The following is a 288358-nucleotide window of genomic DNA, read 5'->3' as shown; positions in this document are numbered from 1 at the left end:
ATGCCACTGGCTGTGGTATCATCATCCTGTGGAGATGGCTTTCACAAGAATGCTCAGCGAAACTGGTGAGAGTAGGAAGTAAGAAGAATGGAAATTCTTGGCAATTCTTTATAAAAACCTGTTAGAGAATGCAAAAGATTAAAGTATGGTATTGCATCTCTACCACCCTCCTGAATAGCTTATTAAGCAGTCATCAGAGCACATTTATTAATTGAGAGAGCTCATAGCTCTGATTGCAGCCATTTCCATTTATCTTCGGTCCCACGAACACAGCATGACCAGCATAAAACATGCCCCTCCCTACCCATTTTCATACTCTCACCAGAAAATTGCACTCACTCGCTACGCTTAATGGGCGTGTTTGTCAGTTGGGGGAGGTAACTTTTCTGATTGATCCGATTGGTTGGATTTTCAGCTCAAATTCAGTGGTAGCCAGCTCAGGATTTGGCCTTATAGGAGAAAAAAAATGGGAGACCTGACTTGAATTCAAAGTGTGGAAGAAGAAGAGAAGAAAGGACGAAGAAATACAAGAAGGAAACAGTTTTTGTGCCCATGTCAGAAAATGACGCTATGAACTTTCGTTTAAATAAAGAAAAAAAAAATAGTTTTTTGACTGAATACGATCAGCTTGCATCTTTCTTTAAGATGTAGAAATGTAGTATGCTGTAAAAAAAGTATCACATTTTCATAATTCTTAATTTGAAAATTAAGAATTAGGTGTGTTAATTTAGTGTGTTTGAATGTGTGACAAACACACAGTCCACATTCACATAAAGAGTATAGCTAATTCAGTTTAATTATTTCACAGATACTTATGTCGTATTAAATTGGCAGGGGAACACAAAAGTGAAAGAAGCAGCTCCCTGATTCTCCTCACTATTAGCCAGTTTTTACATGAGGGTGATTTTACTGTCTGGCTGAGAAATCCAGAAAGTTGGATAAATGTTCAGACTCCTGGGGAAGCCCCAGATCAGTTCTTTGGCCGTTAACTTCTTCTTTCAGATACAGCCTGTTTATAATACACTGCAGCTGCCTCACACTATCATTAACTCCAAGAGTTTCTGTTATTCATTGATTTTACTGCATGGTTGCCATCAGAGCGGACATGAAATCAATCTTTATTGTTTTGTACAATAATGAATCTTTGAACAAAATACCCCATCAAACTTAACACAGCTTTAGAGACAGTAATTTCAGCCTCATGGTCCCTTTTGAATAGAGTTTGTCTTCTCATTCACCCACCTTATTCAGAGACCAAAATCACAGGATGACTGCCAACTCCTCTTCCTGCCAGCCCTCTCCTGGAGGCAGTTAGTGGGCTGGCAGATAACATCCTTTGAGGATCACAGCATCTTCCTCACAATTTCTCCAAGATGCTTCCCCTCTGGCCAAAAAAAAAATCTAAGACTGCAGCAACTGAAAATACTTTCCTCCGATCTCCCTTATCCTCTGAATTTAAACATCACAGTCATACCTTCAAGTGGAAAATAGTGTAGGTCACAGCAGGAAACTTGGCTTGTTATCTTTTCAGAATGCTTGTTGTAGACTTTTTCACAACATCTGCATGCTGAAACGTTTTAGTAAAACAAAGTGTTTGGTCGACAAGACATGGTGCCCTTTGAATAACAAACACATGTTTGTGATGTATACGTACTGCCGTTTCAAACTAATTCCTAAAAGGGTTGACATAAAAAGTGAATTTGTGCAGAAAATCAAAAATATTCAGAGTCCTTGGTTGTGTAATAATAATAATAATTTGCACTTCTAGTCTGCAAGCCAAGGCATAGAATATACATGAGAGCAATCAGTTTCCAAGCCAATGTGCAATTTCATTTCTCCTCACAACCACCTGGTGTGTTAGGAAGAAATTCGTAAAGAAAAGAAAGATTTTTGTTGCCATTACTGTACTACCTGCATCTTCATGCTGCCACTCATAAAAGCTTATATTTAGCTTTGAAAAGCCTAGAGGAATATTTTGGTTCAATAACATATTAAAGGAAAGAAATATAGCAAAAAAAAGTGTTGTAGGCAAGGTCTGCTGCTCCCTTTCTTCTCTGAGGGCAATTTGGACAGAACACCTCTTTCCTCTCAGCCATTTTTATGTTTTCCAAAACTGTTTTGAGGCCAACCACAAGACCGCTTCTTATGTTTCCTCCCACACCAGAGCTTTGATTTCTAGACCATAGGAGCTGTGGTTCAATAAACTATATGAAACTCATCCCATTTCTACACCTATGACAGATATCTTTATTAGATGTGTAAAGAAAAGCATGCTCTACAAATAAACTGCAGTTATCAAATCCTGAAAACACATTTGACCATTCAGTTTTGTTTTTTTGTGTGTTTGTTTTTGTTTTCTTAAAAATCTTCCAGGAATGATTATTTAAAAACAGCCACAAGCCAGTCAGTGATCATAAGATAAAACTGAAATGTATCTTTTTGAAGTTCTGCAGCCAACGCTGTAAGATTATCAGAAGTCTTGTTCTAGAGAGAAAAGGTTCTATTTGTGCAAATGAGTAAAGATAACACTAAATACAGGCATTTATGTGTGGATGTTTTATTGAAGAAGTTTTCCAATTGAACTGCAATATGACACTGTATGCCAAAAATATACATTTTGAAGAAGTGACAGCTAAACAGAACACATGTTAGTCAGCGGTGAATAGTTATTTACATGCAGGTTGAGTGAATTTTTGGGAAACTCAAATTCCTCCTGGCAAAGACTCAGAGCAATTTAACTTAATCTTATGGAAAACAATTGAGCGTGACTCTCTAAGGGGCAGCAAAAAGGGCAGTTTCTTCTTTGGGGCTGAGGTTTATGTCTCCTTTTTGCCCCAAGTTCACATAATTGCAGAAATAGAACTCAGCAGATACATCTATAGGGCACATAGAAAAAAGTAAAGGAGCATTTAGGGTGCATTTAGTGAGGAACATACACTGCAGGGAAGGGAACTATAGGAACTGACCAAGGGTGGAAATAAAGCTTAGGGGTGTCCCTTAATCCCTTGTTTCATTAAACAAGGGCTCATTAAAGAAGGGCCGTGGTGCTACCCACCATCCTAGCCCCTGTGCAAATAATAATAAAAAGTTATGTTAAATAGAACACCACCTCCAGCTGCTTCAGTCAGGGCTATGGATGTTCTTAGTGCAATGTGTTCCATGAGTGTCTACTTTTCTTACATTATTATCATAAAATCTGGGTCACTGTCACAAATATGGGGCAGTTAACTAACTAGTTTGATTATAGGGCTAAAAAAAGAATGAAGACATCGAGGTAAAGAAATCTGTTCCCTTAATATAGAAAAATCTCTTAATTTTGCTGACCTTGACATAAATTCTTTCCGATTTAATAATCCCTTTTAACATAAAGGCCATTCATCTAACAATTTATATATATGATTCTTGAGAAGAGAGACAAAATAGGTCCTATGGATAAAGCACAAAATTTTAATAAAATATACATAAAATATAATTTTTTCAAATATGAACTGACTAAACTAACCTGGGTCATGTGAGCACAACAATGTATGTTTTCCTGCTGAATATTTTTTATTTTAAACGTTGTAGTGGGAGGATGGCGTCTTTAAAATCTCTTGTCCTGCAGTAGAACTCAATACATTAAAATAGTTTAAAACAATTAAAGAAATACTAAGATAATATATTATGACAATTAAGCATAAATATCCAAATAAATAATTCTAAAAGTATCAATAAATTGAATCAAAAATCATTTTATATATTTTCCAACTCACTTGAAATTTGTTCCAAGTTTTCGTCAACTCCAGTCTGACTCTTTCAGTGATAGTGTTGACAAAACTCACTTAAATGTGCATTTAATTCTTCTTAATGTATTTTACATAAATGGCATTACTTCACATGTATCAAATATTTCTTTTTACTCACTAGTTTGTCACCACCTTCAATTCTGCAACAACTTTGTCAGAAGGACTTTATGTTGGTTTTTGTTTTAAATAATATTTATTTTGTTTCTTGAAAAGCATTTGTCAAACTGAGTAAAATATCACTAAACACATTAAACACACATTAAAAAATAAATCTATATTTATTTTTGTCAGATGGTGAAGACAAAGTTCTGGGTCATGTCCATTAAAAATGTAATTTTAAAAATAAATGTTGCGACTGGGGGCCTGCACCTTATCATCTTTACATTTCCAGAACATTATTTGTCATGTTTGTATACATAAGCTTGAAGAATAATAAAAAATTTTGGGGGAAAATTTAAACCCATTTTGTCCCACTTCTCAAGCTGTGTTATGGTACTCATATCTTTGCTGTTTCATTATTTCACAATTCTGAAGGTTTAGATGAATCGGTAGATGTTTTCAGAGCCATCTAATTACAAGGCAGTGCTGCTAAGTTGCTCTATCTATAGCACACAATTTAAAGCTTGTAATGAGCACTAAAGCTTGTGATTAGATTATTGAGTGGCTACCGGTGTGTAGCATGTCAGTAATTCTGCCGGTGATTAGAAATAGTGTGCTATTACTGGAATACAAGACATGCTGATGTATGAATTGTAGCTTGCTGTACACTAACTCTATTTTCTTAAATCATATTGTTGGCTCAGATTCATTTCATGTTTTTCAAACTATAGTATCCTCCAACAAACACACATCAATAGTTTACTCTCAGGCAAACACATACTCACACTGCACAAATCGTGATGTCATCAGAACAACACACACTCTTCAAAGACTTGACAAGAGTACATCTTTCAGAAAATGCACTTAATCTTCCCTCATTTAAACCCATATACTACATTTTTCAATATGCATGGCAAGATAGAACTTGTGAGACAGCAGCTTAAATATGATAAAGCTTAGCTAAAATGAAATGTTATATATGTGTAAACATATTTGGCGCAACACAAAATGTGACACTCTGGGTAACCTGGTTGTGATACGGCTGTGTAATAAGTGGGACACAGCAATGACGAGCCCAGCTGCCGCAGAATCAAGAGAGGTGATGAGGCTGTTTATAATCTTGTGTCTAAGCCAGGCTCAGGTTCAGGAACAGATTGCATCATAACACACTGTATATCATGTTCAGAGTCTCACAGGAAGAAATGGGTCAATATAATGACTGTAAAAGCAGGTTATCAGCAATATGGGCCAGAGATTCTATGACTAGGAGCCAAAGTTTATGGAGATGTCATAAAATTTAATACTGTCAGGTAACTGAAACAACCGAAATGCTGACATTAATTTCCCAAAGGCTGTGTTTCTTCCCTTAATTATAAAAGATTGAATGGGGAAATTTTAGATTTCAAGTTTTATTATATCATTAAGTAATGATTACTACCATGCCCTAGAAACAAGAAAGTTTTCATCATTGTTTCTCATGGGCTTTGGTTAAATAGAAAATGGTAAGTTCACAGACACCAAAAAAGGTCAGTTGTGTAAGTATAAAACTTTTCCAAAATGAAGAGGCAAATGTCCTTGTGTGAGAAACCTTTACATTCACACAGACCTCTACTTCTTACACGAGCAAACAATGCCAGCAATAGCTTCACTCATAACTCATGCAACTAGCGGCTCATAAATTTCAACCACCAAAATCTATAATTGATGGTGGTAAAGAACAAAAGCTTTGATTTTAACTTATCATCTCAAGAACTGTGAATAAATCAGCTTTAAATTAACTAGATGCAGCAAACAGAAACCATGGTTCTACAAGAGTTATTATTTTTTTTTAAAAGATGACTTTATTAGGACTGCAGTGACATGTTTAACTTTTTAAATATTTATCCTTGCAGAAGAGACAAACAGAGCACACAGTCACTGGATGTCTTACTTTTACAGTCATATATTGTGTGACAAAAACATAAGGGCCATTGACTTTAAATGTGTCCAGTGTCTACATACAACCTTTTCAATTCATTAATGAAGATATAAATAATGCACAGTTTGCCTCCAAGTCAATACTTTATGGAATCACACTTCACTGGATTTACAGTTTTCAGTCTCTTGAGCTTCCAGCTCTCTTCCAGCTTTGCACATTTAGATACTGATGTTCAATTCTGGACAAACATGTTTCAAGTTCAAACAGATTAATTAGAGAACGTTTCTAAACACCAACAATTGAGGGTAGTGCAGAGTTAGTTTTGGGCCACATATGTTGTTTTACATACAGACAAAAAAGTTCAGTTTTGGTCTCAGCTGACCAGACCACATCCTTGGACATGTTTGCTATGTCTCCTATATTACTTTCTCTCTCAGTGCAAAATTAGGCTTTTTATGTATTTTTATAGCAAAGTCGTTCTGGTGAGACTTCTCCACCTTAGTTTTGGATCCCTACTATTCCTCCAGACTTTTTGAAATTTTTGATGATAAGTCATGATGTTTTTTGTTTTTTTTCACAAATGTTCTCTAACGTCTGAGTTTACACTGAGATTAAATTGCACACATAAGGACTACATTTACCAGTTAAATGACTTCTGAAGAAACTTAGTTTTAATTTAGCAGTACCAGAGTAAAAGGACCTGAATATGTATGCATGCAACACTCAATAAATATCTGTTTTAGGAAAAATAAATAAAATCTAGATCATGTTTGTGTCATAATAGTGTACCATATCTCACTCACCCTATATCAGATATAGACCCCGTTACCTATGTGTCCCAAAATCCCATATGAAATCTGTCGCCATGGTGGTTAATCCAAGGAAAATAAAAACATTTTCACCTCATTGCAGGTGTTAGCTGTAGACTGTTCAGACCTGCAGCCAATCTGCAGCCTGCCGGTTGTGTGTCAGTCATGGAAACAGCAACCCAAGGATTGTTTTCAGTAAAGTCTTTACAAAGGCTTATGACTGAGCTGTCATTTTAACTCAGGATTTCTATTATAATAGGGAAGTGAGCCAGACTTCTACACTACTAGTTCTATGCTTCCTGCCTAATTCCAGGTCTGTTTTGTGATGGCGGTTTGTATTTTCAAGATTCACTTCCCTGTTACTTAAAATATAATGTTTGTTTCTGGTTTCTCAATTGGTGACTGTATGATGTTTTTATATATTTTTTTATTTTTCAGCTTTTACGATGCAAAGCACTTTGAACTGTCCTATTGCTGAAATGTGCAATACAAATAAACCTGACTTTACTGATGGATATTTTACAACATGATCAGTGAATAGAATAGAAATATCTTTTATTGTCCCACAATAGGACAACTTCTGTGCAACAGCATCAATCAAAGGAAGTACACTCACAAAGATAGATAATAAAATACATAGACATTAGAAGAAAGAATAAAATACTGGACAGTGTGGGCAGAATGTCAACATAAATACAGTATAGATATAGTTATTAAAAAATAGTGTTCTCCAGTCCAAAGGAATGTGCAACTGAGTTGTACACAATGTATGCGTCTATTTGAGCATTAAAAAGATAGACCAATTACAATTAGTGACAATAAAAATTGTGCAACAGCAGATATAGGCAGATAACAGCAGAAATGCTATTCAGAATGAGTAAAGTTGTACAGCTGGATGCAAACAGTTATAACAGCCCATAACCAGTCAATGTCACTGGTAAATATTCAAACACATCTTGTCACAGCAAAAATATGCACAGCAGCTACAGTCTAGTGCTCAGATTCTTCTTTTTAGTGTTCATTACACAACATGAAAACTGCTCCTGAGACTCAAGTCTCAGACCAGGAGGCCAAGTCAAGTCTGTAGGGTGCAGTGTGAAGTCAGAGATCTTTTGTTTTTAATAGCTTAAGAGTATGAACTTAATTCCAACTGGAGTTGGAATCCCAAACTTGAGTCCTTCATGTCTTCAGTGTAGTTTTACATTTTTACAAAAGAAGGATTGGATGTAGAGTCACAAGTTTTCTGTTGTGACAGGGTTAGTTTCAAGGCTCACTGCCTCCTCCCTGGCATCTGACCTGAAGAAGGAGAGAGAGATCAAAAATCTGTTTCTGTTCTGGCACAGGAAGCACAATTGCCATGAGCCGTGTCATTCTTTTATAGCCTGCACTGGCGAGGCGCTACACTTGCCTTCTCACAGTTTTCTGCAGCCTGGTCACTGCATGCCTAGTGTGGAAAAGTCAGGAAACCACAGGCAAATCAGCCCCTTAGCTGATGACTCTCACCAGGTGGGGACATCATAGCCCGATGAAACCTATTTCCTGGAAGAAGTTTTCATTTACCAGACCATCACAGAAACCTTGTAGATTCAAATGCCGCTTTGAAATCATAAAAAGCTGGAGGAAAAACATTCTGAACCTTTCAATTTTTTTGTTGTTGTGCTGTTTTGTCGTTCCTACAACGAATTCAACAATTTACAAATTGCAATTTTAAAAGGTATAAGCAGAGCTTTGAGACCCCGGTGTTTTAAAATTGAGAGTGTCCCCGCAGTGCTTTGTGATTCTTCCCAGGAAATCACTCTGGCCTTGTGGTGCAGCTCGGCAGATTGGAGTCCCACTGCTCTTTTTTATCTGATAACATGCAGAGGGCATTGGGACGAGAGGTGGAGCGTACGAAAGAACTGATCAGAGGACTTACCTCATATGTGCAAAGGCTATTAGAAACAGTAAGGAGTCAAACTCTGGGTTTTTATTCAGTTAGTAAGCATTTAATTTTTTTTTTCAGTTTTATCATAGACTTGTGAAAAAAAATGCTGTAGGCTTAATATGATAATTTCAATAATAAATAATTTTTCATATGCCTCTACATGTTCTAACTTTAACGTATGAGCTTGGTTTATCTCTGTCCTTTGAAAGCTCATTGACTGAAAGAAAAGATGGAAAGTAAAATCCCTTCTTTTTCCCTGATAGAACCAGCAGCACGTTGCACACACCCCTGCTATTCTGAACGTCACATTTTGAACTTCAATCTCATATTTTTAACCTCTCACTTTCCTGGTTCTTTTGTTATTTTAGATCATAAAACACAAAATTGGTGCAGAGCAAGGAAAAACAAAAAACAAAAAGAGCTTACATGAAGTTTACGCAAAGCCTCAGAATAATTCCAGAAGTGCAAACAAGAAAGTAACAATAAAGTTATCAAAAAGCGTGAAATAAAAGTCTAGCCAATATTGTAGAAGGTAGTAATACCACAAAATAAACCTGTGACCATGCAAACACATATCATATCTAAGTAAAGTATGTAATAACACTAATGTCAGTGTTAAATATCACGCAGGCGTTCTTTTTTTGTTTGTCACTAAGGAAAATCAATACAATGCAAATCAATAAAGAGACACACTGTAATACCTGCTTCAAATTAAGTTTTGAGAATTCAACTTTGATGCAGATAATGGAAAGTATGAATTAAATCGAAACACAAAAGTGTGATGCTGATTTAGAAAGAAATGAAAACAAAAATAAATACCTGAAAACAACTGTTTGTGTCTGACGTTTATTGTCATATAGCAGTTAAGTAACTTACACAAAACATTATAGTCATACATTTATAATAAATACAATTACTTGTAAACAAGCAAGAAATAAAGGCTAATAGTAGGCAGGTTACCTACTTTTACATGCTGCTTGTGTCAAATTGAAACAATTTATATGATTTCCAAAGAACAGTGTTATATTGCAAATAAACTTTAACTTCTGTATATCTTGGTTAAAGATTAGGGAAACTTATTTTTTCCTTTAAAGGGACATAGATTTAAATAAAGTGCTAGACTAGATTGATGAACATGCATGAATAAAATAATGCTGTTTTGAAGGTAATGTATTCAGTTAGGAGAGCAGGATTCCTGTGTAATGCCCTTGGTATTACATGAAGTTGTCTAGTAGCTGAATCTGACCACTATGTGTTGACAGCTACAGGAGTCGGTGGGGACTCGGCGCCCGTGCCCTTTTTCTATGCAAGTGACTCTACAGATAGATGGGGGCGAGTGAGTCCTGTTGCTAGGATACACATCATGGCTCTTAAAAGGAGCTTGAAGGAGAAAAAGAGAGAAGAGGATGATTTTCCTCACAAACAAACTTGGCTTTTCAGGCATTGCAAATATGTACCTGCCCAATACTATTCAGTCTGAAATATTTTCTTTTTAATCTGTACTACTGGTGGCATTGACTTTCCCAAATTATCAGACAAAATAATAAACGGAAGAAGAGAAATTAAGCAATTAAGGTGGAAATTTAACAGCCATTGGTATTACTGGCAAATAAGAGCTATCAGAGGAACAGTCATTAAAGATTCATTCTGTGTTCGTGAACAAAGCATCAAACCCTTGTCTTGGTGCATGCAGGTGGTTGAAGTTCACATCACTTTGTTAAAGTGAGTTTTTCTTGCCATCAATCAACAGCGGTACTGACCCTAGAACCCCACACTATAATTGCCTTCAGGATTAAAATGGATTGGAGGCTCTGCATGCATTTTCCATTAGTTTTCACAAGACGGAAGTTTGGAGATGCAGCCTGAAAGTAAGGGATGTAGTAAAATTGTGCATTAGCTTTTTTCCCCTTTCTTTTTTAAAAAAAGAAAGGAACATGGATATTCCAGTAAACCAGCCCAATGCTCATGTTAGCTCTTTAAGTGTCAGCATAACTATTTTGCTTTGCAAAAAAATTGCAAGGTCTCAATTAGAAGACATGAGCTTTTTAGGCTTTGTGTTGTTTAAACTGAGCAATAGATGTAATTATGTCAGACATTAGATTACACACCATTAGATTACAGCTTGGTGCCTGTCGTGGGTAGAGAGAAGGTCAAATGACTCACCAAATTGCTTTTAATATGATTACAGTTGAGTCAATGAAGGATAAACTTTCATGAAACAGAAAATATTGTTATCAAACACATGTGGTGGAAGCTGAAAGTTGTCGTCTTCTAACTGTGCCGTGAAAGCCAATTTGGGTCAATTGAGTAGAAAAACGGGCTGCATCAAAACACGGCCCTCGTTTGCATATTTAAGATACAGAAAACTGTATGGATACTGTTCATACACTGGGTGGGGCTGGTCTTACTAGACCACAAATAGAAACAGCAAATTATATGCAACTTAACTTCTTCAACCTTTACATTAATGAATGTTGACTCCCTTCCAGAAACTAAAAGCCTTGTTTGTTTCTCTTCTTTCTCTAGCAGCAGAAGAGCTCATGGAGCTCAGGGGAGGAAAAGCAACCTGCTCCTATTAAGAGACAATTATGAGCTGGGCTGTGTTCTCCTTCAATGGATGCTGCCGTTAACCTTGTGTTTGTGCTCATTACAGTCAGGCATTGGCATTAGCATGTTAGTTTTGATGTCCCTTAAACAATTTCGCTTTCTTTCCCAGTACAACCACAAGCCTAAAAGCATTTTGTATTTTGGAGTGCTGTCAGGGGTCGGAGTTGTTTGATAAAATAGCACAATATAGTGCATTATTGTAAGAGAATTAATTCCAAAGATAATTTAAGGAAAATGCTTTTTTTTTTCTCCGAAGACTATTTGCGGCGCTAGTGGCTTGTATTTTTCCGACAGTAGGCAGACAGGAAGGAGGGAAGAGAGGACATGCGGCAAGGGTCGTTGGGATCGGGAGTTGAACCAGCAACTTCCGCGTTGAGGACTAAGGCCTCCAAGCATGGGGTGTGCTAACCCCCTGCACCACCACAGCACGCCTTAGGAAAATGCTTTTAAAAAAATATGAAAAGTAGGATATGTATTTCTATTCAGTCTATTTTACTGTGATGTCCAATAAAATTGGATGAAACCAATTACCTTCACAATTTTGCTCACCAAATTATTAACAGGAGTTCACCTGTGTTTGATTTCATTGTTGCAAAAAACCTAAATAGTACATATTTAATCTACTCAGACTGTCCACAAAGTAACTTTGTGTTTGTGTCATTATGGTGTGTGGAAGCTAATCTTTGCGTCTCTTGAGCTAAATGTTGCAAACTGAGGGCCGGTCATTCTCCTTCAGTATTTTTACTTGAGATCAGGACTCAGGAATGTGTCCATGTCTAAAGTAACAAAGCAGCCCCAAACGGTGACCACTAGGGCTATTTGTCATGTTTATTTCATTTTTTTGAGATCCAGCATGTTACGTTATGTTGACATCTGGGTTTTACTTTATGGGAAGGTATTATGCAAACTGATTTTTTTGAGCTTTATATCATGTTATTTCCCTAAAACAAAAAAGCAAACATACCTGGGGTGTTGCTTTGTATTCTTTCATGTGTGTTTGAGGAATCCTTGACTCTCTCATGGCAATCATTCAGGGGTGCCTAAACGCTTGCTCACATAAAATGTTGCCTATTTACGTGCAGCCCCTCCTTGGAGCTGCAGTACGGAGCCGAACTTCTGCCTCAAAGAAAAATCTCATTGTTGACCTGAGGCATTTAACAAAAGACAAAATAAGACAAAGCAAAATAAGTTTGCAGGGGGCTCTTATTTACAGCACTGTGACATGTCTTTTCTGTCTGTTTCGCCTTTCTGTCCTCTCATTCTAATGTATGAGTTGTTCATCAGCCGAAGACGATCAATAAGTAAACAGAAGGTTCTGCGTTTCTGTGAAGACAACAGAAAAGTGCATTCAAAGTCTGCTTGTTAGTCAAATGATCCATTCTGCTGCTCCTTCCAGATGATTCAGGGTTGTTTGTGTACCTGTCTTTCTTGCTCTCTTCTGTCTTGCAATAATTTCAAACCCCCAGATCAATGCCTCTTTTTCAGGGATAGAGAAAGAAAGAAAAATGAGATAATATATCAGACAACCGTGAGGCGGCTCCACAAAAAGATGTCTTGATTTCATTTCCCCTTACTCGAGTTTGAATGATATTCTTGATGGCAAGGCGCTTTAAAACATACCGCCTCTCACAGGAAAATGTTTCGACTAAACCCCTTTCACCAAGACGAACGGCAGTTTGATGTGTGTTGTCCAGCCACTCGTCATCGTCTTGCTGAAGTCATATCAATAAAAGCTGTTTGATAAATAACATTTGCGCAGAGTGCATCTGCCAGAGTCGAGATGATCTGGTCTACTAACCTGAGCTTGCACCCGAGCCTCAGCATATACGCAGCTTCTCATATCATCCCCACAGTCTGACAGTGTACATGAAAATATATTTTCTGCCTGCAATCGCAAAGCTTGATCTGATTACTACGTGTCGCTGTGGCATATGCGTTCAGTTGGTGTGTTTTCGTTGTTGCTTGCACAAAGTGGAGGGGTGTGGTAAGGTGAGAGAAACAAGCTGGAAAAAGCAATTTAATCCCTCTGTCAGTTAGCTGCATATTGCTCCTGTGGGGGAAAAAAAAAACCCTGAAACAATTTGTTTTTTTTTGTGTGTGTGTGTGTGTGTGTAATATTGAGCAGCAGCGCTAATGCTCCCATTTTTCTGCCAGTTTGACAATGAAATTTACGTGCTACGACAAAACTGAAGACTGCAGATACAAGCTTTTTTTTTGTTGTCGTTGTTTATTATTTTTATTTATAGACAGCATTCTTTATATTCTGAATGTAAAATGATTTATGACTCGGGTGATTTTCTACCAATGGTAAATTCTGTCTTTCAGACTTGTATTTACTATCTGCAAAGACTACTCCTTAGAGATTAGCAGCTCCATCACTGTTACAAAGTGAAATACCCCAACTACCCAATGGATTTATGGGGACATTTTTGAAAACCTTCACTGCACCCTCTGGACAAATTCTAATCAGTTCTATGACTAAATACTACTGAGCACAAGCACTTATTGAGTCTTTTCTTGTGCTAATTTTTATGTGAGTATTTTGGCTTTTTGAGCATTTATTTAGTTTTGAATCCTCTGCCTTAAGGGCATTTATTTTGGTAATTCAGGCCCGTTTTAACATTTGTTTGTACTGATGACCCTGTCAGCAGCACAGTTGTTTAAACGTGGGAGTAGCTGATGTTTCTAAAGACCCGCTAATGTCTGAGACCGACCCTGCATACAGTGCAGGGTAAATACTGAGGATATAGGGCAGCAGCAAAGTGGAGAGGATGTGCATGCCAATTCTTTGGAAAAATAAAACCACAAAATTGAAAGGTTGACGAGAAGTGTTTAATTTTTTCAAACCTAGAAATGGCTGAAAAAATATATTTTATTCTCAACTGCAACTCTGCAGAGTGACTGTGGAGTTTAAAGAAAGCAAAATTGCTGTGCTTGTTATCCTACACAAGCTAGAGAGGCAGGATCTGAACATTCTGGATATTATACTGCTAGTTGGAAGTTTCTGCTTGTTGTTAAAGCAACATAGTTTTTCTGTCTTATATTGACGTCAGTGACTGAAATAAAACATGCCAGTCAAATAGTAGTAGCATCTAGTGTCATTTTTAAGATTTAGTTTGATCCAAAATCACAGATGCACTAATAAAGGACTGGTAAGAAGTTTGTTCATAATAATTGTGAAACTTAATCTTGGCGGATCACAGCTTCTGAACAGAGGAAGAGGAGATTGGTAAGGATGGGTCAGCTGAGAATCCAGCGATTTATGTGGCAAAGCATGATGGCTTACTTAGTTTTTGAGAGGGTTTGGGGAGGATTTGGGCGAAGAGTGTGATGCAGTCACAGGACTAAATGTTGTCATGTTGTCTTTGCTCTCGTATTGGCTGCAGGAAAGGTTAGACAGGCAGTTGAGCAAATGCATGTAGATATGTTCAGAGGACCAGATTCAAGATTCTGTGGATAACTATAAGTCCTACACGTATGTTTTCCATAGCATTTGTAATCAAGAAGTGGTCTGAAAATTGCAGATTGCTCTACTGGTGCCTTGGACAGTTTCCAGGCTTGTTGTCAAAAGAAAACAGATAAAAAGCTGGTCCTCTTACAGAGCCTGATTAGCTGCAGATTAGCACACAGCGCTTTGGACACAGGGCAGACAGCAGGATGGTGAGATAGATGGAGACCAATAGAAGTAACATAGTATGACGCAAAGCTGAAGTGCAACATTGTTTGACCTCTTCTGCATAATTTTTCAACTTTATGTTCCAAAAAAGACAAAGTCTTTAAAGTTGAGAAATTAAAATGCCCTATTATGATTAAAATATTTTTTCAGTTTCTTTTTTTTCTATTCTTTTTCTTTTACCATAACTGTGTAGAAACAGCTACTCTATACATGTAGCATCATTTTATACTCTTTGTCCTCCCTCCCCCATCGTATCATATAGCCATATAACAATTGATTGGACATACGTCCAGGCCTCTGGGCCACAGAGAAACAGATTGGTTTTGCAAGCTGCAAGCAAGGGACAGTAACTACAACAGTCTGGGCTGTCAGTATTTCCATCAAAGTGCCGTAAACTTCCTTTATGGTGTATATGAACATGACACCACCTCTAACAGAGGCAGAAAGGAGCCAAACCATTATTTGCTTACCAGCCTACTGAGGTCTAATATCGGTTTTTATGGATGGTATAAAATCTCAGAAAAGATAAAAAAAGAAAGTATATCAGCTTCTCTTGTGCAACAACTCCCTTGTCCTTGGGGGCTCTTTATGACTCTTAGCAGCTCAGTTTGTTTAGGTTTCAAGAAAGCTTAAATAGAGGGGGAAATCATTCTAAAGTCAGAAAAAAAAAAAAAAAAACAGAAGTCAATGTTGTTTTTAACCCTAACCCTAACCTACTGCTGGGATGAACTAATGTTTAACTCTTGAAGAATAGAATAGAATAGAATAGAATAGAAATAAAGAAATTTCCATCAATCTACAGTGTTTAACAAAAGTATTAATACTGGACTCATACTTCACATGTTCATAGACCCACATTTTTACACATTTTTTCTTCTCAAAAAAGCTTTTTAGTGCAGGCGGATTAAATGTCAGCATTTGTAAATGTCGATTTTCAAATCCCACCACAGATTACCGATTCCTGCAGTTTTGGATTATTATTTGGGACAGGAAAAGAGCCATTCCTCGAGATCTACCGTCTTACGCCTGCACCTTATGGATTTCTTTTAGATGCATAGAGGTGCATATTTTCAGCTCATCCAGGATTATCATGGGCTTCTTGGCTGCTTCTGTGATTGTTGCTCACTTTGATTGAACTATAAATTTTGGGGTTTGTCTTTGTGGTTTTGCAGTTGAGGCACATATTTGCAATTTTCAGATTACTGATTGAAAAATGTTCTGTGAAATGTTCAAAGCATGAAATCTTACTTTAAAGCGTAACTCTGCCTTATTCTTAGGCTGCTTCTTGGACTTCGCGGCGCTGTTCTCCAACATTTTTCATAAACCTCTTTGATTCTTATAGAACAGCTGGATTTCTGAATTAAACAGAGGTGGGCTAAGAATCTGATCACATCTGAAGGCAGTTTGTTGCACTGGATGTGCTGTTGGAGAATCAGAGTAAGGATGAAGAATACATTTCTCCAACATTTTAATTTGTAAAAAAGAAATAAGGAATGGGGGGGTATGGTGGGGAGAACATCTCCACTATCCATTCTCAACTATTTTTTATTCCTCTCTCACATAAAATCCCAATAAAATAAATTGAAGTTTTGAGTATATGATGTGATAAAATGTGAAAAAGCTTCCATGGGTACCATGTTAAGCTAACTAGTGTGTCCCTAATGTGGATAAAATATCAGATTAGAGTTTAAATCATTACCATACTTTCCACAGACAGATTACCATCTTTATCATGCCGTTTTCTCCCTCTTCGTTGGCCTCTCTTTAAGTCATATTGCATGACACTGGATTTAGTATGCCAGGTGCCAATTCATTCGCTCCTAGAAAATAGAAAGGCAGGCAGCCAATGAGGCTGCAGTGATTTAATTGGAATAATGTATGAAATGAGTCAGCGTCGCAGGCAGGGAGTGTTAACTCTCAGCGGTGCCAGCTTCGACAGAGATCAATGCACCTAACCTCAATTCAAGAAAACATTCTTTAATGGATCCCCCCGGGATGTGCGCCGAGCCTCTTTCCTTCTCCCCTACTTATTTATTTATTTTAATCTTTCTTTTTCCCTTTTCCGACAGTGGCACACACTTTTTAATTATCCGCCTGAGGATTACCAGGCCGGTGAGAGAAGATGATTTTTTATCCTGTCACAGCAGACAATACTGCTTTTTCCTTTCATCCGGGATGCATTTTTGTTGTTGTTGTTTTTTTTTTTACTTTCTTTTTGTCTAAATTAAAGGTTTATATATGCAACAATGTTTTCATCTGACAAAATGTGAAGGTTGCAGTTTGATCCTTTTCTTCCTTTATCTTGACATTATGTTTTGGCCTACAAGCAGCTGAAACATAACAATAATTTGGAGACAAATTTAGTGCGGAATATTTCTCTTTGTGTACATGGGCTTCTGTAGCTTCTAATTAAAATGTTGATTGGATGTCTTTTGCTGTCATTTGCCTTTCTAACAATCATACACTTGAGACACTGAAAAATAAATCTGTCGCATAAAAAGCCTTTCTGCTGCATTCACATTCCTGTGATGCTAAATATACAACATTTCACACCTGACATTTACCTCGTGGAACTGCAACGGCTCTATTTGGTGGAAGTGAATGATTCTATTATAACTGAAAGTTTTCACACTCTAGAACTGCAGGAGCTCTTTGTCTCCTTTTGGCATAGCCTTGTTGTGGGAGGCATAAAGTTAAAGAGGCATCTGAACAATGCAATAGATGAGTGAACTGTGCGAAACAGAAATGACACCAGCTGATGTGCCGCTGTCTCAAAGAGAAATAAATAACAAAAAGAATAGTTTATATTTGAACTTTTTTATCCCAGTGGGATTCAGTAATTATTTATACATGCGATACAGGTCCCAGCCAGGATATGGATCCCAAATTATGCCAGGACAAAGTTTAGTACATTTTTTCTTTTCTATTTATTATGACCTTTAAGTCCTTTTAAAAGATATGCCACAGGTAATAATCCATTCGGATGTAACCATTTCTTTTTGTCATTCTTTCATCTATTCATACAAACATCACAAGGCTTTTAGGAAGAGAAGGAAGAAACTAAGTACTTCTGACATTTACAACAATTAGATGCCTCTGGCTCTCAGGAGACTGAATTATGCTGTTTGATACATTTGTCAGTTTCTTCATAAATGAACACAACATCACTTTTCTTTGTTTAGCAGCATTTAATCAAACAAAAGTTTCTCACTATTTATTGTAACCTATCCTAATGAATACTTAAAAGTGTTCCACTTTTGTAATGCAATTTTAAAAAAACTGTGATTAATTACACAGTAGTATATTGGTATTGTTTACTTATAATAAGTTCAATGATTTTGGCTCATAGCAAATAAAACATAAAATGTAGTATCTCAGAACCTTAAATCATCCCATAGGACCAAAAGGAAAGGTTCTTTAAAACCCAATACTCATGGGGAAGCCTGGCAGCTAGACAGCAGATAGTCACCTGACCCTCAATGAGGAGACTTAGCTGCAAAAGGTTAATGCTAAAGAAGCTAGCTATCCACACAGCACATGGGTAGAAACTTAGTGGAAGGAAAAGGTGTGGTGGAAATATTTGTACAAATAAAGGAAAATTTGGAGTCCCTAAGAAGGTTGTCATGCAAAGCCAACTTAAGTGTTTGAAGAAGATTTACAAGCATCTGCTATAAGTGCTTCAGCAGGTAGGCTGCCATAATCAGACACTTTCAGGGCATTGGATAAGTGTTGCTATCCTTGTGTTCAACCATTTCTGTACCAGTGAAAACATCAGAATCATCATGACTATCTGGCAAGAAAAAGGACTGTACTGTTGCCCAGAGGACAATAGTACAGGTGGAAGTATATTCAGAAATGTATTGGGAAACTAAACTCTGAAGGAAGAGGTGAGTCACTGAATCCAAACTGCTTAAAGTCCAGAATTAAGCTTTGATGAACCATGTGCTGGTGTTAGTCCAGTGTTTAGCTAAGCCATCTCCCATTAAATTTTAGGGGACTTCATGCTGCCTTCTGCTGACAAGCATTTTGGCGGTGCTGATTTCATTGTCAGCTTGACTTCGCACATCCCCATATTGCCAAAAACACAGTACCTGGTTTAATGATTATGGTATCACTGTGCTTTACTGGACACCAAAGCGGAAGTGGCTGAAGACAACAGTGTTAATGATTCAAAACATTTGGCTAAATGAGAAACTAAAACCTTTCTTTTGAAAAAGCAGCATGTTAAATAAGGAGCCATCTGCTTTTGAACCATTTACATTTGATCATAGTAATATGTAAGGAGCAGTGCGATGTACTTATTAAGACGAGTAAAACAAAAACAAAGCACACAAGAAAAGGTTAGCAAGGTCATAAATTACATTTCTTTGGATGTTTTTATGTTTAAATATGAAAAGCTAAACATTTTTATGTCTACTCGTTGAGTCACTTTATATAAGAAAAATCTCAAATGTGAAAATCTTAGTTGAAAACTTCAACAGAGTTACCGAAGTGGCAATCTGACTGGTGGCACTTTCTTTCATTTTATTTTAAAGTGGAGGTCAAAGTCAATATCTTCAAAAAAGTGTAAAGTGCTCTTGAAATACATTTGATTTGCACCGCAGTGTTGAGAGACTGATGAAAAACGTCTTGTATATGAAATGAACTGAGAAAGTGTTTTTACTACTGTGCAATAACAGGAGATGATGTTAGAATCAAGGAGAAACTGGAAAGTTGAAATGTTGGTTTTGAAACAAAAATCAAAGAAAAATTGTGTGTTATTAGTCGTCATTTCATGCTACCCTGTTTTAATTGACCTTATGTAAAATTAAAGTTTTCTGAAACACCAAAATTTGGGTTTTCATTATCTGCAAGCTGTAATCATCAAAATTCCAAAATTAAAGGTTATTAGAATTGAAGGTTGTTAGAATATGTATGTGTATGAAACTTACACATACATAAGTTTGTATGTGTAATATTTATATGTCAATATTCTTTGACATATAAAAAGGCAATAGCAAGTAGATTTGCGGGTGATATTAAACTTTTAACACTTTCCAACACTGAGCAAATCAATTAAAAACAAGTAATGTTGTGAGTACAACCTATTTTGTCGTCCAGTGACTTATTTTGATGATAGTGTTCTAGTAAAATGATGGGATTTGTGCTTAATAAAAGCAGATCACTGCACAGATGCCTTCTTGGTGATCATTTCATACCTAATCAGTGTATTTTTATTACTGTCTCAGTCTCTCCTGTCCAGAAGGCAAAAAGCACTGAATAACCTCCTGTGTATTTTCACATAATGGTTTCATAAATCTCAAATTAATCTACAGAATATTTGTTTTGGTTTGAGCTGTGTAATTATTTTGGTTTATGAATTTTGTCAAATACCGTCTTGAAAAAACTCTGCAGTAGCCTTTTTCTGTTACACATATGGGAATCTACAAATTAGAACAACTTACTTCTCTTTTCTATGCAGTAACAAAAACTCTCCAACACAACAAATGTAAACATCTTGAAGGTTCCTTCATGGCTTCTGTAACAGAGTCATCCTGACTGAACTTTATCAACTCAGCAGAGCAATCCAAAAATGTATTATTTTCAATTCTAAATATATATGAACACGTTGTATCAAGCTGAAAACACTCACCTACATATCTGAATGTCATGATTGTAGCTCAGACATGTTCCACCAAATGAGATCTACTGACTGGATTGGACAAATAGATAGAGTTTAACAAGAAATATTTATGAATTGTGATATCAAGAGAGGGCTGCACAGTGGTGCAGTTGGTAGAGCTGTTGCTCTGGGGTTCGATTCCTGGCCTGGGGTCTTTCTGCGTGGAGTTTGCATGTTCTCCCTGTGCATGCGTGGGTTCTCTCCGGGTTCTCCGACTTCCTCCCACTGTCCAAAAACATGACTGTTAGGTTAATTGGTCTCTCTAAATTCTCCCTAGGTGTGAGTGTGTGTGTGCATGATTGTTTGTCCTGTCTGTCTCTGTGTTGCCCTGCAACACACTGGCGACCTGTCCAGGGTGAACCCTGCCTGTCGCCTGGAACGTTAGCTGGAGATAGACACCAGCAACCCTCCAGACCCCATTAGGGACAAGGATGTAAGAAAATAGATGGATGGATGGATGGATATCACGAGATCTCGAGCAAGAATATGTTGCTATACCCTTTGAAGCTGCCTCAGCAGAGATGCAGCTCCTGTCTTTTACTTTAAATTATCCCGTCTGTTGTGAATATTGAGGAGTGATATACCACTGTTTGGGAGATCACATAATATATTTTGTTTAAGGAAACTGTAAGATGTTATTTATTGTCTTTTGTGTTTTTCCTTATCTGAAGCAGAGCAAATCAGAAACTCCTCAAAGAATCAGCCAATTTGTTCCTATTGTCTAGGTTTTCCTCCAATAGCGGTTGTTAAAAAAACAGTGATGTGCTGGTTGACCTTCAACCCTATGGCCCGGCATTTTGATTCATGGATCAGGTTTGTGTCAGCTCACTGGACATTATGCTAGATACTGGGAAAGTCAGGTCAAAAAGTGAAAGGGAAGGAAGACTAATAGCTCAGTTTATAGAAAAACCAAGGACATAACATTCAACCTTTATTTTAACACTTTCTGTTGCTTGTTTATTTAGAAATATATATACAAATAGACAGACATACAGCAGTCAGGCTACAAGTTATGTTTCTGTTCATTTCAGAAGTAAAAGAAAGTCTTTCATTGATTGATGCCATGGTTTACAAAGCTACACCGCTTGTTAATATGTACTTAGGTTGTTTGTTGAAATTGGAGTGCAGAGGCCTGTTTCCGTCCATGCTGATTAATAAAGCAGAACTTACTTTTATTTTGAGTAGTTATTAAATTAAGTGGCCATTTGCATCTGTCGTGGGGTATAGGAAATAAACAGGAAAAGGTTATGCAAGTATTAGTTCTGTCATTTCTTCCCCCAAAAAAGGAACCTTTCAAACCAGAGCTATCTGCTACAGGACACACTCATGATCTGCTTATGACTCTAAGGTAGAATATCTCCCATCAGACATGAGACCTGCTTAGAGTTATTTTAGTTTGATTGAGGGTCAGTCTGTCATGTTTTATATCACTCATTTGTCCCAAATGGTGATCAGAACCAAAATGAATGTAAGGATGAAAAACAGGTTGTTATACCTCATTCAGTTATGGGATGGAAGTATTTTATAGCACTTTTTTTACCTAGTTGACTGAAATACAGAGAAAAATACACCAATATGCTATATTTTAAGTGTCTGAGTGGATAATGCTTTCTACGGCTATGAGATGTAAATAGGACGTAACAGAGTAGCTGCTCAAATTGGCATATGGGAGAATTGTTTATCTCAGCTGGCTCTCAGGTTAGATTCTGAGGGCTTGTTTTGTCAGTCAACTCACCGCTTGCTGGTTGTAGAGGCCATGCTTGTGGATTTTATGAAGCGTGAGAGTGATTGTGTTTGACCAAAATTTGTTTTTGGGTTGTTATTTGAACATGAGGCAGTGCAGACGCAGACACAACAGAAACTGGCAGTGACACTACTGCATATCCAAACAATCCAAATCTGTGAATCTAATTTTAAAACAAGCAGCAGCTGTGAGCCATTAAATAAAACAAGTGAACTCATGTTTCCTGAATTCCTGTGTTAAGCTTTGGTATTTCTTCTTCATTAAACATCTTTATAGAATATTTATATATGAAATCTCTCACATTACTCCAGATAATAAGTCATGCTTATGGCTGCAACATGGTTTATAAATAAATGTCTTATAGGAAGTGATTTTGAAAATATATGCATGCACCAGAGTACAGCTGGTAAATGTCCCGATGTGAGGGCTGTGAGTAACAGATGTGACAATGCTTCTCCCTGCTGTTTCTGTATGCATGAATCCCTTCCTGTCACTCCACTCACACGTCATCAGCTGGCCACGAAGTGCCACTCTGAGATCCTCTGATCAAAAGCCAAAGCTGTCACCATCTCCTGACATTCTCATTCCTGTTTCCTCCACTCACAGCGCCTTGTCAGAAGGAAACCAACCCTGTAATCACTCCTTCCTACTGCCTGCACAAAACAAATAATTAAAACACAGATTGGAAAAATATTCTGCTTTGTATGTTAATATATTTACAGTTTTGTCACACAGTTTATGCCCTGTAAAAGAATGGTCAGAAAAAAAACAACAAAAACAAAAACAAAACACAGCTAAGGTTTTACAGTAGTTCAGCTCAGAGTAACTTCATTTGAGCTACAATATCCAAAATTGAATTCAGATAGTGTCTCATTGCTTAAGTCAGATTCACCCTCCGTGGAACAAGGCATAAATGGCTGCTTTGTCCTAGAAAATTAAGGAGCTGAACTTCTTCCACTTCTAGCGCTTCAGGTGGCTGCTTCTATTGTTGCTCTATTGTCAGTTTATGAATACGCTGATTACACCAATCTTGACAGCAGAGGTATCTGCTCTCCGCATATCCATATGGGACTTTTATTATAGTGTGTATGCTCTATTCCACTTTCCTCTCCCACTCCTCCTTTTTACATTGTAAAAATCACACAGTGGGGACGGTTAGGGAATCACAATGACATCACATTGTGCAGGTCGGTAGAATAATTTTTACATTGTGGAAGAAAAGACATTAAAAAAATAATCAATTAGAAAAAGTCCAAGGTTATAGGTTGAAAATTTATTTCTTTTACAAAATAACTCTTTTTAAAACATCCTGTGCTTTTCTCTACTAAGTCATGTTCATACAATCTTATTCTCCCTCCCCAGTTCTAAATGCAGTTCACACAGATTGAAATTGAATATTTCATTTTCAGTGTTTGTCACTTATAAATTCATACCCACATTTGCATATCAGACATGAATTCATTCTGTTTTTTTTTTTATATATTTTATTATATAAAATCCTCTAACTTGTACAGTGTAGCAAAAAAAGCTTACGTTCCAGTTAGCATACTAACTGCATCTTCATGTCACATTTGTAATCTGATCTTTGTGAGATTATTTACATTCGTTGCATTCACTACTGTTTTCTGCTTTCATGTTTCCACTAATGAATAAAACGTAATTTTGCACACAACAAATCTCAGTTTTCATCTATTTCTCTTACTATTGGCCGTGTAACCAGTGTTGTAAGCTAGAATTTATCACTATAACCTCTTCGAAAGCCATATTAGCTGGATATGATACTCTCAACAACATTCTGTGTACACACACCTTTACATGAAATTTAGATTTTGCTGGTAAAGCATAGGCCTATTGATTCTTTGGTAAAATCTGTTTGAGAAAAGTGTAGACCAGAACATGCAACACCCCAAGGAGGTCACATGCATAACTGACAACTAGATTTTTCCTAAAAGATTGGAATTTTGCGTCTCTTTTCTGCAAGGAATAGTTTGGTTTTTGAATTTTATCAAATACCGTCTTGATAAAACTCAGCAATAGCCTTTTTCTGTTACACATACTGGAATCTGCAAATTAGATGCTCCCAAATTGGAAGCAGAACAACTTACCAGCATTTTTCTAGGCTTACTGCACCAACTTACTCCTAAATACAATGTTTCTCAGTTCAAAGTCTTCTACTATATGCAAACGTTTTAAGGTTAAAGTTCACGCAAAGTTTTGACACTACTAGTTGATTAGAAATAACATTATGACAAGAACGTATAGAAATACATTATCAGCTTGCACTGCTAGCACAAAAACAAGTGGCAAGTCTCTCTATTTTCTGATTTGCAAGCATAAACAAGCTCAACTCGTCCGTGACGTAACACTCAGCTCTGAGCGCCGTCATCCAAGACTAATTGAATGCAGAATAAGCTGCAGCTGCTGCTATCAGGCAGCACACACAATACAAATATGCAACCACTACTGAAAAACTATGATCGTGTCATAAACATTTTGCAAGAACTTAAAATAGTCGAGGAATTTTTGTACTTTATCACATTAAATGTTATACAAATTTTTATATGAAATATAGATTTTCTATATTGGTGTTTTTACTTTACAGTTAATTGTATGACCTGTATTAGCTTTTTTCCTTTGGCTTTTAATGCACAGAACATTGATCATCCTTCCTTCTGTTTACACACTTCTTAAAAAATTAAGTGGTATGGTTAATGTGCAATGCACTCGATTCTTTACACATACCGCCAAAGAATCTGCAGAAACTATCTAGATTTTGATTGATTTTTAATGTTGTGGTGCCATCTCATCTCCATCCATCCATCCACTTTCTATACACCCTTCGTCCCTAATGGGGTCAGGAGGGTTGCTGGTGCCTATCTCCAGCTAACGTTCCGGGCGAGAGGCGGGGTTCACCCTGAACAGGTCGCCAGTCTGTCGCAGCCATCTCATCTCAATATATGAAATAGTGTATACCAAAAAAGAAAAAAAAAAAAATAGGTGTAACGCATGTAATTTAATACTTGTAATACAATGTAAGTCAATTCTCTAGAAAGAAAACTCCAAATTATTCAAGACAATTTGCTTTCATTTTTTTGGTATAATTCATAAAGTTAGCCACAAGGTTTCCAAAAATATTTGCAGTGATATATTTTATGCAGCGATTTTGGCAAGAGTTAATCTTTTAACTGCTCTTCTGGTGATCAGCTGTTGTATCCTTGAGCAAGACACCAGTGTATGTCAGACTGCCCCGGGGCAGCTGTGGCTACAGTGTAATAGCTCACCACATTTACACACTACCAGTGTGTGAATGTGTGCATGAATAGGTCAGTGACTGAATGTAGTGTGGAGCGCCTTGGCCTTTCGCCATATGTGTCCTTGCAGTCAGTTTTGCTTTGTAATCAGAAGGACTGTGGGCTTTGTTAGTACTCATTATCACTGTGTTTAAATTATGCTTTCTTTACATCATTGCACATCTCATTCATCAAAGATATATTTATACATTCCAGCATTGAATAAGAAAATTAATAACATTTGGTGGGTTCGATAAACATTTCCATTTCTGTCACACTGCTAAGGCAGCATATGCTTCATTAATTATGCCGCATTGTTTTGGATTTCCACTCGTATCAGCATCCAACACAGCAACTGATTATGTACATCTCATTCTGATTATTTACCATCTGAAACACCACAACAAAGAGGATCACTACAGGGCAGTATGGCATCCATGGCTTCTCTACAGCTTATTAAAAAGCAATGAGAAGGATCTGTATCCTCCTGGACACCACGCACCTCCAGAAATAAAACATTTAAAATGAAAAGGGCTTCATATAAACAGGTGTAAATTCTGTAATTATTATTATCTTTTGGGATGCGCAGATAAATTTGTGGACTGAGTTCCTCTAGGTTTAAATTATATCTAAGCTTCCTCTGTGGTGTTTCTGCTATATTTATGCGTGATGGTTCAGTTAGTGATGTTGCAAACAAACGTCTAAGCATAAAGTCTTTAAACAAACAAATAAATAAATATAATAATCCGTGTGACTGTAGGGTTCATTTTTGAAGTGCTGTCAGTGTGACGCATCTTGCTTGCAGCAGTGTTTCTTGATGCATCTCATAAAAACATCTGGGAAATATGTCTAGACGGCTGTGCAGGATGATAGGGCAGAGTGCCACATCATCTCCTCCATTTATGTGTGAATGTGCATTATATAAATCACTGCTACAAACATTATCCCTTGTCCCTTGGGTATCACACTGGCCAGAGCTAAACTAATTATTATGGACAACAATGAATCATGCTGTCAGTCAGCAGCTTTCCGCCAGGTGCCACAGGCCAGACCATCCAGAGGTCAAAATACAGTAGGGGAGAGTGAATGAAAGAGGGCACCGAGGTGTGACTAACTGCTTATTATGTCAAGCTACTGTGCGGTAGCTAAGGCGAGGCCAACAGGTCACCATTCATTTTACGCATTCACTCAAACCATTAACAGGCCCCTCACTGCGGGGAGAAAAACAGCATATAAGAAATAAACACAGCTCATTTTAAGAGGAAGCGACAACAAGCTCAGAGTTAATTGTGCAGTTATCACAGGGTTCATTATAGCTCAATAAAAGTGAAATGTTGTTTCTCTGGTGGTTCTTGTCCTATTTGTGATTTTCTCTTTTTTATAGCAAGCTTATTATTCTCTAAGAGGTTTCTTGTAAAAGTTGCTATCAGCGCAAAATGACCTGTAAACATCCTCGGTTAATGTCATGTCACATACCAGCCCTGCAGCCCAGCAAGCAGAAAATGTTAGAAATCAGTTTTTTTGTTGTTGTTTTTTTTCCATCAGCCCAGCACTTCCCTGGGTAATGAAAGGAAACAAGGCACAACTTTCTCTTCACCACAGTTTCAATGTGCCTAGAAACTTTAACTTTTCATAACATTAGCATTTATGCGTCTGTATACAAGCAAATTAAATTATCAATCATGTTTAGCTTATAGGTAAGGAAACATTTGTTTTGAAGTGCATATCCTTTGAGGTTTGATAAAACTTTGGGGAAGAAAACAATAAAAAACAAGACAAGACTGAATAAATTCCAGAAAGGAGCTAGGTAAGTTTCAGAAAAGTTTTCAAAAGTAAACATTAACTTCTGATATGTAAACACCAACAAAACATCTGAAAAGTAACATGGAAATCCCGAAAAGTATTTGGTAAATGCTGAGAAACATCTGGGATGTAAAAACAGAAGCAGTGGAAAATGCAATGCCAGAAAGTTTCAGGCGGTTACTCAAAGTTTTGAGTAAGTACGGTAATCTCAATCTCACAGAAAAAAAAGAAATCTGTTGATTTATTAACTACTAGTTTGTCACAGTCTGTCTAATGATAATTTTTACTACCTAGTAACATTAATGTGAGTGCTGTGTAGGAAATGAACACAGCAATAGCAAAGATTATATCAATATGACAAAAAGTTTCCTATCTATGGGAGGAAATGTCAAAGCACTGCTTCTATAGAAAACTTGAGTACAAAGTAATGAGCTTAAACTTAGAAGTGAAAAAAATAAAGTAAGCTCAAGCGTTTTACCATTTCATTAGATGCTGCCAAGATCACAATACCTAACTTAATTTGTTGTTATTACTTCCCCTAACAAGATACACAAAAGCGCATCACTTTAGCATCCCATAAAAGACTGTCTGCCAACTCACTAAAGTTTTTACATTTAATTTCATTACGTCCTTACTCTTGTATAGGCTTAATTGGAAAGAAGTTTTAATTTATCCATTCTAGCAGAACCAGGACTTTTTAATTTTCCACATGTATATCCTCAGGGAGCATTTGTCAAGACAGCCAATTCATCAGATAATAAAATAATGATAACGGTAATTAGATTAATCTCCTGATCATGACCCGTGCACTTTGAATGCCGATTGCCTTGTAAACATGATCTCTGTGTGATTTTCCAGGCCAATACCTACGCACCTCGATTGGAGTCACATGTGTGTCCCAATGTCTAATGAAATAATAACTTTAGCTGCTCAGCCATCGTCAGGTTCTACCTCCTCTGCTCGTATTGCTGCACCACTAAAAACAGGTCTTCTGTCTGCTACGAAACATTAGCCATCAATTATGTTGTAATTAAGAAATATCTAAGCCTTGGCACCCATGACTACATTACAAATTCTCCACAGCTGACTGGTTTCCTGGTATTGAAAAGCAAACGCAAATAGATTTTCAATTTGGGGAAGGGATGTAGGCTAATTGAGTTGACCTTAAAGTGCTGTGTTATTTAAAAATATCAGCAGAGTATGTAAACAGCAGCTTAATTTTGTGGTTTATGTTGCTATATGCTGCTGAAACATTTATTCTGTATAAAAATATAAATAATACTTGTTTCCTTCACTTACATTCAGTCAGACTAAAGTTTTCTTATAGAATTTCAGCTAAGATTAGCAAAATTATTTCTGTTTGTTGAGTGGCAAAATAAGGAGCAATAGAACTATTTAAAGGTGGGATTTATGAAAAATACATTTTTTCTTTTACCTTCATGTCATGTTGTAATGTTATCCTTCCACAAAAACATGATACTTAAGTGTGCTATAAAATGTGCTTTTTGATTATTTAAAGGCAGAGTAATTTTAGTGTATGTACACTTCTGAAATTATGGAAAATGAAATATCTATTTTATTTTGTAACTGAGCAAATTAAAACTATTTCTCTGAGTCCTAACTGACCTAAAACGTCACGTTTAGTCTGATTCTGTCTAAGGGTTCGAGACAAAAAAGTTTTATATTTATGGCCAACGTAAATGTCTGGTTTCAACAATGCATATCTTTCAGTTCCATTCCTTTTAAGAATTTCTCGTAAACAGCCACTTTTAATAATTTCACAGCAAATAAAAACATTGAATAGACCAAAACTGACATAATATTTGTAGCTCTGTCAGTTTCTGTTTTTCTCTTACACTGCTGTCCCTAATGACTGGAAAATATCAACCTGAACAATTTCTGTATGCAAATACTCATTTGTAGCAACACAGATTTCAAGTAGTGTGTGAGTTATAAAAGTTGACAGCAGGCTCACAAATGCATAGCCGACTTGAGGAGCTATTAGCGGCAACGGTAGCAGTGGCTGAAGCATTGCACCCATTATGCTGGAGGAAGAGCTCATCCGCACAACAAGCAGGTGTGTGCACGGATGATTTCACACTTAGCTGTACCGCATTAGCCCAGCTATTTATGCATTTAATACCGGTCATGGCTATATATAGCAGCAGGGCATGAATCACTCCCTAGGATGGGGGCTTTGGATTTATATTGTTAAGGTTTTAAAGAAGGGTAGTTATTTATCACCTGTTCAAGGGAACATGAGCATCTTAACACACTGACATGTTTGAAGGGAATTCATAACACAGTGACAAGCAGGGATGAAATGTACACCACGCGCCAAGACGGCACTAAAGACGGTATCTTCAGTGCCATAAAGGGATGCGCTGGCATGCAGATGTAATGGATTGAGATTGTGCTAACACTTGTCCCCTGCTCTAAAGCTGACATTGAAAATTATCACCTGTCAGATCCGTGAGGCTTTAGAAAAGACAGTCAATGCTGGATATGATCTTTGGAGGAGGAGTTGAGAAGTTCCAGCCCCACTGTGGCAGCATGTTGTATTTCTCACCGTTATCTTTCTGTCTTAGTAAGACAGATCAAAGTAAAAAAAAAACTGTGGTTGTGTTTTGCCTGAACAGAGATTGGAGTCCGGATAGGTTGATCTGAAATTCTGCCTTCCTAATCAGCACTATCCATGCCGAGAGCTGCACTGCTTCTATCCAAAGGTTAAGATTAATATCAATGCAGGCTTTGTGTGAAAGTCGCCACTTCAGAGATTTTTTTTTTATCTTTACTGGCAGTGCCATGATTGCATTGCTTCAATTTTGTTACCCAATTACAAGAACCCACCTGTACTTCCTTGGAAATGTCAAGTTATGTGACAAATTAAACAAATTTAGCTACGTGTTGCAGACAGCAGAGAGTAGCAGCTGTTTGAAAAGCTTGTGTCTGTGTTGAAACCACATGGTGAGTCATTTTCTGTTGCAGTTTGCTTTACTAATCGCCTTGTTTTTCTGTAGGAAGTTTCTCCTTGGGGACAGTTCTGTGATGGAGACGACAGAGGCGGAGGACATGGTTTTCCCACGCGAGACTGTTTGTCTGTGTGCAAAGATAGCAGAGAACCTTTTGGCTCCGAATGTTTCTGAAACACACCTCGAGAAAATGACATTTACTATTTGAGGAAAGCATTCTGCTCTACCAAAGGGGTGCAATGGTTCAAAACTGAAAAGCTGACACTTGCAGGAACCTTTGGCAAACGGCTGAATTTTTTCATATCACTGCAAGACTTTAGGTTGGGCAACCATCAATGCCCTCCAACCGGGATGAATAAGATCATATGTTTGTGTCACTAACGTCCCTCCAGACATGTCTCACCAGGCTAATGACATCTTGGAAACGCCTTTGGGTTGTCATTTAAGGTTAACAAGAGCAGGTCAAAAACTGCATGTCGAGAGAAGCATGCTTTCTATTTTAATGGTCACCCAGCCCTTTAAACCTGCATACATAACATTTGCAGTCAAAACAAAAGTTTGAACAATATCTTTGGTCACTTTGCCCTAAAATAGAGTATAAAACAGCTGTTTTTCTCCACAGTTATGCTTTGTTCAAAATGTGTAAGCTATTAAGAACCGCTTCATTTACAGCTCAGCATGTAATCAGCATTACAAAGTGATAATTACTAAATGCTCACCTTGCTTTATTCATGGGATTCACCCGATCCATTTATACTGGGAATGAAGACTTAGAGGTTTGTCTTCTTGCTGCCACCCCATCGTTTAGTTAAGCTTTATTATTGATTTTTCTTTGATTTTCTACTTAAATGATTAAAATCTAGATGTAGGAGTTGTTAATTTGAGTTAGACTGAGATGGGTGGAGCAATCAGTACAACATCACTCTCACATGTCTGGTAAATTTATTGTTACTTCAACCCAACTAATTGTAAATCACAAAGTATAGGTCTGTCAGCAAACTATGTCAGCAACTAAAAGGCTCAGACCTAACTTTTAGTTTAACTAAAAGGCTGCTTTATGCTTTATCATTTGATTAATTGTGTTGTAATCTCATCCAATAAAGCACAACATGTTGGAATGATGGCTTCTAAACACACTGGTTTATGAACTACTAGAGAGCATTATTTATGTTTGAAGACTTTATTTTAATTTTCAGTTCTGTTAAACATACATATTTTAGTTAAGACACTGTGTAATTTTTTTCCACTACCAGTCATTCCAATGTCTCTCTAAGTGAATCTGAGGGTTGAATACTTCTGTCCCTGGGAGCCATTTCTATTAAACTCTAAAAGAAGATTAGGAAATGTCCATGTGGTCTCATAGCTTATTTAAAATTGAAGCAATGATTAACACTATAATTGAAAATGGAGAAATTGATGTGTGCTGCAACTAACTAAAATAAATTCTGTATATATATATATATATATATATATATATATATATATATATATATATATATATATATATCAGTAAATCAACTCATGGTTGTCTCAACATAAAAAGCTGACTGATTAGCATGTGCTTATTCCTGTCTGGCACAGAAAGTTCATGGATTCATCACTGTAATGTAAATTTAGCCTAAAATCAGGGTTGGATCAAGATGACAGAGGGCCCTGGGGACAATGTGCTGAGTGCCATATCTGAAACTTAAATTCGAAGTTTCTTTCGTAAGCCGCTCGACCAACTGGTCCCAATTGGGCCCATTTTCCCCACTTTCTTACAATAGAATTTTAACTATGAAAAGCAAAACTCCATGATTAAAATAGCTTGATAAAGACATTATTCTTCTTATTTTGTGTAGAATGTGAAATCTAAAACAAACAGTTCACACAGTTTTACATAAATACTGTGGGCAAAACATGCAGTCCTCACAATTGGAACATTTAACAGAATTAATCTTTGCAAGATTTCAGGTCCTCTCCTTTCCAGTCTACATAAGCAATATTATACTTGGGCCAACACCAGAGTGAATAAGACTTTGCCAGGATTAAACTAATCATTTTTAGAATGACGCTGTAGAAACAGAGGCTAAAGGGGATTAAACTTTTCATCAAATGATTTTCATAGAGACAGCAAGCTGTGTCCCAAAGAGATTTGTAATCATCATTGGCAATATCATACTGATCAAAATCTATATCAACTTTCAGCAAGTTTTTGTAGTTGTGCTTTCTTAAAACTACAAACATGGCCTGCATTGCCAGTTTGGAAATGCAGACATTTTAAGCAACTAACCATTGGACCTCAGTGTTACCTCACTTCAGATAATAAGGCAGTCAGTAAGAATTTGGAAAGATTTGGACACTGATGCCATGGAAATGATTTGGGAGGAGGATCATTTTATCTTGCAACTAATCACACCAGTCCCTCTTAAAATTTGTGAAAACCATTTACTGTGCGCTTCATCACAAAGGTCTCTATGCCATAGTACAATTTGGAAAAGTGAGTTAAATAGTTGGAAAATGCAATCTTGATGGATGTCATTTCACACACCTTTTTAAGAGGAAGTATATTTCTGAATATCATCCCTCCAAAACAAAATGCCAGTAGTGAAGCTTGCAGGTGGAAACATGGCAGTCTGGCATGTCTTACAGCATCTGGTACTGGCAGATTCCATACAATTAAAGGAGCGATTAATGGAGAAGTGTACGGGGACATTCTTGAAGAATGTGAAGATGAAACATGTTTGCATTTCTTGATAATACCAAACAAGCAAATGTGTTTTCCTTAATTGGCTTCATAGATAGAAAGTGTTTATGCAGCAAAACTTTCACACATAAAAACAACAAAATTTTGATTACATGTGTCATTACTACTATCTGAACAACAAAAAGTTTCAATGTACTGCTATTGCCTTGTAGATCATAATCATAATTATGAAGCTTTATTTTATCTCACATCTCTGCTGCACTATTTCAAGACAGTTTCTGCTTTTCCAGCTTATAACTAATGCAGCAACTCTTTAGAATAATAAGCCATTATGGTAAGCTTTTTTATACAGTTATGCTCCTAGAGGTTGAAGAAAATGAGTTTTTCATCCATAGTGATATAAAATACTTATTCCCAATTATCACAAACATTTGGTTACTTTTTCACATACATCAAAGTTGGTTTGGGTAGATGGGTAAAGGTTATATTTGTCTGATATTATAATAAACACTATCTAGGACTGAGATAATTGATTTCAGACAGTGTTTGACAACAGTGATTTTATAACCCAGCACACACAGCCTGTTGCATTACAAAAGTATTATAGTTCTCAACAAATTAACCAGTTTATAATCTATAATACTATTTTTTAAAAAAATATCCTTTCTGTGAGCAGTGGAGAAGTGCCACACTTCTTATCTCAGACATCCCCTCCCCCTGTTTTTGCCTTACCACTTTCAGCTATTGCTTCCACTGTAACAACACGTCATTCATTTGGGATCCATTCTCTCGCACAAAAAGGTGCACATTTAACAGCAAAAGGGAAAGGAAAAGTTGATAAAATGGGCAGCCTTCTAATCTGTGGGAAACCACCAAAACACATGAGTAAGTGCTGCCTTATGAAAACTTCTAAATCATGTAACAAAAGAGAATTAAATCCATGTGAGCCTGTGTTAATTCGTGTTATATGACATGACCAGTCACAGCTTTTTCCCTTTAATTTGAAGCAGGACACAGAACAATGAATCCAAACAAAGAACTCCCCAGAATGTGGCACAGCTCAGTTTGATCGGTGTAAGAGTTTATGTCATGTGATTTCTTGCCCATGTAAAAAACAGCTCTATTGTTTTGTTTTTGTCACACTGCTGTTATGAAAAGGGGGAAAAAAAACAACATATCAAGGAAACGAGTTATCTCAGCAGGATGTCGCACAGCAACCCTTCTCCGTGTTTTTTTTTTTTTTTAGACCAATATACTAGCTACATTTCACTTATTTCATCTTCATTTAGAAATTCTGGATTCTTGCTGAAGATGTACAATGTCTTTGCTAAAGCGAGGGTGGCATTTTATTATTCTTTAATCTGTGGTGTTTATGAGAGATTATACATCACTGTCAAAGGACTCTGCAGCAGCATGTACAGAAAATGGAAGCTCTTGGTCTTTACATAACCCCGCTGGTTACACTTTGAAGATACAATACTGATTTAAGAACACTATACTCTGAACGTTATAGACATTGTTCAGGATCAAGCGGTTTCTCTTCAGTACATGGTGGCGTTAAATAAAGCGTAGAAGCTGTATATGTCCACAGCCAGGGTTCGTCTAATGAATTCCTCTCAGGAACTGCCAGTTCAGGGAGAAGTGTGACGGCATTGACAGTTTTGAAGCTATTCAGTGATGTCCAACCAGCAGCTGGTGAAAACCAAAATGAAACTTGATTAGTGACAGCGCTGCAGGGATGCTGTTGTCTCCTGCGGTATGGTTGCACTGACAACAGGGCTTTACCCATATTCATGTTGTTTTGTCAAGATTATCTCGGAGTGTAGGTGTTCTCCTTGGTAACTGGATTTTTTAAATTTTATTTTGAAAACATATAGATGAAATTATTTTTGTCTGTCACCAAAAACCTAAAATAACCAGAAAAAGCAAGGAAGTAAAATTATATGCACATCTGTATCTCTGAAAAAAAAAAATAAATAAATAATAAAAAATCTAAATCCTTTTAGTTGAACAAGACAAAGGCAGAGGATAAATCCCTACTACATTTTATTGATAAATAAAAAGTTTGGATCTCTAGCTCTGAAAGAAATACACAAGGTGGACTAAATTTATTTTAGTTATCTACCATTCCTCTACAACATTGTTTTATCTCATTTCTGCTTGAACTCATGCAAATCTCACTCACAGCTCTCATTTGAACCCCAGGATGAGATGCCCAGGGCGGCATCTCATCAGGGGATGACATGAGAACCACCACTAAACCCCTGCTGCAGAACCCTGGCCACTATTTTTAAATCAATATTTTTTTCCCTCAAGTTTAAAAGAAAATCAATGTCTCTAGAGTCCTTTCAGAAAAGCCTGTAATGCAAACTTTCCACTAGCAGCTGCCAATAAAATCAACATAAATGATATCAGCATTTATGGTAATAGAAGACCCTGAGCATGGCTAACATACTATTGTGCTCAAAATTAGCCCTGTAAGATTTTAGTTTCTGTTTTTGACACAGTGTAAACCTCTCCCCTCAGTCATTAATATTTTCAGCTCATATTTGAAGTATTACAAAAACAGAGTCAGACGTAAATGAGGCAGATTTGGAAAAGCCCATAAAACGAGTTTATTTTTGTTTTATCTAGCACTTGAAGCCAGTGTACGTGTAAATAGTTGGCTTCTTTGTCTTTTTTATTAGTCTCACAACATTTACTTCACGTGCATGACAAACTATTAAATTTCAATTGAAGAAAATGTTAAAATCTCTGGTCTTAAACCTTATTTTAAGTGCAGATGGGAGATGCAAACACAAAAAATGAAATGTAAAACATGATAAAGAAGAAAGAAGTATGTGCTTGAAAGGTGATGGTGAATATCTACTTACCTAAAACAACATCTCTCCATAAACCACTGAGACACAAACCACATGTGCTAAATCCTAAAAATCCGGTTTTGTACATTAAACTTAAAGACATTTCTGTTTCAATTTTAACTTCATGTGTTCATGTTTTTTTAAAGAAGCCCTGTTTAATATTTCTCTGGAGGAAAATATGACCGTGTGTGGAAAAGCAGCTGATCAGAAGCTCATCCAAATCAGCAGTACTGCAGCTCTGCTGACAACTATAATAGAGCTAATGACAGGCTATGTTAGTCATAGAAACACCTTGGCTGGAGGACTGGATAACTACTGTTCAAGTATAGCAGTTTACAGGTTAAGGGGAGAGCAATGACATCCTTTCATACGTAATTGTGCTGTGAAGATTCACGCAGCTAAGAATAATGCTCACTTCTTCTAATTGGGTAACTTCCTGTTTGAATAATTCTTGAGCCCAGTTTTCACCGTGGCTATTGTCCTGAATATGTTAAAAAGGATAAGATAACACACTGCTTACACTACATAATTGCAGTTTCTTCACTTTGTTTATCTGAATAAATAAAAATGTGTTCATTGCTTTCTTTTTGTTTCGAAGAATCTCTTCTTCAAGGGCCACTCTGAAGCTTATTGAGTGAACACTTGAAGAGAAGCTTAAGGCAGTTTTTCTCTAAATTGGGCAGAAATGAATGACTGGTTTAAAAATGAAACTTTCAGTTCCCCATGTAAGTCTAAAGTTAAACAGTTTGCAGAACGACAAGAGAATTATCCTGGAGAATAAGTACCTCTCAAACAACGGCGTTCGACCTCTCTGAGCTGGCCAGGCCAGATAAAACACGGCTCCAGTTCTGTTGCTGGTAAAAGAAGAGAGGGGATGTTCTGCTTTCAGAGCTGCCAGGACTATGCTAATCATCAACCTGCGTGTGCATGCAATAGCAACACAGATCTTCTTAGTGAGCAATCTTTGATGTCATTTACCAGCATCACACAGACATACTGCTACATATTTATGAAGTTACGCATGAGACCTAAAAAACTGTAAAAGCAGCTTTATATAAACCAAGTATTTACAAACCAATGAAGTCAGACTTGGGAGTAATGTCTTCATAACAGCTAAATCTTGCCATGCAATAAATACCTATAAATAAATGTTATCATCTTTCTAACATGCTTGGCAGCTTATTGCCTCTAAATAAATGTTATCATTCTCTCTGTTTAAATAAATGTATGTAAATATCTTTACCTACTTCAATGGGAGACAATGAGCTAAATTTTATGCTTACGTTATTAAATTACTGTTTGATCATTTATTGCCTGATTACTTATTTGCAGCGTTCAAAAATATCTTTTTAATATGCAAATTATTCTAAGAATGGGATCTCAGTCTCACTTTGAAAGTCTGATTTCACACCAAGACACATGACCTTTAAATCTACATGGATATTTATTTAAAAATACAACTGAAAAGGTTTTTTTTTTTTTATCAGATTATGATAAAAAAAAAAAAAGGATGTTTATGAAATGGGCAATAAAGATTGAAATCAGCACAGAGAACGTAATGGAAACTGGGAGCTTTTATGAATTAAACCATCTAATTCATCAAAGTATATGTGATGATCTAATGAGTATAAAACTATTGGAGATTTAGATCAAATCTTCATAAAGGAAGGAGAGATACAGCCACTACCAGTATCTTAATAGCCTGCACCTTCTTGCATTACATACTAGTCTTCTGAATGAAACAAGTAGATAAGCTCAGAATTAAAAGTCAGAACCAAACACTCCAAAGTAGGAAAGCGTGAAAATGTTTCTAAAAGTACAGGATGACTGATCAGCTGCTGGTCACATGGCTGGAAATTTTACAGAGGATAAATGTGACAAAAGGGGAAAGTGACAAAAGATTGAGAAAGTTTCTACTTTCTAATTCTGCCTTTTAAACTGGCAAGATTTGCTCATGCAATGCTTTCTCCTCATTGTACTTTCAGTCTGTTCTTTGCTGACTGTTTCTTTGTGTTCTCCCTCTGCTTCTCTGAGATTCATATTCTGACATGTTTTCTCTTCTCTTCTTTTCTCTTCTGAGCTGAATTATTCTGCAACACATTCTAGCTCACTTTCCCTTCAAAACTACCCAACAACAGCTGCAAAACCTTTTTTGCAGCTGTTATTCTGCAACAAACTCTTTAGCATGGAGTTTGTTGAAGAAGTACACGACAATCAAATGTTTACTGCTCTTGATGTTACACAGCTTGGTTACCAGTATTGAGTTTAAAATCCTTAAAGCATTAAGATCCTCCATTTCTCTTACATTTATGTAAAAGAAGATTTAAAGGAAAACATTCATCCACAATTTTTCAACATTAAAAGAAATACATGAAACAATTCTTTGAGATAATATACTGAATGAAATAAAGATTAAGTTCTTATACAAAGTCAGAAACACAAAATAAACTTTAGGATTAATGAAATATAAAACAGAGCGTTGTAATGTTTCTTTAAACCACCTTCACAATATATTTCTGCTAGAGAGTAATTTTACAAGATTCAAGCGTGTAAAAAAACTAAGTTCAAAAACCGCATGTTCAAATGAAGAAAGTCTCCAATAATATCAGTTAAGACATTATTAAGAACAAGAAGGATTTCATTAACTGTTTTAATGTTGGTGGATTATGTTCTTTAGTGAAACACATCTGTTGGAAGGAGATGAGACAGGGTTAAGGTACACAAGTAGCGTCTCTGCTGCCAAGATATCTGTATGGCCGATTTCCAAGTTTCTTTAGCTTGGGCTCTGATTGAAACAAAAAAAAAAGTATTATTCTTGCATAAAGTCTTGTAGGAGTTTGTAGATCATTCCTGGTCTCACTGCTACAAGCATTCTAATAAAAGTTTGTAATTGACAAACAAATAGAAAACAGGAAACAGGAAAAAAAATAAGATGACCTTTAAAGAATAAGCATATAGCCACTTTTTTAACGGGGTACAGATATCAAATGACATTTCATAAAGTAAACTCAATTTCAAAAGGTTCATTTACACAGACTGACATTTACACTTTAAAGTTGAAGTACAGCAATGAGGCTCTTGAAGTCATTCAGCGTACTCTGGTTTGGAAGTCTTTGTATTTCATCATGATTAAGTCTTAGGGACATCTAAAGTTTTAGTTGATCATGTAAGATATCAGTAATGTTTCCTTGCTCTGATTAGTAATTAAAAATGAATCAATAACAATTGATTAATTAAAAGTAATTTTTTTTACCACCACAGAGCTGTTAATCTTCTGGATTTTTTTTTTCTGGATACAAATCTATTAATATCTTAATTTTATAAAGGGTTATTTGTATATACACAACACCATGTCATCAGTTCTCTATACACAACATCCGTGTCATCAACCAGATTATAAATTAAATGATGTGCCAGGTATTTAGCAGCATTCCACACTGTAAGAACAGTAGTAGATAAAGATAAGTCAGAAAGCATCAGTTTGTGATCCTACCACATTCCACTGCAGCGTCTTCCTGTTGGACAGGATTTAACTGGTTGGTTCTGGTACGTTTCCAAGCTGCTTCCCCTTCTTTAACGTACCATAGTAACATTTGCATCAAGCTGGATTATCTTAATGTGACACCCAAGACTTTGTTGTTTGACAAAGAAATCTGTCAAACATAAACCATGTTTATGTCGAATTAAATTTCAACACAAAAACAACAACACTGCCTTTAACAGGTTGTGAAAATCATACTGTCAAAGCTGTACTCCAAAGGGTTTTCAGTTGTCAAGGCTACCATACAGACATTGTCTGTTCATTGCCTACTCACGTTGTGTGCCAGATTGAACCAAACCCTGATGACAAAACCCACAAGACAAAAGGGCAATTTTTGCTCTGTGTCTCTCACTGTAACACCATTGCCCTTAGCCCATCCCCAAGCTCCCACACTTTTATTTCCAAACACCAACCACTCACACTTGCCCTACTTGTGTTGACAGCACCCATTGTTACACACACCTCAATGTGAAGCTTACAACCTTTCTCATCACCTTTGGCACTTAAATTAACAGTTTCAATCTTGAACAGAAGTATGTTGCACAACACAAAGGAAAGTTTATTTTTATATTTTGACAACTTACATTAATATAATGTTATTTATGTTGTCATTTTTTTTATTTGTGTTTATTTTGTAATTGCAGCTTCCAGCTTTGAATGTGTTTGGAGATTTCACTCCATAGGGTAATTTCTGCTCTCAAAATTTAATTATAAAGTAGTGTTTTTAATTAACACATATCCCTAACCTGGTATTTATCAGATGCAACTTGGTATTAAATATATTTAAATCAAAAATTATTTATATCCATGGGAATATTTGAATTAAAATTATTTTCAGTTACCCCTAAAGTTTGTTTCTAATAGGACATAAGGCATTTCTCTCTCTCACAAAAGGAAATCCAAGTGTGTTTATAGAAGTCTTATCACTGATCTTTAAAATTTCAAACAGCTTTTTGTTCATTTCCACTGTATTTTTGGCCATTTGTCTTTGTCAGTGTGTTCCAAGTATATGAGGTTGGAAATTTCCCCTGCCATCGCCCTAATTTTTAGCTTTCCCCTCAGATTCTAGTCATGACTCTAACTGGGCATCTCCAAAATGTTTATGTTACTTCCAGTCAGGGGAACCATATTGACCAAATTAAACTCTTTTCAAAAACCTAAAATCACTAAGTAATGCTTGAGCTTTTCTGAAAGCTCAGACCATATATTATATTTTTGTTCAACATATATTTTTAATTTAAATCAAACCTTGAACTAGTCATTTGTTTTCCTGAAGTAAATTCGCATCTAAATTAAATTAGAGGTCTCTTTTTAAAGTATCCAATATTTATCACTTTGAGAGGTAATAGTTTCATAACATTTCCTTTTTTAAATTCCACTTGCTCTTTTTTTTTTTGTTTTAATTTAAGATTTTTTTCCCAAGTTAGTTCTATAAAGCTGTACAGGAGAACAGGTCTCTCTATCTCTGATATTAGTGCTGTTATGAAAAATCTGTCTGTCTAAAACAACATATAATATTTGCAGAGCACTCTAACTGCTACTATCATGCGCATAAATGAAAAAATTTACTCAATGTTAAACACACTCAAAATGAAAATTTTTTTAATTTTTATTTGGATTTATACAGTGTGTGGGAGAAAAAAAAACAGGGAGATGTTTCAGTATCACAGTTGGGATGTGCTCCCTCGGTTTCAGCTGCTGTAAGAAGGCTTCCTCATCTTCCTCATCTTCATCTTGCTTTCCCTTGCTCTCTGACCTGAAAGTTAATCCAGCCCCATGGCTCTCCATGACCTCCTACATTTGTTTTAAACGTTCATAAACACAAACCCATGGACCATGGAGTCTCCATCAATACATTGCTTGGTTATGTCTTATCATTGCGTAGCGCAATGTGGGGAGTTACAGTATATTCATCTTTCTGGTCTACTTTTAACCTGCTCTTGCGTTTACGTCTTTCCAAGTCGTTGGTCTTTGCCTTACCTTTCCTCTCCTCCTGACTTTCTGACTGTACAACTGCCAGACTAGTCAGAGGTTTTATTTCTTTTACATCACTTTGTAAAGGTCTTCTAAATAAATACTAGCTAGTTAAGAGAAATGCAATTAGATATCACTTTGACTCCAATCCCTCTCTTAAACTATTTAAATAAGCACAGTAGATTGCAGTTGGTTCCCATTGTTCATATAAACAAACACTGGGGTGGCTCAGTCTCAAATGACACAGACTGCTGTGTGCTGAGACGAGCCACAGCTCAACGTTTCATGATTCACACTACAAAGCATGCATCATACTGAGGACATTGCTTCATTCACACCTGTGTTATTTAGCACAGAACACAAGAACACATAGAGATGAAAAAATTCCTCACATCAGTTGTAAGAAATGGGCAGAGCAGAGTATTATTAGGGAACCTACAGCAAATGAACACCATTTTCCATCATTTCTTCCACACAGTGTAAAGTCCCCTTTTTGAAATCACAGATCACAAAGCTAGAGTTATTGGAGTTTCTTCTGTTTTTGTGAAGCATAGAGTAATGCTGTGCTCCCTCTTCCCCACTCATTGCAGCCCACTCTCTTCAGCTGTCCATAAAAAAAAAAGCTCTTGCACTTTTCTTTTTACCCACAATATTTCCAGTTGAGATAAACAGGACAATTACAATGTGGAAACTTAAGGAGCACCACAGATGTCTCTTATATTGGTAGTGCTTCATCAATACTACAGGTTTATACATTTTTCAAATTCAATTAGGCATCCAAATCAGAAGCTCAACTCACTCCTTTCGATGCGGAGGAGCTCTATTTCGAGCCTTCGGCCAAACCTACCCATCCTACAGATGAAGCTCATTTTCTTTCAGTCATGATTCACATCTCAGCAGCATTGGGGAGGAAAGGAACATAGACAGACAGATTTATTTGAGGTTTTTGCTTTACGGTTCAGATCCTTCTTCTCCATGACAGACTGTAGAAGCGATGGCATTACTGTAGACAAAGCCCTAATTTTTTCTGTCCACAGATATATTTGTTTTTAAAATGCTTTTGTTAAGACAGTGACACTAAAACTGTAGCGTAGTTCTTTATCCAAAATTCTTAGACAACGTTCCTCCACTTTTGTTTTGGATGAGGGGATTCCTGCTGAGATTTTCACACCATTTTACAGGTTTTTAGCATCATAACAACAGTGCAACAATATCCCTCAAAAACCACAACATGCTGTTAGCAAACATGAATAAAGATAACTACCTACAAAATGAAGATGTGAAAGAAAGTTCTTTCCATTTGCAGCATGGAAACGTTATCTGCTATAATCAATATTTAGTTGAGTTGTGGTCTCCTTCTCAACACAAACATTCAAAGAAAATCCAATATCGGGTTGGAGCCAATCCCTTATTTCAACCCCTAATTGAGAAATTTGAATATCTGGATGTCACGCTGCACAGCACTGGAATTTGAGCTGGGATGTGCAGTAAAAAAGTACCGTAGCTAAGGTCTGCAACAACATCAACAAAAAAAAAAGCCTCAGAGACACTCAGCTTCACATACAGTATATGCCAACTGCAGTGTGGCCTATTCGCATTCATACCAACTTTAAGGGAAATGGAGCAGCAGTAGAGTAGTGGAAAAACTACCTTTGTGTTGAAAACATTGTACAGTCTGACACTGACACATTCTGAAAAACATTTTTAGGAAGAGAGCATTGTTGACTCAAATAAGATTTATGAGGTAGGAAACCTGCAAATCTGCTAACATTACCTTGTTTAAAGTTATTTTCAATAACTCACTAAAATTAGCCTGCAGTTTATCAATAATTTGATCTTCTAACAAGTAAGATTGTTTTGTTCACTTCTGCTGCAACTGCCAAATTATTTTCAGGAAAATCTCAGTTCTACAGTTGCTTTAGTGACAAGTGTTTCTGACAAACATTTGCAGAAAGAAAAATGAAGCTTTAATCCTTTTTGACATCTGAAAATCACCTGCAAATGTATGCAATTAAACCTTGAATGTCAGAGTTCCAGAAGTGAGCCATAGTTAGCTTCAAACATACATTCACCACATGTCTTCACTTCTGAAATACTTTTGTGCAGTTGCCTAAACCCAGACTGAGATCATGCTGAGATAATACAGATTTGACGTCACGTGTGGGCTGCAAAGGCATGATTCATGTTGCTAAGTGTATCATTGAAATATGGGCAAATTTGCAGAAAAAAAATCTCTCTGTGAACTCTTAATGTAATCAAAATGTATGTTTTTTTAGAACAAGGGCATTTGGATCTTGATTTTTTTTCTCCTATATATGAAGGAACATTTCTGAGTGAAGATTCTGCAATGCTAGAATATTAAAGAAGTACTGTGTGTTTCTTATTCTAAAACACTTCTATCCTGTAATGATTACAGAAATTTACATTGCACTTTATTAATTTGGACCCCAGGTCCTGCAGCTCATAAGAGATCAGAAAATATTTCTGAGTAACACAATTTGTTTTATGGATGTGAAATGTGATGCACAGCACTTTGGAGCAAAAGGCAGATTCAGGGTGAACCTGCAAAAGGATGCATTATCAGGCTTGTCTGCACAGTCTGTCTAAAACAAACACCATTTGCATCTCTCTTCTATTTATCATGTGTTGCATTATGCCTGCTGTCCTCTCTTGTTGCTGATTAAATTCCCATTAGCCATGCTTACTCATTGTGCAGGGAAGCGAACTGAGAAATGCTCCGTACATGTGATCACTCAGAAACAGTGTAGGTTGGGCAATGACATGTTGGCATGATTTTTTTTCCTCCTCTTTGGAGGAAGGAGGTACACCTTGTGACAGCGTGTCTTTTCCAGCACATTTCTGGCTGCCGTTGTGCAGGCTGGCAGGGTGAGATGTGGCAAATGCAAAGAAGGAGACAGCAATGAAGAGGTGGAATAGATGGACATTTGAAATGAAATCAAATATATTCAGATATATTTCTGTGTATACTATTGATGTATTGAGAACCAGTGCTTGAGGGTCTTTGGGATGAAACAGACTACTGGCAAGTGTGACACTTTTTCTAACATTTATAAATATGCAGTTGACGTTTTAAATCCTGAATAAATGCATTTCAAAACAATAAAAAATAAAAATATATATATATATATATTCACGCTGGCCAAATGTTGCATGAATTCAGGAAGAGCTAAAAATTAGTTTAGTAACAGTTACAGAAAACCTGCTGGTAGGCATATTTTTGAATATCACAACCCTGAAATGTGGCAGCAATCCCCAAAGAGATCTCAAACTCCAGTCCTCCTGGGTTGGTGTCCTGCAAATCTTTGAGGTAAAACCTAATGCAGAACACCTGATTTAAATAACTAAATTACCTCTTTAGCATGCAGGCAGTATGGCTGCTTCAATGGAGACAACCAGAGTGGGGAGTCATCCCGGTTCAGACCCTGTCCGACTGTTTTCAGTCTTTTCAACGTATAGAAGAAAAGCTCTTTGTGCCTATGGGGCTCAGCGCTGCCCTCTATCAGTGAGTCAGTTCTGTATCACGCTACAGTATTTAGAGGCAGAACACAAAGACTAAATATCACACACTAATCTTAAATACTTTAGACAGACTGGGACATCAACATGTGTAATGCATAATCAAACATGTATATTTGGCAATGTAAGACAAGCAAGGTATACAGCAACGTTTAGCATCATCCAGTGTGTGGCAGTGCCAGTGGTGAGACAAAGCTCATCTCCCTTCTCTCATCTATTTGAACAGGGGGTGTGCAAATTTCTGGTTTGAAATTTGCACACCATCTGTGCAAAGATGTGTTTTTCTTTCAAATTTGGATTGAAAGAAAAACACAACTTCCTGCTGTTCGTGTAAGTGGGGGGTGATCGAAGTTCCTCTCAGTTTCCTAGTGGAAAGTTTGAACTGAAGGAAGATGTCTTGACCATGTCTAGATGTCTAAAAATATTAACTCCTTGCCTTGTGATTGGCTGATCTGTGTTAACAAGCAGATGAGCAACTAATAAAGTTGTCACAAGTACAAAAAAATACAATTCATGAATCTATGTTAGAACTGGAAAGTCACTGTGCATGTCCCTTTTTCCTAGTTGCCATAAACTCTCTGCAGAAACTCTGCATTGTGCTTTTTAAACTCTGCAGAAAACCCACATAGTTAAATTGTTTTCTTGTGTGTGAATACAGCCAAGTCACATTTTTAGCTTTGATGTCTCCACATAGCAGATGTTTCTACTTGAATTCATGAACACATTTTTACTCATTACTATAAAACAATAGGGTTAAATACTGCTCATTTTAGTGCAATGGAAAAACAATATGCTGTGCAGTTCATTACGGTACATATGTGAATTTTTTTTATTTTTTATTCTTAGTTCTTTGTTCTTTTTTTGTTTCAGACAAGCTTCTCATTTATGCTGTTTCTTGTTGACTTCTATAATAAAGCTTTCCCAAACGGGGAATTCCACAATGCCTTAGTAATGTAGACAAGAAAGTTGACAAAAGAATAAAGAAAGCAATGACTGAACAGTTGCTTAAATCAGCATTATGTTCTCATTCAGTCTCAAGTGACACATTTAAACCACCTATCACATCAAAACAACTATTGAGCGGCTTGACGATAAAGAATTGAGGAAAGTTTAGTCTGTAACAGGACGTACTTTAATTTTTAGCAGCTGTGTGTAGAAAGCTTTGTTGCTGCTTTATAAGAAGGAAACAATTCAATAAAGTGTTCTGAAAATTAACTCAGTATTTACGGAAAGGCATGAATTGGAAGCCAGACAGTAAGTATGTGGGAGAAACAAATCATTAATGCACAGTTGTAGTTTTGGTTTAGTACTGCACATATTTTTCTCTCCTATTATTCATGATTTAACCAGCTGATTATAGGGAAGAGTCACCATTTAAAACCAGTGCAAAGAACATTTTTAAAATTCTTGGTTAAAATAATAAATTTGTATCTTTTCAACATTCCTTGTTTTGACAACTATAATCAAGTCATGATTTTTTTCCCCCTCCTAAATAGATGAGCTACACAGACGCTCATCTCCTTTAGTCTTTCAACAAATCCTGAAATAAAATAAAATGTAACATTTCAGTCAGGCAGATGTGCATCAAAAATAACAACAGCTTCTGGTTTAAGTCTGACCATCATTCAAAGCAACGATTGCAATGTTTAAAACAGCTGCAACTGAGCCAAACGTAGCTGGATGAGAAGCAAGGTTTATCCTCACACTCAACGAGCAGCAAGCTAAGGATTCACAGCTAAAGAACCAGAGAAGAGTTGCATCCTCAGTTCAGAAAACAGGATTTTCTCTTCTAACTTTGAGAACAGAAACAACTAGATATACTGGGTTTTTAACTGTAAATTGATTCTTTGGGCAGATAAAATTATACTGAGCTTTTTTGTAAAAAATATTTCATAGAGATATGTTCCTATACTTTTTCAAACCGAAGTTCTAGAAACATTCTAACGTTATGACTAACTATAAACGAACAATTAATATTTCGTCTCTTGCTGTTTGACATTTCTGTTTGATAAATGCCAGAACATTAAAAGAAAGAATTTGGCTTTCTTTCTTTTGATGTCAGGAGTTTCACGCGCAAATATTATTCTTTTAAACTATTTTTGAACAGTCAGGGGTTTCTAAGCTTCTGAATTAGTAATTCAGAATGGCTGAGATGGTTGTACCACCGGTGCAGGTATGTTAAGGATAAAACCCCAAATGTATTGTTTCCTTTTGTGGAAACAAATTGTGAAAGAAATCAGCTAAGATATCAGGAGGAGAACTATGTTTCATTTGCCATTTCTACTGTATATGCTGTTTGAGCAGATTAAAGTGGCTCCGTCAGGGAAACTGAAAGTGTTAGTGACACATGACATCACCTGGGCTTGTTCAAACTGTTTAAATGTGCATGTATTTTAGCAGATGTGCATTTCTGAATTTGAAGAGTGTTTAATTAATCATGATTCTGCTACTTAGAGAACAGAAATAAATTTGGCTATCCTGAGTGACCTAAACAAAAAAAGGTTTATTCTGATTTAATTTTGGACAGTGAAATTAAAGACTGTATCTCACTATGCAGTTTCATTTATTTTCATGTTTTGAAAACTCAATTATTTGCTGAATCTAGGCATCCTGGCCTCTGTTTTTTGGCTCCAGTCTCTGTTAATTTGGCCTAAGAGTAACAAAACAAATTAAATTTAATGAAGCCTATTTATCTGATGATGTGCTGCAGCTCTAATGCAAACTCTGAATCTAACAGCTGGGAAAAAGAAGCCACCAAATTTGCAATGGCCACTAAACATGTGACCATCTCACAGAAGTTCACTTATAGAAAAAAGGCCCATGGATTTTGTGCATACATACGAAGCTACGCTCTCCCTAACAGCTTCTGCTCTTGGTTCCCTTAATGGCCAGCAGGATTGATTAGTGCAGGGAGGAGGGGAGGCTGTGTGGCCCGCTGCCTCATTACTCTGGGTTTGCAGGTGTTCTCGATGCTTCAGTGCTCCTGCTGCCTTGGCAAAGAGAAGACGGAGGACAGAGACCAGACCCACCTCGTTCATCTTGCACCCCATGATGGAGGTCACGCAGGAAAGCACTCTTGCTCAGAATAAGTCACCAGGAGTGACAGATGGAGATGCAGAGCAGGAGGGAAATCAGCTCAGTCTCAAAGTGTTTCATTTGTTTTTCATCTCAGGAAGGTGGCTGTGGACACACTTTTGATGACATCGCCTGCCAGGCACTTTCGGTTTTGGTTATGTAAGATGCTTTGACTCGGTGCTTTTATAAATTTCACCACATCTTGGATGGAATCTAAGTGTGGGTTCTTTTGCTTGCTTGCAGAAGAGTTGTTCAATGTGTCAGTGCTTAGAAGAAAGGGGAAAAAACATGAATTGAAAGGCTCTCATGTTTTCATACATTTACAAAGTTATCCTGAATTATGTCTGTAGATAAGTTGCTATAGACTTAGTCTGCTAGAGGACAAACTGACCTATTTTCCTCACTTTCTTCTTCTGCTACTCTCCAATTGCATTATTTGCTATTATTTCAACTATTAACTTCACAATTTCTCTCAGTTTGTTTTTCTTTCCAAAGAAGCTGGTCTGGCATTGTGCTTGGCAATGGTTTCTTCCTGGAGAAGAGCATTGGCTGAGATACTAATGTTAACAATTAAACGTTGTCCCTCTCCTGCTATTAACTTTTTACTTTTCATTAATATAGTCAGATCCTCTGTTTCTTTTTTGTGTGTTCCACTCTGTCTTCTCAAACCCATAGTCAGTCACGGTTCTCCTGAGAAGTTTCTTCTATCATGAGGAAATAACATTATCTAAAGCTCAAAAAACTCAGATTTACATGATACTGCCCCTTTAAAAATGAGAAACAAAGCATTAAATCAACATTTTGGTTGTAGTTGGCATGAGAGATGTATCATGACAAAGTTCAGGTTTTGTGTTGAGCTCATGTAAAACACAGATGACAAACACCCTGGAACTCAACCAGCTCAGCAGAAGGTTTGGATGATCTAACAGCATAACTTCATCCAAATGAAAATTTCAGCCTCATTTTCTGAATCTTCTTAATCAAATTGGTTTCCCTCTAACTCTTTTGTCCTGTTGCTGGGTGTAGGTAGGGATTACGTTGTAGCGACAGTGCCAGTTACACTTGAATGAAGAAACATGCGAATAAATTAGCAAGGTGCAAATGCTGCCAACAGAGCACAGTTTATGTGTTTTAATATCGGAATTTACAACTATGTGCTCCACCTGGAAGAGTTCTGTAACCTGTTCTCTGTGCATTTGTATTTTTTTATTTTATTTTCCACAGCCTAGGTTTTCCATCCCATTAGATTGTTTTAAATTGTTTGGAATATTTGTTGTTATTGTTTTAATCCAACTGTTTTCATGCAAAACGATAAATAAGTAGCACATTGCATTGCTAATGAGGACAGCTGTACTTCAGTGGATAGAGTACTCATCTTGCAATAAGAAAGTTGTGTGTTTGTTTCCAGTTTCTGCCTTGGAATAGATGCTAACATTATTTTTGAAGACTGTTACTGATTATTCTAGAAATCTGCTTGGACAGCTCTTCTCTCCCAATATTTTTTAACTTCTTATTATCCAATTCATTCCTTCCATTTATCCATATGCTAAGTTAATAGTTTACATATCAGACAAAGAAGCATTGTTGTGAGGATTTGGTGAAGGGAGGAGTATTGGAGATGATAGAAAGTTCTTGAAAAAGAAGACACTTTCAGACACCTTGACCAAAAATGACTTATGATAAATAATAACAAAAAAAATTCTAGCATTAGAAATTTCTACAACATTATTCCAAATTCTCATTTGCTTTTCCACGCCTGCTCACAAGCACACCATCTCCTTTCCCCATCCTCCTCTACATTTTCCCAGCATCCAATTAGCTGAATGTATGGCGACCAAGACCTTCCTGTCCTTTTATTGTTGCCCTCATGTCCCCTTCTGACCTGTGTCATGCAGTTTTGTGGTAGAGTAGAAATCATTCAGGCTATACCTTTCTGTTCTACAGTGTGACATGAGTTACTATAACACTGAGCTTTCAGTATTATGTGTTTTGAAACTGCGCAGTGTGTTTGCCTAATGCACTACTCCATATGCTGCTTGACTGCTGTGAAAAAACTGAACTAATAGAGAGGTTGGCGATGACTACACCCTCTTGTCACTTGTAACTGAATATAAAGAAATGACATATGCATGTAGCCCATGTTCTCTATAATTTGTACGGTATTGTGGGAACTTTGAACTCACCTTACTGACATGTCATAGATTTGAAAGGTTGTAGTTTTTTTCCCATGTATTTTGTCCTATATAGCTTTAGACCAGGGGTGTCAAACTGCAGTCCTCAAGGGCCACTGTCCTGCAACTTTTAGATGTGCCTCCGCTGCACCACACCTGAATAGAATAATTAGGTCATTAGCAAGGCTTTGGAGAACTGATCTACACAAGGAGGAGGTAATTAAGCCATTTCATTCCAGTGTTTTGTACCTGTGGCACATCTAAAACCTGCAGGACAGCGGCCCTTGAGGACTGGAGCTTGACACCCCTGCTTTAGACCCTGTGAAGCAAGTTTTGGATATCCTAATACAAACAGTAAGACACATAGTACACTAAAACGTTTTATTAGTGGAGCTCACTTTTTCGATAAACTAAGCTGAACAATGCTGAGGGGGTTTTTCCATTTCAAGCCCAGAGTGATGCAGTTCAACCAGTTCACAGAAAATATGTTTCTTTTGAGACGAACATCTGTTACTTTTTTCAGAAAGGATGCACAGCTGCAGTCCAAGAAATAAGAATTAAGCAGAGTTGGTCAAAGAAATGAGGTCAAACCTAATAACATTTTTCTGAGACCACATATATAGGTAAGACACCAAATATGTTGTCTACATGATTAAAGATTTTTCCGCATCAGGATTTCAGACTTTGACTTTGTATATCTTCAAAAGCAATTACAATTGCAAACACAGACTTAATAAACCACCTTTCAGTCAAAATCATCGGTGACTCATTTTTCTTTCTAATGACAGTGGCCTTAAAAAATAAAAATGGAAGCAGGTGAGTAGATAATTCAACCTCATCAGTGTTGAGGTTCTATGAGCAAATAGAAGAGAGAATAGAACAGATTTCAATAAGGATTGGTACTTGCTCTAGTCAATGTACGAATAGTTGAATCATAAAAAGAGAGACATATTTTAAAACTGTAAAATAAAAAAGGTACCTAAACAAAAACATGTTCATAATAGAGATGTGTCTGTGGTGAACTATGAATATAAATGTAGATTAACTAAATCCAAACCTGTCCTCTCCAATAATGAATTGGCACAGCTCTGATGGCAACCCTCCCCCCCAAAAAAAAATAAAATAAAAATCAGCAGCTTTGATACTCAAAGTTTGACAAAACATAAAAGCTTCTTTCTTTTTATCTCTTGGCAGATGATCATTAGCAACAAACTATTTGTTATGGAATAAAAAAACAAAAACACCAAGCTTATTAAATAAGAAACAAGAAAAAAATTACAAATATACTGATCTAATGACTCACGTTTTATAAGCAGCATCAGTATTTTAAGACCATTAGAATATAGATTTAAATAAATAATAAACAACTGAGGCTTTTTCTCTTAAGATGCCTATAAAATAACAGACCTGAGGCAATACCATCAGCCAAAAGGCCACGCAGCTTGTCAGACTTGTTTCAATTGTGGTTTTGGAGCAGAGATCCACCAGAGACACAGGTCTCATTATTCTCACTTTCATTTGAAAGATACTTTGCAAATTCTTCCTTCCTGACTCCAGCTGCTGTCACTTATTGTGCCATCATTGAGCAGAGCAGTTCTGGATGATAAACTCCATCTCTGCACATTTGCATATTCTCTCCAGAGTCACAAAGTCGGCACTGGCCCCAGCTGTCTCCACAGGTGAGAGGTCAGACCATCACTGGAAAACGAAAGTTTCTCGATAAGATAATTGCACAGACACAGCAATTAAGCGACATGGCCGAATGTCTTGCTTAAGTCTCCTGAATTTATGTAGTCAATTGTTGTGTGGTGCATTACCTTGACAATCTCTCTGGGCTTTAATTATTGGAACACTTAAAGTGTGTTGTGGAGTTCATCAGTGCTCTGTAACTCTCAACACGGGGCTGCCAAGGAAGAAACGAGTTAGTGGGCGGGGAGCAATTAGAGTGGAGAGCAGCTTCCACTCAACTCCTGTCCCACAGGAATTTTGTCTTCACATTTTGGTTCCAGTCAATAATTCAGCTGTTGGATTTAACCATTTGTCATCACATCACACTCCCCTCTGGCAGTTTGACTGGCTCTTGGAGCGACTGGAGGAAAAGCAAAAAGGAGCCGTTGGAGTGAAACTTTGCATCAACACCGGTCAGTTCAGAATAGAGGAAGTGAAAGGATTTTTACAAATTTCAAACTGAGCTTAAAAATTTTTTTAAAAGTTATTAATGTTAACATTTCTTTTCCAGCATCCCAGGCGGTTATTGGTTTGGGTCTTTTGATGTACTTTACACAGAAGCGTTACAAAGACATGTGCACTCCAGTTCCTATATTTGATGTATTTGATGTATTTTTCAGACTAAGACTTTTCAGGGTTTGTACTTTAAAAAGCTGAAGAATATAAATTAACCATTAACTTTGAGAAAAGCAGTAGACTGAAAGCCAACTTTTAGACTGATGATTAAAGCTTGTTAACTAAACATGATTTCTTAAGTTCCTTGCCAAAACTTTCACAACACTCGACGTTTATTTGTTTTTGTCTCCAGGAATTTGAATGTATAAATCAAAATAGTGCTCAGTTATGAATAATAATATGTGTTTAGTTTCTTTTGAAAACAAAACTCTGAAAAGTGTTGGATTAATTTGTATAAAACATCTTTTACTTTGATATCCTTAAGTAAAACAAATTGTCTTTAGCACTGTTGAACTCATCATCTGCTAACCTCTCAAACCTACAGCTGTTAACGTGAATTGACAGAGCAGCCTTAATCTAAGAAGCAGCCAAGAGACCCCTTGTAACTCTGGAAGAGTTGCAGAGATCCACAACTCAGGTGGGAAATTCTCCAGATAATAAAGTTCTTTATCTACTGTTTTTTTTTGGGGGGGTGGGGTTTAAGAGTGACCTGTTCTCATGTGCTGGGCATTAATTGTTCATTCTAAAAAACCTGGTAGCACATCTTTAATACACTCTGCTCCTTCTGTTATCCTCCTGAGCCACCGGCCAACAAAAAAGAAATACAAAAAGCCTGCAATAACTAGACATTAGTAGCAGATTCAATGACCCAAGCTCATGCAATTTTAGACTCATCTTTAGTTCATACGTTGTTGCAAAACTCAGTTTTTTCCACCAATATAAACTATATAAATATTTTACTGCATTGTAACTCAATGCAGTAAAAAAAATAAAATCGCATTTTAAGATATACTTGCTTAAAAGTTTTTTTCCAGGAATTAGACATTACCAATTGTCAGCAACAGCTTGGACGTTTAGTTTTTTTAAAGCAGAAGAATCTCAAATCCTTTAAAATCATGGTGTCTCAGAGAATGATTATGACAGCAGATAAAATGTTTACCACTTCACTGTAAATATTTTACCAAAAAGCAGAAAAACGTTCCAAAATTTCATATTTGGAAAACGTCAACTTTCAAAGCTCTAATTACTTTGGCTTGTTTTTCCAGCTGGAATGAGAGACTAAAACCTCCTTGGGCCAAATGAAACGTTTTACAGGGAATGTCTTCATTCCCTGTAAAACTGACCCAAGAGCCATTTAATGACTTAATAATCCAAAATCACAAACAATCTGAGCTTAACCAAACCTTCTCAGAGTGTCCTCATTTTACACAGATTCAGAGCCTGATTAAGGTGGCGGAACTATATCGAAACAGATTAAAATAATCTCTGAGTGCACACTCACAGTTCCCTTCAAAACCCACTAGGTTCAGCACAGATTAACCGAGACTAACACAGAAAAAAAAAAGTGTTTATCTAATTATAAGTGAGTGTCAGATATCAGCAGGGTTTTTGATGGGCATTTAAAGCCTCAAAGGACCAGATGTAAGGCAGGAAATATGTCAGTAATTAAAAACATCTCTAATGTTAATCAACACCCACACGCCACAAAGTCTTGGGGTGTTTTTGCACCTGAGGTGTTTACCTCATTTAAAACAAACTCTGGTTCGTTTTCCCCCTTGGATGTGAATTGCATGAGAGGGTGGGGTGAGAATGGGAGATGGAGAGTGGGGGGAATTGTTTATGGTGTGAATGTGATCAGACCTCGATCCAGCAGGCTACCAACTGCTGCAAACGTCAGCCAAATGCCTTTCCATAGGCAGGTTTACAGTAAACAAAAAAATAAGCAATGCTGAATTGTCTTATCAATTAGCACATGTGCAACTTTTGAATCATTTTTTCAAAAATATTCCATCATACTGCTCAGATAATTTTGCCTAAAATAATACTCACTAATATTATGATGGATGACCTGTGATGGTTCTAGTTCATAGGAGATTTCTATGTCTGAAAAGAAACCAAATCACCTGAAAAATGTTAGAAGTTCACCTCGTCAACTGATTTGGATCAAAGTAAAACTAAAGGAGGGCCTTAAAGTTCAACCCTTACAGTGATCATTACTTGAGAAGTTGGAGGCACATTTAAGATGTTTCAGTACAGTACAGTTGAGACCCAGTATTGGCAGAGGTTCAGGACCACAACCACCTGCGAATTGCTGGGTAAAAACATTAAAGAGATTTGATGAAGGCTTTGAAGTGTGAAAATGATTCAGAGCAATTAATCCATGTGTTTGCCATACGTTGCAAAACAAAACTAACATGGAAGAAACTGAAACCAAAAAGCACAAAGTTGCTGTCGATAATATTGTTATAAACATATGAATAACTTGTTAAACTATGTTCAACATACCCCATCTTGACAAATTATAGAAAAGCTTTTGGATAGATGCTACATGCGATTTCAAACACATTTTACAACACAAACTACTGTGTACTTAGTGCATTTAGTTTATTTTAGACACATTTTAAACATCTGAACCTACTTTTCTTGTTGAGCATGCAAAAAAGTTTTATCTTTCTAAGTGTAGCTATAGAGCATTTCAGAGAACCAGTTTCTCTTCTCCAGCTAAATCTTTCTGCAGATCTTTGTATTTAAAGGGGGAGTAGATTTATCCTCTTTGGAGCTCTCTTTGAATGTTTTCCTCCTTTAGACCTTAATTTGACCTCCGGTTACTGTTAACTTAAATTTCCTAATTGCATTACAAACTGAGCAACACTTCTCTTAAAATGCTTTTCTATGTCCTTTTAGGCGACTTTTTTGCTTTTCAAGCATCAATTATTCAAAAGCTCAGAGTAGTGAGCAGCAGCTTAGAGGAGCCAAGATCCGCTGCTTGTTAGGACATGATTTGAGAGAACTGCTGAAGCTTTGAAGTTTGCAGCACTTGATCAATCTTAAAGATGAAATGAATGAACCATTCACCAACAAACTGATTAGAAATTGAGACTGATGGGAATTTATTTAGGAGGTTTCAAAGAGAATGTTATTCTAATTCTTCATGTAATGAAATTAAAACATGAAATTAACTTTCTAAAATGGTCAAAATATATTTTTCTATTTAATTGGTAATAAAAAAATGAAAATTTCACTCTAAACATTTGCATATTTTCAACAATTGCTGACTTTGTATCAGCAAAAAGTTGCTGTTAATTTTTTAAATTTGTAGAGATCAGTAGATCTTTTGACTTTCTGAATGTCTTTCAGCGTTTTGCTTTCATCTTTGGGTCCTTTCTGTAATGTGTTGATGGTGGAGGAGAGAAAAATAATATCAATATCAGGTGAAAATTTGCCGTTTGAAAGATGGGGAACAAAAAGACTGGAAAAACGTATTTGTTGTCTGTTAATTATCATAGCGTCTTAAAAAGCATTCTTACCCTGGACTTTTATGTTTTGTCAAAACACAAAGATGTGACTTCCTTGTAAAAGGGTTTTATGTGATAGGTCATCAGAAATTTATACAGAATTGCAAAGTGGAAGGAAAATTATATTAGATTTTCAATTTTCTTTTCACAAAGAAAACTTACTCAAAACTTTAGTAAAGCCACCTGTCAGTGCAATTGCAGCATTAATTCTTTTTTGATGTGTCTGTACAAACTTTGGACTTCCAGAGATGGAATTTTTTGTTGTTCTTTGCGAAGTAGCTCAGGCTGAAACAGATTAGATGGAGAGAATCTGTGAACACTGGTTTCACAGTTTTACCACAGACTCTCAAATGGATTTAAACCTAGAGATTCATAAAGTCATTTTTTTTGTTTAATTTTATTTATTAAAACTCTGAGTGTGTTTATGTGTGTCTGAAGTCTAAATCCACAGGATTGCATTGTATTTAGCTCTGAGCAGCTTTACTTTTCTGCTGATGAAAAGCTCCTCCACAGCAGGCACCATATTTCAATATGAACATCCTGCTGATGTCCTGTGTTACTTTGTTTTATTGTATTTAATTAATTTTCTGGTTAAAAAGATTTGATTTCAAATACGTAATCTTTCAGATTTGTATTTGTGAAAAGCTTAAACCTTATTTCACTTTCCTTTCTTCATACTGCTTACTTATGTGCTCCTTTGTGTTACTTACTCATAAGAAAACCCCAATAAAACTGATTGAGATATCTTTTTGTAACATGACAAAATGTGAAAACATTCAAGCATGAATACTTTTGCAAGCTACTTTGCTATTTAACTATTTTGGAAAAAACTTAGTATTTCCTAAAATATAGTTTAATGTCTGTAAAGGTATGTTAAATGTTGTGTTATTGATGATCATTTAAAAATGTTAAGTAGAGCTGAAAGCAAAGTTCCATTCCCTCAGCATAATTAGAGACTGGTCTACTATTTCAGGCTGTAAATATTTTTATGTAATCAATATTTTTTTTTTTACTGGTTTAAATTACTGTGAAAACTTCTAACCTAAAGGAACTATAGCAGGCAGGCCATCGAGGTTGATATATAAGCCGACAGTCTAGATCTTTATTTGGAAACTCTTATGTCGTTATTATTTAAAAAGCTGACTGATGACATTTTGTTGCATTTTCTAACCAAAAACATATTTTTTAATTCTCATGTGGTGCAACTTCACAATGCCCAGTGACTGCTTGGTTTCTGTCAGAACTATTAGTTTAGTACTGTGGATCATCCTGTTAGAATTCTTATCATCTTAGTTTTATGGTATTTTTTAAGCAAACTCTATTGTGGGATCTTAGAATTTAGTATTTAGTATTTTATATTTGCAATTGAAACAACAATGAATGCTCTGTATGCCACAGTTGAACGTTACTAAACGTTATTCAGAAAATGCTCATATGAGAGACAAAAGAATAATTAGAAAGTACAAGGACAATATTTGATAAACCTTCAGAAAACCTGAATAGCTTTTTCATCTAGACCAGTTTAAAAGTTTTCAAAGAAAATCAGGTTCCATGAGAGCGAAGTATGAAGAACTTAAAAATATTCAATACATTTTGAATACTAAAAATTGTTGTCCTCCTCATTTGTCTTATGTTGTATGAAGTTTCTTTGGGTTTCAAACTCTTATTCAGCCAGCTAATATTTCAAGCTTTCCTGTGTGCTGTATGGAAAAAAGCTAGAATAATGTTAAAGTATTGTATGCATTACTGTTTAAAATATATATGCTTTTTGCACATTTAACAAAAATCTTAAATACGTTTTCCAATAATACCAATCTTATAATGAAACTGTGCCTGAATGAAACCTAAAATTTGGTTTTGTGCATCAGTCAGGAAAGAAAATTCGGGTGGAATATTTTTAGATTGTATAAATTATTACAATTCATGCAATTAAAGTTGTTCAGGACCAAACATTTCAATACAAACACAATCTACAATTCCATCATTAAGTGCCATTTATTAGTATCAAACCACTGCTACAAAATCACATCAAACATCATGAAAATGGACTTGCATACGTGCTATACACAATGTAAGCTTTAAAGTAACTAAAGTACATGAATTGTTCGCAGTTCTGGACAAATATCAGTATGTATTATAATAATTTATATATATATATATATATATATATATATATTTATATATATAAATATATCAATACCACTTGAAAAGCTTACATATCAATCCTCTGACCTACACCCTATGAATGTACAACTATGCCCCTGGTGGTCAAAGGACTCTCCAACAGAAGTAAACATTTTAAATCCCCACCACATGTTTTTTCAGCAATAAGATATAAATATAACACGGTCAGAAAAGATGAAAGTCGAAACAGTGTTTGAAAATCCCATTCCCACTTTGTGCAAAAAGAACTGTAAATGATGGTAAATACATTTCGTCTATAGTAATGAAGAGAGGAAATGCCGCATATCAGACATTGGACTCGTCACCGAGGAGATGCACAATACAGCCCGTGCTACAAAGAACTAATTTCCTGTGTCAGTCAGAGAGCGCCAAACTACGTGTAATCTGCCATTGGAAGGGTGAAAAACAAATAAAATAGGATTACTTTTGCTGTCAGTCAAATAATGACTTTTCTCTGTGCCAATCCTTTTCAATCCTTGTTAAAAAGTTGCCTCAGGCTTCGTGTTAAAAAAATCAAAACAACAAACACAATTTGTGATTCAGTCATCAGCCTCATGAAGGGTCCTGCTTCAGATAGCTCGCTTTAAAACCCAGGCATTATCTCGGGCTCTGCATCATTGGCTGGCAACTTATTTTCCAGTTCACTGGAAGTAACCAGGGACAGGTAGACAAATACTTCATGCAACCTTTTTCTTTCTTTTTCTTTTCAGACCCTCTCACATTTGGAGCTGCAGTGTTTTCAGACAGATTGAAAAGAAATCAGCGGATCACACCAGTAAATTACTCACTTCCTGTGCACACATCGTAAGAGAGAAATGAAAAAAGTCTTGTTTCAAAAAATATATATATTTCTATTTAGAAGTGAATCCGACTTTCTTAGAAAAACTGGTTATATGGAGTGTTTTTTTTCCCCTCATTCTGCACAGGGTTGACAAGAGAGATAGATTCTGCCTGCTGTGCAACAACCGTATCTACCAAACTGCATGTTCTTGAAAACAGAGAGGATTTTTTTTTGATACTGACAACTCAGTATGCTGCTCAGGGAAGAGATCTGGTGACTGCAGGAGCCCTGGCGTGCAACACGACACAATCTCCAACTTAAAACTGACAGAGGCACAGGAAGAGCTTCATTAACCACAAGGTCAGGAGGAATCCCCATTTCTCACAGCCGCCTCCCGCCTCCTGTTTGCGCTGACCACAGAACGCTGTTTGTGATGAGCCACAAAACCCCGATACAATGCTAATCGCTTCTTCGGCCAGCACTTTGAGATGCCGGGGTAGTGGTGCAAGGGAAACTAATTCAGAGGAGCTGCAAACAAAAAAGACATTGATGGCAGATTCACAAAACTCTTCTTTTATTCGTTAAAACAGAAAACTGTCAGAGTGGACAATGTTTGTCTCACATGAGTTAATCCAAAATACTTGGTGTTCTTTTAAATGCTGTAGGAGGCAGTATGTCAACAATGTTGTGCAAATATTATTTTACAAACAACAACGTTGACATACGACAACAACCAGTTGTTTTGTTTGAACTTTGATTTGAGTTGAAGCCTGATTCTTAAAACTGCTGATTGATCAAAATTATTTGGATTGTAAAGACATTTTCTTGCTTTGCCTTATTTATGGGAAAAATGACAGGACAGATATAAGTAACATTTTATGAAAACAATGCCAGAGGTTTATCAGAGGGACTATCGTAGAAGAAAATATCAGAAATTTGTATGAGTTGTGTTTATGATAATAAAAATAAGTATAAAACTGACTCAAAGCTGGCTTAATTCTAACTAATGATCAATCAAATTTTAATAAGGGTCTCACATAAGAAGAGACTTGTGATAGGTAAGATCAAAACTCTCAAGACCTTTGCAAACTTCTGGATGATCCAAAAGATCAAAATCAGTAACAACCATGAACCAGTAACAACCAGATGCTCCATACAAGAATAATGACAGCAGAATTGAAAAAACAATCAGAGGAGCTGTCAAAGAGCCAAGAAAGTTTTAGACTGATCCTGGAGAGTTTTAGAAATATCTGGAATAAGCAGGTTGAGTTGTTTCTGAGAAAATGAAGTCAACCACTATGGAAGCTTACAACACAAGACTCCACTGGAGAAGAAAACATTTGAAGAAATGTACAGGGTCGTTGGTGATAGGATATATTTTTTTGTATTTTTCCAGGCTGCTTAACACAAAAGTAGTGCACAGGACAGTGATGCTAAATACACAACCATGGAAACCTTCTGTTGAGTTTCTTCATACAAGATACATATTGAATCTGTTTATTATCTATTAAATATTTTTTAGAACAAGTCAAAACTGATTCTTTGTATCATTTCACTTCATTTGTTTTGATATCTACTATATATCAATTAATTGGATTTGTATAGACATCTGGCATTAATATTATGCTAATAACTGCATTAGAAAATGTTAATTGGGAAAAAAGCTGAAAAGTTGGAAAATTCTGTCAGCCATTGAAAATTTTTGTTACCGCTTTAAGATTTAGAATAATACATGGCAGCAAGGAAACTAGTAAAACTTGGGTTAAGGGATTACACTAATTGATAAAATACTTTAAAGGCACATTCAGTACAATACCTGTTGAGCTGATATTAAAAAGCCACTAGTCAGAAATGCATTCAAGCTAAACAGTGTAACTAAAAGACATTGTAGTGAGGAGTGATAAAAATAATATTATGAGGCCATTACAGTTACAGTTACAATAATAATAATAATAATAATAATAATAATAATAATAATAATAATAATAATAATAATAATAATAATAATAATACACATTAACATGAATATTTAAACATCTTCTTGGTTTAAACATGGAAAGTAGAGGGATATTATTTTTAATCTTCTGTCAACTGGGAGCATGAGGCGAGGCAGGACTCTCTGCAGGTGGGTGGCACGGCCTCTTTTCAGCCTGCACATCACACGTCTTTTTTTCTCTCTCTCTCTGAGGCATGCCACATCCAGGATGTCTAAGTCAAGAGACGATTCAGGTCATAGGACACTTGAAAGCTGTGCACTCTTTTTTTTTTACGGTCTGATCCAACTCAGGTGCACTGTGGGATGGATGGAGTAAGCAGTGGCTTATCTTTGTAGAGATCCCACACGCTGAATGATGCTCTTGAGCCAGTAAAGATGATGCTGAGTAAACGGTGCTTGATCCTTCTGTATGTGCCGTGGCATATGGCCATCTGAGCTCTAGAATGTGCAGACAGTATGCAAAGCCAGAGGGAAGAAAGCATCAGATATGCATGATCCTACACAATTTAGATGACTTGATATCTTCAGGCGCCAACTGCAACACACTGATATGTCCCTCAGCTTAGAGCACTTTGAGCCAGGAGCTAATTGCTGGGAAAGTTGTTTTGAATAATAAATATTGATTAAATTAATGGGAGAAAAAAATAATAGGGTTATTCTCTTATAGCTTAAAATATGGGCTTTTTGTAGACTTACTCTACACTGGGCCCTGTTTTCAATTACAGCTGTTTGTGGTTTGGACATAATAAGTCATCTGATGCAACACTGGTGGTAGAGAAGAAATTAAGGTGTTTTTCTTGTCTTATTTTTTTTTTCACAGGTAAATATGTGGTTCATGTCTTTTATGGGCCATATAGGCCGCCTGGATATTTTTGCTGAATTTATGACTGAGGAGATGTCAAAAGTACTAGCGAAAACTTTTGCCCCATTTTCAAAACAACTTTCAGTATATCAAAGCTTTTCAGTTCTACTGTATGATTTTGACTTTAAAAAAATCCTCATGGCAAAAAAGAAAACACCCAATCTTATCTGCTCTATCGGAATAGGATTCCTTTGCTCTAAAAGCAAGAGAATTTTCCTTTTAGAAATGTGATCTTGAAAACTAATCTCAAGAGGAAACCCCCCCAAAAACATAAGGTACACAATTACATGGTGGTAGTGAGATGTTACTCGTTGCCATAATGTGGAACTTTTATTGAAGACAATGTGACTCAGGAACTAAGTGAATACACTTTCAAAGATAAAAATGAGTAAATAAAAAAATCCTTAAAATAAATTAACTCTTAATTGGAGAAACAATTTGGACAGAAAAAGTCAGCCTTCAGTTTGAGCACTTTCACAACATTTGAGTAAGACAAAATCTAAATTAGCAAATAATTAGCACTATTGTTGGTAACCCTTTAAATATCTTTAAAATACAAGGCTTTAATAAGTATAAATCTGCCCCAAAATATTTCCACTAACTGAATGTACTCAGATTACAGTTTAGATTTTTCTCATTGCTTTTTCTTGGAGGTCTCATGAAACTACAAGAAAACAAGTAAATTGTTAATATCTTAAAACCAGAGATGCTGCCACCTCTGCTCGGTTTCACCCTGCAGGTTTCACTTGTTGTTTTCAAGTTGAAATGTCATAAATTTTTTCACTTAGTTTACCTCATGAAAATATTTTGATTTTAACAATAATATTGAACCACTCAGCATCAGACATGATTATATTAAGATTTATAATGCAGACTAAGAAGTTCAAAAGATGCTTTAAATACAGCCAAATATTGGAGCTGAATTGTCGTTACCAAGTTTTACTAAACTGAAACTAAAATGTTTTATAATTGGGATTTTTTTTATGATAGACAAAGCATATTTATGAAGTAGAGGAAACATTAGCATGTTTAAATAAAAAAAATAAAATAAAATAAAATCTGAGGGTTACGTTTGGATCTAGTCTCTTTTGCTTTGGAAAACTCTAAATAAAATCCAGTTTAACCAATTACCTGATGAGGTCACTTCTTAGTAAATAAGAGTCTGTCTGGGTGTAAAATGGTTGCTGTGTAAATCCAGCTGTTCTGTGAAGGTCTCAGAGGTTTGTTAGACAACATTAGTGAGCAACAGCATCAAGGAACACAGCAGACAGGTCATGGATGAAGCTGTAGGTTTGTTTTACTTCAGTTTCTCACTACTTTCTGGTGGTCTATCATATGAAGTTTGAGGATTTATTAGGACAAAATATGAAATACTTTACTTTTGCAAAGCACTATAAAGGTGAAGAAAACGTTAGCATTGCAGCTACAGGAAGTCCAGCTTCTATTTGTCAACCAAATCTTTTGAATTACTTCATTCCCAGTGAGTTGTCTTAATTTCTTAATTTTGCTTCCTGCATTTAGCTCATTAGAATATCATGTTTGATGAAGTTCAGCTAGTATCCCCTTCTCCGAGTTCCTGATCTGAACCCCTTTCTGTGTTTCTCAGTTACTGTGACAAATAACCAGTGCATGATTTTGTGACTTCTAGCCAAGTCCAAATGGATTTATTTTTGCTAGCAATTTCTCCTTGTGAGTGAGATAACTCTCAGCCAGTTGTTATTGTGTTATGCCTAGTTCACAAAACAATATTTTTATGTCGACTTTTTCCAATTTTCCCCTTCTGACAATCTTAAGGACGTCCCAATTATTGGGATGGCTCTTAAGATCTTAAGTATATTCAACATGTCGGATTGTCTAGGCTCCATACTGCAGTATGTGTGTGATGTTCCCCGAGGGCAAATGAGAACGCTGCCTGATGAATGTGATGTGTAGCCAAGCAGAAAGTGAGGTGATTGAAACATGGAGGGGATTCTAAATAGAAGACAAAAAAAGGTCTAATGGATGTTGGAGACAACTTCTTCCATCATTCTTGGCTAATTGCAGTCCACAATTGTTTCTTCCCCGTCGGCCATGCTTGTTTACTCTAAGGTCAAGTTTGGTCTTGAGAGGTTTTGTGAGATTTCCTATCAGATATCTGAATGTTGATGAGTGAAGTCATTTTTTACCGTCATGCCAAATGCTGAAAGTAAAAAAAAAAAAAAAGCTAAAACATAAGCAGGTGTTTTGATTCTGTTCTCATGGGGTCAAATTAGCAACAGGGATGCTGTCTCACTATCATTTATTTGGCATCACCTATGAAAACTGCCTTTTACTGCTCATTAACTCAGATGTGGGTTTACATTGTAACATGAAGACTTTTATTGCAAATTATATGGATTCGGTAAAAGGGACTTGTTAATACCATATTCAAAAAATAATAGTCAACATCCAGTACATTTCAAATGGAATACTAGCATGGTCTTAAATGCTCCAACAAGCAACCAGCATAACTCCAGACTGTCACCACAATGTGCCACAACAATCATTATCATTATAACTCAAGAGCAAGTTGATTGAAAAAAGTAAAATAAAATCATATACAAACAGCCTGGTGATCTGTAGAGGTATGTATTTTCAGACCAGGTTTATGAAACAAGATTTTGTAGAAGAACAAAATAAAAACTTCTTCCATTCATTAGAAAGTGTGAAGGTCTGTAAAATGGCCACCTTTTAAAAACACGGGTTAATTTTGAACATGCAGCACAACCATACTCTCTGCACATCGTCAAACACGCGAGTGTGTGAAAACTAGGACTACACACTGGCTCTACAGATCAAAAGGTACCTATTTTCTCCAAATATACACACATTGATTCTGTTCTATAATACTGATATACTGGTTCACACCCTCTGTTTCAAAAAGTAGGTAAATTTAATTGCAAACATTGTTCTTTTTAAACATACCTAAATCAACAGCAGTCATGGCATCTAAAGAAATCTGACGACATTAGAAACTATGCCATACTGTGTCTCATTCAAATAAATGTCACATATCCAGTTTTACATGTTTCAAAACGTAGTGTTTATACATCATTTTAATAAAGGAAGAGAATAAATATACGTCTGAACCATTTCCATTATACTTTAACATTTAAACAAAATCCTATGGTGCAATAAATTTATTGGTAAAACAAACTGAAAATAATTTCGGTACAAAAAGAAAACAAGTAACCAAAATACCACCATGTAAATAATGACAGTGTTTGTGCTTTAAGTCTTTTAACCGCGATGGCTATTGTTCTACAGATTTTCAGTCACCTCTGAAAATACTCTGTGAACCTGATGGGTAAGTCCCTCAATTGTTGGATAAAATGTAACACATTTTAAATTCAAACAACCACACAAACATTTTAACCTCAACCAAAAATGCAGCATCTGTATCTGAAGAATCTGATTCATAAAAAAAAATAAAATAAAAATAAATAAATATTTGTGAGGGCTGTAATTATCCCCAGCATAATTCCTTATACTCAAAGACAAGTTGAGTGATCGTTACTGAATATTCCATCATCAGGGAGGAGGAGAACCTTGGTGAGAGCTTCTGGAAGTGTCTTTTAGGAGGAAAGGTAAATGTATGTATATGGGTATATTAAGGCATTTCAGTATCTGATTTAGTGATGGGGCTGAGAGTACAATGCCTTCCAAAAATAGCCATTTTCAATTTTTTTCCACTTAAAAACCACAAACCTAAATGTGTTCTATTGGAATTTCATGAGAGGAATTAACACAAAGTAGCGCATAATTATGAAGCAGAAGTAAAATGATACATGGTTTATAACAAGTGAAATATCAAATCTCAAAAGTGTGGCACGTAGCTCCTTTCACTCTGATAGTAAAATAAATTTCAAAGCAGCTAAATGCTTTCAAATGTTCGCCTTTGAAAGCATTTAACCTCAGTAAAAATCCAGCAGCTCTGTAAAGGCCTCAGACATTTGTTAGAGATAATCAGTGAACAAACTGCATCATGAAGACTAAGTAACATATCATACAGATCAGGGAGAACATTCTGGGTAAGTTTAAAGCAGAGCTAGGTTATATAACAAAGCACAATTCAAATCTCGTCTGAGAATGGTAAAATATAGCACAATGGCAAATGTTCCAGGACCTAAAGAGACAAGCGGGCAAGAGCCCGTGGCAACAATGGAGGAGCTGCAAAGATCCACAGCTCCACATAGAAAATCTTTTGACAGGACAACTATGTCTTGAATTCAACAAATTGGCCCTCTATTGAAGACTAACAAGGTTACTGAAGTATTCAAGGACAAATTAATGAACCTCTCCTGTTTGGCATTTAAGGGAGACCAGAAGAAGGCAAAAACATGAGGTGAGAACGAAGAGAAAGTAATGGGCTACATGCAAAATGAACACACTGTGTCCACTATAAAAAAACGATGGTTGTGGAAGCATCTTGCTGTGAGGAGGCTATTCTTCAACAGGGACAGGGAACCTGCACAGTTCTGTAATAACTTTGTACGAAAGAACATGTAAATATTTCTGTCTGTAGATGAAAGCTCGTAGGGCTCCAAAATGTTGCAATTGTTTTAGTTTTAATTCTGAAAACCAAATCATTAACTTTCACATCATAGTTCTGCACTACTTTGTCTTTGTTTATCATGTGTTGGTTTTAATGTATTGAAACAGCATAAATACACTCAAGTTTGTGGTTATTATATGAACAAGTGTAAAAATACAAAAGTGGGTTTTGATACTCTTGCAAGGCATTGTACTTAGGAATGAGGATGGTGCTCTTACAAGCTTTCCTAAAAAGGAAATGGAAAATCTGCTCCATTATTTAATTGGGTTTAAACTCTAATAGAGACTGATTGTCTCTGTTCACCCTTGTGGTGTGAGGGGAAAAGTGTTCAGAGTCTCAGATTACTTTTTGTTGGGGGGGCTGATGGAGGGTATTGTGCTGCAGAGTTTTTTTTTTTTTTTTTTTCTGATTTGGTTATCCAAATATTTTTGGTAAAACCTGCAGCCAAAAAACAGTATGTTGCTGCTGTGTGATTTCAGCTAGAAAGAACCAAGGTAAAAAAACAACAACAAATGTCTCTGCTCTGTCACCTGCAGAAAGATACTTCTTTTAAAGAACTGCAATCTTTTAAACAGTTCAGCTTGAGCTCTGCGTTTTCCTCCTAACTGAAGCAAACTGCTGGAGCAATCAGAACAAGCATGACGAATAGGCTGTAGTACTGTCTGTTGAGAAAAATGTAAACAAAAGCGCAGCGATGTTCCTCCATTCATACTGTACAAAGTCATGGTTCATGTTAATGCTCCTGGTTGGATGAGCGAAGCTGGTCCCACGTTCAAACAAAAGCCTATACTATATTAAAATATAAAGATACGATATGTTGCTACTTTGACTGCTGCCTGATCAAAGCTGCTAGGCAGGCATGGTAAATGACGGACCCATTTCCAAAATACAACAAAGCACACCTTCAACACTGTTTATCCACCTACTGAGTAATCATGGCAACACGGGTGCCGAAAAAAAAAAAAAAAAAAAAAAAAAAACCTGCCTTTTTTGTTCTTTGTTTTTTTCCTCTTTTTTTCCCCCTGTATTTTTTAAGCTCACTCTATAATCAAAACTGTTATTGTTAGGAATCTAAATGTCTTTCCTTTGTTCAACAGCCCATAATACATTCAATACAACATTGGTATGGTAATCTGTGTTTTCAGAGACTTGGCACAATTGCTTCTTTTGAACCATGTACAAAAAAATGAATGGAAAAGTTTGCGCCATCGCCTCACAGGAGAAAAAAAAAAGCATGAAAGTAACTCGTTTGAGAGGCTGTTCATAAGACTGGAGGTGGGCGTGAGCACTAATTCACAACATGGTCAGTTAATCAGAAAATAAAATAAGAGAAGAGAAAATTAGAATAACAATAAAAAATAACATCATAGCATTTACATGACAGAATTTTCACCAAAAAGCAAATAAAATAAAATAAAATAAAATAAAAAATATATTTCCCCCACAAAAAAAAAGAAGCTGATTATTTCCCCACCTCAGCTTTCTAACAAACAGTGCCAGATTGGATTTCAGCCATCAGCAATGTCAAAAAAAGGATTCATAAATGCTCTGGACAGTCACTGTGTCTGCGCCGGCCTCTGCTAGTACACACTGATGAAGGAGGAGAGAGCCAGGACCAGGTATCGACAGGCCAGCGGGACATGGGCGCTTCCTGTGCTCCCATAGGGTGCAGTGTTGGGTGCTGTGGGCAGGAAACAAGAGAAGCTCTGATTAGTTTTGATTGCACTTTCACTCTTCCACACCCGTTATTTCCAAATCCACAGCAGGCTTGGTTTGAAGCTTACAAATGAGAATAGCAAGAGTGGCAATTTACAGAACCACCACCACCACTGATTTGAGCTGGTTTGTGAGAGGAACGTTACAGAGTTATTCACAGGACTGAAGGTGAGTTTAATACTTATACCTTTCTGTGCAATCAATGTTTTAATGCTTTAGCTGTTTGCAGACCCAAGCTAAAGACAGTTTACTCTGAAAACTGAACAAAAATAAACTCATAATAACTAATATTGCACACACAAAAAAAAAATCCAAAGCAATGAAAATCAGCCTCTGAACTGTAATGTATAAATATAGCAAAAACCTTTAGGTAAGATTTTTAATGGGATTTGAAAAAATGACAGAATAAAAGGGAGACTTTTGTTGTTTATTGAATAAAAGTGGTTGGAAGCATGTGTTTATTCATTAACTGCATTTTGTATTATTGTGTGAAAGTCACCAAGACATTTTCACATGATTATGGAACCTGACTGGACCATTTTTCTTACTGTCTCTGACATATTTAGCTGAGGAATGACTGACAGCTTAATTGACTGGACAGGACATTTTGTCCTGATGACATTCTCAGGGTCAAAATATTTTTGTAGCATTCTAGCACATTTACTTTAACCAGGGTACATTTTGATTTATCAGAATAGACAGCATAAAAGGAAACTATAGATATTGGCCAGCTTGACTTTTCCATGATCAAGATATATAGCTATATATATATCGATATATATCTATATGTATATATATATATATGTGTGTGTCTTTCCATGCATTTTGCAAATCAGCTTGTTACTGATAGATATTTTAGAGCACATGTCAAACTCAAGACCTGTGGGTCATATCCAGCCCACCATAACTAATTTCTATTTCTGTGGCCCTCTGAGCTAGAGAACCAAAGAAATAGGACTATGGTTCTCTAGCTCGATTAGACGGTCGACTATTAGAGACTGTAGTTCTCTAAATGGTTGTGTACTTAAATATTACTTTATCGGTCAAATCAAATCAGTTTTCAGTTGTATAGGGTCACATTACATCAAATGGAAAATATGTTAAATATTTAATAACAAATCGAATGCAGAGAAAGCTATAACATTTTAAGTTTGTTAGTTGGTAGTTTTATGTATGCATTATACCACAACAGACCCTTTGAGGACATCCATGATCTTAATGTGGACTGAAATGAAAATGAGTTTGGCACTCCTGTTTTAGAGGATTTGAGTTTAAATTATTGAAAGACTCACATATTTGCACTCAAGCATAGCAGTCAGTATCCACATGTTCACAAGGTGTAGAGTGGTTGCAATAACACCATCCACTCTGGATGAAACAGACATTTTCTGAATGTAGACCTCTCACAGTTTCTTACCCAATTAGATGTGACTTGGTTGTGTGATCCACTGAAAACAGTGTTTTAAGTATTGCTGTATTGAAAGTGGAGTAGGAATTCAGTCTATATTTGTCATCATAGATGTCAATTAAATGTAAAATTTTCTTTAAAAATCACTATGTTCTTGCTTTCTCTGGTATTCCTGAATGTGTCCCCAATGTTACAATGATGCTTGTCCACCAAGATGAAATGTTACATTCTGTGACACATTATAAACAGAGCTGCTGCTGCTGTGTGAGTGAAGATAGTTCATCATTCTTATTCATCATTTTCAGATTATCCCACTTGAAGGTTTCCCAAAGAGTCCTTAAAGATCCGAAAAAGTCAAGAATCTGGTTTTATACTTTTTCAGATGTGGATAGAAATAGAAAAAGATCCATCACTGAGTGAGGAAAAATGTTTGAGTTCATACAGTGAACTACTTTCTTTGATGTTGAGTCAGTTACTGGAGATTTTAAAAATCAAGTCAGGGGAACCACATAGATACAAGAACCTATTTAAAAAGAGTCTGCTTTTCAAACATGTCTGTTGTTCATTCAGAGTGAGAGAAAGAGCCAGAATTTTTGCAAATAACATTTGGTAATTTTATTGTTTTGAGCTCTTGATTTTTGTCAGTCTTAGAACATGCAGGATTTAAAAATAATAGGAGTGTTTTAGGAATCTCATAGTCAAGCGAGATGATGAGGCATCCCTGTAGACCCTTCATGATGGAGCTTGACTTTAGTAAAATAATAATCATAATAAAAATAATATAGAAGTTGCTGGTTTCAAATATAAAGGCTGATTAAAGACAGTCATTTTATCTGTTTTCTATAATATCTACTTATGCTGTTGTCTATTGAATGGCATTAGTAGAACAAGGAATACTTTAGTTCAGTCATTATCGCATATGCTTTAATGTTCTATTTTCTATTTGCTACCTATTTGTTACCTCCATTCAGGGACTCAACTGCTTTACTCAAGAAAATGCATTTCTTCCCTGTATCAACAAGTATGAATTTTCTTTGTTTTCGTTTACTGTAGTTTATTTATAAAACTGGATGAATTATATATATTTCTTACAGTGATCAAGGATGTTGTTGGGGCTCTTCAACTTTACTTAGCAACAGCAAGGGTAAAGTTGGTTCTTTGGATCGTTAAAGTCGCTAACCTTTACTGTAGAACATACAGATAGAGATCAGGGTTTTGCAATGCTAAATGTGCTAATTATCCTAATGATTAAAATAAGACTGTAAAGCAAGTTTAAAATGCCAATGATGCAATCATTTCTTCTTAAAAAAATAGCAAAAACACAGTGGTATCTGCTGCTAATATAAATAATAATGATTCTAACACTGGTAAGGCTGTTCCTCTAATGTTCTTTAAAAATATTATGAGTTTGCTTATATATATATATATATATATATATATATATATATATATATATATATATATATATATTTCATATATATATATATATATATATATATATATATATATATATATATATATATATATATAAACAGAGATCAGACACTTTTAATATGGGAGAAATTCCCTCATCAAGCGGACAAAATGCTTACACTACTTTCCAGCTGCTACGACTGTTGTTAAAATGTGACACCTCGTTTTAACCCGACTTGAGATGAAGTAGGCAGAAGTAATTGGAAACGTGTCAAACTGACTTTCCTTCCATCTCATCTGTTTTCAGTTGTGAGTCAAACACATATTCCCCCTTTTCCTTCCCCTCATATTGCTGGCCAACAGACCCCATCAGAGGAGAGAAGGATAAATGAGGGCAACACAAGTTCCTTTCTCTCACTGCTACAGAAGGAGGCTTTTGTTTTGTGCTGTTTGTGTTTCTCTGACCAGCGGACAGCCACGGTAATATGAACAGGTCTCTCAGGGGAGCTACGTGTGGTGGACAGAGAAGTAGAGGGCAGCTTTTCATTTGGAGGGGCTACTCGGCTGCCCCTATGCCCCTTCTCCCCTCAAAGCCCCTCCATCACAAATACACTCTTTTAGCCTGCGGCTCAATAAACCCCACCTCGCGGGTTACAAAGAACACTCTCCATCAATGCGCACATATACCTGCGTGTACAGGTCACATGCATGCCTGCACACGGAGCACAGCAAGGCGGCGCAAACAGGCTCTGCTGTACCAAGGGAAATCATGTGGCGAACAGCCCATATCAGCAGGGCGCCTCTATTTACACTGCCAGGTAATTAGTTCACAATGTACAGTAACTCCTCTGAAGTAGACTATGTGTGGCACAAACAGCAAAATAACTTAACACGCGCTTGCGCTCGAACAGCGCAGGCAAACACAAGAGATCCTGGGCAGATAGTTCGTCTCTTTGTGTTTGTGAGGTCAGAAAATGACTCGCGGTTGTTTCTCTTCAGACGAAGATTGTTATCCCACTGAACAATGGCTACTGTGAAGCATGTTTTTATTTAACTTGTGTGGGTTGTTATTAGGGCAGAAAATGTCTGTTACAGTATCAAAATAAACAGGATGATTAAGAGATTGATTTTGTCACCAACACAATAGCCTGCTGAAAACAGTGTTCAGAGGTAAAAAACACAACAAAAAAACCCCTATAAAGCAGATCCCATTATCATCTGACATTGCTCTGCTTTTACCTGACATTTTCAAGCATTATTTGTCAGCACTGAAGTTGTTTACCTTTTTACGTTGATAACATGGCATGCTTGGCAGATGGAAATGAATACAGGACCACATAAGGGTGCAAATTTTGATGATTTAGTGGGATGCATGGCTGCCCCTCTTTCCTCTCTGCCTTTTTATCTTTGTCTCCCCTTTCTTTCCCCATCCTCTCTCTTTGTATCCCTTCTCTCTCCTCCTGTCCAGAGTACAGGATAATGACACAGTTTTCCCGGGCTGCGAGAGTGAGCCGAGGAACGGTAACCATGGCAACAGCTCCCGTCCTGCTCGGCCGACCCGCCGTACCTCGAGCTCGAGTGCGCTTGCACAGAGCTGCCCGTGCTCGAACAAATCTGTTAACGTCTGTTTCCGTGTGCTTGTGTGCACCTCAGGTGGCATGGTGGGGGTGAAAAAAAAAAAAAAAGCGAGGCAGATTTCACTATTTCTCTACTTTGATTTCTTATCTGATCAGTGTCAGTGCAGTTTTCCGGTTGCAGGATTCCCTTTCATATCTCCGCTTTTCATGCAGCAGTTTAAGACGCTTGGTAAGTAATTACTGGTTCACTGGTTTGGTTTGCAGTGACAGGCCTGGAGAGCGTAACAATAAACCCCTCAGTGCTTCAGGAGAGGAAGAGGTAGGTGATGCTGGTGCAGCTGCCCCCACACAGCATTTAAGTTTCGAGGTGTTTAATATCTCCCGATGTCACTGGAAAGAGCAGGAGCCTCCTTTTGTTTTGACTGTGTGGGCTGCAACTTGCCACTTTAATTAACTCCCAAACCAGGAACTGCCTGCTATGCCTTCACTCTTCTCATTAACATGAAGGTAAGGAGACAGACCCACAGAAACTGAGAAAGAAATAAAGGGAGATAGAAGCAGCGGAAGGATTCATCAAAAGAGACAGAACTGGGAAAAATTAGACATTGATTGAAAGGGGTTCAAGAATGGAGCTGGCGCACCGGTGTCTGGCGGACACAAGAGGAGAAAGAAGAAGAAGAAGAAGAAAAAAAAGAAAACAACACGAAAAAGAGTGAGTGGGAGTGGGCTCTGCTTCTTTGGAGTTAGAATTTAATTGCCATGTACATCAACACCAAGTTACAATAACGCACCAGAATCCCAGACAATACATCACAGAGAAACCAACAGCGTCACAAAGCACCAATGCAGGGAGGAGAAGCAGCACTCCAAAGGGAGAGCAGCAGAGGAGATAAGTGGAGATGAAAGCGACACGCTTCAATTACTGTTTTGCAACAGAATTAAAATGGAAAAAAAAAGAGAAGAAAAAAATAACTATAGGCTTCCTAGCTGAAGTCATCTGAAAATTACAATCAATGGTTCTTTCCCCTGAATCTGGAGAGCAGCTATTAGCTTTATATAGCCTGCTGAAACATGAGCCGCATTTATCCCCCCGTCCTTGTTCCCTTTCTCCGATGCCTCCCAAATCTACGTCAACAGCAGTTTTGTCACCCACATATCATATGTACAACAAATGCCAAGACCCTGAACTTCAGTGACTGTTGAAAAAGAAAATGAATCAAACAGACATTTGCAACAGTGACATAAAGTGCAGGTTTTCTCTTACACCATGCTGTTATACACTGGAAAATCCTACTTTGTAAAGAAAATGTGTGCTGCTTCCTTGCCTTGCTTTAATTTTTACATGAATTTTGTACAACAATACATTTCTTTTTTAACAAATCATGTTCTATTTTGACTACAGCCCAATAAAGTCCTTATTTTGTGGATAAAAAAATACAGCTAGAAAATACAGCTATTGACTATTTGGAAGTATAGCTGATGACAATATTGACCAATAAGTAAAGAATGCTCATCCTTAGTCAACCCCAATATTTAGTTGTTGGTTAGGAAAAAAAAAAACTGTTAACTAACATTTTAATCTGTGATAAATACTTTTAATAAAGCTGTTCAACTTAATTAAAAACAATTTTACTTGGATTTTTGTTTATGCTGTTATGATAGAAACATGCATGTCAATTAATTGATCAGATTCTTATAACCTTAAATAATATAACATTGAAATTGAAGAAAAAAATAACTATATAACATTGTTTTCATAATGAATACTGGAATTTTGCAAAAAAAAAAAAAAAAAACAACAACAAAAAAAACATTTTAGGTTTTGCTAATAGTTATTATTTTTACAGTTACATACATGGAAATAGGACAGACTGCACAATTTTAGAAAAAAAAGAAAATGTCTTTTTAATGATTTTACAATCATGTCCATTATTTGAGTACCTGCAGGGTTTACTCTGAATTTACTGGTGTCATCAAATTAATATATTGTTTTGTGTATTTAATGGTACAGTTTGTTCTGTTTTTAAATTACATTTTTCTCATTTATTTAATTATAATTGATAGATTTTTTGCAATAAAATGTATTCACATGTGACTTGTCTTGACTTGGTTAACTTCAAGAATGCCTACTTGTTTCTGGTAGGTTATATAAGCACCGGAGCATTTCCATATTGCTTTCTGTTTCAGTTTATTTATTTATTTATTTATTTAGTTAGTTGTCTCCTCTAAGCAGGTTTTTTTGTTTTAGCAGTACAGACGTGGTAGCCAGCCAGGCATCATCCTAATCCCCCATGGGCAGCTTCAGAAAGGGCTCGTGTGAGCAGGAGTTGGAGGAGAGGTTTTATGTCCTTGACCATCATTCAGTGGCCTCTAGTCCTCCCCTCACAGATTCCCAGAGGAAGGCCACAAGAGACGTTCCTGAGCCAGAACTGATCCTATACACACCATGGTGTAACTCGGGCTAAATCCCCCTACATGCAAGGTTCACAGCAGCCACCAGGAGTGTATCTAAGGCACATAAAAGTTGTCTTGTCTAGGCCGTGTGCTGCTGTTTGGTGGAGAGTATAAACAAATATCATGCAGCACTTAAGATCTACAACAAGGAGCAGCAAAATATTGAAATGATACGGCAAGCTTTATCGCCTGCTCAGTACTTAAAGAAGGAGCATGAGAGCACTTCATGGAAGGTGATCAAGACATTTCCCATGTCTTACCTCACTTCAACCCCATTGACAGTGAAATACAACCTTCCCCTTCACCATTCATCTTGTTGCCTCTTGCCAGTAGCAGGCTGCCATATTAAGTTGGCGCACAATTGACTCGCCATCCCATCAGCTCATTCATCCATTTCTCTTTCTATTCCTTCTGTTCTTGTACAAGCAAAGTGTTCATCATGACCAAATATGATGTTCAAACTCATCACCTCTGTCTCCCGTTATGATTACCACAGAGTGCTGCTGCACAGAGTTCTCATTCACTCACACCTTGGAGCTCATTAGCCCCACCAATCATTTGTATTAGTGCTAGTAATGAAAAGCCTCCATTAATAAGATGGCCTTCAGAGATCATTTACCCTCTTGTGCCTCCCAGCACTGTCATATCCTCACAGTCCACTCCCCCCGTTCCCCACATCCCGTTACCTGTCGGTTATCAACACCAAGCAGAACGTTTTTTTGGGCTGGCTAGAATAGCTCCTCTCAGCATCTGTATCTGAAAGGAATGAGACTGAGCAAGTGACGGGTCACCTGATAGCTCACTGAGTGAGCTGGAGGCTCTTGAACGCAGGCAAGCGCTGGCCTTCAGCTTGACTTAATCAACACCTCTGTGGGGTATCTGGACACTTGAGAGACCTCTGCACAGTGTAAACGAGAGGGGTAGATCCTAACTGAGGAGACATTTCCACCTTTTCTACAGTTACTGATCCTTTCCCTACTGATTAGCTCATCTGTTGTAATGCACCTTCTCTCCTCCTCCTCTGACTTTTTTGGGGGTTTTTTTGTAAATGAATGTGTCCTTAGAGACAATCTGGGACTTTTTACCTCATTGCATCTTTGATTCAAGAACATGCTTTCTGCAGGTGTGAAAGCTGAAACTACGTTCAACTTTATTAATCATCATAATCAGTCCCTCAACCTGTAGGAAAAATTAATCATTTTCTCTGAAGGATTAATTCTCCAACTTTTCTCTGGAGTGAAACATTTTCATTGGAATTTATTGTTAACAAAACAATAAATAAAAGAAGAAACAAAAAGTAAGTTAAATAGAGAGATTAAAAAAATTCTACAGAGAACAGCTGCAGGGCAAAAAATGCCAAGATTTCAAGTCTAATACGTAAAAAATGTGAGGGGTAGTTTGGAAGGCATACAAAATGAAGAAATTTGAAAACAGTGGTCTCAAACTGCTTTTCTTAATGACCAGAGTCCTGCAACTTTTAGATGTATCCCTTGTCTTACAGACGTGAATTAAATGGTGAAACTGCCTTTCTAGCATGCAGTTGCATTCTACTACGTACTACAGAGCTCTGCTAAAACAGGTGCCTAAAGCAGAGAGATAACTAAAAGTTGCAGGACACCGGATTAACAACTACTTTGCTGTACTGTGCATATTTGTGAGTCACAAGTACTCTGCATACATTGTCTGTTGGGCACAGCGGTGCAGCGGTAAAGCATAAAACCAGTAAGCGGAGGCCTCACACCTTGACGTGGCTGTCACGTGTTCAAGTATCAGCCTGTTGACCGTTGCTGCATGTCTTCTTTCAAAATCCGCTTTCCTGTCTGACCACTGTAAAATAAAGGCAGGACGACATATTTAAAAAGAAAAGATTTCTTAGTCGAGCATAGCAACGTCCTTCATTTCTTCATTTCCCACAAATTCAGCCATGGTAGTAAAGGAGAAGGAGGACCAAAGTTCTTTAAAACTTCTATTTCATTCAGACGCTCTTCAAAGTTTGACTCCATTTTGTCCACAAGATGGTACAGATTCTCAACATCTATGAGCTCGGTGCTGAAAACAAAACAGTTCAATGTGAACACTGTCTCCAGCCAAGCAGCTTACTGTGTGACACAGCGTATGCATTTGAGGTTATACAAAAATGACTTCCGCACAGAAGTGTCAGGCAGACATGCACCTCAAGTATGTAAGGAGCTCTGGGGAGAGAAGTAGACCATAATATGTGGGAGCCTTTATTGTGTCACCTTTCAGTGATTCTTTGAACACAACCCATCAGGGTAATAAAATATGCATATTTTGAAGATGGAGCTTGGTATCCATATGGGATGAGGAGATATTTTGAAATACTTAAAGAAAGGCAATTAATGTATGTAAAAGGTAAGATCTATGGATTTGTCCTCACTACATAGAAAATTAGTCAACTTTCAAGTACTATTCTTTATACCCCCTTCTGAAACAGAAATGTTTTTTTCTTCCACCCGGCCCGTTTAAGATATTTTTCTATAAATCTTGAAGATAAATAATCATCAACATATTCTCTGGAAACCAAATCTCAAGAGTACAACACAGCATGCTCTGAGACTGTTTTTAATCACAGCAGATCCAACAGCATAATAACTCCATGACTTTAGCTGCTCCCACTAAATCTCCTTAATGTTCCAGGTTTAATATAATGCACAGGGATGCAAACAAATGGCGTCAGCATGTTGTAAGTTCCCACATTCCCGTTTTCTTCTCTCACTCTCTGTGTAATAATCTCACTTTCATATTTGCGTCTCTCTCCCCAACTCCCTCTGATAATTCCCCATGCCCCCATTTCCTCCTTACTCTTTTTAATGCTTATCAAGGTTTTATTTCTCTGGAAGTCCAGCCGTAGGCTCGAGTATTTTGCTGAGTCAGGAGGCTGCCTGGTTTCTATGATGTCAGCGACAATCTAACCAGTTATGAGGAAAGTCTTATGACAAGGTTGAATCTCTGTGAGCTTTTGCGTCGATACACTTTCTGTCGGCTCTCGTGCACTCATTTCTTTCACCTGTAGCCATTCGTTGTCACATCGATTCCCAGCTGTAGTGGACATGGGAATATGATAAAACAGCTTCCTTTTGTCAATTTCCATTGAGGTCCTGATAAAACAGCACAGCTGAATGTAGAGGGGTAAGTGCATTTTCTTCATGATATATATAAGATAACTTTATCACTGCATACTGTCTGGTTATCACTGTTCACCCGAGGCTAGTCAAACCTGATTGAAATGTGCTCATGCCGAGCGTCTCAGTACAAGCACATGGCCCTGCTGCCAGTATTTGCTCAGTTGGTCACACTATATGCAGAGCAATCTATAATTTTCCTTCATACTTACCTTCCTTGAGCTGTTAATTGATTTTTCTCAGATCAATTCTGTGGTTTACAGAAATTGGTGGAGCAAAAGGGGTTCAATCAATTGCAGAGTGATTAGCATGTGCAGTGGATTACTTTGAACTGAAGGACTGCACAAGAATGGAGGCTGAGCGGATGGCAGGCACCATTCAATGGAGGCACTAGCCCCGTCTTTACATTTCATAATGTTGAGTCAAAGTCTACTTTTAAAAGCCTACGCCCACAGGTTGTTTGAGTGTCACACATGAAATAGCTCTTTATTTTGCCAAGATAGATCCTCATGCAGTGAAGCCACTTTCCCCACCTAGTTTCAGAATGCTTGTGGGAGGTTCAGATAAAAGTTGCAGTGTCCTAAAGTAATCAGTATTGAGCTGGATGGAGATTCTTTGCTGTGTTTTAAGAAGGCAGAGGCTTTGCACACACACCATCAAATGTGTAGTCTGGTATCTATGTGTACGAAGACTTTAATTTCACAGGAATCTATCAGTTTAACAACACTAATAAATATAAAAATCAATGGATATCCTGCTACTAAGTTAGGAACAACCCAGAGGACAGTAAACAAAACAAAACAACGCAGCCCTTGTGCTAATTATGTGACCCTCTTGACACTGAAGAATGAGAATGAATCCCTTTTACACTGAAACTAGCAAACTAATTGTACGGTTTGTAATTAATTCTTAATACCCTCCATCTGTCATGCTGGAAATGGACTGCATGAAAAAAGGCTAAAAACTAAGTCACCAATGTCAGCCGGAGTTAATTTGGCGTCTGTATTTAAGGCATAAACAGGGAGGGGAGTTGAAATGTGTCATAGTGAGGCACAGATTCTGACATGAATAGGCTCTGACTGCAGATGGGAGGAACAAAACAGGACAGATCTAGTCATGTGCGTGCAGTTATGCACACAGTAAATGGGATTTAATTGAAAACATTTAATTCAAGAAAAGTACGAGGAACATAGATGACATGTAGCTTGCTTGAAGTACTCTTTAAAAAATAATACTAAAAATCCTAAAGATCCTGTTAATATGTTTTTCGATGATATCCTGTATGCAATTAGATAAATTTTAATGTACAGTTTTATGTCGAGGTGTAAAGTGATTTTTTTCTTGGGAAATATAAATATATATAACCTGTGTGTTACATATGCAATTTAAAACTCCCAGGGTGATGCATTTCAGAGAGAAATAAGTTTGATTTTAAATTACCACTCTACCATTATTAGTGAAGATTAATTTGCCAACTTAAAATTTATGTAAATGACTTTAAACTGAGCCTGTAGTGCTCTTTCAAAAGATACTTTATCTGCAATTCGTTTAAACTCACAAGGTCCTTTGAGTGTAGCTCTGAGTGTAATAATGGTGCTTGATGCACATTATCACAAATTGTTGGATCTAAAAATTCATTTATCTTTTATTATAAAATGAAAACTTTATGCAACCAATGTGTTTTTTTAGCTGGATGGAGATTAAAAAAAATGTGCCCTGTGTTGCATACTGTATGTATTCAGCATAACACAGTTCTTTTGAGAAGTTCACAAATCATTGAGAGGAATCACACAGTTATGGCCAGTTGGGGGGAGTGCCTGTTTCAGAGGCGTTCAGAGAGGATACCAATAGACTACAAGAGTTAAGACAAATGTCATATCCTGTATACTCTATCTCAGTGCACATTTGGATTTTGAAGCTGACCAATAGGAGAGAAGCTGACTCTGAATGCCTGCCCATCAAGATTCTCTTAAAAGGAGTCTGAAGGAAAACATAAGAGAACATCAGGAATATATAAAAGGCATCTGTAAATAAATGAACAAGGAAGAAAACAGGAGGGAGAAAATGCAAAAGGGGAATATTACAGGTGAAATAGTGAAAATAAATCAATGTATAATTAAAAACCTTACAGTAAGGAAAAACACTTAAATAAATACTATATATATCAGCAACGTCTAATTAATTTGAATGTTTCAAAATCTAATATCTCACATATATCTTTTATAACTTACATGAAACTAAAAAGTTAGTATTTTTTTTGTATTTTTTTTAGTCAAAAGTACATTTGAGTTATAATTTCATAAGTCTTCACATTTACACCTACAACCTAATATGACCATTGCAACAGAACCCATAGCTCTCAGAAAAATGCATCATCCAATTTTACCATCTGAAACACAGTTGAGTTCATTTAAGGGTGTTAAATGGAAATGAGATGCTATACACAGAAGCAATATCTTTCTGAGCGCAGCCTCCGTTTGCTGCAGAGGTTAAGCTCCAATTTTGATGCTTCAAAAACAATCAAAAGAGTTCAAGAGCACCTAGGTTGAGGTTGTTTGAAACACTAAAAAAGCAGTAAAATAAAAGTAGCAAGTATGTTAGAAAGTCACATCCAATTTTATGTGAGTGGATTCCAGAATTTAAACTGCTATTTGGAACTACTCATCTGTGTGTGCCCTGGACAGTCACAATAACTCTAACACTCCAAAATGTTTAAGCTTTATGAATAAGAGACTGACAATAACTCAAATGTGTGAGATCCCTAAAAAAAAGCCCTAACCCTTATCTGCTTGTCTGTAAAAACCCTCCACTCTAAATCCACTTTAGCCTTCCCTGAGTGAGCTCCATCCTCTCTACCACACTGACACTATCGATGTGCAACTGTAACTGCTGCATAAATAACAGAAGCGACGAGGGTGACATGCTTTTTCATCTTTGACTATAGGATCAGCGAGAGCAGCTCCCAAATCTATGTGTAGACCGTTCTTTATGTTCTTGTTTTTCGCATGAGGTCAGACACTATTGACTGGAACCAGTGAGGGGAATAAGCCTGCATTTACCAACAAATTGGTCCCCTGGATTGACCTCTGGTTCAACTTAGCTGGATTTCAGGACAAGGAAAGATCAATACATTTGGTCAAAGACATAAATCTCACTCAGTCACCAGAAATAGGGCAGACAGATTTACATTTACATACAGTATTCATCATCAAGTTGACTTTCTGCCCCCATGGCAGGAAATGTGAGTGTGGGAAATGTCACTTTAATTATACTGCATTCATAACATTAAGAGCAATTACAGCAGAATGTAAAGGGTCACAAAGTGCCCATATAAAAGCGACTAGTGTCATGTCAAGAAAATAATGACCGAAGTTACAGCAGCAGTTTTAAAATGCTGTTTTATTGGCTAGTAAGAAGCCAATTACAGTCTCTGTGCAGTATCAGCTCTAATTTGTCCAAGTACAATGTGAGGAAAGAAAAATTATCCAGGATTAATTGAATCTGCTCTTTTCCATCAAGACTTCTCACAGTGTTAAAGTTTGGTTTTCCATAAGTAAAGTTCTTTTATTCAAACAAAGCTTATCAATGTGTTACTCGGACGTAAATGTGATGGTAAAACAATGCTCTTTTTAACAAAATATGCTCTGTGGGTCCAGCTTTGATGCTAAACCATACAGTGTTTTTCAGAATGAATAACAATACCAGTCTGTCTTCTTTTGTAAACGCTGACGATTCTCTTCACTTTTCAGCATTCAGCTTAATGCCTTTAAAGCTGAATCAAGGACAATAGTCTGTCTGGAATTCATTGAATTTGCCATGGGAAAATTCTATGAAAAGGAACAAAATGCCTTAATCCTAACCAATAATGCTATGTCTCTGTTTTTCAAAATCCATCTTCCCCTTTTTAGAAGATACCTAAATGCCACAAACCTCCAGGTTTCTGTGAATGTGGCTTTCATGTCTTTATCAGGAAGGTCCCCTATTTATTTTATAGCAAAAAAAACCCCAACAAAAAATCTAATTGAAATTCGGGTTTTAAAAACTTAACTAAAAGCTGACTGACATAGTTCAAACTCACATTATCAAATAGGGGGGTAAATATACGCATCGCTCACAAAATGGTAGGAAACAAGACAGAGGCTTCATGAGAACAAGAACAAACAAGAATTAGTCAACATGTTTGGGAAAAGATGACCAATTACCATTATTGTTCACATAAATAAAGTACAGGTTTCCCACGTCCATACAAAAATGTCACAGGCTTAAATCCTCATCCTTTCATTTTCAGGTCTTCTAAAATGTTTACGATGCTAACAGGAATTGAATAGACTGCTTTGATTTGGCAAGAATATTATATTTTAGTATTGTGATCTGCAAGAACTATCACCACCCCTACTATTAATTCACCTGGCATGGTCAGTGAAGTTCATACCTGTCATTTTGCCTGATATCTTAGGCAAATCTCCCTGCTGATCACATATACATGTGAAAAGAGCTACTTACCAATTACATCTTCTACAACTGAGCAATATCAAAAAACCCTAATATTTAAAATAATTTTACAAATAATATCAATATCTACCAAATGAACATTCTGTTTTATTGGATAAATTAATACACAAAAGACAAAAAAAAAGTTACATTACTGGTTAAAAACATGTTTGGTGTGTTCAAAAATTTTTCAGAAAGTGGACAAATAAATTTAAATTATGAACCTCTTTCAATATTTTGAGTAATATCAACCAAATAATACCATTTTAGCAATGGCTAAACTTTGTTGATTCTTATAATAGAATTTGAATGAATCAATGACAAATGGATTCACTGAAAAGCTTAGCTGTTAGCCAGTCGGTTAAGAGGACAGACTTGCTTATTTTTCTGCTCTGTGTCAGGCGCCAATCTGTGCTTTGGCAAAGCCGTGTTGGGACGTGCCAAAAGGACAAGTACAACAAAGATTGTTATCTGTTAGGGGAGTTGTAGTTTGTCTGCTTCACAATAGACATTTCTAAACTGACATTGAACTAAATGCTTGAAGCGGAGGGCTCATGCTTTAGGATCAGGGGATGCAACAGATACTGATTAGATCATTTTTGTTAACACAATTCTTTACTGTTCACAAAAACTCAGCAGAACAACACTTTGGAATATTTCTAATAAAAAACAAAACAAACAAGCAAACTGAAAAAAATGCTTAAAATAATAACCACTCCATTTAGCTCACTACAGTAGCAACATGATTTTTGTCATTATGTGATGTCATATCAAAGAGAAACAACCACATTTAATTATTTGACATATTTGAACAAAAAAGGCAAAGAAAGTATAAGGTCTGAGGTATCTGATATGACTTGAAACTGGTTTAACTTTTTTTTTAAAAAGATTAGATATTATGATAAAACATGAACCAGGGGTCTCAATTTCACTTGTGTGCATAATGTTAATTTATTAATCATATCACAAATAGTTGGAAAATGTATCATTGAATATCAACTTGCTTCGATACAGAAATAGTTTCTGTGAAATACTAAAAAAATTATTTGTGCTGCAAGAACACATAATTAAAATATTGGTGTCAAAAAGTGGATACATTACAAACCTTTTCAATCCTTGGACTTGCAAGGAGCACCTACATCATTTTAGTGAAGCTGTGAAGTTTCCTGCATAATTAATTTTAATTTGAGGAAGATGATATAAAGCACTTCCAGCAATGTTTACTTCAGCTGTTGAAAGTAACAGCCCAGCCTCTCAGAATATGTATAAAAATATGCCATTCAGTGGCAGTTTGTGTTTTACACTTTGCTATTTTTTGAGATTTTTTTTTTTTTTGAGAAATTCAAACAGTTTGCTAGGATATTTTCCAACTGGTAACTGAAATACATTCTCGTCTAGTTTATTCATTTATTTTCTTATTCATTTATTGGTTCAGGACAAGTGGAGTCATTCTTTGATTAGTGGCTGTGATGGATTTTCATCTTAAATTGGTCTGTCATTTAAATCTTAACAAGAAAAGCACACTAATGGCAGATATTAGTGTGGAAATTGACATTCCTTGGAGTAGGATATGTTTTTCTGATTCCATTCCGAGTGTTGACTATTTGATTGTATGTCTTTTTTCTGATCTTTTTCAGTTTCTTTCTGTTAGGATGCAAATCTGGTGTTGTAGGCCCGCAGGGAGCCACCCACCATTGCTATGATCTCTACATGCTAGATGGTATTAGAGAGAACAAATATAGAGCAAAATGGTCTAATCTGATCTGCTCCTTTCAAAACAGCTCAGACAAGGAGTCTGGGATTCCTCACTGCTAATTAACATTGTCGTCTGTGACAGGCAGTGGACTTGTGAGATGCTCATCTCATTGATAGTTTCAGACGTATTACAGTAATACAGCGGGAAAGAGGGACTTGAATGAAAAAAAAAAAAGGGTCGTTCATCACTTCTGAGGCTGTTACAACCTTGGTGTGTTGAATCTCAAGATTACTTCACCAAAGACACTTCTCAGCACTTTGACTGACCTCAGTTTATCATTTGCAAATGTAAAGAGGGTGGATCCTTGTCAAAAGCCTTGAATAACTCATCATTTTAAAAGCTGGGGGAAATAATAAAGGGTTAATGGTTCCTTTTTGAAACCTTAGAGGCTTTACTGCTAAGTACTTGCATTTCCATTCCTCTCATGTACAAAAAGAGCTAAGGAAGAGACTGGGGAGCTGAGATAGCAGTTAACAGCACACGATGCATAAAAGTGTTTGTGTATTCAGGTGGTTTGTTTTACTGTTTATATGTGCATGTACATGCACGCGTCCCCCATTAATGCATTTCTCTATACACATAACAGCATACTCAAGTACTTTTACAGTGGGCGTGTGCATGTGGATGTGTTTGAGGTGGTTTTTAAATCTTTATTGGCCATAATAAAGAGTGACATGATTCCAAGTTACAGAGAGCCTTTAGTATTGGCAGAGTGAAGCCATGCTTTAGACATGCCAGAAGTGCCAAAAGGCTTCGAAATCGAGCCGATAGAACTAACCTTATTTAATGGGCAGACATCTGAGCCATTTCCCCCCAAAGAGAATGCCATTTCTGAATGTCATGACCTTTTCTAACCGTGTTTAAAATCCTCCAAGGTCGTTAAGGTGTTGTTTGTCAATAAAGCGAATTTGAAGACACTTGGGGAATGGTAAATGGGCAGAAGAATGACACACGTGAGCAGGTTTTAATGTACATACCATTGCATATTGTTGATCTGACTGAGCTGGTTTGATTATATCACAGTGATTGAAGCTGTGAAGGGGTGTGTGTGGGTGTGTCTGCGTGTGCAGGTTTGATGAACTTTAAAGCTAGGACACAGCCTCAATAGCATAACAAAGATGAAGTGAAAAGAACAACAGTGTTATCAGAGTGTGTGTGTAAAGACATCTGAGTGGCATTTGTAAAGTAATGAGGAGACCAGGCTTTTAAGGACAAAGTGCGGAATTGCCCTGACTACTAGGTCCTAGTTCAGACATCGCCCAGATAACAGTCTGCCAGAGTAAAACCACACTGTTCAATAGTTTACCCTGAAAGTGCAGAAAACCAAGACTGAAGATATAAGAGTAGATGGTAAAAGAAAAAATGGAAAGGGTGTTTATCAAAGGGCTTTAGAATTTGAGAAATCAATGGAGTAAAATCTTTGCTTTGTCAAAAGGTCATTGGGTTTAGATCCAGGTAATTGATAACAGAATGTTATTGAAGGTGAAACAAGCGCAGAACATAAATAGGATTTACTGAGAATCCCTCTGAATTCAGAAGAACAGGAAAGTGCTAAACTTCTGCTTAAAAACAATGGCAAATCATCCCCCCACCGCGTTTCCTTCAGTATGACCCTGCAGACAAAGTAGAAACCAAATATCTTTAGAGCGTGTGACTTTCAGCTGTTGTGATTAAAAATAACTTGATTTCATACTTGCCCAGAGCTGGAGGAAATGGACTTTAGTTGTAAACATTTCAACAATTTCAAAAGAATAACAAGGGTTTTTATGCTGGCATTGTGGCAGATGTTTCTTTGAGTAAGCAGTGAAAAGCAACTGTTTCTCTTAGTTCAAAGACCTAAACAAACAACTTTTGTTCAAATTCATTAAAAATGCTTCCAAAGAATACAATAACAAAATAAAACTCTTTATACAAATAAAATAAATAAAGTCAGCAAAAGTACTTATAATGGTAATATGAATATAAATTACTTTCGTACAGAAAAATTAAAAGAAATGTAGCGTTAGCGGGTGTCCTGATTACCATTTTTTTTGTCCCTGAAACTAGTCAGAGTAAAGTAAGAATATATGTTAGCAGATACAAAGAGTCAAGTTGGTATTTAAAGCGGTCACTTTCACACTACATACCAAAACCCCAATACCATTATTAAAAGTATTGTTACGTGTATGATATTTTTTTAATATAATATATATTTTATGAAAAGGATTTTGAACTTCCTTGTTGCTGAAATGTGTTATACAAATAAAGTTATGGATTAAAACATTTTTGGTACCTTTACATCTAGATTTTAAATAATAAATTAACATATAGATTTTAAGTAATAAATTAACATATAGATTTTTTTTTTATTTGGCTAGTAGCATACAATCATTTTTAATTTCTGAAATGAAGTTGAATTTGTTATGATGTACAACTTTAAAAGTGGACAGGTAATCTCTAACAGGAGATTTGACTGTACTTTTTTGAAGTGAAATAAATATGAAAAGCATAGGCAATAGATTGATAGATTATGACATAATCATTTAAAAACTTCAGTGTTAAGAATCATTTCAATAAGATTACGAAACATTTAAATAAGAGAATAATAACATGTTTCATTCTCATGTTCTTATCAGAGTAAGAACATGATCATCAATGGAAATTCCCCCAACTTGCATTTTATAGCACATATGGAGTTTCTCCTCATTGAATCCTACAGGTAGCTTTTTGGATGACAGCAGATTTGTCTCCTGAACCAGTAATGTTAACATTTACCTTGGCATTTCAGGTACATATTTTGAATAAGTACAGGGCGAGACACAGATCTGATTGCTGTTGAAAAAAATTGTATGTTGACAAAAGATTTGTGTGCACTCCACCTTCCTTTTTCCACTGCAGATGAATAAGAAACCTCAATGTTCTGAATTAGCAGTTTAGTGACATCTGGAAGTTCTCCATTTTTTTCGCTACAGAATGTTGCATGGCACACTTCGATCTGCACATAAACATTCTGCATATGTTCAGATATAAAAGGACACTGTATTTGTTTGGGACAGCTGTTTACCAAACACACAGGGCTTACATGGATATTTTTACTACAAATATGTGTACCATAAACTTTTAGTTATACTGGCATTGAAGTTCTATGAATAACCAACTGTCTTCCTCAATTTTGTAGTGAGAGATCAAAATTGTGTTTGATTTATGCAAAACAAGTCCAGTGCAATCTTTAATAGGAGCTGATTTTAAAAGCAATAAGTTACAGTAGCTCCACTTCCCAGATTTATTTTCAGCTAATTAGAACAGACTAATAGTTCTTTTGCTTCCAGTTCTTTATTAAACAATGAATTATAATCAGTCTATTCTTCTAGTAGCTAATGTAAAGGGGGAAATACTTGGTAAAGAGTAACTACATCATCTTGCTCACATTAGGAACATTTGTGCCTTTGATGTTAACATGAAAAAAAGCTATGACTGTAAGAAACTGAAAAAAAAAATCATGAATAGATAATTTCACTAGTTTGAATCACTCACTTTACTACGTTACGATATGCTTGTAATTCATACTCTCACCTTCAGATGACACAATGAAGGCTACTGTATAAATAGGATGATGTACAATTATCCAGCATATTTTTCTTGAACCATACAAACAAGGCAACTATATTACTCAACAGAACTGGGTTAAAAATACAGAGCTATACTCGACGTGAGCACAGAAATAAGAAATACTTGTATTAAAATATAATTTGAGCCATTTATTGCTGTAATGAGTGTGAGTCAGCTGAGGAACAACAAGAGTTTAGAACTGTGTCAGATGCGTTGGGTGAAAATCAGGAATATACACAACTCCAGCAGACATGGAGTTGTGTATACATACTGCTGCAAGTCCTTATTCCTGAAGAGTTTAATCCAAGAACCACAGTGATGCAGAGAAGACCTGCTTGTCTACTAACAGAGCGCAAAACAGCCCATTAACCACATTTTCAAAGACAAGGACCTGTCCAAAGCTCTTTCTCCGTTACTGCTGAAATTGCTCACTTTTTTTACCGTAAATTACACTTACTTAACTCCTCAAAGGAGTGCTTTTAGAAGTTGTAAGAGAGAGGAAAGACCCAAAGCCGTGCACAGTGTGAACTCACTACGATCTCCAAATTCGCCGAAAGGCCATCTTTTCTGATTTATTGTGGCCTACACTGTACGTTTGTGGCTTTCTTCAATCATCCCCCTTAATGCACTAACCATTAGAGTCTGTCCAGAAACAGAATATACCCTGGTGTCTCAATTATAGGCCAAGACTGAATCTCTACGGCAGCTGTAGAAGGAAATGACTATCCATTTTCTGCTTCAGCTCTCACACTCTGGCCACGGAGTCCTGCCTGTTGTTCAGAGCACCAAAAACTCATCTTTCCAACTGAATTGTCTTATTACTAACCCTGACTGCTGTGAAGGTGCCAATTAAAGTTAGCCTAAGATTTACATTTATTTTACAAAGCTCTGTAGTGCTCGTTCTCTTTGCAGCCTTGTATTATTTATTAACTTTTTATAACTATAAAACTTTCAGAAGTGGAAAAAAAAGAAATAAAAATCAGGCTTTTGAAAGCAAAGTTGTAAATGCAACATCAAATAACAGTGAAAGATGTAATAGATTTCAAGAAATTACAGTTCACTATGCGCTTTCATCTTTGGGTTGGATCTGGTGCTTTGCAAACTCTGAAAAGTTATACCAAGAAAAAAAAAAGTGACCAACAGGGATAAAAGAACTGCCTGCAATGAGAATTCAAATGGGATGTGGGAATAAACACATGAAAGAACAAATCTTTTTGGCAGAATTTAACAACGGCAAGGGCTCCAGCAGGAGTCAGTTTTGATATCCACTATGATTCTGTAATAAATACTGAGAAATATCCACGAAAGAGAAGATGACAGAAAAAGGCTGTTAAATAATTTTTGTATTCTTCTGAAGACACTTAGGGATCATTGAATATGCGAAAGCGCATTTAATGCTGCGTTTTGTCTCTGTGCATGCAGGACTGTCAATGTGACCACTTCTGCATTTAATGGCTGGCACCATTGAGTAGATGTGAAGTGGGAGAGATGATCAGACGTAGAAAGGAGAGACTGAATGAGGGAGCAACAGACAAAGCTGGCAAAAGACAGGTAGAAACAGAGCGGCTCTGACAGAGATGTGAGGTAAGTAAAATAATATGCTGACAGAGAGAGCGCGCCATGACCATTTATATAAGAGGCTGACAAACTGGTGAATGGCAGCCCTGAAAATGAGTGTGTGCAGAGAGCAGAGATGAACAGGGAAGGTTAAGTCCCATAAAATAAGGATATCTGTTCATGTAGTTAACATTAGAGGAATGGGAGGAAAGCAGGCCTCTGTGGATGACTAGTATGTTTTCTGAATACTTTATGAAAGTCTGGAAATTATTAGGAAAAAATTGATTAATGCTCAAGTACACCTTCACTGAGTGGATTAATTTTAATATCCCAGTGTGTTCAAATGCAGTCTTTTAAAGTGTGAACAACTTTGTTTGATGGAGCAATAAATATGAGTTTGGCATGTTTGATGTAACTGGAGTGAACATAATAATAATTTCAAAAATTTAGCCTCCACTGTGCTGTTTCTGCTGTCCCATTGATCAGCTCATGAATTGGAATATCATCAAAGAGTTAATTCATTTAGGAAATGTAATTTTAAAAAGTGAAACTAGATTCTTTACACACTGAGCCACATTTTTCAAGCTTTTGTCTCTCAAGCCAAAAAATAATGGAAACCCAATATTAAGTGTCTTGGTAAATTAGAATATCACATGGCACCATTAGAAAAAACATATTTTAAAAGAGAATCTATCATGTATTTTCTAGGCACACAGTGCCATTTAATTGCATAATCAAGTAACTATGTTACCTTCAGTTGGTATAAAACTGCTGTATATCAAGCACAACTTAAAGAAAATCTGACTTCACAATTTGCTGACTTGAGATCAGCCTTGGTCTCTTTCAGAAGTTCCTACTCTCTCTGACGCTCAGCTTTCAGCATGTCATCGCAACTTTCATTCTCATTTATAACTGCTCTTAGGAGCTTTCGACTGAGAAGCAGTTCTCTTGATAAGCTCAGGAGATTCTCATGCTCCCTGAACCACTCTTTCACAATTTGAGCCCGATGAATCCTGGCATTGTCATCTTGGAATATGCCCGTTCCATTTGGGAAGACAAAATCCATTGATGGAGTAACCTGGTCATTCAGTATATTCAGGTAGTCAGCTGACCTCATTCTTTGGGCACACAATGTTGCTGAACCTAGACCTGACCAACTGCAGCAACCCCAGATCATAGCACTGCACCAGACCAAACAATGCAGATGAGCTGAAAGTCTCTTCTTACCCTGATGCAACATTAGCTCTGGAACAGGGTAAATCTGGACTCATCAGACCACATGACCCTCTTCCATTCCTCCAGAGTCCAATCTTTATGCACCCTAGCAAACTGAAGCCTTTTTTTCTGTTTAGCCTTACTGATTAGAGGTTTTCTTACAGCTAACCAGCTGTTCAATCCCAACCCCTTGAGTTCCCTTCGCATTGTGCGTGTGGAAATGCTTTTGTGTTCACAATTAAACATACTCCTGAGTTCTGCTGTTGTTTTTCTTCGATTTGATTTGACCAAATGTTTAAGTAATCGTCGATCACAATCATTCAGGATTTTTTTCTGACCACATTTCTTCCTGGAAGACGATGGTTCCCCACCATCCTTCCAGTTTTTAATGATGCGTTGGACAGTTTTTAACCCAATTCTAGTAGTTTCTGCAATCTCCTTTGATGTTTTCTCTGCTTGATGCATGCCAATGATTTGACCCTTCTTAAACAGACTAACGTCTTTTCCACGACCACAGGATGTGTCTTTTGCCATGGTTGTTTAAGAAATGAGGAGTTACTCATTGCATCAGCTGGGGTTAAATAACTTGTTGCCAGCTGAAAGATAATCGCCTATGCAGTACTTATCCAATAGGAGGCTTGTACCTATTTGCTTAGTTAAATCCAGGTGGCGACTTTTATTTTGGCCAGGCAGTGTATGTTACCTTCAGTTGGTATAAAACTGCTGTATATCAAGCACAACTTAAAGAAAATCTGACTTCACAATTTGCTGACTTGAGATCAGCCTTGGTCTCTTTCAGAAGTTCCTACTCTCTCTGACGCTCAGCTTTCAGCATGTTATCGCAACTTTCATTCTCATTTATAACTGCTCTTAGGAGCTTTCGACTGAGAAGCAGTTCTCTTGATAAGCTCAGGAGATTTGCAGTTCCCCCAGGTGTTTGCTTATTGCTGCTGCCACTAGTCTGCAGAAGCTAAAATGGTAAGGTGTTATAGGAATAGGAGCGGAAACTCGACTGGAGACTGCAGATCCAAGGAGGAGCCATGTTGAAATTGGCCTATCTGGGGGTTATTGTCAAGAAGAAGATGAGGCACCAGACCAAACAATGCAGATGAGCTGAAAGTCTCTATTGAAGCAACATTAGCTCTCTCAATACTTTTTAAATTGGTCTTTCATAAGATTCAAATTTTCTGAGGGACTGAATTGTGGATTTTTATTACATCTAATCCATCATCAAAATTGAGTACTGTAAGTAAATAAATACTTTAGATATATTATTGCATGTAATAAATTTCTATGTAATATGGCTAACACATAGTGAATGGAATGATGGTTAACTTCTTTTTATTTAAAAACACATTTGTATCAAACTATGGGGGTCTCTGCCCATGACCATGAAAAATTTTTCTTGATCAAAACAACATCACAGGATGAAGACCAAACTTTAAAGGTCTGAAACAGCTTTCAATCTTAGTTTTATTCACTATATTTAAATATTTCTTAAAAAGTTAACTTAGGAATGATGCTACTTAACTTCAAAGCTGGCAAGGTAAATGGCAAAAATAAAATAGGAGAGAGGAAAGGGACATCACTTTGTTTTATAGAATCCTATAAGCAGAATGAAATACAAAGTCTACTTTAGTGCGGCTATTTCCCAAATTAGGTAAATGTGTGAGATAGTGCACTGTAATAAAAAGCTAGAGCATCAACGGCAAAGCAGACTCTTGCTTGTAATGACTATTATTACACAAACAACTGCACACAGATCTAACCCGATTAATACTCATTAGAAAGAAAACAGAGGATCATATGGCAATCTTATTCTCAGATTACAGTAATTGCTTTCGTTTAATGAAAACACATTTACACAGTATGGTAAAGCAAATGTATTCAAAAGGAAAACTGTTGATCAATTAAATTAACTCTGGCAAGCTTTGATATTTCTGAGAATCATGCCATAAAGCTGCTCAGAGCAGTAAAATTAGCCTCACAAAGTGCCGGATGCATTTGCCTGTATGTGCATTATGCATATTTTACATGCAGACAATGGAGGCTTTTGTGTTTCTGTTTACTTTTCATTAGAAATAGAATGCTCATTTGAGTGAAAGGAGATGCAGGTCTTACTTCAAGCATACTTATGCGCCTTTCCATCCTATCATTTCAAGAAGATTTGTCTTTTTTTTTTGTGATTGGAGAAGCTTGCAGGCTTCTAGGTCCACAGGACAAAATCCATTGTCTATTTACATCGTCCAGGGATCAAGGGGTCAAGTATGATGGATGATATGCCATCTGCTTATCAGACTCTTCCAGAGGTGATAGTGGAGTTAGCACTCAGTAAAAATGAAGGTCAGCATATCAAGTCAAAACAAACCATGCGGGCCAGGAGCTGAGGTGGAGGTGCTCTGAGGGTGTGGAAGTTGTTTGCACGGTTCTTGATCTTGCTACCATATAACTGATAAGGCTGGGAGAAAATGCACCGCCAAAAAGGATTATCTGTGGGTAGCTCAGCGTGTCTGGCAACAAGCATGCCGGGTGAAGTAGATGCTGGTTTGTTTGCCTTAGAATCTCCTCGAGAGGTTCAGCACAATGGCTTCAATGAGTCCAGTCCTCTTGGATGTACGGCACAAGCCCACTCATTGGAGACCTCAGTAAAAGCTTGTTGACTCACGATACGCCATCATATTCAATAATTCATAAGTGAAATGTTTTTATGTACACATTATCCAGGAGTGACTCACAAACCCCAGCAGTTAGCAGTCGCTTTCGCTATTACACATAATTGACACTTGACATGACTTAACAACAGCACTTTTGGCTTGTGTATCTGACTTTAGACATATAAATGAACAATATATATTTGTATTGCTAAAACCAAAACCTTTCTGAGCTGTCTGTTAAAAAGCAATCTCCCCAGTTCAGAGGTCCTGTGTGGATTAGCTACTAGCAAGAAAGTTATACACAACACCTATATTGTCTACTTCAGCCTCCCTAATGCTTTTGGATCTTTTGTATGATCAGTACCTCTAATATTGTTGATTTATATGGTTGGTCACTATACTGAACCAGAATCAGAGACCACGTAAATGCTAAGGAAATCATCATAGGTATTTCAAGTTAGTTACTTGATCAAGGAATACTGGAAAACTTTGCAGCAAAGGATATATAATTATTGAGATGGTTTAATCATGTACAACTACAACAAAATGTGCCTTAACCCTTTAACTTCCATGAGGATGTCCCCATTGATCAGCATGTGACAGTATTTGGGGTGACAGTTAAAGGGTTAAGAAAGTTTTTATCAGATAAAAGTATGAAACAAGAACAAATGATTAGAAACAAAAATACCTGATAAATTTCCCATTTTAGGTCATAAATATACATTTAATTGTACAAGCTTTACATGGTTCCAAGGATAATTTGATTAACACTTCATCCCAAGCCTGGAGCTGAGAGAGAGACTTGAATTTCTGAAATGTTCAGAAGAACACTTGATTATCTCTTTGGTGTTTTGCCCTTGACATTGAAATGAAACAAGATGCATGGCATTCTGTCAGTCTAACGCAATAAGTGCAAGGTCTAATAAGGCTGGTAATCTATAGGGTTTTTTTAGATGCTTTGCAAAGATGGAAAGCAATGTGTGTCTGCAGTTCATATTTTATCTCATTCTGTGGGCTTTGCTCCATCATTTACATTTTTTATGGGTTTCTCTCAAACATATCCAGACATCGGCTTTCAGCTCATTGATCTTTTTCCTCTCATCTCCTTAGGCTTCATGCTGGGTCGAAGGAAGGGCAAGTAAATGCTTATAAATAATGGTAGACACATCAACCTTTTAAGATGCAGACCATCTTCAACCTTTCAGTGATTACTTCTATGAAAATGTACAAATGACAACTTTTCTTTTTCTTTTGAAGCAGAAGAACAAATAGTAATTCGAGTCAAGTTGGATGAGGATGCTCTTTCTTTCCCTAGACTCTCAGTGTGCAAATTTAAATCATGACGGAAGCTAAAATGAAACACTGAAGAGTTAAATTATGTTAAATGCTCATATCATTCAGGTTGCCAGCGGAGTTGGGCCTTGATAAACAATAGTTGTGACTCAGCACAGTTATGAGAAGACTACTTTTACCAGCTGCCAGTGATTCGTGTAAATAAACAGAGGTAGCAGTGTATAAGAGTGCATGCTATAATCACAGATCTACATTTCATTTGGCTGACAGGGTGGCATCAGGCCAGCTGCTTTACAGTGTTTCAGCTGGGTTTTATGTTTTGGGAAATGTACATAAATCAATTTGTTAAAATTAAGAAAAGCATCCGACCTTCTATTCCATTAAATTAAAAGCAACTAAGACTAAGTCCAACCAAAAACCTAGGAGGCCAAGAGAGGGCCCGTAAAAAGCAACAGGCATGCTTCACTTTGCAGAATACATTATGAGGAAAGAACGTTAAGAGGAAATATTGAGGCAACAGCTCAAGATATGAGCCAAGATGTTCAAGCTTGGTAGCATTGTCCATTTGTCTTCCAAATGGACAATGACCCTAAGAATACCAATAAACAAGTGACATAAGGATAATAAAGGCAATGTTTTAAAGTAGATACTACAAAGCTCTGATGCTAATTCATAGAAAATGTATGGGAAGAGCTGAGTTGTGTAAAGAATAAGTTACTTTACATTAATGACTGACTTGCACCAGTTCTGTCACAAGGAATGGGATAAAATTCAAGTTAATGCGATAAGCATGAAAGGCTGCATAATACATTTGATCAAAGTAACACAGAGTTTAAAGATAATCCAGGCAAATACAAATAAAGTACATAAACAACTGAGTTTAAAAGAAGTTAAGTTGTCAAAAATGCATAAATCTTGCCCATTATTCTGGCATATAATATATAGAAAATAATTAATATTTGGTCTGATTTAATGTCAGAAAAAAAAGATATAGCGTTATAGCGTAGTTAAACCTCCAGTTTCATCTGTATAAGCAGGAGATACTTTGCTTAGGTCTGCTTAGAAATAAAGAAGACAGTCCTGTAGTCTCTAAAAATGACAAATCCTGACTACTAGCACCACATTTTGTCATTTTTACACTTAAGCCTTTCATGGCTTAAACAAATGATATAGCATGTCACTTGATGGGCTTTTCTGTGGCTGCTCAGTATCATCCCAATAATATGACAGGCTAAGAATGTTTGGTGTATCATAAAAGCAAAACAACAACATCCCATGCACACCGATACAATCCTTTCAGCAAGAATTGTGGGCTGGGTGGCTTTAGTTTTTTTGTCTGAACACAAAAGCGCCAGTATCACCCACAGTCATTTCTTGTCTTCTTTTGTTTCTGACGGTCAACTCACGACAGCTCCAAACATCATGTTGCAAAAGATAGCAATGTTAGGATTGATTAGAAGGGAGACAAGTGAACTCATGTTGCTGTTTCACGCTGTAGCCAAAAGAAAAAAGGAAAATAATAATAATAAAAAAAACAACAACATCTTTCTCGTCGTTTTACATAAAGAAAACTCATTCTCTATATAATCTTTAATGTGACTACCACTATGCTTTATGAGGCGACACAACAGTGGTATCGATAAACTCTTAATGGCAACAACGAACATTTTCTGAAACTACTCTTTGACTCAGGGTTATCACATGTAGAGGAGTGAATCTGAATGTAGAGCTGAGGAGAAGAGAGCAATAAGTGTGACAGTTCTGGCTGAGTGGGAGTCAGAGGAGGTGAGGGGCCACAGCTGGCTTTGGCTACGGGCTTGTTGACTGTTGAGGCGTCTGATGGCAGTGGGCACAAATAAACGGCTGCACTGCTCTGTCTTGCTCTTTGGTGGGATAAATTGGTGGCTGAATGTGATGTCCATCTGCCACAGTTCATCATAGAGTGAGGAGGAGGAATTATTTAGAACACTGATCATCTTCTTCCTCTCGGTTCTCTGATTTTGATTTGACTGCAGTGCCATACCCAAGGGTCTTGTGTCCTCTCCTGATGAGGGTACTGTCTACTGACCATTGACTTTTGTTGGCCATTCTTGTCAAAGGTGATAACAGATGCCAGGACTCCAGTCTCCTTGCTCCATGGGTTTGTATATTGTATATTCAATCTTATAGATATAAGCCATAAATTGTTGTGAAAGATGAAGCGTGAAATTGTACATCTTTATGCCGTGGTAAGGTCAATACTGTAGCTCACTGAAGTAAGTTCCATGCTTTTGTAACAAACAATTTGTTATAATTGTTTTGAATTGTCAGACCATTTTGAGTAAATGCCACTTAACTGTTTAGACACATATAATCAAGTGTCTTTAAGCAAACTATATTTAATGGCGCAAAAGTATATGAAATATTACATTTGTCGGTACTGTTTGTTTAAATATCAAGGAAATTGATGACCTATTGAAAAAGCTAAATTCTTGTCTATGTTAAACATTGTTGGCTGATTGAATAGTTTTTTGTTGTTGTTGTAATAACTACTGGCTCAATATTATATACTCAATATTAATATACTCAATATTAAAAAAACTTGAATGGTTCATGTCTATCTTTAAAAGATTAGTTATTTATTTACATAAAATAGGTTTCGTAATGATGCACATCATTCTTTCTTAACATCTTTATCTAGATGTTAAGAAAGCAAAATAGTCTGTCTACAAAACATATCTAAATTATATAAACAATAGAGAGGACAAAGTGCCAACGATGAGTATTGGTAATCTAAACTAATTCCCGTTTTAGTTAGAGCACCACCACCATAAAAAAAAAAAAAAAAAAAAAAAAACTTAAAGCAACTTGGAAAAAAAAAAAGGAACATTGACCCACTGTGTGAGTTTATCTTAATGACTGAAACCCCTGGTGTTCCTCTGGACCATGAAATTGTCATTTGTCCTGCAAGGGCTCTATCAAATGAAAGTTAAGGGCCATGCAGGGCCGCTTTTTTGTTGATGAGATAATTTGGTCTTGTGCTTGTGATCCCACTAAATCTCCATAGATAATTACATTCGAAATTTGTCCCGATCCACTAAAGTGATTGCAAAATGACAATAAAAAAAAACAATTAAAAAAAAAAAAAAAAACACTTAATAAATTAATCGTGCAATAGGACTTATTGCATGTGGTTATGTGGAAACTATTAAATGCTGGTTTAATTTTAATGTGTCTTAGCCACAGACAGCCTCTCGGTGTGTCTGTGTTTTTGACACATGGAAAGTATTAAGCAAAAATAATGTAACCGGCAAAAGAGATTACATTCTGAGACTTCCTTAAAACCATTACAAAGGGAGTAAAGACGACCAGGCAGAGGGGATTACTCTTGGCTGGAATGTGGAAGCAGCGGAATAGAGCAAGGAGGGGAAACAAGGGTGACATTGAAAGTGTAGCAACGACAAGAGCACAAGCAGAATATCAGGTGAAAGACAGTGGCAAAGCGCCAACTGATTGTTCTAGAAACAAGGAAAGAACAGAAAGAAAATGTATAGAGAGAAGTAAAAGAAATGTGAGAGGAAGAGTATTGGACAGGAAGGGAGTGATAAAGGAACAAGGACGTCAAGAGATTCAATCTTACAACCAAGGCCCTTTACCACCGACAGTGTCCTGCCTGTGACGTGTACTGCAGGGAGTGGTGGTAAAAAGCCAGAAAGAGAAGAAGACGAAGGCATTAGCATTATGAAAAGCAGCAAAGACCCAAAACAAATATGGAACTGCCACTGGATGTTACTGCTTGCTCCACAAAAGGGTGGTGGTGATGGGGGCTGTAATGAAAGGTAGGGGGCATAAAGCTGCAATGACACAGGCTGCAGGTAGTAAATGTGGCCAGATTAATAGCTAAACAAAAATGAGCAAATAAATGCAAATAAAATCAACAGATGACATAAATAAAGCTGTACACCCAGCAGGCATTCCAGCCAGCCAGCTGAAATTAACCAAGATGGAGGGGAGGAATCTGACTAGGGTTAGTATGAGGCAGCGGACCTCTTTACTAATCTGGTGTACAGTATAGTGACATATACTGACCTGGGCTTGAGACAGCACTAGTGGTGGTGGGCTCAATAATTGCTACAGGGGAGGAGAGGAGGGGAAGAGGGAGGGGAAGGGAAAGAGGACATTCATGTATTATTAACAGAATGGAGACGTAAAATAAAAAAGAAAAATGCATGCAAGGACAAAAAGGACAGGGAATGGAGACAAACCCTCACCATGCAATAAGGACTAAAGTCTCTGTAGCAAGATGCAGCTTTTACATGCTCATAAACAACATGTTTACTGCCCCAATGCTCTGAGATTTGCATGAATTAAAAATAAAAATAATAATAATAATAATAGTAATAATAAAAGAAATAGATGAACCCTGGAGCTGTTGCTGCTTCAAAACTCCAAGGAGATTTCTAGGCAATGTGAAATCCTACTTCTGGTTTGCTAAACAAGGACATATTCTTTGCTTTGATGGTTGAACACACCAACCTCTGGAACCACCCTATAATTTCAACAGCACTTCTTGGGTCGTGCTGTTCTACTTAAATCACATCTTTCTCTGTCACAGATTCAGCCACCAGTTTTGATTTTGTCATCCTTTTTAGGACGTGTGAAGTGACTAGAGAATGAGCAGAAAATGGGGAACTTGAAGTCTGTGTTTGATCCCGCAGAGGAATGAAGTCAGGAGGCTCAATCTGATTAACTTATGAACTCATTTCAGGCTGAGCCACTGGTGGCATTTGAGTGATGGAATAGTGTGAGACCATGAAATGTTCAACCCAGTGTGTCAAAACCAAGCCTGAGAGGGCCCTTTCCTCCCTAAATCAATGGGTAAAATGTCACAAAAGTAGGTCTTATACTTGATCTTGCCAAGAGTTAGAAATATCCATGTAGATTGTAGCTTATTTAAACAGAGATATACAATTACTGACAACTTTATTAAATACATCTGTTATATTGCAAAGAAGCAAACAAATCAGCAACCCGGCAACAATGACTTGCTTATGCTCTAATCGACCATCACAACAGGGACAAAAGGATATTAAAGGGGGTTTTTTAATGGCATGATTGTTAGTGAAAATGAGAAAATATCAGGTGAGGAAAAGATATGTGGATGAAAATGCATTATTGATGTCAGGACAAAATTATTGCATGGTCACAATACAAGAAAAGCCAAGAAAAAGCATAATATCGTCTCTGAACATGGAAAACCTGAATCAGATGGGCTATAAGAGAAGAAGACGATACGGCGTATGAGTCCTGTCAGCTAAGAAGAGGAAACTGATGCTACCTTTCTCACAGCCTCATGAAAATCAGACAATAATAGATGTCTCCTGGTCTGACAATTCTTTGTTTTAGTTATGACGGACAGACTTTGCCAAAAACAACATGAGAGCATGAATCCATGCTGCTTAGTATAAATGTCTCAGTGTGGTGGTTATGATGCAATGGTATGGAAGTTGTTGTCTTGAAACACTTGGGGCCCCTTAGCATCTGTTACGCATCATTTGTCAGTTAAATGCTGCAGCCTACCTGAGTTGTCCACCTTTTTTTAACTGTACTGTATCCATCTTCTTATGACTTTGGAGCATTGCGTCATCCTGTAGCGTTCAAATCACCTCAGACTGGTTTGTTAAACACAACCATCCATGTCACCATGGGCTTACCAGATCTTGGTCCAAAAAACACCTTTGGAATGTGGTGGAACAGAGGATTTGCATTTTTTATATGCAGCCAACTAATCTGCAATAACCGCTATCATTTCCATATTAACAACATCTCTTATTACTATTACTACTGAAAAGAATATGACTTTAAATTGTTGAAGTGAGCTGTTGCATCGAGTCCAGGCAAGAGAGCAGAGGCACACTTTAACTCTCCATTTTATTCCATTTACATGGGACCTCAATATGGCAATTTCCATTTGCAGTCCAAAATAGATGGTCAGTGGAATTCTCAAAATCTGACCATCTGTGTCACTTTCTTGTAGTGCTTAACAACTGTGTAATGACTGTGTTCTTGTTAAACAGACTACTGTTTTGCCAACAACAATAAACTGTTTGCTTTCATTTCATTTTGTTTCATCATTCTGTCTGAAGAAAAAATTGTGAAGGAATAAGTGCTCGTATATGAAATTATATGCCTTTCACCCTTGGTATATAGTGGAAGAAATGGTCAGATTTATCTTTTTTTCCACAAATGTTTCTACTTTAAGTACTCCTTGGGGAGCCGATAGGCGGAAGCAGTTTCTTTTCAGTCCTTTTCTTCAAAAAGCCAAGCTGGTACTATCTGATTAATACTTGAGAATGAATTTGCCAGTGAATCATTTCATGAGCTCTCAGACACTCCTCCATTACCATGGAGCATATCTTTTGACATACAATCTCTCCCTCATATAGCTCCACTCCGACTTTAACTGTTTCACTCATTCAAGAGAGCAACACATCATTTTACATACTGTAGACACATTTCTTTGTTGTGTACAGCCTGCTCGCTTGAAAGACAAGGCACATTTTGTCGTGATCTGTGTTTTTTGAGTTCTCTGTGTTGTCCTGTCTCCCCTTGATTAGTTCCCAGGTGTGTCTCATTCCCTGATTACCTCCCGTGTATTTAGTGTAACCTGTGTGTCTGTGTCTTCGTTGAGTCCTAACGTCACTTTCCAATTCCCCGTCGTCGTTTGTGGTTTGCCGTTTTCTTTGTCCCTCGTTTATCTGTTGCTGAGCCTCTGTGTTTCCGCTCAACTGTGCCGCCAGGATTTTGGGACTGTCTGGATCTATTTTCTGTGCATTATTCTTCATTAAATCACCTTTAATCAGCATTTTGCCTCACCTCCACTCACCGAATCATGACATATTTTTAAAATCTATTATCTTTCAAGCTGTCTAATGTATTTTTGTTAAATACAGATGCAATGATATATGAGATGTATAGGACATAAACCATAGCAAATTATATTAATGTCAGAGCTAGGAAGGAAGTCCACTTCAAATGTATTAGGGTGTCTAATACATTTATTTTCATCAGGAGAAGGAGTATTGAATGACTAGTAATAATCAGTATTAGAGAATTGAGTAATGGAACCCTCAAAAGCAACATTGCTTGACAAAATACACACAAAGTTAACCAAGATTGTTATTCTTCCTACCATGGATCTCTTCGCAGTTTGGCGGGTAGACAAACAATATTTAATTGAAAAGAAATGACTTCTTTGCTCATATACAAATGTGATGTTGCAATCACATCTTTAAAGTTAAACATGCCTGAAACCACAAGCACACAAATTTATTGCTAACAATTAGCACTGGTGCCATGATGACAGATTTAAAAAGATCCACAACTAGCTGTAACATTAAGACTCTATTTGAGAAACATTTATTTCAGATGTAAAACCAATAAATAAAAATACTGAAGGCCGTTGTAAGTTTTTATAATTTTAAATAAAATATATTCACAAATTGGTTACACTGCAATGCATCCTGGGTAATAATGTATGTGAGGTAATATATAGCCAGCTCCGGTCAGACAGAATGAGGAATTTTTTTGTATTTAGAAATGTTCAGGCCCTTCAATTAAATGGGTCAAATCATACTAATGATAGTACAATATTGACATAAATATACCAGATTAAGCAAGATGCTAATTTCTATTGATAGAACTATAAACAGACAACAAAGTACGGTACATTTTCCCATTTCGTGGAATAGTGTGTCAAATAATAAAATATCCATATGCTTCAATTTAAACATGAATTCAATGTTTTCTAATTTGTTTTGATTTTGTATTACCTTCTGCTAATAGCTAATAGCTCTAGCTAATATAGTAAACAGAAGATCACAAGCAGATCCCATTTGTCTATTGCGAGAGATACAGTATCTTGGCAAAACAGCAAATAAGAACATTAAAGCAGTTGACCTTAAACCAGTTTTGTGGGCTGGCCCTATCCACCTTAAAGGCTCAAATCCACTATGACCTACCCACATCATTGGTCCAGTAGGTGAAAACATGGTGACCTCCATAGGTTTAAAATATAAAAATGGCATTTTTGAAGTAATTATGAATTGTGGATCTCTTTAAACTGCAAATACTAGCATGTACAAGCATCAATAAAGTATTTAAATACAAGCTTATACAACTTAATCTCTAAGGGAAACATTAACATTTTGTACCTGAGTTGTGGGACAACACCATAGAGTCAAATTGTTACAGAGCCTACTCAAGAATAAAAGTGATGGGGAGAGAATCTAAGATGGAAATTATTATGACATTAAGGTAAAAAGTTCAAAAGTAATGTGGACCAGCGCGAGAAGTCTTTGTTTGACCCATCTTTATTACAATACCAAGAAAGGTGTTCATTGGGTTATAGATCAAGAATGTCTTGAAATTATAAGAAAAACTAGTAGGTAAAGATCTGTTGCATATAAAATAGTTGGAAAACTCACCGTCTCCGGTGGCACTAATTAGCTTTTGCCCATCACTTGAGGCAGAATAAAGCCTCTTATTTGAGATAAACTTTTGCCCTGCTGTCTGAGCTTTTGCACAAGTCTACCCTTTTAACTTTGGTTTTCTTTGATTTATTTTTCTTTTTAAACTTTGGAGTTTGTTTCTTAAGAATTCTCTAACTTTCTAATGATTTTCGTCAAGCTTCAGATAATTTCTTTAAACATCTGACAACAGAGAGGCTACATAGCTTCACTGTTGTTTTAATTTCTGCTCAGATTTGGATAGGGATTTAAATGAAGTTCTCAGAATTACTCAAAATGTAACTTTGCATAAACCTATTAATAAAGAAAACAAGGAAAAAGATCAAATAATTTAATCAATAATACTCATTGGAAATTCACCTAATCACATCACAGTGATCTTTAGTCTGAGGCATTTTAGGCATCCAAGAAATGTTTACTAATAAAAATATATGTAACCAAATTAAAGGCAATGCTTAGGAAGTAACATTTATTCCTATTTCCATTTACCAGATAAGTAATACTTAAACATCCACCTGACTTACGCCTCAGTGATGATAGAACAGTAGGTTGTAAAGTCTGTATTTTAATGTGAGCCAGCTAATTAGTTATTGGTCCAATGTGATTTTTTTAATGCTGGCCAGTGAATGTATAATCTTTTGGGCACACACAAGAATGAATCGTCCAGGGACAAAGGTCCCTATGGCAGTACATCTTGCCTCCTGCCAGACTCAACAAGGGTGGGTGTGGTGTGGGTGCACATAAAGCCCAGTGCCTGCTGGGCTTCTAAATGAACACTCAGCTTCAGTACCAAAGTATCAAACATTTCCTTATTGCCATGAACAGGAAAATGTTAATGGATTTTCTGATTGCCTAAATATGAAAATGGGAACCCTGAAAATAAAAGGTGAATGTTGCAGTGAGCATAAGCATAAGAATAGGGACACTGCTACTTCCAAATATTGAACATATATATGGTGAACGTAACTTTTATGTTAGTATTTCAAAAATAAAGCATCTCAAAGATGTCGAGTCTATAAACTTTGCATTCTTCTTATACAAGCTAAAATCTAACAGTGTTATTTCATAGTACAACAATGTGGGAAGCACAGTTGAGTCGGAGAGCAACATCACCTCTCCATCCAATCCCTACAAATTTCTTCAGCATTTTAAGCTGTTATCAAACATGCCCATGTTTCAGGTTTCACCTTTAGCACCCTATCCTCTGCACCTCTGCTCTATGACTCAGGTACAATCACACAGTGTGGGAATAAACAACATCATCAGCAACAATGGCAGATGACAAGAAGTGCCAAAATGACACCTACACATGCAATGATTGATAAGCGTGACAAATGAACACAACATTCATTAACTCAGTAGCCAGCAATGTCTCTTCTGCCTAGGGGAAGATGAGTACAAACAGGAAAAGGGGAGGGAGAAGGTGGGTTGGGACTACAGGCATATAGAGGAGGAAACTAAGACAGAGAAAAAAGGGGGAGAAAATCTTCCTCCGGGGCTAAGCTGAGGTGGGTTTAAGGGATAACAGATTGACCAATTAAGCAGAAGGAGTCCTCAGAAAATTGGAGAGAGTCAGCTTGGTCCTTTCAATGAAGATTACTTTAATCTAGCACATGAAAAAAGAAGTTAAAACCAGAATTGCCTTTTTGTCAACTATTAAACCTTAACTGATAACATGACGTGTATTTGTGTGAGAGTGTTGCATAAATACATAGTGGAGAAAGAATATTTGCACAACAGTTCTATTATAGCATTTCAAAAGTATTATATGGAAATACATGACAGTGTCTTATATAAATTACATCCAAAACTTTAGTCAAATTAATATTCAACGCAAACATTTTTGATTTTCTTTTTAGCTCTTTAGTCTGTTGGAGACTATTGGCTTAGAATACACTAATGATGTTGTTGAGTAAGGTCTTATCACATGTATCTTATCTTTCCATGAATGTTGGCATATCTCACAGCATTTTTCATGAGAACTAAACATAAAGAAATTAAATATATTTTGGGAACCATAAAGTGTGTCAGTTTGCACAGTGTATGTTATACGAGTAAGAGTGTAAAAGTCCATGCTCAGGCGTTGATGGATTATTTTATAATGCTTAATGATCTGTAAATGATTAATTTACACAATTTATGTTTGCCCCTAAAAAGTTACATAAATAATAAACAGTAGATAGAATTCTTAACTAGGTAAATGTGTGACTCTTAGAGTCTTGAGGTGAGCTTCACTTGTGAAGACAGAGCGTCTGCACATCCTAGCATAAAGTATATGCAGTGTCAAGGTTTTAGATCTGCTGGTGATCAAATTAAGTATTCCAAGTTAAGGTGTTGCATTTGCATTTTTAGTTCAACCTGCAGATTTTTCCTTAGATTTGTTCTTCAGATTATATATTTCAAAATGTACTGTAAAGGTAGAAAAATTAAAATTCAGAAGGGGGACCTGGATAACTATAGAAGGGGTATGAATGTTTTTTGTACTATACAGGTTAAAATTACAAGATTGTGTGGAGAATTAGCTGTGTTCGAGTGGTTTGGATAAATACAACCAGCTGGGTTCAGTCTGGACAGGACGGTAGCAGAAGACTGGCCAGCTTATCTGTCTGCCCTCACACACCAGCAGGAAGAGAGAGAAGATGGTTCCCTAAGTGCACATTGTTTTGAATTGTGCCCAAACAATGCATATTGATAATGAAGTGCATCAATGGAGTATCTATTATCGATCACAAGACAACTGCTCTACCCACTAAGTCACAGATGCCACAGATAAGCACAAATCTACTTGTAAATCCCAAATTTCTGCTGAACACAAAAAATGCTTGGGTTTGTGTTTGAGGATGTTTTCTTCGTGAACTGCAGTTTTTCAGCTAGATACAACTATTTGGATCAAAGTCAAAACTTTTCTCTTTGCAAAATGTGCACATATTGTTTTGTCTCCTAGATGAATTGCCTTTATGAAAAACCGATCATCTCTTTTGTTTGACTTTTGTTGTCCCCTGGTAGAAGAGCAAGCATGCAGACTAACAAAAGGGGGAATGTTTTGTCATTTTAACCAGTTGTGCACAACCCTATTTTGGTAACTATGCAACCATCAAGAATAGTGCTTGATAAGCATCTGAACTAACATCTGAGGCTTTAAGCCAAAGCAAGTCAATTACTGATTAGACTATAAAGTAGCCAAAATTATATGTTAAAGTAGCAGCACTATGTAAAATTGATGTTTTTGAGCTTCACATCATGTTATAATGTTATTCCGTCCATGTTGCATTAATTCCTTCATGCATGTCTGATAAATCCTTTAATCTCCAATGGTAACCATTCAGCTGTGTAAAAGAAAACAATCAATGGAACCAAGCACCACCTTCGAGGCACAGCTCCTCCTCAGAGCTGCAGTTTTGGCGTTTCTGCCTCACAGAGCACAACCTGTCACTCTCAGCTCCTTCAGAATAGTGGCAGCAACAATTAGCAAACACCTGGTGGAACTGTATGTCTTCTGAGCTCAACATATGGACTACTTCTCAGTGCAACGTTGGTGAAAACGTGGTTAAAAGGTTAATAGAGGAGCGATGTTATGACTCCTGAAGATGGAGTGTTGGAAAGAGCAGAATCTTCTTAAAGAGACAAAAACCCAAGCTTTAGCTGTTAAATTACAAAGTAAATCTTTTTTAATCATATGGGATATTTACGGTATTTTTATAACAACTGAAAGTACCATTGTTACTTGATTGTGCTACAAAATGGCACTATGTGTACATAACATTGCCTCTCTAATACTTTTATGGCAGCAACATACATATTTGGTGTCTCCCTGTAAAGATGATATTTTGTATTTTAAATAATGGATATGCATATGATTTGATAATTCTACAGGAACAGCAGAAATTTGCATGACAATTAAATTTCATTGCTAACTTATGAATGTGCGACATGTTTAATGTAATAATGTGTATTACCTCAATAGGTGCAAGACTGTTATTTCCAACATAAAAAACTACATTGAAGTTTGACTGCTCTAGACTATTACCAGTCAACCCCCTGCAGTCAGCTGGCATCAATCATCCAGTTCTCTGTGTCAGAAACCTCTACTGTGTGTCAAAGAACTGACTGTTCAAAGTTATACAGTTTGATCTGAAGGACTATGCTGTTTAAGGGACAACTCTAAAAACCTAAAGCACAAGAACAGGATAAAAAGACAAATGACTGCAACAAACATGGTCTTAAAGAGATTCTAATACGAAACAGGATTCACTGGCACAACGGCTTTGTTTATATAAACTGAAAATAAAATACTGACAACACTGTAATTCAATGGGAAAAAGGCTAAATTATAATACGCCTATTTTATGAGAAACCATAACATGCTCCAATTTATATTTATCGCTGGAGTACCCTGCTTATCTGAGAGATAGCTCAATAATATTGACTTGCAGAAAATGAATTTACAGCATGATACTAATAGCATCTTTATCTAAGGCTGTAACAATTTATCTAGGACAGGGGTGGGCAATCCTGGTCCTTGAGGGGCGGTGTCCTACAACTCTTAGATGTCTCCCTGGTCCAACACACTTGAATCCAACAGCTGAATCACCTCAGCTGCAGTCAGGTTCTCCAGAGTCCTGCTAATGACCTCATTATTTGACTCAGGTGTGTTGAAGTAGAGATACATCTAAAAGTTGCAGGAGACCGACCCTCAAGGCCTGGAGTTGCTCACCCCTGATCTAGAATGCACCTATACTTTGTGGAAAAGAACATATGCATGTTTGCAGGGTCACATCTCACTTTATACAGTGACAATAATCAAAGACTGAAGTGCAAGTAAGATAAGAAGCACGTAGAGGCTAAAAGACAACACAAATAACAACATCGAGCTAATACAATCTGGAATGTAGAGCCAAAAGCAATCATCAGATCTCAACTTGAACTTAAAACATCAGCTGCTACTTAAACATATTTTGTATTATTTCTAAAGGAAATTGGTAGTGTTGTTGCCTTGCAACAAGAAGGTCCTGGTTTGATTCCCAGCATGGAGTCTTTTTGCATGGAGTTTGCATGTTCTCCCTGTGCCTGTGTGGGTTCTCTGCAGGTACTTTGGCTTCATCCCACAGTCCAAAATCATGACTGTCAAGTTGATTCTCCTCAGGTGTGGGTGTGTGCATGGATGACTGTTTATCCTGTCTGTCTCTGTGTTATCCTGCGATGGACTGAAGACCTGTCCAGGGTACTTCGCCTCTTGCCTGCTGACCGCGAGAGATAGGCACCAGCACCTCTCACAATTAGCATGTTTGATAAAGGATGAAACTTAAGCAAATGGCTAAACAGATTGCAAAATAAGTATATAGTTAAGTATGAAAGCAAATTCAGCAGTTTAAAGAGAAACATTGCACATAAGCCTCCAGAAGTCATGTTGATCTGAAATATGAGAGGACACCTAAAAATAAGCTGAATGGCAGGGACAATATGGATGACTAAATATAGCAATATTATCACAAAAGCACAGCAAAGACTGAGGCCAAACATATACAAAAGCAAGCAGCAAACTGTGACCTGATATCTGAACTGAAGCCTGACTGAGGAAACACGATTTACTGTTTACATCTTAATTAAACTGTCCAGAATGAGAAGCATAGACTGCGACAGGTCAGTGAGTCTTTGAAATGGAGAATGACTCAATTTATTAAGGGCCAGTCCTTTTCTGATGACGTATATTTAACTATGCTATGTACTTAAATTAACTACAAAATGCAAAAAGCAACTTGTGAAGCAGACAAAAACAAAACTGTGACACATGGATTTGACACGTGATTAAGTGCTCTGGTTTCAGTAATGGAACTAGTAAATAGCTTACAGAAGAACATCCATCAACATAGAGTAAACAGGGCTTGTTCAAGTTTGTTCTGTGTTCATGAAGGTACACAATACACTGCAATTGTCTCTAACTCTTGTACTTTATGCACTGTAATTACATTTCCATTATATCTGAAACAGTTTGAGATTTGTTCAGAAACAAACAAGATCCTCTGAGAAAAACTGCAAGTTCTCATTTATTCTGAATGACTGACAATGAAGTTAAGCGTGAATACAACTGCAAGAGCTGTGAATACAATGATCAAAACTGAATCTGTGTTTTGGCTATTTTTCCTCTTATTGGGTATAATCAAATGTCAGCACTGTGTTTTTTAAATTAATCAAAACTAAGAACTTCCACTGTTTTTTTTAACTAAATACATAAACCAACACCATGTACTTTGATGCACTTCTGTTGAATTTAATAAAAATCAAATAAGATTTAGGGACGGAAAACCAGATTTTTTTTCCTTAACCTGTTATGATTTTAATCTATCATTATTCTTTTATATTTTTAAGTCAAACAAAATTGGAAACTTCATAAAAAATTAAAAACTAGTATCAACAGTTATCTCAAAACAACAGGAACATTTTTAAAAAAGATAATAATCACCTTATTTTGTGGCTGCAGATTGTTTTCTACTTAAGCACAAAAAAATATTAATCCTGTTTTAAACACAATCAGAGATAAACACAATCTGGCACTTACAGATGTAGTTTGCGTTTCCTCCGCTAAAATAACCCAGTTTATGTTTCAACCAGCTTTTAATACAGTAAAATCATAATGCACCATCCCATGACTTAACTGCAGAAAACCCAATATGATCTCACAACATTCAATTACCATTTTATTTCAGTTTTAAAAAAGAAAAAAATAGGTAAAAAAACAGAATACAAACATAACTTGTATTACATTGATGGGTGATATTTTTCATCCTCATTTCATTTGAAAACAGACACCACAATGAGGAATAAGAAGTAATTTTCTGAACAAATGCAATTAAGTTATATTTGCACTGTCAAGAGAGATCACTGGTTTTACCAACATTCTTGTACTGAAACCAATTCTTTCTTTTTTTTTTTTTGGGATATTTGTAACACTTACCTTATGTGTCAAAACTAGATCCTTTATTCAACTCATTGTGGGAGAAAAGATGAACAGTGCACCCAGTGAGTTTTTGGTTTGCACTATAGAGCTCCCCCACTGAAGTGTAGGTACGGAAAACCTCCAAATGGAGGTGCTCAGGTGGAATTCTTATCAAATGCACATACTGCCTCAACTGACTCAATTTAATTCAGAGGAGCAGTGATTCTACTCCAACCTCAGGCCGTCCTACAGAGGAAGCTAATTTCAGGCAGATTCAGGAATCTGAGTTCTTTGGTCAGAATCCATATCTCAAGGCTAAAGATGAAAGTCAGAATCTAAACAGACTGTATGTTATCCAACTCCTGCTCTTTTCTAACCATGTTTTCACACCAGAAAAGTCCTTTGGTCCGCTTGTTTGTCCAGACAATAAGTGCACTTTATTTCTTTTTCGCTTGGTGTGGTTTGCTTTCACATTGTGCTTGTTTGTAAGTGGACTATGACTTTTCCAACAATGCCACAGAGGTGATGATCATTGCACCCATTGGAAAGAAATGATACAGCAGAGCACAGACCCAGAGAGAAAACAAACATTGAAGAACTTCTTGTTGCATTTCTGTTGTGCACATTTGTGCTATTCTTACAACTGGAATACCATTTGAAATGTCAAGAGCAGTTCATTAAAGATAAGTTTTGCGATGTGCTGTTTCTTATTTCGGAACAGTGTTGGGAAATGTGTAATGCTAGCTGAACGAGACAAGACGTTCTGCATGTTCTGACCCACAACATGCCGGCAGCAGTATCACTAATCAGAATATGGTAGATCAGGTATGATTTCAGCAAAATGATACAAGCAGCTGTAACATTAATGACACTAAGGAGCTCATTTTTACCACCATGTCCAGTAACAACGGCTCATGAAATCCAAAAGATGTTATTTCTTGTAGATGGTTTGGATAGAGGCAGGTCTGTATTCATGTAGGTTTGGACCACCTCAAAAAGTGGGCCTCGGTCCAGTTGTTGGGCCCACACCAGATTCGCTTGAGTGTATTCACAACGGAACAAAAGGTCCGGACCACCGGAGGACGTTAACTTTGGTTTGTTTTGAAGTGGACCAAATTTGCCAGCTGTGAATACACCCTAAATCACTAATGAACAAATTAAAATAATTGATCTCCTTCTCTGAAGCAGGAACCGATCCCTGACCTGCAGTGAGCAATCCACCCTGCTGCGCATACTAAAGGTCATGACTTGACGATGCCAACAGAACCAGATCATCAGGGTCTCCTAACTGTCTCATGAAGAGTTTCTAAAGTTCCCACATTAGACGCTGTTCTCTTCAGGATTGCACCTTCATATTCTTTTCACAAACAAAGAGCACAAAAAAGTCTATGACAAAGGACAGCCCAGTCTTGACTCGGAAAACGCAGAACTTTGTGCCAAAGACCCAGGCACGATTCACTGTTTGATTATTGAAGGATCAGACAAATGGCTCCTTTAAAGGAACCAAAGGACCCTATACGTCTGAAGCATCTTTTGCTAAATATCTCAGAAGACAAGGTCGTAAGCTTCTTCAGAACGGCAGGGGGCCTGTGAAATCAATCCCCCTTAACAATATCATGGGTTTAACATTTGGTCCACTGTTGCACGACCAGGATGACGTGCAAAAAAAGCAAAACTTTTCCTCTCAAATCCAAGGTTCAACAATTGGACAGATCCTCCTTCCCAGCACTCAGGGATAAGCTTTTTCAGGGAGGCTGATCCCTCAACAATTGGAACACACGTTTTGGGACTCTAACTTAAAATTCACCTCAATAAATCATGAGCTATAAAATAAGCATGTTTCTGTCCCCTTTTGCATCTTGATAATCAGTAGTTATTGACTCATTTTAAAACATCAATTCAAATTCACCTGCGACTAAATTTGCCCCTGGGTTTTTATTATTTGCCTCTCTGTGGTGGCGGGGTGCTCCTTGGTGACTGCTTGCCATTTCTTGTTAAGAGCAACATCAGAACTGGCCTCTCTTCCATTAGTGCAGATCATGAGAGAGAAACTGAGATCACGAGAGAGAAAAGCGAGCAATGAATCAGATTGTGTAGATGTTTGACAGAAAAGCAGAATGACAGGGAGGAAGAATGAACGACAAGGGAGAAAGAGAGAGGAAAAGGAGCGACAGGAGTGTGTGAGATAAGAGAATCAGACACAGGCATGATAGAGAGAACGACAGAGAGATAAAAAGGAATAGAATAGTGAGAGAAGTTGGGGGTGGCAACTCAGGAAGCTGCCTCCTCTACCCATTCTCAGGGTTTTCTTTTTTCACTACTCTGCCTTTGAGCTCTTGCTAGTGTCACATTAAGATCATCCATTTGAGAATCAGAGAGAGGTCTTTGATGTTCTTTGTGCATACACAAACAGGGGAATGGAGTGCTCCTATGACAATAGCCAACTCTACAGACATTTTATTTTACTGTTCTCAGTCTCTGGCCTGATAGGGACAATGTTACCATCAGAGGGAGTATCGCAAACTGGTGAATATTTTAATTTACCTGTTCCTATTTCATCACTGAATACATTAAAATAATTTTTTTACCCAGCCACACTTTGAAACACTGTGCTCAACTCCCTTTACTGTTGTTGTCTTTTTTAGCTGCTCAAATGGCACAGCAGGTGGAGAAAATAATGAAACTATCTGACAATGCAGGGATTTAACACACCAAGCAAACATACAGTTTTGGGCTGCAAGCAAAATAAATAGTTGAGAAGTTCATGAATGTATAAGCATATGTATTAGTGGGTGGAAATGTTCTTTGAGTCTCCAAAGTGTTCACTAATATGATTATCTTAATAGCAATATTTTAGATGCTTAAATTTTAAATACATTTTAAATGTTCAGAGCTACAAGTAAAAGCAGAAATTAAGTTGTAAGTATTTTGAAATGTTAACAGACTAATGACATTCAAAATTTCAGAGTACTCCAGGTTAGGTGATGCTAACCCCTGGACTCCTGCAATGTTTATTCATTTCACAAAAAAAGACATAAAAAGGATTGTATGTTTTTAATCCTATGAGCCAATGTAGAAAGTCAAGCACATCTGTCTTCTAGAATTGTCAAAACACTTGACATTCCTTTTTAAGTAACTTAATGGACTTGTTTTCACCACGTCTAGCGATTCACACACACACACCTTCACACCCCTAGCCTCTCTTGCAGCAGCTCACCTGAACAATCACAGCTTAAAATGAAACATAAGAACATGCGCTGGATGTTTAAAACTACAACAGCGCAACTTGACCCTGATTAGTTGAAAAGAAAAAATGTTACTTGGAGGTAGTTTACTCAAGGGGCTACAAACAGGGAAAGCCAAATGATGACACAAAGCAAAGATGTAAGCTGTGACCATTATTGAAAGAGGAGTAGCATTACGAACTTGGTGAATAATGAATTACTGTTATTTGTTAAAACATTAGCAGCTGGTTACAAGCCCAATAATGAGTCCTTTCCTCAAGCAGATCCAAATATTTGGCAGCTTGTTTCATTATGATGAACATACGAGGCGCTCAAAGTGTTAAAGGTACAAGACAGTGAAAAGCTGCTTTCATGAGAAAGAACATGCTATGCATCATAAACAAATGGTGTCAAAAAAACTCAAACTAGATTGAAAGTGACAGAAGACAATGAGAAACACAATGCAGTGTGTTAACTGACACTGTTTTAGTTTATATTAACACATTTGCATTAATATGAACCTTGTCTACGCTGCTACAAAATCCATTTTTTCCATTTCCATTTAAAAATACAAGGTACACTCAAGTCTTATCTTGTGTTCTGTTTTACAAGAAAGACTTAAATAAGTTATTTTGATAAAGTCATGTTTGATTAACTGATGATCTCCAGATCTTGGTGAATTGCAGGAACCTCCTCATCTCTATATCACACCACCAAAACAGGAAGAAGGCTAACACTTGCAGGTATTGACTGTCACAGCTCTGTCACAGTCTTGCTTGGTGGTACATCACACAATCCTATATTGCTTTATTAATCCCAAAAGGGAATATAGACACAGGAGTTCTCATAGTTTAAGCTTTTTGATAAAATAATCACAGGTAAGAACTGTAAGCAGGAAGGACCTCTTGTGGTTGTTTGTGCTGTGCCTCCTTTGACTGAATTAATTTTTTTCTAAGTGGTGAACAGTAACTTCTGTTTACATTTGTACACATAAAAACTGCATTTTTGGTGAGAAAATGTTTATGTTGAGACTTTTAAAACTCTACTTGTGATGTATTAATGTAGACTAGACATCCAAGGGTTTCATAATTAAAATTAATTACAATATGGATGTGCACACTATTGCTTTGTGGCTGAGAGAAAAGGGTAAGCAGTGTAAAAGTAAGCACAAACTACACTTGTTTGAGAGAATACTCTAGTCAATGTTTAAATTTTCTGTTTCAGAACTGAAATTTTGTAGCATGGGCTAACAAATCCAATATGCTTGCAATTACCCACTGTAGATGAATTCTGTCTTAGTCAGCACATGCCTATGATGGTCTGAAGGAAGATTATTTTCATAACTAGACTTCTGCAAATACTTTTTACATTTATCTGAATCTCTGTGTGGAAAAAAAAGAAAATTGCTTTCAAGCACTTTATATGAGTAGGAAAACATTAAAGGAATCAATGTCAATAGGAGGACTTTTTGCTCTGGTGTCTGCTTAAACAGCAAAACTATTACTGATCATCTCTATTCCACTTTATTTCAGTGAGTCAGAAATTCGCATTAATGCTCTAGAGATGCATGCATTTAATCTGATTTCAATTCAGTGGAGTGCTGCGAGTAATATCAGCTCTCATGTCTCAATATACCTTTCCTTGAAACAAGAATTTTCGAACAAATTTAAAGCTTCTACATTTTTCAGCTAAATTCCCTTGGATACTTTGAGAATCTGCAGTTCAGATGTGGGATGCAGATTCTCCGACAGAGTGAGTTACGTTGGGTCGAAAGATCAAGTTAAGTAGCTTGTGCTGTCGGGTGTTATGAGACTGTTCACAAACTCTAAGAGTCAGGGCTGCAGGGGTGATGTTCAGAGCATTGATTTTGTGCAGAGCCACAATGACAGAAAGCTGAGGATAACACCTGTCTCAGCAGTGACCACTTTACACCTGGTGGTTTTTACAGACTTTCATCAGTGGCAGCAGGGATCTGCTGCTGATGGAAGAGAATCTGACACAAAGTGCTCAAAGTTTGTTTCTGTATTGCTTTACAGAAAAAGCTATTTCTGTTTCATTAATCACGATGGAGAATTACAATCACTATTACAAACTCTCTACGGTACTATGATTTTGTACATTAAAAACTCCTTTTGTGCTTTACCTCTGCTCCATTGTTTCTTGTTTTTCATTTTTACCTTTGATGTTAAGTATCAGGCTGTGTCCTGTGTGGACCTGTGATTCCCTTTGATTTTGCTGATAAATAACCTCAATCAGCACTGAAATGACTGCCATGTAAGAGACGGATGACTAATCCCAGGAGAAGTGCTGTGAGGCTCCTGCATTTTCCAGCTGAACTCAGTGAACCTAAACCTGGTTTCAAAATAAAGATCAAACCTACCAGTTACATGTTTCCACTAAATAATACCACCTCCTCATTGGGTAATGTTCCTGCTACATTATGAACTGTTTGCATTTTAGTACATTTTAATTCAAAACATAACATTTGTATCAGTTATTAAATCCAAAAGGTGAAACTGAGATTATACATATTTATTACACACAGCAATGTTTTCTGTGTTTTTCTGTTAATTTTCATAATTATGGTTTACAGCTAATGAAAACCCAGAATTTGGTTACAAATTTGTTTATTACAGAAGTGTCATTCCAATAGAAAAATATGTCCATATCCAGAGGTGTGTATGCACTCTGTACTTGGTAGGGGCTCTTTTACATTAATTTCTACATAAATGCAGTAATGGCAAGGAGGAATAAAGGAACCCCATGTTGCTATACCGGCGATATTTAGCTCATCTGCATTGTTGGGTCTGCTTTCTCTTATCTTCCTCTTGAAAATTCTCCATAGATTTTGCCAGGGTTTATACAACGTCTTGCCAATGAAACACTGAGATACCATGGTCATTAAACCATTAGGCAACACAATCCTTCAGGCAGTGTGCTGCCTAAAGCAGCAACACACTGCTAAGTTCTGGAGGAAAATGAAATGAATGAAGATTGTCAGTCGAGGGAAGCATAAAGTGTTCTAAAATGTTCTAATAGATGCTGTGTTGTCTTTGGATCATCATTAGCAGATGACATGGCATCACAGAGTTTTACTGACTGTGAAAACGTAACTCTGGATTTCAGGAAACTTTGGACCTGGATTCTACCTCTCTACATTAAACTACTGACACGGCTTTGCTTCACAATCCAGTCAAAACTGTGGTTATCCCTGGAGCTTTTTTAACATATTTGTTTTCCTTCCAGATAACTTTCTATTAATTTGTTTTAATATAGTGATGTGTGAACAACCAACTTTCTTAGCTTGACTCACTGTGGCTTACACTGCTTTTGGAGGTTATTAATGACTGCTGAAAACCTTTGTAGTCAACATTCTTCCTCATCAATCAAATCAATCAAATTTTATTTGTCCATCACACTGCAACAGTGACTACTGAACCAAAGTGCTTTCCTTTAATGCTGTAATAGAAATAGAAGATAAAAAAGGTGAAAACAAGACAAAGTGACAAGATTGGCTAAACTTTCTAATTAGGACTGCTGAAATAAGTGCACATTTTAATTGCATTCAAGTGTATTGATATGCACTTCTAGATTACAAAACTAATCATTTTGCAATAAAATACTTTTATTTAGGTTTCTTGACATGATTTTCTCCTTATTTTTGAATGCTGACTTCCAAATTAATAAGAGAAAAAATATCCAAACCCTCTTACATGCCTCCGCTAGAGAACGTTGCTATCAAACCTTTACTACTGAAGTCTAGAATAACATTCATCGCGGACTAAGCACTACATGACACAAATAAAAGCTAAATCTCCAGTTCTGTCAAAAAAGCATGAAGTAAAAGATGTAAAGGAAAGTCTGGTGAAAGATATAATTCAAGTATCCAGGAAAAATTGCAGTGAGAAATTATTGCTGTATTTTTGTTTCAATTCACAATAGAGTAAATAACTGCACAAGAGTGCCTCACATACTTAAGATTTTTTTCTCCATATCTGCTGTGCGGTGCTTTGTTGTAAAAATCTTCAAACTAACACATTGTACTGTTGTTTTGAAAATTTTTGCAGTCTGTTTTGCGGTGTTAATAAATATTTCTTTTCTTATATTTGTGCAATGTAAGCCCAGGGAAGCACAGATGTTCTTGCAGCATGGCTTCTGATGTTTTGGCCCCTTTTGAACTCAAAGCTTTGAAAATTATGAAAGGATTGACTCCCAGACATTTTTTAAAACAAATCTGAGCCACACTACTTAACCTTGATTTTATCAGGTATAACCTTTGCAGTCATGTGCATAATTGTGATGTCATTACACAAAAGTTAATTTTAGCTTTCAGATGGTGTTTTTATCCATTACACATGCAGATGAAGACTTTCAAAGCAGACACCCACACAGATTCTGCAACCACAGCAGACAACAAATTTGAAAAAAATAAAAAATAAATAAAACATTTAAGCTTAACTGCTAGTATGTCCTTATCCAGCGGCTGCTTTGGATTAGCTCGGTTTGCAATAAATATAAAGAAAGCACTTGGGAGCCAATACTTTCAGGCCTCTGTCGCTTCCACCACTCCACTCAGCCAAGAACAAGCGGAATGACAACTTACGAATAAGAGGCACGCTGGCGTTGGCCCTCCCCAGTTTGTTGATGGCGACGCACGTGTAGTTCCCGTAACGATCCTCTGTCATGTTGGTCACTGTGAGGACTGATCTGGAGCTGAGGCTCTTGATGTCAATACCGTGTCCTCTAATGATCCTGAAAAGACCAATGTAAATGTGACAAATGAGGCTTTGATTTCTCACCTGCTACAAAAAGCTTGGAGTAGGAAAAGAGAAAAGAATGGAGCAAATGTCATCTCAAGTGGATCTCCGTCATTACCACGCTCTTCAGCGCATCTATTTATTTCATCGTGTCTGCTTTGGAGAGAGGCTTTTTGAAGGACTGAGACAAGAGTGGAAAGAACCGGAGGAGAAGCAGCGGGGTGCATCTTGACATTTTACTCGTTTTTGTTGCAGGTGCACATGATTATAGCAAGTAGTTACAACGAGATATGTACATGTAATGTATAAGAAAATAACTTATTTCCTCACTGTGTGATATTTAACTAGGCTAATTATTTACTATTTCTATTTGATGAAAGAAAGAAAGAAATAAAGAAAGAGACAGTCTTTCAGCTAATTTTTGTCTTGAAGGACATAAATTCTAACTCTAACTCTTGTGATTGTCTTGTGAACAGATTTGGGTCAAACACTTTGAGGCTCCTTCCACAAGCTTCTCTCAACAGTTTGCTGAAGTTTTAGTCAATCCCTCCTGAAGTGAGTGAGGTATGAAGGCTGCCTTGCTCACACACATTTTCACCTCTGCTTTAACAACTTCATTTTTACTTCAAATGTAACAGTAGACTAACAGACATTCCTCCCAAACTTAACACAGAGTGTAAGGAAAGTTATAAAGGAAAAAAAAAAGAAATTGGTCTTAGCAAATAGAAATATTCCTGTTAATTGTGGCATAGAATAGAATGGAAAAAAGTTTACTTAGATTTACTGTGAGAAAGAGAAGAAAAATTAAGACTATGTCATTTTATGTAGCGTTTGTAAGTATCTGGCTTCAACAGCTGGATTCCAGGTGTTTGTACTTTGATGGTGATAATCTTTAACAGTCTGGAAAGATTAAAGGTGACTCCATCAAGGCATGTGCTACTGATTTTAATTTGATTATTTTTGTTCATTTTGTTGTTAACTTCTTCCAAACTCTGAAAATCCTCCAGACTTTGCCTTCACTATGACCTCCCTGGAGCTATGGCTTGGCTCAAGCAGGTTTGTAAGGCATTCTGAGCCAAAACTCTACGTGTGACCTTGTTTCCAACAATGCCCTCAAAATTTGTTGTTGCCTCACTGCTTGCGACCTCTTCAAAGTTTACCTTGACACTCTCTGAAAATCTCAGCATGTGTTTCACACCATTACTAGCTTAACATCAGACCAGTCAATGCTTCCTCCTGTCATGGTGAAAGAAAGCTCCCCACACTCACAGATGTACACCCAAACACTCGCCCACTTCCCCTCAAATAATGAAAGCAATGACACAAGAGAAACGTTTACTTGTCAAAACTGTCACAATAAGTCTGATGCAGACAAACTAAAAGGAAAGCTGCACAAAGCGGAGCTAAAACACAGCTTTTACTTCATGTGCACAATGAACGTGCCTCAGACCTCTCACTATTGCTCTGGTTGTGATTACAAGTGGAAGAAGAAATCACAATTTAGCCATGTGAAAAGTCACAGAAGGAACGAGTCCTTGATTTAAGAAAAGACCAGAATTATGCCAACTTGCCTCCTTAGCAATTTGAATAAACTGAATCCACCCCATAATTACAATTAGCACAGTGTGAGCCGATGACTGAAATTGTGCACACCAGGAGTGGGTAAATGATGGGTAATGGGTATAATTGGATTTTTAAATTCAAGAACTAACACTTGAATCTAGACTGATTGATGTATGTGTCACAAATGAGTTAAGCCAGTTGCCTGCAAATATTTTATCAGAATAAAAGGTAAGAAAAAGCTACAAGTGACTCCTGCTGGAGTGTTTTTTGTGGGATCTCCCCAGAGGCATGAGGAATGGGATGATAAAGAAAAGCACTATTTTTGGGAAACAAACAAAACAAAGAAAACAAGTGCAAAAAAAAAAAGAAAAAAAAAACTGAAGTCAGATTTCCCACAGGGAAAGTGGGAGCAACTCTGACTACTCCCAGTTGTGTCTTCATTCGCTGACTTCACATTTCAATATAGCCAGTCATTGCATCCACGATAGTAAGCTGTGGTGGACGTATGTTTATTTTACATGCATGTAAAAGTGTGTCTAAAATCAATGTTAAATGTTTTGCCTCAATACTAACATGAACAAATTAAAAGGGGTTTATGTTTATTTAAACATTAAAAAATTAAACATCGATAAATTGTAGCACAGAGTAAAACCTTTAGTTTGACACTATATAATGCTGGAGCTTAGTACTATGAAAGTCACATCCAGAGCACATGTAGGAGAGTGATGCAACTACATTTTTGTGAAGTGACAGAACAAACAATCAAACAACACTTACCTTTTCTCACCCTTGTACCACTCAAAGGTTGGAGAAGGCACAGCAGCAGCTTCGCACCGCAGCAGTGCTGTGCGTCCCAAACCAACTCCGTGGCTTTTCATTTCATGGATGTCCGGTGGAACTAGAGAAAAAGATTACAGGCAATTTTTGAAAAAAAAAGGAGACATTTATTTTCTATTGTCTGAATAAGAATAGCATCACGTACATACGGTGCTTTAAATTTCATGACGTCTAACATTCTGGTTTCTGAACATTTTCTATAGGACATACTGAATGCTCAGGGTCAACAGATGCTGAATTGAGAAGAACGGCTTCCTTGCCTTGGAGTAAAGGGAAATAAAAAGAATTGCACAGCATGGTGATAAATGGCTTAATGGAAGTTCAAAGACTGGCTGGTAGAGGCAGGTTCTTTGAATGCCAAATGAGATTTCTTTCATGTACTGAAATGTGGTGTAAATCTCTTTGCCAATGTCATGAAGGCAGCTCTGCATACGGGCAGTTTCCAAAGCAACGCCATCCTTCAGTACTTTATGTATTCACACAGCATTCAAACAACAATACCTTTAAAGCATTTAAGGCATTGATGTTATGTGAATTAAAAAAAAAAACAAAAACATTTTTGTTAAATGTATAACACAGTTAGTGAAAATACAAAAACAAAACAATTTTAGAATAGTAATAAAGGTTTCACTTTAGAGTTTCTTTATTATTATTATTGTACATTACTATTGGGCTAAATTGACTAGTTTAAATAAAAATGGAAATGGTCATGTAAATATATTCATACATTGTGCTTTTTGTTTTTTTTTTACATTACTTTGTGCTACATTCACAAGCCAGAATATTACAGACTGAGTGAACAGGGAGCTAAAGTTTTTCCAAAAGATCCAAAATTGCATTACGGTCTGGGCTGACTTTGAGCCCTCCTGCCCAAGCAGATGCAGAGACATTAAAACAATTAAAATAAGTAGATAAATAAATAAAGTTTCTTTGTGCCATCCATCCAATTTTCTGCCTGGGAGTATATGCCACAGAAAAAGTTTACACTCGTAGGGTCACTCCTTTATTCATCAGTAAAATACCCAGTTGTGTTTGATATGAGAGAGAGACTATATAAAACCCTGACAATGAGCCTTTCAGAATGACCTGATTGTCAGCGATGCGCTCTGTGCGAAGTGGAACAGGCTTGGCTAAATGCCTGAAAACCTCTCCTTTCAATTGGATCTGGAGATGTTCCTGATGGATGACCTCTGCTTGGGCTGCAGCAGCTTCCCCACACAGCAACAAAATGCCAACTCCCATCAAATTACACCAACTGCAGACAACAGCAAATTTATCTGATAGGCAGTCATGGTTTGGGTGTGTGCACATGTAATATGTGTTAGAGATAGACCTGGTTTTAATTAAAAGAAAGCAATATGGAGACAGTGTGTGAGCAATATTTTAGTAAGCCTGAGAGTCAGGACAGATAAATGAGGTAAGATCCAACAGATCTGTGCAAAAAAAGCGTGAGAAGGAATTTGTACTTATTGTGTATATTAATGCATAACAAAGTGACAGCATGCTTTGGGATGATGGATGCCCTTTGACCACCTTTCCTTCGCATCCTAATGAGTGCATTCCCATGCCTGGTCTGTGGAGGTTTTTTCACCTTTTTATATTTGTGTCAAATTATACAGCTATTTCCTTTTACTTCTTTGGCTCAGCTGTACAATGCCAAGAGTGTCTTAAGCAATAGGTAATGCTTAAGGTTTTTGTGTTCATTTATTACTGTGTAAAATGTTGGACACCATGCAAGAGAGGTTGAAGAAGGCGTTAGGGCAAAACTGTCTGTGTCTATGCTTGGATATTAAGTAAAACTATTAACAGTTTTTCATTTCATAAATCTGACAGGTTTGTTCAAACTTTCAGAATTTCATTGTATTTTTCAGAAAAAATAAGCATCATTGACAATAAAAACAGGAAAAGTTAAAGACTCCACCAGCAGTTTTAAGGAAGAGTAGTTTCTGCCTACACATAATCCAATTGATGCGATAAGCATTTAGATAAAGGAGGTCTGAATGATATTTAAAGCAAAGGAATAAAACAGGGAGCTAAAAAAATTGCCACCAAATTCAACAGCCTCAGAAATACATGGCAATAACAACTGTGACAAAATCAATGCAGCGTGCTGACCGACAGCGGCTTAGCGAGTCCTCGTAATCCTCCATTGGTGTCATTGTGCGACATCATTGATTATCTGAAGGCTCTCAAAGTGTCAGGGTGACCTAGCTGTCATCCTGTACAGTTACCAGGACAGTGAACACTGCGGCTCAGCCAGGTGAGTCAATACTCGAAACCTCACACCTAAAATGCTTTAACAAATACATATTAGTAATTCTTAGTAACAATAAGTAGAGAAAATCCCAATTGTTTTCTAAACCATGCACAACTTATGCACTGACTCATTTCACTTCTATTTACAACCAATTATTTGTTAAGACAAACAGTGATTTCTATTTTCTCAATAGAAAAAAAAAAAAATTTCTATTTATGGTTAATTTGGTTTACTCTTCTCAATGAGAAGTTGTTAAAATCCTGACAAGCAAATTAGAGTGAGCCGACAAAAGGGATTAGCAAAGAGAAAGTCCTATACAGAGCGGTAGGCACTCCAGGTGTTTATCCGCTACACAATACAATGAGGAGATGTCTGATGACTTTCCAAATCCTTCTGCAGCATGACAATATCCCCAAACAGAACCATCAGACTCAACAATGATTTTAACAATCTAAATAAAATGTACAAGGAGAATTTATGACATTTCTTGGCATAAAGGTATCTTTTTGAATGAGTAAAGGAAAATGTATTTCACCCAATTTGAGTTAAATTGGATCAAATACAAATTTAGCTCAAATTAGTATTCATAGGTCTGCCTAAAAAAACAACAACAAAAAAAAAATAAAAAAACAATCATCCCAGTTCTAAAGTTCATACACTGGCTCTCTATAGCTCAGAGAACAGACTTTGCGATAGACATTAACTTATAAATTACTGAATGGCTTAGCATCAATATACATTAAAGGCATGTACTTTTCAAAACTTAATTTAATAAAAATATTACCCTTTATGCTCCTTAGTACCAAACAGCCCTTATTAATTATTATTAAGATTTCAGAAATAGCAGCAAATCTTTTTGTTTATAACTCAATATTAATTTAATACACAAGATTAGATTAGATTAAAGCTTTAAAGTTCGTTTTTTTCAAATAAAACCCTCACTTAATTAATCAGAATTGAAGCTACAACTTGAAACTATTTCTGCACAGCTCTTTGGATGAGATGTAGGTTTAGAATAACATCACACTACCCACAATAAAAATAAACATAATAATAATGTCAAAGCATTTTGACATTATGCTTTGTGTCTTAAATGTTTATCTGGTCTGATAATAATGTATTATCTTGCTTATAAAAGACAACAAAAAGACAAGGTATTTCTTGCAGTAGTGTAAGCGAAAAAAAAATAAAATGATGCAAGGTTCTTGCATTATATTGCCTATCTCAAGGTCTAGTTTAAAATATCTGCAGCAAATAAGCAGAGTTAAAAAAATAAATAAATAAAAAAATAAAAACTATTACAGCACTGAAAGTAGAAAAAACTCCAGACACCTTTGCAGGTGGTCCAGAAGGCCATTGGTTTCATGCATATCAATAATATCACATCCTTTCAATTTGGAACTTGGCACTGGATTCTGTTATGACGGATCACAGCCATAAAATCTAGTCAAATCCAATAATTCCAATTTTAACTTGCTGGCATGTCTTATATCATCATATATTGTGCGAAACACCAGGAGGTTTTGAGGAGAATGCAAAGTAGTGCACTAAAAATCATAAAAATTCAATAATCCAGGTAATTTAGTACCTACAGAATGCTGAGGTAGCGCTGTAAATCATACCTGCAGTTGTAGTGACTCTACCAGATGGGGGTGAAGGGTTGGGTCCAGGAATAGCACGGGCATAGCAGAAAAATGAGCACATGCGAAGCCCTCAGGGGTGACAAATGGCCAGTTGTGGGCTGATCACAAACTGACTTCAGCTGCACCTGTTTTATACAAAGCTTGTCAACACGACAAAGATTATGCCCCGCATGTCTCTACAAGATTTATGATCAAGATTTACTCACTAGCATGCAATTGTTTACCAAGCAAACTCAGAAAACGGATGATTATTAATTAATATCCAACATCTAGAGTCAGATTTGAAAAAAAAAGAAAAAGTTTTTTTCAGCAATTAAGAAATAGACTCATCAGTGCATGACTTGTCAGCATACACACAGAGACAGTGTTCCCTACTACCATCTGTAGGCTTCGTTGTCCAGCTTATTTGTCAGTCTGCTGCCAGGATTTATTAATTCATTAAGTTTTCAATTCAAAACAGCAAGCAAACAATGTGCTCCTGCTTTTCATACAATGCATGGCTTAAAAATAACCAGCTTAATGTGCCATTCTGTTTGGGCCAACAGAAGGGATTTAGTCCATTGTCTGTATTTAACACTAAATAGTCCAATGTGTAAAACTTCCTGACAAATTACCTTTCTCTTTAAATGTCCTAACCTGGCAGCTAAACTGCCAGGTGGGACTGGAGGGATGGCAGTGTGAGTGACAAGAAAAAGCAAGTTAAATGCACTAAGTAGACTGGCAGACTCAACAACCTATATTCTTCACAAATGTGCCAGCACACAACACCAAGCAATCCACCCCCACAACACAACTGTTAAGCAAGGGATAACTATCAGACCACATCCACTACTGAGTCTCGACAATTATTCAAAGATCCCACTGGACAAGTTGTCTCAACCACCTATACCCCAAACCTGAGTCACTAGGTGGGATCCTGCACTGAGCCAAACCCCCTGTATAACTACCACTCGCACCATAGAAGAGTTAGTTATAGAGTCATGTATAAATGTACATGGTGTAGCCTGTAGCCAAGAGTTTTTTTTTTAAAAAGCTCGGACATTGAAATACAATGAGGAATAAAACTCAGACTTTTACTTAAACTTGTGCTTTTAAAGATATTTGATTTTTGCCAACTACTTCAGCTTTAAAATCAGTCAATAAAACTAAAGATGAAGCATAGAAACAAAGTTGATGTGTGCCAATAAATTCTGATGTGATACTAGCTAGAACATTTATTCTGCGGAAGATCAAGGTTTCACTCATTTATTCATGCCCCTCGTGTAGCATGGAATCCAAATAGCAATCAAGACGAGAGCTTTGGAGAGATGTAGAGAGATGGATTTACATCCAAACAGCTTGAGGGCACTGGCTTTAACTCTACTTAGGATTGGATCAGAAACCAATTCTAGGAAGCCTTCTCTTTTGAATTGTAAGCCTGAGTATTTGACAAATGCTCAACAGAGACTTTGTGTCTTACTTTAAAACACTCTCAACACCCAATTTCATTGAGCCATGGAAGGAACTTCTACCTTTGATCCAACCTTACAAGCCAACACTGCACACACACACACACACACACACCTGCACGCACGCAACAGTCAGAGCATGCATTTGTCACATGCAAATGAAGAGCTATGCAGCTATTAGTCCATAATGACTGACAGTGAAATACTATCCAAGCACACCCACACTCCACTAATAGTTGTTTACTTTGTCATCATAACTTGACATTGTAATATTGGATGGCCATGCTAGGCAAACAGGTCTGGCTGCTTATTTATGTGAGTCTGTCATGACTTCCCAGTACAACTCTTTCTGTGGAGTCAGAAGTGCATGCTGGGGGACCATCCACACCAGCAATGTCTGCGTCACAACCAGCACACATGACAAGAGAACTACAATGAAAGGCAAGATGGGAACAAACAAAAGAGAAAGTAATGTTCAGAATGACTAATTTTCAGTGAACACTGCAGGCTTATTTTTTGCAAACCCTCCACAGAGGTATAGCTTGAAAGGCTTACAACAGATCTAATATGCATCCTCATTATTATTTAAAATGTTTATACTTTTGTTGGGAAATTACTGTAAGCAAGGAAAAGAACTGTCCTTAAAAAATAAAAAGACAAAAAAGTGGTGGTGAAAGTGCGAGCAGAATTCACAGCTGCAGGGTGCTTGGGGGAGGCAGGAGGCGTAAAAATGGCTGGCAAACTTTGAACCAAGTAGGGTACAGCTTGCAAGGCAAGTGAAACTGTGCCATGAAGTAAAAAGGTTTAAGTCTATCTGTGCAAAGTTAAACCCCTAACCCATAATTAAAAAAAACAAAGAGAAAGAGTTGTGTAGACACTTTTAGTGTGCATAAAAACAGCATAGATAAAAGAATGTAAAACAAAGAGTGACAGTGTGTCGGAGGAACCCAATTAAAACTTTAGAGGGTGCATGCATACACAATGTGTATGTGCAAAACACATATGCAGTCTTTTCTAACACACTAACTCGTGCTTATAAAGAAAATCAGCGCACTGCTTCCATTCTTCAGAACATCAGCATACCTATATGTTCTTTAAGTGATTTAAGTCTGATATGGTGAAGCAGATCATCATGAAAAGAAAAAAGGATTTAATATAAAACAAAACAGACATTGGATCAACTTATTTCTTTTACATTGTGGTCATAGCATGTTTCAGCCCTGATTCATATTCTATCAATGTAAATAAATAATTAGTCTCAGATTATACCATAAAGTTGTTAACCTATAATATGGAAACATCTTCTGGAGGCAAAATTATTCTGGATATCAAAAACAAGATCTTTTAAATAAAAAAAAAATTACAAATAGCATATAAAACAACCTGAATGTCTTCCTGCAGCAGGTATTTGTTGGATAAGTTTTTGATTGTGGAGCACTCCAGAAATAAATTCATATGAAAAGAAGTATTTTTGAGAGTTTATGCACAAAAATATGAATCCCATTAGAAATATCACATGTTGACCACGTGCGTTTTGAATTCATCCATGTTTCCTTTTAACTGTCTGTCCTTCTGTATTCCAAACAATTGTTTCTTTTTTTTTTTTCTTCTGTGAATCAGCACACAACCTTCAGCTGCTTCAGCAGAATCTGGGGAGAAACACTTCAAAAGCCTCGTCACAGATCGCATGTGGATTTTGGACAATATGTGCCATGTTACATTTGACAGCCAATGAGAGGACAGAATCTATTCTTTTTTCTCTCTGCCGCATTCCTTAAAATAGAGAGGAGGGGAAAAAAATATAATTCTACATAAAATGCGGATCCTTCCTTCTTAAAGGTTTCACACGCGTAATCATTCTAATAAAAATAAATTTTCTGAAGTTTTCTTGATCTGGGAAAACATCTGAAACATCCAGCCCTTCAGAACTAACATCGGACATCACTGCTGTAGAGAGTCATTCAGGACGCCATCAGTGTGGGAGTAGTTAATATCACTGCCGAAAAAAGTCCAGCGAGGGCACTCTAAAGATACTTGAAGGATAGATCTACATGTTTCTGAAAGGTCAGGCTTGAAGTGTTCATGGTCACCATCCTCTAAATAGCAAAGCTGCTCAACCACTAAGGAGCACATCAGGAAATACTGACAACACAGAGCTTTTCAAAAAGTCAAATATTAAACAGATAACATGCCCCGGATGTTAGAAGTTAAAACTGATATCTTTAAGGGTCATGGGGGAAATCTGGTAATAATGCTTCAGTTGCATTCTGTCCAGCATTTTACAAAACAATCTCACAATCCTTAAAAACAACCTTTCTAAAGTATTGATGTCCACAGCAAAGATGTCTGAAGTCAATAAAAATAAAATTATCTTTTAACGCTGCTCTTCATGACTTGCCTTTTTCTCGAGATATAAATATTAAACGACACAAAGGCCTTTTTCTCAGTCTTCAAAATGGAAAAAAACAAGAGTACCAGAAGTCACCAGATGTGTTTTGTTCCTCAGGCATCACTTAAAAAAGCTTCTCTTTTAACATTGTCCATATCAGAGCAATAATAAAAATTGCTAAAGAAAGAATGAAAAAGAAAAAAAAAACAAAGCCCAAAGACACTTGTCACCACTTGTTTGATGCTAGAGTTGCACTGGTATCAAACAGGTGCACTAGGACTGGAATAAAGAGCGACATCTTGGGGTCACTTACTTCCCAGAACAATACTTTATTGTAATGCTTTTGTACACATCTTTACAACAGCTGCCAAGAAACAACTCCTGAATACATGATGAGTAATTGGAGATTACTGCAATCTTTTGTTTCAAGATGATCATTGCCTCATTTGTAAGCTTCCACAGGCTGTTTCGGTGAGCTGTGTAAGAAGTTTGTTCCAACATAGCTTTTATTCAGTTTTTGTGAAAACTAATGGGAATTTTAGCCCTTTGTTTGTAAGTTAGCTGTCTCTTTTGTTATTACTTCGGTAAGCTAATTTACTCTAAACTCACTGAGCTGATTTAATTTTCTGCATTTCCATTTGATCAATTTGTGTTTCAGAAACTGTGAACGAAATAAAGCCAATTCCCTTTTCTTTCACACTTTTAAGCATCTCTGTCAAATTAAGCATAAAAATGATGCTTTTTCTGTACTTCTGCTTCATCATACCTCTTAATTTGTGGCTCAAACAACACTTTAAATGTACAGAATTAATTAAGGGAACATCATTTCTTTATATTCATGTGCAACAATGTGGCTCTAAATATAGCTTGTGCTCTCATGCAAATTCATGAGATTTATTAACAAAATATATGAATAAACAGCTTCATAAATATACAGAGAATAATTCATATGTGCTGCTCGTATGCAAATTTAGGGCTTCATACATTATTAGTTATCAAACTACAGTCTGTTTTATGTATCTGGATACAGTTGTGAGGAGTGTCCGAGCTATTGTATCATTTTCCTCTTCTGGCAACTCATCTGTGACAGTTTTGTGAATACTACATGAGCGTACAAATAAGATCAGAGCAGGTGGTGTGCATGCAAATACAATCCACAACAAAAAGGGCATAAAATGAAGGAAAAGACAGATTGACGTCTCAGTTGTTTTTACTTGTGGGAAGAAAAATAAATAAATAAATAAATAAAAACACAAAGAAATTTTTGTGCACACTGTCAAATTCACCTTGCAACATAATCTTGTAGAACAGGAGACTTATCCGTGTGCAAGGAAGAACCTTGTAAACTGCTTAGCAAGGTCAGACACCTCTGATTTCTCATCTTGAAAGAGAAACAGATTGCTGTTAATGTTTTATCTACACAGTTAGTGATGAGTGCCTTGATTCTGGAACTAGGTGGCTTCATTAATTAATGAAATGCTGGCTTTTGATCGCAGGCGGAGGTGTTCCATCGTGGTTTCCTTCTCACTCATCCATGAAACTTAGCTGCTGAGATGTGATATTTATGCTTTTGAATCTTACTGTGTCGTGAGAATTTCAGCCAATAACAGTACCCACCTGCAGTGAAGATGAATATGTAAATTTGAAAAGTAGGTCGGAGATCGAATTTCATCGGGTAAATTCGCAGTTGAAATATCCTTTTGCCAAGCAGGGGCCCTCAGCCAATCTGATTCCAGGACGACCTTCTGTATGACTGCCATCTTTCAGCTTTAGCTGATAAAAGTATTCAGTCGGCATTCATTTATCACTGCGCGAATAAAGGCAAGAAGCCCACTCAGGCAAGTAATTTAATCAAAGTGGTCTTTTGAGCTTTAGAGAAATCCAAGCTGAGGTTGCAAGTGCTGCAACACATGCACAGTGACAGAGTCTCCAAACTACCATATAATAGAAAGGCAAACTGCAGGCTGCTCTTATTAAAACTGGAAATATGCTCAAGCTCAGTTTTATTTTCCTTACTCAGGTTCGCTCAGTTTAATTAGTGTCCTTAATCTGCAATTAGCTCCGAGGTCAATTCTACTCTTAACTTAGAAAAAAAAAAAACCACATTGTTTTTGAAGGAACATATACGTGTTTAATTAATCTGTTAACCCATGAAATGTCAATGCCACTGAATTGTATGCAGTTTAAATAGCGTGATTAAGAATTACTGGTGCAGGTCTGACAAATTGATCTTTATGACTTAATTTCATTAAACTGCTATTAGAAAGAAAACAACAGATCAATGCTAACATGGTGAAAGAGGGGGTCAGTGCACACCATAAAGGTTACTTACATCATCTAGGTATATATGTGAAATAAAGACAAATGATCCACGTTCAGTTGTATCTAGATGTTCTTCGTTTTGAAATTCTTTCAATGGAACAATTTACATTGTTCACTGACTAAACAGATCCGACACGTGTAAAATCCTCTAGAGACCATTTTAGTAAATGAAGAGTCTTATTTAATAAGCTAAAAAGAGCAACGCTAGTTTTATTTTTAGAACATAAATATGTTGGTTTTTGCCTTGTAGGACTGTGTTCCTGTTTGAAGTCAAATAAAAGCTAATAATAATTTAAAAAGAAACTTGACTAAGTCTAGCTCTCATCAAAGACATAACTACGCTTGGATTTTTCATGAATGCAGCTCTATGTGCTTTGACTGAATCAGGCCTTCCAGTGGACATATGGAATTTATTCCTTCTGCTTTCATAAAGTCGGAAAATGACATATGTGTCACTGAAGGTACTTAATTAAAAACAAAATGTATATTGAAAAATGTTTTTTTATATTTTCTAAAAGTCTGAACGCAGCAGCTTACAAATACCTTTCTTTCTTATTTAAAGCCACTAAAGACCAATGTTCCTCTTCTTTAATGTCAGCTAAATGTTTTGTTTATTTGAGTTTAATGGATTCACAGCACTTTGAATGCTAAACAGCTGCAATAAAACTCAGCACCTTTCATGTAAGAGGCGGCTGTGAAGCAGAGAAAAAAAAGAAAAGAAAAAAAACCTGACTATATTTGAATCACTGGTGGTCATAACTCTAACAGTATATAAAGAATTGTGAAACACTTATAGCATAATAAATAAATAGTGTCATTTATATATGCATACAGTAGCATCACTTAGGCAAACAATATCTGAGATGTTTTACATTAAACATCATGTTCATATAATGAAAGAGTAGTAAGAGAGATTTTGAATGTAAATAACAAAAATGCAAACCCATATTTCAAAAAAACCTTTCAATAGGCTGGAAAACTTAGTAAACAACAAGTGACTTGGTATTGCTTAACCTACACCTATTAAGATGCTTCACACTTTTTAAATTTCAATATGTTGTTATAATAAATTATCAAAAAAGAAAAAGAGGAAAAAGAGAGTCCTTCTGTTGAAGTGAACATACACACAGCATTTCATCAGTGTTGTACTGGGTGTAGTACAAAACTGTGTCATACTGTAACTGATTATTGCCCAGATGCAGAAATCTCTCCTTTCTGATATTGAGAGCAACAACAGATATTTTGTTCCAGCAGTTTCCTGTAAGTTAGTCATCCTTTCCTGAGGTTAGGGGGGTTAACTAGGATTGACAAAAATACTAGAATGTTCTGACAACATGTCACCTCCAGGTTAGTATGGATCTACAATAAGGTCAAAGTGGGAATGTACAAATGGGTTCCTTGGTCAGAGAAGTAAAAAATAAGGTAATATTTTTTTATTTCTATAGCACCTTTCCCAGACATATAGATCATATAGACGTATAGTGCTTCGCAAGGGTATACTTTGAAAAGGATGAGAAAATAGGAGTAATCTTAAAAGCTGAATTAATCAGAATCTAAAAATAAAGAAAAAACACTGTTTGCTTAGATTTTATTTAGTGTTCATTTGGAATATCAGGACAGAGAACCAGTTGTAGCTTGAGGTCCTGAAAATGTGGGCTAACACATGAAGAGGAATGAGAGGAGAGTTGTGGAACTCAGATCTTAAAGATGAAGCAATCAAGAAAAAAATCACCAATAAAAGTAAGAACTATTAAGTTGTCTCTTGAGTTTTACTTATTGGAACATTAGTGCCTTGTGGTTCGTCTGGCCTCATAACTGCATCTCTGCTGTGTGCTTGTACTAAAGTAAGTTCGTCAAAGATTTTCCTTCCTCTGAAGAATTGTTTTCTGAACTTTAACTGGAGTGATAATTTTAGAATACATCCAATATTGACCGCTATGTTTTCTATTTCAATGGTTTTCATTTACAGTCATTGGAGGTAGAAGATGCAGGTATCCATGGCAGGCTTGGACACTCAGAGTTTAAATTAAATCATTCCAGAACCCAGTAATGATCAGAACCATTACCGGGTTTTGAAATTATTTAATTTAAACTCGGTGTTCAAACACACGTCACAATGTACTGAGAATCTTTCTAAGCAGTTTGTTGAAGTGCTAGGCAAATGTAGGAATGTTTCGTAATATAATATGTTGTTCAAGTCAGTTGTTGCTGTAAATGATGTAATTTGCATGCGCTAGTGTTATGGCATTGTGTTGTGCAATGGCAGAGGAGGTCACATTAAAAACGACACAGCAAGCTCTTTATTTCTTTGGGACTTGAATTACAACAAAAATAGTTAAACAGGATATATTATCAGGAAACATGAAACTATATAAGATTCTCACATACAAATTTATAATACACCATTTAGATTGTTATTATCGCTGTTCTCCTTGGCGAGTCAAATCAATAACAAAGAGAGTTCTGCAGCTTTATGAGGGCAGGAGGTAAAAACTGCCTTACCACTTGACCAGCTGCAACAAACTTCAGCTTCAAGAGTCTTTCCAAAGCTTGCGATGTGCACACTTTGTCTCACAGCCAAGTAAATTATGCCTAATCTATTCACTTAGTTTTGAGACTAACGCGACAAAACCCTGCAGTCTTACTTTAAAATGCAGCGTCTGGCTGCGACATGCCCTATCAACTACTGAGAATATCTCCTTTCTTCTGTAACACAAAGACGCTACCGGTTGTCAAAGCACTTTTCATCCTTGAACCCACGTCTCAATAGAGCTATAAATAACTGGTTCTGAAACTGCACTCATGTCCAGCTCATTAGAGCCAAACATTAGACTGAAATAATGGTGCCAAGATTTGGTTTTGCAAAGAGGTAGAAATAAGAACTATCTTAACACAGTGAGGTGACAATATAGTACAGAAGCTGCAAGACACAAAGCTGTAAAAAAATAATTAGGTAGTCAAAAATGTATGATATAAAATAACCTTATTTCCTGAAGGTTAAATAAGTAAACGTGCATGATTAGCTTTTTGGAATCAGCAAAAAAAACTATTTTCTCCTGCCCCTCCCCTAACATCTATGTAACATGCTGGCTGATAAGTTATGCCGAAAAGAGAGATCCAACCCAGGATTTTTATGCAAAAACCTCCCTGAACAACAGTGCGGTGAAGGAGCACTTATCAAGAAAGAAGGATCGACCATAATTGTCAAGCCCCTGTTCCTGCTCATTCCTAGTGGTGCTGAATTCCATGTGACCACGACAGCTAAAGCCCGGTATCATTCATTAATGCCTGGGCTCCTCATTACTGTCTCCTTACACTTTTGAAAGACTCATTACCTGCATAATGGAATAGCGCTTAGAACAGTCAGACCTTTCTTTTGCGCAAATTAATCACCTGCATGCACAGACAAAAAGGAAATTCTCACATTAAATATTAAGAAACTTTGCTGTCTGGCTTTCTACTTTCTCAAACTTCCACAAGATGTACTTTTTTGAAGAGCAGTGGCAGGGATGCGACACCGGTGTCACTTCAGGCTGCCCCTGTCCCTTTCCTTGTACCGGTGAAAGAAGTGTGCTAAAAAAAGAGGAAGAAGAAAGAGATGTACTTACAGTTGACTGTGACTTTTACTGTTTTGGTGTCAGGAGAGGCAATGTCATTTAAAGCACTGCATTCGTAGTCTCCAGCCTGGTCCCTTGTGATGCCGGTGATGTTAAGATATTCGCTGCTGTCATACTTCCTGGCTGGAAAGAGAAAAATGGAAGCAAAGTACTTACAACATGTCCACGCAGAATACAAGCACATCGCACAAATCACAGTCTATTGCACAAGGATTGCTGTTTTCCACGGTAGATTTCATTTGTGGTAAATTGCTTTCAAATTTAAGCCTGAACAGAAGATGCATAACAATTAAGACATCACATTGAACCCCTCGTTCCCCTCTTTGCATTCTCAAATAGCACATCAGCAGTGAATTGATCTATTTTTATTGATATGGTGGCAGGAAATAATGTTGTGTTCCCAGCCATCCACTTATAATTTGTTCTTATCAAAGCACACAGCTACCTCCTGACACACAGACAGATTTGATGACTCAATGCAAATGCCAGTGCTTTATAGTTGGAAGAGCCAAAGGCTGTAGCCTCGAAGCAACATAACTGGCGTGCAGGCTGCATACTTAACTTGATAAGAGAAAATCTGCACAAACGTGCACGCTCAAAGCTCTAATTAACAGAAAATTAAAACATACTAACACTGTCACAGCTGATAGACTTAAGCTCCCACTGCATATCAAGGAAAGTAATGAGAAAACAGTGAGATACAGAACAGTGTGCACCATAACTCAGTTAGAATCAGGAGATATAAATACACAGAGGAAGATAATTTAAATGGCGTACACTTGTACAGCTCCTTTTAACCTTGGCTCCTACCAAGCACGATACAATTTGTTTTCCACACACACACACAAATTGGTGGTGGGGATGCTGCGCATATTTGCTTGTTCAAAGACAGAGACAACAAAAGCTGGAAAGCAACAATGGCTTCGACACAGTTTTATCCAGAACAAAAGGATGTAAATGAAGTTTACTTCTAGCAGTACTGAGAATATGCCACTTATTGTATTATTTAACATTAAACGAATAGGTTCATTCAGTGATGGATTTAAAGTTAATTGCCTGCTGTTTCTAAGGTCTGTTAGTAAAGACAGTCATTTCTTTAGTACCTTCCTGATGTGACAACCTTGCTTCAAGTGCAAGGTTGCGAGGAAACTGACCATCTGTGACATTTATGCTGCTGATTATGTACATCCATCACCTAAGGCTTAGAGATTAGCACAATTTCATTGTTTTCTGACATGTTTAGAGGGTAATAAATCACCTGAGAAATTATTCATTTAGTGAGATGAGATAAAGTGATTCACTCATAAGTGCTCAAAATATTACTCTTTCCAAATGCACAACAGTCATAATAGGATAATTGAAAAAGAAAAAAATACAACTTTAAAAATATATAAATAACCTAGGTCTACTGCATAATGTAAAAACAGGAAATACTGTAACATAGTATTTCCAAATTAGTTTCCATTTTAAATGGCCACAAATCATGAAAAAAAAAAAAAAAAAAAAGTTCTATCATCTCATTCTTACCTTTTAAATTCACTTTAATGAGATGCCAGAAATGTTTGAAACATTTTTTTCAATAGCCTGGCTTGCACTCAATAGAAGTGACACCTGTTACTCTTTAGGGTAAAACTATTGAGCAATTAATCTCTTTAAACTAATTGGCAACATTCTCTGATTGTTAGCATGTCTGTTGGTGAAATGAACTGCTCCCTGTGGGATGGCTACTGGAAACAGCTAATTAACCAAACAGCTAGCAGATCAGTTAACCTTAGCTAATCAGTTAATGTTATCAAAACCACATAAAGTGTATAATAAACAAACTCAATTCAACATGTCAACTACACCTGGTTCATGTTTATTCAATACTTTTGTTTAGGTTTTAAGACTACAGTTTTCCATGCCTGTTTTAGCATAAAAAATGTAGATAAAATTGCCCAGCCCAATTTTTGCTGCTTTAGCTCACACAAAGTCATGGCAGTGGTTAATGATAAATCAAGATTTTTATTTATCAGACACAAATCTGAAATGTATTTGGTCTCTTTAATCATGTTGTAATTTTGTAATTATAGGTGCAGGTTGATATATGAAGGAAAATTGGTTTCTTTTATGAGTGAAATGTGAATCTTGGTCACACAGGAATGAAAAGATGTTGACAATCATCCAATACAGAGACATCATAAAATTGTCCATAAGGCTGTTTCTGTTGTGTTTGTTGTTGTTCCAGTTTGATCTTCCTCCATTTTCTATTACTTTTATGAATGAACTTGTAAGTAACAAACATGTGTTTTATCTGCATATTATTGTTGTTTTGCCTTTGAATTAGAACACGGGGTTTGAATATTGCTAAAACCTGAGTTTGAGGGTTTTTTGAATTATTACAATGTCAGTGATACTCAATATATAAATGGGTGAAAATCTGTGCAGATATACTCCTTAGCCAAAGTACACTAATGTTTTTGTTTTTTTTAATATATATATTTTTACATGGGGCATGGTGCTAAAATTATAATTGTTATTGTAATTTACATAATATTTTGAGTACATGAAATACCTAATATTTACTATGAACACACCTGTTTTTTCACATAAATCTGCCCATCAAAGATAATCATGAACAAACATCCCATTACTATGGCTATAAATATAATAAGGATAATAATAGCAATATATAATTTTATTTTTGTACCAGAAACATCAGTAGTATATATCTGCTTCATGTCATTCTGTTTTTTTGAACTTAACATTCAAAAAGGCAAAGACACAAAATACTGATATGACCTAAAAGATGAAGCAGAATAAAACAGGCGCATATTGGAACTGGTAGCTTTTCCATTCAATGCTTCAAATCATCCCTGTGTGTAAGCTGGGTTGCAATAGTAGTGAAACTTTGATGGGTTTCTATGTACTACTACATCACAAAAATTACAACAACAACAAAGAAAGATTTAAACCCTTTTGAGAAGATTTTTTGAGGTGGTAACATCTTGGTAAAATGACAAAGGTACAATGTAAAGAAAATGTCCAAAAAACTTTCTATTAACACACTTTATTTATCTCTTAAAAATAAATCTGTAAATAGAAAACAGACATTACACAAGTTTCTTAATTTTCGCTTTCGTTGGCTGTCTTCTCTACATAGCCAGGCTTTGGCACCCTTGAAAAAGCATTTTCAGTGGGTGAAGACTATCTGTACCTAATCCCACTGATGTGGGAGGAGAAGTGCAGTCCAGTGAGTCAATAGAGCAACCAAATGGTGCAGAGCAAGTGTGATCTCAGACGAAACAGGAATTTATGTAAACATGGTTTAAGCGCCTTCTATTTGTGACTGCGCAGGTTATGTGTTATGAAACTGCTTCTTTTAAAAAGAATATGCAGCAGATTTTGACTCAGGAAGGCTTTTTTTTAATCAGGGAATATAAATACAACTCTGAATTTAAGAAATACACAGAGCTTCAACAAAATTAGCTAGAGCTTTTTCAAGGGACCAGACATGAGGTGCAGCAAGAGTAATCCTGACTTTAAATTATACTACGACAGCAGGAGGGAGATTGGATATTGTCTGTTCTACTAACTAAGTAGGTCTGTATTTAAATGTGAGTTGAAGTCAAAGAAACCCCTTAAGTCCTTGTTAAATACATCAGACTTGACTGATAGACTGGAAAAAAAAAACCCAAAAACAAACAAACAACATATTCAACTATTTTAAAACAACATCAACGTTAGAAATCAGACATTGATATGAACCATAGTAGCCAAATATTGGTTACCAAATTTGGTAGCCAAATATTTTTGTCAAATTACATTGACAATCTGAATTAATTGTCAATATAGACTATGATTTTATTGCAAAAAAGTATTCTTATTAATTTCTTAAATGGTTGCAGTGAAGCAGTTGGTAGCTGTGTTGCCCAACAGCAAAATGGTCCTCGGTTCGAATCCTTCCCTGTTGTCTTTCTGAATTAAGTTGCATTTTCTCCCCATGAATAAGTGGGTTTTCTTCACATTTGAAGGCTTCCTCCCACAGTTCAAAAAGTTGCATGTAAGGTCAACTTGTCTCTCTAATTGCATTTAGGAATGAGTGTGTGAGTTTGTCCTGTGTGTCTCTATGTTGGCTTGTGATATACTCAGAAACTGTCCTGAGTACATCCCCTCCTCTCTTGCAATAGACCCTGCACAGATTAGAAAGCATAGACTGTGGACAGGTGGATGGATGTTTCTATACTGCATTTGTATTGGAGAAATAGTTGTCTGTGGCTTAAAAAATTCTCATTGTTCAGGTCGTAGCGTGAGGAAATCAAGCAGATTTTGTAGAACATCAAGTCCTGTGTCTCTATTTATGTTTGTTGATTTTGCTGTAGTCTCAGCTTAAATAGTACAAGCCCATTGGCATATGAGGACTGATATTCAGTGTTCACTTGCCTGATGTCGGGTTATTCAACTTTATAAATTTTTTATCCATTTTTGAGGATCTACTGACCATCTGGTGATTAAAGATTAATCCTCTATGTGATCCGCCAAGAAGTCAAATAATTACTAGCCAAATTACTCAGAAAGAAAGTCATGGCATCAGTTTCAGTGTGAAACATTATCCATGCCGAGGTGAGAGATTCTTCATGAGAGTAGAGAGATGATCTATAATTTAAAATTAAGTAATGTTATAATCAGATCATTGCATGATGGAATAATAAAAGTAAAAAAAGGAGTCAGGTAATACACCTATATTTACAAAGTTCATGTGAGGGTAAAATATGTGCAAAGATCAATAACACATTTATACTGTTAACAATTGTAAACAGTTAAAAGAGAATCATTTTGGGGGGTTGCATAAAAAAGTGCATCTTTGGAGTATTGATACAAGTATGCGCTCACTGAAAAGAATTTGATCCTGAAAAGCCCACTAACAATTCATATGGCAGAGTACAATGGTTTCCTACAGTAACTGATGCGTATGAGGAATATTATCATGCCTAAAACAAAAATAATATCAGATATATACATTTAAATAAATGCTTTGCCTTAACAGAATTTTCTTTAACATTATTGACTTCTCTTTGGCTTTTAGAGAGGATAGAATGCTAAAGTATAACACATAGCAGGGGCCTTTTTTTTTACTTTTACCAGTACTCTGTAATTTATATCCAGATAAAAGCTTTTCAAAGTCTATTTATTTACAGAGGAAGTGGGGAAAAAATCTTCCCTTTAACACACACACATGCAGAATAACTTCACTAAATAATTGCACTGAATGGCTGACCTGAACACTGCCCTTGATGCACAGCTCCAGTGTATTTCACTGCAGTGGGAAATTATGATACCCAGGATGTAGAAATCCATTGTGTGCACTTGTGTCTTTTATTAGGGCAATAAAATCAAAAGCGCTGACCCATGAGGGCAACTATTCTTGTTGCTCCCAATACCGTTTGCCAAATGGCTGAATCAAGTGCTTTGGTTTTCATTGGCAGCCACAAGAACTGATTTCCACTCTGCAGAAAACACAATGAATTGCTTGTGAGCCAGGAGGTGGGAAACAGTCTCATATGGCAGGCACATTTACATCAATTAATGCCTGAAGAATGATAAACATCATAAGACCTATGGAGTGTGAGTTTATTTTAATGAACAAGGCAGATTTGACCAAAGCATCGGCTCAGGTCTTTTAAAACACTTTGAAAGTGAGAAAGTTCATGTTTATATTATTGGTCAACAAAAAGCAGCTGGGCTGAGTCTCTGCTAAATTACCAGCTCCTGATTATCAACAGGTGTCTGTAAATTTATGCTGACCAGAGTGGACTGTGTCGGCCATTACCAAAATGAGCTGATTATATCAGTGGTTGTAAAATCACCACAGTTCTGGAAATAGATTCAACAACCTCCATTTTCGCATCATTTGATTTCCCACGGCATCGGTTAAAGATCAAGCTTTTTGTTTGTGCTTCTTTTCTTGACTCAACTTGAGCTAAACCAGGAATCTGTTAGGTCAGTCATTGAAGATAAATTGAAGACCAATAATTAAAAATTTTACATAGTTTATATTGTACATAATATTTCATTACTATAGAAACTGAGTAGATTTTAGATAAGCTGTCTTCAGAATACTCATCTTTTTCTCCAGTTTACCAAGGAAGTGAAAAGCATAATATATAAATATATATATATATATATATATATATATATATATATATATATATATATATATATATATATATGTATATATATATATATATATATATATATATAAACATTATTTTTGACAGAATTAGAAATTGATTACCACAAAGGCATCTTAAATGAACTAATTGACTTTTAGGCCAGTCATAGTTCCCACATTTAATAAAAAACACATAAAAAAACAATTGTATTCTTGTCTAACAAAAACCTCCAGTGGTTTTTGTTTTTCGTAGCATAATAATACTCTACCAATGATGTATGTCACAGGCTTTTGATTATGAAATGCATTTTATTATTGAGATATCTGCTTACATAATATTTTATTTGAAGAAATGATCAAACACAGAAAACAGATTATTCTGAAAAATAAAAAAAACAAACATTAAATTTCCTTTTTTTAAATATGGCTCATTAGAGTGCAGCCATTTCCAAATGCATTAACGTAACAACATCATTTCAATGCAGGATCTGGTTGCATCTTCCTGCTCGTGCAGCAAATGGTATTCCTATTGATTACAGAAGGATGGGAGCTCTGCAAAGGTCATGGTTATTAAACAAGAATCCTCTCCTTGATCTATTGTTTGAAGTTCATCACATTGTGCATACTAAACCCTTATATTGTGGAAAACAAAGCAGTGATAACAATATGCCATTTGAAAACATAATAAAACAAGAAAAAATAAACTAATGTGGTGTAATATGAAACCACCAAGGGACTACCACAGATGAGTGTGAGAGCATGCTAAGAGATATCTCAGGAACTGACAGAGGCTCCTCTGACCTGAGGGACAATTCACTCGCAGCAAATTAAAGAAATCATGGGAAGGTTGATTGTGTATTCAGTGTCAATGACTGCCTAAGTTCTGTTGCAGTAAGCAATTTCCCACATTGTGTAGAGAAGCTGAGGGGTACACTTCCTTCAGGGCTGCAGTGCACAGATAGGGCAGGCATTGCTGAAATTCTATTATAGCATAGAGCAGCATTTTCTACATCAATTTATCGTTTTAACCCTTGAAAGGGGAGAACAGCCCACGCTGCTATATTGTATACTGTTGCCTTCTGGTCCCAACTTAAGGTGTGGGCCAGATGTAGGGGTAAAAGCACACTGTGTGGAGGGGCTGTCTGACAAAAAGGCTGTTACTGTACCTTGATACATAAACCCTTTCTTGTTCCCCAGCTGTCAATCTTAGGGTGCTAAACTCCAGAGAGCGGAATTGGGTCAAAGGAGCCTTAAGTCATGTCTGATTGGATGTGCATTCACTTTTGCAACCTGCTGGATTACCTTCCTCTTACTTTCTATGTTTATACATTTACGCATTGCTTCTTGGGCAGGGAAACACATTTTCAGGCAGTTGGCTATGAGAAATATGTGTGGAATTGAAGAAGACAAAAAAAAGGAGCAAGCTTTTCAGCATATATCATTTTATCATTAATTTATAGACACATTTGCAAAATATTTATAGCATTTTTTGATAAAAAAAAATAAATTCAAACGTTTCCATTTAATCAGCATTCTAGATTTCAAGAATATTGATAGGCATGATAATTAAACACAGAAGTAATCTGATACAATACCCCACATTAAATTTTACAATAAATGCAGCTAAAATTAGAAGGTAAATATGACTAATGCCATTTTTAGTCTAATTTTGTTAAATAGGACACTTTCTTCTATGGCATCCTCACTCACTTTAAAGTATGGTGGGGGTAGTGTGATGGTCTGGGGCTATTTTATTGCATCAGGACCTGGATGACTTGCTGTGGTAAATGGAACCATGAATTCTGCTGTCAACATAAAACTCCTGAAGGAGAATGTCCAGCCATGTGTTTGTGACCTCAGGCTGAAACTAATTTGGGTTCTGCAGTAGGACAATGAACCGAAACACTGCAACAATCCCACCTCTGAGTGACTGAAGAAAAACTAAATGAAGACTTTAGAGTGACTAAGTCAAAGACCTCACATGAATCCTTATTGAGAGGCTGTGGAATGACCTCAAAAAGGCAGTTTATGCTCAAAATCTCTCCAGTGTGGCTGAATTACAACAATGCTGTAAAGACGCATAGGCCAAAATTTCCCCATGGCGTTGGAAAAGACTCACTGCAAGTTATCACAATTGCTTGATTGCTGTTGTTGCTGGTGAGGTGGGCCAACCCGTTTTGAGGTTGGGGGGGGAATCATTTTTCACACAGTGCCATGTAAGTTTATATTTGTTCTCTTTTAATAATAATCATCCTAATTTGAAAACTGCATTTTGTGTTGACTTGTGTTGTTTAAATTGCAAATTAAATTTAAATTGAAATACTTAAGTGTGGAAAAACATGCAAAGAAATAGAAAATTAGGAAGGAGGCAAAAACATTTTTCACACCACTACATTTCTATCGTCTGTATTTATGTATTTATTTTCTGTTTATTTTAGTGTATTTGTATATGTATACATTTGCAGTTTGGATCACGGTCAACCAAACACTTATGGAAGACATTTTTGGACTCAATTCAGATATTCTGATCAATTTCTTGTATGTTTTGTTTTATCATGTCCTGTGTGTTTTATGGTAACATTGTCAAAATAGTTTAATTATGACATAAAAAGAAGAAGAAAAAAAATGCGAGTCTTGGGGACAAAAACTCTTTATGAGGATCTTGTTTTGTTTTTTATCATTTTAGACCTAATTTATATGTAGATACAAAAATGTTAGAACACCAACAGAACAGCTGTTGTACAATTTTAGTGGTTCCTAAATTGTATTATGCATCACAGTGGTGCAGCTCACCAGCTTTTATTGGATCAAGTTTTATGTTAGATGCAAAACATTTAATGAGTTGCTATGGTGATGTTTGCTTTCTTAGAGTGTCATTTGGAGTGAGAGATGGCTCTTGTACTTTCATAAATATAAAATGAAACATGTACAGTATTGATAAATGCATTGCGACTGAAAAGGAAGAGAAAAATATGCCCAGGCTGACTTCTGTCACAAGAAAAAAATCAAATACATTCTCAAGCATTCTAGTCAGCCTTTTCAAAGGTCACACTTCTATCCGATGAATTCAAATCTCAATGGGAAAAGCTTATCAAAGCAATTTCTCCCCACCATCCATAGAACTAAACCAGACTGAAATAGACCATGTTAAAGGGTATTTCACCCCCTCCTGTCTGTGGCCTATGAAGGAGTGGCAAGCAGACAGCATTGTGCTCATAGATTGACACTACCTTGAAAGTCAGACAAGTGCAACATTACAAAGAAATTATGTGATTAATAAACTCTAATTTCACTAATGATATTTTATGCTTTGGGATGCATTTCATTTACCGACATAACTCGATTTAGATTATAAGTAGCAGCTGGGAAAAGTCATTAAATTGCTTACAGTATTTAATATTAGTTTAAGTGGCACCCATGAAAAAAACCATTTGATATATGGACTAATATTCTATAAGATAGCATAAGAGGAAGGAAAACTTCTCTTGGCACATCCATTAATAGATGCAGTTTAACATACTTGTAAACGTAAAGCTCTGTTATCAATAATATTTCCTCCAAAATTCTCAGGAAATTTACAAGAAAATGAACAAGAAACTTTACACAGTTAATTAAAACATCAATACGCAATATTTATTTCGACAGTTGCAGTCCAGACTTTCCTCCTCCTTCTTATGTAAAACATTCTACACACTTTAAGCATTTGCTTCACATTGCTCTTCTGTAATCAAGAAACATGCATCCAATTTCTGCATGCACAGATACTATGCCAAATTATTGTCTCCATAAACAGTTTATGGGCACACTTCACTGGATGCGCAAAGTTTATTATTAGCTGGCAGTTTGGTGGTTGGCAGGAAGGCAAGAGAGTGAAAAATGCAAACACAAAACAGTCAGAGTGGGAAAAAGAACTTGACAGTCAGTCAGGGCAATTTATCATCCTGTCAAACTTCACTGACTGCTGCAGTGAAGCTATCTACAGTGCAAAAAAAGCCCCACCCCAAATGCCAAAATGGTTGATTGAGGAGAGTGAGGCTGAAAACATCAAACCTGCCAGGTAAAGATGTTTTTCCACTTTGCAGCCATTGCACCTGCTTAACCTAACTCAAAGGAAGGGACCGTTCCCTGGACAAAAACAGAGAGAAGCAAACTTTTGTATGGTCTATTATAATTAGATAACACAAATTTTGCTAGCTGCTTAGACTGTATATCATTAATGATATTCTGGATGATGTAGTATTCAGATAAACTTAATTCAATTCATATCTAACTTAAATCCGGCAAGTTATTAGCTTTTGTAGCTTGTCATATGTGGTTGAACTGTATTTTTGAAATAACTGTATTTTAGTTTAGACAAATATTTACTTTTTATATGATTATTTCATGCCTACAACTAAAATTACCACTTGAAAACAATCAATTACTCAAATAATGAAATCTCAGTGATTTTAAAAGCTTGGAAAACACCAGGCTAATAAGTAAAGTGCCTCTGCTGGTGTTTGTGTGCATGTTGAAACACTGGTCTGGAAGTCACAAACCATGCAATACTTTGGGGTAACAGGAATAAGTAACCCATTTATTTACAGGCATAATCACTCCAACCATTTCCTCGAGGTGAATTAAATGCAGAAGTCTACCGGACATGACCGCTCAAAGGTAATTTTGAACAAATCGCATATGCACACTCAGTGTTGCACAGTAAACTGCTTGATAAATGCAAGGATGTGCAGGACCCAGACACCCACTAACAGGCGTGCAGTAGACGCTCTACTCCAACAGAGTGAAAAGTGTTTGTACCAGGTAGAAAATTACTTCAATCGACAGGCAAAACATTTATCAATTGGATTAATCAACAAAATACTACATACATATGAGGGGACTCAAAGTCCAGTCCTCAATATCTATAGTCCTCCAACGTTTAGATGCATCCTTTCTCCATTATACCCAAATTACCTGTGCAGGGCTAAAAGACATGCTGATGCAATTCAACAATTTAATGTAGGTGTGTTGGAGAAGGGATGCAACTGAAAGTTGCAGTAAAGCAGCTCTCGAGGCTGGACTTAGCCACCCTTGGTATAATATGCTATGTTTGTTTTTTTTTTCTTTTTCATGAACTCGCAAACTGTCTGACTTTATAAATCACTTTATGTTATTAGGACTCCATTCACACCCTGGAAGTAATTACCAGTATTTATAGACTACATATATTCACTTACTCAGTTCACTTTAGTTAACTCAAGGTCCATTGTTAATTGATCGTTCATTTAGCAAATACAGCAGAAGAAATCATATATATTTTACTCATACAGTGATTGCATATTCGTAAGGCATTCACGAACAGTAGCTGAGGTGGCCTGTTTTGCATATCCAAGAGAGTTAATGAAATTCCATGGATAGGTAATTAGCCTATTACAACCTTCCAGTTGTATCAGGTCTTTTAGACAAATCACCCTTACTTCAGCTGATTCAGACATCCCATGGCAAAGGGCTTCTCCTCTGATGTGCTGGGAGACACTCTGTGATTACATTTCGTCGTGGGCCCTTTCATTTGACCAGCATATCATTTCCTTCCCTGGCATACTTCAAAGTGTGGACACTTCAAAGTAGAATGAGTGACTGCCACTTGGACTCCGAGGATGGCTCTTTTGATCATCTTTTGAAAACTCCTCTAACGCAATCAGGGCCAGCGTGCCGGAGCGGGGGGATCTGACAGCCATAAGATAAATACAGTCATCCTCCCAGCCATCAGATAAGCACTGCATGCTTTAATCCATTAATATGAAAATGAGGGAGGACTAGAAGTGACTGGGTGGGGGATTTGGTGTAACAGTTATGCTTTTGAAAGAGTTTTCAAAGCAAAGATTCAGGATTTGAAGAAATTAATTAAGTGTCTGTGCCCAAGTGATAATATTAATAAAGATATAATTTGTAATGCACACTTAATTAACATTTACCTTCAGCGGATTGTATTAAATTTGAACTACCCTGTTTGATTTATAGTAACAAAATGCTCTTCTACAATACTTTCACATTTCATTTAAAATATGTATACATGATTTTTTTTTTGCATTAAAATTCAGCTATCAACTGTGGTTTAATAATGGTTCCATAAACAGTTGTTCTAATATTACACTTTTTAACTTGATCGTGCTAAAATATCTCAGTGAATTACATCTCTCACTGCAAAGTAACTAAAAGCACTTCCTCAACCTCTCATTTAGTAATTTATTGATCATGTAGCCCTTTTCTCATTTCTGCTTCCATCCATCCATCCGTCCGTCCATCAGTACACGTGACAGGTGGGATGAACTCACCTAATGGGGTTATGTGTCTCCAGGCAATGGTCGGCTCAGGTTTCCCAGTGGCCGTGCAGATGAGCGACACATTACTGCCCTCATTTACTGTGATGTCAGAGGAAATGTCATATATCTTAGGTGGAACTAGAAGACAAAATGAAGAAGATAGGAACAAGATTAGCGTTTCAAATGGTAACCTCTTAATCAAGCAACAATTTCATCTCCATACAAGAGTGCAATGGAAGGAAGTTGGGTAAAACCTGACTTGTGTTTCTGCTTTGAGAGAGGAAATGAAGCTACACTGTCCCCTCATTAACTTAAACATGGCAAAAAAAATTTCATACTAATACCCCTGGCATGATGTTGTGCAGCTGACCTTTGTTTTAAAGGTGTAGGAAGGTATCACCTTAAAACACAACAAATAGATGTCACATCTTTCACACACCATGCTATGCCACCCTTTGCACCACTGCTGCAGAATCAATGCAACTGGAAGGTACTGCAGCAATGACCTAAACTTAATATTACTTAATCTCCTGCTACACTAAGCTGTTCTCACTCAGCTCACCATCCTTGAAATGTAAAGTGTGTAGCAACCACAGAGGAAGTTCTTGAACCATCCCTCCCAATAATTTTCCCTTCCCAATTCAATTTTTTGGTAAATCTATTGGAAACTATAATTTGAATTATTCATTTATTTCTTCTATTTCATAGGTATCTGGTTAATAGCTTCATAATAAATATTTACTAATAATGTATTAATAAATTTAACCTTGGGGGAACTCAGAGCATTACAATCACAATCCTTAAGCATCAACTGATTACTAATCTCATATGTCAAGAAAACTAACTAATAGAACATAACACAGATTTTCACCCCTTCTGTCACAATACACATGCAGTATTAAGAATGAAAGCAGATGAAAAATGCCCTCCTATATTTATTAAGGCATATTTCTAAATACAGCCATGATATCTTGGTAGAAATCTTCTATAGGGTATGTTGCTGTTTTTTGCCATAACAACCTCTTTTGATTAAATTTGTCTTGACTCGGGTGACATGCTCCAGTAAACCATTAAAATGTGTGTAAGGATAGTAAAGACATGTATTAGGTCATTAGCTTTTTGCATTAAGAGACATTTAGGAGTTTCAATGTCTTACACCATTAAGTGTACAAGACTGCTGCCTTTAATTAAACACAACCATAAAATTATTCATGTATTTCTGCTACTGAGAACAAAGCATGTTGATATGGCCAACAGGGTAATTAAGCAATTAATTAACTATAAAGTTCAATACACTCAATAAGAATTCACTATAATATTAAAAAAGCTTGCTTAGTGCATCAAGCTAAATCGAAATTCAGAAAGCTAATGTGTGTGCACCCGAACACACACACTCACACCAGGTTAAGTGATAGCTGTACTGGAGACAGAGAGTGTCTTATTATCAAGGTTGAGGACTGAACTCTGACTGAATAGCTGGAACGGCACTGTCTAAATTACGTCAATACTACCTAACACAAATCTTTTCTATTAGATTTGTGCCAAATTTCATTATGTGGGAGGAGGCATGTGTGAGAGCATGAAAGCTATTATGTAGGACAGGAAGATAGCAGATCCAAAAGACTTGATATATGGCCATGTTTCCTAGGTTTGCACTAGGTTTGTAATGTTTTAAAAACAAAACTGAATTGATATCAAATGCAACTTGGCTTCACAACTTGCGTTCTCCATCTGTCATTCAACCAGACATTGCAGACAAGTGTACTGAAACCCTTCTTCAAAGTCTCTTTTCTTACTTTTGTCTTGTAGTTTTTCACACAATGAACAAAAGGCAGCTCAGAATCTTGAAATTTTATAAATTAGTGCTACACATACAGGTGAAACTTGATAAGAATATCTTTGATAAATAATTGTTTTTTTTTTTTTTTTGGTTATTCAATTTAGAAGTAATGTTTTATTTTCAGAATTAAGACTTACAAATCAGAAATAAAAAGCAGAGGTGGAGTGCAACAGTTCAAAGAGAAAATTGCTAATCAAACAGGAAAGGTCATGTCACCATCTTAGCTGTATATTTAAAAGAAATCTGAATCAATAATTATTGATATTGACTGATAGGAAATTCTTTTATCATGACATGTTTTTTAGCCATATCATCCAATTCTAATTAGAAGCATTTGCTCAGTCAAAAACAAAATCACAACATTTAATGTATTTGATGTTATTACTTTGACATCACACACAGCTTTATGTGTAGTGCTAACATAAACGAGGTACAACATGTCCTGTGGTTTGCTGCATCATTTTTAAAAACTCTCATTTGTGCGGCATATCACTGTTTTCACTTGTGATTTATGAATGGCCGGAGGTAGCTCAAAGGCAACTTGTCTTCTATGAGGGAAACGTTTTCTGAAAGAGGCTGGTCATTGACCCACAAAAGACCATTGCTGAAGATGAAGATCGCTCACCAAGTGCTGTATCCAAAGATATTAATGGAACGCAGAGTGAAAGAAAAATGTACGGTCAAAAAGGTGTGCACCAGCACTACATATGACCGCTGCATTGGACAGATTGAGAAGCAACGCCCATTGGGAAATCAAAAGACATGGTCTGTTGCTGAAGTCAGTGCTTGAACAGCCACCACACAGTCATGTCTAGGAGATGGAATATAACAGTGTTTCCCAATTCCAGTCCTTGGGGCCCCCTGCTCTTCATGTTTTAGATGTGCCTCTATACCAGAACAGCTGATTCAAATGATTGCATGACATCTTCTGCAGCCACCAAGTACTGCAGGAGCCTGTTAATCACCCAAAGATTCAATCCAGGTGTGTGGCAGAAGGGAAACACCTAAAACATGCAGGCAGGGGGGCCCCGAGGACTGGAATTGGGAAACACTGGAATATAAGGCTTTCATTCCTTGTGTGAATACCACACTTGAATCAAAGACAACTGTAGAAGCATTTTACCTAGGCTAGGAGAAAAAGGACAACAATGTTGCTCAATGATGATATGAAGGCATTGCTTTCTATAGTACTGGTGTATTATAATGCATCAAATAAAACATAAACACAGATGCTTAAGGGCATCAATTACCTCTGGTCATGTTTTATGGAGATGCTCATTTTCCAAGACTTTAGACCTGATACCTGTTTTTCATCATGGTATCACTTCACTTGATAGCAAGCTCATCTTAACTAAATGCTAAGTTTAGCTATGAACAGCTCTAATTTGTAGGGAGCAGATTTTGGTGGTTTTTATTTATGGTTCCCTTTAACTCCAGAAAATACACATGCAGATGGTCACCAAAAGTTACTTTTCTTTAGTTGTTCTTTTCTAGTCAAAATCAACATCCATCCATCCATCCATCCATCCTCTTCCGCTTTATCCGTGGTCGGGTCGCGGGGGTAGCAGCTACAGAAGGGAAGCCCAGACTTCCCTCTCCCTAGCCACTTGTTCCAGCTCCTTCGGGGGAATCCCAAGGCGTTCCCAGGCCAGCCGAGAAACATAGTCCCTCCAGCGTGTCTTGGATCTTCCCCAGGGCCTCCTCCCAGTGGGACGTGCCCAGAACACCTCACCAGGGAGGCGTCAAGGAGGCATCCTGACCAAATGCCCAAGCCACCTCAACAGGCTCCTCTCGATATGAAGGAGCAGCGGCTCTACTCTGAGTCCCTCCTGGATGACTGAGCTTCTCACCCTATCACTATGGGAGGCCCAGACACCCTACGGAGAAAACCTGTTCGGCCGTTTGTATTCGCAATCTCGTTCTTTTGGACATCTTCCGCAAAAAGCAGAGATGCAATCCTAAGGCCACCAAAACAGATCCCCTCAACACCTTGGCTGTGCCTAGAAATTCTGTCCATAAAAGTAATGAACAGAATCGGCGACAAAGGGCAGCCCTGGTGGAGTCCAACTCTCACTGGAAACAAGCCCGACTTACTGCTGGCAATGTGGACCAGACTCTGACACTGGTCATATAGGGACCTGACAGCCCATATCAAAGGGCCCCTATACTCCTGGAGGACCCCACAGGGGGGACACGGTCCCTCGGGACACGGTCGAACGCCATCTCCAAATCCACAAAACACATGTAGACTGGTTGGGTGAACTCCCATGCACCCTCCAGGACCCTGCTGAGGGTGTAGAGCTGGTCCAGTGTTCCACGACCAGGACAAAAACCACACTACTCTTACTGAATCCGAGGTTCGACTATCCAATGGACCCTCCTCTCCAGGACCCCTGAATAGACCTTGCCAGGGAGGGAGGATCGGACTGCCAGGGCCTCCTCCCTCAGCCGCCACCCATCTCACATTGCACCCTTTGGCCCCTCTTGTACGTGGTGGGCCCATGGGAGGAGGGAACCATGTTTCCTAGTCGGGCTGAGCCCAGCCGGGCTCCATGGGTAAAAGCCCATAAAAATTAAAACAGTAATTACATCAACTGGCGTCAGAATAGATTACTTCTATTCCATTTTTAAAACAGACTGTATTAAGCAACTTTATTTTAAATAAGCATTCTCTATGGAAGACACTGGGATTTATTTTTTAATTTGCATTAAAAATTCTGGCAGTACAACATGTCATGCAAACTGTGGTACAATGGAACTATAGTAGTTTTGCCATACACAAGAATCCTCATACCCAAGCTTCCATAGCGTAAAGGTTTTTTTCCTGAATTTTCTTTGGACTCTTATGCCTGAAGATTTAGCTAGGCTGGTGCTGGATTTATAATGTTTACAAGTCCTCTCTTGTTTTCATTACGCATGTTCATTTTCTTTCATTTTTAGTGTGCCTTACAGCTTAGTTTTTTCTCTCTGCCTGTGACTTTGGATCTTTGGATTTGTGAACCATTTCTCAAGTTTCTGCTTTTTAATTTACCAACCAACTGCCCTCTGAGCCTTGCTGCATTTAGGTTTTCACTTCATCCGTTTGATTTAACAATCTCTTTTCAAGCTCTTCTTTACTTATATCATTCAAACAGGTTTAAAAATATATATGTATGTTGAAAGGTTGAGCAATATAAGTTAAAACTGCCAGTAGTTAGAAAAAGTTAAAACTAAATTTACCAAATACTTGAAATAAATGTTAAAAAATGGCAAAGACTGGTTTGGCTTTTCTTACTGTCTGTACTATTTCTCAGGCTACATATAATGACAAAACTAGAACTTATGGCAACTTAGAAATTGTTCTATCTCTAAAACCAGATCGTACTTTAGGCATTTATGATGAATAATAAAAAAGCCAAGGAAGAATAAATTTGAGAAAAAAAGTGAATTCTTTTTTTTTTATATACACAGCAGCTCATCAGCAATCCCTGCTGGACATCACTTACAATCATAATTGCCAAGTTTTAGGCCACTTAAATCCTCTCGGAGCTTTCATGTTAAAAGCTTCGGTATTTAGGCTGCTGAAAAAAACAGAGGCACACATGCAGCCACCCACAAAGGCATTTAAGCACATTTCGCTGTACACACATGCATGGGCATGCGCAAAGTCATTCAGGTACACGCAACCCACACATGTGCACACATACATGGGCTTATGAACCACTATTTTAAACTGCGAGATTCAAATCTCAGAGGGAGCTTTTCTGCAGTGGACTGTGCTATACAGTAATGGATTCTCCGTCATCTGGGTCCAACTATTCTACTCTGTGACCCTGCTTGATGCCTCACTAAAAAAAACCCTCCAAAAAACAAACAAAAACAAAAAAAAGGAAAAATTCATTCAACATTTTCTGAAGTTCCTCTTTAAAACCAGCAATATTTTTTCCCCATTGCAGTCTTCTTTGTAATTTAACGCTGTGTATTTTTTTTATGTCCTTTACTTGCTTCTATTTACTAATTTGAGTGAAAGTACTGTGAATTTAAGCTTGAGAATTTGGTAAGAAAAGACAGAAAATTTTCAAAAAAGATTATGAAATGCAGCCAATTAGTTCAAAAAGAGATTGATCAAAAACACAATATTTAAGCTAAAAGTAACACTGTTACAGTCAAATCCAGATATTTACATATACTCTTTAAGAAAACATAATTGTGTTTTTCTTACTGGCTGATATTAAATCAGTCTAAACCTTTCCTATTTTAAGTCAGCTAAGCATCAGAGAGACAGTCTTCAGCCTCCTCCTCTATGTCGCTGAAGAGGAGATGACTACTGGTTTTTACCAGGAGGTTCATTCACAGCAGATTCACTGGTTCTTAAAACTGTTTAAGTAAGGATCACAGTGATAAATCAAATTAGGGTAAACTATTTTAATATTGTTTGATTATATGTTTCACCTCTTTGCTGTGTTCTGCAGAATTTTAATCTTTTCAGACTGCTTGAGTCCATGCCAATTCCCATTGAGTTAAGTTATGCACTGAGTTTACTCCAGTTTACCAGAGTTTTCCTTTTTTGTCTTCCAACTATGCTATATGAAATAGCCAAAAAACACCCTAAATGTCAACTGTTTTCAAAAACTAACACAGCTAAACAGGCTAACGGTAGTCAGTCCTCCTGCATGCCAAAAATAGCCTCAATTACAGTAAAATAATCATGTTAATCATCAATACAAAGCACAGTAGGACAAATTGTGACTTGCGTATTTCACTGTGCCTCTGACTGTGACGCTGTGGCCTGACTCTATTCTCTAGTGTCTTTTTCTTCTGACGCCTGTGGTGCAGCTGTGTTTTTCTGAAAGAATAAAGTTTTCGGTAGTAGTTATCGGTTTTTTTATCTTCTGGGCAAAAACATTTACCAAAATTTGCCAAGCTGTACTACATATTTTTAAATACCGTAATGTTATTGGCACACAGGTAGAGAAGAAGCGTGGAGAGTGTTTAGCCAATCAGGACGCAGAATACAATGCATTGTGAAAAGAAACTGCACAAAAAAAATCTGGGAAGCAGCGAGGCCGTGAAAGGTGAACTGCGTTATAGCGAGGGTTCACTGTAACTTCTTTAACATCTTTAATTTAAGGTATCATTCTGTACTCCCTTTAGTAAACCAGTGGGCTTTAATTATATTGTAGGAACCAATAGCCAACAGCCCTCCTCTGGAAAAGAAAGCATTGAAAGCTTCTACTTCCATAAGTGGAACTTCTGAAGACAAAGTAAATAATCAGATTCACAGGCTGTCACTCTAAAATATTACCTAGAATGACATGACTGATATTGAATTTTTCTGTCATATGGGGAGGATTGGAGTCCTTTTTGATCAACAGATCTGGATCTAAATTAGATTAACATGGAGGACCTACAGTGGGATAGGAGCAGAGGTAATGTTGAATCTAGGTTATTGGTTGTCAGAGTCATGTGTTTACTTGCAGAGGGACCCAAGTGTTGACACATCTCCTGAGTGTCTGATAGCACAAAATTGAAAATGTTGGCTGTCTACTGATCCTATCTCTCTTTGACAAGGACTGGGAGACTTTCGAAAGGTTTTAGATGAAGAACATTAATTTTATTCCAGTTCGGAGAAAATGTACCACTATTTCTTTGTTTTAAAAAAAAACGGTCATATAAAAAATTAATTGCGGAAACAAATTTAGTTGTATGGCATACATTTATTAAAATTTAGTTTAGGTTTATTCATAAGGTCCGCAACACAGTTAAACTATAGAATTTGTGTTTTTTATAATATGACATACTTGTAACTATAACAGAATGCAATTTTGGCTCGTGAAGATACTTTACAAGTCAAAATTGCATCAAAACATGATTTTTTTATTTTTTTTTTAATCATATTTGGAAAGAAACAAGTGATTTTGAAATCAGAATTATGACATTCATCCAGTTTCTTGAATAGCCCTGAAACAACAATTTACCTCCCCCTAACCCCCACTCCCAATATAACAGATTCTTGAAATAGTTGATTTCATGGGATTTGTGTTGAGGAAACATGGAGTTGGGCCTCATTCAGACCTGACACTAAAATAATTCCTGGGAAATCCAGTTCTGTTTAAATTGCATTAAGTACAGGTGTAGTTGCACTAATTGAAGACACTCAGAAAGTAAATCCGGGAAGGATTAATTCACATTAGATTAGCAGTCAGCAAGTAAAAAAAAAAGAGTGTACTCTTTTCTTGAATGTTTTATATATATATATATATCAAAGAAAGAAAGTTGAATGAATTGATTTGTCACCTCCCTGAGTTCAGTGTTATATAAGATGTTTGTAGTAAATAGCAGCATCAAATGTTGCTAAAATGAGAATTGCATTGAAATTCTCAAAAATGTACAGCTTTCTTGCGGTAGAAGGCATTCCTCTAATATAAATTGCCCTTCAAATCTTTACAGCTCAGCTTTCAGCACACTGTGTGACGTGGCTGCATGTTTATTTGCATGTAGAGCAGGTAACCATGACCTAATCCTTCAGGATTGCTTTTAATGTCAGTTGGGAACACTCATGCTTTAAACTGTCAACTTCTACCTGAATCAGCTAGAAAGCATGTTGATGCCAGCTCTAAACAGGGTCATAATGGAAATTCAGTCCAAACTCAACACCCACGCCTGAGAAAAATCAATTTACTGCAGACATTACTTTTCAGTGTTCAGTTCTTTAGCACATAAGTGCTTACAAAGAAAATTTTCTAATCATTACTGATATTGCCCCAAATTGCTGAAAAAGTGTTTATCAGTTATGTTGTAAATGGCATTAAGTCATGCCTACACAGCAGAACAGATGTTAACCTTTTAGTGAGAATAATGACCAGCAATGGGGTTAAGGTCTACCATTATCTCACTTAACACCATTGCTGCTCTTTCATAACAGCCTAATGGAGAGATGCAGAGTTGAGAACTCAAACATACACATGTAGGCTTATATAAAACTGCACTTTTTTTTATGTTTTCCATTTAGCAAAAAAATTTTGGAAATGATGAAACTGGTGCACCTGAATTGTGTAAAATGACAACATCCAGGTACATTCAGTAATCAAGAGTTTTGGCAAAAAAAACAAAAACAAAAACAAAAAAAAACAGTAAGATACTGGAAGGTTATAAATGTGCAAAAGGCTTTATTTTGAAAAAAATATGTTAGGCCTTGTTGACAGACAAACGCACAAAAGGAAGAAGAGTTAACGAGATCTTTCATTTGCACCAAACCTTTAAAAATTAGAATTATATCTCCCTCACACAATAGTGATTTGTAGTTTTCAAATGTCTGGTCAAACTAGTCAGTACAGAAAATATTTGCTAATGAATTTTCTTTTATCCCAAACCCAAAGGTTGTTTTTTTGTTTTGTTTTGTTTTTAATTCACACAACTTCATAATAAGTAATAAATTGTAGTAGATGATAAAATATTGATTACAAATAATTGCATATTTATTGTACACATAATTCTGATTCTCTCCACTAAACCATTAGTTTTACACCTACTCTATGGGCCTCTTGAGCACTTTTCTGAAAAATGCTTTCCTTGTCTAGCTTCTTGCATTAAGGTGCACATGATTGAGCAACCTTAGCTTGTAGCTTAAGTGCACAATGAAGAATACGTCATATTGTTTATTTTTGTATAGCAACTCGATCATGGCTCTGTGATATGTTCAAAGCCTGAGATATTATTTAAAATCCTACTTTATATGTTTCTACAACTTTATCCTGTCTGACCTCTGTGTTGTGTTTCTTGGTTTTTATGATTCTGTTCTTTAAGAACATTAGACAAGGGTTTTACTTAAAGCAGTTAAAGTAAAAATGTTTGTATCCATATACAAATCGTACAAAACATTTAAAAAGTTTCAAGTTCCACTTCAATTTGTTTTCCTCATCTTGTCATTTCAATGTGACAAGATGAAGAAAAGTTCAATTAGTATAAATGGTTTTGCAGACCACTTCACCTTTGTGCATATTTTTCCCCTTCATTTCCCCATTTAGACTTTCTCCTCTCAGTACATTGTGGCACACAGCTGTGACTTTGTTGCCCCTTCAGCAACAAAACATAACTCCCCATCCACCCACTATAGTACCTTCACACGCAGCTTGTTGTCTCCTTCCCACACTAATTTATTAATGACACTAATTGTCATGTTTGCCCCTACCTCTCCAATTTCCCTTCTCTAGCTCTGCAGGAGGTGCATCGAGTGAGCTGCCACAGCTGATCAGGGTGGCATCATCACCTTCATAGAAGATGCCTCGACTGAATAAATAAAGTGCTAATGACGCCACTTTAAATTACGAAAATGCTCAGAGCTGCACTATTAAAATGCAACAGGGTTTTCTATTGCAGCTGTGGAGCGGATGCACACAGTTGGGCTCTACTATAAATCCTGACAGGCCTCTCTGGGATAACGTCTGCTACCAAATTGCTGCACCCCATTACTGGCTAAACCCACTGCCATCAAACTTTCCAATTAGAGCTCGAGTGGAAGTATGGCCACAAGTTGGCATGCACATAGGCATGGAGCTAAGAGATACGAGATGATCATCGGAAAAGAAAGTACACCCTCTGTCTAAATCCTAGTTGTGTTACTGTGTAAAAAGATAGATTCTCAAAAGTGCTTTGAAAAGTATTTGCTCCTTTACTATTTTGTTTGGTGATACTTAATCTGTAGGTTATGAAACTAATTTTATTACCAGAGAAGAACCCTATTGAATAAAAATGCAGCTTACATATCAGGATTTCATGCATTAAGGGAAGAAGAATGTGGGGAAAAGTAATTGCTTCCAAAGCTTAATATGTGGGGCAGAATTGTTTTAATTCAATAACATCAGGTGAATTATAAGCATAACCACCATGTAAAAGGCAATGCCGCAAGACTTAAATTATTTTTACATTTAAAGTTTTGAGTCATCCATAGGTAGACTTGCAGATGTCCTTTGGATCTTTGGTGGCAAGGTAGTCCCACACCATTACACTACTACCACCATGTTTCACTGTCTGCAGAGGCTTCTTCTTTACTACTTCATCACTATTACATCAAACGTTATGAAATGTATACCTTCCCTTTTCCAGTTTTGTCTCATCAGGCAACACATTGAGGATCATCAATATGTTTTTATTTTATTTTATTTATTTAATTATTTCTTAGGTTTTTTTTTTGTGTTTTTTTTTACTGAATCATGAAAATTGACACTTGGCAAGTGAGGCATGCACACTGCTTTAGGTGTTCAGGATTTTTACCTACATATATATATGGGACACATACTTTTCACAGTACTGTAACCCAACCCTTAAGTGTACAAAACTACACCACACATATTCTCTTAAGTTACTATTTCTTCCACACAGATGAATCCACAATTGAAAATACACTCAGAAAACTCTGAACACTTACAAAGTATGTAATACCTATAAATGTTCCTTTTTGAAAGTTGTGAAAATAACTATATTTTCCACTGAGCACAAATTTAAATGCTCAAATAGTTTTAAATGCCTCTAGTACATTTCCTGTCCAAACATTATTTGATGTAACAGTTTTATTAAAACATATGCATTTACTGAACCAGGGACAGATATTATTTTATCTGCAGCATGCAGCACTTTGGAATTGGATTAGAGGCAGATTTGAGTTTTATTATTCAGCTTTGCATGAAGCGGTGAACAAATCCAAGGGTGGGATTTTAGAACAGCTCGTTACAATTCTCAAATTACCAAGCTGAATGTTTACCCATTCCGCAGTTTGTTGAGATGACACTAACACAGATGGATTATGATATAACAGTAGAATAAACCTGAGTTTCTGGGGTGTAATATAAACCTCCGTAATGAGACAGTCTCTACACAGTTATTCCTGAAGGGGTTCAATTCTCCTCTTCTCACAGAATGCAGCATAAAAGAACCAAATTCAAGTCTGTTAATTAGGTGTCAGACATGGAAACTAAACATAAACAGTGACAGATTATATTACTCAAGGGGATTAACTTCATTTATAGTGTCATAAACCAAGCAGAGTTAATTTGCAGTGCTTAACTTTGGGAAAAGTTTGCGCCGAAATAAAAACAAAATTTCCAGTATTGTATATGAAATTTTTATCACTGCTGCAGACTGAAACCAATAACATTTAGTGGTCAAATGACCACATTTGACCACATTTAGTGGTCAAATGGATTTTGACCACTAAATGTAGCCTATTTTTTTTAATTTGTCAAGATGCTGACTTATATTATTTTACATCATTTTTAAAATTTTACAATTTTGCTAATTAACATTCCACACATCTAAAATTGCCCAGCAACTGTTGCTTTCTGCCTTGACCACACAAGTGAAACCTCATGAGCCTGCAGCCTCTGCTTTTATACAAATGAAAAACCACACACGACCCCCTAGCACGTAAACTTTGAAACTCAATCGACTTATATGTGCAATTTCAGATGCCTCTTGCAATGTTATGAAACATATTAATCTCAATTTTCAACTGAAACACACAAAAACACAGGCCAATAATAAAAAGCAATAAAAATGTTCAGGGGGAAAATAAAAGAACTATGTTTTCTTTTTCTTCCCATTTATTCCAGCCCAGAAGCACAGGAAGAGATGGTCTAAGAGGAGGAAAGAAAAAAGTGCAGTGCAAAATCATAAAACCTCATCAGCCCTTATTGCTCGTCTTATTTTGGCATCTCTTCATATTGTAAGAGCTCCTTGTGGCAAAGATGTTGGGTAAGTTAATAAAAAAAAATTGAGATTTAAAGAGTTGTAGGAAACAGCAAATGGCTAAAGACACAAATAGATTCCTGGCAAGTGCACATTAGCTGATGAACATTACTCCATAATGACATCATTATGCATGATGAATCCAGTGATTTACCATACTAATGCGCTACAGGATGTCAGAATTTGCCTGGGGGTCTTAGAAGTCCATAATGGTTTAGGAAAACCGGTATATTTTTATGATGTACACTGTCTGCTGTGGAATGTGCTTTTCATGCAGTGAAGGTTTTTTTTTTTTGATAAACATGTTGAGTGGAGTGGAGTTTTAGAACAGGATCCTTGTCTAATATTTTTCATCATAAGTAAGTTCAGATGTGATCTTGCTGTGTAGCTGCTGAAGTATGTCCTACTCAGTTTATTTCAATAGCCCACTTTTTGGCTTCAAGGTAAGCTGTGTCTAATGGAATCCAAAATGATTCCAATACTACAGTAATGATTATGTAGTGGTGAGGTGATGAATAGCTTCTGAAAACTATCCTGCAAGCCTCAAACATGTTCTCAGTAATAGGCAGATGTGGAGGAGTCTTGTGAATGTTTTCTTTTTCTTTTTTTTTCTTTTTATGTGTTGAGGTTTGTGGATACCAGTAATGCCTCTGCTTTGAGGACACATTTTTTTACTTGGCTTGAAATGCTCATCAGATAACAGGAAGAGTGTCTGTGAATAGAAATTTTCATGCATGGTCAAAGATGCTCAGCTAGATTTAGGTCTCGAGTTTTCTTTTTTTTTTTTCTTGACTGAGCATTTCTAGCACATGAATATGCTTTCATTAACACAGTTCCACTGGTGTATCCTGACTTTCTGTGCATTTATCTTCCAAACAGCTTTAGCCAGTTTCCTGTCCCTGCTGAAGAAAAGTATTTTCAATAGCATGAAAACATGTTTTACCATGGGGATAGTACATCCAAAGCAGAAATTGGACTTACTGTTACAAATACTATATTTTACTAGTAACACTGCCCTATCACCTACCTGTCTCCAACTGTGCCACTGTGTAGCCCCCTGGATGCTCTAAAAAAATAAAAACACCAAAACTTTAAATTTATTCTACTACTCCTTAGTTTGGCAAACTCCTTTGTGTGCTATTCTGCTCAATTTAAAATCTCGCTTCACAGACATTCTGAGCTTTCTCCCATTTACAAGAAATACCTTTCAGAATTTCACCTGGTGAACAGAAGAAGTTGTGAACAGTGATATGAATGTTCTGCTTTCTTTTAGTATTGTAGTCTGCTTGTAGTTTTAGGAGTGCACCGGAGGAAGTGAACATTGCATTGCACATGTCATGACTAACGTTAGTGACTGGGTGACATTTAAACTTCTACAGAGTCCATGCCTCCAGGAAGCAATTGTTTCTCAATAGCCGACAGTCCGGACAAAGTGTATTACCAGAGGCTGGTTTTCACTAGGCTAACTACTCTTCTACTGAGTTCTCTTTCTAGTTTATATTTTGGCAGATTGAATTTATTTTTATGTGTGCCCACCTTGCTCTGCTGTATGCCTCTTCCTTGTTGAAGGCATGTTGAGCATCTGTGCTCAATTCATCTCTTCAACTCTGTGCTCGGATCATTTCTGCCTGCCTACTTTTCCTGGTCTTCTTCAGCCAGAGTTAATGTGGGGGGTGAAGTTAAGTTTCAGTCAATCCAGGACTTTCTCAAGTCTTGCTTATATCAAAGTCTTACCTGAAAATATAGTAAAACTAACTAAAATAAATGTGTATCATTTTTACTTAAAAAAAGTCAAGTTTCCAACATAAAACATTCAATTGAGTTCGGAGTATGCATGATAGTTTTTATTATAGTTAGAATAACTTAAATTAATACAATGAAGTATCAGAGAAACAGGTTACTTCTTAAAGCCAACAATAACTAGAAAACTACAATGAGGTCTTTTGAGAACTTCTATTAAAAATTAATTTGAATATTATGTGAAAACATAAAGTTATGATTGTTGTTATTCAATGACCAATGTCATAAAATAAGAACAAAGCTCATGATATGTCTGAGAAACATTTGTGTTTATAAGACAAAAGCATAAATCCTAACTTTTGTCGTCTAATAAAGGCTAATTTTATTTTCCTTTATTAGAGATGAGAACCATTAGTAAATTAAAGCACATGTTAGTGTTAGCTTACTATCTAGCATGCAATAAAAAAATAAAAATAAAAAAAATAAAAAAGTTTTAGCTTTAGTCTCACCAATCTTGTTTTTTCTATGATGCATCATTCCAATGGTTGGCAGCAAACCTAAAATGAATTCTTTCAAACAATGCACCTTGCTTTAGTTACTGTACTTGCAATGAAAAAAAACATTTGCTTGAGAAAAAAAAATATCTATATGACTTTACCAAAACATTTTAATGGTCTCATTAAAATATCTTGTATTACTACAAAATGTATGCTGGTGAAGAACTTCATCACTGCACATACCAATAATGGGATGACAATAAATTTTTGATACATTGTGTAGGTCTAATCACCATAAATGTTTGAATTGTACCAACTATTAGTATATGATGATATTCCTGTCACTACCTAACGGTGCAAAAATAACATGCTTCCACCTAACGTCCCAAGCAATACATGTGTTGACTAATTGCCGACAAAATTAATGATGCATGAAGTGTGGTTATGTTACCAATTTAATGCACTTCTGTGGGAATTTAGGAATTAAGGGAAATCAATTGATGAAAATGAACTTTTAGCAACACCTTGTGAGAGGCAATTAATCTTCAATAGGAGAGCAGCACTGGGCATGCAATTCAAAGATAAGCTATCTCATTTATTCATGCTAATCAGCATCTTTCAACCATAGCATCTTGCCTATAAACAAAACTCCTCTACATGGGGCACTCGCTTTTCACTCTCAAGGGTGATCATTGCTTTTTCAATTAGCAGCACAAAGTGTGCTTAATAAGTAGTGCCACACAAAGGCCTCATTTCAAACTGCTGCTTGTCAGAAGGAAACACATCGCAGTCCATGGTCTTTTCCAACTACAAAATATCAGCTTGTGACCAAATGACCCTTTCTATTGGAGAATCTGTCTGTGTGCGTGTGTGTGTGTGAGAGAGAGAGAGACAGAGGGAGAGTATGTGAGCTGAATAATTTCATGTGAAGACACAGAGCTCTGCCTCCATCTGTCACTGGGACTTGATGCAGCCATAAAGGTCAGAGTTCAAACTTTAGAACCTGGGTCGTGATTAATGGGGAGAAAGCGGCTGGCAGCCAGCAGAGACACTCTTCTCTCAGGCAGAGGATAGGCACTCGCCTCTCAGTGGGTGTTTGGATTTGCTCTTTATAGGCCCTTTGCTCAGACATTTGTCATGCTCCGAGCATGTTCTGCTTCAAAACAGATTAAAGTCCGTTTTAGGGCAATTGTTGCAGTAGTTATGATCACAGGTTATCATTATCTGAACAAAATGAGCCAAAAGCTAATGCTAAACTTCTGTAGCTGTCTTTTTTCTTCCGCTGCCTTGAAAATAAACTCTTTCTGGGGGTTATATAAAAAAAATAAATAAATTAAAAAAAAAATAATGTCCATTTGAACATCTTTATTTACTTAGAAGAAAACACTTAAATAACTCAATAGTGGCCAATTATTGATACCCCTGCTCTCAATACTTTGAAAACCCTGTTCTTGCCGACAGGATAACTTTTGGTCCTCTTCTACAACATTTCACAAGTTTGTAGCATACAGACTATGATTTTTGACCACTACTTTAAGCCCAATCGGTACACATTGCCCACTTAATGGACTATTCTCTTCAGCTTAGTCCATTTTTTTATTTTTTATTTTTTTTTAGGTTTGGGACTCTAGAGAGACTCTGGGAAGATCAGGTTTGTGTCTAGTAAACCACTGCTGTATTGATTTGGCCATATGTTTTGAAATATTATCTTACTGAATAACTCAAAGTGCATGGTATTTCATGACACCATGCACTCTAATAACATTCCTAGCACCTTTGAAAAAGAAAATATTCTACACATCACATGTCCTTCACCATACTTAACAGTGAGAGTGGGTTTTCAAAATGTAAGCTTTAAGTTGGAAAAGTTCTATTATTTTTAAGTTTAAGTTTTATTATTATTATTATTATTATTATTATTATTATTATTATTATTATTATTATTATTATTATTATTATTATTATTATTATTTTATTTTTTATTTTTTAGATGCATAAAACATTAATCTGGAAAGACATGACGCTGAGGAAACCAATCTGATAAGTAGACAAGAGAGAGCACTAAAGAGACAATGTAAAAAGAGGTAAAAAAAAAAATAAAACATATAAATAGAGTTGCATATTAGAAATTATAAAACCTGCAGTCAACCTGCCCCATGCATAAATGTTCCCCATGGGGAATCTTCCCTCCTCCCATTTTAAAAAGTCAATTTCAGGCTCCAGTTCAATGGTAGTCATAGCCTGCAGGTATGGACAGATTTGTAGAGACACAAACTTACTAAAGGAAACCATTATAAGCAAGTATTTCAGTCATAATTCCTTAGGCGTTTTTATCCTGAATAATTACAGCTAAAGTAGAAGAGGAATGTGTTTAAAACAAAAGTATTCTGACTCTGATAACCACCAACACAAAACACAAACATGAACAGTCATCGTTTTAGCATTTTTTTGTTCTTGCTTATCATGGAAATTAAATTAATAAATCATAAAGAAATCTATTTTAGATGTAAAAAATGATCAACTGTCATAGTTCATCAGTGTCTATGAGTTCTGAATCGAGTCTTCTGTTAAATTCACCACATACTTTGGACTGAACATACAGAAGATCGCTGTCAAATGAGAGCTCAATATGTTGCCTTAATTCATCCTTTAAGATGAAATATGTATATGAATCTATGATTAAAACATGCAGCACACTCAGACTTTGAGTTTTTCAGAAAGCATGATTAGACCAAAAAGTTGTGTTGAATGAGAATCCTGGGTAAGGCTTTCCTCTTTCCTTCTCTGTCTGTCTTGATTTATTTGCTTCAGCAGGAGTCATTAGTCCATGGTGCAAGTACTAAGGAGGAAGAGTGATTACTCTGACTTTGTGTGTGTCTGATGTGTGGGTTTGTAAATGTGTTTGAATACAGCGTGCTTTGTTGCAGTCTGTATGGGTCTGATGCCACATTTATTCCCAAATGAAGCTCTGCATCTTCATAGCTGGCCCCACGGGCTGCTGGGAGAAGAGTTGGACTGAACAACACATAGGTAATAAGGGGTAATTCGCAGCTCCTGGGGGGCTTTCGAAAGGCCAGAGTCATGAATATTCAAAACAATGCTAATTATTAAGAACGCTCAGCTGCTGTGTAGAATGCAGATGTCAATTCCTGGAATTTACTTACAGAGCTGGTATCGACCAGTAATGTTGTTCGTACAGGAAATCAGTGGCTCTGATCTTTTTAAATAATAAAGTATACAATCTCAAGATGTCTGATAATACATCCTGTGTCATGTGACTCTAATTCTGGGAATAAAGATGCTTACAAGACAATTAAAAAAGCAGGAGGGCCTCTGAAATTTGACCTTAAAATGGCTGCAACCCTGGGAATCAGACTGAGAAACGAAATCTCTAGTGCCCAGAGTGCTCTTTCAGTGCACCACAGGCTACAGACAAATTTCAAGGATGAGTCAAGCAGGCGAGACCCTGCTGCTACTGCTGGACTGGATTCAGGGTGATGTATGCAACGGGGCTGCAGGGCCGGGGAGCACAACCTGTGATATTTATCTGCCCAATTAAGGCCAGTGTATCTCTGAGATGTCTGCCAGTGCTTCACCTCCTGGAAATCTGTTTCACAGCCTCTGTTGATGAGGGTTACATTGTATGATAAACACCGCCTCAAGCGCCTACTGTTCTTGGATCCACATAAAGTAGTGAGAGAACCCACGTTTCAGTTATGGTTTGCGCCTCCGACAACCAACTGTTTAACACCACAAAAAAGCCAAGGGCTCACACCACTGACTGATAAAACATCTGAATATAGATTGTTCGCACGCTAAGCCTGATTGTCACACTTTATCACATTGGAGGAAAAGCCTGTGCATGCACAATTAAAAAATAACTGTTGCGAATAATGTTTGGAGATGGGAGAAATATCACAATAAACATCAGGACCAACATGAGCTTGAAATACATGCTGTAAGGTCTTGTGTGGAGATGTATTAACAATTTCACCACTGTCTAAATTAGAAAAACGGTCAAATTTAATCCCAAATAATAGCACTGATGTGAATTCTAAAATATTGGAATTTTACACCAGAAATGTTGGTGCTTAATGGATGTCATTTAAAAACATACTTTTAAAATGACTAAGCAGCCCCATCAGAACGCAGAAGGCCTATTAAAATATATCGAACATATTTGGATATATATATATAGATATGTGTGTGTAGAAATGTAAAAAGGTAAGTTTAATGAGCATCAAAGCCAGACAGAATAGTAACAAAAATTAGCAATCACCTAAACCAGCAAATTTATAAACTAAAAACGTAAAATCCTTGAACTGAATAGAAAATTCACAAGAACAACAAATGATTCATCTGCAGCACAACACAGTTTAGAAATCACCGCAAAAAAAGGCCTTTGTGAAGAAGGATTACAACAAGCTAAGTATATCTGGGTTGCTTATATTTTTATTTTTTTAATAAACGGCAACAAATTAGTAAAAACCTTGAAATGAAGAAAAGCCCAAAGAAAATTAGACCCATTTCAGTTTTTAGACCTATATAAAATGGATAGACCATTTTTTTTTTTTTTTTTTCATTATGGGGGCGCCCTCCAGGAAGACTTGTTGACTCACACTAACTTTGATGTCAATATTTATCTGTTGGGCAATTGTGGGTAATTGGTTTCTCTTCCAATCAAATAAGCAGTTCGATCCAAAACCCAGGAATCTATCCAAGTTCCCAGGCAAACTATCCTTGGCTCTATATACTACCGGTAACTTTTTTATGAATGTACAGAAAAAGGAGACCAGTACAAATAAAAATTACAGATAAGTACTGTATAAGTTTTACTGTGAAGGAATAAAAAAGAAGTACTTTGTAAAACTATCAACTGGTTCTAACTTTATCTCATAAGACATCATTTATTTAAATTAACAGGCAACACAAGGAAGCAGTTACTTATAGAGAGACACAAAAATGGTCTCTTGACCAGAAGAAGATGATTTATAGTTTAATTGGTCCTGACCAACTGAAAACTTTAAAATCCACACTTTTCCAAGCAGAGGGAAAATTATATAATAGATAGCCACAAGCAGAATTTCTTAACAACCCTTGTTAGGACATTCTGCTATTCTGTTAGGAAACTGTGAAAGTTTGTACTAAGAGAGGAGAAGACTCAATCTTAGCCATGTTGAGGAGAACTGAAGTGTTTACAGACTAAATTAGAAGAAGCACATACAAGTAGAGGTTCAAAAGTGTGTAAGACAAAACGGTTTTTTACATGTCTGGAGTTTATTCAGGTTGTGAGAGAGAAAGAGAACAATATTGTCAAGCAGGTAGCAGAAAGGCTGAACAAAGTACAGTCAAATTACTCTGTTTTATTCTTGAGTTTCAATGTGATGGATCTGAAAAGGTCCAATAGTGACCATTCTAATCTCTAGTGTAAAATACTACATAATCATTTATGTTTATGGAACAGCCACTATAAATCAGTTTTGCATATATTCTCAGACAGAATGCAAAATACTGTTACCTCTGTGGCTATTTTAAATAAATAATACAGTTATATAAAGAAATTTTAACTGGCCCAAGTTGATATTGGCAGGTGAAAGCTTTAAAGAAACTGAGACAGAATCTAGCAAAAAAGAATTGATGGCTACATAAGAGTTCGCCTTGTAACTGGTGGATTCCCGGTTTGGGGGACTCCCTTGTTCTGCTGGCAACGTCAACACTCAAGTGGAGGGTCTATGCATATTGGCTGGCCTGGGAATGCCTTGACATTCCTTTGAACGAGCTGGTCCAAATGGCTGGGGAGAGGGAAGTCTAAATTTATCTGTTTAGGCTGCTGCTCCCATGACTCGACCCTGAATAAGTGAGAGATGATTGATTGATGGATGGATGGATGGATGGATGGATGGATGGATGGATGGATGGATGGATGGATGGATGGATGGATGGATGGATGAACAAATAATTTAAATGGTTGGCTAGAGTCAGGGCTGGTCACCTTTTAACATTCCTTAAATAATTACTTGCTAAAGTCAATGAAAGCATAAAAAATAATTAAGATGCGATTTAGCTTAGGGTACAACACATACCTCAGTCTTTTAATAAGTTTTAAGCAGTTACTCTTCAATATGTGTTTCCATGTGAGATTCTGAACCTTCTTTGACATTGCAATAGTTGTATCTGCTTGTTTTCCACAAATACTGGATGGAAAATATTGGGTTTGGAAAACAAGAGGCATTCGAGTGGACAATCTAAAAAAAATACCCCTTAATAAATTTGCATTTTCTGTTTAAAGACACTTTTCAATTTTATATCTGTAATCCGAAGCTCCTACTGATGTGCACGTCAAATATGCATAAAAAGTGTGCAGAACGTGATGTTTTTATAGTGAATAAATTAGGTCTAGAATTTGCATCAACTGTACCCCAAAAGATCACTTTGACATTTTTGCCGTATATTTGTATACAGAACATGTTTCAATTTACATAACAAACGTGCATTTAAATTCTCAAAACTTTACCTTTAAAGACCTCTACGAAGGCCCAATAAAAGCTGCCAGGTAATTCTCCACTCAAGCTGTATCTATTCCCTCTCTAGAGAAGAGAGAAGTGAGAGCTGAGTGGCTGACATTTGTCCTCACTCATTTTAATTAACCAGAGCTAATATCAGCTATTTACGTGATGAGGACACATTAACGTGCATAAACATACCCTCAACCATGCACAAATTTGAACGGAAATGTACACATTCAGTGTTGGATGCATGTCTAAACACATCAGAGGATAAAAAAATGAGAGAGCCAGAGTAGGATTCACAAACTCACTCTCTCACGCAAACATACACGCACACACACACAGATGCAAATGACAATGATTAGTGGCTGAATAAATGTCACTCGGCATAATAGCAAATCTGTTTCTGCAGACACACTCACATTCTCTGTACACTTTCCACTGTAATACCACTGGCACAACACATTGTTTGAATGCTAATTATTCAACTGACACTCCTGATACACAATTACTTCAGCTCTTCTCACAACACAAAAAAGTCTTATCACACATAGACACAAGGAGTCTGTCTTTTTTTCACTTTGATTCTAAATAAGGGTATTCTTCATCACTAGCTACATGTCTTACTTTTTTTCTCCCCAAAATACCTCTCAGACATTAACTTAACTATCTTGTAAATGTTCTTTTGCTTGTCAAAAGAAAAAAAAAAGTTGTATAATTTTAATAATCAACATAATGACATTGGAAGTAAAGGTCATCCAGTAAGGAACAATTCACAAGCAGCAAACAGTTTCTTATTAAACTTTGAATTTATATTCTTAGTCTTGAACTTTCTTAGTCTTGGTGACAACTCAAATGCTTTACATTCACGTACCAAGATGCATACTAGTAGGCAACTTGGGGTTAATGCTGGAATCAAACCCAGAACATTTCATTTTTGCAAGACAATGACTAATAATAATAACAATAACTAATTTGCAGACATCCAAATTCAGTTAGATGTACGTTCCAGCCATTTCATTTCACTACATTTATACTACTTTAGTAAACTGTCAAAGGAACAGCAGTGCCACAATTACATTGAGCAACATCCATCTTTGACGAAATGTCAGGATAAGTTTTCCTTTAAATTAAATATGGAGAATTTAACATTAAGCTTGTAAAGTGACTTGACACCAAATTTAAATGGAAATTTGTTCAACAATATGTCCACAGTGTGGAATCGATTTTAAATTGTGTGAAGTACAAGGTTGAGCTAAATTCCAATTATGCTTTAAATTCATATTATTGATGCCACTAATCCACAAGAGAAACTCTTGGCTGTAAATGAGAGGGAAATGACATTTTGAAGGTCTTACTTCAGTCGATCAATTCAGTGAGCTGCTTTAGAGGTAGTTGCCAGGGCTGTTGTTGGACTCTGATGATCAAGAATCCCCCGCAATTATTATTGAAAGTGATAAAGTATGTGATTGATTAATCAGTCAGCCAATACATTAGCTTTATTCTTTTCCCTTTTGTAGAAACTCTATATCGGTGGATTATTTTTCATCAGAAGGCATCGATTGTGTCACTAGAATGTAAAACAATAATTAAAAAAAAAATTATTCTATAGAAATAGGGAAGGCTTGTCAAATGTAAAGTAATGTTCTATGTTGGTGATTTGTTTCATGACTGCCTGAGGACATACAGAATATGTAGACCAAAACATTTCATAACATATTTATAATAAAACACTTAAAATTCAGCATTCTGTAAATAAACTTTAATCTTATCCTGCTGTTAAAGATACATGCTACAAGAAGCGGATTTAATTCGCCATTTCACTTATTTATAACAAATTCTCTATCTAAATTGACTCAGTATTCAAATGTGGGCAAAAAAAGTTCCACTGTGGATTTGCTCTGATAAACATCCAGAACATTTTAGTTCATACAGAACACTGACGTGTATATTGAGTCAATATAATAAATGTTTTTCAAAATTTGAATTGAATTTATGCCACAGAATCAATGCTTCAATGTTATTCTTAGTTTCTTTCTTGATGAACATTTAAGCATTTCCCAGTGTGAGATTTAATCTATATACACTAATTGCTGCAAAATTTGCAAAGCCTCTATGTAACTGGCACATACAGAGCTTTATAAGATGGGTCTAAGTAGTCAAAGATTTTTGTAGTGCCCTCCCACTCCTCCCTGAAAAAAAAAAAACAAAAAAAAAAACTTGTGGCTTAGTGGTAATCATATGTTACTTATAAATCAACGAGTGCCTAAAGATCCCAAGCTATTAGCACAATAGTTAAACGGTGGCAAAAACAACACTGGTGGAAAGTTGAAAGTTATCCTAAGTCTTGTTTGCAACTCTTGTTTGTATTCTGTAACCATGAACGGTAAAAAACAAATTAACGACAGCCATGCAAGCATTTACAAGTGAAAAAGAGGGTAAAATGCCTCTTTCCCAGTTTCTCCTCAGGACAACATATTTCTAGATGAGAGGTGCTGTGCATATTTAATGCATTATCACATTTTCAATCTTAATTAAGCTGGAGGGAGGAAAAGAATAGAAGCTGAGAGGGAAGACAGTCATGTGATGTACAGAAGGACTGCTTGGGCCTGATACCAATCTCTCAATCCTCTGTATCCTTCATCAGATAAAGCTGGGGATAGGCTGTAAATAGGTCAGTGAAAGCAGCGATGAGGATATTCAGATGAAGACCAGCTGCACAATATGACGAGGAAAGAAAAAGATGAGCTATGTAAGGGGTCACAGTATTCATTATTAAGAGTGAATAAACAGTTTGCTTTAACCACAGACTAGACCCGTGTCTAAACAATGTCAAAAACATATCAAGAAAAATATAGACGCTTTTTGGCTATTTCAGACAAAGGCTTTCTGCTTTTGGTGGACATTATGTAAGAGAATTATATGTGCACAGCCATACTCCAACTTTAGAGCTTTGAAGAGCATCTGAATCAACAAAGTATTAGTGTGGCGCTGTAAGGTAAAATTACTGCAAATGGGCCATGTTTGACTAAGCTCTATTCACAGGAATCGGGTACGGTGACATAAGGTCTCAGAGGGGATAAATGTCACACTGTGACAAAATTATTCTAAGACATGCCAGTGAAGTAACAGTCATCATCTCTAATTCAGCAGAAGGTAATTCAGGTGTTGGAAAGGGTGATGCTAACGAGGGATTCCTGTTGTGTAAGATTGCTGGAAACGAGAAACCCCATGGGATGTGATTACAGTGGGAAAAAACAGTTTCTCGTATATCCATGTAAATACTATTTTCTTATTTGAAGTTCTTGGTTATATGAGGTTGGAGGAAAAATCTCATACAATGTTCATGTGCAAATGTGAACATTTTCCAAGTCATTACTATCAATGACTTGGAAAATCTCCAAGTCATTGACTTTGTTATTAACGGTAGACAATAACAAAGAATTATTCAGAATGTAGAAGGAGAATTTATGACCAAAAGGTTTTCAGTAGGGAGTTACGTGACACTAGAATGTGTTAATATAACAAGAATGTTTTCTACTGAAAAGCAATTAAGTTATAATATTAGAAAAAATCTTAAAATCTTTTTTTAAAGCAACATATAAAAGTGTGGAGAGGGGAATGACTGGAAAGAATTATAAAAAAGCAATGTCACAATCTTTCTCCTTATTCTAACAAATAGAAAATGTTTTAGTAATCCCAGCTGACCTAAAACTGAAAAGTGTAGTCTGAAATGTCAGAAAGCCAGGGGAAAAAGCTGCCTTTTTAACAGGGTGTGTAAATATCTGGTTTTCAACTGTAGAAGTCCACACTTCACCCTGTAAACCTGTTTAGTCTTGCATCTAATATCAGATTTTTGCAAATTGCGATTTGTTTTTATTGATCATCATCATTATCACTGTTGGATTTAATTTTACTTCCCTCTTTTATTACCAGTAAAATATAAAAACATAGTTTTCTGCAAATGTTTCTCCTTTATATTTTTAATGATCCATACTATTCAATGATTGTTATGCAAGTTAAAACAGTTTTTAATATATATTTTGACTAATCTTTAAGAGCAGGACAAGCTATGACTTCTAGATCAGTATAATCACTCAGAGGATCAGGGAGTCAAAGATCCTGTCATCCAACTGAAATAGGTTGAGACCTTGGCATTTTCTCACGTATACAGTAATCCGTTCTTATTCCTATTTTCCAAGATACTCCTCACGTTGCACAATCTTGCAAGGCAAACAGAGCCAAAACCTTTAATAGTGTGAAATCCTATACAATACAATAACTAGAACATTTGTTGTATCATACTATTAATAGGTGGTGTGTGCTTGGACTGAAAAGCCCAGATTAAAGTGCCAGCTCATTTTCTTTGCATTTTTTTTCTTTGATTCCAGCAGATAAAAACAAAAACAAGACCAAAAAAATAAATAAATAAAACAGTGGATGCTCCCAGAAGTCTCTGCAACATAACAGAGCTGCTCCCCCTGCTACATCTCATCTGAAAAGTAATCCTTGTGTTCTCCATGAGTGGGCTTAAGCATGTGTACACAAGTGCCACACAGTGACAGGTGATGTTTCAGAAACACAACTGTCTTTTGACAAAGCAAATAGGCAAAGGTACTTTTAAGTGTAATTCTATGGAGATGCCATGTGAGCACAAACACGTGAAAATACTACATTTACGATTCAGAGTGAGTGGAAGTAAAATTTAACTACCTCAAAGGCTGTCAGAAACCTGACTATAGGCATCTATCACTTAGAGTGTACCATCTGTACTTCACATGCTTCCTGCCTACAGATTCCACTCCAGTACACAGCTCTGTCTAAACAACTGGCATATTATACCTGATGTCTTAGATGCAGAACTTTTGCAAAACAACTGAAATAGCCTTTTGGGTGAGAAGAACATCATCAAGATAACAAAATAAATCTACTTACTGTTATTTAAAACACCCAAGTTCATACCTACAATTTTCACTATTTTCTACATTACTCTACATTTCTCAATGCAGAAATTTGGGCTGAAAGGCAATTCATGTCTTTCTACAGCTAGAATTCTGATTTTGTGGTCTTTTTTGTCCTTACGACTGGGAGGACTGGAAAATCTGCCTTCCCAGTTCACACTGTAACAAGACACATATCAGCGTGTTATGCTGACCAATAGACAGCAGAATGATTTAAAAAATTGCTACATTATAAACACATAAAAATAAAACTAAACTTGGAAGTAATTAATTTAAATTTTTTAAATCTATAAAAAGTAAAATATAAAAAAAAAAAATATATATATATATATTTAAAATCATTATTTATTTATTTCTCACACCCAAAATGTGATATTTCAGCAGCAGTTTGTTTAGCTCTTGGTTTTTTAATCTTAAACAAATATATCATATTGCACTTTCTATAAATTGTTATATGAATGCATCAGTAAATGATATTTTATTGAGTAATGTATGGTGGTTGAAAAAAAAAAGACAAAAATAAATCAAAGCTAACGGTGAAATATTACAATATTTTTGCTTTATTTATCCATACTGGGATGTTTTTTGTTTTTCTTTCTTTCTTTTTTGTGAGAATATCTTACCAACATCACAAACTAAAACTACCCTTTGAGAAAAACAATTGGTATTCACAGGGCAAACCTCATGCCAGATCCTTGTCGCTGGGTTACAATAATCAGGAGCGCAGCCATTGCAAAACATAATATACAGTTGACAGCTGGCACATTTGCTTGTGTTTGATTGGGACCATATGGGCAGCGGTGAGGAGCTGACATGACCTGAAAAACCCCTGGTAGGATTCAAATTACAGAGCGTTCTTCAGAAAGCCAACACCCCCCAAAACAAGATGGTCCTGGAGTGACCACTACTGCTTGCCAAACAGCTTAATCAGGTTTATCACAACAACATTTGGAGGCATGGAGCACCTGTAAAGTCTGAGTGCAGAACAGCAAAAAGCAAGCTGGACTTTATATCGGCACCGTGTGTTTAAATACAGTGGGTCGGTCTTGTAACAGCTGAAACACAATAGTTTAGACTGTGGGCATTCTAATGTAGATGTCCAGCAATTATCCTAGCAATTAAAGGTTAAGTTTCTATCAGTGCTCATTCTCAGACTGATACTTTCATTATCCTACAGCTCATAAAATTAAAATACTGATAAAGGTATATATTGTTACACAAAGTAAAGTCCTGATGAACTAAAAGGTTGTGATAAAAATAATAATGATAATAATAATTATGTTAGCCAACATCCCCCAATAAAAGTATTTAAGATGCTCATTTATACCAAAATCAATATAGAGTGAGTCATTATCATGTCCCTAAGCTCGCTCACAATTTTGCACAATAACACTGCAGATACACAGGCACTTAGCCCCTTAACTACCTTACAAGAGATTTTCTGATCAATGATAATTGATTAATGAGTTGGTCTAAAGTTGATTGACCTTATTGACTGACTAACAATTAAAGCAATCATTTTCTTAAAAACCTGAGTTTTTCATAATGTTAAACAGGTCAACTGTCTTTCCAAACATCAAGGCCCAAAGTTTCCATTTGAATTTAAAAAAAGCCGCACATAATTGTGTTTCAACATATTTTTTGTGTAAGATGTATTGCATACTGACTGAATAAACAGAAAATAGGGTTTTTCTGTTAAAAGTAGACATAGTTGTAAAATGCAACAAAACAGGAACTTCTTAGGTTGCTGAATAACAAAAAAAATAAAAAATACTAAAATTTATGAAACACCTAATTCAGAAACTGAACAGAGAGTTGTTTAGGACCCCAGACTGTACTTGCCACTCTGTGTCAAAGAAATGGAAAGTCGTACCTGTGACAGCTCGATCTGAGAGCAACACTTTTAGCTGTTAGTTGTGCTCCTTCTTGTTGTAGCGCACCTCTAAGCAGGTGGTTATGATTCCTCTGGAAGGAATGTTAAAACGTGGCTCCAAGAATTGCATTAACTCACGACAGCCTTCTGTGTAATGCTCTCCACTTTTCTTTCATCACATCCTCGCCTTCACACCAAATCAAAGATTTTTGACTGAAAAGTTGACACAGCACAGCTAAATGAACACTATTAAGGTGAAACTTGGACCTGGTCAAGAGTTTACAATTCAAAACAAAATCACATAAAGTGCATTTTGGATCTCACACCTGCCGCCATTTGGACTGTTTCACTTGTATGTTCAGGTTCCAAATTATTCAAAATTCCTCACTTGTCCAATTTGCTACGTTTGTAGTGCAGCACAGTTCAAAAATACTGCAACAGTAGCTTTGGTGAAAAGGCACCAGTTAATACTAGTTTCTGTTTCAACCTGCCCCAAAGCAAAATTTGAAATCAGATTGATGAGCGGCCAGACGTTCTTATACAACATGATTTTCCATATCAATCAATGTCACCTTTCACCTTGACATTACGGTACGTTGTATCAGAGTCTGCTCCTTCTAGCCTAAGGCTATTTGTTGGGCTGAAAGCGCTACCCCAAGCCCAGAGGGACCCCCAGTCAAGTCCCTGTAAAGTCCAGGAAGTGGCAAGTTAAAGTGCTATTGGGTTTGACACATACTTGCTCTCCCACTTTTGGTCAGATTTTTTAAACAGAGGCTACTGTAACTATAAAGTTGAAATGGCACTCTAAAGAGCCAGCGGGTGCAATTCGAGCTCAGTTTTTGTTGAACAAGCAAAGGTACACCTGCATCCCATAATGAGAAAAAAATAAAATAAAATAAAGTAATTTATTTGAATGCATTTTGCTTGAATGCAGCACCCATTTAGATGTTGCATTGTTATTTAAATTCTTCACAAATATCTCCACATTAGATTTTCTAAAATTCTGAAAGATACTAAGTCAGGTATTCATGTCTAAAATCACATTTCTTATGCTACCTACACTGTAGTCTGGAAAATTTTGATATTGGAGATCTTAAACAAGCAACTGGAACAGTTAGTCGAAAAAAGTGCATTTAGTAATAGCGTCAGCTAGGCCTAAATAGGCTGTTGACAGCTAAAACAAAACACTGCATTACTTCTCCAGAAGACTTACCTACAAATACAGTTCTTACACAAATGTCATGTTAAATTCCATATTTTTCACAATTCAAATGTTCACATTTTTCTGCATTTTTAATACACTTCATATTATTTAGGCTACTAGAGGTTATTTGGTTTGCCAGGTGTGTTCTACAGGAATCCAGCCTTGTTCCAGCCAGAAACCTGCTATGTTCTTTGAGCCATACTTTACCTGTTTCATGGAGTGGCATGGTGAATTGACCTGCTGAGGCAGGTCACACCCATCAGAGTGAGGTTGTGCTTGGTCTTGTGTCAGTAATGTGTCATTTGTATAATTCTCGTGGATGCCAAGAACTACAAGAACATTTCAATCAAAACAAGCTAATGACAGGTTTTCACTTCAGCTGTCATCTCCACCTTAAAACATCAGCCTCAATTTTAAAACTGCTGAGGTAAAAAAGCAACAGAAAAAAAACAGGAATGCATTCTGCTTTTTACTCATGTTTAGCCCTTTGTTGGCACTTTCTAAGAAGGAGCAAATTCCACAGAGGAAAAGTGATTTGCTTCGACAAAGGCTTCCACTGAAATTATGAAATTTACCATAAAGAATACTAAGCCAAATGTATTTACAAAGATTCATACCAAACAAAACTAACTGCTGGTACAGTATAATCACACAACGAAGATGGATTTCACAACCGAACATATGCTGTAACAGAGCAGCCAGCTGGACCCCTGTTTACATCACACAACGCTGCTGACATTTCTTCAAGATGCAAACCTGACCCTTACACCTTAGATTAATACAAAGTTATTCTAATGTTGTGGTTTTTTGCAGAGTTACACTAAGCTTGGCTTCTCTTGAGTAGATGAAGTATAACTCATGCGACTGAGCAGTGAATTTGAGCCATCAAACTGTGCTGTGAAAAAAAAAAAAAGTGAAATTACAAAAAATGTGTTTCCTGTACTGTGAAATAAACAGTGGGACCTAAAAAATGTGCTTTCTTTTGACAGATTGTCAGGAAATCTTTAAGAGAAAAAATATATCAACCTATTAAAGAGACAGAACAAGAAAAAAGATTGATTTTTATGGATTCTAGTTTATAGCGCTCTCAACTGACACACAAACTCAGTCATAACACCGTTTATAGCATGTTGATGATAGTGCAACACACAGGTCTGAAGTCATATGAATCACATCTTTCTAAGGTACCTGCTGTGACAAAACCCAGGGAGGTCTGATTAAAGCTGCAGTCTGCCTCCAGTCATTTAAACCAGCAAGCCTCTACTTTATATTGTGTAGCCTAAAGGCACCATGTCAGTTTGCTTTTGCTTTCTTCCGCAGCAACTCTTCTATGCAACAAATAAGGTGTTAAAATAGAAACAGGACATAGGGCAGGAATAATAAAAAGAAGCACATCCTTCAAAACACACACACGCACACACACACACATAGCAGACAACCAAATTCCAACACCGTAGATCAAAAGAAGAAATGTCTGCTTTCAGAAGATGCACAACAACAGAGAAATAGAGGCTATGTACCTTTTACGATGAGGTTGAGTAGCTTCGGCCGTGGGTTGCGTTCGCTCTGAATTGAACATGTGTATTGGCCGTCATCAGTAACATCCACTTTCTGTATCTGAAGGCTGTACTCGTGTTTGTCTCCAACACTGGACACTATGGACACACGTGGGTCCACAGACCACTTGTCGTCCCCTGCGAAAATGATGCTTGAGCGGTTCAGCCAGGCTCCTTTAGAGATCCCATCCAACAGGTAGCACCTGGATTGAGAGAAATAAATAAAACTAAACAACAATGTTTTTTTGTTTTTGTTTTTGTTTTTCACATAGGCTACAATGTTTGAAGTTAGAACTATAGTTTATCCATTTGTCCATTTAATTTGTTTGTTTGCACATTTTCAATTATTACACACCACGCTATTTGTGATACAACATTATTCTATGGTGAAGCTTTTCAGACAAAGTGAAAGATAAAGCTAAATAATGGTTAGTCATGGGGAAAATCCTCTGTCTTGACTGGAGCACAGCTTGATCTTCCAGCAGGACAGCAATCCCAAACAAACAGCCAGTTCTAAAATGACATGCTGTAGATCAAATAATCTAAATCCATGCCAAAATGTCAGCTAAAATCAGGGAAAAGTGATTTCTTTTTTATAGATATGAGTGAAATTACCAAAACTGCTTTCTCTCTAGAAGTACAAATATGTTGCAGATAGACCATAAAATACTGAACATTGCACAAATCCCACTGAAATGAGCTGTTGCCAGTCAAAATGTGGACAAGTTCAAATTATATGAATAATTTTGCACGGCCAAGTATTACAAATAAGATTCCATTCATCTGGACACAATTATCCTGCTGGGAGCTGATGCCTATGTCCGGCAACCACCGGTCAAGAGGAGGGGTATGTCCTGAATAAGTGACCAATCCATTACAGGTCACAAGATGTCCTGTAATGTACACAGGCTGTCAAAAAGTGACTTGAGTTTATGGAACATAATTTATCTAAATTGAAATCCATGTAGCTTTAAGTAGCTTAGGACAATAACTTGTTAGTAAATTTGGTTTTGTTAAAATAACGTATTAGTTGTGATAATTTATTATTCATTATTTTTCTTTTGATAACTATTAATAACCCTCAATAACTCAAGTTATTAAGGAGATTTCTATGTCTTCTGTGAGAAAGGTGACTGGGAATGTTCCCTTAATTTTAACATAAATTCAAACATCTGACACGTTTGAAGCCTCTCTGGACCTTCAGGTGATTCATAATTAATTTTCTGTATAAGGAAATTATAAGAAATTCACAAGACAGTAAGGTGTAAAATGTATTAACTCATCTGACTTTTATTTTTTGTTATTTGAAAAATGCACACAACACAATTAATTATATTTTTTCCTACTTCAGAAAAATAAAAAAAAATGCTATGTACAACAAACAGGCATTTAAAAAATGTTAATTAAAAGGCAGCATGACAAATTGTTAATATTAGTAAATATAATTATTCAAATTACATAATGGATTCAGACAGAGAAAAAATAACCCAATGTGGAATAAAATGTGGCCCTCACAGCGGTGTGAGCAGCTGGAGAAAGACAAACCTCTGCAGGGAAGGCACTACTATTTCCAGAGCAGCAAAGCAAAAACTGCATATTGCCACACCAAGACAAAGTTTTTGTTGCGTTCCATATTTCATCATGATGTACACCTGCACATCATTGCTGGTAGCTCCTCTCAGAAAAATGCTATTCAAAACACTTCAGGAAGTGAGATATTTCTGCCAGCTCCACATAGACAGTTTTTTAGGCTACAAGCAAGAAAACATGGCAACAGGGTATTTCTATGAAAATATGACTAGACAAAGTTTTTGTGCACATTCTGGGTTTTGAACAAGTATGTCTCTAACTTACAACAAACAGTATGAAATATAAAACCTGTCAGAGCTCTGCAAAGTTCCAGCCTAACTATGCAACTGCTATGCTATCTATAGAAGCTACTGAATAAATTGGACAATCTGTTAAACATTGAACCTCTTCGGTCAATATACATTTGTTTTGTTAGAAATTTCAGAATGGTATGAACTGAAGAAATCCAATCATATTCCATGGCAAATACTGTGATAATGAGCAGTAAAAGGCAATCAAGTTTGGCTCTTAAGCTGTTGTCGACATGCCATGCAGGACTGTTGGCACTGGTGGAAAAGCCACCAAGGAAATCGGTTTGGCACAATAACAAAGCACCGACTCCATCTGCCAAGAAAGCGTCTGTCAGGAAGAAGGATAGAGGACAATAGTCTGTGTAGCTGACTTATCCCCCGAGAGCATAGACAATGGACAGGTAGAGAAATTAAATGAACGTTTAAGTCAGGAACAGAAATGCAGACACTCATACATCCCTTGAGCTAAGGTTTCCTTCTCCTTAAGGCATTTTTTTTTTTTATCTGTTCTAAAACATTCAACAAAATGTGCTTGATATTTAACCTATGACAGAGTTTAGAAGATACAAATAAGAAAACCAGTGCAACTTGCAATCTGGTTTTCTTTTGTGTTGTGGTCTGTTGTGGTCAGTGACCAGTGTAAGGAGTCAAAACATTACTTGTCAATAACATATTTCCTCAGCATTTTATCTGAATTCAAATGCTTAAGTATATTTTTTATTGTCAAAATATACTGTTAAGCATCAAATCATTCATCTCCCTGCCAGATTAAAGTTTTAAGCTAGCTATTTTTGAATACATGCTTTTCTGACTCCAGGTAATTAACATGTTTTGAGTGGCAAAAGCAGGGCAAATATTGAAATCTCACCGAATACATGGCAGGAGCAAAATATAAGGCTGAGGGCAAGTCTGACTTTCAAACCTCCAAGACTTAGAGCTCATCACCAAAGATTTAAATCATCTGTATACCTGTGGAAACATGCTAGGTAGCATTATAAAAAGTGTGTGATTACTGTGATGACAATATTTTCCACATATTTTAATTTTGCAATTAAGTGTTTTCCTGCTTTTAAGTAGTACTTGGATCACCACACATTCTGGTGAGGTTTGCCACACATACTTCTGACCACGCATCTTCAGTAACTCGTAATTTAAAAGTTAATGATGGTGAGGGAGCAAAAGAAAGAAAAAATGCCATTGACCTCTGTTCAGCACAAAGGCTGACAAGAATAACTTTTCAACAACTTGCTGGGCTGTTATCACTATATTATTACCGTAAGTATAAAATACTTTTTCTCCATTTGTCTCGTTTGATTCCACCTGCTTTCTCTGCCGGCTTTTCAGAGTGCACTTCTTTAAAAGCCAATACTTTCTTTGATTAAGGTTTAAGGGTAACAGTTAAAAACTATTTTTTGTTCAAAAGAAAGCTACAGCAGTAGTGGCCTTAAAAACATGACAGGTAATAATTACACTTATGAAGTTTGAGTAACTCATTCAATTCAAATTTATTCAAAGTGTGCCAAACTTTTCAAACAGGATGGTTAAATAACTTGCTCTTTGCTGTTGCTTTTCAGTAGTTTTGAAAAGGATTTATAAACATCAGACACAACATTTGAAGAATCTTCCCTTGATGTTCTCTTACTGAGTTAGCACTTCTGGTCCATTCATTTCTGAAAATTTCTCACCACGGAGTCATGCAGATGGTTGTATTTAAACAGCCAGTCACAGTCCATCAAACCAGACAAAAAACACACATTTTACTTAGAGCAGTAGGATGCCAGCACGGCTAGCTGAGGCTGAAATGATCATGTGTAAAATCTTAGAGCAAAATCTGGTCCAAAGCACATTCTAATCTATATAACAATTGTCAATGTTGCACAACAGGCTTGGACCAATTTAAGTTGGGTGTAATATGGAATGGAGAAGTGCCAAATTGTTAACATAAATGAAAATAAAAAACATATAATACCCCAATTGCCAAGCTTAACCCTCCTGTTATGTTTGTTTCTGAGGTACAGCAATAATGTTTGTGGGTCAATTTGACCAGGGGAGTGTTTAATCATGCAGGAGTGGCAGAAACCAAAAAGCTCCTCCAAAACATTTTTGTATCTGATTATTAACTGAAATACTAACCATTTCAATCAATATTTGTGCAATTTTGTTTTGTTTTATTTCTCACAAATAAAGGATCAATGACGACAACCTACTCATTTACTCATTTGGACATAAAAAATGGAATTTCCATTTTTTATGTCCACTGAAAAAAACCTAGACACAAAAAACAAGAATTTCCTTGAAATTGATCTTTTGTCATTTTTTTTATATTACAGTTAGATTTTTTTTTTTTTCAATGAATGATCTTTATAATTGAAATTGAGACATGTATACTGTTCTCAATTACGTGACCCGCTGATTAAAATCAAGATAAATGAGTCATGCAGAGAGTATTTATGTTTCCTCCACCTGGGCTCGGGCGTGCATGTATGTATGTGGTGTGTCGTGTTTGTATGTGTGGGGTGAAATGTGGTTCATAGCTGCAAGGAAACATAGAATTGGAATTTCTTTTTTTTAATCTTTTTTACCCTTCAACTTGACTGCCGGGTCAAATTGACCTGTGGGCGTGTGTGCGTGGGCGTGTGTGTGTGTGAGAGAGAGAGGAGGACAGGGGGGGGGGCAAATGTGTAAAATGAATAAATTTTCGATTTATATGTAGAATGCACCAATTAAGACAAATAGAAAAGGTGTCATGCAAAAAAAAATAATACTTCCAACTGTTTAAAAAAAAAATACATTTTGAAACGGGTCAATTTGACCTGCAACATAACAGGAGGGTTAAAAATGACTTTTTACAAAAGGTAGACTGATTTTTTTAGCTTTGATGTCCTAAGACTGACTTAGCATGAAAAAGGCTTTCCAGGAACACAGATAAAGTTTTGCATATCAAAGGACACACTGCAACACTCAGGCCAGCATTGAGTTACAGGCTAGGGTCCCATAAAAATAATCTTATAATAAACAAGCAAACTCAGTGAGTTGTTTACTTTCCAGCTACTATCTTCACAGGTGTTCAGATCTTTGTAAAGTTCTGTTTTGATTAAATATATAAAAGCAATTATCTTATTTACATGCACATTTCTTAGAATCTGCATCTGCTACCATTCATTACAGTAAAGTTCTTACTTTGTATATATTTGATTGGAATGTATAGTCTCAGTCTTCTTTTTATGTGTAGACTGTGTACATGTATCTGTATCTGTGTGCTTCAGTTTGACTGGCACTTTGCTGCTGATACAGTGAATTTATTTTTCTTAAGTCATCACAATACTTGACTTTTTCTATAATGGAAAAGCATGAGGTACTGATACACATATTTATCATTCTGTCCTGCCTTAGCTATTCTAACGTAGCGGAGTTTAGCTTGAAACCAAGTGCATGATTGCTTCAGTGATACAAAATTCAACTTCGAAAATTGCCCTTAGAAATGTCAATAATACTAGTTTAATATAAGATATTAATTAAAAATTATAGTAACTTTTTTTACACGTTTGATTCTTCTGTTGACATTTTTTTTATGACACTTGTAGCTAGAAATAAAATTAAAACCAAAATCACACTTCCAAAAAGTGCCACCACAAAAATAAGCATATTATAGTTTCAAAGCACAGTCCTACCATCAGGTAAGTCTTTTTCAGCCACTTTCTCTGGAGGTTTCCCTTTAGTCATGCATAGCAGCACAGAACCGATAACTTTGGTGGCCTTTGCTTTCATCAATCTCTCTTTCAGGAGCCTCTGTCTTGAATATATTCTGCCCAATTAGTCCTCAGGCTTCGAAGTTTCCATTCTGTAGCATGCACTAATTGTTACTTTTATTCATCCCTGCTTCATGTGAGTGGCTGCTCAGGCCCCAGGCTCACAACAAGATATTTTCTTCAAAACTTAAATATATACAATATATTAGATTTTGGAACAGAGATCAGAAGGTGATTACACTAAAATGATGGAGAGAAAACGTCATAAGATGGTATTGAAAGGCCTTATATTAATACCTAATGAGTACAAACCATTAATTACAGCAGGTAAAAGGTACACACTGTAATTCTTTTAGCCAAACTCACTGAATCTCTTTGATTGGATGCCATTTTTAACGCTCAGAGTATTCTGACCCAGATTCCTATCTGAATAAAACAGTTTTTTGGATTCTTGAGGAATAAATATCCTTCTGGCACCAAGCCCACATATATCCACTTGTAAACAGATTTCTCATGTTTCACAGTCTCGTAGTTTGCAGTCAGCAATATTTTTCTAAGACAATTGGTAGATTAAATGACTATATTTAAGGACAGGTCTCAAGGTTTTATTAGGTGTCCTTTTAATTACTAGTTATCCAAGTACATAACCAGTACTGTGTAAACCTCAACACTGTCCGGGAATACTTTATGAATCTTGAGTTTAAGGAAAATAAATATTATTACAATTATGCCTAGCTTAGATTTGTAAAAAAAATATATGCGTATTAGCAAATTATTTTTTCATAGCAGTAGAACCAGTGTTTGTTTAATTAAAAATAAATTGTGTAATGTTACTTTTTTTGTTTAATAAATAAAAAATAAAGTTATCAAAGGTTTTATACAGTTAAAACACATTTTGGTCATGTCATGACACTAGCATGTAGTGTTAGTTTGTTTTGTGTCAAGATCCTAATTTCATAACATAATTGTCTGAAAAAATATTAAAAACTTAAATTCATTACATCAAGACCAGTTTCATGTATAGTCTTAACAACAATTAGTTTGTGGAAGAAATACTCCAATTTTACACCTTTAAAGAGAAATGGTCCATTCCACTTTAGGCATTTTACACATAAAAGGTGACTGTACCCCTCTCTTCACAGCTTACGGAGCAAGTTGCTGCCCTGGAGTGCAATGAATCATCAAATGAGAAAATGCATTTCACATTGACTGACTGGATGTTAAAGCACAAGTGAAAGGAGACCAGTAGTGATCAGTCTTTAAAAAAAGTCCTCCTTTTATTCAATGAAATTAGCAAAACGTATATATTTTTGCCAAGAACATAATTTTAACAAAAAAGAGGGGAAAAAAATATTAGCATTTCATATCTTATTTTTATCAATAGATTAGCTTGAATCATTTGATTATTAACCAATCATCAAATGTTCCAAATTCTACATTTTCAGTTAAAGACTATGGCAATGTAATAAAAAACATGGAAGTACCTAATAACTGGTCAAATTATAAACATGAAGCTACATTTACTTTAAAACAATTGTTGAGGGTGTTATATTTTTTGGCTATCACAGATTGATTTAATATTCTCATTTTTCAGATTAGATTTTAACACAACTTTACATCCCAGTTCCCTAAAAAAACGATTAATGTCTTTGAAGAGACTTTGCATATCGCTACTAAAAAAAGTGACAAAGATTTTAAATGGCAGCTAAAGGGTCAATTTGCCCCTTTGTTAATTTGTACATAGACAGTTGCAATTTCCTCCCTTCGTTTGTCAATGCTGTACCTTTGAGCCAATAATTTAAGCATATCATTTATTTATTTTATGTATTTTTTTGTATTGTACTTAACCATTTTCAGAATTTATGAAGGGGAAAACATATATAAAGATAATACAGATATACTGTAGATAAAATGCCAAAATCTCAGTAATATTTGACTTTAATCTTCTGTTAATATCTTACACTCTACTCCCATTTATTGTGGTCCTCATCCCCTTTTGGCCTACTTTACCCTATAAGAGATCGTGACCTCAAATGAAATCAAAGTAACCCTAACCAACCTCCTTCTGGTAGACAGTATTTATTAAGTCCATATACTCCAATTTTCTTTCATAAGACAATGAGCAGATTGTAGAAAATACATTTAGTTTGTCGTTAATCCAAACAGGTCTGAATTGTTACCCTGGCAGGTAAAAATAAGTGTATGTTCTGCACAAAGCATCCCTCAGCAGACAGCTCTATCTAAACAAACCTGGAAAACCAAAATAAGGGCAAAGCGGAGAAATTGATAGCACCTGTAGTGATGTGTTATCTGAGGCATCAGTTTATGCCTCAGATGTTGCCACGATGTTACTTTAAGGAATTTGCTCTTCTCTTATTTTAAATGGGAACTTTTCACATGGTAAAGTTTGGCAGTCAGGATGTGTCAGCAGATTTGCAAGAATAAGGACATTGTGCAGTGTTGTAAAATTGAGGTACAGAGCATCAAGCTCTTAATCCCGAATATAATCTGTCCGACTGTGACCAACAAAGGGACACATGGAAGGCTTTCCAGCTCTAATCCACATAGACACAACGATGAAAGAAAGCATCTAACGTCACAGACACAAAGGGAGTACAGATACCCTTTCATGACTATTCAATTAAAATTTCCAAAATGTCACTTTAACTTAAGTGCTTTTTGAAAGCCGTCCTTATTCTGAAAGCCAGACAGAAAGATCTCCTTACTGTGGCAACATAATAAAATCAATCAGAATTTTGCATACACATAAGGTATAATCAGTGTGTTACTACAGCAACAATTCCAAGGTATTGTAGGCACTTTCTATTTGTTTTACAGCACTGTGTGAACTGGTCATATGTGCTTAGAGTCTGCAACAAAGTTATTTCTCACTTGGAAATACAAGTAAAAGTCTGTAGCTCCTTTTTAATTGTTTCAACCACAGACACAAAGATTTTGCAAGCTGTTTGTGTCAGCTTGAGAACAAGTCAAAACGAGTGTCTCCACTACAAATAATTCAAGTACACAAAATCATTCAAAGTGCTACTTGAGTAATCTCTGGATTAATTCACATTATTGATTGTTGTTTTGGTATTTTTTTCAGGCGTTCATGTTGATGACGTAAACACAATTTTGAGAGAAAAACAAATTAATGAGGTTCACAAATGAGCAGCTGCAAAATTGTCTAGAACTGGAGTCTTTACAGGACAGGCAGTAGCCATTCCACTATTCCTCTGCACAGACAATTGATGTGAATCAGTATATAGAACAACTGTGGCTGCTGCACGCATTCTTAAATGTCACACTATGGCAAAGCAAACATTAATAAGTCGCTCTCTTGATGACAGTCTGAGTTAAATAAAGAATCGTCTTTGGAAGCATTTTCTAAATCAAATGCAAGTAATCGATATAATATGAGGCAGCGGCATTGCTAATGGCAAAGTAACACATGAAGTCAGTACACATCAGAACATAACATAGAAATCATTATTCAAATTTACTGCTAGTACTGCTATTTCCTGAAATGTGTGACAGAATCTAAGGAGAAGCACGATGGCCTCAGACTAAATTTCGTGATAAACAGTTCTCATTTAAACATTCACTCACAGCGAGTCACACTGAGCACTTGGGGAAATGAATGGTCCTGTTTCTTTGGTCAAATTGAAAATAAAGCATCCTGCAGGCTGAGAGCCCACTTTAAATCACTTCATTTGTGTTACTTTAAATGATAAGATCCACCCTGTACTCTGTATCCATGCAGATGAGAGCATTAAAAGAGGAGTCTTTGGCCTTCAGCCATATTCCTTCAGCGTGCTTATTGTTTACTAACAGATCTGAAAAAAAATGAAAAAGGATATTTTCATTTTGTTAGTGTTTGATTGATATCCTTTGATATTGTCACCAAAATCTATGCTAGTATATCTCAGTAAATTAAAATGCTGCATAAAAGTGCAATATTTACTGCCAGTCATAGAGATTCACACACAGAATAAAAGCATTACTTTGTTGTAGCTTTAATGATTATGGCTTACAGGTAAAGAACTCCAAAATTCAGTGTGTCAGAAAATCTGAATATCACATCAGACCAATTAAAAATGGATATTTTAAGCACAAATGTCAGACTTCTGAAAACTATGTATATTTCCATTCACTCAATACTTGGTTGGACCTCCTCTAGCATGAATTAGTGCATCAATGTGCCCTGGCATTACCCTATGGCACTGCATAGGTGTAATGAAAGCCCAAATTAATTTGATAGCTGCCTTTAGGTCGTTTGCCTTGCTGTGTCTGGTGTCTCTTCTTCCTCTAGACAAGATGATGGCCAATCAAGACCAAAGAAAAATACACAAAACTTTTTGGAAACTTTGGCATTGTGGACTGGTGCTAGCCTGATAAAAACCAGGCTCTTGTCCTATAATTTGCTTCATACAGAGGGTTTAGGCTCTCAGCCATTAAAAAAGGCAATTGTCTGGATTGTGTTGAAGTTTTAAACTTTACCCAATTGCTAACGTTTGCTCGTGATGTATGGAATTTACCATTTTGATGCTATGAAGCTTACTGGAAATTGCCTGCACTGTAAACAACCAGCCTTCACTGCACAAAGAAAAGTGCAGAGCTGAACGAGGCGGCTGTTAATATGAATACGATATTTGGAAGTGTGGCCAATATGAAATGAACGGCTTTGTTCACTTCCACTGCTGCTATTTAAACTTACAGTCAGGCTACAAGTCTAAGACGCCACAGAAAATGGTTTTCATCATTTACAACTTCTCCTTCTGTTTTGGCCCGGTTAAAATTCGACCAGACTCCCAGCTGTGAAGCAAGATTTGAATCAAGCAGAATAGCATGGGAAGGCAATGGTCAGGCTAGGCTGGTGCCAAGTCCTGCTGGAAAATAAAATCAGCACCTCCATACAACTTGTCAGCAGAGGGAGACATGAAGTGCTCTAGAGCAGGACTGGCCGTTTTCATTATCTGTAAATCATAATCATCAACATGACAGGAATCAAAGACTTGGAATAAATCACTGTGACGATTCTATATTAGAAGTTTCACTTTCTGAGATGACTGGTAAGACAGACTGTATACTTGTATCCATTATTCAAATTTTTTAGGATGTATGTACTAATTATATAGTTATTAATGTGCCAGCCTCAAAGGAGAGATATTAGAACAAAAACACAAAATGAGCACAGGGTTGTTTTCACTCAGCTATCTGTGAGTAGACTGTGGTTTCTGTTGGCTGCTAGAGTCACCTGCAGTGTACATTATCTCTGAAATCAAATTATCTTGTCCTTCAAAACTGCTGCTTTAACACTGGGCACTTCCAACCTCCTGTGGTTACAGCAGAAATTTGGACTGGCAATTAAGTTAAGACTGTCACGACTTATGTATACACAATTTTAACAGATAGTTCATAGAAGCACAAATACTTTCCTTTGATGATTTGTGTTTTTGGAATAGTTTAGTTCCAATAGTTTATGTACATACTGCAAAAACATGTCAACAATGAATCAATTCATATTTTCAGAAAGAACACTGGACATGTCCTGGAGATGATCAGAGGGACCTGAATAAAGCATACCTATTAAAGACAAAAATTGCATCTTGACAACATAAACTGTTAAATTAATAAAATCTTAAATGGCCAAATGTAATTACTACATCTAGGTGAACTATATGGAGCATAAATGGCGTAATATATGATGTCTTTGAAATAACATTTTGACAGTTAAATTAATGTAGTCGCCAAACCCTCCTTAGTAAAACAGATGGATCCACATATACAAAAGAAGACTTGCAAAATCGCAGCATAAAGTTGTTTAGAGAAATGGGAGTGCTGGTGTCCTAGAAGAGCATACAAATGCGTTTTAGAACTGGCAAAAATTTTAATGTTTAACCTGAATGAAACCAGACTTGTAATGTAGTGTAAGGATTTTGCTGAAAGCCCTCATTCATCACTCTGGTGAATCACACAGACTGGGCTTTCAGTGAGAGCTCTTGGATCCATGAATAGGCTGCTGGTTTGTTATGTCTCCCAGTCATTTTCATCAGGCAACACACACATGACTTCCCCATTTTGACTGAAAAAAAAAAAAACACCATTGAAACCATCATATGAGGTATTAGAGCTGGGGACTTCACTACTTGTTCTGAGTTGCCCTTGTGTAATTCTCTTTAGCAACTTACAGCCCAGTTCTCTGGTGCTCTTTGCTTATATCTATCTTTCACAATTTTTCAGATGTTTCCTGATTTCTATTTTTTCTTCTCCCCTCCAGGGGGTCTTTTGTTGACTCTAGTGTCCCTTATTTGAAAGTAGGCTGACAGGAAAGGGGGAAGGAAAGAGGGGAAGACATGTGGTAAATGTCGACAGGTCCAGGAATCAAATCCACGACGGCCGCGTTGAGGACTCAAGGCCTCCAAACGTGGGTCGCTCTATCCCCTATGCCACCACAGCACGCCCCATGTTTCTTGATTTCTGTCCTTTAAATGAGTAAAACTATCATAGGCTCTGTCTACATGAGATCGTTTTTTTTCTGTAACGGCTTGTCGGTTTCAAAAGCACCTACATCAAAATGGGACTGTTTCAGGGGATGTTTTGGAAGCATTGAGAACAGACCAAACGCAGTTTTTACTCCCCAAGGCTTGGAAGTGGTGCTGCACATGGAGTGTGAGACACATACTAAAAGCCTCCACACAAGGTTAACGGTGATCACATAAAGTATACAAGAATGACAAATAGCAAAGTACAAGTGGAGTCTGTGGAGTGACAACAAAGTCTAACTTCTCTGTGTCATGTTGGATTACAAATTTTTTAAAAACTACAAGAGGAACATGTAATCCGCCATTGTTGCTGGTATTATGTACAATGTATCTGAGGTTGAAAAGAGGAACTTTTGCTGTCCACACATTTCCACACAAATAGGCAATGGTGAAATTTTTACTTTAGTTCTTTAGACTTTTTAAAAAGCCTAAATCTGTGCAGTTAAAACCTTGACTTTTTGTTAAAAAAAATGTTTCCGGTTGCCGTGTCCACCCTATGTTTTGTTGCAGCCATCTGAGCTGGGCCGTAACACGCATCTAAAAGTTGTAGGATACCAGCCCTCAAGGCCGGAACTTGAAGACCGCTGACCTAAGCTGTTCAACATGACACACTTTTAAACTATTTTGCAGATATACGTCCTCAAAGCCCACTACATTTTCTTTGACACTGCTTGATACATTATCACCAGAAAGTTTTTACACTGTCTCATAAATGCCTCATTATGAGCTGGTAATGACTGAATGTGACATTCACTATCAATGAGAGACTCTGTCTCTCCTATGGAAATAAGGGAGATGGAATTTAATGCGACAGCAGGAGGGGGGAAAAAAAGGGAAGAATGCAAATATGGTGAATAGCTGCATTTCTGCCTCGTATTAAAGACCCAGAGATCAAACCGAGGCAAGCCGTGGGTGGCCAACAAATCCCAGACAAACACATTTGAGTTCTGGTTGCTATAATACAGTCTGGGCCTAGGGAGCTCTTTAATTACGCTTTATTTCATTTCCAAAATGCCATTAGAAGCAGACAGAAAACAGAACACCAGATCACTTAGTGAGGCCTTTGTCCTCCATAACTGAAGTCATTCATTCTTTTTTTAATGATAAATCTTTCTATTATTTTCAACAAGCTCACAGATATTCAGGATTCATGTGGGCTGCTTACATGAATCAGTACCAAGGTTCAAAAAAGTTATGATTTAAAAACCATAAAATATTTTTATCATACTGTTTCTGCAGTTTGTATTCATGAGACACCAGTGATAGCCCCAAAGATTTCCACTACTAAGTGGAACATAAGAGTAATGCTGCCCCATAAATATCTGTTGTACAATTAAGAATGCCATTAATAAGAGGCTGAGATGAGTTGTGTATTTTCTCTTTTTTTTTTCCCTGTCTCATTATTTTGTCAACTGTTTCCATTTTCAAATACTCAAAGTAACAGACATCTTTTTGCCTTAAATGTAGCTGATCTGACCAGATTAAGTTGAATTAATGTGACCAAATGCTCAGTTGTTGCAAAGATCTATCTAATAGTATCTGCTGATCTGGGTATTTGGTTTGTTTTAATATTATTCAAAAAGCATTTACTTTATAAAGTCTCGTAATCTTCATTATGCTGCACTGAAGCTTGTTACACCTGAAAGGAAGAACCATTACTGGGTTCTTCCAGTAGTAAAGTGGAAACAGAAAATGGCAATGAAGTTGTTTCATCTGATAAAAGATGAGCTAAATACTGTATTCAAAGCAAGGGCAGAGCAATCTAAGTTAATTTTCAGACGTAGCAAAAAAAGTCATGTAGATATCACAAAAGTACCTTTGAAATCAGAAGTAGCATAAGTGCTTCCTACCTACATTCACACCAAGTCTTCTTGGAATAAAGACCACAGCAAAGCTTCCTGTAAAGAATGTTGTTTACTTCTGGTTATTGTTTACATTTCTGATTAGCAAAACAAGCAATGGTCATTTGGGACATTTTGTCTGTTATTACTTTACTTATTTTAATTTTAAGTTAATACATAATATTACATATAGTACACAAATACGTATATGTATGAAGCACTATTGTAAAAACTGTATGTCAATGTCATTCTATTTTACAAAAGTGTTACTTTCTATTGGCTTTTCATCTAAAGCCTCATACATTATGGTTATAACTTGACATAATGTTAAAATGTAAGGAGTATTCATGTTTGACATTCTAAATCCAAATCAAAAACACTAGAAAGGGTTTGGTTTAGGTAAGAAGGTAATTATCGTGTAGAAATGACCAAAATCATCTAATCCCCAAAGCCTGCTTAATCTGATTCAAAGATCCAATTAAAGTTCACAATAAACAAAGAATTAACACAAGCCAGATGGTCAGAGAGGCACCTTTGCTGCTCATCAGAACTAACAAAAAGTTGCATCATCTAGATGATGAGTTCTCAAATCCAGGCCCCCATGCCTGGTCTCCTGCAACTTTTAGGTGTCTTTGGTCCTGGTGATTCAATCAAACAACTGAATCACCTCCTCAGTATGCAGTGACGTTCCACAGAGTCCTGCTACTAACCTCATTATTAGACTCAGGTTTGCTGAAGCGGAGACATCCAGACGTTACAGGACACAGGCTCTTGAATCCTGGATTTGAGTCGGCCTGATCTAGATTATGCATCACTGCTGCTAGCCAGCATTAAAATAGTGTAAACGTCTCAGAGAACAATCAGTCTTTCAACTGCTTTTACATTTATTTGAATGTAAATTATGTAACTCAAGACAAGATGCTTAAATTCACATTTTGCTAACAACATGAGCCCTAGCTTTTTATTTACTACCACCCAAAAAAGTTTGTATAATTATTTATTATTATTAGTTTGCTTGTGTTTTAGGGGATTAAAATCTCTAGTGTAAGGGGCTCCTTTAATTCCGCTATAATGCTACTGGTGACATTTGCAAGCATTAAACACATTTTTCAGCATCTGTTTTCACAAATTTTGTCTCCCTCTTGTGTGTTAGTCTATTTGCTCTGTGTACTTGTGTTTCTATCTCTGGGCTGGCAGGGAGTACCCTGAACAGCTCAGCAGGGACATCTGCCTCCCACAGCCATCTGTGCCCAGGTCTTCCTAATCCCTTCTCTCTGTCAAGCTTTCTCGCTCTCATTTTTCAAATGTCGTCCTCCAGCTCAAATGTTTACTACTTCAAACGCAGACTGTACATATTTGCTCTCATACACATGCAAAGTTTAGGCAACAGTAGGATTAGAACTCAAGTGAAAGACAGAAAAGGACCACAATGCAAACACTGCAGGAAAGATTTACAAGCTATGATACAGCTGAACACTTTTTTATGGTAAATGCTTGTTTGCTTTTTGCTACTTTTTAATTTTTTCTGGAAACATGACTGATTAAAAAAATACATATATGTTTTCTATTATATCAATTAGCCAAATGAAAGAATCATTTTTGAAAACTAGTGAGAAAGCCATTTTAAAAACATGGATTCCTTTACAGAATAATCACGCTATACCCCAACAGCTTCTTCTCTAAATAAAGAGATCAATCTCTTCACCTTGCTTGTTCGTGCTTTGAAGTATGCATGAGCATCAGAGGTGATTCCTTATGTCTGCATCTTCTTATTTGGGAATTCCACTGCTGTCTACCCTCACAACTCACTACCCAAGTGACAGGTCGTGCTTGGCAGTGTGCCAGGGAGACCGGGAGAACTTGAGTCAGATGGATAGGTCAGGCTGGATGTGGGGTATGCTGCCACTCACTGCCTGCAACCACTAGGGTTTACAGATGAGTTTATAGCCCTCTACAACAGAACTTACTGACTAAGATGAAACAGCTGAGTCACAATCACTTGTGTTTACTTAGTAAACTAATAAGGGTACATAAAGCATAAAGGTTTTGAAATGTATTCTACTCCTAAAAGGAAGAAAAAGGTAACAAATGCATATAAAGAATACATAATAAACTAACTATTTTATTGATATTTTTTTATCTATCTGTCAATGAATAGAAACATTTCCGCAATACTTTCTTGTTGATGTTTTCCTTAAATGATAAAAAAAAAAAAAAAAAACATTAAAATATATAATATTATGCAGACCACAAGTACATTAATCATCAATCTCTAGAAAACTGAGTGTGGTCAAATGTTAATGTAAATGATTAAATAAAATAAGAACATCTCAAATAAGAAAAGATTTTTATTTAATAAATCAGACCAAGGTGTCTGTTTAAGCACTTTTAAGTATTGAAGAAAATCTACATGACGAATTAGCAAATACAAAACACTCTCAGTCCAAAATGAAAAAGCAACTGTATCGGTTACTGACATTTCCTGTTCCAAATGTATATTACGTACATATTAGCAGCTAAAAATTCATATTTGTTAGCATATCCGGTCAAGTGTAATCTAGTGTCAAGTCTTCAAAGAACACATGTGACATGGAAAATGTCATACTTTAAACCAACTCTATTATAAACAACAACTGTAACAAGCCAGGGTTTATAATTGCTTCCTGGAGGCCTTTATCCAGCCTTTTTGATGTGCTCTGTCCATGGCACAAATGGACAATCCTTCACTGTCAGTGCAGTTTGGAACCTCTGCACAGTACGATAGGTGGGACCGCATCCATCACTCTGACAAAGGGAAAAAAGCAATTGCCACAGTACTTAACTGTTTTCAGTCATCTGCAAATATTGGAATAAATACACTGTGCAAAGGAGAAGTCCCTCTGGGTAAAGTCATATTTTACATGCCCTATTTGTGCTTCCTGGCTTTCTATAGGGACTTTCCAGTTTTTTTTTTGTTTTTTTTTCTTGTCTGGCTCATGGTAGAACACACATACACATACACACAAGTTTCCTCCACTGGGTTACAGAGAGGGTGAAAGAACTGGGTTGTTCATCATGGAATGCTCCAACATCCTGCTTTTACTTCAGAACATTACAGAATACATCATTTTGAAGGACTCCTAACAGTAAGATCATACAGCATAAACAGATGTGTATAGATTCTCTGAGACCAGTTTAGCTAACTGCAATGACAGAATTCAGCTGACTTCTAAATCAATACCTTATTGTATCAAGTCTATTAACTAAATGCAGTATAATTAGTAGAGTAAATTTCAGTATTTATGGTTTAATTTGTGCATGTATATGCTTGCACATCAGTCTGTTTGTTGTGAGGAGGCAGCAGAAGATTGGATGAATACAGAAATTGAGTGAATGCTCCTCTGTTTAAAATGCAGAGCCAGTGCATTGGCAGGAACCAAAATGTCCTGAGTTAAGCTAATCGCCAGATCATTTGGCAAGGATTATGTACAGCTCAGGTTTTGTCCAAAAAACAGGGTCTCTGATTCATAACACCGATTTGAGGGACTAATTTTATTAATAGAGTAATAGACTGTCTTAATCACTGAGAGATTTCCACAAAAGACACCAGGAAAAGTAAAGTACAATTAGCTTAATTAAAGCCGTCACTTTTTCGCTAGAGACCGTAGAGATTTTAAATGGGTTGACCTGATAGCACAGCGAAACAAATAAGTAAGACATTAGTTAATAGTCCAAGGGTCTGAGCATGAGTTCCAGATGACAGCCAACAGTGGGCACAACATGGGTCAGAGAGGCACTTATTTCTTTCACTCCACCTTGACTCAGAGTCTACATTGCTCTTAACTAACTGAAGTGGTGGTCAGCAGGGTGAAAAACAACCCAATTCCTCTAGGAGTGTCAACACTGGTATACAGTTTTAAGGAGGCAATCAAACAATCCAAAGCTCCAAGTGGTGCGTGCAAGGCAAGCTGGACCAAACAATTTAAGTTAAATGATGGACGGGGGATGATTTCTAAGTTACTTGCTTCCTGGGTGTGTTTTCCCCTTGTTTGCTTTTGAACTGTGTTAACTTCAAAGCAATGGTAGCCTGTGTACCGTGTAGATCAAAAGGTCACATGTGAAGCTTTTCAATGAAAGCTCCAGCATGTCAGCAAAGATCACTGAAGCTTAATGAAGCCTAGCTTTAACTTGCTTGTACCTTTTATTGGCTTGCTCTCTTAATATAACAAATACATTTGGGAAAACAAACATTAGAATACCTCAATGTTTTCTCAGCACATATATATTTGTAATATGATTACAGATATTAAATTTACACCAGATGTTGGCAACATAACAAGTATGCATATAAAGTTAAGAAACTAAATTCACACATTAAAATATTGTGGAATGACTTATGGAAGAATCATTGAAACAAAGCTTTTAAAAGATATAAAAAGTCAAGGAAGCAGCTCAAATCTGTTGATAATTAGAAAACAATCCTAACTTAAGTGTCAGTTCAGTGCTGTAGTTTAGTTCTAACTGATTATCCATAAGCAGTTTCTCATTACCACAAGGCACAAAAAGGATCTCATGATGAGTAAAAGCAATAAACTGCACTGTGTGCCGAGCTGTCAGGGAAGCCTTATAAGAACTATTTGGCCAACTGAAAAAATACACGTTTCCATCTCAATATTTAATGTTCTGTAAAATCTGTTAAAGCAAGAATTCTAAACAAACTCAAAACTTTTCAATGAACACTTGAAAAGGTTCATCCAGTCCATACCAGCACCCACCACCACCTTGCTGGCCCATTACTAATACAACAAGAGTCACTCTAAGTCCATGTAGGTTTCAATTGTTTTCTCCCAAGAAACATCTTCATTTAAGAACTGTATTCTTGATTACTTGTATCGTCTGACAGATTTTTAAATTGTATTTTATAAATTAATGCCTACGGATGTAGCAGAATCAAAAATGTGGTTGTTGGTCTCAATATTTCTGAAACTACTGATCTACTGGGATCTTTACAGTCATCTTTCGGATTTACACAGAACATATATATATATATATATATATATATATATATATATATATATATATATATATATATATATATATATATATATAAATGAACTACCTGGGTTTATTTGAGCCCATCAGAACCACAACCTTGATGTTCTTTATTGCAGTGTCGCTGAAAACAATATCATTGGAGCAATGACCACAGCTCCTTCACACTTACACTCTACCCACGTTTTTGCCCACATTCATGACCATAACAGTGAGAAACACAACGGAATGGAGATGCTCCAAGCTAGAATCGAACCGAACATTAATTGGCTAGAACCGGTTAATGTCTGCCCAGTCTGATGAGTCTCAATTTCAGCTGTAAGAATCAAATAACATAACATAAAACACATGAAAGCATAGATCCATCCTACTTTGTATTGAAGGTTTGCACTAGAGCTGGTGGTGTAATGGTGTATTATGTTTGAACACTATGGGCCCCTTAGTACTGAATAAGCATCATATCTGCCAGTCTACCACGGCATTGTTGCTCAACATATCCATCATTCTATGACCACAGTCTACCCATTTTCAATTGGCTACATTTAACAAGATAACAGGCAATGTAATGAAGATCAAATCACCTCAAACTGGGTTAAAGAATATGTCACAGTAACTAGAACTCAATCCAATAAAGCACCATCGGGATTCGATAGAACAGAAGCTACAAAATCTGCAGCAACTACATCATGCCACTATGTCAATATAAACCAAAAATTCTGAGGTATATTTCTGATACCTTGTTGAATCCATGCCTCCAAAAATTGAGGAAGCTCTGAGGGCAAAGCAGGGTCTAACTGAACATTTTTATTTAACTTGTAACTTATAGAATGGTAGGTGAGTGTATTTACTTAAATATAGAAAAGATATGGTAATGTTAATCTACTGGGGTAAAAATAAATCTGTACTTCAGTTTGTATCAATTTACATCTTTATTAGATGTTATATCCAAGAGGATATTTCTTGAAGTCGATATTTAAAATGCATATACCTAATTATGCATTAAAATGCATTTTTTCTCCTGCCATAGATACAGTTGACAAACATCATGAACCAAAATTTAACTAGAAACTTACTTCAGTCAGACAGACAAGTGTGTGTTTTTCTTACAGCTAGAACTCTGGTTCTTTGTCCTCTTCTCTGCCTGTCCACGGCTTTTCTTCAAACAAGCAGTACTGTAGGAAGATAGGTTAAGTTTTTGCCCTGGACATAAAAAAATTAGAAAACTTGACAAAAATAATTGGGTGAGAATAACTAGGAGCTATTAGTCCAGTATTTTGTTGACATGGCACAGTGCTGTTGTAAAGCAGCAATTAAGTTTGCTTTGAACCATACTGTTACGGTCAGAGAATACCAAAGGGGAAAGCAGCGTTTTAGTGAAATTTTCTTAAAATTAAAATAAAAACGTCATTCCATTTCAAAAGTGAGGACGGTCTTAACACAAAACCCTGTTTGATACTTCAGGGACAAATGTCAGTTGCAAAATGACCTTGCAGAGCAGAATTAAAGCTGGAGACAAGTAAGGATTGTCCTGAACAAGAAATTGCTTCTATTGTCTGGGAATATTTCTCAGAGAAAGCCCCAGTGTGTCTGGATTAAGGAAATAAATGTAATGACAGTAAGTAGGGGAGCAAATTGTATGATACGTTTTCCATTAGTGACAGTAATCCTCCAACTCATTAAAACAAAAATAATCCAAGTGCAGTCAAGCATTATCTGATTTAATTCAATAACCTCCTGATCAATTGTTACTCTTTGTCTTAGTCTACTTAAAGGCAAAACTGATCAAAAATTCTGAATTTTTTATTCTTGCTTTTAACATTTGGTTACTTGGACTGTCTTTACCAAATCAGAAGTGAAAACACACCCATCACTTAAAATTCAGAACCAAACTGCAGGGAAAAATATATTAACCATTACGATGTTATCTAAAGCTCATTAAATGATGGATTTGGGTTCTCGTTCTCCTACCCATGTGCCAGTAGCGAGGGAGACTAGCAGGAGAATGCATGTCTAAGTGAGCAGATTCACTAAGCCCATGTAAATGCTGCAGCATCCGGGACTTTCAAATCTTGGCAACCAGGATAATAATGGTAAAACTGAAACACCCAAAAGAAAATCCATCTCCTCCCCTCCCTGGGCATTATTATGCCTCACCAATTCTGCCTGCTCATTACCGACATTGCACACATTCAAACGAGCCAATGGAAAATGAGCATGCACACAAACAATATTGTGCTCTCTGGGGTATGAGGGGAAGGACTGATGATTCTGCACATGATACAACAAGCTCAACTCATCAAGACACTGACAGGAAAACCCCACAGCAAATGGATTTTGTTATTTAGACAAGTTCTTTTTCACAAAATAAATGACTGGGATTACAGAAACGGTGTATGTTCTCTACACTAAATCAAACCCTGCAAACCCCAGGGTATAGAATACGTAAGCTGCTAAGAAAAAACTCAGCTCTTTAAGCAGATTGTTAAAGAAGTGTGTCTTTCTAAATTAAATGTACTCTGACTTTTTTCGTATAAATTTAGAAACCATGCCATTAAGTTATATGGTAGAAAAGTTTATTAAGTAACCCCTTTTTTGGATAAAGTTGTGTAATGGAACAATTTCTAAATGCAAAAGTCAGAAGCTTACTCTTAATATAGTTACAGTGCAAGTTAAGAAGAGAAACAATGCTGTTACTTTAAGGATTAAATTTACAGACGTAGAGGGAAGAAATGGATTAAAGAATAAGCACTGCATAAGCTATAATTAACATACAATAAATCTCAGATGGTTGGTGGTTTAAGAGCCAGAGGCCAATCTTCCAAGCTTTGCTGATGAGAAAGAGTTACTGCGAGAGCTCATTCTCTACATTACCAAACAAATCAGATCTGCACTATGAAAAATCAGGGCTTAATGGAATCTGTTTTAGAAATTATTCAGAACAGATGAAGCTAACAGTGCAGGTTGGCTGCTTTTTGCTTGGGGGGTTAGGATATTTTATCAACAAACCAAGTTCTTCACACTGTCTGTAATCAAAAAATGGAAGATGTGTCCAGCTTCATTGTGTTATTTACAACTACTGCAATTCATACATATGTGCACTTATTTCATATAAATCTGCTGATATAAATTATATTTTTTACTTATTAAGCTATGAGCACCACACATCAGAAAAAATACTAGGTTGATACAGTGGATCAGCAACATGAATGTTATTCCCAGATTGGCTGGTTTGCAATACACCCAATAACATTGTGCCTAGGTATTACAGCTTCCCACGCTGTATTTCCAATTGCATATTTTATGTATGCTCTACAAAATATGATTCTGAGTGATGTTCCACAGAAAAAGCTGCAAATAGGGGAATCTGCAAATACCAAACAACAAATAAGAAGTTCTATTGTACATGGTTGGTATAACCTGCCAACCATAAAATAAACCTCAGAATTTAGAGTAATATGAGAAAGCCCCAGTGTGTTTATACCTGTTTATACCTTTACAGAAATAAACCTCTTAAAAGAAAAAGTGTAAAATCCATACAATTTAATAATGTTTCCACTTATTTATTGAATACCTTGTCTTCTTTTTTACTTTAGAAGTGCAATCACACTTTTCAGAACATTGAGTCACATAAACCGGAACCTGTGCTACAGCACTTGGGATATTTACTCCAATTTTATTAAGCAGACCTGGATTTGCCTTTTCCTCTCATTCATATTACTAATGTACGTTTATATTTAAACTTTAATGGGAACATAGGTTGTAAGAAAGGGAGACAAATGTGGGGGGAAAAAAAGAAATCTAAAACTAGCTCCACCATTTTACTTTCCAGAACAAAATGTAATCACAGGCCCAAACAAGGTGTGTTGTCTGTGTTCCTGTTTGGAATAGTCTCTAAATAACCAGATAATACAATAACACAAACATTTCTGCAAAATATTTGTTAATGTGAACAAATTCTAAAACCTAGGAGTATAATCTTGCAAGATGTTTTTTATTTGGTCAATCCAAATATTCATGCTTTTAAATTTGATGGGTTGCCAGAATAGCGAGAGACATTTCATTATTGCCGTACAATTATTAAAGCACATGAAATTCCAGTCATGACACCTAAACATGTACAATATAATGCTAAATACTGAAAAGTAAACTTGTATTTTCTGTACTGAAGTAAAATGGCAATGCTGAAATCATTCTTTAAACTCAAAAGAAAGAACAAATAATTAGTTGTCATTAATATTTATTGCCACCATGCTAGAGTGCTCAGTTAATTCTTACATCCATGGCTACAATCCTACCATACCAGGGAAAGCTAAATGATTCCATTCAACCTCTATTCTAAAATTTACAAAGCAGAATGGATAACCATTTGGGGTGATACGACCCCAAAAAATTATACCTCTGTATTTTATTCACAATATTTATATTTTAAACATAATACTGGCATTTTCTGTTAATGACTACCATATTTTTCGGACTATAAGCCGCTACTTTTTTCCCACGTTTTGAACCATGCGGCTTATAGCCCAGTGCGACATTTCTGTGGATTTTTCTTCAACCACTAGGGGGCTCTTTAGCAGGAAGTGAATCATTGGAAGTCAAAATTGGAAATCAAACAAGAAAGTGATCATTTTTATTTAGAACAAGCACATGCTAGCAGCAGGCACGACGGAGAAATTTCTTCAAACTCATAGTATGTAGGTTTTAAGTTGAGGACTATCGATCTGGCAGTACAGGAGGGAAATAGAGCCCCTGCTCTAAACTCAGCATGAACAAAACCATGGTTCGGAGTACGAGCCGGATTAAGGATGCAGCTCTCTGCTGCCCCCTTATGGAAAACCAAGAGCGGCGGAGATACCAGCAGCTTGCAGCCCGGTGCGGCTTATATATGTACGTTTCCAATTTTTTCAAAAAATTTGTAGGTGCGGCTTATAGTATGGTGCGCTCTATAGTCCAGAAAATACGGTAATATTGCAGGGTTGAAGCAGGGAAGTCAGGCTTTTTTTTCGCAAATTAGAAAAAGCAATTTTGGGAGTATTCAGTTCTGTGGGTGATATCACAAAAATGTACTAATCACCAAACACAGGTGCAACCAGTTCAATTCAAAAGCTTGTGAAAATGCAGCTGGCCAGAAATTGCATTTATGAGAGCAGAGTTATGATTTATGGTGCTTGCAGAAGTCACAAGCAACCAGACCTATTGATAATTAAAGGAGTGTTATTTGCAAATGACAAACAGATACTTTTCTGTTGTCACAACAAAGCACAACAAGGGACAAGCCTGGATTCATAGAGGTATGTTTCAGGCTCACCTTGGCTCAGAGTAAAAAAAAAAAAAAAAAAACATAAATTGGATTATTCTTCTTGATCAGCCTTTACTATTCAGCTTAACTACATTGAAACATATTTTAAATTCTTGTAGATTAGACAGCATATATGAGTAAGGAAGCACAGTTAAAGATTAATAAAGTTAAATAACATGCATTCAGATTTTTATGCTCGTTTTATCTTGTTCAGGGTCACTCAGGGGAACCTTTCAGAGCTATCATCCACAATAAAAAAAAGATTTCCCAGAATCAGATCACAGTGTTGGAAAAAATGTAATGAATGAAATATAAACGGCTGCAAAAATGATGGAACAGCAGTTTTTGAAACACTATTTTCACTTATGGATTCGTCTAAGGTTTCCTTCTGTAAATTAAGAATAAAATGAGATGGCAGTCATTTTGAGAATGTCTTCTTAAAGCTATTCCAAGCTCTTACACAAGCAGAGATTTTCTTTTAACACCTTCTCCTCTTGGCGGGAACACCTGTGCATTCTCGGCACAGCAGCACACACTGTCATCAACTTGACAAGTATGCTTTGTCAAAACAAATTGGTGAGTACATGCGCAAGTCTTCGTATCAGGACATGTAAACTATAGACAATTCTGGGCAAGTACCTGAAGTAAACAAATCACCACTCCCGTAAGAGCATCACCCAGAATTACGAATGTATTGTAATGCCATGTAAATTCAGAACAAATGCTACAGAGTGTTGGATCAGCCTAAATTCTTTGAACAAGTAGTCCTTCATATTAAGTGGAGGGTAGGAATGGAGTTACACGTATACTGATATCTCATGAGCCACACTGTTCTCTGTGCATTAATACAAAACAATAGCAGCATGTAACACATATAGCAGCTATAAAACAGAACAGCATGAGAAGCACCAACTAGGAGCACCCCACCGGTTGGCTGTTAAATTTCTCTTTCTACTGCAGAGACGATGGGGAAACAAAGTGGAACAATCGAAACCATCATGCAACAACACTGTATGTAGTCTGCTCTATGTTGCACTCAATTACTCACTGGAATCAGCATCATCTGAATGTAAACTTAATTGGTAAAAAGAAAAAAAAACTGCAGAGCAAATCTAGCCACATTTTGCAATTAACCAGCACCACGGAGGAAAGTCAAATCAAGCCAAAAACAATTAGTAACGCTGTAGGAGTGTTAATAACACCAGACACTCAATCATGTGCCTCTGTCTAAACACCTCTTTTACACACAAGCTGAAAGTCACCATTTATTTTTATGTATAGTATGTGCATAGTTTGTTGGTAATTTAAAACTTTATATTTCTATAGATCTAATGTACAACAAAAAAGCCAATGATCTTAATACAGAAACTACTGGTGACAGTAAAATGTGTTTTCTAAATTTTTTCTTTAATGGTTTTCCTTTAATTGAATAAGATTTGGTTTTTAGAATAGGAATCCTAAACTCCAGACTTTGAGGCCTGGTAGGCTGCAACTTTTAGCTCTGTCCCTGGTCAAACATGCATCTAACCAAATGGCTAAATTACCAACATGCAGGTCACTTATGACCTAATCAAGTGTAATAAAGCACCTATAGGTGCTTCTGCAACTTCTAAATGTTGCAGAACACTCACCCTAAAACACTGGAGCGTTATCCCTTTTGTTGCACCTTGGTGTACCTTCATACAGTATCAGATCAATTCCCAAAGTTAGACTTTGGATAAATTGCAATACTCTGACATGTAATGTACAAGGAGCCAGTGTATAAATTCCCCTTATTACATCTGATTTACAGAAAAAATTCATTCATTCTTCCAGCTAATGGATGTCACAAACATTGCCTTTATTTACACTTTTACAGGTCAACACCTTCCAACACTGATTCAGGGTCAGACTTTTCCAATTGCACGCTTGCTTGTTGGTGTTGAACCCCATTCTGAATCTGACATCTGACATGATGGATGCTGGATGAAACATAGGGTGTATTTTAGTGATCTCACCGGTTTGCCTCTCTGTTATGAGCCTGGTAACCACTGACCTTGACAGTATGATAGGACAGCCCTCATCCTGAAGCAGAGATTCTGATAACCATGTGATCCATCATAGTGGCAATGGAGCAAACACACAGGTCAAAAACCTCAAGTTTATAGTGAGTCCTCACCTACACAAAGCATAAAGAAGATGCACATGCACACAGGCTGGCAATTGGGAAAAGCCGGCAGTAAAGTCTTTCAGCCTTTAAAGAATACAGCAGAATGCTCATTTTCGTCAGCTATTAATGATGCATGGAGCTCCATGGAGTTGTGGGAGATAGGGCCGCCAGTCAAACGTTCGATTCTTACACAAATGCACCCACATACACACACTGCAACCACACTAACATCTCATGATCTTACATGGGCGCACGCGTGAACTAAAAACAGTTTGCCCCCTTCTCTCAGAGCTTGCTCTCATTATTTTTTTTTTTTTTTTTCCTGGGGCTTTGCTGAAATAGTCCACAGCTTCATCGTATCACCTCCTGACAGAAAAGACCTCAATTCCACACCAGTACACGCTAACAAGAGAGCAGGAATCCTCCTTACAGCATATAGGTCACTTCTGCCTTTTACAACTGCCAGTTAAAAAAGAGGTTATAACCAGTTACATCCAACCTCTTTTTTTCCCCCAGATGCTTTTTGTTGAGAACAGAACAGAAAGCTTCTGCCCCATAATAGATTTTGAGGAGTACATTGAAGTATTTGGGTTTTTTTAAAGGTATTTTATCAAATCGTTAACATACAAACTGACTGTAAAGGCAAAACAAGTTTCATCGATCACAACTTTGGAATGATATCTTTAGTTTTTTTCAAGTTTCAACCTGCTATTCCAGATTCTATGTGATTTCAAGTTTTCTTTATGAAAAATAAGAGGTAAGAACAGCATTCATTATATATTTTTTATAGTCATCTTGTCATAAATGGTCACCAAATACATATATCTAGAGCAAATGTAATGTTACACAGTGTTTGTGTAAAAGCAAGTAGTCACAATAGGATTTCATTATTCTTAAACAAAATAATTTGCAGTTGATTTATAAAACTGTCCTTGACAGCAACATTAGTGCAGCTAGCAATACTAAAACAGTGTTCTATGTGCTTTTTTAAATCGTATATAAATCTAATATTATCAAAATGACTGCTAACATTTCCTAATCTACAATGTTTCATGACAAGAGGCTAAAAACTTATAAAGATGTGTAGAGACAAATAATGTGAAAAGGATAAAAAAAGATACCTCTCAATAATTCTATAATGTTGGTCATTTAATTTTTTGTAAAGAAAGAACCATACAACTTGCTAATAACTTGCCACAACTTAAGCAAATATTCCCAGTATTTGCCTAAGTCAGAGACAACAGCTTGTGAACAATTGAAATGGCATGGCTGCCTATTTTATGACTTCAAACACCAAAAAAACTTAATTTGTATTAACTGTCATGAAGAGTGAGTATGTTGTTGGACGCAGAAAGGAGAAAGTTGATTGTTTTAATAAAAAAGATTTTTAAAAAACTTACAAAAAAGAAAACACATGGGATGTACATGAAGCTAAAGCAGGGAAAAAATATAAATCCAAGAAAACTGCCAACAGGAAACACAGGGCCAAACCAGGACAATAACAGGGAACAAGATGAACCAGCAAGGAGTGTGAGCAGGAGAGGAGTTTAAATACTGTGAGGGGGAACGCTGGAACAAAAATACCTGGGCTGATTAGCTAAGGGGTTGCAGGTGTGAGGAGAGAAAGAGAAAATGTCACAGGGGGCGAACAAGAGTACGCAAGAGACTAGGAAATGAATCTACCACTAAAGAATAACAAGACTGAAGAAACATAATTAATTTAGAGTGCCAAGGAATAACTATAGATAAGAAATAAGCATAACTAGAAACACTTAGAAGGACTAAAGTAAAACAGAAACTAGACTGATCTAATCAAAGAAAGAGACTAAGAAACACAGAATAATCAAACCTCAAAAACAACCCAAACAACCCAGAATACAACATTAACAGGCACAGTGGAAATTGTCTTGGCTTTCCAGCAGAAGCTAACATCCATGGTCTTTCTTATATCTTCTCTTGGGAGTACAGCCAATCAACCCCAAGGAATAATTAATGGTACTCTTGGATTATCTACTTTGCAAACACCAGCCAATAATACCATGCCAATTATTATGATTGTTTATTTGAATATTTATTAGTTATGAAAAAGTCTGCAAACAAGCAAATTTTCCTTGAACAATTTAGAGTTGTGTTCCAAAAAAAATTAGTGAGTACTCATCCGCTAATACGCAGAGATCCATTGCTATACAATTTTTGTGATGAAGCTTATTTTTTCTTGATTTAGTGCAAATTATATAATGATGAAAAAACATTTAAGACTCCTGACAGAGAAACCGAATAACAAAACAAAACTTTAAATTCCGTCACTACAGTGGATGAATGGTTTATGAAGTGTAGTTGTCAGACATTTGGACACTAACCCACCAATCATGTTAGGACCAGATCGTACATATAAAAATTCTAATTACACTTATGCAAATATAGTGAAAGGTTGGTTTAACCTGTAACTGCAAACCGCTTTCACTTCCACAGCCCTTTATGTGAGGGCACCTCCTGTATTATATCAATGTACACTTCCCAAAGGAAAGATAACCCGAGAGCATTTTCCACACCGATGATTTCCACTGTAGAGATTTTCAGAGCACACTATGAACAAAAAGACACGCGCCAGGAAAGATAACCATACTTTTAATTGTAATGAAAAGCATTTTTACAGGCTCCTGTATGATGAAATATCTTGAAGATTGCATCCAGAGGATTTTTTAAGCTTTTACTATCTGAAATTGGCTCTATAAAAGACTGTGACAACGCAGCGAGAAGTCTGCCTAAATGAGAGGCTTTTAACGAGATGATGAACATTTCATTATCATTATACCCTACATACAGAGCCAAGTTCCCATTTTTGGAAACATTACAAATCTCTGCACCGGTATGACACAATGTGTCCTTGTTTGAGGCTGAGGAACAGCTGGCTATAGATACCAGACACAAGAGGGAGGAGAGGCAGTGTAAACATTTGGCAGGTTGAATTTAAAACATTTGTCAGAGGTCATGGTGCATGGTGTTGCATATTGACAGTGTTTGCTGAGGACAAACAATGGCTGCACACACTTCACAGTCCCATAATGTTTTATGATGGCCTCTGTATAATTCCGGTCAGGTTCAACTTATGATTCATACTCTAAACCTCCTGGGTTGAATTGTGTTTTGCTAAGCCTGTTTTTCTCTCTTTGTTTTTTTTTTTTTTTTTTTTTTTACATATTTAAAGATGTAGTATATAACTTTTATGAACAACATGTTTTTACATATTTCCTACCACTGTCACCATGTTATGACAGCACATGACAGATAATCTGTGGAAAACAACCAAGCTTCTCTGCCTGTTCCCTGTTGTCCTACTGCCATCTTCAGAAATACACAGCTCCCAGTCAGAAACAACCAATCAGATCTAGGAGGAGGGTCTTAGCAATGTCAATCATGTTCTTGCACACATTTCTCTGTGTGCTAACGGCACGTACAAATCAACACAAGCACTAAAATGTTGCATGGTGAATATTTTGTGCTGCATCTGGACTTCTTTTCTACTTGTATAGAGATTCTGTGTGGGGAAAAAAAATATTTTTTAAATATATTTTTAAAAGATATATTTATATACACATATTTAAAATTTTATAAAATTTTCATTCTTATAAAATGAAAATCTGGTTGCACATATTTAACATCTGAGTAATGTTAAATATTACTCAGTTAAGGGTTTTCCCTCTGAGTAAAGATAAAAGCTTACAGATAAAAGCTTTTCCACACCATATTTCATGAGTATTGCATACTCTAAAACAAAATTTGGACTGCACTCAAAATTCTGCATATTTGCTCAACAAATATGTTTAAGGCTGAAATAGAGATTTTCTTCTTGTTAGCAACTGCCTTTTTTGTCTAGAGTTTCCACTGAATTGCCTTTTCAGCTTAAACATTTTTGCAGAGTTAAGTGGGTTTCAGAAAATATCTAGAAACTGATGTTTGAATCAGTTTTTTATTTTTTATTTGATTTTTTTTGTAGTTCATACTTAGAATGGATGGATAGCGTCCAAAAATTATGAATGTATAAAATACCGAATTAAGATCAGAATTTGGCCTAGGACATTATCTTACATGAATATGCATTGATCTTTAAAATTTTATAAAATTTTCATTCTGTAGCATGTACTGTAGCTGTATATGCTACGGTAATGTACAGCTCCATTACTGTAGCTTACATTTCTGCCCAATATTCTGATAGAAGATGAACAATTTTCTGTCTCAATTTGTTTTTGCAGCAGACTTAAACAGGTTTTCCTCTACTATTATGCTATACGTCATAGCTTTCAGAGAAGAGCTGTAAGTAATACTAAGAATAAATTACAAACAGATCCATTTTCAAAGACAGACAATTGCACTTTATTCCATTTAGGGTAATAAGAGTAAAAGGGGTTTAAGACAACTGCAATTAATTCTTATAAAATTTGTGAAAAATATTTAATTCAAATGAAATCTTCCATGCAATTCATAATTAGCAAATAAAATCCCAATGAAATACATTGAGTTTTGCGGTTGTAATATAAAAAAACTGAAGATATTCAAGGGGTATATGTACTTTTCCATGACACTGTTTCTCAACTGTGCTGAAATTTGGCACATATGAATTATTAATTATATGTGAATAAGTATTCAGCCATATGCCTCCAAGTGCAAAAATGTGAATGAGCTGATTTAATCCTTGCCCAAGGTGAGAGCTGAGGCTGAGCTATCTTTTCAGCGCATTTTACTTGTCAGTTTGTGTAACTGTCAGCAAAATTTACCAGGCCTGATTTAATTAAATGTAGCTGAGATGTAGAATGTGGACAAAGGAAGAGCCCTTAATGCTTAGGTGAAAATCTGTTTCATTTTCCTTAAAACTGTCACATGGCTCAAAGGACTTGGCTCTTCCAGTTTAAACTGACATCCTTCACACTAAATCAACTATTATTTTTCAGACCGCAACCTAAGTATCTCAAACAATAAAAAGGGACCAAAAGAAGATGTAACTGTCCCTTTCTGATGCCCAGAGTTAGTCTTCAATGCAGTCACTTCCAGAGCCGTCATTGCTGTCATTGTTGGAATGGTCTGGCCGCTGTCATTCCTGCCTCTCCTTCTTTCTCCTCCTGCCAGACAGGGGAAAGGGTTGGAAAGAGCCCGGAGCTGAAGTGATGATTGATGACACGCCTCCTCCGGTGCACACTTCCCTGCTGACACACTCTCACAGTGCTACACTTTTCAGCACTAATTGGGCAACCCTGCAAACTCTCCGCCCTGCGAATGTGGGCTCCAGGTCTGAGCCAACCACCCACTCAGCAAAGTGTCTGAGCTACCCTGCTTTGATTAAACATTGCACACAGGAAACACACTGTGGGACTGTTTACTGTGTACTGTACATTTGCCAGAAACTGTGCCATGAGAGTGACAGAAGAGTAGAACTTGTGAGTTTACATTTGGAACAGGTGAAGCATATACACTGGCTCTTCAAAGTGTACGCACCCCAGACCCCAGGTTTGTCTGACATACAGAAATATGGCTATGATGAATCATTTCTGAGTTTTTCACTCATATACTCTAGTAACTACAGTTCAACATAGAAACAAAAATCTTTCAGAAATAGTATTTTTAAGCAATAATGGTGAAATAACCCAGATGCATAAATCTTACTGCATCTATACACATTTTAAAGCAAGTTTAGCAAAACAGCCTTATTGGTAGGAATGTAGCAAAATGCCACATCTGCATTGGCATTTCTCCCCATCTTGCAAAGATCCAAATCTCTGAGATTGTGAGAAAATGTCTCGCCTTCAGCTCTCTTCGGGTGATTATCTGAATGCCTTTTTTGCACCACGGTACGAAAATATAATTTATTGTGCCATTCTTCCGATTAACACTTTAAAACATTACATCCTTCTGATCTCTTCTACCCTCTCTGCAAACTATTGCTTTAGCTAGACAATGCAAAAGTGAAAAAAAAATAAAAATCTGTTTGTCACTTGCATTATACCAAACTACACACTGTGGAACAAATCTGTCTGTAATTTATCTTGTTTTTTTTTGTTTTTTTTGTGGTTGTTGTTGTTAAGATGCAAAAAAAGGCTGGCACTTTAACAAAGATGTGAACAGTTTTTAGAGTCACTGTATCAATAATATGAACAAACAAAAAAGAAAATCTTTGTGCATATACAATACATTATAGCTCCAATGACAAAGCAGTTTAATTTTGGCCACAGCTGCTTGGCACTGCCAAGCTCATGTTGAGCCAAGTGGCCAAATGATGTTGCATTGTTCTTTTCTCTTTACCCGATAAAGGGCAACTTACATAACCTATGATACTGTATGTGTGTGAAGCATTTACAGAGATGGATATTAACTGACACAATTTAGATTAAGTGACTCTCTCAAGGACACATCAGCTGAATCCTCTGTGCCCGGGTTTAAACTGACAACCTCGGGATCATTAATCCATTTAGAGCTGGGAGGGTTACAGCTGGCAGCATAAACAGAAGGCCAGTGTCCTTTCGAACTGTTTGTTAAACATCGCGGCATTATCAGATCACGGATTCATCCACAATGTTCCCTAATGCCGAATGAGGCAATTACTATGCTTGCTAACCATATGGCTGGGAAGCATCTAATAACGGTCTGTTGTATGTTATTTGGTTCTCAATGAAGGACAAAAGTTTAACACAAGGGCTGAGAAATTGCGGCACTGCATTGGCAACTACCAAAAAACACAAAAAGTTTTATGTAAAATTTAATGAATGTGGTTCAAAATCTGAATAGGATTTTAAATGAATCCATCAATCTGTCCTCCACAAACCTGATTTCCTGTCTGTGTCGTGTTCTGTGTTTTTCTGTATGTTTATTTCTAGTTTCCTGTGTGTCTGAGTCTCTGTGTTGTCCTGTTTCCCCGTGATTAGTCCCCAGGTGTGTCTCGTTCCCTGATTACCCTCTTGTGTATTTAGTGTCACCTGTGTGTGTCTGTCTTTGTCGGATCCTTGTCTGCAGTCAGTGTACGTCAGTGTACGTCTCGTTACGTCTCAGTTAGAGTCGACTGTTAAGTCCTCGCTTTTCCCTGTCGCTACCTGAAGTGAGCATTAACCTTCCGCTCTTCAGTGCTGCCAGGTCTGAGAACTGTTTCCTGTTTATTTTCATTAAAACTCCTCATTTCACATCATCTGGGTCTACTGCGTTTGCCTCACCGCCACCACCAAACCCCACTTTATGACAGAAGGATCCGACCAAGCTGAAAGGTGAGCAGCAGAATCCATCATGGACCCAGAGGAGTGGCAGGAGTTATTAGAGACCATACGGGAGTATGAGGCTGCCATGGCCAAGCCGTACGCGGCGACAAGACGGCTTGGATTCGCCATCCGTTTGGGTCTGTTGCTGGACTTCTGGGTTCCACGTTTTCCACATCCTGAGCTGGTGGCATTACAGAGGGAGGCAGAGTGGGAGCGTGAGGCAGCGCTAGCTGTCATGGCTGGAGAACCGCTGCCTCCCAGACCCAAGACTCTGTCCTCCCGATCCACCACCCCCGTTCCGTCGTCTGAAGAGCCAGCAGCAGACCCTCCGCAGCCGGAGCCGCCAGAAACACTTCCGCCACCCGAGCCCGTGCCGGCCGCCGCTCCAGCCGGGCGCACTGAGTCCCGTTCCTGCCGCCCAGCCGGGCGCACCCGAGCCCGTTCCTGCCGCGGCTCCAGCCGGCGCACCCGAGCCCGTTCCTGCCGCGGCTCCAGCCGGCGCACCCGAGCCCGTTCCTGCCGCGGCTCCAGCCGGCGCACCCGAGCCCGTTCCTGCCGCCGCTCCAGCCGGCGCTACAGAGTGTGCTCCCCCCGAGACTCCTTGTGCTCCCCCCGAGACTCCTTGTGCTCCCCCCGAGACTCCTTGTGCTCCCCCCGAGACTCCCTGTGCTCCCCCCGAGACTCCCTGTGCTCCCCCCGAGACTCCTTGTGCTCCCCCCGAGACTCCCTGTGCTCCCCCCGAGACTCCCTGTGCTCCCCCCGAGACTCCCTGTGCTCCTCGTCGCCGCCCCCGTGCGGCCCCAGAGACTCCTTGTGCTCCTCACGCCTGCGGCCCCAGAGACTCCTGTGCTCTCGTCACGCCTGTGGCGCCCCAGAGACTCCCTCCTCGCCGCTCATCGCCTGCGGCCCCAGAGACTCCTTGTGCCTTCGCCGCCGCTTCGCGGCGGCCCCAGAGTCCTTTTGTGCTCTCGTCGCCGCCTGCGGCGGCCCCAGAGACTCTTGTGCCTCGTCGCCGCCGTGCGGGCGTCTAGAGACTCCGCCGCTGACGCGCCGGACAGCCTCCGTGGTTCCCGCCTCCTGCGCCGCGGGACGCCGCCGGACAGCCTCCGTGGGTTTCGCCTCCCTGCGCCGAGGTCGGCCCCTGACCGCCTCCGTTCCGCCTCCTGCGCCGCGGGCGGCCGCCGGACCGCCTCGTGGTTCCGCCTCCTGCGCCGCGACGCCGCCGACCGCCTCCGTGGTTCCGCCTCCTGCGCCTGGGACGGCCGCCGGACCGCCTCCGTGGTTCCCGCCTCCTGCGCCGCGGACGGCCGCCGGACCGCCTCCGTGGTTCCCGCCTCCTGCGCCGCGGACGGCCGCCGGACCGCCTCCGTGGTTCCCGCCTCCTGCGCCGCGGACGGCCGCCGGACCGCCTCCGTGGTTTCCCGCCTTCCAGTGCTTCCGCCCACCCAGTTGGGTTTGTTTTGTTTGTTTTGGACTCTGGACCCTTGTGTTTTCCGCCCAATTATGTTGGGTAGTTTTTTGTTGTTTATGGACTCGGGACCCCCCATCCAGCTCCCCTCCGCCCACCCTCGTTGGGTTTCCCGTTTTGGGCGTCTGGGAGCCGCCCGTTAAGGGGGGGGTACTGTCGTGTTCTGTGTTTTTCTGTATGTTTATTTCTAGTTTCCTGTGTGTCTGAGTCTCTGTGTTGTCCTGTTTCCCCGTGATTAGTCCCCAGGTGTGTCTCGTTCCCTGATTACCCTCTTGTGTATTTAGTGTCACCTGTGTGTGTCTGTCTTTGTCGGATCCTTGTCTGCAGTCAGTGTACGTCAGTGTACGTTACGTCTCAGTTAGAGTCGACTGTTAAGTCCTCGCTTTTCCCTGTCGCTACCTGAAGTGAGCATTAACCTTCCGCTCTTCAGTGCTGCCAGGTCTGAGAACTGTTTCCTGTTTATTTTCATTAAAACTCCTCATTTCACATCATCTGGGTCTACTGCGTTTGCCTCACCGCCACCACCAAACCACAACTTATGACAGTCTGTCATATTAGAAAGCCCACCAAAAAGCATTGTTTTTATTCATTTTCTCCCTCTCTTGTTTTCCCTACTCATTATTACCCTTCTTTCATGTTCTGCTTTCATCCCTACCTAATTGTTAATGTTTAAGTGTCTCTGCACCATGGCTGTATAATTAGGACCTGTCACTTCCTTGGTGCCAGAATAACCCAGGAGAGGCTCCAAAGTGTCACATCCAAGTGAAAAACCACAAGAATTAAGATCGAGGAGGAGGTGATGATAATATAAAACAAGACCTTTAAATTTACTCTGTCTGACTCATCTGGGCTTAACAGGCACTTTTGAAGCTGAGCTCAACATTTTAGCTGTTGACTTGCCTTATACAGGAAAGTCAACAGCTTTCCTGTATAAAAAAAGTGGCTTTATAAACTGCTTGATTAGCAGTTTATAAAGGCATTTTACAAAAGCTTACAACATTATCTTCTAAATTCTATTTTAATCTTTATAAAGCCACTCCTGCATGAATTATTCATTGGTCAGTATATAGTGTCTGTCTACTCATTAAGTTTCCAATAAGAAATAAATCTGTGGAGTAAATTAGTCTGTCAAATGACAGCTGAGTTGACAGAAAACTCAGCTGTCTGAGTAATCTGAAGATTTAAAATAAATATAATTTGAAGCAACTGGTAAGTGCCAGTTGCATGTGCTCTGAACATTAATTATTTAATTGTGTTTTCTGTTAGATGAAGAACAGCAAAACAACAAATATAGCATGTAATAGTTGTCAACACATTCAAAATGGTCCTGCTAATACAGGTTTACAGTACACAGCAGTGACAGAAATCAGTATAAACACACATCGACACATGCACGGTGTGCACTGTGAAGAGGAACATAAAGCACACTATTTTGTTTTTACAGCCCTTTATCTGGTCCTTATATTTTCATGTCTAAAGTTAGTCTTTGCTAATTCGAGTATCTAAGACCAAATCAAAGACACAAATTATTTAAAAAAAAAAAGATTTTGTTGTACTTTCACATTCACATATTTGCACTCATAAACGTGAACACTTTCATACACTAATACAAAGTTAGCAGGCACCTTACACATCGTAAGAGGAAGTTGGAATCCAACTCACAATTTCCAAGATATGACACAGCTCCTCTACACAACTACTGATTTATTCATTCAATAAGAGAAAAGTGTAGGAACCACACACAACACATGTCATTCATACAATGCATCTTTTTTGTCACATCGATTAGAATAGTAATATACAAATAAGTAAATACAGCTATTATGAATCATAAAATGTTTTTCATTATGTTTTTGCATCCCAAATTAACTTTCTTTGATAAAATAAACTGTCCTGACTAGTGACTATCAAAGAAAGATAACAGTGTATTAGGCTTTGAGAGATAGTCTGAAAGCCTTTGGGGCTTTTCATTAAAATGCATGCAAATCCAAAATCAAGATTTCTTTGTAGCCAAGTGCACATATTCAAATAGACAGCAAAGTGGAGTGATCTTCATTAAAGGAAAAATATTCAGGCCTAAGGATTAAAATGTATCCTAATTAATCAGATAGCAATTTATAACAATATCTATGTAAATAATGCTTCAAACTCCAAAATCAAGCAGTTGTTTAACCTTGAAACCTGAGCTTGTACAGAAAAGAACTGTATTATTCTTAATTCACTGTACTATATTACCTTTATTTTATATTTATGAGATTTTTTGTGTAAAAATTTGGTTATTAGAATTCTGGCATTTAAGAGAAAAGAATATCTTCATCAATTTTGACGTCAAATTGCAAATTAGATGTGTAATTTCAAATATTTATCATCTCAGCAAAGTGGCTCCCCAGCTGTTCAAAAACATCATGCTACTTTTGCAAAAACAAAAAATTGACACTTCCCTCAATTATCACCTGTATATCATTATTGTCCAGTATATCATTCTTTATATTTTCTTTATAAAATATAAATAGTAAAATGCATGCACAGGTACAAAAATCTATAATCATTGTATTGAGCTTACAATGGATTACATGAAAAGCCACAAGACTCTGAAGACGTTACTCATAAAATGTCATAGTGAAACAAGAGCACGGTGTGCACTGTGAAGAGAAAAACATATAAATTTACAATTTATCTGTTCCAGAGTCTTAAAGTTAATTCAGTCAGTGTCAGAATTCATGTCATGTACAGAGATAAGTGAAGAACCCTTGGTTTGTATTTACTGTAAACACTCCAGATTTGTTGAGCAGTTGTATTTCACAGATGTATCCCATGCAATCTACAAATATTTACTCACCAAAAGAAATTAAGAAGACTCTCCTCTCCCAGTGTCCTTACAATCAAATCAAAAATCGCTGCTTCAAGGTGATGCAAAAACAGAAATACAGCCAAATCTTTTGAGTCAAAAGTGTGACATAAACATCTATATATCTGATTGGTTTCATATTTACTTCTATTGCCATATATGATGTTGCACTGGAAAAAGGAAATAGGAAAAAAAAAATCATTTTCATAGCGATCATATTAAAGACTGCAAGTGTTTTAAAGCAGTGGTCCCCAACCACCGGGCCGCGCAAGAAATAATTAAATATGTCCGTTCTATGTGTTGAGTCTGGAGGAGCTTTTATTTTGAGAATCCTACACCGGATGCTGTCGGTTATGTCTTGCACGCCAACATGGAGCAGAATGTGTAAGAAATCACAACGCGTCGCCCACCCCCTTTGTAAGAAACAGCGGCATCGGTCTCGATTCTCACAATGCGCACCGCACCCCCCCAGTCCGCAGAAAAGGTCCGAAGGGTAGACCGGTCCGCTGTACTAAAAAAGTTGGGGACCACTGTTTTAAAGTAAGCCGCGTCTTGCCCCTGCTCCTTTGTCTAGTGGGGAACACTGACAGCAACATTAACAGAATATAATAAAACATCTGGCCCACAAATTCCCTTAAGTGAGCCAGTGCACACTACCAAAGTCATTCGGCAAAGCACCTGTTTCCACATGAAGCAGCGATGGCAGATATGGAACACGACAGCAAGAACAAACCTCAAACACAGTGCTGAGTTGTTTTTTTTTCTTTCTTTCTCTTTTGAACATGTTGAATAGCCCCGAGGTGACCATGAAAACAAAGATGACAGGATTATCATCTTCAGGCTTTGAAAAGTGTACCCATTAGCAACTGCACTGGTAATAACAAGGGGTGAATATTCTGAAATGAAAGTGGCACTCGAATGGTGCAGAGAAAAAAGCTAGGGCATTGCACTGAAATCAAAGACACTGCCTGGATTGAGGTTTGAGGCAGAAGACGTGGCCTACTCACTTCCAAGAAAGACATCTGAGTGAGAAATTGCACCATGAGCTATAGAAGCTGGGAGCTGATTGCATGCTTAAGGGAAGTATTATTGTGAAATGGGGCTTTATCCAAAATACAGTAAGATGAATCAGTATGTGTATGAAATCCAAAACTGGAAAGCACATTTTTACATGACAAGGAAATGATAGCTGCACACACTGCATAACATAGCAATACATTTATTTCCTACCTCAAGGCTTGAATGCTAATTAGCTTGGAGCTGTAATCCTTCCTTTGATAACACTAACTTGGTATTATGTGGAACTGAAACATGCTGTGAAGCACTCAGAGTAATTTAATGTTGGGTCTGTAAAGATTGCATCTACATCTGTAGAAAAAGATGCAAAGATCAGTTAGGTGGCGGATTTTTGACAGTTTTGTAAAGCTTTGACCTGTTAATACCGATTCCAGCAGATTAATTTAACAGTAATCAAAATATATTTGCCACAGTCTACAGCCACCATTGTTTCTCATAAAATTCTAACAGAAGTAACAGAAGCGATGCCTTACGATGTGTGAAACAGGAGGTGTTGTAAAGCAGAGTTTGACTATTATTTTAGAACAAGGACATCAAGTTGACATTTTAAGATGTCTTGGGCATCTTGTAGAAACTAGATGCCCAAGATATCTAAGATGTCTGGTGTCTAAGATGTTTGGTGTCTAAGATGTTGTAAGACATCTAAGATGCTAACCACAATGCTAGTGCGGTTGGCATTAATAACATTAAACTCCTGTCTCTGCCACAAGTTAAAAAAATTCATCAATGTAATTGATGATGGCGATTGGCGGATGTTCTTGGTATTACCACTTTATGTAACACGCTCAATCTCTATCACCCCTCTCAGCTTACAATAATGTTCTGGATGGTGGCCACTGAAAGAAGATCTAATGTGACGTTACTAGTTAATCGAATGGAACTAATTTTAATCTAATAAACCATTACTCGACAATTAAGTGTACGTTGATTAACTGTTTGGATCCCTAGGTTAAACAGTCAGCAAGTTCCATCGCTCCAGGCAAGAGTATCTCAAGAGACTGACCTTAAGGCCACTGATGAGTTAAAAAAAGGAAACTACAGTAAGCTTTTTTAAGCTGCTGAATTGAACTACATTCAATTTATTTCATTTATTTCTCCCAAAGGGAGATAATTTTACCTTAAGCTATAAGGTTATACAAGTTGTCTTTGTTACATTTTATCTGTATACTGGTATAGAATGTGATAGTGTAAAGACTTTATGAAGAAGTCCAAATACACTTTCCTTCATCCTGCTTTAAACATGCTTTATATCTATGTGAATAAGATTTAAGACAAACATTGGTTCAGCACAAGTCATTTTACCTAAAATGAATTAATCCATGGATATAAACTGTAACTCAGTCTATATTTGTTTTTCTTAATAGTACTATTTTATATACAAATAATTCAAATTTCAATGTGAAAAACAATGTTTCACTTGTAATTTTACATACTGCAGCTTTAATCAATAACAAGTCAATATTGTATTTATGGACAGTAATTTAAAAAGTAATAAACCAGTAACAATACAATATTAAAAATTATGTGGTAGAAAATTTGGATGCCGATATGAAAAAAAGTTAGGCACCCCAGTACAACCACAGCAAGAAATTAATCTATAGCCATGGACTAATGTTTATACTTTAAACTTTGATTTCAGTGCAATGCCCCAGCTTTTATACTTTTTTTTAAATTTCTAGAAATTTCATTCAATTTTTGAATTAAATCTTGGTGCATCAGATGCCGTTTCCTGACTCAGATGATGCTCAATGCTACAGAGAGCATCAGAAGCTATTGAAAGATTTTCTCATATTGTGCAGCTGCATTTTTCTAGTTGCATAAAAACCAGTGGGATTTTATCATTTTTGAGGTACTAACAACTATTAGCAATGCAGACTGAGAAATTGCACTAAAAAAATATGGTCACAAGTTGAGTTTGTACATGGATGGTTGTTTGATTACAGATGCATACTTTTGCATTTCTCTGATCCAAGTAACTTCAAAACTTCTAACTCATGCCATGAGCCCAAAAGAATGTAGTCTGAAAAGTAGTGTCATCTAGATAAGTTATTATCATATTTTGGATGAATACTAAACTTTCTAATTATCTTGTGAAGCAGCCAGATTCCCTTGAGATTTGCGTGATCACCATCAATCCTCCCTAGCCTGAAGCTATGCGTATATATGCTGCTTAAGTGTCTGTAATATTAAAGCTCTGGAGTATTTGTTGACTGACTGAAGAGCAAAGAACATTGCTGAGGGCTTTTCTTAACTGCAAAGATAGTCTGCTCTCCTCTCAACTAAGCATCAGACAGAACAAAACAGCATAGAATATCACTAAATACAACTGAACAAACTCTGGAGGGTTCACCGAGAACACCAGACAGCTCATCCATCACTGGGTAGAAGCTGATCACAACTGCATTTGCTTACCTCTGGATGCAATTAGGGAGAGAAAACAGCAGTGAGAAAAACAGGAAAAAAATAAAAAAATGTATATCAGACTGTGCCAAAAGACAGGAGTGAAAGGAAATCATAGAATTTTAAAAGCCTAGCTTTCCATCACCCCCTCATCTAAAATTAGAAAACTAATGAGCAGCAGTCTAATGGATCAGTTGATTAATTCACTATTAAACATGTGCACATTGTTGTAGAGTGTTTTTTTCATTACACTAAATGATATGCTGTGATTTGATGGCTATTATAATAAAACACTGTCAAACTCTTGTGTAAGAATACTGTGTAACACTGTTAACACTTTTAAATAGTCCAGTACTGACCATTTGACTAATGACCTCTTTCAAAGCTGCCACATATCTCAAGTTCTAAAGGGCCTGTTTTGCATTCCAATAGAAAAACAGCTATTTTATTTTTCTGTCGTGTACAATCTGAACATTGCACATCTGGTATTAAACAGAAAAACAATACAACTTCCTTTTTTCATCTTAAAAATTACAGCTTTGAAGTAAAATATGTTTCAAATATGCCATGTGTGAGAGCAGCGACACTGCAGAGGCAATAGGTTCTCATTAAATGAAAAATATTAATGGCGTGAAAACACATTTGGAGTAGGACATATTTTGTAAAACTTTTTTAGTAACAGTTACATTTTAATCTTAAAACACATTTTAATAGCAAATATAGCCTGTGTAAATACAAAATCTACTTTTAAAATGATTGTATTATCCTTTTTAAATCATGAAAGAATATATTACACACACAATGGAAAGTTGGGTTAATTTTGCAAGCTACATCCAGGCCTGATAACTGACAAAGCATCACCATAGAAAGAGAGTTATGTCACTGTTTGAACTAGCTGATACGTGATAACGTGGTTCACGTAGCTCTCAGTAGTTCCAAACATGTCAGCCCTGTCAGTCAGTTTGAGCGGCTTCTGGTGCGACATAACACAGAAATGACTTTTGTTTTAGTAATTATTGAGCAATAATGAACTGAATCCTTCACTATGTATTTTATCAAAGCGTTTTTGAACACAGCAGGGGCATTTATCACTCTTACAAATTTTAGAGGTAAACGAGACTGCAAATTTATGGTTAAATGCATATAGTCTACAGTGTTTTATGATTATGCTATGCACATAAAATAAGAAAATAAAACATGGGTAACAATACCTATTATAAAGCTTTCTAATGTCCTCTGTGTGCTAGCATGAGGATGACAGATTTTTTTGTATTCACTTAGGTTATCAAATGTCAAAATGTGTTTTGTGATATGAAAACTTTAGGTCTCAAGAAACGAAAAGGATGAATAAATGTATTTAAGGTCAAACATGCTTTATTACACTTTATCTAATTCAAATATTTAAATATAATATTGGTAAGCTAAACTATACTATGCTTTGTTAGTAAAAGCTGCATGTTTAAATTCTTGTGCATTACTTCCTCAATTCTACAAAGGGTAAAAGAATCTGCTGCCTACTGTCCCTCTTATACCAAATTCATTCCACAGAAATTCCACCTTACAGTCCTGAAAGCTCAGCAGATCTGTTCTTAAAGCATTACCAGTCAAAGTGTGACTATAATAAGTGGTATAATATTTATCACAGAAATGCCCTTTTGTAATCTTTATAAATTAATACCAGCAAGATGATCCTGGGTTTGAGTCCCGGCTTGGGTTCTTTCCACAAGGAGCTTCCATAAAACAGAGTAGCTGACAAAAATAATGATTTGTGATTCCAAAAAGACTCGTGATTTCAAAACGCTGTTGGACACTCAATAAAAATGAAAATATGGATTGAATATTACTTCAAATCCAGCATTGTTACAATATTTCCATGAAATATTGCAACAATATTTCCATGAAATATTGCAACAATATTTCCATAAAATATTGCAACAATATTTCCTTAATCAGCTCTTGAGTCTTTTACACACTTCTGTTATCTTCACCATTTGAAAGGAAAATGTAGAACCATTCAATGACTCTGATTTGCTCTCCCACTTCCATCCATGTTTACTAATTATTACCAACACAGACTCTCCAATTACTCAGCTCTAACAAACATTTACAGCAATCAGAAATCCTGGCACGTTATGAAGCTGGAAAGAAGAAAGAAAAAAAAAAAAACATCACCATAACTTTCTGAGAACAACTCCAATTAAAATTCTTTAGCCATGCCAACAATGAGACAAATGAATTATGACAATATGTACCTCCTTTAGCTGGTTTGGCCTCTAATCCATTGTGAGTGAGCAGCCATTGTGAAAATATGACTGAGATGACTGAAGTACAAGTCATTACAGTATGTAAGTTTTATTTGAGGAAATGTCGATGATAGACAACTCGAAACAAAAAGAAAGTAGCTGTCTTTTAAAGCGATCATATGTTAGCCATAGAAAAGTCTTTTTTTTTTTTTTTTCCAGCTCAAGTCAAGTGTCAAATCTTGATTAACAAAAAAAATTCTCACATCAAATGTATGCTATGTTCTCTCCCAATAAGACTGCATTACAGTGGTATATGGACACAATTTATAAACTTTAAGCATAATTTTACCATGAACATCTTATAGTTTTTTATCTTTTTCAGAACAGTCAGCCAAGCATGGGTATTCAAAACACCAATGGCTATTTATTATTTGTTTTCCTTTTTGCTCAGGTATAAATTGCCCACTGTCCAAAAGCATCCCAGATTGATAAATCAAACATTCTTTATAGAAAACAGTTTACATCTAAAATCATTGCAGCCATTTGTGGCTTCCTTACTCTAAATGCTTTCTTGATTCAATCAGTGAATAAATACAGTTTAAACAGTTGTTTATTTAATTTTAATTTAAAATTCAAGTCTCAACACATTAGAGCACAAGTCTAAGTCAAGTCTAAAGTGTTTATTTTTGCAAATACAGCATATATTAAAAATGATTTTGTTCCTATTTATGTTTAAACTAGTGCTGTCAATCTATTAAAAATGTAATCAGATTAATCACACTCTGATGCTGTGATTAATCACAATGAATCACTATGCCTAAACTTGTAATTGTGAAATATAAATATGCGTGTAGTTGTTCTTTTATTATTATTTTCTTATTTTAATTTAGTTTTTCAGCAGAAAGCAGGTAACATAGTCCCCCAGTATTCAGCAGTAACTAGGGGAAACCTACTCCACTACACATGCATACAAGTAGTAACAAACTTGTTCAGGGCACAACTGACAGATGTGACATATTTCATTTTCTAGTTCTTGGGTGTCTCATTCCTTCCTGATGCCTGATGCTTGCATCAGCGTAAAAGGTTAATCTTTCATTGTTGTTTCTCGCATCCCATGTGTCGAGCCCATAACACACTCCTGTGAATAAGGTAACCCTCTGCAAACTTTTAGGTCAAAATTGGCATAATGTAATATTAACGTGAAGACATTTTCAGATTAATCACATGCGTTAACTAGGGATGCTCCGATCAGGTTTTCTGCTGCCGATTCCGATACTGATCACCAATGAGGCCAATCTCTGTCGATCACCAATCTTTGCCGATCACCTGGATTGACTATAAATTTTTTTGCTTTAGCTATAAATGCTACTATATGATATGTGTTTACTGGCCACTCCATCAAGTGCTTGTTTTTTAAATGTCACATTAGATTTGTTGTGTTGATGCATTTTGACGTGCTTCACCCCCAAGGTAATTTTCCACCACAACACGCAAACCTCCCCGTTCACTCTCAGAGTGTTCAAGTTCCACACCACATTGCTTAGGATTTACTGCTGCATGCTTGCGCAGTGTGAAGGTAAGAGGAGATACAGGTGATCGGCAACAAGAGATTGTGATAGGCGATCACCGATCACACACCTTTTCATGGAAATCGGCCGATTATTACCGATGGCCGATCAATCGACACGCCTCTAACATTAACGCATTAACATTGGCAGCCTTACTTTAAATTAAATATTTCAAGTCAAAAATGTAAAATGGAAGCAATCAAAGCTAAAGAATGGCCAGTGTTTGGCATGTTTGCCTTTGATGCTGCAAAGCTTCCCTTTTCCTTAACCTAAATGTTAGCTCCCTCCACAGATTCACTATCAATTTCAAGATTTAAAAACATTCATGTCAAATTTTGTCAAAGGAAACATGAAAACTGCTAAGATTACTTTAAACCTGAATCTGCCAAGGGTATTAATCTTTTTGAGCTTACCACTGTGATGTACACAGTGATAAGCTCAAAGGCATCTAAATGCATTATAATGCAACTGAGACACGTTACAGCCAACATATTGTGGGCAAACTTCAAGCCATCTCTAATATTTTGAAGGACATCGTCGGAGGCTATTAAAGTTACACTTATCCTTGTGCATAATATAATGTAAAACCAAGATAAATAGGCAGGACTGAATTTTATTAAACCACAAGAACATTCCAGCTTAGATCTCAAATCTCTTTAGCTGGTTTTAATTCAGTGAAGGACATCGTTAAGACATCCATGTGTCAACACATCTGATTTAATATTCCCATGGAACGAGACTAATGTCTGGCTCCATTCCTTCCAGCCATGCTCACTCATAAATATCCACCATGGCTGGTAGTGTCATCAGCCACACTATAAAGGGAAATTTATTGTCTTGATGGTGATTCCACCTCACACCCACTACTTATAAATATCAAAGATTTCAAACATGAGAAAAATATTACCATGAAGAAAACAAAGGTGATATTTTTCCAGAAATTTGAAAAGTCCCACCTTTAGTGTCTAGGTCACGGAGGTGCAATGAAAAAAGTAAAGACAAGTGTGTGGTGGAACTCAGGTCAGAGCTTCTAAACTTTACAGTGGATGGTGGCAGATGCTGTCAATGACCTGCCAACATGAGCTACATAACCAGGCTTCCCATATACTGTTCAACTGGGGAGGGAGTGATGAGATTACAAAATGTTGTCAGAGTAGCACAACTAATTATCATGAAACACGAGGAGATGCTAACTGATTGATTAAGGATTGTAATTGAAGGGGCTCTAAGGAATGGGTTCTCAGTGATTAAAGGCTGCAAGAGTTGGCATATGATTAAGAAGGCTTTGCAGCATTCAACAAGGAGCTGGTAAAACAAATTTACTCTGCAGAAGCTGCCGGAGAGTAGAAAAATCTTACAACAAAGCAGTGATTTTCCAATAAAGGAACATGCAGAGAAACAGTGCTATTTCTGATTCAGCTTTCTGCAAATCAATCCACACCAACTATCTTCTTAAGCAGTCTGTAAGAACGCCTTTCACTTGATCTAATGTATTTGCACTGTAGATATAAATAGCAAATGGAGAAATGGTGCCCCAATTACTTTAACAGTATAACATTCTAAGTGTATTTGACATTACAAGAAAGTGTAGTATACCAACAAGGCAGACATAAACTTCAGAAAAATTCTCTTTCAAGTTACTTCTTTTTAGACTTAAACAGATGATATAATCTGCTAATGCCTACACACTTTCTGTTGAGTTCAATTCCAATGCACTGCCTTTTTACACTGCATAAAAATGCCTCTGTGATATTTTAGTGCCAAATTATTATAATTATATGGACGCTTAGAGCCTCAAATGTGTGAAAGCTCCATTTTCCATCCCAAATTATTTCCTCTATCCTCCATAATTGTAGTGATTATAAGAGTATTAGAAAGATGCTTTAAAGCCTAACATAGCATCTATTTCCATAGAAAAAATTACTTTGAGAAAGCATTTCTATTTATGCTTTAATATACCAGGGCACTCAATCACTTTATAACTAATTGAAATACATTAGAAATAGAAAAGCTTAATTTTCAGTAAGTACAATGGAATGATTTGTCTGCAAAATCATGGCCACGAATATAATCAATTTGAAAAATGCTCACAGTGTGTAAATTTGGTTCGTTTATGCATGTCAGTGGCACTTCATAGTTTTACCATTAGGTTATAGAAAGCTAGATTTTGCTTTGCATGCTGAAAAAACTAAGTGCCTCTCTCCTCTAATTTTAGCACTTGATTTATCTTTTTATGGTTTTGAAATATATTAATATATGGCCAAGTTCCAATCTTTACGCAAAACATGATTTATCATGGAAATAATATTCCATTCTGACTGGGACTATTTGGACCATTTGTCGATGAAGACAAAAGAACAGGCAATGCAAAGCTAATCTTTAGATAAGAATGACAACCTATGGAATTTTATTACCCCTTTTTTACTCAAATATAAAACCTAAAAAAATTTAAAACAAATAATATACTTTGCTATTTTGCTGAAGACATGTTTTTATGGTTTTCCTGAGGACTTAAACACAAACCATGGCAAACTTTGTATGTCACATCAAAAACTAGTTTCCATTCTCACTAATAATTAGCACTTACAAATAGAAGACAGAGTAATGAATCTAATGAGTAAGTCAGTCAGCCTCCCTTAAGCAACAGAAGATACTCCCTAATGTTAGCTTTCTGGCAGCGGAGACAGTCAGCTTCCCATCATCACTAATATCTATTTAGAGATGGCTCCATCTGGGAGCCCCTCCCACATGCACACAGTTTTATTCATGATCATGGCTATTCCCTAGCTGAGGAGAGATCAAATGACAACCAAAACATTGGCTCCTCTTGGAATGGAGACTGCGAGGAGCAGAGAGGCTGTGAAAGAAAGGCAACATTGTGCTGAGAGCAGCACAGATTGCGTTAAACATGTGCCGCATTGAACAGGAGAGAGGATTTTGGCGTTTAATTAACAGTGACAGACTCAGGTGTCCCCCCAGATGTGTCGTAAGAGGCAAAACAGGTTTTCACCTAAACGAGCGCATGGTACTGCTGATATCTGCCAGGTAACCAATGTGTTCGTAGCACACAATATAAGCTCCATCCCTTTCAAGCTGTTGGAAATGAAGTAGTTCATACTGTTGATATTGCTTTCAGAGAAGTGGCTGTGGCCTAATTAAAAAAGTGCTGAATTTCTGAAAGTAGTTAGCACACTCTTCGGCTTTGGTTTTGGTCTGTGTTAGGAAGACAGTCAACAATTTCTCCTTTAAATTATATCCTGTGGAGCTTGAATAGTCATTTAATATCATCTTATTCCATCCCACTAGAATCTGTACATGCATGGGGGAAGGCAGTAAGCCATTTAAAATAGACGCTGTCTCTGGCACAAGTGCTTATAGTAAATGTCAAGACCTTTCAAAGCCGTAATAATGACACGGAAAAGAAAAGTGATGCATGGCACCATTTTTTCCAGGATAGAACTACAAAACGAGTCTTTGCAGCAATTGTGTACAGCCCGAAAAGGTTTTCATCAAGCGGCCTACTGACGTGTGGCAATGATTTTAGATTTATACGAATACCAGACTTTCAAACAAGTGACAGGTCAATTTTACACCATTACAGAGACAAAAGCCTGTGGTGCAGGCCTTATTTGTGGCTGAGGCCCAGCTGTCAAACTAAATAACATAAATAAGCCAAGATTATCTTGTTATTCTTTGTATAGTCTTTCTTGCATTTCTTGACTGTGCTTTAAACTTAAAATAAAACTTTAAAAGCTAAATTACTTTTTTTTTTTGTTTTGCCCATATTCAGTTGCAATCAGAAAAAAATCTATCTCCCAGTGAGTTTACTTATTAGTTAAGTTTTTTTAAAGACCATGTTGGGTGACTTCTTTATGATTGGAATGCCACATAGAGTCAACACAGACAATGCATGATGAACTCTTTGTGTGTAAAAGTTAAGAAAGCCAATCACAATTATTTAATCCCTTTACAATATTGTTATTATGAAAGTATCTTTGGGTCTGAAGTAAAGTTAAAACATAATTAAGCATTTGCAACCTCTGTAATTAGTCCTTGTTTGCTTCAGCTGTAATGCAGAAAAGCCCCACCCACAACAGTAATCAAGTTGAGTTTTAATCACAGTTAAGATAAAGGAGCTTTATATAAATCAAAGTATACAAGAAAAAGGGATAGCAATGTAAGAAGTTTCAGGTACGGCCCAGTCCCATCTTAAAAGAACTAAGTCTGGTTGAACTAAATTGACACAGATAACCTTTATACTGTTGATTACAATTGCTTTTCCATATGGAAGAGACAAGCACTGATGCTGAGCATTTGCTGGGAGCATAGAAAACTACTCTTTCATTTTGCCGTCCATTTCAAATTTGCAGCCCGTCGAGTCATTTACTAGAATAGTTAATTCATCTGAGTCCAAACAATATGAAACCTCCAAACCAAGTCTGGACTGAAACATTTGAACAATGTGCCCCACAGAAAGTTCACAGACACAGAGGAATTATCTTTTTTGCCAAACTTTAACATTGTGACATTGTGAAAGCCGATCCTCTCTCACAAGCTGGGCCTTTACAAAGATGGTGTACCTGTGAACCACTCTTTCTCAAAGGGCTTAAGCATGAATCAGGCCAACAGAAATGCAGCAACAAGAATCAAGGAGGTTGGAAGAAATAAACATGAGAGCAGATACATCTCTCAGAAGCCACTTCATAAACCAGAGGCAGTAAATAATTGCATGCTTCTAGGCATTTCGGTGTTTGAGAATGCTCACATTCTTAGCCAGCAATCAGCTTTGAGGCACAGTAAAAGTGCCCTTTACCAGCCAGGGTCTCAACAATGGAGAAATTCAACAGGCAGGCACTGTTTTCTGCAGCTAGTTCCTAAAGAGATAGTTCATTCATCCATCAATGCTGCACTCTCAGTCTAGAGGGAAAATGATAGAGCAGTGCTTCCTTGTGGTTGGAGAAAATGACAGTACAGAGACAGAGCGGGGCTTTTATCACCACTACCCTGATGAAAATGTTAGGCAATGAGATGCAAACTAGGAACATTAATGTTTAGCATCTGCATATAGTCTACAAGTCCAAGCAGAGCAAAGGAATAACGTCATACTGGCAGCATTAACATATGAAAAAAGGGAAATGAATGGTTACAGTGAGCACTGAATAACCCATTAATTAACTATGAGAGTCTAGCCATGAAATCTTCTTGAAAATGATTCCTGTACATCCTTTCATCAAAATTTCTAGGTGGCATTTACTGCTGCGATGACCTGCTTGAGTGTAAGTGTGGCCCTATTGAGGGAAGTGGGGGTTGGGAGGCAACTTGTTTAATGGACTGATTCATAGCAAAGGGATAATCTGAACCAATAAACCTCAGGATTCAGGAAAATCTCCTGCCACTGATCACTGCCAACCCAGACTGGTACCAGGGAATTAGACTTCCTCTTGAATAATGTCAGACATCCATGTTCTTTGCCACTGGCTAATCTAGGCATAAAATGGACCAGGTTTCTCATGATCATCTTCAGATTATACCATGAGGATATTTTTTTTTAATTAATGTAATTCAAATTTCAATATACAGATATAAAAAATGTAAGAAATTATAAGGTTAGCAGTTGTTTACAAGTCCTTGGAATATTGTCCCGTTTTACTCTTCTACTCCTCACAGAGTAATAATGGATAAAAAGCAATCTAGTATTAGCTTGTTAATTAGCTATCTGCTCTGGCAGAGTCTGAAACTAACAGACATGCTAGTAGCTTGACAAGAAAAGTTTTAAAATGGCGTAAACTGTAATAAGAGGAATGGTTCCATTCAGTGACTTCCCAAACAGGATTTTCCATAGCAGTCGAATATATTTCTTATTAGCAAGACAAAAGTGTAGCCTTGTTTCAGTCAGCTGACTAGCTATAATAAGTGGTGTTGTGGGGTGGTATTTGTTCCCAACAAGCAGTACTGGTTTTCCTCCATTCTCCTTAAATTGTCTGTGATTATTTTAGACACCTACACTGGAAACTCATTTACATGGACAGCAAAGAAATTTACAAATAAACCCCTGACAATCTGTGGTTCAGTATTTGTGAATTTTTCAGAGACGTAAAGCTGGAAAAGCAAAAGAGGTGGAGTAGCAGTGCTTATCAACAACAGATAGTGTTATCCAGAATGTATTACTATAAAATGTTGTTTCTGCAGTCCAGACATCGAACTACTGGCAATAAGTTTCCATCTATCATCATAATTTTTTTATTTTGCCGACCGGTTACATTCCACCCTTGGGTGTTGCTGACAATTCATGAAGTCACCAGTTCTGTTGTTGGTAAGATTCCTATATCTCCAAGTAGGATTGGATAAGAAAATCCATCCATCCATCCATCCATTTTCTTTACACCCTTCTTCCCTAAATGGGGTCAGGAGGGTTGCTGGTGCCTATCTCGAGCTGCGTCCCGGGCGAGAGGCGGTGTTCACCCTGGACAGGTCTGTCGCAGGGCAACACAAAGACATACAAGACAAACAACCATGCACACACACACTCACACCTAGGGAGAATTTAGAGAAACCAATTAACCTGACAGTCATGTTTTTGGACTGTGGGAGGAAGCCGGAGAACCCGGAGAGAACCCACGCATGCACAGGGAGAACATGCAAACTCCATGCAGTAAGATCCCCGGCCAGGAATCGAACCCAGGACCTTCTTGCTGCAAGGCAACAGCTCTACCAACTGCGCCAGATAAGAAAATCAGTAACAATATATATTGTGATAAACCCATGATCCATATGAATAGATAATTCAGCCAATACAATATTCAATAATTTAATAGGTTGTTGACATCAACTATCTCAGTCAGTCTTTGGTGACCTAGCAATAACTTGTTGAATAATTTGATGCATCAAGAGTTTAAGGTTTTGTCACTGTGCCTCACAGCCGCTTAAAAATAAAACACAGCAGCATGGAGAAAGAAGAAAATTGGCAGAACTAAAGAGGGAATTGCGAATATAAAAGAAAAAGCCACATTCACAGTTTAAGAAATATTTTAAGATGTATTTAAGAAATGTAAAACAAAAAAACAAATCAATTATTGATATCGACTGATATGAAATCCTTAAATTATGATACTTTTCAGTCATATCGCTCCACCCTACACCAACACCAGACCTCCTCTGGGAAAACCTTACTACAATCTATTTTTTCTATCACCAGATAGAAAATATAGGACAACCCTGAACATTCTCTTCATGAGACTGTCATAGAAAAGCGGTGTCTTCACTCAGAGCCCAGTTCAAATTCACTGTAACACAAACTGCTACAGAAGATCTTTCTTGCCTATGGCCATCACCATCTACAAATATTCTTTGAAGAACCTTGAATTAGCATGAGAAACAACATTTAATTTTATGTTTTTGAACATAATTAAATGTTCAAAAAGGTGTTTGAACTATTAAAATCAATATTTTTAGAGGGACTCTCAGGTATTTCCAAATTTCAATTATTGTTAGGTAGTTGTGGTCCTTAACCCCTGCAAATACTGGCTGTTCATTCTTTGTATGCCACTTTTAAATGATCCGTACATCATCTTTTTTCTTACCCAATTAAATAAAAGAAAAAGTATAAGACAGTAAACAAATGAGATTTAAGTCCTGTGGGAATAAAGGTTAGGGTAAAATTAGCAGCTGACACTTAAGTTAGCTGCTAGTGAAGCAGATGCTAACTTTAAACCATTATCAGTGCTAAAGTTAGCATTCCCTTCATTAGCTCCCTGTCAGGACTAGTTGGAAATCTAAAGGAGCTGTTAAACCAAAACTAGACAATACTGCATTGTATGAAGATTTTTTTAAACCACCATTTGAGATTTAAAAAACCATTATTCCTTTTGTAAAATACAAAATGAAAATTGCTTATTCTCAAACAGATTGCTAAAATCCCTTCAAGTAGTGATGATCTCATTATTGTGAAGCATCTTGTTAACAGGGATGTACTGTCACACCCTTAATATGGGCAGAACTTATGTTGCTTTAAACGTTACTTTGTTGCAGCTTTGCTTACATATTTACTCTGTTTGTGATATGATACTCATCTCAGTGTGGCTGCCAAAGATCACCCTCTGCCACAGATGCCCCTCAGTGCTTCAACAATCAAGTATGAGTCAACAATGACTAAAAGTCAAGCAGATTTCGCTGTTCTGTATTCAGGACCACACATAGAATCTTTCAGTCAGCATCTGCAGAATTGATATTGAAATATAGGCCTGTCCTCCCAGTTTATTACTGGTGGACCAAGAGATTTTGCATCTTTTTATTGAATGAACTTATGTTTTTTAGCACAAGTTTAAAAACATGAAATAAAACAATGATATTAAAGAGATGATTTAAAGTGTGTTTGGAACTTATTTATGTTTGTTGTTTTTTGTTTTGTTTGTTTGTTGTTGTTTTTTTTTTTGGGTGGGGGAGGATATTTTTGAATAGATTCTTGACTACAAAAATGCGTGCACTGGAGCGAAACCCCACCCAGAGCTGTTAATTCCAGCCTTAATGAGCAGCTACCTGGGCAGCTGGCACCGAAGCCTACGTGATGAAGGGAAGGGGAGGCGGATGAAGGGATAGATGGATGGAGGAAAGGGAGAATGAGGGAGATAACGCGTCATTGCCATAACTCGATTCAGATCAGCAGCGGCCACACTCTTCTTGCCTCGGTTTTGAAACTGCGACATCACTGTGTATTCTCCTAAACCTGACACACAGCTTGTATAGTTCCCTTATATAGCAGCCGTCGCGTTCAAAACGGTGGAAATCGGGCAAACATAATGCAATCAAATTACATAAGCGACAGACAGCACATAGCGAGCTGTGTAATTCAGACTGGGAGAATCAGAACTACACCAGACCCCTCTTGTATATCTTTATTCAGTGCTTACTGTTGTTTTCGAAGGGAACTATCAATGAAAACTTTGTTAGCAGCCAGTCGACATGCACTTGTGCAAGCGTCCTGTATAAGGGGCTCGCTGCACAAACGACCCCCTCCCGTAAAGAATAACATCGACTGGATGGAGGGAAAACTATCTATTGTTTGGATATCGCATGCACCAAACGCCTTAAAAAGTAGTTAATAGACATTTATGAAAGACCAGTAGGGGACTACCGTGTTTGAGTGTTTAACTTTGCAGGAAGGGATGAGAGTAAGAGCGGGAGAAAGTGAAGTTGTGTTGGCTTGTTTTACCTCAGCAGAGCCGTGTCGCCTTGTCTGCTCACTACATTCTCCACCGAAGAATAGTCCACAGTTTGTCCGACTGGCAAACAGGACGGCAGAAAGCAGCACAGGCTGAAAATGATCGCAGTAAGCCACTGACCAGAGACACAAGCATCCTGCACCGCAATCATTATGTCCATCACAGCTGTTTTGTGGTCGCTTTTTTTCCTCTCCCAAGTTGTTGCCCAAAGAAGCTTCTTCTTTTTCTTTTTTCAAAGAAAGAGAAAAGCGACAGACGGCTTTAACTCCAGACTTTTCCGCCTCGCAATCCCGTGAAGAAACGCTCCGTGGTTTATAGTTTCCCAGGTTTGTTTGGCTGGATGTACAGCTCGCTGTGTGGGGAAGTGTTCTCTCCAGTGGCTTGCACACCATCTAGTGAGGAAATGCGATGTAAAATGGGAGCAGACCTAGAAGCAGACAACCCCCAGGCTCTGATCCTGTTGCCATGCGGCCGTTTCCCGGGCAACCCGTTCCCAGTGGCTCGTGATGGAGCAGTAAAACCGGTAGGTATTGATACAACCTAGGAGCAATTAAAGATATCGACTTGTGAACCACCCTCTATTTATCCCTCCGTAAGGAAATGAAGAGTCCGCGCATTTGTAGAAATGGAGTCTAGTGACGTAAAGGCACTTATCCCAAAGGAAAACTCTGGACATTTTTTTCTTGGATGAGAAATCTGGGAAGTCCCTTTTACCAAGAGGGGCTATGGTCAAAGTATCCAGTGAAATGTGCACCTGCAGCAGGGCCGGCCTTAGGGACAAGCAAACTTTGCTAATGTTTTGTGAATGTATGGAAGCCATTGGGTCTCCATGAGAGGTGTTATTGTTTCATGTGAGGTATAAGTACATGCTGACATTATTAAACTGAAACAAATATGCAAAAACTTATGGTAAAAGTTTTTGTTGTTGTTTTGTTTTGTTTGTTTGTTTTTTTATCATCAGTGCTATACTCCTATACTTGTATAGCGCTTTTTCAAGTCCAGGTAACTCCAAATCACTTTACACTACAATCAGTTAGTTTTCTCAAGTTCAGTTAAATATCCAGTTCAAAACGTAAATCTCTTTATGTGTCATATAATAAAAAAACGGATTAAATATACAGTACACAAAACTCATCAGAGTTCAAACATTTATTTTTGTGTAATTTTAATCCTCCAACCCTATAGATTAAACCCAAATTCATCTTCATATATTACTTAAAGCAAAAACAAAACAAAAAAACACACACACACACATTCTTATTGCTTTGTTTCTGTTATCTTATTTTTTTCCTTCCACAAAACTTTCCTATAATATGCTTCCATACAGTACTATGCAAAGAGACAGCTTCTATAGCATAATGTTTTTCTATGCTAAAAAATATTTTTCCAGTGGTCTCTTGTAATTTTCCAGTTTGCAACTTAACTGAATTAGTTAAGAGCAACACCTATGAAAATTAACATAAATTAAATGTGTGAAATATATTAATATATTACATCATATCAATCTATGATGTAATATATGTGCTTTTCTTTTTTAATTAGAAGTTGACCCCAAATAAAATTATACTGAGGCCATTTACATGTATTTATATGCCAAGGATATCATTAACATCCTTGGCAGGAGAAGTTGGTCCGAGTTTATCTATCAACTCAGACCAACTTCTCTGTCCTGCCAAGAATAAATACTATCCTTAGTAGGATAGTATTTATTGGGAAAAATGTTTTATAATGGTGGCAGCCTCATTCTAAAAAGGTCCACAACACTACTAGCATTTAAAAGAGTTTCTGAGCTACATTCTTGATGCTGCACTCCATTTGTTCTTATGAATTTAAATGACATTACACTGATATGGTGCTTTTCAGGACCCGCAGCACCACTTCACAATTAAATCCGTCATTTCCATTCATCTACTCTTTCACACACTGATGATACCATGCTACTGGTGTGTAGTGTAACAGAAGCCAGGCTGCTATGTTGCCACCACCAGTAGCAAGGTAGGTGAAGTAAATTGCCCAAGGATACAATGACAGAAATGAACCTGCAACCCACCGACTCTAGGGCAACCTCCTACCTCTGTCCAAAATATTTAAAGCTTCTAAAAAATGTTTTACTATTTTAACTGGCTACATTTTCAACATGGTTGGGTTGCAGGACTGAAACATTCTTTGCTGTAGGAAATGTGGTCTAAAACAGTATCAGTAAAATGAGGAACTTGTGTTTAAGATGGGTTTAGTAGATATTGACTATGGAGAACACAGATATGTCATCAGTTTTCCGTTTACACGACAGACAATAGCAGGCGATATGACCAAAATCTTTCTTTAAGTTTTGCCTGTTAGAAAAACATTAAATTGATGAAAACAAGCACAAACACAACCTCTAGATATTATCAAATGCACCCAGTGGAACACTGTCATACTATTGGTTGGAATGGTTGCGAGGCAGTGGTACTCGTTCATCTGTAAGAAAACAGAACAGAATTCGTAAAGGAGCAGAGAGGTTTGCGATCGCAGATTTATCCATGCAGAGAACGAGGAGAAAATTGGGGGGGCTTTTTGATAAAGAGCAGAAGTTTTTAGTGTAAGAATTACAATTTTTGAGAGCAGAAAAATGAAATTGTGCTTTCAAACTGAAACGTAAGATCTGAACACATGGAATGTTTAAGACACTACTTAAGGTCCATATAGTTTGTCTTATGGAGATTTTAGTTGGCTTGGAAAACTCCACCATATACACATATGCACAAGGAGACAGAGGACTTAACTGAAAAGTTTGTTTTAGAGCAGCCCCCCTCTGCATGATTCTGCTCTAAGCCTTTTGACTTAGCCTACATAATACTTGACAGACTGTACAGCCGTAACCATGGAAATGACATACATTCAATGAGACAGCATGTTTGCGTGGCACGGCTGACTTACACTATGACATTATGGACATAACATTTAGCATTTAGTGTGATAACAGAAGGCATCAAATTGAGAACATTCAGCCTGAACGATGTCTCAGAGACCAACTGTATTACCCAGTTTAAGAACTGTCCTACAAGCTTACTGAGGGGATGTCCTTGTATTCATCCCCTGGTATAATATCTGTTGTTGAAGCAACAGATATCAAGGCACAATTAAATCCCTTTTGTGTTTAGATCTGCACACTCATTAAGATGAATTTGCAGTTGATTGTGATTATATTTGTGCAAGTATGAACATCAGATCTACTGATATAATATTTTATACAATATATATATGAAATGTTGCAGACCACAACGTCAAGATTGCCGTTTTGTCAAGTTCTGGAATAAGATGTTTGCTTTAGTTTTCCACTGAAACCAGCCTTAGTTTTGTCTTTGGTTTAAAGCCATGAAAGAAACCTTTATACACTCTTAAATTCATTCTTTGTACTTGAGTTTTGCTTCCAGCTTTACTATACACCTTTTTTATTATATATATATATATATTACTACAGTGCACACAATTTAATTGCCTGGTTAGTTGTAAACAAGAAAGAAACATAATGGTTTCCAAAGGTAACAGGGAATTTTTCAGTGTTCTGGAAGTGAGTCCAAAAAACAGCGTTCCATGACAGGCAACATTAAAAGAGGGGGAATGAAAAGTTAATCTTGTTGCAAACACTGTTGTAATTTGCATAACTCAAGCTCCCTCTGCTGTTAATAGCTATGATAATTCCATCAATAGAAATACTTCAGTGTCATCTGGGCTTGGGAGCTCCGACAGTCAGATAAATTCTATTGCTGTTTTTTTGTTGTTGTTTTTCTGTTCTCTGTTCTGAGCTCTTCAAATTACCTGGGAAAATGTACTTTCCCATGCATAAAACCTGTAATTATGATAACTCCATTTAGACAGCCTCTAATATTCAACTCATAATAACTTCAGGAATTATGAACAAAATGAAAGCTACCGGGTCTGAATCTTTGCAGCATTAGTGCTTTTTTTCAGTGATGGATACCTTGGCTATTATTTTTACTTTGAGTTTTCAAAGCCAATCAACTTCTCATGGTAGCAGCGTCAGTTTGATTCATGCATGAAAACAAAAAAGTGACAGATGTGTCAGTGTGTCAGTGATGTGTCAGATCTGAAACCTTTCTCGGATACAGTATTATTACATTTTAGTTATACATATTGTCCGTTGCTGATGATAATGCTATATTAGCCAACCAAGTCATGCTTAATATATTTTAAAAATACAATACTTGCTCCCCCCCCTCCCCATCTTATATGGGATATAAAAGGTTTACTTTAGATTAATCAATTTATTCAGCCAGAGTAATGTATAATATTGAAGCATATTGTATCCTGTTATGTACATTGCCATTTTTCTCAGTCAGTGATTATGTAGACTGTTATGATAATGGCTGACTTCCAGCAGGGAAAAGTGTCAATCAAACCTCTTGTTTGTGATAACATATATTTATAGACAGTCTTGAGCCAGTTGACCCTTAAAATAAGTCATTCTAAATTTAGTTCATTGACATCAAAAAGCATTTAAGTTCACAATATTTTGACTGAAGCGCTTTTTATTCTGTATCAACTCTCCTTCTGTTATGCAGTCTTATTTATTAAACTAGAATATGTGTTCTGATGAGGCTTATTGAAGTACCTTTTGAAAATTGTCAATCAATAAGTAGGTGTTAAACACTGTTTTCATTATGACTAAATTTCTATATTTAAATATTTTTTATTGGTCTGATATATTATAGTGGTAAATGTCATGTTTTTATTAACTGAGAGTGGAAAATCGTCATAATTGCCAGAAATGAAAGCTTTCAAATGTCACTCTTTATGCAACTAATCTAATGTGTTGTGGAACAAAGCCTCTGAAATAAATAATTTCAATCATATTCTAATTTATTAAATTGATCTCTACTGTCAGCACAGACTGACTTTTGAGGTTTGCCCTGTCAATGGATACAATAACACAAATTAACATTAAATAACTGGCAGACACTGAAACTTTAAGCTGTTTTGGGAAAAGTGGCAGAACTCACTGACTGCACTGTTTCTAGAGTCATAAAATCAAATCACATCCAGACAACCTGTAGGTATACCTACTACATATACACATTTTGTGTGGAGTATATATATATATATATATATATATATATATATATATATATATACATATATATATATATATATATATATATATATATATATATATATATATATATATATATATATATATATATATATATATATATATATATATATATATATATATACATATATATATATATATATAGGGAGTTCAAACACTCCCATGTTCCTCTTTAAGAAAATAGTGATTTTTTTTTTCATTAGACAATCATTAATCATGTAACTTAAAGTAAACATTACTTCTCTGTGATTGACTAGTGACTTGGGTGTGTCCTGCCTTTCACCCAACAGCTGACACTGTGGGAAATAAGCACTGATCCCAACACTCTGTCACCAGGATACGAAGATGTAGACAATGGATTGATTGATGAAATAATTTCAAAACCCATAAAGGCAGAAAATCTGATTTCTTTTCCCTTAAGTTCATTGTACAGAAAATTCTATTACACTTGATTTCAACTGTTTGTTTGTTGAGAGATTAATGCTTTTCTCAATCTCCACCCCACTGTTGGATTTCAAATGTTTACAGATATAGTGAACAAAATATATTTGTAATGAACCATGGCATTTGATATATGTGGCTCACAAGCAGTGATTTATTTTCAGCCAACACTTTCTTTGCTTTTTCCTGGATTGAACACATGGCATGGCCTGAAACCTACAGCGCTTATGAGTCATAACTGATTTGCACTCTCAGACAGCACCAACTATACTTTATACATAGTGGGTAGTTCAAAAAGCTCTCCCGAGTCCCTTGAGTGATTACATATAGCAGGAGTCTGATCTGTTTGCCCCAAGACTGGAAAATACTCTGAACTTTCTCCAGGTTTTGCATCATGGCCAGACATATAAAATATAGCAAAGCCAGGGACTGAATAAAGCCTTTATGTGAAAACATATGTTGAGAGTGTGCATCTCTAAAAAAATATTCAAATTCCTATAGGATATTGCTTAGTTTGTTTTTAACTGTCATCCCTTAAATGTGAAACAGCTGTCTAGAACAGCCCAGTTGGCAGGATGCAGAAAAGTCCATGGTGGATTATATGTGCTTTAGGCTATATAATAATGAGACTTGGGGAACCAGCAATAAATGAAGCTGCAGAATAAATCTTAACACTCAACTGGTAATATTTGGATTTTAGGCATTTATTTGCTCTCTTGTTAAACGTTTCTGACTTAAGACCTGGAATAAAAATATTCTTCTTATTGCTACTACTACAATAATAATAATAATAATAATAATAATAATAATAATAATAATAATAATAATAATAATAATAATAATCAGAAGACTTGTGGATTATTTCCAAAAACACTGCCAGAGTCACATCTCAGTCTTTGTGAAGACAAGCTGGGTGCAGTTCTTTTGAGCTGCCAATATATTTTACTTTTAGTAGACAGCAGTCAGAACAGAAATCAAGGACGTTTTTTTTACAGTGGAAATTTGAAGTTTTAATTTCCAACCTCTGTACATCTATATAACTATATACACCTTTTATCCACAACAGGTTTTTGGTACATTTGAAAGTTTCTATGGTTATGAATGCTTTGTTTCCTATACACACATTTTTAAAATAGGAGTCTTTCACACACAACAGCCAGCATGTCTTTTGTGTGTGAAAAAGCCAGCACACAGCAATGATTTTGAGTGCTTCTGTATGGTTATTATATGATAAGTACATTAATAAATGATGAATTACTGGAAGTAAAAAAAAAAAATTGCTTGTTAACATAAAAATAAAGTTCCACTTCATTTGGTCTCCTTATTTGTTTTATTGTGTACATTCATGTGAAAAATAGTTCATTGCATTAAACGTTTGGTTATTCATCAAGAAACATGTTCATGTCCAACCTTACTCTTTATTTACAAAAAAGTTCCCAGTTTTTGCAACTAAACAGAGTTTATCAACAAGAATGAAAGAAATAATGAGGTTATTCTACCCACTAATGGTTAGTATAACTCTTCAGTAAGACTCAACCAGTCTCCAACATCAGTCCGTTTTTCCTACTCCTTAAATCTTTTCTCGTTCGATTTTGCTTATATCTAAGTTCACTCTCATTTCAACAATCAGGAACACACCTGACCACAAAACTAAATTGCTGAGCGTCAAACAGGGCAAGCCTTCCTCAAAATGCTGAGTAACAATGTTCTTATCATATGCACATAATGTTATAGTATAGTGTTCATCCATTTTCTGTGAGGGGAGGTCTTTATTGATTAGATTGAAGAAATACACGTTTTAAAATACATTTTATAAAATACTATTTTCTTCAGATATTGCATGTATTTATCATTTATTTAACCAGAAAAAACCTGCATTGAGACTAAAAATGTCTTTTCCAGGAGTGACCTTGCTGAGACAGCACCATAAAACATACAACAAATCCAAAATACAAACCCAGATACACAAAATCCAAAATCCAGAGAAATCACATAATTAGACATTTGGGCAGTTACCGGATCCAAGTGATCTGATGTCGTTGTCCTTTTAAATTGAATTGAATTGCCGCAAAGTAACAAGAAATGATAACTTTAAGTCATTCTGCAGATTATTCCTGGTGGCAGGGGCAGAAAATGTAATGCCTTTTTAACCAGTCAGTTCTGACCTTTAGGACCTGCTTCAAAATGATGTCCTGAGAGTGCAGGTCATAATGGCGGAAGAGTCTAGACAGAAGTGCACATAAATATGTAGAAAAATGCCCAAGAATGCAATTATAGATAAAAACCAGCCAGTGAGAAAGTCTGTGGTCATTCAAAGACGGACATTTTACTGTAGCATACAAGGTGCATTGATGTATTTGTAAGTCACCGTTAAGTCATGAAAAGAAGAGCACAGTGATATACAACAACCAATTTTTTTTTTTAAATGCTGGAGAGTTTATGAATAGCAGATCTCAATTATCTATCAGGGGGAGAATCCATGAAATAATCATGTGACTTTTGACTTGGTGTGAGAAATTAAATGGCTAGATTAAGTAAAAGCTTCAGTATGTTGAAATTAACATGAAAGATCCACATATCCAAATACATAAAAAACACACAGAGGTGTCCATGGGGTGTCCTCCTTTTCTTTGTGACTATAGATAAAAGGAATGTACACATGTAGATGCCAAAAAGAACTATTCTTATTCCTCTATTAATTCAAAATAATTTTCTTTGAAATTACAAATTACTTAATGACACTTATAAAAAGCTAAATTATAGGATAATTGGCTGGCTCTCACTTATAATCCCTAAGTTTTGAAATTAAATATTCTGGGCTTTCAAATGTGTTGATCACAGAGAAAATTATAAAAAAAGGTGCTCACAAAAAAGAGGGTTTTGATTTTTTTCTTTTTTTTACCACTTATGTTTTCAGACAACACATTATGCTGCAGTGAAACAGGAATAAAGGTGGTTTGAAATGATTGATATTGGAGTCTGACTAAGCCAAACTCCAAGTACTTTTTGTTACTATACATGGTTTAAAAGCCTCTTTGAGCTGCTTTTTGGTCATGTCACACACGCAGGGGCTTTCAAAAATCAAGCCTGTAATGGGAAACTAAAGGTGACATGGAGTGGAGCTCTGCAGGGTCAGTATAAAGTGTTACACATAAAATAAGGGTTAAGAATTTCTAAGAGGTTAAACACATTGGTATTGTGTGAGACCTTAACGTTTTGTTCCTTTATAAACAATGCTGCTGAAGAAACTATGTTGTTTTGTCTCATTAACTGTTAATGATGAAAACGGAGGTGCATTAAACACACACTGCACACAAGTGGTTTGTGTGTTTTACCTTAAATTCCCTCATCAGGTGGCGATGGAGGCTAACGGTAATTATAATTTTAGACATTACACGCTTGAGCCATAACACACAAGTCAGTTGAGTGAGCTGGCCATTAAGATATTATGAGATCATTGTAGGCAAAATGTATCCTAGGCACAATTTTTTTTTATGTAATGAATGTGCTGTCAAAAACAACAAAAGTATTTTCTTCAAATATGAAAAGATGTAAAGTGAGAGAGAGATTGGGTCCTGCAGCTCTCTCTGTATCATGTGACCTGTTCTACATGCTTTGATCAAATACCTAACAACTGTCTAACAAAGTCCAGCTGAAATTCAAGTCATGAAGTTATAACGAGTCAAAAAGAAATCAAAATTCATAAAATAAACATAGCCATCAGCAACTTTAAAATATTGAACAAACCCTAGCTCAGTATAAAACTCTTATTTTCAGAGTTCAGTGTCTCGCACATGAATTGAATTTAAGCAAAGCAATACATTTTAGGGTCTCCAAGGCTAAAACTACAAAAATATCCTGTCTGACTGAAAATAGAAACTCTATCTAACAAAAGTACAATGCTTAGCTTAGCTTCCTAGCTGGCCACAAAACAAGGGAAAACATGCTAGAAGAATATGATAGATAACCATCTAAACATCTTAAGGAAAACAGTTCACCTAAACCAGAGGAACTAACCATAGAGTTACTTTCAGATACTAAGCAACCTATAAATTAAGCTACAGAGACAAACACATCACAGATGCATCAGAGGAAGGGAAACACCACTGAATGACTGACGTTTTTATCCAGTCCACTGCAGATGTGGTAGTAACTCTAGCTGTGCCTCAGCCTGTATCAGTAGATTTGTGAACAAACAAGAGAGAGATAAAAACTCTCTTCCAGTAAGACAGCCCCTAGAGGTCAGTGAAGAGGTTGTTTAAAGCAAAGAACAAAGTTTATCAGGCAAAAGAAACTCTTTTAACCATGTTTAGTGAGTACACAATTAACCATTACCACACAGAAAATGTTATAAGCAAGTTTATCAACATTTCAGCAGCCTGTCCTGCAAGTAAATGTCATCAGCAGAATCAGACAGAAGTTTATGAAGACAGCATCATTATGTGTTTACTCCAATTTGTGTGTGAAAACAAATCTCTTCTGTAAGCTTTTAACTCATAGTCATAAAATTACAGTAGTTTTCCAAACCCCATTTTGAAATATAATGTTAAGTATGTCCAGCAAAATAAATAAATAAATAAATGAAAAACTCCTGCTGGGACAAAGTTGCTTAAAAAATAGAAAGTATTGGCAAACAGAGAGGAGATAGGGAAGAAAAAAAAAAAACATTTACGAAAAGAAGGACCAACTGTGGCAGAAAAACCATCAGTGGAGTTTCAAAGAGCCTGAAGACAATTTCAGGAGACAAACCAAGCTCCCAAGCCTGTGGGGGACTTAGAGTCGGTTCTTCTACAGGTTTGATCAGACACTCACTCTTTCCTCAGCCTGTAAACCATCTTATCTTTAACAACTGCAGCTTTTCTTCCCTGAACTTCACACCTCTCAGCCCTCAGCCATCATCCAGTCCAACCCCTTCAGAGGACTCCATTCAACAGCTCACCTAACCTTCACGATCCTGTCCCTTTCCAGACCTCAGCTTAGGAATGAGCTTCATAAAATCAGGGTACAAAAGGCTGCAGGTCTGGATGGCTTCAGCTCTAGGTTTCTGAGGTGCTATGTGGACCAACTGTGTGTCATTATGGAATACATGTTCAACAAGGATCTGAAGGTTGGAAAAGTACCACAGTTGTGGAAAACCTCCTGCGTGGTATCGATTGCTAAAGTCTTAATATCCATAGAACTTCACCAACTACACGGCATCATCGTCTAACTCACATTTGATGAAAACCTTTGAGATGTTGTTCCTGAACCACATCTGTCCACTGGTGAGGTCTTTGTTGGATTTGCAGCAGTTTACTTACCAGCCTGATGTTGGAGTAATGATGCCATCTACCTCCTGCACCGAGCTCTGACCCACATGGAGAAGCCTACAAGCACTGTCAGGATCATGTTCCTGTTCTTTCATGAACATGATCCTCATAGAGAATCTTGCTGCTGTTCAACCAGCGTCAAGCTTCACTTTGGTAAAACCCCCAGTGAGAGACACGAAAATAAAGGATGTTTTTTTATTCTATTCCTACTCTAAAACAAAAACACTTTGCACGCATCTTCCCTTTCAGTGGTAGAAAAATATAGTATGCATCAAAAGTGAGGGTGAAGATTGTTTTGCTCTCAGCTGGTTTTAATTTTTCCTTTTATTATAATCTATTCCTGTGTACAGTTTCCTATGAGCAAAAAAAGAGTAAAACATCTTACTCGATTTCATCGATGCTGTCAGCAGCAGTGAAGGTTTCTTTGACTAGAGCATGTTGAGCCTCAAGGCAGTGTTAATATTACATGTTGCAACCCTCGAAGCAGTTGATTCCTTCACAGAGAAGAATTTTATGTGAACAGCTTTATTCCCTTCATTTCTACCTTGATAGTTCAGCATGAATTTTTAAAACATCTCTGACTCCGGGGTGCATTGGTAGAGTGAAGGGGTGGCTATCAAATGATAAAAATAAAACAATGTGCCATGATCTATGTGACCTTTTTTAAAGGAAGGGGGCATTTTCAAGGTAGTATGAAAATAAATTTTCAGTTTCCAGTTACATTAATTATGAAAATGATAAAGGACTTGTGTAAAAATCAAAGTCAATTTGGGTTGGCTGAAGAAAACATGTAACATACAGGATGCCTCTTTAAGAAACAGAGGTTGGGGAAGCTAGGTAGTCTACCTAGCCAATGGGAAGTTTCGTTTCTAGTGTGTATCCACCAATCAGAATGAAGACTGCCACTGTACATCCTACTCTTCTTCCCTGTGTCTGCAGCATGGACCTTACCTCAGGGACCGCTTTTCATTGGCTGATGCCCATTCTTTGTGGTCACATGGGTGGCCATCTCACAAACACGTTAGCTAAGTACACCATAATGGCAGTACTGATACAAATTCTTCACCTTGAAGCCTGTCTGCTACACAGATTTGCCTTTACCTTAACAGAGCTCTTTGGTTCCTCCTATCAGTCTGTAGCTTCTCATATTGATGTCATCAAACCAAATTTCAGATCTACCATAACTGACTGACACCTGCTGGCCTCAGATTTGCAACCAGCTTGTGACTGAAAAACCAGTAACTTCCTCCCACATGATGTCATGAACTTGTTAGTTACTCTGTCCATTGCAGTAGCTGATATATTGTGAAAATCCAGTAGAAATGATGCACTAATGGAGTCATGTTTACATAGAAACAATGCACCATGAGGCTTTGTTTGTGAGACTTGCGGTCACGTGGTCGGTTGTGGGCGGAGCTTGGTAATGTCCATTGTTTGGGTGTGCCAGAGAAATCTGACATGTCGAGGAGACTGCTGAGCTGTGCAGCGTGAGAGTGGGTGTGTTAAGACGGTTATAGTACTGAATACAAACTTGAAATGAACCCTTTTGCAATTAGAATTACTGTTATCATCCAACTTCTAAGGTGGAAATAGTTGAAGTGCGTTAAAAGACTGAACTTCAGTTTTAGAGTATTAGAGCGACCTTGTTAGTCTTCTTAGCTCTTATTGGCTATTGGTTCCTGGAAGTTCATCTCGTTCTCCATTCAGCTGAAGTGCCCTATGTGTCCAGACTGAAATGCACTATATTGTTGTCCCAAACGCGTCTCATTGAGATCGGCCAGGTTTTTTTTTTATGCTGGATTGTTCCTGAGGTGGATTCCTCCTGTGACTTTGATGGTGAGTCTTTCCACCTGAACTTAGAGAAAGAACTCGATTCCTTCTTTTCCATTTGAAGTCCTGCTACACCCTGTATTACTCACATCCTCACACACAGTTGGTTATGCGTGAGACAACTGACTGACATTTTTCACTTTTATTGTGTCAGTTTGGGATTTTGGACATTACCTTTTGAACAAGTTTTATTTAAGACATTATAACAAACTGCTGTGTAGGACATTCCCCTCATGTGAATGATGTTGAGTCAAACCTGAATTGGAACTGAATTTAATCAATCTGTTGTCTATTACAATTTAAATTTAATTTTAATTGTGTGAAATTGTATTTTCATAATTGTGTGTACTGTACAACTGTTTGTCAATTTTATGGTTTATGTCACTAAAGCCAGTTGTTCTTCAAAATTCATCCTATTGCCTTTGTGTGTCATTTAAACGCCCCACTGTGCTGAACCTGTTGGCCCATTTATCTAAAATATGTAATACTCTTATCGACTGTTACAAACAACATAAATATCCCCATCAAAATTAATTAGTTTGAGATTAGTCTTAATACACACATAGATGTGACCTTTTAATGCTTAAAGAAAACACCTCAAATAATTAAAGGTAAACACTAGAAGTCACTAGGGAGATTCAGTCAGATTTAAATAACTTTCTATAGTGGTCAGTGTTATTTTTACAAAAAGGATTATTATCCTGAACAAAAAACAATGCAAGTAGAAGTGAGTGAATAGTAGTTGTGAATATTTTTTTCTCAGATTATGCGACTTAGCTAAGTTTGGTTGAAATCAATGCAATGCACGCACTGAAATAAGGGAAATAAAATACCATCCTCCAAAAGAGATGTTTCTCCATTCAAAAGCTGACCAGAACAGATAGTTTGTGCATACTAAAGCTCAGGGTTAACATGGGAATATAGCACCCACTTGCCTGAAATTCACTCCTCTAGAAGAAGCTGTGTTTTAGTGTGGCTTCAAGTGACTTATGGGGCTTCATATTGTATGACACCTGAAACTAGATTTTATTTGTGGCCATTTTAACAAATGTGCTATTTAATTTAAAGAAAAATGTGCCCACTGGTATCTTCAGAGAGCACTATCACTTTACTTTTACTTTCATATGTAGTTATAAATGACAGAGATTGAATTGAGAACAGGAATTGTGCAAATGCTCAACCTTTAAGCTTGAACACTTATGGCTATTTTAACCTTGATTTTAGAGCTGTTTGGCTCTCCTGCAGGGAGCTGTCATGGGAAATGGGTATCTTCATAGCAAGATTTAATCTGTATGACCTTATGAAGCAGATAAATAGGACCTAACTCCTTTCAGAACCACATGCATACCTATAAGCCCTTTAAACTACAGATTTACATACATTGTTAGGAGTATTTTCTATTTTAGGAACATGAACACAGAGCGTTAGAAATACATTTATCTGTCTGTGCTAATCATATCAAAATAGGAAGTGGTTTGTGTTCTCTCAAAAGACAACACTGGAACAACATTGTATTTTTAAAGTGTTAAGGTCATTTAAGCTTTATTTTTCCTTTTGTCATGTCTCAACCACACACTTTAAAGTATTTTATTGGGATTTCATTTGATAAGGCAAAACAGTAGAACATAAGTGTGTTGTCCATATGTGTTCAGTCCACCTGAGTTACTTTCTAAAATGATTTTCTGTGCAATTAGAGATGCAAATCTTTCATGGTATTACTTCACCAACTCCACAAATCTAGACTTGACATTTGTGCCAAATCTTCTTTGCAACGTAGCAAGTCTCAGTTGGATTTATGTCCACTTTAATTGGATTGTTATACTACCTAAGCATTCTTGGGTCCAAAGACCTCCATTATAACTTCCCACTCAGGTCCATCAGATTTTTATTTCACCCTCAAAGAATATGTCTTTTCTTTCTTTCTCGTGAAAGTCATTGTACATAAATGTCCTCTCCCAGTTCTTGTATTAATTACACACATGCAATAAACAGTATAACTTAGAATAAGAACCAAAATCTAATTTAATAGGATTCTAAAAACAACCATCCATAGCTGAACAAAATACTACTACATTGTATAGTTACAACAGAGTTTCTGTTCATTAACAGGTGTTGAAAGAAAAGAGGAAAAAACAAATTATGTAAATAAATAGCACGAGAAACAACAGATATTGCCCTTTTTTCTCCCATGCCCAGTATACTTCAAAAATTCAACCTCAGGGGAGTCACATCTGAGTTATGTTTTACCTCGAACTGGTGAGATTGGAGGATTCAGCAAGAAATAATGAGAAGTGATATGCCTAAGCTTTGCTGGTGATGAAAAGCCTGAGGGTATCATCCACGCTCTAAAAAGTGCAAAGCAGCCTCCAGATTGGATGAGCCTCATATTCACAACAAGCATATAAAATCCAATTTATTTGACTGCTGCTAGCTCCCCATAGGTGCTTTATTAGAAGGTTGACCTCCACTTGACCAAAGACAAACAAAGCTACAGAGAATTGTTCCCACATTCATTTATTTATAAAGAGAATGAGGTGATACATCATAATTTTATTCCTTTTGCAAATTGTACTTATAACATGTAAACCTTGTGCTCATTTTTTACTTTAGGGTGTTATGATTCCTTAAAGTACTATGAAGTTAATCCTTTTGAATGATAGAACAGGCACCCTGACATGAAACCATATAAGCAAAACTCCTCCATCTTAAGAGACGGAAGCATTTTATCTATCAGCTTTGTCTTGCAGTCACAGCTGTTGTTTTCACATTGTTTTGTTTTTGGCAAAAATCTTGATTCTTTCTTTCATTTCCCCCATGGTCGACAACCCCTGCGACCCGCAGCGGAACGGAGAGGATAGAGGTGAATGTGTCAGTGTGAAATGAAATGCTCTCTGTCTCCTGAGGGACAGCCCTACTTTATGTGGCTCACCAGTCGTGGAGAAACAACACCGCAGCGAACTCAGTTTTGTGAAGCAACCTTGGAGAAAACATAGACGTTTGTCAGCCAGGTGAAATCCTGTCGCTGTAGGGAATATTACCATAAGAGAGCAGCTCAAACGAGGTTAACTAATTGGTCCATGTCTCTTTATGTGTGACTGAACTTCAGATAAGCTCCCTTATACATGGCCAATGAATGTAGATGAGGCCTAATACCTGAAGAATATGATTTTATTGCAGGGATTTCTGCCAGATTAATGACATTGTTTTTTAAATGAATGTCAAACTCCAGAAGAGAGGGGACAGGAAGATTAGAAGAAGTTGTTATGATTGAAATTGTTGCTTCTGGTTAAAAGAAATTTTCTTTTTTTCCATGAGATTGATCTTTTTAAATATTTTAAAGGTCACAGCTCTATAATTTGATTCACCTAATAATAATGACAAGGCTCTGAAACGTGATGGTTAGCCTACTATTGTCAGAGAGTTTCTATTGGATGTTATGTCAAACTATTAAATGTCAAGATAGTGGAATTAGGTGGAACTTTGTGGGAACAAGCTATTAGGCATCCCTGAATGGGTGCCCCATGGAGATATATGACCCACGTATTTTGATGAAGGAACAACGTTACAACATAATATAAAGCTAAAACAAAGTTTATTTCACTTAATAGCACCCCTTAAGACAGTTCTGAAGGTCGAAGGGCACCAACCCAATACCAGGACAATGTGCTCAATAAAATGGCCTTTTCTTTTATTGTGTAAAAGAAAAGGCCATTTTTTCAGGATGACTGAATTAAAAAGCTTTCTTATCTTTTTCACCCATTTCTCATTGTCTCTGACAGAAAAATAATGTTGCTTTCATGAATCAGAAAATGACAAATTGCAAAAAGGTGGCAAACGTTACAGAAAATTCCTGGGCAATAACATCAGTGCTTTTATGGGTGGTAGATTTATTGCTTGCATACAGAGAACTTTGATAAACACAAAGGAAACTATTCTGATCTTTTTCCCCCTAAACATCTGTGGTGTGTTTTTCTTTCAACCTTTTAAAGAGCCTTTCTGTGGCATAAATTCAATTTAACAAATCATTCATCAATCTGAGTTTATTATGCTGACTTGACATTCAGTTGTTTTGCTCATGATGGGTTGCTTAGCTAAGTTGTACATTGGAGACCCCCTCTCGCACAAATGGCTTGCTTCTGTATACTAACATATACACAACAGACTATGAGAGACTGAAAATAGCATTAGAGCTCTGGAAGAAACTAGACTGCTTCTGCTTGCGAGATTAAATCAATCGTATCACACCACAAATGTCACTTCTAACAATTATGTCAGCAAAGAAAAGCTTATTCTGTGGTATTTCTGTTGCAAATTTGTCACCTTTTTCTGTGAGATATTTTTGTCTTTATCCTGGAAAAAAACACGGAGCAGCTTGGCAAAAGCCTTGAAAGAAGGCCACCGACACTGGTATTACACCTAGATGCAACAAATGTTTTTAGGGCATCTTGTCTTCAGCACCCAAATCGTTGGAACAAAAGTAATGTCCAGTCTCTCTGTCATCATTGGCTGAGGACTGGGAGTTGCAAGTTGACATGGCAGGCATCTCAAGTTTTCAGGACAGCTTTAAAATATGTAACTTAAGGATTATATGGCAATCTGACATGAGCTTACACTCATAATGGTTTTGGTGCCTTCACCTTGTACAAATCCTACTCCTGCTAAATATTGTAAGAGCCAAGACAAAATGAACCATCAAATTTGCCTCAGAGGCTCCTGAGAGAATCTTTGTGGATCTGGGTTAGAGATAAAACACTAGTTTTAATGGTTACCATGGTAAAATTTCTTACTGTTAGTGTCACCATTTTAAAATTAAGTATCTTTTGATTCTCTATCAGAGAAAGAAGCAAGCAGAAGGCAGTCAGGGTGCACCAGAGATTTTTCAGCCTCCAGAGAGGACAGAGTCTAAGATTTCAGATTTGAAACTGTTGAGTGAAGGTTTTTTGAAAGTTATTTCTGTTTGCACAGCAATTCCAGATCTAAGGAATCATCTGCCTCTGCTCGTTATCTTACAGCTAATGCAAAGCTAAAATTAATGTGGTTTTTGGAATTATTCGTCTCATGTATTGTCAAACCTTTTTTGGAATTGCAATTGAGATTTATGAGTCCTTTGTGACAGTTTTTGTTTCTCTCTCTGACAGTAAGATAAAAAAAATAAATAATCAGAAACAAAATTCTGTCAAAGATACAACAGGAGCCCAAGTAAATAAACTTTGCCATGATCTTCAGATGCTCTGTCTCTATTAACATATAAAGCTCCCTATTATTGGACACATAGTGTGTTTGTGCAGCAGGTCATCACATATTTTTTCATTTGCATGTAATAAAAAATGAATGACTGGAAAAAATTCTTTCCATCATGGGGGGAAATTTTTGTGCGTGAGTTTTAGTTTGTAAATAGTAATGGCTGCACATTATCAACATGCGATTCCTAATTTGCTTCAATTCTGTGTTGAATTGAAACATACCAACTTGCAAATCACAATAAATATATTAAAACAATTTTAGACAACAATTCTGAACCGAAACCAATTTTGTTGTGTTGCGACACAATAGCAATAAATGCATTCTGATTATAAATCTGAATCAGAACCAATTCACACCCAAATATAATCTATATTAACATTTGTCCAAATTGAAACAATCTAAATACATCCAACACTATAATATTCACTTACATAAAGTCCTGTTAAGTCTTAGGTATAATACAGATTTCTATTAATTATTATTAGTTAATAATTAATAACCTAATAATTCACATAAATTCATATAAAATTTCCATAAATTAAACTAGTAATTTATGTCACTGCCTTGGTAAAGTGCCTTTCAGAAGAACAAATGCAAAAAACAAACAAAAAAATAAAAACTTGAATAACATCACAAAATAATGATTTGAATAACCTCTGAAGTTGATGCGACCTCAAGCCAGAATAAAAACTACAGACTGTTCTCCCTGCTAGGGGTTTTATGCTTGGCATATTTCTATTACACAACAGCAAGCATAATATTATTAAATCTTTAACTCCCTCATTTGAGTGTGCATTTACAACACCATTTCCTGTTCAACACACAGTTTTCAGATCAACATCACGTCAGTGGTAAAAACCTATTCATCTAAGAAGGTCCAACTAATTGTATCAAGGTTTTTTTACTTTGTTGCCATTCCCTATAAGCACAGATGTGGCAAGAGAGGCGAAGCAGCTGGTAGTTGAGAGAATTTAAATGAGAGAAAAAGACATATAAACAGTGTTTCTGTAGTACTTTGTGAGCAAAAGAAAAACCAAGAGTACAAAGGCCTAATGATAGCAATATCTTATTTAAATGTTTTGTTTAGGAAAGAGACTTGAGTTGGTACTGAGCCAATAGTTATTTCTCTAAGAAAGACAGACAGAAAGAGTAAACAGAGTTAAGTGTCAGATGTTTCATCATTGATTTTCATTCAGGAAAGAGTCAAAGCTAAACTCAAAATCACATATCTTGTGTGAACAGAAAAAAAAAATGCACAAAAAGCTAATAGGTCGAATTAATTTTAATCATTATATCAATGGAGACTTCTAAGAGAAAACAGCCAAGTGAAGAAAATTATCTGTTAGCAGAAAATTATCTGTATGTTAGCAGGTCAAGCACTATTGCCACAGTGGAGAACTGAAAAAAACTGGGTGAAATGGTCTAAGAGGTAAGATGCCCAATAAGTGGTCTATGAGATTCTCTTTGAACTTACTATATCCACACACATTAGTGAACTTCCCCCACTACATCTACAGATCAAGTTGTACATCAGGACTAGTGATTAATATATTTTTTTCTATTTCTAATTTAATAAAATATAGTTGCTTACCAACATCAGATTGTCAATTAAATTGAGCACTGTAGTAATGTAACCTGTGAAAGCTCACTAAGGCATTAAGGTGGTGTTGGGATATTACTGCTAGAAGGATAGGTTAAGGGAATAATTTAGGATACTGGGGTGAAAAGGATATTTTTTTTGTTTGGGTTGAATGAATTCACCAATTGACTAAAGTCTGAGTCATTAGCTAAATTACACTGACATGAAGACCTACCAGGTGGTAATGATTATGATATTTTGTAAATGCCAACCTAATTATACAATCACTTAGCTCAGAGGCAGCCATTATTCAGAAGAACAATTTTCGCCATGGAGGTGAACATTTTCTATTCCACACATAATTTAAAAAGATAATTTTGCCATCTTTTTTTCAACCATGATTTTTAATTGCATTACTTCTCATGTAAGACGGTCATATAAAGTCTAATAGCATAAAAAAAAAGAAAAAAAAAAAGAATATGCAGACATTTTCTGTTACACTTTTTATGTAATATAGAAATCACTCAGTTTGGTTTCTGGGTGGGTTAGCCTTTCTTTGCCATCCAACCACAAAGATTAATTCTGAAATTAAAACTGTCCTTATCTATGCTTGTGCTGTTAAATACAATTACAATAAATCTTTTTTCTCCAGCAACATCAGCCATTTTTGTTGCTTTGAGCAGATGTACTCTTAATTAAACTTGCTCAATGTGTAATTGGACATATTTCCGCATCACACAATACTTTCAGTTTAATGGATTTTTTGAACTATTTCAGAAATATAAAAATCACCTTAAAATTACTTTGACACCTTTCTGAAGTTGTAACAGAAGAATAATTTAGCTTTAAACGTTAATTTAAAACTGAAATGCATGGAGGTAGTTGTGGTTTTTACCATGTAGGGTTAGGGCCCCTCACTTCGTCACTTTAACAAGAAATAGTCACTTTTTGCTTTCTGTTTCTAAGCGCCTGCTTGTTTTCTGTGGCACTTTATAACAAAGTGACAAAAACTGCAAATTAAAAGTTTACTAAGATGAGAAATATATGTAAATCATGTCATTTTCATTAACTAACCTAATAATTATGGTGAATATATTTTCTTAATTGAAACAAAAAGTCTTAACTTGAACCAGCACTAGAAAATTTGGTGTTGGTAATATTTAGCCATGTATTGGAGCATTTATGAATTGAGCAGAAGAGTGAGTTTTATCCATAAAAATGTTGCCACATCCTCTTTGCCATTCCAAAGCTAAACAACTAATTCTGCAACCAACTTGCTTGATTTGCTGCCATTTCATGTTTTGGATGATTGAAGTCTGAAAGACTTAGATGTAATAGTAATGTTATATTAAATAGAAGAATTATTAGTGCATAATAGAACCGTTATCTTGGATGTTCAACACCACACAACATGCTGGTCAGTAGTCTTGTCACATTAGCTATAAATCAGCCAAAAGTACTTATATTGGTGCTGGATTTTCAAAGGTTTTCGAATCTCAACTCTGTTTATTTCTGCTTTGAATTAATCTTCAGTGATTTAAAGCCTTGTTTTCCCATTAAGGAGATAGTCCCCATACCATCACACTGCGTTCATCAAAAGCTGTTATGGAGCTGCAAACCGGATTTGGATTATTTTTCAACAGTGCAACCCACATACTCAATTCCTCTGCCTAACCAACAAAGGGGAAATAAACAGAAACAGACTTTGTAAAAAATACAAAAAACACTGTAAAAACCAAGAAAAATAACTGTACATATACAAACTTTGTTAATTTCTGTGTTGATTTTATTTAAGAAAGCAATAAAGCCATTCACAATCACATCCAGAGACATGAGATTCCAGTTAAGCATGCATTAAAGTCTGAAGTTGGACGTGTTGATGCCTGTTTTTCTCCCGAAATGTTCTGCCAGTTAGAGAATTTTACCTTTTTGTTATCCAACACCACCTTAGGTTTGAAGACTGATTTGTTTATTACTTACAGCTAATCAATTCGTGGATTATTTTACATGAAAAAATGAAATGTTCTATATTTTAAATATTCTTTGAAAAACATTTGGACTATGACTAAAAAAATTGTTATCTTGCTGTGGTGAAACTAGCAAAATACTGCATGGATTACGTGCTATTCTTTTGAGTGGTGTGTTGCCAAAAAGAAAGCAACCAAAAACAGCCCCAGGTTGAAAATGTAGAGATTAGCAATTATGTAATTGCTGATATAGCTCTACATTGATTCATGTTGGGCTCTATCGACTTTATAATCTTAAACAATTAGGTTTGTTGACTTCACCAAAAAGCTGAAGCCAATTCATTATCATAACAGTTTATTCTGTTCTCCTACACAGTTTCTCTGCAAGAGACAAGTTCTCTCAAAGTAAAAAGGAATAATAAAAATTTGTTTTTATGTGTCTACGTTGTTATGTCCAGACAAGATGAAAGGAAAAATGAGTTTGTAGTGCAATGACTAATGTACTGCAAATTAGGGCTCATAAAGCTCATTACAGTGATAGATACCAGTTTGGGTATTTTATTAGATGATGCAAGGTACAAATTATGCACCAAAAACAATGTTGTGTCAACACAACCTCAGGCAGATAATTGTTTGATTGCAGATCCTCCAATCAGTCTAACCTGGAACATCATACAGAACATAATTAAAAGCACAAAACATTCACTGCTAAACATTTTTCCATCTGATTAATCTGCTTGTTAAACACGACCTCCATGTAATTTCTTCCAGGAAGAAATGGGTTATCATATTGTCACTTCATATTTTTTGTCTGCCTTTATTACTATCATAATTTGCTTTGATTGTCGTTGGTGAGAATCAGAAAATGTTGCGTATTTTCTGGGTACAACTACTTCATAGGTTTCTGTGGATAATAGACAAATAATTACTTCTCAAGTATTGGCTTATTTTTTTCAGATAATGCCAGAAACATCTGAAGGTGTGCTGTCCATTTTTTCACTAAATGTGGCTATGTGTGTGGTGATGGAAATTTTGGGTGAAGGTTGCTGCCCAGCCCACAGGGCTGGGGGCTGGGTTGCTATTTAATATAACATTACTATTACATCTAAGTCTTTCAGACTTCAATCATCCAAAACAAGAACAGAGAGAAAGGGAGCTTTCTCTCTGTTCTCCTTTGGCAATTAAGTTGTGCTTCTTTTTGAGATGGTCTTAGCTGTGTATTTGAAATTACTCCAAGGCTTCCTTCTGATATTTCCGGAATTGTCAAAAATATGCAAAATAATAATAATAAAAAAGGCCAAAAGAAATCTGTAAATGAATAAATACATTTATAGAGCAGCTTGAGCATAGCTAAAGGAAGTAAGCTGTCTTTTCAGCTGTTTTTCTTCTGCCACATCAAATGAGCTATTTTATTCTGCATTCTTGTCTCATCTGCAAGACATTAACAGTAAACATCACCAGGTCTTCTTGTCTCTGACTAAGTCAGTGTTGCATTTTTTCGTTGTCTTTGCTACATCTCTCTCTTCTCCTGGCATTCTATTTGTTGTTTGGAATGATTAGTGAAAAAAACAAACAAACAAACAGAGCATGCTATTACACAAGGCACACTATCCTCTATTAAAATTTTAAGTGACAGACTGGCGACCTGTCCAGGGTGACCCCGCTTCTCGCCCGGAGCGTCAGCTGGAGATAGGCACCAGCACCTCCTGACCCCACTAGGGACAAGGGTGAACAGAAAATGGATGAATATATATATGTGTATGTTACTGAACAAGCTGCACCTCTGTGGGATTAGAGGAACAACATGTAATTGGTTTAAAAGTAACCTTTTTGGTAGACATCATTATGTAGATATTAATCACCAGAAATTGGGGACAGTTTCCCAGGATTCAATTTAGTACCGTTAGTCTTCATCATTTATATTAATGACTTTGTAAACTCCTCTAAAATCTAATCAAGTTCTCTCTTAACATCAGCAAAACTAATTTTATTTTGTTCAGACCAAATCAATTTTTACCATTAACTGATCATATAAATCTTAAAAATGAAAATGAAGAAATAATGAACTGCAAAGTTTCTGGGGGTCTTCTTAGACAAGTCCTTAAATTTTATACTTCACATAGAATATCTACTAAGAAAGTTGTCCAATTATGCTTTCCTTTTTTTTTAAATTAAGGTTTTATCTGCCCTTATCTACACTTTAAACTATGTAAACTCTTGTGGGCCCACATATTCATTATTGCTTTATTGTATGGTGCAACAATTCCCCTAGTTATATCAGAAAACTTAAAAGCTTTCAATAGAAGATAGTAAGAGGTGTGTAATGGTCCCAGAATACCAGTATTGTTTTGTACAGGTATGGCTGTGACATGGCCTGATATAAATATGTCTATAAAACATTGGTTCAGTTAATTTCTGCTGTATTCACCCATCCTGGAGTGTGTATGTCGGGACTTGTGTCATTCTGCACCAGCCAACAGTCAACCCGTGTTGTTCTGTACAAACCAAGTGAGGACCTTTTATTTTCTGTAATAGGTTTGACATGGGCTGATGTAAATTTGACTTTAAAAAATTAGCTCTGTAAATGATCTTTTTACTCTTTATTCTGATCACTTTCTGCTGCAGATTCCTTCACAGTTGAAATGTCAGTTCCTATGCTATTTAAACTTAACATGCTGAGGAAACATTTCTGACAAATATGTTTTAAAAGTGGCTAATTAATGTTTGTGAACTTAAGAAAATTGATTAATGAAAACACAGAAGAAGAAAACAATTTACTTCTGACCTTTTTACACTACATTTTATTCTTTTTTTTTTTTCCAAGTCTTGCTTTTAAATCCCTCTGTAAATTAAACTCTTATATTTTGCTACAAAAAATACCAAAGTGTGTTTCTATATCTGATAGTCTGAAAGGCTTCTTTAGGCCCCATTTGTGAATCTGGAACACAAACCTTTCCTTAACAAAGTGGTCCTAATAAATAAATATTCTTCTTTGGAAAAGGAAGATGAAAACCCTACAGCTCCTATATAGCCAGTCACCCCACTCAGCTGTCCAAGCCGTCTAAGCGTGATTTCACTCATATAATGAGGTCACAACATTAGTGTACACAGTTTCCTGTTACAAGTGGTTCAGGATTTATGCAAAGCCAGAATAAGATGCGGACCATCTACTTGGGAAGTTGCTTTTCACCTCTGACATAACTGTGTGAGATGATAACATTTGGGTAAGCATAATTTAAAATATCAATGATATTGATATCAATGAAGCAATGTATAATGTTACTGAACAAATGAAGCCCATAAAAATAAAATGATAAAAAATAAAAGATAATTATGGGTGAGTCAGGATTCTTATTCATAAGTCCCAAAAATCCGCTAAAGGCTTTTTGATCTGTACAGCACATTACATTCTCTTTGTTGTTTGGAAAGAATTTTCAATTACCTTATGGGCAGCTGTGAAAATGTTTTCACTCTATTGTTTCATACCAAGATTTGAAAATAACTAACAGTTTCTGCTGTGCATCACTTAGTGATGAATATCCCACTCTGCATCCATCTCGATATCTGAGGGGACAAGTTGAGCCTGGGGAGGAGATGATAGAGTGCAGCTTCTGCCTTTCAGTCTCAGGGTGACAAGGCTTCTGCTCCAAACCTTCACATTCACCTAATGGGGTGATGAAGTGAATGAATGAGGCATGAAGGGAAGACATGCTACCGGGGCCAGTGTCTTCTTCCCAAGACACCTCTCCCACCACGCAACCTTTTGCTTTTCTGCATTTTGTGGTTTAGGACAGTTGCAGAGAAAACTCACAGGAGAATGAGGCAATTTTTGCAAAGTGCCTGCAAGACATGTATCCGTCCTGTGTGACATGCATACAGCCTGCTTATGGTTTGTGTTTAGTGTGATGGGGCTGTGGAACAGAAAGAGGTTCATTGAGGAGTACATATCTACAAAATCATTATAGTGTTCAGCACTTCCATCACTGCGGACACTAAACCAATTTGGGCAAATTTCTCCAAAGGGCATATAACACATGCCTTCCTGTCTTTCTGAAAACTATTGTCCAAACGCTTAACTCAGCATATGTCCACACAATGAACTCAATGAATTTTCTTTTCTTCAGTGAATAATTCCAAAAAGCCAAAGATTTCCATTCAGTTTGATCGTTCAGCCGTGTAAATATTTCAGGTCAGTTCTTTGTTGTGCAGAAGAGCACATTGGATTCCTTTTCTTCATTGAGCAAGAGCAATCACATGAAAGATACAGCTGGCAATAAATGTCAAGCATAGACAATTTGGTTAAAATTACTCAGAGCAGTTAGATATTGACAGATGCAATGCTAAGAGACATCGCACAAAAACAATACTGCATATGTTCACTCTGTTTTTCTGATTTTACCATTCTGCTTAAGAGTTTGGATACACTGAGAAGAGATGATTGTAAAGTTGATTTTGGAGTTTTAATGATGCATATCTTCTGCTTAAACTTTAAACAAACATATGATTTTAATTATTCTAAAAAACAGAAGTGGATGCACAGTCTTGAAAAAATCAATTTGAGAACAATTTCCTGACTTGTTTTGGCATGTAGTTCAGATAATTGAGCTGCAACATGACAAGGAGATTCTGCAGGGAAGTCAAGATAAATCTTTTAAACCAAACATGGTGGTGAGTGAATCATGCTGACATTTTTTTTAAATTGTTTTTGTTTTGTTTTGTTTTTGTCTTTTTTATTTTTCTGCTGCCAATGTAAGGAGTGCATTCCACACAGCGTATAGAATAATACTAGAATATTTATCAAGGATCTTGCAGTTTGTCTGCAAGTTGGTCTGGTACATTGATCCAAATAGTGAAAGGATTTAAGTTTGAGTAGTTGTTACAATTGTTCATCAGAGAAAATTCACAGTAATTTCAAATCTCTTCAAATTCTTGTTTGTGCATATCCATAAATGTGTGTGCATTGTCAGTCCAATGCAAATTGAAAGAAAGGTTCAAACAAGTGAAAAGCCCAAAATTAAGACACTGAAGATACTCATGTCAACAATGAGTGCAACTCTTGTGCGGTAAGACCTGCAGGGAACACTTTAACATTTGGAGCTCTTATATTTCTAAGACAAAGAAATTTTAAAATGAATGCATTTGTATTTTTCCTGACCTGGCAAAGAAGAAAATGCCAGCATTTTAAAGACAGAGTTAGATTCTAATAAAAACTGCATTAAAGTATTTGACTGGAAAGAACAGTGATATAAGCTGACACCTGATGCATAAAAAAATCAGCAGTATAGGATGGAAAGCCAGTAGGTATTAATGTCTAATAGAGCCACCTGACTCCTGCTGTTAAATGGGATTCAGATGCTGACGTCATTTCAGTCACATCTGTTACATCCATCCATGTGTGGAGGCTGAAACAATATCATCTAGTTGGGGGCTGAGTAAAGGTCTTGCTTTCGGACTGCCACGGCAGATTAGTGCGCTTTCTGGAAATAATGACTTTCTGCTAACAATGTAATCTGCTGGTCCAAACACCGGGGAAAGCTTTGTGTTTCACAATCCAGTGAACAGACTGGTGGATTGTCCACAGCCATGACAGAAAACACATCATATCCATTCCTTGCCACCAGGGAGACACAGTGAAAGTCAGGCGTATTAACAGAATCCTCATATTAACGAAAAACTAACCAGGAGGGATTCATCAGGCGGAAGATGCAGTCTCAGACACAAGATTCGAGCTTGTTTGTTCTCTCTCCAAGTTACAAATGCAGGACACCTACAAGACACCTGCAGCAAAAGTGTGTACACAGCTTAAATGGCAAATAAATAACACCCACTGAACCCCAGCTTGAAGATAACACACTACCTGGGGAGGAGAAGTGTAAGTGCCTAACCCAGGAGGAAGGCCTGGGAGCAGGACAGCAGGAGAGCTGAATTGGTATTCTTGCTTGAGCTGCATCCCCGAAGGCCAGCCCTCATAAATAATATGATAATAGCGTATATCCAGTGCTGCTGAGGTGAGCTGTAGCGACGCAGGAACAAAGCAGTGCTCTTCGAGAGTGACCTGAGGTGGGATGAGGGGATCGACAGCAGCGTGGGTGTGGGTATGCGTGTGTCGGTGGGGGATTCAAGGGGTGATTGCATTCATCATGAATCGGAAGCTGCGGAGACGGGAAGTGTTGACAAGTTTAATCAAACTGTGTCGAGACTGACAAGTAAAAGATTGGGACTGTACAAAAAAATGGCTGACAGGAGCCTATGTTTATGCTGAAAGCACAGTGCCACCAAAACCAGTCATTTACCAGAGACTTCCTTCATGTCTAAAAATTAAATGGCTCCCTTGTTTAAGTTAGGAGGATCTTAAGCTGCCCCTGTTTTGACCCAATCTTTCAAAACAGACTCAGCTGGTGGCAGACAGGTTAAAGGAGCAGAAACCTCAAATTTAACAATGCCACCAGAAACGTAGAAGAAAAATACAGGTTAGGTAATTTCTGAACCAGCAGCAGCACAAAGAAATGTCTGCTCCCTCAAATCAACACTCAAGAATTTTTGGTGGAGCAGCAACAGCAGCATATTTTGACATCCGTACAAGCAGAGCAGATTTCTACCTTAATTGTTTTTTATCTCCTAGACTGCATTGTAAAGATGATAGTAATTCTTCTGCCTAGACTATTTATTTTTTGTTTTTGCTGTTTTGTCATTTAAATGTTCCATATCAGCAAACAAATTAGGATAGTTGGCTAAACTCTGAGCAAATATAACAAACAAATTTTCCAAAAAATATTATTTCTAAAATGATTTCCTGAAAAAAGGACAGCTCACTAAAATTACCAACTGTAGTGCCACTTTTCGTGGCAACACCTGCCATCATGCATTTGTGATAACTAGTGGTGAGTCATTTAAGTGGCTTTGGAGGGATGTTGATCGATTACTTTTTGCAGAACTGCTGTAATTCAGCCACATTTGTGAGATTTTGAGCATGAACGATCTGTTTACAGTCAGTCACAGCAGCTCTAGGTTTAAATTGGCAGACAGGTGTTTGGATTAATCAAAAAATATGTGTTTGAATTAATAAACAAATGATTAACTCTTTGCTTGGAGCTACTTTATGGAACAACATAATTCTGTGAAGTTATCCATAGGTAACTGGATATGTCACACCGAGCGATAAGCTGAATAATGCCTGCCATTCTAGATGGCACAGTTAGCACGACCAGTCGATACATCAGATTTCCTTCCACTGTGGGGTAACAGGCTAGCATTAAAAGGCAGTTTCCAGAATCCTGCAAAATTATTTTGCAGGATGTTAAGAAAAAAATAATGATTTTTTTCCCAACTTGCTATTTAAGGCTTAAACAAAAAATAAATAAAATAAAGACTTTGAAAATAAAACTTAAACATGCATTTTATTTTCCTGTTTAGAAGAAATAAAGACCTAAAAACAAATCACAAGACAAATTTGTTTTCCACTTACCCAGCAGGACTTCAGTGAGGAAAAACAACATAAGACTTACAAACATATTTGTCATTTCCACTCAGGAGATTATGTACTGTCGAAATGTTAGATCTATCTTTTTGTTGTTGGAAATAGTCAATAGAAAAACAATCAAATGGTTCACATAGTAATTATATTTTTACTTCCACATGACTTTCAAAGTCACAAGTAAAGTAACATTTGTAAAAGCTTAAAAAATGGGTCTTTAAGATAAAAAATCCCCTTACCTTTGAGGTTTTGTTGTATTTCTGTTACATAGACTTTCAATTTTCCTATCCTTCCCTCAGGTCTCTCTCCTCCATATCTCACTGTCTCTTCTTCATATATGAGATTTGTAATGTTATAAACCTTGTAAACCTGGTTCTCCATTAGTTGTCAGGAGAAGAACATTTTTAACTTTGTCTCAGTAGCACTAATCTCATTTGATTATGGTTTGGAGTATCCTTTCGCGTATGTTTTGAGTTTGTCTTTGATAAATCATGCCACATCTTCTTACCTACACAAATCCAGGTCAAGTTATAGGGTATAACATGATGGTTGTATGGGAAGGGTGGCTTCTGATTCTAATGCAGCTGTTTGCTATAGCTGGCGTATTTCTTCCATAACACATTTTAATGACAGCTGACGCAGCGCTATCTGTAATACACCGTGATCACTCAAAGTGTTTACAGGTCTTCAGAGGCTCGTTGCTTACCAGCATTTCAATGCTGAATGGATACTTCTCCTTGTGAGTATATCGATATCCATCCTCTTGCCCCCCATGGATATTGACATATTTATGTTTATGAGCTCTACTGAGCTTTTTTCAAAGTTCTTCAAGTCAGCTCATGATTATGGGTCAGAACTTTTATGTTTTTAGGATTTTAAATAATGAGGTATTTGCTGAATTTTTGCATTTTTTTTTTTTTACCACAAAATGAGCAACAACTGGACAGTCATTGGACTGGGGGCAATAAAAGGCCGCCCCAAAATGTCCAATTTAGTCACAAGTCATAATGCCTCAGATGTTGCAAGTCATGCGGGCACGTGCCATTGGCATGTTGGATGCAGGGATGCCCACCAGAACAGTTGCTGCATGGCTCTATGTCCATAATCGGACCATAGGCTGTTAAACAGTTTGTTTCCAAAAGACTACTGCAAATCGACCTCATCCTCAGCCACATGTAACCACTCCAGCACAAGATTGCCACATCCGGCTCATCCATCTGCTGGAACAGCTAAGACCAGAGATACATACAGCTGATGAGTCTATTGCTCTGCACAAAAGATGCATCACACCTCAGACTGTCCATAACCGCCTACATGAAGCCAACTCACATGTTCAGCAAATTCTTCAATCTGATCCGTATCATGTTCAAAGGACTGTCAATCCGCCACAAATGGCCAGCCACAATGTTATCAATGCCAAAATAAAAATCAGTAATTACTGGACATATATTTTGAGTTTCTCTATATATTGCATAACCCAAATGTTCATAAAACCTTTATATTTCACATGGGGCGTTTATGTTTTTGTTCAGTGTATATGTTGTTGGTCAGAATGACATGCATTTATAAGGAGAAGTAGTACTGTTTTTGAAGCAGAGAAACTTTGGACACGTTGGTTGTAAATGTTTGGAGAAGATTAAAATGCAAGTAAGCAAACAGTAATTCAACATTTATCAATAAAAAAAGAAACCAAGATTACTGTAGAATTATGTCAAGCTCCAAAAACACCAAAAAACAACAGGAGATTCATTTTGACAGAGTACAAACCCAGAACCAATGATGCAGAGGAAATATAATGACAGACACTCAGCAGGTGGTACAATCAGTAAATTAGAACCAGGTGGAGAGGAAAAATAGCTGACAGAGCTGATTGGAGAAACAAACTAGCTATCAAAATGTGGAACAACAATATCACAGCACACAATAAACAACCTATCCAGAACAATCTCATGGAAAACAAACGGAAGGAAAGTACTGAAATAAAACAACACAAAAACTCAGAGACTCCCAAAGATTCTTTGCATCTTAAAGGGAGAAAAGACATCTGACTTCTTGGAGCTCAAACTCTGATTTGCCCTCCAACAAAGAAGCTGTGAATGTTCACATCTTTAGGCCAATACATAATCTGCAGGAACAGATTTTATTATTTTTTTAATTTCCCAGCACTTCAATGACAGACAACATTCTCTGCAGCCCTGAGTAGGAAGTCATTGCAGTTTGTTGTTAATACAACTTCTGGACTGAACTTTTTACTTCTGCAATATTGATCAACTGGTTAAAAAATTATAACAGATGTGTTTATTTAATTAATATATGTCACTGCAGGTAGTATCTATGAGGACTTCTCAGGAAATCTACACTTGAGAAGAATGAAATGTCCTGGCCGAAAGGAATTTTTTTCTTGGCACCTTAGACTAAATAAAAAAATTAAAAAAACTTTCTCTGTTCTTGGGACATATTTCCAGGATATTTACAGGCCTTATATCTTAGAAGTGAGTTGCAGTTGTACAGCAGTAATGTGAATATGATTTTATAATTGTGATTTCAAGAATTTTATAAATCTTTCAGTGTAAAATAGTGCAAAAACATTAATGGCACATGTTATGGATTTGAATAAAATGCACAAACAGGCAGATTCAGAACTCGACTAACTGAACTCAAAATGACCTGACTGCAAGAAAAGAATACAGGCAGAAAGTTGAAGCAGAGGTTTAGAGAGCAGGAAACTGGAGCAGTCCATTTCTACATCTAATCCACGCAACATAATGAGGGCCAGGGGAAGTGCTTGTATACAGTGATCAATGGGTAAGAGACAGGGTATGACCTGGATTGGATAAATAGTCTGTTACAGCAAAAAGAAATGAGGGAAAACAGAACAAGCAACTATAAATCCAGGTGCATACTCACGTCAAAAAAAAAAAAAATAAATAAATGTAAGCGTTCAATTAAATGCATGTTTTTAAATTGTGGCAAAAAGATGTACATGGAAAGAAGCCAAATATGTGCAAGGAAATCATGCAAACTCCTTTCAGAAATGCTCTGGACATATACAAGACAAAAAGAAAAAAAAAAAAACATTTCTGGATACAATAAAGACAATTTAGAAATTTAACCTGGAGTAACCTTAAATGGAGTATGGGGAAAAAAACATAATTTATGAAGAGAACATAGAAACAGAAAGGTTCTGGTTCTGTTCAAACTTGGGAGCTTTTTGGTACAGCAACTGTGTTACCAGGCAGCCTTAGTAAATAACTAAATATACAAATAAATGTGTTATGGCTTTACCTTCTTTAAATCAAATGGTAAATCTGAAATACTTTTGCCCTATAAAATTAGACATTCTCAAACAATACTTACTGTATTTTATATAGTAAACAAGAACATCAACAATCCTAATAATGTGCAGCATGTTTAAACCAACAGCTGGTCCCATTTGGTTTTCTTGTTGTCTTGCTGCAAAAGCAACCTGTAGTGTTTATTTTGGCGATGCGGTGGCCCAGCGATCTGAAAGCTTTCACCGTGTGTCATAGACAGTCATGGGGAGCTAAGCTGGTGAAGAGTGTCAGGGTTTATTTCTGCCTGCGGTGAGGGCACACTTCCCTCGATTGAAGTCTCCCTGCAGGCTTTATTTTCCGATGTCCCCAAAAGTAAAGGACTTTATCTCCCTGCAACAAAAGAGAAGCTGATTTTTCTCCTAACTCTGAAATCACCATGAAATTCAAACAAGTGGTGGCACTGATATGTCCCATCATTTCAGCAGTCTCTTTTGTGAGGGACAAAAATCCAGCAGCTGGTCCCATGTGTTTTATTCATTAAGTATATGTATATGCTGCATTTGTTGCTGTTAGAAGTGTATTAGATGAGTATTTATTTTGTCACCACACAGCAGACAATGACTAACTATCATCTGTTCTGGTGTACCAGTGTTTTTACTCACGACTGGGCCTGAGCAGTGTGACTTTGGAAACGTACATTGCGACCTTTTGCTCGGTTTATGCATGAATGGACAAGGCTGTGCAATACAAAAACAAGTGACAACATTATAAAAATATTTTCATATGAGATACGTTATTTGATGCTATCTGTTTTAATTAGTTTCTTTATTCTCTGGTTTAAATATTCTTAAGCCTTTCCTCAATGCTAAGAAGATATTTCATAACACATTTATATCAATTTGTGGGGCAAAATGAAAAGAATGGACATTTTAACCAATAACCATTATTAGTATGTTTTATGCCAAGCAAATGCTAACTGAGCAGGTGTAAAGAGCTTTTGCTGCATCGCACAAGTTGTATCGTGTTTACTGATACGACTGTTGACACGTTTCTAATCCTTTCACGTAAACGAGCGTCCTTGTTTTGACAGCTGTGCCGATAAGCGGTTCTGACTGTTTTCTCAAAGTGTATAAACCTTCACTCATTATTTGTCTGGCAGGTATTTCCTGCAGCCAGGCAGGTGGTAAAGTGTCTCAACTAATAAGGTTTTTCCTAAAAAAGAAAGCCCCACAAAAAACCCCCTGGATTTTAGTTATTGGTTTTTGCAACAAATATCCAAGTTTGGTGAAAGAATGATGTTGCACCATGTGTTGGCTCAGCTTTTCAAAAAACATTTTAGGTTTTATCTTCCTGTTTGAATGAAGATAAATGGAAAATCCAATACTACTTCACAGTTTTACTTTTTTCAAATACATCTATTCATGGCAACAAAGGAAGGATAAAGTTTGTTAATTTCAGCAAATAAACCACACAGAGGCATATTAGAAGAGCTAATAGATAAGCCCTTATTTTTCATAAGAAAGGAAACCCTTGCCTTTAAGATAAGGTTGCAGTTTTCTCAAAACTGACTGCAACCTTAAGCTGTCATTCCTCTATCCAGGGATCAGATGTCAGCATTTAGATGGCGGCACAGGTTGGTTTTTATTTTGACCATAGTTGTGACTCCATCCAATTCTCATGCAAATCTTAAGAAATTTTTATAAATGTTGAAAGGAGAAAAAAAAAAGGTAATTAGACATGGTTCCATTTGTTGGTTTAGAGCAAATCAACCAGGCAATGCAAAACGTAATTTTGTCAGAAAGAGGAAGGTTGCGAGCAAGAATGGACCCCACTTTTCTGAGAAAACTGAGCAGTTTTCCTGAATGTGTTGCCATCAGGGAAGTTTTAATTGGTCTGTCAAGTCAACTAGTATTTGCGATGTCACATGCTGTCTGGAGATGAAGAGAAAGAAATGCATTTCTAATGCATGCAGTTAGTGCCATACAAGAACAACCGCTGTTACACACACGGGAGAGACGGTGTATACTCAAGAATTTTGGGAGATGATGGTGGACATGCATTTTTCAAAAACATTTCTACATTTTGAAAGTTTTACTGGTTATTTGAATGTGCATAAATACTCTCATCAAGAATGTAACTGGGATAGTGTTGACAGTGTGAATGTATTCAGTATGTCAAATCCAATAAAAAAGGCAGGTGTGTGCTGTAAACACAGTATTTGGTGCAAAACAAAAAGAAAAAAAAAAATCATATGGAGCTATATATCTACAAAAAAATTATATTATGAAAAACTCAAGATATTTTGCCACTCTTTTTAGCAAGTGAAGCCTATATATAGATTCATTACACATAGAGTGAAATATTTCAAGACTATTTCTGGAAGATTATGATTTCCAAATAATGACAAAACAAAATTCAATATTGCACAAGGTCAGTGAAAAAAGATATTTTAAACAGAAATGTCAGACTTCTGAAAGGTATGTTTATTTCTTTGCACTCAAGGTTGGGTCTTATTTTGCATGAATTGCTGCAGCGGTGTGGCATTTGGTGGATCAGTCTGTGGCACAGCTGAAGTGTTCTGGAAGCCAAGGTTGTTTTTATAGCAGCCTGAATTTTGAGTGTTCAGTAACTGTAAGCCAATGAAATTGTAAAATTTAAAATTGTGTAATAAATCTTTATGAGATGTGATTTTTCATTGCTGAAATGAGTAACAAAACATATTGACATTTTTCATGATATGAAAAATCTTTTGCTATGGACCTGTAGACTTGGTCATTATTTAGAGATGTGTTTTTTACTATTGTGCCAAGCATATTACAAGGGTCTTAAGCATTGAAACTTTCACCCTCTCAAGTTTTCTACCACCTGATGGTTAGAGGGGGCTAGTACTGGGACTTGCTGGCAAAGCTATGTCCAATCTATCTGTTCGATCTGCGAAGCTGCAGTTATGCAAAAATCCTGTGATTACTTGACTTAGTAGAGTCAAGGAAAAGAACAGCCTGACTAAATTCTGCTTTGGCAGAGTTTTCGGTAAAATCTTTGGTGGCAGCACATGGTTGAAAGAATACATAGTGATCAATGGGGATTCGATTTTTTTCTTTATTTACGTAAAACATAATCCTAGAGGATTTGATATCCATCATGGGATTTGATATCCATCATGGCTGTTGATACTAAAAAGCAAGGAGACTCTCTCTTCGACAGCTAATTGGGTGAGATTCTTGTTAGACACATGACACTGGAATAAGGTTTTCTACTTTCTGATCTGTGTGGCAGAGAAACCCCCCCCCCAAAACATAGCAAACATAATTATTGAAACCACATTAAGAGGCAACATTTGTAGACTGAAATGATGCAGACAGTATGAAAACATGTTTTTCAGAAAAGGATTATCACAGCTTACATCATGTCCTTTAAACTCTTGCAATATAGCTATTATAACCCACAAAGAAGTGATTGAGCTCCCTCTGAATTTAATGCGGCAAGAGGGCATCATGGAGCTGGGATGTGTGGGACTGTGATAACTATGGTCTTTTCTCAATTCAGGTCAGCGCCAAAATGAGAAGGCACTGACATGAGAACACTTGAATGTTTTACTCACTGGAGAGCCATGTTGAAAACTCTTGTACAACCAGAGAAAAAGGGAAGACTGAAGTGTGTTATCACGCGGGGGGGGGGAGGTAGCTGTGTGACTGACAAACCTCAGTGAGGCCAGAGGACACCACATTGCTGCATTGACATTCTCACTCGGGTGGGGAGCTTACTGTCAAAGATATGTCAGACGCTGTGGGGTTTTCACATAAAGCGACTAACACGCACACAATGGTTGGGTTTAGAGCTCTTGTCAAAACACTTTAACCTCACCCTTTCTGCACATAACCCTTAGCCTTCACCTTTGTTCTACTCCCAGAGTTTCTTGCATCCTGTGCCAAACCAAGTATTTCTAATTTGCTCCTGTGCCCTGTGGGTTTTTAATAGCTGTGGTGCACTAGCTGTAAACACTAGGTGTGACACGACAGATGGAAGCAGCAGTGGGAGTCTGTGTGAGTCTTTCAGTCCCACGGTGAGTCCCCTGGGCTGCAAGTGGAAAGTGACCGGAGTAATTAATCCATTTTCACTACTCCTTTATCCTCCAAATACTCAGCCGCGCTGGTGTTCGCTCAAGGACGCTAGAACAGCAAATTTCATTTCAGCCTCTTTATGCAGTTTTCAGTGATGGGTGAAAGACAGGATGATGTTGTTAAAGGACTGATAGCTGATGTGGAACAACCACATTAAATGGAAGTTACAGTGGAATAAACTTCTGCAAAATCCAAACATTTTGATGCAAGACTCAATTTCAGACGTCCATTCTGCATCATTCAGAGACCACTGTAGTACAGAAACATTTTAAGAAACTGGAAAGCATAATCTTCTTAGTGAAAGTATCTGAAGATGTGATGCTTTTAATGGATCCACCCACAGTCATCACTCTTCAAAAAGGGTTTACTCAGTTGTTTGTGTGTGTGTTTGTGTGCATGTTTTGACTTCTATCAAACTGCATGCATTAATGCAACATTAAGTCCCACACTCAAGAGAATATCAACTTCTTTATTTGCAACCACAAGAAAGTCTAAATCCCATCAAATAAAAGCCAGAATCTGGGCCCTGAGTGCCTGTGTTGGTAGCACACACACTCCATGTGTCTGAGGTGTAGTACTCGAGGTGTGGTTGTCCTGGGTTTGATTCCCGGTCTTGGTCCATTTGCTGCATGTCTTCCTCTTCTCTCTCCTCCCTATTTTAACAATTACTGTAAAATAAAGGCCACTAATGCTGAAAAACAACCAGAAACTGGTTGAAGTAATGACATTTTCGTCTCTGAAATCTCTTAGATCTCAGACGTTGCACAGAAAGTTTCACATTGCATCATTATGACAGCATTAAATCAAAGGAAAACTCTGCTTCTATAGAGTAGCTATGGGGCAGTAAGGACACATTTACAGAGAACAATAGAATAGAATAGAATGCTTTTTTTTGTCCCTTAGTGGTATAATGAAGTGAGTGAACAAATGACACTGACCATTTCCATAAACTTCGAAAACAAACACAGCAAAAAATAAAAATAAACTGCTAAAACACATAATCTCCATAAAAAAATCACTTAACAGTAGACAATGCAAATACAGAATAAAACAGAAAAGTATGCTTCATAGTTTTGCACCAGGATTATCCAATTTCAGAAGATTTAATAACTATACGATTTATTAAAATACGTTCTCATAAAAGAAGCACGGGAGTTCAAACTGTTCAGGTCAGCTGATTGTTGTGCTGTGCTTTTGTACAAACATGAGGCATTTAAGCTTGTCGAGATTTAGGCATTCTCCAATGTCAGTCAAGGACAGAAAGGTAAAACAACTCTACTTTACTTCAACTTGCAGCAGCATTTATAGAAGAATTAAAAATGATTGAGGGCATGGCCTCCATCAGTCTTATCTCCCTTTGAAATGGCTTTTGGTCAGCGAAGTCCAACAGTGCAAAGTTCAAGGCAGTAAGAGTGCAAGGTCTTTGAACATCTAGGGAAACAGATAACTTGTCTTGATGATTCTTTTTTTCTTTGGCTTAAGATTCATTGCGTCTTGTGAGGAAGTTTTCCCAAATATAACAGCAAAATTACTTTCCCCTTAAGATGAGAAAATGCCTGTTTTGGAAATTATGTGATAATTGCTTAGATGTAATGTTGTTGAATTGTTTGGAGGTTGGGAATGAAACACAACATCCCTACAACAGTAAAAATACCGCAGGCTGTTTGGATTTTTTAAATTTAAATAAAATGTTGTCACACAGACATCACCATGCCGTTTCACATAGTTGTTTACAGAAATTCTGAGACACTCCTCCCGACCAAACTGGTGTATTTCTCAAATAAAGTTTATTGTTACCACTAATTGTGGATTCTTTTAAAGTAACTTTTAACCATACATATAGCACATATTACTATATATTTTTGGAGAGAGACTCACTATTGGCCAACATTTATTTTCAAATTACTTTTAAATGATTTCTTAAATTAGAGTGGGGGAGGGAGGGTGTTGAATCACAGTCGCAGAATCTCTTGCTGAAGCTATGAGAGAAAATGAGCAAATTCTCACACAACTTTATTCAAACAGAGCTTTGCTTAACAAGTCTTACTCAACCTAGTGATGTATTTATAGATCCATACTGTCAGCTGGGTGTCCTCTTTGCAAGGGTGTTTCAATGCTATTTTTTTCCCAGACGCTGGCAACGTGAGGAGACACAGCAGAGGGCCCTGCCACTGCCTCAGAGTTCCTGACATTGGTTTGATGTATGAATCCAAACTTATTCTATTTAGGGAAACCTGATCTGGTCACAATACAGAAAACGGAGGCCAGTGTGATGCACATGCTTCAGGTGAACAGTGCACATGTAGCTTATGCACAATGTGGTTTGTGGCAAAATCTAAACAATAAATAGTATAATATTTACAAGACTAATTGTAAGCAACTAGTTAGTTCTAACAAAAATAGCTGGAATTGTATACATTGAAGGTAAGAGTAACAAGTGCTGAGAAATTCACTCCAAGTAATATTAATAAATATAAGTAGCATTACAATAAATATCAAAGAAAACAAGGACATGAGGTCAATGTTTGCACATAAAACAGATGATGTTTGAAGTGCAACTTTTAAATCCTTTCCTTTATGTACGGTAAGATGAATTTATGGTAGCTTCCTGATGTCCATGTGGAGGGTGCAGACACTATCAACTTGACCAGATGATGGTCCTTTGTTAAACTTGTTAGCAGTCAGAAATACCATGAAGGCTCTCTATGTAGCTGCATCATTGAAGTTCTATGGCAGCTAAAGTAGATCAAGCAGCTGAGAGAGAGTGAAACCCTCTGGAGACCAGAGAGAAAACAAGATGGAAGGCAGAGATTCTTTACAGTTTAGTCAGCTGGCTCAGCAGGGGTTGCAAATAAACACACAGCCTCTGCTAAGGCAGATATACAGATACTTTTGACAAAGGTTCAAGAAAGAAGAACAAGATAATGTAAATAAACTTTACTGTGTGACATTTTTTCAGTTTGTATTTGACACCTATCACATGCTTAGATACACATTTAAACGAAGATCACCAGACACCAACACTAAAATGAACAATAAAAAATGGACACATTTACACATATGTGCTCGCAAAATGTATAATTTGTGGCTGTGCACAAATGCAAACAAAACGTGGATATTTTTTCCTGAAATCTATTTAGTCAGATGAAGTGACAGACTAAGGGATTAAGAAAGATTAAATTTAGAAGTTGAGAGCTACTGTATTTTATACGACGCCACTCATATTTTTTTTATCACTAGCTTTGTGGTACAATCTCACATTTCTCAAGTGTTCTTGTCAGAACACCTCTGACAAGAAGTGCTCTGACAAGGGTTTGTAGCATAGAGGCTGCATATAGTGTAAATCTAGGGTCAAAATTCCCTCTTTCAAGTTAGCATTTAGTAGATGAACTTTCAGCAGCTCTTTGTGGATATGTTTCAATGAGGTATGCACATCTGGAAATGGCAATTTTATTCAGTTCTTCCTTGAAAAACTATTCATCTCTGTCAGGTTGTGTGAAGATTGGCTGTGAACAGTCCTTTTGATGTCCAGTCAAAAATGATCTGTTGTAATGAGGCCTGGGCTTTGACTAGGTCTTTTCAGAACATCCGCCTCCATCCATCCATCCATCTTCTTCCGCTTATCCGGGGTCGGGTCGCGGGGGTAGCAGCTTCATAAGGGAGGCCCAGACTTCCCTCTCCCCAGCCACTTTCACCAGCTCCTCCGGAGGAATCCCAAGGCGTTCCCAGGCCAGCCGAGAGACATAGTCCCTCCAGCGTGTCCTGGGTCTTCCCCGGGGTCTCCTCCTGGTGGGACGTGCCCGGAACACCTCACCAGTGAGGCGTCCAGGAGGCATCCTGACCAGATGCCTGAGCCACCTCAACTGGCCCCTCTCGACGTGAAGGAGCAGCGGCTCTACTCTGAGTCCCTCCCGGATGACTGAGCTTCTCACCCTATCGCTAAGGGAGAGCCCAGCCACCCTGAGGAGAAAACCCATTTCAGCCGCTTGTATCCGCGATCTCGTTCTTTCAGTCATGACCCAAAGCTCATGACCATAGATGAGGGTGGGAACGTAGATCGACCGGTAAATCGAGAGCTTCGCTTTTTGGCTCAGCTCTCTCTTCACCACGATGGACCGGTACAGCGCCCGCTTGACGGCAGACGCTGCACCAATCCGCCTGTCGATCTCCCGCTCCCTTCTTCCATTCGTGAACAAGATCCCGAGATACTTAAACTCCTGCACTTGGGGCAGGACTCCCCCCCTGACCCGGAGAAGGCACTCTACCCTTTTCCGGCTCAAGACCATGGCCTCGGATTTGGAGGCACTGATCGCCATCCCTGCCGCTTCACATCCGCCTCGTTGTCTACAAACCATCCCTTTGTGTAGGTTTACCAGGATGCTTCAGATTGTTGTCTGGTTGGAAAATAAATGTTCTCCAAATATTTTGCAAAACTAAATTATTACATCTGTTGTTCTCTTGCAGACGGTACCAGTAGTCCTTCAGAATTCCTCAATATTTTGCTGCTTTGATTGAGGTTCTGCTGGAGGTTTCTTCCTGGTAAAGGGGATTGCTCCTTTCCAGCGTTGCTACAAGCATTCTCAGCATGAGAAGCTGCTTCAAAGTCACAATGTAAGCAACTAGAACTGAGAAATGTTGCAAGTCAATCTGATGGGTTTCCCTAGATGGAAAACATTTTGCCTAATAAACTGAAATTGACTGCCGTGTTCGATAAGTAGGATCAATTGGAATGAATGTACTTGACTTGGAATCTGTATATGATTGGATTGAATTTACCTTTTTTACTGTAAAGTTCCTTGAGGCCTTGAGACAACGTGTTGTGAATTGGTGCCATTTAAATAAACTGAACTGAATGTTGTAAAATAATGTTCGAATGTCCAATTTATGAAGGCAGGGCATACTTGAAATGTTTATTTAAAGCATAAAAATGGATCTGATAACAGTCTCAGAAAAAACCCTGAAGTTTAAGAGTTTTTTTCTAAAACAACTCTAAGTTAATATTGAACAGGAAGTTGAAACTACTTTCTACCACAGTTAACCCCCCACAGGATAGAGAACACAAACCATATGCATAAGTTCAAAGATATAAAAAACTGCTTATAGTTTTGATCATTTACAAACCTAAATTATTACATCACATATGTATTATCAACATGAATAATTAACGCTTGTCACATAGATTCACATTTATTCATTTAAACAGCAACAATGCTCATTGATATCCTGATGAAAATCAGTGAAGGAAAAACATGAAGTCAAGTCTGTCATCACGTACAAACCAAGGCTGATATATCAGGTCTTTGCTGTCAAGAAAAGGTGTGATCAACAGTATTAAAAACTCTGTGAAGATCTATAAATAGAAGGGCAGCAAAATTACCTCTCAAGTCGTGTGACTGATAGGCTGAATGCTGAATTCTTACTAATGTTGAGCAGAAGCAGCTGATCAATTTCACTTTCATGCTGTTTATTCTATTACTTCATCTTTTAAGAGTATTTCTGAGTTTGATATTGTTGGCTGATTGTTCTAGAATTGTGAAATTTCTTGATCCCTCTGCCCCCTTCAATGTAGTGAAATAGAGATATTGCATTTGAAGTAAATATGTGATGTTAAAAAAAGTCTGTCTCATAAAAAGAAAAACAAAAAACATTAAAGTGTTTCTTGTACAGATAAATGCATTCTAATTAATATACATTTCATTTAGTTTCTATTAAATATAAGTTACTGTTTGTGTACCACCACTTTTAAGCATAACCCGAGGTGAAGTTAACAAATACATGTTATTTCTGAGATAAAAAGAAATTTTGTAGTTCTAACTGACCTGAAGCAAGAAAGACATGGTTCAAGACTTTGAAAAAAAGATATATGTCTTTTAATTTGGTGTATGAAAAGTTAGGTTTCAGCTGTATGTGTAACTTCAAAATCCAAGACAAGGATGTGCTGTGGTTGAGCAGGGGTTAAGCACAACCCCCGTCGCATGTTCGATTCCTGGCCTGGCGACCTTTGCCACATGTCTTCCCCCTTCTCTTATTACCCACTTTCCTGTCAATTAACTATCAAATAAAGGCCACTAGAGCCAATAAAACCTTAAAAAAAAAATAAAATCCAAGACAAAGCGACTAAAAGTAGGACTTTTTGTTTACCTGTGCATACCTTATGTATTTTTAATCTCATTTGTAAATATTATGAAAAATCTCTAAACAATGAATCTTCCTACAAGTCACGACAACAGCATAGGCTGGAAATATTCATTACATCACATAACCAATATTATCCATACAGCATTTGGAATAGAAAGTAAACATGCACTGATTCAGCTGAGTTTGCAAATGTTTCACACAATGTAGTTATACTGGAGTCCGTTTGTGCACATGATTTTTTTTTTTCACTTTTTTTTCTTTTCTTTTCTCTTTTTTTCTTTTCTTTTATTGCTTAATGCTTACATCAGTGAAGACAATCAGGGGGAAATACAATTAGCGACTGGTCCATTAATTCTGAACATTGACACACAAAATAATTACAGCCTTTTATGTCTAAATTTTTGTTTGTTTTTGTGCAGTTTTGGGAATTTGATTAACTTGCATAACACGTGGGAAACTTATATAACTGTGTGGGTCAGATGTTTGGTTTTTAGTGGGGTTAAGCCCCAACACAGAAAAATCATATGATTGTTGTTTCGGTCTCTGTAAATAATGCACTTTTATCTATGCAAATGTTTGCTTCTATTTTATGTATTTACCTGTCTAGAAAGGTATGATGTGCTTCTGGGAATGAGAAAACCAGATAATACTGGATTATTATGTATGTTAGCAGCAATTTTTGTATATTTGCAACACGTTTGCAGCTTAAGAGGTGTACTTTGAAGAACTACTGTAGCTCACTGACTACACTGAGAACTACAGATGAGACTAGTAATCCTGTGAGTAAGCAATCGCATACCCTATGGATCCAGTTGATAAAAATGTATGAAGATTTTTTTTTTCTTTTTACTTTTCCAGGCAATACAAATGTGATACAAAGGGAAAAAAAGACAGTGCTCACTTTAAATACATATGCCAGTTATGCTAAAAGGAGTCAGTGTTATGCATAGTGTTAATATTTTATGTACACTTTCATCTGAACACTGTATTACATCTGTGGTTGAACAGAGTTCAGCTCACTGGTGACATTAAATAAAACTTTATTCTTGATTTGATTGCTTTAACCTGAATAATTTGGAAAAGATTTTAGCTATCACAGCATTTTTCCTGGCTGACCAGATCCGATTTTTTGTGGTCTGCTGTGAGTGGGACTGATCCAAATGTTCCTGTATTTGAAGGGGTCTTCCCTTTGTTTTATGACCACAGGAAAGAATCACCATCAAAGCTGAACCTGTTACTTACCTCTGCATGCAACCTGTGTGAACACAACCCTAGTCCAGATCTAGCCTTGCAGGAGGATACTGGAAATTTCTGGCATTGTGGTTCATATATTTTGTATTCTCTTGGTACTCTACAAGTAATTAAAACCTAATTAGCAGTGGAGGCAGTATTTTCCAATTAATTAAATGTATAATTTGTTGACTAACACAATGCCTAAATGAAATTTAGCTTTTTTAAAAAGACAGTGACTATTCCTAATGAGCTGATCCAATGTTTACATTTTGATTTTCAAACAGAAAAGAATATAAGTGAGAGAAGCTTTTATGTGACAGTGGCTGTATTAAAATATATTACTTGGAAACACAGAAACAAAGGGATAATCAAACAGATAGCCTCTCTTTCATTTTTTTTCCCAAACCAAAAATATTTTTTGTCTTTCTTCTAGATTTATGCAAACAGTAATGGGCATGCTCTGAATGTCATAGGAAAAATAGCTTGAGCCAAAGAGATTTGTGAATGATGTCTAGTAACTAATGTCAAAACTGTTGGGTCTGAGTTTGTATGAAAAAGATTAAAGGGTCACAAAAGGCTAACTGGGACACATTGTTGTAATAGCAAATGTTTCCTGGGGAAAAACTCCTCTTGTTTACAAAGGAAAAAAGCCACATCTCTACTGATTTTTTTATTTATTTTTTTGCTGCTTCCAAGAGACTTACATTTCTGTTATTTATACTTTGTGACCTTTACATTGGACACCACTAAAAGCCTTTAAAGCTAATAGAGATGGAAACTTTTGATCACAGACACAAACAACTCAATATGTGACAATAAATGAACAGTTATTGCATCTTAGATATATGTCTGAACCTATTTTTCACCTACACCATATGAGTTATCTACATTTTCCAAGTGGAAAATCAATGTTTACGTGTTAATGTTGTCACAAGAAATTGTCAGTCTATGAGATTTTGAAGCTATCTGTTAGCCTGTAATGATTTGCATAAGGTTGCAAGAAATTAAATAGTTTCAAAGACCCTATTTATTTTTCTGTATTTGGTTGACTGTCTAGTTGACTCTTAAAGCGAAGGCAGCAAGTTTTTACCTGTATCAGCCAGCAATGATTTTTTAGGTGCAAACCCATATTTTTTGTCAATGTTGACTTAATTTGCCAATGACAAAAGTTAACCTTGTTTAAGTCATTAAAAAGAAGATACAAACAAAATGGGATTTTCTAGTAGAGGAAAAAGTTTCACTATCTTTGGCTAAAATATTATCCTTCCTCTGCCAGTCTGCAATATTAGTCTGAGCAACCTTTGCCCCACTCCTCAAGGCAAAATTCTTTCAGTTGTTGATGTTTCATGGGTGTCTTACTTGTGCAACTCAAGCCAGCCAATACCATCTCAAAAGTAGATGGTCTGACCTCCAAGAATGAGGTCAAGTTTTGACCTCATTCTAGGACTTCTAATTTTTTTGTTTTCAGTGCGACCTTTTTGGTTATACTTTTGTGTTTTGGCTCTTTTTCATGATGCAAGGTCTGTATCTACTTAGGTTTTATTTACATATTTTACTTTTTAACATTTTCCTTGACCACTCTCTGATATTTGGTACAATTCATGGTGGATTACCATGCCAGCTCCTGCTTCAGAAAACTTGTATGAAATTATTTTCCTCAAATCTTGTGTTTTTTTTTTTGTTTTTTTTGTTTTTTTTGTTTTTTGTTTTGTTTGTTTTCATCAAACATGTCCTTTGTTCTGGTATCCAAATAATTCAATTTCACAAAAAAAATTTCAAAAACTCTTTCTTTGCCTTTTTTTTGTTAAACTTACCAACATAGCTCCATGGAAACTTGTCTGCTCTCTCAACTACATTGCCATATAGAAACAGACTATAAATAGATGGTAGAAAATTAATTTAAGTCATGTTTATCAAAAAAAAAAAAAAGTTAAACTTCCCAAAATGGGCATGAAGTATTTACATGGTAAGTGCAAACGTTGGTGTGACAGACATTGTCTTTTAGGTACTCATAAGAAATGCTCAAGGTAGGAAAAAAACAGCAAGACAAAACCACAAGAAGAAAAACTCTATGGATCCTTGTTTTGACAAAATGTAATATGAGGAAAATCTCTGCAAATGGTTGTCGTCGGACACTTTCACTCTCGCTCAAAAAATACATCTAATTCTGATGAGAACACATCCATTGATTATTGCCACCTGATGGGCTGGAGTGGAATTTCCTCAGCAGCTGAATCAAAACTGATGCTCTCAATCTGAATATGAAAATGACCATGTTAGCATGAATCTTGATGATTTGCACACTGAGACACGGGAAAGCAATTTAAGCACTTGAATCCCAATGCACTTGACAACTTGTCAGTGGGATTGATTGGGATTTGAACTATGAATCTCTAAGAGACACATGTTTAAAACAGAATGTAGATGCTGCTTAGCTTTGTATCTGCAAGTTTGAAGATTATGAATACCATACAGAAAAACAAAACAACCTGATGGGATTAAAAAAAAAAAAAAAACAAGTGCTCACTGTCACATAGTTGATTACCTCTTTTATATGCCTAAATGGTGTGCTCATTGTGTCTTTACAATGTTTAAGAATATAAAGATATTTATGTGTCAAGAGGTTTAGGTGGGTGTTTGTTTTGCTGTTTTTTTAAAAGTTACCTGGGTGTGAGTATTTTTTTCAGTTCAAACCTATTTACGGCTGAGCTAGTGCCACCACAGTCAGCTTGTCAGGTTGTTGTCTTGAGTGTTATTTTGCTGCTTCTTTAATCATTCTGCTTCACAGAGAGCAGACATGACAGCAGACCTGCGGTGAGATGCCAGCCACAGTTCAGATTAGACACATCTTTCAGCGTGTCTAAAAATGTTTGGTAGCTACAAAATTGAAATTCCCTCATTTATTTTTAAATGGATGACACAATAATTCATGGTGCTGGTTCTCATTAACTCTGTGTCAAATGAAGCTGACTTGTAGAACATATTTGTAGCATGTTTGCATCTCAATATTGTTTTGAAGGTTGTTGCTGTCTGAAAATGGCAAGCACACTGCCTGCGCAGTCAGCTCACATTTAAAATATTTATGAAGACTGTAAAAGAAAAATGCTATCTGTAGCAACTCAAAAGGGCTACCACCTGTCTTACCTGTGACAGAGAGTAAAACACTTCCTAACTTAAAAGAGACGGCAGGTTTCAAGCTAAAGCACTGTCTTGTGAGGCTAAAAATACTGTAATTTCTGTCAATTATGCCAAATTGAACACTGCATTTTTTTTTCTTGTTGTGACAAGATGGCAGGCAAGAGTCCTTCAACAACTGCTATGTTAGCCGGGCTTCCTCTTAATGCAAGAGTGAACAAGAAAGGAAATCGGCATTTGTTCTGAAAACCTTTCAGGAAGAAGGGTAAATACTCCATACAGGTCTCAAAATAAATGCCTGAGTGTGTTTTCTGAGCCTCAATCTCACTCCATTAGCTGTGAGCTGAGCAGCTCAATTACTGCGAGATGAACTCAGGTGTCACACTGCGTATACCCGTTATGCTTGTCATGCTTTTTCGGTGATTATTTATTTCTTTAGCAGTGTAGAAATGACAAGGAGCAGTCACACTAGTTATAGTGGAGTTTATACTAAAAGTAACTCCCACACAGAAAGGAAAATACACAACTGGGTGTGTTGTGTGTGTTTGATAAATAGAAAGTGGGAATGCATTCGACATGCTAACAGAGAGCAGAATTGTATACATAGTGTTCTAAAGAGGGGAGCTTGACAGAGTCTGGCTGTCTGTGTCCTCCTCCCCTTCTTCAGTGTGTTATTGCGTCTTACATATGCTTTATTTCTGGTTATTTGTATCTCGCCACAAGATTGTTGAACGCATGCTTACATATATAACACCATCTCCAGACTGGTTGTGGAAAAAAATTTCAGCAACAGTTTTCATAAAGGACTAGCAGAAAAACCTTTGATGCATATGTGAGCATGAAGCATATTTTCACACACCCGCTAATCCTGTACACATTGGAAGCACATTACTTACTGTCAGAGAAATAATACCCAACAGAACTATAAAGAAATTTGTGGGGAGGAGGGTTCTTTGCTGCTGCAATTCTTCTTGGCAATAAATCATACATTATTGAAAACTCTAATTGTTTCCCATTAAACGGTGGTTTATTCATAAGAACATCTCATTTGAGGGCTTATTTATATGGTAGAGTATGTGGGCTGTACCCATGAAAACTTGTCAAATCCTTTTTTACTGAAAAGTTCCTTAACTAGAAACATTTGTCATCACAAAAAGCAATTTCAATCCAGAGAGATGTTGAGATGCTAAGCAATCCCACATCTCGTCTCCTAGGGATCCCACTCTGTTTTTTAAGATGCTAAGAATTTGGGAGTGGAGAGGCATAAATAACCTGCTCTGTTAGCTCTGTTCCTGGACACATAAATCATTTTTTCTTTGATAATTTGAAGATAAATTGGTTTTCTATCAGTGTCAAATGCCAGAAAGCCTTTATACAAAACATTAATATACCGGACTCAAAGTTCGTATTTCATGTCTTAATTGTTAGTGGGCAAAACTCCACAAAAAGCCTAGTAAAGGGTAGCATGAAGACAGCAAAGAGTTTTGCAGAAATTCTTACATTTTTCTACTTCCTGTAGCAACTAGTTTTGATGCAACTCTAACTTCTCCATAACAGAATGAAGAGATCAGTTTTTTCAATTCCTCCTTTGCCTTATTAGAGTTAGAATCTAATTCTAATATTTCCTTTCTGCTGCTTGTGTGAGTTTTTTGTTGAATTTATTTTGCTCCTTAGCCACCATAAATTGAACTCATAATCTGGAAGCACCACATGCCATGCTAATGTGGCATTTCCAGGGGAGATGGTGGTGATCGGCAATAAGTTCACCCCTGAATCAGTGGGTTGCTGGTTTGATGCCCTGCTCCATCCATCTCTGTCATTGTGTCATTGTGTCCTTGTGCAAGATGCTTCATCTGCTGGTGGTGGTCAGAGGTCCCGGTGGTCCTGGTGTATAGCAGCCTTGTCTCTGTCAGCTTGCCCCAGGGAAGCTGTGGCCACAATGTACCTCTCCACCACCAGCGTGTTAATGTGTGCACAAATGATTGAATGTGAGCACTTTAAGGTCCTCTGAACTTGATAAAGCAACATAAAAGTACCGGCTATCTTGCTATTTTGGTCACTTGCTTGAAATACAAATGCACATTTCATTAATAGCTGTTGCACTTTGCTCCAATAACTACATAAGGAACTTTAAACAGTAAGATTTCTAGCCTGACTCAACTATAGCTTTTATTAGATAAGACATTTGGTTCTAGCTGTTGTAGCAATTTAATGACTTGCTCTTGTTATGGTATGACTAAATGAAACGCAACATTAGCTCTCTATAAATTCTGATCTTTGCAGGAATCAAAGCTGTAAGCCTACACTCATAGCTAATCTCTAATCACCCTGTCGCTCTGCCACCTGCTCAACTCAGTATGCAAATGTTTACTCACTACAATATAATCTCCTGGAAAGAGTTGCTGATATAATTTAGGAATACAGTCATGTTTTTGTTTACCTTCTCACATGCTGAACGGAGAGATTGGGTAAATTCATAATTTACAAAAAAATGTTTTTCCAAGCATTGCTGCTTGTCACTGTAGCCTACATCCTGTATGTGTGTGTTTATGTGTGGAACATCAGTACGCTCTCTTTGCCGGTTTGAGAAATTGTGAGGGTGCTATGGTAACCACTCCTCACAGTCACAAAGATCAGTGGCCTTCTTTTACCGAAGACACCGAGCTAATAGAACTGCACTGAATGAATTGTTGTGTTCTTGGCAGCTAAAAGCTTAAAGCTTCTTAAATCACCTTTACTCTTTCACAGGCTTTTCTATTTCTGTTGCTCAGTTATCAGTTTATCTATGAATCTGTTTGAAGAGAGGGAAAGAAGATGGTGTAATTTTCATCTTTTCTATGTATACAGTACTGAAAAAAAAAATCAGTAAAACAGCTTTACAGGATTATCATACTGACTGATGCTCAAATGTATTCCTAGTTGAAATGAACACAACTTGCAGGAATTCTCTCTAGGTTACTGATTAGTCACTGTTTAGGACTTTCTGAGACACTTGTTTCATCACGTATACACACATTTGGTGGGTCAAACCGGTAAAAATGGAGAATGGAGTCTGGATAAAAGAGATTGTATTTTCGCAAAATGTAAAAATAGAAGAGAGGGCTCCTGAAGAATAGTGTTGCATCATTGCCAAGATCAACAGTGCCCCCTTCTGGTCATTTAAGTTGTCCAATCTATTTAAAACCACCTCCTTTGAAATATGAAATTACCTTCTCAACATTTTTTCAGAAAGAGTCATATTTCAAAACAATATACTTGCAAAAGGCTAGAGGGATTGTGGATTGAAAGTTAAAATTATTCAGTAGCTGTTAACTATAAAAATATATATGTTATTGTTTTCTTTATTAAATATACTCCAAAGAAGTATGAGAACAATTCTGAATTCAGTGTCTGATGATGAAAAACTAAAACACAATAACTTTAAAGCGGTGTTGTTATGCATCTTCCAGGCTCATTGTGCCATGGAGTCAAGACATATTTAAGTAAGTGTTTGAATCCTGCCAGAAATGTACTGTTTTGAATTAAGAAACTCAGACAGCAGCTGTTTTTGAATGTCCCCTTGGCTCAGACACTGATTTGAAAACATTATGCAATTTTATCTAATTTTCAGTAAAATAAAGTATTTCTTACTTACAATGTTCATGTTTACAAACAATATCCACAGGTCCATCAATTATCTCTTGTGGGCTTGACATTAACTCACCAGTTTCATTGTCTCTCAGCTTTGGTTTGTCTTTTCTTTTAAAATCCGAGATTTCAATTGTCTTACTGTGGAATAAAATGTGTCCAACCTAGAGACTGCTTTTGGTGGTTGAGGAGATATTTGTCCTCTCACATGTATTTCCTAAAGAGACAATGTTTATGTTTCATACTTTCAATACTTTTTTTTGGCTTTTTGAATCTAACAATTAGTGACACCTTCCCTCTAAAGATGCACACACAGGGTCTGTGTGTTTATTTTGAGATGACATGCTTTATGGATTTTCTTGTAGGGACTAATGTCGTTGTCTTCAAACCAGCTGCAAGGAACTTGAAAGTTAGCCTGACCACCGGGAGGGATTTTAGAATTGTGATCTTCTTTCTGGATAGCCGGGGATAATCCCAAACTATTACAGTAGCCAAAGCTTGCTTGGAAAAACTGTTTATGGATTTACTGCCTCTAGATAGGATTCAGAAGCCACTCACACAATACAACTGCCAAAACATATTTCCTCAAAACTCACACATTTTTCTCTGAACTGTAGGTGGAAAACATAACTGTCAATCTGCTCTCACAAAATAATTTCTTGGAAAATCAAAGTAAACTGCTTCAGATCTCTTAAATCTGTTCACAAAATAAAAAATAATGACCTTAGACTGCTCTAGCAAATATTTAAGAAGGATACACTCCTGTCAGTAAATCCATGTTTATCTGTTCTTGGACTTTGACTACATTTCTACATCTCAAAGTTATTTAACTTAATCAAATTAAATTTAGACATCATTTTCCAGTCGGATGAGTAAGTAATGATTCAAAATATACATTCCCAGTGAAATCTTCCACATAACTTTTCTAGCTGAAAAGAATGCATAAAGAAAGTATAACTATTCTATTCTGGTTTTCTAAGAATACAAATTACTGCAACAAGAAACATTCTCAATTAGTTACACCAAAAGTACTTTGATTTTAATATTACAGTTTAAATATAAAAGTCTATATTCAAATTTTAAAAAAAATCTGTGATTGTATTTTTAACAAGGAACCAAGGATATAATTTGTTATATTTGGTGTCTAATTAAAAAACACACATTCCCTCGATTTTAACTATAAAAAAACAAATCAGTTCAGTGTTTCTTAAGCTTGAATTTAAAAGGGTGATTCATGAATTTATTACATCCCAGTACATTTATTGTAACCGTTGTAGCATTGGTGAGGTTTTCCTTTTTTTAGTTAATCATGTTGTTAATCTAGAGTGCTTCAGCTTGTCTTTTAACACAGGCATTGTTGACATTCAACTTAATGGACAGGTTCGTGTCAATCTGATTAAACTTCTGCAACTCTTTTATAACTTATATTTAATCCTTATTTATGCTCAGTTGTACCACAGGCCAGGCTGGTTCACAAGCTGCCTATAATTTTGCCACTGTAGTGTTACATTTAACATTCAACTATTCATGAGTCAAAAATAATCACGCAAAGAAAAAAGGAAGGAAGCACAGTGCAGGATTGGCCAGGATGGTTCACACACGTTGTGGGCATGTAAAACTGTTTTATTATTATTATTATTGTTAATTTTTGCAGTTGAATTAGATTCTAGTAAACATTAAACTGGTAAGATACAGTGACGTAATGCACAAATCCAAATCAACCTTTGTGCTGCCTGCAATCTCACAGCCTTTAGCACAAGATCCCACATTAAACTCACTTCTGTTGCCAACTCTGTTTATGTAAAAGCCCTAAAGAGGCTGCTTTAAGAAATGAAAGCAATAGCACACTGCAACAACACACCAAACAGCATAAAAGTGAGAATTGTCATTAACATGGCCATAAACATATAACATGTTCAGTTTCCTTCAAGGACCTGTGCAATTTCCGAAGCTTTTATCGGTTTGAATTTGCTTTTAATCTCCCCCTGAAAACATTGGGACATCTACTTCCCATTATTGTTGGGGAACATGGCAACAAGCTCATTTTGTGAATGTGGCAGTAAAACTATTGCGGGAAATGAAGTGCATGCACTGAAAGGATCACAGCCGGCTGTATTGGGTCAGTGTCAACTTCAGTTAAAATGTCAGTAATAATACTAATAATATTCCAAGTCATAAGGCAGATGTACTGTCAAAATGTGTGTTATTGTGAAATATAAATAAAAAAATGACACCTTTATATATATATATATATATATATATATATATATATATATATATATATATATATATATATATATATATATATATATATATATATATATATATATATATATATATATATATATATATATATATATATATATATATATATATATATATATATATATATATATATATATATATATATATATATATATATATATATATATATATATATATATATATATATATATATATATATAGATATATATATATATATATATATAGATATCTATCTATCTATAGATAGATAGATAGATAGATAAATATCTATATATATAGATATAGATATATATAATTGCATTTATTCAGAATGTGTCCTTTCACTAAAATCCACAGAGAGGAGCACTTTGAATATGCCAAGTCACATATTTATTTATTCTCAAAATGTCAACATCCTCTGCAGAGCCCTCTCTGTGAACTGTGAACAAATACTGATGGGATCCAAGTTCTCAGCAGCAGTGCCAGCTATGTTTTAAGACTTGGAAACCAGCGCCCTCTAGTGTTTGTATTCTAAACCACACCCATATGTTCATGACAAATTCAGACTTAAAGTTATAAATAAAGCAACAACAAAAACAAAGTCTTCATTAAATTAATGGGTATTTTAATGTAACGTTTGCTATCTCCTATAATTTGAAATCTCTTTGACAACATAATAAAAGCTTTGATTAATTTCTGTGCACAAAGCGTGGAGCCGCAATTGGACTGAACATTGCCATTGTTCTCCTATCAGCTCCTCTCAGATGGGTTTTAATGTGGATCCTATAGTCAACCTAATGAGGCTTGCTACAATTACAGAGGGAGTGGCAGTAAAAAAAGGGGGCAGTCAATCTCACCTCCTCCAAATGACCAGATCAGTCAGTTTCAAATGTTCTCCACCCGGCCGATGTCACCTGCTAACGTTTTATCAACGCAGGGTCAGGCTGCCATGATCTGTTGCCTAACCACAAGGTGATGTGCATCTTGCCCTCAGCGTGACAGATTTCTCTGTCATCTTTATAGCCCTTTGGATATAAGAGATGAACATAGGAACATATTGTTGTCATTATAATTAGGCTCATCCCGTTCTGCTTTTGATGGCAATGCCTTTGCTTGCAATTCAACACCATCTGGCTAAGTCTGTGCAGTCGGGAGCTGAAAGCTGTTAGAACGACCAGTCTTCATTCAGAATGCAATCATTGGTTTTGGCACGTTGACATAACCCATTTGTTATGAGAGTGCCCAGTAAATGAGTTCCACTTAATGTTAATCTCATGTCATCTATTACCAGAATATATGACAAGTTATTGAAAAAAAAAAAAAAAAAAACAACAACAAAAAATAAGTAAAGAAATAATCTGAAAATTATGCTGATATATGTAAGTCAAAATGTACTCTTTTGGTGTATTTGCTAAAGGTCAATATACACCGTTGTGGCAGTGAACTTTCAGGGTATTTGTTGTACTCCAACAAACAAACAGTCCTGTTGGGTCATCCTATCAGACAAACATGTTGGGTTAAGGAGACCTGGCAAACATTTACTCTGATCTTTATGCAACCCTTCAGAAATTAGCACTTAGGATTCATTTTACAAATCCAAATTTCATTAATAACACATATTTAGATGATAAGAGAATACGATAACAAAAAGGATAAATCTGCCAAACTGGCAGGTAAAGTAGGACAGCTAACAAAAAAATAAAAACATTGACATTGTTTTTTTGTTTTGTTTGTTTGTTTGGTTTTTGGACAGATTGTAGTTCAGATCTTAAATCTAATAAGGTTAATTATGTTTTGTAAACTGAGTATTATATAAATTCATTCCCTTTTCAATCAAAATAAAGTATTTGAAAGGGCTGAGTCCAGAGCTGGCCCAAGCCTCCATGGTGCCCTAAACAAAATCTGGTTTTGGGGCCCTCTACTTCTGCTAACAATGTGGACAGGCTGCAATCAGCAGTCCGATCATTAGATCATTCACACACATGCTATTAACTTATTGCATCTATGGCAGTGCTGTTTACATTATATACATGTATAGTATGGGATACATACTGTATATTGGCCAACTGATTTATCAACCATTTCTGGGCGCTGATTTCCTTAATTTTGGGAGATTGTGATGGCTGATGTGAAGCCCATCTTATCCCCTAATCTTATCTTCGTCAGCAAAGGTTTAAAAATCCGCCTTTGTCCTCTTCTGCTCTGCGGTGAGCGGTGTAACTGACAGACTAACCCACAAGGTCAGGTCTGCACATTTTCAGTTAACAATACTCACCCCACTGTTGCCAACTCAGTGACTTTCTTGCTATATTTAGCAACATTTCAGACAAAAGAAAACTCTTATCAGCCAAAATCAGAATCAGCAGGTCAAGTTTTTTAAAGATCGGTAACCCGGGGTCAGCCAGAAAACTGCAATCGGTGCAGGTCTGCACAGATATTCATGACATTATTTGATTAAATAAATTTCTCTTAAGCGTAACTGCAATAGGTAAAAATGTATTTTATAACAGGTGAGTTTTTCTCCCCTGAGAATTGATACTGGACTGATTCTGTGGCTTCAAATGATTCTAATAGAAGTTTCACATAACTTAGAAATTGATGTTAAAAAATAATGTTCGTTTTAGCCACAAAATGATTATGCCTAGCAGCAAACAAGAAATCCCCAACTACAGCATAGAGCAGTTCATCAATGTAGCAACTATGTAGCCTGATATAAAAAACATTTTGCTAGACAATGACAAACATTGACACGTTTCAATTATTGTTATCAAACACTGTGTTTTGGAGCCAAAAACACCTCAGACATATACAGAGCCAACCATGAGAATCAACTCATTTAAAGTTTAAACTCAGTTTTACATAAACACAAAAACCATCGCATCAATGTTTGGCTGGTCGCTATCAAGCTAATTTTCTATAAGACGTTTTCCAAATTTTTTACATTACATTACCAAGACAAATTAAAACAAACCTTTATCTTTGCTTTTTTCTATTGTTCCTCTTTCTTTTCTCCATCCCTGAAGGATAAATCCTTTTTTGAGACATTGTTTTTCTTACTTAACTTATGACTGCAGCATTGGACGTTTGAATGCGCTCTGCACGGCAGTTCAGGTTACCGGCGAAGCGTGTGGTGCCTACCGCGACCACCAGGGGCCCCCAAGAAAGGGTGACCAGATGTCCCTGATTTCAGGGGACAGTCCCTGTTTTAGACGTCCCCGATTCTGTCTTATATCTTGCATTTTAAGTGTTTCTCTTTACTGTGGTGTTTCTCAGTTTTTCATATAATCTTCTCTGCTCTTATTCTATCCAGACCTCTATGATCATGTGGCTGATGGCTCTTCAGACCGAGGAGGGTTTGCAGATCCAGAGATGAGCTCATGTTGGTGGACTTCCTGACCAGAGTTCACTTGTCTCAAGCACACACAGTCTCCTTACATATCAGCTACATAAGTTTACACACACACACCTCATGTATGCGTGGACTCTTATGTGTCCATTCATGCACAACATTAAGAAGTGGAAAAAGTTGTTGGTATCTTCTGTTCATGACTGAAAAACCCACAGTGGTCACTGAAACAACTTAAAACCAACAAAAGTAAGAAATGAAAATTTACTGAAAATTAACCATTAAAAATTGTTAGACATTGTTTTTAATCGAGGTTCAACAGAATAAGAAAATGACAGACCAAGATGACTATAGTTGTACAGATTATTCTGAAACTTAAGATCCACA

General features: G+C 36.7%; 1 protein-coding gene across 5 annotated transcripts; it reads right to left on the bottom strand.

Annotated features, from left to right (window-relative positions):
* Positions 1-63999: 63999 nt before the first annotated feature.
* On the bottom strand, positions 64000-232475 carry negr1 (neuronal growth regulator 1). 5 transcript variants are annotated; one of them, XM_044129575.1, is made up of 8 exons: positions 231886-232475; positions 177309-177547; positions 146458-146583; positions 133984-134115; positions 120257-120377; positions 117763-117911; positions 98563-98604; positions 64000-67910 (listed from the first exon to the last, which is right to left on the bottom strand). In XM_044129575.1, the coding sequence occupies exons 1-8, from the start codon at positions 232053-232055 to the stop codon at positions 67810-67812; spliced, it is 1080 nt and encodes a 359-aa protein (XP_043985510.1). In that variant the 5' UTR covers positions 232056-232475; the 3' UTR covers positions 64000-67809. The 5 variants fall into 5 exon arrangements, with proteins under 5 accessions (XP_043985510.1, XP_043985511.1, XP_043985514.1 ...); XM_044129576.1 differs by lacking the exon at positions 98563-98604; XM_044129579.1 differs by lacking the exons at positions 64000-67910; positions 98563-98604 and adding an exon at positions 115921-116127.
* Between the last annotated feature and the right edge of the window lie 55883 nt (positions 232476-288358).

This window comes from Gambusia affinis, linkage group LG10 (assembly GCF_019740435.1).
Source record: "Gambusia affinis linkage group LG10, SWU_Gaff_1.0, whole genome shotgun sequence".
NCBI classification, from domain to species: domain Eukaryota; kingdom Metazoa; phylum Chordata; class Actinopteri; order Cyprinodontiformes; family Poeciliidae; genus Gambusia; species Gambusia affinis.
Note: the sequence above shows the minus strand (reverse complement) of the source record. Positions and strands in the feature narration are given on the sequence as shown.

Bases quoted from the DNA above. Each gene is read 5' to 3' on its own strand.
- negr1 (XM_044129575.1), bottom strand. From the start codon at position 232,055: ATGGACATAATGATTGCGGTGCAGGATGCTTGTGTCTCTGGTCAGTGG. The intron at 134,116-146,457 runs GTGAGTTCATCC...TTCTCTTTCCAG, and splicing joins GAGACACATAACCCCATTAG to CCAGGAAGTATGACAGCAGC. The intron at 117,912-120,256 runs GTAAGTGTTGTT...TGGTCTTTTCAG, and splicing joins TGGTACAAGGGTGAGAAAAG to GATCATTAGAGGACACGGTA.